General features: G+C 55.1%; 12 protein-coding genes and 1 long non-coding RNA gene across 15 annotated transcripts; 6 read left to right on the forward strand and 7 right to left on the reverse strand.

Moving 5' to 3' along the window:
- The first annotated feature begins 1,468 nt into the window (after positions 1–1,468).
- On the forward strand, positions 1,469–16,944 carry Ctdspl (CTD small phosphatase like). Its single transcript, XM_042667315.1, has 9 exons — positions 1,469–1,548; positions 7,451–7,605; positions 7,948–7,980; positions 8,700–8,801; positions 9,194–9,250; positions 10,246–10,338; positions 11,779–11,964; positions 12,399–12,520; positions 16,316–16,944. The coding sequence occupies exons 1-9, from the start codon at positions 1,470–1,472 to the stop codon at positions 16,392–16,394; spliced, it is 906 nt and encodes a 301-aa protein (XP_042523249.1). The 5' UTR covers position 1,469; the 3' UTR covers positions 16,395–16,944.
- A 1,453-nt stretch (positions 16,945–18,397) lies between these two features.
- LOC122096751 lies at positions 18,398–18,833 on the reverse strand. Its single transcript, XR_006145382.1, has 2 exons — positions 18,734–18,833; positions 18,398–18,665 (listed from the first exon to the last, which is right to left on the reverse strand). It is a non-coding gene; the product is annotated as an uncharacterized LOC122096751 (long non-coding RNA).
- Positions 18,834–18,844: 11 nt separating this feature from the next.
- On the reverse strand, positions 18,845–33,638 carry Plcd1 (phospholipase C delta 1). Of its 2 annotated transcripts, none has more exons than XM_042667314.1 (15): positions 33,559–33,638; positions 28,101–28,265; positions 26,285–26,513; positions 24,454–24,583; positions 24,123–24,354; positions 23,197–23,398; positions 22,931–23,075; positions 22,631–22,780; positions 22,343–22,501; positions 21,582–21,741; positions 21,387–21,503; positions 20,090–20,268; positions 19,383–19,515; positions 19,113–19,262; positions 18,845–18,985 (listed from the first exon to the last, which is right to left on the reverse strand). In XM_042667314.1, exons 1-15 carry the CDS (start codon positions 33,590–33,592, stop codon positions 18,900–18,902), a joined length of 2,271 nt encoding a protein of 756 aa, XP_042523248.1. In that variant the 5' UTR covers positions 33,593–33,638; the 3' UTR covers positions 18,845–18,899. The 2 variants fall into 2 exon arrangements, with proteins under 2 accessions (XP_042523248.1, XP_042523247.1); XM_042667313.1 differs by lacking the exon at positions 33,559–33,638 and adding an exon at positions 30,292–30,400.
- Positions 33,639–35,937: 2,299 nt separating this feature from the next.
- Dlec1 (DLEC1 cilia and flagella associated protein) lies at positions 35,938–61,361 on the forward strand. The gene is made up of 37 exons (XM_042667323.1): positions 35,938–36,385; positions 37,059–37,209; positions 39,113–39,387; positions 39,673–39,906; positions 40,178–40,398; positions 41,267–41,345; positions 42,298–42,385; positions 42,839–43,012; positions 43,725–43,861; positions 44,239–44,331; positions 44,816–44,906; positions 45,996–46,158; positions 46,514–46,706; positions 47,480–47,538; positions 48,028–48,199; positions 48,347–48,440; positions 48,991–49,121; positions 49,209–49,367; positions 49,688–49,827; positions 50,705–50,858; positions 51,584–51,694; positions 51,827–51,957; positions 52,512–52,694; positions 52,971–53,041; positions 53,603–53,754; positions 54,613–54,731; positions 55,575–55,645; positions 56,030–56,235; positions 56,316–56,432; positions 56,511–56,636; positions 57,923–58,017; positions 58,126–58,210; positions 58,349–58,534; positions 59,651–59,812; positions 60,152–60,305; positions 60,715–60,838; positions 60,931–61,361. The coding sequence occupies exons 1-37, from the start codon at positions 35,990–35,992 to the stop codon at positions 61,052–61,054; spliced, it is 5,421 nt and encodes a 1,806-aa protein (XP_042523257.1). The 5' UTR covers positions 35,938–35,989; the 3' UTR covers positions 61,055–61,361.
- Positions 61,362–61,457: 96 nt separating this feature from the next.
- LOC122096765 (3-ketoacyl-CoA thiolase A, peroxisomal-like) lies at positions 61,458–65,718 on the reverse strand. Its single transcript, XM_042667324.1, has 7 exons — positions 65,608–65,718; positions 64,375–64,546; positions 63,128–63,185; positions 62,484–62,517; positions 62,067–62,225; positions 61,817–61,962; positions 61,458–61,593 (listed from the first exon to the last, which is right to left on the reverse strand). The coding sequence occupies exons 1-7, from the start codon at positions 65,716–65,718 to the stop codon at positions 61,518–61,520; spliced, it is 756 nt and encodes a 251-aa protein (XP_042523258.1). The 3' UTR covers positions 61,458–61,517.
- Positions 65,719–67,999: 2,281 nt separating this feature from the next.
- On the reverse strand, positions 68,000–75,505 carry Slc22a14 (solute carrier family 22 member 14). Its single transcript, XM_042667325.1, has 10 exons — positions 74,900–75,505; positions 74,498–74,601; positions 74,181–74,335; positions 73,078–73,246; positions 72,415–72,535; positions 71,976–72,073; positions 70,912–71,129; positions 69,659–69,767; positions 68,992–69,192; positions 68,000–68,427 (listed from the first exon to the last, which is right to left on the reverse strand). The coding sequence occupies exons 1-10, from the start codon at positions 75,503–75,505 to the stop codon at positions 68,175–68,177; spliced, it is 2,034 nt and encodes a 677-aa protein (XP_042523259.1). The 3' UTR covers positions 68,000–68,174.
- An 8,392-nt stretch (positions 75,506–83,897) lies between these two features.
- Oxsr1 (oxidative stress responsive kinase 1) lies at positions 83,898–116,378 on the reverse strand. Its single transcript, XM_042667310.1, has 18 exons — positions 116,241–116,378; positions 108,659–108,771; positions 106,996–107,104; positions 104,310–104,451; positions 102,231–102,286; positions 100,933–101,042; positions 99,981–100,082; positions 97,686–97,819; positions 94,893–94,941; positions 93,630–93,695; positions 93,384–93,506; positions 92,238–92,273; positions 90,206–90,355; positions 88,727–88,791; positions 88,201–88,253; positions 87,558–87,626; positions 85,792–85,856; positions 83,898–85,044 (listed from the first exon to the last, which is right to left on the reverse strand). The coding sequence occupies exons 1-18, from the start codon at positions 116,308–116,310 to the stop codon at positions 84,970–84,972; spliced, it is 1,587 nt and encodes a 528-aa protein (XP_042523244.1). The 5' UTR covers positions 116,311–116,378; the 3' UTR covers positions 83,898–84,969.
- A 4,043-nt stretch (positions 116,379–120,421) lies between these two features.
- On the reverse strand, positions 120,422–124,623 carry Myd88 (MYD88 innate immune signal transduction adaptor). Its single transcript, XM_042667329.1, has 5 exons — positions 124,185–124,623; positions 123,002–123,136; positions 122,054–122,234; positions 121,853–121,944; positions 120,422–121,360 (listed from the first exon to the last, which is right to left on the reverse strand). Exons 1-5 carry the CDS (start codon positions 124,579–124,581, stop codon positions 121,206–121,208), a joined length of 960 nt encoding a protein of 319 aa, XP_042523263.1. The 5' UTR covers positions 124,582–124,623; the 3' UTR covers positions 120,422–121,205.
- Positions 124,624–126,807: 2,184 nt separating this feature from the next.
- On the forward strand, positions 126,808–136,164 carry Acaa1 (acetyl-CoA acyltransferase 1). The gene is made up of 12 exons (XM_042667312.1): positions 126,808–127,101; positions 127,822–127,915; positions 129,110–129,167; positions 130,520–130,599; positions 131,319–131,361; positions 133,346–133,444; positions 133,739–133,819; positions 134,336–134,526; positions 134,608–134,787; positions 135,261–135,316; positions 135,421–135,566; positions 135,790–136,164. The coding sequence occupies exons 1-12, from the start codon at positions 126,913–126,915 to the stop codon at positions 135,863–135,865; spliced, it is 1,293 nt and encodes a 430-aa protein (XP_042523246.1). The 5' UTR covers positions 126,808–126,912; the 3' UTR covers positions 135,866–136,164.
- A 3,232-nt stretch (positions 136,165–139,396) lies between these two features.
- Xylb (xylulokinase) lies at positions 139,397–158,330 on the forward strand. Of its 2 annotated transcripts, XM_042667327.1 has the most exons (19): positions 139,397–139,500; positions 140,799–140,881; positions 142,717–142,786; positions 143,135–143,215; positions 145,196–145,282; positions 145,729–145,857; positions 146,278–146,343; positions 148,268–148,340; positions 149,914–150,032; positions 151,129–151,210; positions 152,073–152,113; positions 152,541–152,656; positions 153,184–153,299; positions 153,623–153,696; positions 155,289–155,385; positions 155,782–155,840; positions 156,495–156,582; positions 157,297–157,391; positions 157,726–158,330. In XM_042667327.1, the coding sequence occupies exons 1-19, from the start codon at positions 139,441–139,443 to the stop codon at positions 157,795–157,797; spliced, it is 1,608 nt and encodes a 535-aa protein (XP_042523261.1). In that variant the 5' UTR covers positions 139,397–139,440; the 3' UTR covers positions 157,798–158,330. The 2 variants fall into 2 exon arrangements, with proteins under 2 accessions (XP_042523261.1, XP_042523262.1); XM_042667328.1 differs by lacking the exon at positions 146,278–146,343.
- Positions 158,331–159,898: 1,568 nt separating this feature from the next.
- Positions 159,899–170,317, forward strand: Acvr2b (activin A receptor type 2B). The gene is made up of 11 exons (XM_042667311.1): positions 159,899–159,950; positions 163,779–163,986; positions 164,456–164,565; positions 165,381–165,532; positions 165,736–165,879; positions 166,332–166,475; positions 166,903–167,051; positions 167,986–168,100; positions 168,621–168,759; positions 168,844–168,974; positions 169,860–170,317. Exons 1-11 carry the CDS (start codon positions 159,899–159,901, stop codon positions 170,052–170,054), a joined length of 1,539 nt encoding a protein of 512 aa, XP_042523245.1. The 3' UTR covers positions 170,055–170,317.
- An 11,462-nt stretch (positions 170,318–181,779) lies between these two features.
- On the forward strand, positions 181,780–189,086 carry Exog (exo/endonuclease G). Its single transcript, XM_042667309.1, has 6 exons — positions 181,780–181,945; positions 183,194–183,343; positions 184,835–184,974; positions 185,219–185,295; positions 186,727–186,841; positions 188,521–189,086. The coding sequence occupies exons 1-6, from the start codon at positions 181,780–181,782 to the stop codon at positions 188,980–188,982; spliced, it is 1,110 nt and encodes a 369-aa protein (XP_042523243.1). The 3' UTR covers positions 188,983–189,086.
- An 8,268-nt stretch (positions 189,087–197,354) lies between these two features.
- Scn5a (sodium voltage-gated channel alpha subunit 5) lies at positions 197,355–255,618 on the reverse strand (the record flags this gene model as incomplete). The annotated part of the gene is given in 25 exon segments (XM_042667326.1): positions 197,355–198,616; positions 199,615–199,885; positions 201,764–201,864; positions 202,758–202,899; positions 203,464–203,517; positions 204,275–204,556; positions 207,191–207,313; positions 209,034–209,207; positions 216,243–216,397; positions 216,946–217,066; positions 218,818–218,991; positions 220,665–220,865; positions 220,867–221,133; positions 224,662–225,018; positions 226,252–226,425; positions 229,034–229,272; positions 230,410–230,542; positions 237,018–237,315; positions 239,733–239,833; positions 239,835–239,927; positions 253,869–254,066; positions 254,312–254,453; positions 254,942–255,005; positions 255,387–255,480; positions 255,482–255,618. Coding segments are annotated over 25 exon segments (5,357 nt in total), but the record flags the coding sequence as incomplete, so codon positions are not given.
- Positions 255,619–256,719: the final 1,101 nt, after the last annotated feature.

A 256,719-nucleotide genomic window follows, 5' to 3' on the forward strand; every position in this document is an offset into this window, starting at 1 on the left:
GCGCAGTTCCCCATGCCGGGGTGAGTGTGCGCAGTTCCCCGTGCTGGGGTGAGTGTGCGCGGTACACGGCGCCGGGGTGAGTGTGCGCAGTTCCCCGTGCTGGGGTGAGTGTGCGCGGTACACGGCGCCGGGGTGAGTGTGCGCGGTACACCGTGCTGGGGTGAGTGTGCGCGGTACACGGCGCCGGGGTGAGTGTGCGCGGTACACCGTGCTGGGGTGAGTGTGCGCGGTACACGGCGCCGGGGTGAGTGTGCGCGGTACACCGTGCTGGGGTGAGTGTGCGCGGTACACGGCGCCGGGGTGAGTGTGCGCGGTACACCGTGCTGGGGTGAGTGTGCGCGGTACACGGCGCCGGGGTGAGTGCACACCGGTAAGCGTACACTTACGAGGGAACCAGGGTGAGTGTGCACACGAGGACTCCGGAGTGCGGTGCAGCAGGACGCCGGCTAAGTGTACGTAGTGCACGAGGACGCTGGGACGCGCGTGCAGTGGCACGGGGGCGCGGGGGCGCGGAGCGGGATCCGGGGAAGCGGGGAGCAGCCGGAGAAGCACTGGGCCAGGCCCCGCCAGGTCCGCCCGCCGCCGAGGGACTCAGCGCTCACGGGCGAGCGCGCCAGGCCCCGGTGCGCACGCAGCCAGTGAGCGGAGCCAGACGCCCGCTGAAACCCGCCCCACAGCCAATCCCCCGCAGCTCGTGGGCCCGCCCGAGATCCCTGATTGGCCGAAAGTCCAGGGCTCCGCTTCCGCGCACCGTCGTACTGCCCCGCCCACTGCGCAGGCTAGCCCGTGAGCTAGAGGACTGCCCCAGGGGGACCGGGCTAGCTTGCCTCTTAACCCCGCCCCAAAACGTCACGTTCATAGACCCTCCCCCAGGGGGCGGAGTCAGTCTCGCAGCCGTCCCCCGAGTTCGCTGATTGGCAGACGAAGCCGCGCCACGCCCGCCGCTCGGCACGCCCCCTGAGCGGTGACGCAAGCCGTGCGAAGGAGGCGCTTGGCCCCGCGCGCCCGGGGCTGCGGGCCCGGGCCCGCGCGGGCTTCTCCGCCATGGCGCCGCGGGCCGTCAGCCCGAAGTCCGGTGCGTGCTCCGCGGCGCCCCGCCGGCCCGACCCATCCCTGCGGCGGGGTCCCCGCTGCTGTCCGCGCTCCCCGCGGCCCCCCTGAGACCTCCGGCCCCCCAGAACCCCGGTCCGCCCGCCCCTCAGGCCCCCGGTCCTCCCCGCGGCCCTCCCGCCCCGCTCAGACCTGCGGTCCTCCCCGCGGCCCCCCTCAGGCCCCCGGCCCCATCCGAGCGCCCCGCTGCCCCCCACCCGGGACCCCTCCCCACAGCCCGCACCCCCAACCTCCGCGCCCCGCCCCTCCGCCCCTCCCCCGCGGCTCCGCCCCTCCCCGCGCCCGGCGGCCGCTCCTCTCCGGCCTCGCTGCTCGGGCGGCGGAGGCCCCGCGGTTCCGGGCGCAGCGGTGGGGCGCCCATGGCGGGGCGGGCGGTGATCGCGCAGGTGACGGGACCCGGGGAGGACGAGGCCCGCGCGCCCTGCGCCGCCGCCAAGGGTGAGTGCGGGGGGGGGGGGGGCCCGGGGGGAGGGGAGGTTGTGCCCGGGCGCAATGGTGCAAGTGGAGCCTAGGGCGTGTGCACGCTGGCAGAGAAGAAGTGTGTGCGTGTGCAAGTGGAGCCGGGGCAGGCGTGTGTGCATGTGCTTGCAGGAAAGTTGTAAGTGTGCGAGTGCAGCCCCGGCAGGTGTGCGAGTTGCAAGTGGAGCCTCAGTGGTTGTGCACACACTGGCAGAGGTGTGTGCGTGCAGGTGTGCAAGTGGAGCCCCAGCAGGTGTGCACGCACTGGCAGAGGTTGTGTGTGTGTGTGCATGCCTGTTCCTAATAGCGGTCTGAAAGTGTGAGTGTGTGTAGTAGATAATGCATGTGCAGCATATCCAACAGGTCATGAGTGTGCACACGCACCACGGAGCGGGACAGACGCGTGCACACCTGACAGCGGCTGTCAGGCTGCGTGTGGAGGCTCACAGAGGCTGTGTCTTCCCACACCACAGGGGGAGATGGGAGCCGGAGCTGTGAGGGGGGCTCTTGTCTTCATTGCTGACAGTTTGAGTGTGTGGTGGTGAGTCCGTCTCACACTGCGGACCTCCCCTATGGGTGTGCACACACACCCACACACGGGAAGCAGCGTGGTGGCTTCTGACCGCATCCAGATGTGCATATCAGATGTGTGTATATTCAGATGTACAGGCCATGGTGGTTTAAGTTGGACAATGGGTGGCAGGCTGGGTAGGACTCTGTGTGTGTGTGTGTGTGTGTGTGTGTGTGTGTGTGCACGTGTGTGTTGTACCCATACCCAGGCTTGAACTCAGGGCCTAGATATTGCCCCTTAGCTTTTCCCACTCCAGGTACATTCTATCGCTTGAGCCACAACTCCACCTGTGGTGGTTTTAGTTGTTAATAGGAGAGGAGCACCTCACTGATTTTCCTGCTTGGGTTGGCCTTAAACCGGGATCCTCAGTTTTCATGGTAGTCATGAGTCACTAGCATGTCCTGGCTGTTTTGGGGGGTGGTGGTTTAGGGGGGTTGGTCATGGGGCTTGAACTCTGTGCCTGGATGCTGTTTCCAAGCTTTTAAGCAAAAGACTCAATCTGTGAAAAAATCTAGACTGGGTAGACAAACTTAAAGAGCACACCTGATCTGTTTGGCTTGTTGACAGTAGCTTTTATTAGCAACCTTTTATCATCTCCTGGCTACCTGTTCTGTTTGTTTTTTTCTGTGTCAGATTGGCTTATGGGTCCAATCTGCCGTCCTGGGGGGGCGGGGGGGCGGTGTTCATTAGTAGAGACCCTTTCTTGCTGTAAAACCCTAATTCACTTGAGTTTCTTATTTTGTTTTGTCTTTTGTTGTTTAACTCTGGGCCTGAGCACTGTCCCCTGAGTTCTTCAGCTCAAGGCGGCCACTCTACCACTTGAGCCACAGAGCCACTTCTGTTTTTCTGGTGGTTTACTGGAGATCACAGTCTCATGGGTTTTTCTGACCAGGCTGGTCCCAGTGCTGGGACCAAAAAAAAAAAAAAAAGAGTTGAAATAGAATAGACTCTGGAGCAGTAGTTATATCTGAAAACAGATCAGATATGAAGAGGTTTGATTTAATTAACTTTTTTAAATTAAAGTTTCCATTTAGAGGTGATAAAAGTTCGCCTCGTGCCTCTGGCTCCCAGCCACTCAGGAGGCTGAGATCTGAGGATCTTGGTTCAAAGCCAGCCTGAGCAGGAAAGTCCGTGACACTCTGATCTCCAATAAACCAGAAAAAGCTGGAAGTGGAGAAGTAGACCAAGAGGTTCTTTTTTTTTTTTCCTTTGGTCCATCATGGGGCCTGAACTCTGGACCTGGGCGCTGTCCCTCAGCTCTTCAGCTCAAGGCTAGCACTTTACCACTTGATCCACAGTGCCACTTCTGGCTTTTTCTGCTTATGTAGTGCTGAGGAATCGAACCCAGGGCCTCATGCATACAAGGCATGTACTCTACTACTAAGCCACCTTCCCAGCCCCCCAAGAGGTTCTTTTTTTCCCCCTTCAGTTTCCTGGAAGAAATTGTGTAGAAATTGGTGTCCCATCCCCCCAGTGAAATCTGAGCCTGGAATTTTCTTTTGTTTTTTTTTCTTTTGTTTTTTGCCAGTCCTGGGGCTTGAACTCGGGGCCCCAGGTGCCATCCCTGAGTTGCTTTGGCTCAAGGCTAGTGCTCTACCACTTTTTCTGTGTATGTGGTACTAAGGAATCAAACCCAGGGCTTCCTGTAATGCTAGGCCATCACTCTACCACTGAGCCACATTCCCAGCCCATGGTGGAGGAATTTTAAGTGTGCAAAATTCAGTTTTCTTATTTCATAGTGATTCAAGCTATATCTTTGATGTTGGGTGAATTGTTGGGAAATGTTGTTTTATTTTGTGCGTATATTGGGCCTTGAAGCTCAGGACCTAGCACTCCTGTTGGCTTTTTCTCTCAAGGCTGGTACTCTACCACTTGAGCCACATCTCCATGAGCCACCAACGCCAGTCAAAAAGTTGTCATCGTTAAATGTTTGCTTCAGGTTGAGCTGAGGGCTGTAGACAAAGTCAAATTTGGTTGCTTTGAAAACTTTGGTTGCCCTTAAAAAGAAATGGTAATGAATTCAGTGTGAACTCGAGTCTGAAAGTTTAAGCAACAAACTGCTGTTGAACCAACCCTCAGAAGATGGATTCAAACTGGGTGCCAGTGGCTCACGCCTGTCATCCCAGCTACTCAGGAGGCTGAGAGCTGAGGATTGCGGTTCAAAGCCAGCTCGGTTCAAAGCCAGCTCGGGCAAGAAAGTCCGTAAGACTCTTATCTCCAATGAACCACCTGAAAACCGGAAGTGGAGCTAATGCTCAAAAAGGGTGGAGCCACTAACCTTGTGTAAAAGAGCCCCAGGACAGTGCTCAGGCCCTGAGTTCAAGCCCCACAACCCACAAAAAGATTAAGTAATCCAGGGTTGGAGGCCCGGCTCAGGTCAGAAAACCAACGAATGAGTGAAAGCAAGCATCTGGAGTCAAAAAAATAAGTAAGAATTATGTAATCTGATAAATAACAGCCTCTGTTAGCTCTGAGTAACTGCTTCAAGTGAAAAACTGGAGCGATTTCTTTCAGCTAATCATGATTTGTGTGCAGACTTCACCAAAATGTTCCCGAGTCTTTATACCTCAAGCACGTTCCGTGCTGGAGAGAAGCCATTTAACAGTTGATCACGAATGCCATCCCTACTTTTCAAAATGAGTGTAGAAGCTAAAGCTTGCAATGTGTTCAAGCGTCTTGGGGGAAAAAACAAAACCTGTACCAGCTTGTCAACAAGGCTGGAAGAAATTTAACACTCTTACAGCCAACAGGGTGCCAGTGGCTCACGCCTGTCATCCCAGCTACCAAGGAAACTGAGGTCTGAGGATCACGGTTCAAAGCCAGCCCCAGCCAGGAAAGTTCTCGAGACTCTGATCTCCAATGAACCACCAGAAACCAGAAGTGGCGCTGTGGCTAAGTGGTAGAGCACCAGCGTTGAGCTGAGGAGCTCAAGTTGATCCACAAAAGAGCCAGAAGTGGGTGCTGGGGAGGTGGCTCAGTGGTAGAGTGCTTGCCTTGCATGTATGAGGCCCTGGGTTCGATTCCTCAGCACCACATAAGCAAAAAAGAAAAAAGCTGGAAGTGGCGCTGTGGCTCAAGTGGTACAGCGCTAGCCTTGAGCTGAAAGGCTGAGGGACAGCACCCAGGCCCAGAGTTCAGGCCCCACGACCGGACCCAAAAAAAAGCCAGAAATGGAGGTGTGGTTCATGTGGTAGAGCACCCGGCCTCAAGTGAAAAAAAAAACCAATGTACAAGGGTGCCCTGAGTTCAAGTCTCAGTACCAGCATGAGAAGAAGGGAGGGGGAGGGAAAGAGGGAGGAAGAAATGTAGAGAGAAAGGGAGGGAAGGAAGGACAGTTTGTCTCCATTGCTTGTTATTTAGAATTTTATTTTATTTGCCGGTCCTGGGGCTTGAACTCAGGGCCTGGGCACTGTCCCCGAATATCTTTTGCTGAAAGCTGGCGCTCTACCACTTGAGCCACAATGCCATTTCCAGTTTTCTGGTGATTCATTGAAGATAAGAGTCTCAGAGCCTTTCCTGCTCAGTCTGGCCTTGAACCACAATCCTCAGATCTCAGCCTCCGAAGTAGCTAGGGTGACAGGTGTGAGCCACGGGCGCCCAGCTGATGAGCTGTAATTCTAACCTGCATCTTTAGTGGATTCTCTCCTCCCCCGCCCCCCCCCCCCTTCTGCGAAGATCATTCTGGAAGAATGAGGGAGGGAGACATTTGTCAGAGATGATGACTGCCAGTTGAAGTCGACCAGAAAGAGCAGGATGGCCAGTGGCTGCTGTGGGGTTCAGGTCACAGGGCTAGTGCAGCCCTGAGCACTTCCTCGTGGGTGGGGGAGGCTGAGAACGCTGTGAATGCAGCCCAGCCCCGACTGAGCTGAGCTGGGGTGTGTGCTTAAAATATCCAACTCCCCGGCAGGCAGAGCTGCTGTGCGCGGGAAGGGATGCGTGGGCCTCTGGGTGCTCAGGCCTGGCGTGTGCAATCTATTTTGAAATCTGTGGTTTTTATCCAGAAAGGTTTCTTGGGGTCTGTGTTTATTTGGTCAGTTGTGGGGCTTGAACTCAGGACCTGGGTGCTGTCCCTGAGCTCTTTGTGTTCAAGGCTGGTGCTCTACCACTTGAGCCACCGCACCACTTCCAGCTTTCTGGTGGTTCGTTGGAGATGAGAGTCTCAATAGGTTTGGAGGTTTCGTTTTGTTTTGTCTCTGCCCAGGCTGGTCTCGAACTGGGATCCTCAGGTCTCCATTTCTGACTTTTGTTGGTTTGGTTTTGGTGAAAAGTCTCCAATTTGTCTGCCCAGCCCAGCCCGCCTTTGAGCCCTGATTGCCCTGTCTCAGCCTCCTGCCTGGCTGGGATTACAGGTGTGAGCCACCAGTGTCCGGCTCAAGAGGTAATTCAGGAACCAAGTCTTCTTGCCTCCCCTTTGGGGCGAGAGAATCTGGGTGTTCTGTAGCTGTTATACTCCATGTGCTGGGTACCCCGCCTTTCACCTCCCTCCAACACTTCCCTCTCTCTAACCGCTGGCCAGAGGTGGGAGCGCAATCCTAGAAGGAAAAATAAAATCGGAGTATTTCTTTAAGCATGGACCGCTGGAAACAACTTCTTGCCCTCTTTTCCCTCTTAAAAAAAAATGAGTTTAGGGGCTGGGACGGTGGCTCAGTGGTAGAGTGCCTGCCTAGCATAAATGAAGCCCTGGGTTCAATTCCCCAGTACCACTTACACAGAAAAGACCAGACGTGGCGCCTTGGCTCAAGTGGTAGAGCACCAGCCTTGAGCAAAAGAAGCTCAAGGACAGCTCCCAAGTCCCAAGTTCAAGCTCCAGGACTGGCAAAACAAAACAAAAACAAACACTGGTTTCAAAGTAATTCTTTCTGGTTACTTGTCAAGGAGACATTCTTCCCCAGAGACTGTTTTTCTTTTAGGGGTTGAGGGATGGGAGGCAGTAGGGGTGGCCAGGCCTTGTGTTTAGACTCAGGCTATAGATCTGGCTCTGTTGTTGTTGTTTTCTCCTCAGTGTTGGCACTCTACCACTCGAGCCACACCTCCCATGCAGCCTTTTTGCTTTGTCACTGGAAATAAAATAGAGTCCCTCAGATGTTTTTCCCCAGGCCAGCCTTGAACCGCGATCCTCTAGATCTTGGCCTCCTGAGTGGCAGGGATGACAGGCCTGATCCATTCCCCACACCCCCAAAAGGATTTTGTCCAGCAGACAACCCAATTCTAGAACCCCCTGGAGTGCTCTGGGGTGGGGCAGGGAGGCCAAGTGGTCAGGGGTTCCAGAACACTCCATGTTGATGAGTTTCTCTGTGCCTCTTTTCCCAGCCGCGCAGTGCAACCTCAACGTGAAGCAGAGAAACCAAAGCGTGCTCAGCTCCTTCTTCTGCTGCTTCCGGGCCTACGACGCAGAGACCCCGTTATCCAGCACTCCCCCCGATGTGCTTCCGGCATCTACAGGAGAAAATGGGGCCCTGCACAAGGTCGTCAGGGCTGGCGGAGTAGTATACACCTGGTTTAAAAAAACAGCCGGGCACTGGTGGCTCATGTCTGTCATCCCAGCTGCTCAGGAGGCTGAGATCTGAGGATCATGGTTCAAAGCCAGCCCGGGGCAGGAAAGTCCGTGAGACTCTTGATTGCCAATAAACCACCAGAAAACTGGAAATGATGCCGTGACTCAAGTGGTAGAGCACCAGCCTTGAGTGAAAGAGCTAAGGGACAGCGCCCAAGTCCCAGGACTGACACACACACACACACACACAAAAGAATATGATCTTTGTCTCTTGGAATCTGACAGTGGTTTTCTTCTTTTCCTTTCTCCTTAGGGTGACCAGCGGCCTGTCACTCCCACCCCAAGTGTAAGTTTACTTTTCTGATCTTATTGAAATTTGCATAGAATTTTATGAGTTGGGCCTCTTGAAAACCAGGATTGTTTCGGTTGTGCATGTGTGTGTGCGTGTATGCGTGTGTGCACATACTGGTCCTGGGGCTTGCACTCAGCCTGGGCGCTGTCCCTGAACTTCTTTCGCTCAAGGCTTGGCACTCTACCACTTTGAGCCATGTATATGGCGCCACTTTGGTTTTCTGGTGGTCTATTGGAGATCAGAGTCTCCCGGTCTTTGCTGCCCCCCCAGGCTGACTTTGAACAACCATCCTCCAGATCTCAGCCTCCGGAGTAGCTAAGAACTATAGGTGTGAGCTGCTGGTATCGATTTAAAAAAAAAAGGAAAGCGAGAAAGAAAGGAAAATTCTACAGGTTTGACACAGCGCAGAAGTGTAGCCACATGCCATAGTAAATGTTAAATAAAACATGGCCCCGGGAAATGGGCCAGCAAAGTCAGAGTTGCTGTTATAATTAAACTTTCACACCAGGCGCCAGTGGCTCACGCCTGTCATCCTAGCTACTCAGGGACAGCGCTCAGGCCCCAAGTTCAAGCCCCAGGACGGACAAAAAGTCACCATCCTCATAGCTGTGGTCACGTTTGCTTTCACGTATGCCATCACTAACATAATGGAGTAGCCAATCAGGATGTTGTCTCTTCCATAAAGGAGATAATACTACGGATTTGTTGTTTAGCCACCAGCTGAATACCTTCTTCCAGAGGTGACAGTGGCGGACTACGGGAAGAAGTGTATTGTTATCGACTTAGATGAGACGCTGGTGCACAGTTCATTTAAGGTAAATACACATTTTAAAAAAAACACAGTGGTGAACCAGGTGCCTGTTAGCTACTCAGGAGGCTGAGATCTGAGGATAGCAGTTCCAAGCCAGCCCGGGCAGGAAAGTCTATGAGACGCTGATCTCCAATGATCCACCAGAAAACTGGAAGTGGCGCCATATATATATGGCTCTAAGTGGTAGAGCGCCAGCCTTGAGCACAAAGAAGCTCAGGGACAGCACCCCAGGCCCTGGGTTTAAGCCCCAGAATTGACATTAAAAAAAAAAAAAGTTGGTCCATGACAGCTTTCTCCATGCCAAAAAAAAAAAAAAAAATTCCCAATTTTAACTTGCTTTTGTTTTATCAGACCTATTAATACATAGTTTGGGTTTGTCTGTTTCCCCCTCTCTAGCCTATTAGTAATGCTGATTTTATTGTTCCTGTTGAAATTGACGGAAGCATACATCAGGTAAGAAGTCAGAGAGAAGTCTGAGGTCCATTGAGTGATTTCCGAGTTTCTATAAACTGTACTTCTACATTCTCACATCCGTGACAACGTTATTCGGTCTGTCAAAGGCAGACTTTAAAGTGAAGTGTGGGGCCCGGCACTGGTGGCTCACGCCTGTAATCCTAGCTACTCAGGAGGCTGAGAACTGAGGATCACAGTTCAAAGCCAGCTCTGGCAGGAAATGAGACTCTTATCTTCAATGAACCACCAGAAAACTGCAAGTGGTGCTATGGCTAATGAAGTAGAGCGCTCGCCTTGAGCTGAAGAGCTGAGGGACAGCGCCCAGGCCCAGAGTTCAAGCCCCACGACCCCTCTCCCCCCCCTGCAAAAAAAGTCCAGGACAGGGGCTCATCCCTATAAAGTTCTGAATTGTAAGACAGAAAGAGAGACTAAGGCCCTGGAGCTCAGTAGCCCCTTCATAGGGCTGTGGGAATCCCCCCTACGCTCCTTTTTTTATTTTTTTTCTGCCTGTCCTGGGGCTTGAACTCGGGTCTGGGCACTATCCCTGAGCCTCTCTGTTCAAGGCTGGCGCTCTACCACTTGAGCCACAGTGCCACTTCTGGCTTTTTCTGAATAGTTTACTGGAGACAGGAGTCACAGACCTTCCTGCCTGGGCTGTCTTTGAACCGAGATCCTCAGATCTGAGCAGCTGGGATGACAGGCGTGAGCCTCTGCGCCAAGCGACTTTGCCTTTTACAAGACTCATTACCCTGGTTCTGCAGCCTCTTCCTGAACTGTGGGCCATCTCCACCTTCCGGGGTCCCCTAGGACAGGAAGGGGTATCACCGCGCCAGGTCCCTGTCTCCCCCACCCACCCCATCTCTTCCCTTCATGCCTGTCCCTCAGCTCCCTCCTGTAGTCCCAGCCCCCATACACCGCTACAGGGGCCTACGGAGCAGGGGACACAGGCCTGGCCACCCGGGCCATCTGGCTGACTGTCCACTCTGCTCCCACAGGTGTACGTGCTGAAGCGGCCGCACGTGGACGAATTCCTGCAGCGCATGGGGCAGCTTTTCGAGTGCGTGCTCTTCACTGCCAGCCTGGCCAAGGTGCGGGGAGTAGGGGGGGAGGCAGAAGAGGGGTGGTGCACCCAAGGTCACCCCTGCATCCCACCCCACACCTCATTTTATTCTGCACCTCACCCTATACCCCACCCCATGCCCCATGAGAGCTTGATGGATGGATTTGTTTATTTATTTTTATTTTTTGTCAGTCATGGGGCCTGAACTCTGGGCCTGGGCGCTGTCCCTCAGCTCTTCAGCTCAAGGCTAGTGCTCTCCCACTTGAGCCACAGCGCCACTTCCGGCTTTTTCTGCTTATGTGGTGCTGAGGAATCGAACACAGGGCCTCATGCATGCAAGGCAAGCACTCTACCACTGAGCCACCTTCCCAGCCCCTGGGAGTGATTCTTATTTGTATTTATTTCTCATTTATTTTTATTTGTCATTCTATCTTTATTATCTTTATTTTTAATTTATATTTTTTCTTTTCATTTATTTTTTGTTTTTGTTTTTTGTTTTGGGTCCGGTCGTGGGGCCTGAACTCTGGGCCTGGGCGCTGTCCCTCAGCTCTTCAGCTCAAGGCTAGTGCTTTACCACTTGAGCCACAGCGCCACTTCCGGCTTTTTTCTTTTTGCTTATGTGGTGCTGAGGAATCGAACCCAGGGCCTCAGGCATGCAAGACAAGTGCTCTACCACTGAGCCACCTTCCCAGCCCTCATTTACGTTATTTTTTTTTATCATTTTATATTTTTGTTCCTACTTTAAATTTTATTTCCTTGTTTTTATTGTACTTATTTTTTATTATTTATAGCATTTTTATTTTTATAACATTCTTATTGTATTATTGTTTGTTTTATTTACATTTTTATTCACTATGTTATTTATTAGTGGAAGGCTTGAGCCCCCTACTAGAATAAGCCCCAGGCCTTATTCCTGCATACAAAAATGAGTGCAGCCAGGCACCGGTGGCTCACGCCTGTCATCCTAGCTACTCAGGAGGCTGAGATCTAGAGGATCATGGTTCAAAGCCAGCCCAGGCAGGAAAGTCCGTGAGACTCTTATCTCCAATAAACCACTAGAAAATCAGAAGTGGCGCTGTGGCTCAAGCGGTAGAGTGCTCGCCTTGAGCTGAAGAGCGCAGGGACAGCGCCCAAGCCCAGAGTTCAAGCCCCATGATTGACAAAAAAAAAAAAAAAGAATGAGTACAAAGCCTTAGGGACAATGTAGCCCTAACCCAGGTACCAGTGGCTCACATCTGTCACCCTAGCTACTCAAGAGGCTGAGATCTGAGGATCATGGTTCAAAGCCAGCCTGGGCAGGAAAGCCCATGAGACTCTGATCTCCAATAAACCTCCAGAAAACCAGGAGTGGCGCTGTGGCTCAAGTGGTAGAGCGCTTGCCTTGAGCTGAAGAGCTGAGGGACAGCTCCCAGGCCCAGAGTTCAAGCCCCACAACTGACAAAAATAAATAAAGAATTCTCCGGTCCAGTATGCAGACCCGGTGGCCGACCTGTTGGATCGCTGGGGTGTGTTCCGGGCCCGGCTCTTCAGGGAGTCCTGTGTCTTCCACCGTGGGAACTACGTGAAGGACCTGAGCCGCCTGGGGCGGGAACTGAGCAGAGTGGTCATCGTGGACAACTCTCCCGCCTCCTACACCTTCCACCCTGAGAACGCCGTGAGTGCCCCGCCCCACGGGGGCACTGGCTGGCCAGAGATGGCACTGTGCACGCGTGCATGCGTGTGTGCGTGCGTGCATGTGAGTATGTGTGTGTGTGTGTCCTAAGACTTGAACTCTGGACCTGGACGCTGTCCCTCAGCTCTTCAGCTCAAGGTTAGCGCTCTACCACTTGAGCCACAGCGCCACTTCTGGTTTTCTGGTGATTCATTGGAGATAAGAGTCTCACCAACTTTCCTGCCCAGGCTGGCTTTGAACTGCGATCCTCAGCTCTCAGCCTTCTGAGTAGCTAGGATGATAGGTGGGAGCTACCACTCCCAAGGTATACCAGTTGTCCTCACTGAGAGCCTTGCTCTAAATGAGGAGGGTCTGAGGGTGACTAGGCCCCCCCACCCCGGAGCCATTCTACCCCCCAGTCATGTGCTGTCTTCCAGGTGCCCGTCCAGTCCTGGTTTGATGACATGACCGACACGGAGCTGCTGGACCTCATCCCCTTCTTGGAGGGGCTCAGCCAGGAGGAGAACGTGTACCGTGTGCTCCACAAACTCTGCGACAGGTAGCCCCGGGCCTGGCCTGTCTCCCGCCGACTGTGCCACTCCAGAACATTCCGCTCAGGGGACCAGCCTCAGCCTCTGCCCCTCCACATGGAAAGAGAAGGGAGTGCCCCCTCTCCCACGCTTGAGGCCATCCGAGAAATGTGGCCTTTAAAAAACAAAATCGCTGGTGGCTCACACCTGTCATCCCAGCCACTCAGGGGGCTGCGCTCGGGGATCGAGGTTCAAGGCCAACCCAGGGGGAGAAGAAAGTCCTGGGCATTCTTCTTTCTCGTGAATGTACCAAAAAAAAAAGCCGGAAGGTGGATCAAGTGGTGGAGCACCACGCCTTGAGTAAGAAGAGCACAGGGATGATGCCCAGGACCCTGAGTTCAATCCCCAGGACTGGCAACAACAACAAAAAAGTCAGAAGTAACTATTTTTTAGGAAAAAAAAAAAAAAAACTCTTTTTTCATAGATTTCACAAAGGAACATGCATTTTACCGGATTTGCTTTTCTTAAGACATACCAAAAAGAAAAAAAGAAAAAAAAAAAAACAGAAAACCAGGACAACCTTTCTGTCTACGTAGACTCCCCCCGACCTGGCCCGCCCCAATTCCTATGCCCACAGCCACCCAGATCCTCCTTCCCGACCTCACACCCCGTCCCCAGAACAAAGTGCCTCGTCGAATGTTAACAGTCTCAAGCGGAGAGCTCACTTTTCTATACAACGTATTTCCAGACATCTTCTGGGCTTTTCTTTTTCTTAGATGCTCACGAAGATGAAGGTGACAGTTTTCTAGAACCTGGTGGCGCACGCATGCACGTGCATGCGTGTGTGTGTGTGTGTGTGTGTGTGTGTGTGTGTGTGTGTGTGTGTGTGTGGTCAGAGAGGGGAATTCTGTCTAGCCAGGTGCCTGATCAGCTCACACCTGATCAGCCCAGCTATTTAGCAGGCTGAGATTTGAGGATCACGGTTCAAAGCCATCTTGTGGCATGAACATCCGTGAGACCTTCATCTCCAGTGAACGGCCAAAAAAATGCCAGAAGTGGAGCTGTGGCAACCAGCCTTTGAGTAGAGAAAGCTCAGGGACAGCGCCCAGGCAGGCCCTGAGTTCAAAACCAGCCCAGGCAGGGGAAAAAGTCCGTGTGACTCTTAGCTGCAAAAAAGCCAGATGTGGTGGTGTGGCCCAAAGAGTAGAGCACCAGCCTTGAGCCAAAAAAAAAGCCAAGTTAAAGCTTAAAGGCCACGAGTTCAAGCCCCAGCACTGACACAACGCCACCAAACCACAAAAACCGCTTTGGTATAGAGTCAACCAAACCATGCCTGTTTCTTGTTGGTTTTTTAACTCTTTCCAAAAGCTAGACGGGCATGAAGGTTTATCATTATTATCATGATTATCATTTGGTTTTCTGTGCTGCTGAGCACTGGCCAACCTCGCCCAGGGTGGCCTGCGGCTCTCTGACTGTTGTCTGCCGATGTGCCTACGGGCTTCCACACCTGCTCACACTCGCTCGTGTGTGCATGCTCCGATGGGGGTCTGTCACCTTGCAGCCAGCCTACCTTGTCTCCTTCATCCAGGTCCCCAGCCCCTGAGAGAGGCCAAAAGAGTAAAATGATGAGAGAGCCGGGCACCCCGGCCCCCTCTGGCCCTCTTCCCCCTTCTAGAAGCTCAGCTTGCCTACCAGCTGTGGAAGTCTTGTTGCTTCCCACAAGAGGAAGCTTCCACAGCCTCAGTTTCCCCTTCCCTCTGCCGGACCCCTTTTCAATTCTTTTTCCCAATTGGGGATTTTTTTTTTTAAGTGGTCTATGTCTTCCTTGACAGCTGGAGTCTTAGAGCTCCATAGCCTTAGCCTTTGGTGCGTTGGGCCTTGGCCAGACTCCTTAGTGGAAGCCACTAGGTCTTTGTGATAAGCCTTGAAATTCAGGGTGGGGTGAGGTGGTGGAGTCCACGTTGGGGTGCTAGTAACTCACCCTGCCCGTCATCCTAGCGACCCGTGGAGGCCCAGGTGGAGGCTCATGGCCCGAGGCCAGCTTGGGCGAGATAAATCCATGAGACTCATCTCCAATGAGCCAGCCAATTTTCTTTTCTTTTTTTTTTTTTTGTTGGTCATGGGGCTTGAACTCTGGGCCTGGGCACTGTTCCTCAGCTCTTCAGTTCAAGGCGAGTGCTCTACCTCTTGAGCCACAGCGCCACTTCCAGTTTTCTGGTGGTTAGTTGGAGATAAGAGTCTCATGGCCTTTCCTGCCCAGACTGACTTTGAACTGCGATGCTCAGATCTCAGCCTCCTGAGTAGCTAGGATGACAAGCCTGAGCCACCAGTGCCAGGCTTCAATTATCTTTTTAATAAAATTAAATTTTTAAAAAGGTGAAAACAGAAACAGATCTAGAGCAGGAAAACCATGCAGGCCCTGAGTTTACATCTCAGTACTGGCCCCCAAATAATAACACTAATGTTAATATGGCTCAAAAGTAAAATTTCGGTGTTTTTTTTTTTTTTTTTTTTGGGGGGTCCGGTCATGGGGCCTGAACTCTGGGCCTGGGAGCTGTCCCTCAGCTCTTCAGCTCAAGGCAAGCGCTCTACCACTTGAGCCACAGCGCCACTTCTGGCTTTTTTCTTTTTGCTTATGTGGTGCTAAGGAATCGAACCCAGGGCCTCTGGCATGCAAGGCATGCGCTCCACCACTGAGCCACCTTCCCAGCCCCAAATTTCTTGTTTTGTTTTCACTTGTGGACCATTGACCCCACTGCCAGCCACCATCGTCCTCTGGTCCTTAGTCTGAGGACTGAAGAGTAGTATTCAGGGTTCCAAACTCAGTTACCCAGTGCCGGTGGAGCTAGGGACACCTCGCTATGCAGAGCCATGGGCAGTGGGCTGCACACACTGTAAGTTTTGTTGAAAATCCGTTATTTAACATCACCCTGCTCCTGCACCTCCTTAAGTGTCTTGAGTGTTGGAGTCAAATACTGATACCTGGCCGGGTACCGGTGGTTCACGCCCATCATCCCAACGAACTCAGGAGGCTGAGATCTGGAGGATGGCTGTTCAAAGCCAGCCCGGGCAGCAAAGTCCATAAGACTGATCTCCAATGGACCACCAGAAAACCAGAAGTGGTGCAAAGTGGCAGAGCACCAGCCTTGAGCAAAGTGCTCTGGGACAGCACCCAGGCCCCGAGTTCATGTCTCACAACCTGCAGCCCCCCCCAAAAATACTGATATCTACAGAGCAGAGCCACATGGAGCGCTTCAGGATTTTCACCCACGCCCTTCCTGCCCTCGGTGGTGGCATTGTGGGGCTTTTTGTGGAAGTGGGAGCATGCAGAGAGGATTAAAATGCTAGAATATTCCAGGAGGGAGTAGCCCAGGAATCGTTCGTTTTTTTAGACAGGTCGGAGCCAGAGCCTAAATGCCATGAAGTGTAGAATTGGGTGTGAGTTGTTCCAACCCAGTTTACAGCTATAGGGCGGGGCGGGGGGGCGTTGGCTCCTGTGGCCCACAGACATGGCACATGGGGCTGAAGTGGGGGCACTAGCCCCCACATATAAAACACATATATAATCTATATCTAAAACACACATATATAATATATATATTATATATCTAGGGTTTTTTTTTTAACTCATCTATCTGTAAAAAGCCATAGGATCCTGACATGCAGCGAGGAAAGTGTGGGGTTTATTTTTTGAGGTAACTACGGGTATTGCTTCCTAATACCAACCTTTTATGATAGTGGCTCCTTTGAGGCGTTATCTTCCCAACATTTACCAAAACACTTTTTTTTAAAAAAAAATTTTTGTCTGACTTGAATTTGCACAGGCCTCAAGTACGAGGTGCCAACTTCAAAGTCTCCCAGCCCTGGCGTGACGCCTGTCATCCCCGCTACTCAGGAGGCTGAGATCCGGAGGATCGTAGTTCAAAGCCAGCCCCAGGTAGGAACGTCCGTGAGACTCTGATCTCCAGTGAACTACAAATTAAAGCCAGATGCAGCGCTAGGGCTCAGAGGGGTGGAGCACTAAGCTTTGAGCCAGAAGCTCAAGGACAGCGCCCCAGATCCTGAGTCCAAGCCCCAGGAATGGCACAAAATAAAAAAGATCTGTAAACCTGTAACCTGGCCACACTTTACAGCTTTGGGTTTTACAGGTGGCTTTCTAATGAGAAGTAAGATCAACTCCCCACATAGCGCATGTCCTGGCCAGCCAGTGCTGGCCCTGCCACTGACTGCCAAGCCTGGGTCCCCATGGTTTTCCGCTGGACATCTCAATGTGATTGCAAAAATAGGTAAAATTTACAAGAAAGCCAGCGTGCCGCACGGTGTGGGGACCACACCCAGCACCCCGTGTCCACAGGGACAGCCCTCCCCATGAAGAAGTTGGCCGTGATGGTTTTTTTTTTTTCTTTTTCTCATTTTCCCTGCCAAAATAACAATAAATCCAGCCTGGACCTGCGCTCTCTGGTGGTCAGCCTGCGTCACTGCACAGCGCCCTGCAGGGACAGCCTGTCTTTGGTCAACCCCCTGTCCTCAGTCCCCCCCCACCTCCCCGGGGCCGGGTTTTCTGGTGGTTTATTGGAGATAGTCTCACTGTCGTTCCTGCCCAGGCTAGCTTTGAACCACAATCCTCCAGATCTCAGCCTCCTGAGTAGCTGAGATGCCAGGTGTGAGCCACCAGCACCCAGAAGAACCAGTCCTATGAGGAGATGGCGCAAAGCATCCTGGGAACTGAGCCCCTCATCACTGAGGTCACGGAGTGAGGGAAGCACTCTCTAGGGATAGATAGGCCTTGGAGATGAGGGGGACAGAGGTCCAGCAGACGTAGGGGCCGGTCCTCTGGTGGGGCTCCTATTCTCCAGCCTGAGATCTGGAGGATCAGGATTCAAAGCCAGCCTGGGGCAGGAAAAGTCTGTGAGACTCTTGTCTCCAGTGAACCACCAGAAAACCACCAGTGTACCAGCCTCGAGTGAAAACAAGCTCGGGGACAGCGCCCAGGCCCTGAGTTCAAGTCTCAGGACTGACACAAAGAAAAAAGACCCAGGACAGCTCAGATGACAAGCTGGCCAGCCAAGGGCGATGGCAAGAGTGCTAGCACCCACCACTCAGCAGCCACCGGCAGCCTATCCCTGAAGGACCGATGCCCCAGCCCGGAGGACACAGTGTGGTCCCCGCCCACACAGAGGTGAGCACAGGCCCTTGACTCATGGCCCCATTGGTGATCTAAACTGAGCCAGGACTCAGGCGTCATGAACCCCCAGTCCTACCCCCTCTTACGTGTGCACCCCCAGTTCTACCTCTCAGACTCTGATTTCTGAGCCATTTTGGGGAGTTGTAAGGAGGAATTCCACGGCGTGGCTGGATACGGCAGAAAGGGGCAAAGGAAGCTGGGAGACAGACACACCCCAACCTCCCGGCAGGGGGGCAGGGAGTCCTTCCCTCTTACCAACGGAAGGGGGTGAACCCCTCCACAGAACACTGAGTGGGGTGTGCAGGCCTTCGAGCCCCGATCTGAACAAGACAGGTTTTCTGTGGTGACCCAAGCTTTTTTGGAAGAGGCCCACGTGGTATGTCAGCCACACCCGCAATGTTTGGGTAAAGGGACCATAGGACAGAGTCTCACTTTGGCAATGATGACAATTTTTTTAAATGCTGGTATAGGGGGCCTCTCCCTCTCCTAGAGCTTTGTTTTTCACTCAAGGCTGGAGGGCACACTACCACTTTAGCCACACCACCACTCCTAGCTCTTTTTTTTTTTTTGCCAGTTAACTGGAGATGAGCCTCTGAAGTACATCTAGCTTTGATGTTCTGCTTCGATGATCCTCACATCTCAGCCTCCTGGCAAGTGGGGATGACAGGTGTGAGCCACCGGCATCCAGTCCACTATTGTTTTTTTTTATTTTTTTTACTTTTTAAATCAAAACCCTCAACCTTACAAGCCGGCAGAGGATGGAGAGGATTGCAGTGTTGTTCCTAACGGAATGGATGACAGCTCCAGGGATCGGACCAGCTCTGGGACACCCCTGAGAGGCAACTAACAGTCCAGCGCTGGAGAGCTGAAGGCAGTTCAGGGAAGGCCTTGGAAGTACACCAGAGGCAGCTGCGGTGGCACCATCCTTGGCCTGGATGTGGATCTGGGATCACACCATCCTTGGCCTCGGTGTGGATCTGGGATCATACCTTCCTTGTCCCAGGTGAGAATCTGTGGTCACACCATCCTTGCCCTGGGCGTGGATCCAGGATCACACCATCCTTGTCCCAGATGTGAATCTGTGGTCATAACATCCTTGTCCCGGATGTGAATCTGCAGTCACAGTGTCCTTGCCCTAACTGTGGATCCAAGGTCACACTGGCCTTGCCCTAACTACAGATACAAGGCCTGGTCCAATCAGGGCAAACCCCAAGTCCCCAACTCTAGTCCTGGATGCAGATCTTCACAAAGAGCGTGGCTGATGGATACTGATCCCCATTTTTAGACAAGAGATGGACATGACGGTAGCCTGGCAGAAAGAACCAAAAAAAAAAAAAGCAGTCTGGTCACTCCGAGCAACTCCAATAGAGGCCCCGCCCTTCCTCTCTCCCTCCTCCCCCTGCTCCTCCTCTTCCTGTCTCTGGGCAGATGCTCACCCTGCTTGAGGCTGCCCCAGGGGATGGTGCTCTGGCCAATGAAGTCGTTCTTCGAGGAGGCATCGTAATCCTCAACAACAAACCGCACCAGGGCGAGCTCTGGCACTGCCACTTCAAACTCGAACTCCGTGTCCCACCAGGGGTTGAAGCCTGGGAATAGGCCTCGTCATAGTCAGGGCACGGACAGACAGCGGCTCCGGGAGCCAGGCCCGCCCACTCGCCCACCTGCCCACTGGCCAGCTGGCCCACCCACCGGCTGGCCCCATTTACCATTGTTGGTGACCACAGCCGTGTGGCGACTGCTCATGTCCCGGCCCACGCCGTGTATCTCCACCGTCACCTTGGGGTCCACGATGGAATTCTTGTTCTTATTGACTTTTGGTAGCTGTTGTCCAGAAATAACCTAAGGTAGGAGAAATGGGAGATAACAAAAAGCGTTGACAAAAAATAGTAATAATAGGCCAAGTGCCATCAGCTCATGACTGTCATCCCAGCTCCTCAGGGAGGTTGAGATCTGGAGGATCTCAGTTCAAAGCCAGCCTGGGTGGGAAAATCCATGAGACTTTTTTTGGGGGGGGCTCTGGTCGTGGGGCCTGAACTCTGGGCTTGGGCGCTGTCCCTCAGCTCTTCAGCTCAAGGCTAGCGCTCTACCACTTGAGCCATAGCGCCGCTTCCAGCTTTTTTCTTTTTGCTTATGTGGTGCTGAGGAGTTGAACCCAGGGCCTCAGGCATGCAAGGCAAGCGCTCTACCACTGAGCCACCTTCCCAGCCCATCCATGAGACTCTTATGTCCAATAAACTACTAGAAAACCAGAGGTGGTGCTGTGGCTCAAGTGGTAGAGCGCTCGTCTTGAGCTGAAGAGCTGAGGGACAGCACCCAGGCCCTGAGTTCAAGTCCCATGACCAACAGAAAATAATAATAATAAAGTAGGAAGGAAAGATCCAGGGGGTGCCTGTCTCTCGGAATCTAGCCATACCCTGATGTTCAGCCGCTTCGGGGCCCACCAAGGCCCCTGAGTCAGGGCGCGGGAGTTGAAGGTGGTGCTGGGGTCCCGCAGGAAAGCAGGCTTCAGCACATACCCGCAGGCCCCGTTGTCCTGGAAACGGCCCTGGTAGACATCCATCTCTGGCCCAGGCGTCTGGAAGTTCAGGGCCACTGGAAGCAAGACAGGAGAGTCACAGGCTGAGGGTGGGCTGGGCTGGGCCTCTGGGCCCTGGGTCTCAGGGTATACTGAGGCAGGATTCTGTGTGATTGCATCTGCCACCCTCCCGACCCACCACGCTAACCATGCACTCCATTTCTTTCTGCTGATAACCTAGGGCTTCAGACTCAGGGCCTGGGTGCTATCCTGGAATTTGTTTCATTTTGCTTCATTTTACTCGAGGCTGGCCCTCAACTATTTGAGCCACACCTCCACTTCCAGCTTTTGGCTGGTTTGCCGGAGATAAGAAATGTCACAGAAGCCGGGTGCCAGTGGTGGCTCACGCCTGTCATCCCAGCTCCTCAGGAGGCTGAGAGCTGAGGATCGCCGTTTGAAGCCAGCCCCAGGCAGGAACGTCCGTGAGACTCTCCTCTCCAATGAACCACTCAGAAAAAAGCCAGAAGTGGCACTGTGGCTCAAATGGTAGAGCACCAGCCTTGAGTTTGCAAAATAATAATAGGGCTGGGAAGGTGGCTCAGTGGTAGAGCGCTTGCCTTGCATGCTCAAGGCCCTGGGTTCGATTCCTCAGCACCACATAAGCAAAAAGAAAAAAGCCGGAAGTGGCGCTGTGGCTCAAGTAGTAGAGCACTAGCCTTGAGCTGAAGAGCTGAGGGACAGCGCCCAAGCCTGGAGTTCAGGCCCCACGACCGGACCCCAAAAAATAATAATAATAATAAAGCTCAGGAACAGTGTCCAGGCCCTAAGTCCAACCCCCAGTGTCCAGGCCCTAAGTCCAACCCCCAGGACCAGCAAAGAAAAAAAAAAACACAAAACATGGATTCGTCTGCCTGGGCTGGCTTCGAACCACCAACTCCTCCTGAGCAGCTGAGACGATGGGTATTTGCTACAGCACCTGACCTACCCCTGAACTACATACTCCATCTCCAAGACCAGGCGGGTCGGGAAATAAAAATTCTGTAGCTCAAGGCAGCCCCCCACTGCCCTTCCAGACCCCTTGCCCTCCCCCCCACCCCTGGGCCCCACCCCACCCACACACCCCTCCTCCCCTCCCCCCATCCACACCCCACATCTATCCAGCACCCCCCTCCTCCCCTCCACCCACACTCCATACCTATCTGGCACCCCCCGTTCCACATCTCCACCGGGCTGTAGTTGGAGGAATCCGTCCTCCAGCCGGCAGGGTAGATTCTGCTCAGGTGGTCCACATTGTGGCGGACGAAGCCATTGCCTAGAGAGAGGGGGTGAGGGCAGGATCAGCACGCAGGCCCAGATGGACGGACAGACAGCAGATGGAGAGGAGACTCACCCGACTCCTGGAGCAAGCGCAGGGCGCGGTTCTCCGAGAATGAGGCCATCTCATAAAACGCCTGCCCATTGGTCCCGGGGTTGGCAAAGCCCGAAAAATGGACACTCTTGCAGTAGATGACCATGTCAGAAAGTTCTGGAGCCAGCCTGACCTTATCTTCCTGGAGACCATGGGGAAGCCAGGTGAGAGCGAGCAGGGGAGGGTATGGTGGGCAGAGGGGTGGGGGGAGGGAGGGGAAATGTAGACACCAAGGAGACGAGGGCTGGGCGTGTGGCTCCAGCCTGCCTACCCGGAGGCTGAGGTGTGGAGGATCACTGTTCAAAGCCAGCCCCCAAGGAAAGAAAGTGTGAGTCTTATCTCCAACAAACCAGCAGAAAGCTGGTGGTGAGGGGTGGCTCATTGGCAGAACGCCAACCTTAAGCCAAAGAGCTTTTAAGGAGAGTACAGCTGGACGTGGGTAGCTTGCCTGCCATCCCAGCCCTTTGGGAGGCTGAGGCCTAGAGGACTGTGGTTTGAGGCCAGCCCAGGCAGGAAAGTGAGACTCTCATCTCCAAGGAACCACCAGAAAGCCAGAAGTGGTGCTGTGGCTCAAGTGGCAGAGCACCAGCTTTAAGCTGATGAAGAGGCTCAGGGACAGCGCACAGGCCCTGAGTTCGAGCCCCAGTATTCACACATGCACACGCACACACAGAGTCACAGAAATCTGAGGAGAGCTCAGGGCCGTCAGAGCAAGGGGTGACCGCCCTTGCTTGCCCTCACACCTTGGGCTTACGTTGTACGCGGCTCCTCACGGCCTCGTCGTCCATCTCCGCGGCCTCATCTTCGTCCGATACATCTGCCACCTCCGAGCCACTCGTCCCTCCTGGGGCCAGCAGCCCCCCGACCTTCTTCCCCTTCAGCAGGATCTTCCCCTTCAATTGCTGGGGGGGGGGGCAGGGGTCAGAGGGCAGCGGGTCACCATCCTCCATCTGGCCTCGCCCTGAGCCAGGCCCAGTACACCCCCACCTTGGGATGCACCCTGACCGGTGCCCCACACCCCGCATCCGCACCTCGGGCGAGGGCAGGCTGGTGGTCACCCCATCCAGTGGCTTGTCCAGCAGCATGGGCCCCAGGATGGCCCGCAGGTGCCGGGCCATCACACGCTGCTGCTCCAGGCTGCAGTGGTTCTCCAGGGACAGGATGACGGGGTACGGGGACACCTGGTACCCCAAGACACGCGGGAGTGGGAGGAGTCAGCATACCGCACGCCACCCCTCCTGGCCAGCTCCCTCTCAGCCTCTGCCCCTCCCCCACCCAGCCAGCCCTCCCCAGTCCCTCCCCCTCCCCTTCCCCCTGCCACCAGCCCCCACCTTGAAGGCGTAGTCCCGGATGGCCCGCAGCGCATCGCTCAGGAGGATCTTGGAGGTGAAGGTGTAGCCATGGTAGATGACCGGCTCCTGGCCTGGCCCATCCCAACAATCCAGCTCCAGACACCGGCAGCCCTTGCACAGAGCCCTGGGGCACAGACGGGTCGGTCCTGCCCATCCTGCTCCCACGCAGCCCCCCGGGCCCCCCAGGACCACCCCACAGCCCCCCAGGATCCCCCGCAGCCGCCAGGACCACCCCCAGCCCGCACCGGATGTAGGCCTCGGTGCTGCTGGGCCCAGTCAGCTGGTCCTCCAGCAGGTAGGTGTTGTGCGAGGATGACACGAGGTAGTGGCTGAGTGGCTGCCCCATGTCCTGGTAGACGCGCCGGTGTGCCAGGCTGAAGGCGCTGCCATCCGCAGACAGCAGGTACATGAGGAAGCCGTCCTTGGTCATCTGCCGGCGGGCTTTGGCTGGGGAGGGAGGAGGGAATGCCCCACAGGGGCTCTCAGAGCCAGGCGTGATGTCCCACCACCCCGTGAGGGGCCCCCAGAGCCGGGTGCAATGCCCCACCACCCCGCAGGAGCCCCCAAAGAAAACCAGAAGTGGCCCTATGGCTCAAGTGGTAGAGACCTTGCCTTGAACAAAAAGCAGCTCAGGGACAGCACCCAGTCCCTGAGATTAAGCTTCATTATCAGTGCACACACGCGCACACACACATACACACACACACACAAAAGTATTGAAGAGATGAAAAGGAAACTGAGGCCCAGAGAAAGGACAGTATGCTAGAGTCCTGAATTTTTTTTTTCTTTTTTCAATCATGGGGGCTTGAACTCTAGGCCTGGGCACTGTGCCTCAGCTCTTCAGCTCAAAGCAAGTGCTCTACCACTTTGCACCACTTCCGGTGTTCTGGTGGTTTATTGGAGATCAGAGTCTCACAGACTTTCCTGCCCTGACTGGCTTTGAACTGCGCGATCTTCAGATCTCAGCCTCCTGAGTAGCTAGGATTATAGGCATGAGCCACCCGCACCCAGTGAGTCCTGACCGCCTGTCCCCTTCATGTGACAAGCGTGCATTTCACTCCAGGGACTCTGACCTGCCTCCCTCCAGCCTCTCTCTCTCTTTCTCTCTCACCCTTCCCTTTTTGGGGGGAGTTGGGGAGATCCTTCAATTTCCATAGCCCCGAGACCTTACCTGTCTCACTGGGCTCGTAACGCTCGATGAGAGACAGAGCCAGTGCTGGGCCCGCTGCCTCTTCCCGCTGCTGGTGTCTTAGGAAGGCCACCAGCTGGTCCACAGACAGCGTGTCTCCGGACCCGGCAGCCAGGGCAAAGGTGCAGTCGATCTCCTCCCTCTGGGTGAGCATCCTGTAGAAGGCCTCGATCTCCTCATCCTCCAGGGAGTCGGTCTGAGAGTGGTCACATTCCTGCCAAATCAAGAAGCAAGCAGCAGGCGGCTGGAGTTGGGACTTCCCCACATCCTCCCCCACCACGCCCTGGCCCCAGCAAGCCGTGACTCGGTTTACCCTGAAGATTTTGCGGGCGTAGTTGTCGTCCACTTGAATGTTCAGTTCCTTCAGAAAGTTCTGCAGCTCCTTGAAGCTCATCTTGTTGTCCTTGTTCTTGTCCGCTTTCCGCAAGCAGGAATGGATCCAGCTGGGCCAGGGTGAAGGAAAGAACTAGAAAATTCCTGTCCTTTGCCCCCAAGAACCCAGTCACAGGTGGCTGTGACACTGCCTCCTGCTGGCCTGGCATGGTAATGCACCTGCAATGACCAAAAAACCTCCCACTCAGCCAGGACCTTCGAGGGTTTTCCCCATTTGCCGGTTTTCAAAATCCTTTTCCTTTCTTTCTCTTTTCTCTTCTTTTCTGTTTCTGGTGCTGGTGTGGAGCTTAAAGTCAAGATTCTGGGTGCTGACCTTGAGCTTCTTTTTTGTGTGCTCAAGGCTGGTGCTCTACCACTTGAGCCACACCTCCATGTCTGTTTTGTTTTGGCAGTTCACTGGAATTACAAGTCTCATGGATTTTCCTCCCCTGGGCTGGCTTCAAACTGGAATCCTCAGATCCCAAGGAGCTGGGATGACAGGTATGAGCCACCAGTGCACGGCTGGGAAATAGTATTTCTTACTGTGAGAGTGTGGTTCATAGGTACAGGTACAGAAGCTACCTGGAAGGCTGAGATTCAGACGATCGTGTTTTGAAGAGGACATCTCTAACTAAATAGAAAAAAATAGCTGGAGGTGGAACTGTGACTCAAGTGGTAAGAGTAGCAGCCTTGAGCAAATATGCTACGGGACAGTACCCAGGCCCTGAGTTCAAACCCTGGTACTGGCAAAGAAGGAAAAGGAGGAAGGAAGGAAGGAGGGAAGGAAGGCAGGCAGGCAGAAGAAAATGAAAAGGAAAGGAAAGATCCTGGCAAGTGCAGAACAGGCAGGGGTAGAAACACAGGCAGTGGATGTATGTGCACAGGTGCAGGGCAGGTGCAGGTGCAGGTGCAGGGCAGGTGCAGGTGCAGGTGCAGGGCTGTCGGGAACGCAGGCCAGGCTGCTGCAGGGCAGGGAGCTCAAGTGGATGACATGGTCTGATGTGGATTGTGCGGATGGTTGTGCAACTCTGAATGTGGATTTAAAAAAAATCCTTGGATCAGATCCCAGGCTTGAGTTGGTTTTATGGTTGTGTGAATTACAGGTCCATAAACTAGTCACTAAAGAAAGGGACTCCTGGGTGTGGAGCACACACCTGCAATTCCATCTTTTAAGAGACTGAGGCTGAAGGACTGGACGGTTGAGGCCAGCCTGGGTTCCCAGTGTGGAGGGTGGGGGTGGGGGGGAGGGCAAGGCAGGGGAGGGGAGCGTAGGGTAACGGAGGGGACAAAGCTGGGAGCTGGTGGTTCACACCCGTCATCTCAGGAGGCTGAGATCTGAGATCTGAGGATCGTGGTTCAAAGCCAGCCCGGGCAGGAACATCCAGAAATCTTGAAATGCAGCTGGGACTCAAGGAGTGGAGCTCCATCCTTGAGCAGAAGCAGCGCCCAGGCCCTGAGTTCAAATCTCATGACTGGCACACACACATACAAAGCCAGAAGCAGAACTGTGGCTCAAATGGTAGAGCACCAGCCTTGAGTTACTGAGCTAAGGGACAGCATCCAGGCCCTGAGTTCAAGCCCCATGCCAGACTTCCCCCAAAATATGTGTCCAACTGTCATTGCAGACATCTGGGGTGCACTGCTTGTAGTCTATCTACCCCCCCCACGCTGAGCTTCTTCTCCTCCGGCTCACATCCCCTCTCTCATCCACCAACCCCCACCCTGGGGAGAGCCCAGCTCCCCCGTGGGTCAAGCCAGTGCTTCCAGGATACTGCTGTAGCTTCTGCCTCTGGTCCATGGCGCCCGAGTGGTGAATGACCTTCCGTAACCCCTGTACCCAGTGCTGGGCATCGGCCGGGGAGGGGGCGATGAGGTCCAGCGTGCTGCGCTGGTCCTTGAAGACGATGGAGAAGCAGCGATCATCTGGGATGTCGCGGGCGAACTTCTCCAGGCCCTCGGTGCGGTGTCCCATGCGCACCTCCTGGATGTCCTCAATGGAGACTGCGCAGAAGGGAGGTGGTCACGCCTAGGACCCAGCTGGCCCCTCAGGAGGCTGAGATCTGGGGGACCGCAATGCGAGGCAGCCCGGGCAGGAAGGTGTGTGGGACTCCTGTCCCCAGTGAACCACCAGCAAACTGGAAGTGGCGCTGTGGCTCAAGCAGTAGAGCGCCTGCCTGGAGCTTAGGAGCTGAGGGACAGTGCTCAGGCCCTGAGTTCAAGCCCCCGGGACACACTAAATACATAAACAAAACTAAAATGTAAAAGTAAGTGCCCTGGTCCTGCGTCTAACCCATCCCGATGGCCGGGACGGGCTGGGGGTGCAGGGGTCCCAGCCACCTTCAAGCCCGTGTGCGTGGTGTGTGCCCCTGCGCTGCAGACTCTGATGGCTGGCAGGGTGCAGGCCCCCCCACACACACACCATCTGGGGTCCGGTGCAAATCTCCCCTAATCTCTCCTGCGTCCCGCAGGGCTTTTAACCCCGTGCAGCTAAAGCTGTCCTAAAAAAATTAATCAGACAATAAATAAATACAGCAGGAAGTCAGGGCCCTGGAGCCCCCTCCCCTACCTCCCAAAGGCCCCCCAAAAACCTGCAGCCCTGATTCACCCCAGAGAGAAAACAGCAGACACCTGGGCAGCGGCTTGACAGGTGGCTGGGCAGAGGCCTGTGTTCGAGCCCCAGCACCGACACAAAAGAGAAAAAAGATACACATCAGCCTTGCTTTCTCTAGATTTCACTCTCCATATGCTCACCTAGCCTTGGGTTCTTGGATCTTCTGGAAGCTTCCAGAAACTTCCAGAAGGCCCTCAGACCCACATCCCCAAGCAAGCAAATCCCCCCCACACCCCAGCAGTGGCGTGTGTGTGTGTGTGTGTGTGTGTGTGTGTGTGTGTGTGTGTCCCAGCCCTGCTCTACCCGATGTCCTGAGCTTGAAGCCCAGACAGCTCTGCCCATGGGGAGACACCCCACAACCCTGCCCCGGGACACCCCGGAAGTGCCCTCTCTGTCCCCGGACTTTGGGCCCGGCTGTCCGCCCAGACCACACCCAGACACCCGGACACATGGGGAGCTGGTCCAGCCATGCACCTCCCCAACACACCCGGACCTGAGCAACCAACTCCGCCCAGTGCTGTCTCCCTCCATCTCTTCTCTCTCGCTCTATCTCCTCTCTTTCTCTCTCCTCTATCTCATATCTTTCTCCTCTATCCCCCCTTCTCTCCTCCTCCTCCTCTGTCATTTTGGCACCAACACTAGAACTTGAACTCTGGGCCTGGGTACTATCCCTCAGCTCTTCAGCTCAAGGCTGGCGCTCTACCACTTGAGCCACAGCTCCATGTCCGGTTTTCTGGTGGTTCATTGGAGATCAGTCTCATGGCCTTTCCTGCCCGAGACTGGCCTCGAAGCGTGATCCTCAGATCTCAGCCTCCTGAGGAGTTGGGGTGACGGGCATGAGCCAGCTCCTCATTTCTCGAGCATGGCGGGGAAGATCCCACCAGTCTGGGCCTCAGTTTCCCCATCTGTAGTCACAGCCCATGGATAGCTTCCACCCCAGCGACCCGGCGTGCCCCAACCCCAGGCCAGCCACTCACAGAGCTGGGACTCAGGCGTCCGCATGACCTTCCTCGACTCCTGCCAGATGGTCTTGCAGTCCTCTTGCAGCTTGTAGAAGCGCTCTCGCCGCCAGGAGCCCGATTTGACCTTCAGCAGCTGCCCACCCTTGAGCAGCGCCTGTAGGTCACGGTCATCCTGCAGGCCTGGGGAGGGGAAGGCATGATCAGAAGTCATGGTGACAAGAGAAGAAGAGAGGAAAAAATGGAGGACGGTGCCTGGCAGAGATCGGACATGTGTGTGTGTGTGTGTGCGCACACATATGCAGTGAGGATTGAACCTACAGCCTTGTGTACGCTAGGCAAACACTCCTCCAGTGAGCTGAGACCTTCTCATTCCACCCAGGAGCTGACTAGGCGGCTGGCAGGAGGCTAATTCAAGAAGATCCCCTGTCCAGAGGAGCGGAGTCTCAAGTAATGGCTCAGGCCTAAGCACCGGTGGTTCATGCCTGTCAGCCCAGATACTCCAGGGGCTGAGATCTGAGGATTGTGGTTCAAAGCCAGCCCAGGCAGGAAAGTCTGTGAGACTCTGATCTCCAAGGAACCACCAGGAAACCGGAAGTGGAGCTGTGGCTCAAGTGGTAGAGCACCAACCTTGAGCTGAAGAGCTGAGGGACAGCGTCCAGGCCCAGAGTTCAAGTCCCATGATCAGCAAAACAAAATGGTACCAGGGGAGAGCTAAGACACCAGGATCCCGCTCGTGTCCTTAAATAGCAAATGCACAACGGACCCAAGGAAGAGGTGCAAAGACACCAGGCCTCTGAGCCTCTGATCTTACACCTATCTATGCACATGAACTCCAGGACCTGGAAGCAAGAGGTTGTCTCCTTCGTGGCTGTTTTTTCTTTTCCTTTCTTTTTGTCCTGTTTAATCTCTTTTGTGGGGGCACAGAAATTTGGGGGATGGAGGGTGAACCGTGGTCCTCACTGGACGTGATGTGGAGAATGATCTCTACACTTTGTGGGTGGGGACGGGAGGGAAAAAATAAGAGCTACTGAGGGAAGAGGGACATGGTCCAAAAGGAAATGTGCTCGTGACCTGACTTACAGAACTGCCACACACACACACACACCCCATCATCTCTATAGTAATAAAACATTAAATACAATGAATGAACACCATCACCCCAAATACAACCACACAGCTCCAGGGACAACCTGGGAGCCATAGACAGACTATTCCTCCCCCCCCCAAGCTACCCACAGTCACCCCAAGTTTGCACAATGTCACCTACAGACACACAGACATGCACGCGTGTGCACACAGCCACACAGCATTTACAGTGCTTGAACACTGTGATCAAGCTGGTAACAACAGCCTCCATTATAATAACTACTATTCGAGAATCAGATACCATCCCCTCTAGCACCAGGGCTTAATTCCTCCCCTCCCTTTCCCAGCCAGCCCAGGTCAATTCCCAGTTTACAGATAAGGAAACTGAGGCGGAAGGAGGTCGTTGGCCAGACGGAGTGGGGACGCAGAAGCAGGCAGCCCGCATTCACCAGGGCCGAGGGGGCAGCAGAACAAATACTGATTTGTGCCCAGTGGCCGGTGGCTCCGCTTACCCTGTGGGCTGCAGATCTGAGGATGGGCGGAGGTTCAAAGCCAGCCAGGGGAAGGAAAGTCTCCAAGAATCTTATCTCTAAGTAAGCAGCAAAAAGCCTCCTCTCGAGGTGTGGTTCAAGAGATAAAGTGCCAGCCCGGAGCAAAAGCTGAAGCCAAGAGAGAGATCCCGGGGCCCTGATTTCCAGCCTCACTACTGCCCCAAAACAAGACCAAACACAGAAACTTCCAGCACCGGGAGTTCCCGCCTGGCCTCCCAGCTACTCAGGAGATCTGAGGACCACGGTTCAAAGCCAGCCCAGGCAGGAAAGTCCCTGAGACTCTCATCTCCAGTGAGCCAGGATGTGCAAAACTGGATGTGGAGCTGTGGCTCAAGTCGCAGGGAGGACTGGCATACATGCACACAGACAGACACGTGTACACACACGCACACACACTCACCTTCAGAGCACTGGGCCGCACACGAGTGTAGCCAGCGGCAACGCGGCGGCCCCCCCCCCCCCCCGTGAGTGACAAAGCCACGGTCACCGCGGGGCTGCCCCATCCCCTCCCCCCCGCCCTCCCCCTGCCCTTCCCTTCCTCCCCCCCTCCCCCGCCCCGCGCCCCTTACCCAGCCTCTGCCCGTTCAGCGCCGCCACCCGGCGGCTCTGCTCCTGCAGGAAGAGCTCCCGGGAGCGGCTGCGGCTGCGGCGCCGGCCCTGGAGCCCCAGGCACTGCATGGCGAGCGCGCCCGTCCGGTCCCGTCCCGTCCCCCTCCTGTCCCTGTCTCAGCCGAGCCCGCAATCCCGGGCAGCGGGGGCGGGGCCGGGGGCGGGGCCGGGCCCGGAGAGACAGCACTGCGGCCCTGTGGGCGGGGCGCGGGAAGAAATCTGAGCCGAGGGGGCGGGGCCCGGCCTAGAAGGCGGGGCCACACCGAGGAGGCGGGGCCAGACTGAGGACGTGGAGTGATCTCGGGAAGGGCGGGGCCAGCTGGGGAGTGACGGCCATTGGGGAGGGGCGGAACCCGTTTTCCCCAGGGGGCCGGAGCCAGTCAGTCATCCGGGAGGAGCGGAGTCAGACAGGGAGGGGGGAACCAGGCCGGAGACAGAGCCAGCCCGAGGAGGCGGAGTCATCTGGGGAGAGGCGGAGCCAACTCTGGAGGGGGCGGAACGCAGGAGATGCGGAGCCAGTTCAGGGGGAAACTGCCCAGTTCGGGGAGGGCGGCGCCAAGTATGGATGGGCGGGGGACTGTTCTGGGGAGCAGCCAATCACGGAGGACGGGGGGGGGGGGCCCGATCGCGGTGGGCGGGGCCTGTTGAGGGGCGGGGCCTGTTGAGGGGCGGGGCGGGCACAGAGCGGCTCTCCACAAGCCCAGCCGTGTTTGCAGGGGGAGGAGGAGAAGGAAGGAGAGCCTGGGACCCCCGAGGCATTGCGGGGACCGACCGCCCTCCCCACCGCACTGGAAAGGGGTGCAGACGGGCGGGGTGCAGGCAGGGACGGGTGCAGGCAGGAGCCGGATGCAGGCAGGAGAGGGGTGCAGGCCGGATGGGGGTGCAGGCTTGGGAGGGGTGCAGGCAGGATGGGGGTGCAGACGGAGGGGGTGCAGGCAGGGGAGGGGTGCAGGCAGGATGGGGGTGCAGGCTTGGGAGGGGTGCAGGCAGGATGGGGGTGCAGACGGGGGGGGTGCAGGCAGGGGAGAGGTGCAGGCCGGATGGGGGTGCAGACGGAGGGGGTGCAGGCAAGGGAGGGGTGCAGGCCGGATGGGGGTGCAGACGGAGGGGGTGCAGGCAGGGGAGGGGTGCAGGCAGGATGGGGGTGCAGGCAAGGGAGAGTTGCAGGCAGGGCCGGGGCTGGAGTGGCGTCACCCCGGGATCCGGGCCAGGCTGCAAAACTTGGGGAAACTTCAGTAAGGTCCGGGCACTGAGGCCCCCCCAAATCCCCGAATTATTCCACTAAATAAACGAACCCGGGAGATGTGTCTTTCCCTCAGTTTCCCCACCGGAGCAGGGTAATAATGCCCAGGTAAGCAAAGCCAAGGAAAGTCTTACAATAATAACACTATCATAATAATAACAACAGGCAGGCCCTGTGGCTCATGCCTGTCACCCTAACCACAGGAGACTGAGAGGATCGTGGTTCGAAGCCATCAGAGGACACAGATCCCAGCCCAAAAGCCCAGAGGTTGGATGCGTCACTGCTCAAGTGGTAGAGCACCAGCTGGACAAGGACCCATTGAGCGCCATGAATTAAAAACTAATACTGTAAATGAAGTTCAAATGAAGCGTTTGAAAGGCAAAGGCTGATCTTCAAAAGGAGCTGCTGCATTCAGGGCGGCCGAGGGCCTGGGCTGGACACAGCCAGGCCTTTCATGCAGGCTGGCCCTCGTGAGTCAGAGTCCCGGGGCTCACCCAGCCAGGACGCCACCCAGGAGGCCTGACCCATGCCCCCAAAAGAAAAAACAACAAAATAAAAATTCCCTGTGTGCCGTGGCTGTGAGTCACCTGCAGAGCTAGTTTTCCATGCAGACCAGCACAGCAGGAATAACCAAACTACAGCGCTCTGGCCCCAAGCCCCAAGAGCTCCCAAAGCAGGCAAAGAGCAAGCAAGCGCCTGGAAGAGATGAAACAGAGACTGCACACAAAAGCTCTTCCCAGCCCAGCCTTCAGTGGCTCAGCGCTGCCATCCTGGCTAGTCAGGAGTCTGAGATCTGGAGGATCGTGGTTCAAAGCCAACCCCCAGCAGGAAAAAGTTCTGGGAGATTATCTCCAAGGAACCAGCAAAGAGCCTGAAAGGGACACTGTGGCTCAAGTGGTAGCGCACCAGCCTTGAGTGGAAAAAGATCAGAGACAGTGCCCAGGCCTGAGTTCAAGCCCCATGACTGACCGACAGTCAGACAGACAAACAGACACACACACACACACACACACACACACATCACACAGATCACACACATCACAAACGGCATTCTGAGCATCTCCCAGATTTGTTTGCCCAAGCTGATTGCAAATCTGGACCTCAGGGAACCGCTGGGATTACAGGCGTGAGCTACCCAACACGCCTGGCTGGAGGAGGAGAGCGTGCTACATGGGTGGACAATTGATCACAAGAAAGAGCCTTAACAATAACCCCCCAGACTTGAGTGTGCCAGGGTAAAGATGCCAACCTGCGCCAGCTGGAGTCATTTTTTCCACTGCTCAGATGGGGAGACGCGAAGCTAGGGGCTGGGACACAAGACAGAGATACAAGATGCACGGGGAACCTCAACTCTGTCCCAGCCTGAGTGTCCCCAAAGTGCAGAGAGGCTACTCTTACTTTTGTTTTGTCTTGTAACTCTTCCAGCCCTGCTTCGTGGTGTGTGTGTGTGGGGGGGGGGGGGTAATAAGCCCAGAGACAAACTCAGGCCGGATTTCCCCCCCTCCATAGCCCTGCCAGTGACCCCAGCCACACCCCAGCGTCCTGACACCCCCCTGCCCCCTGCCCGTGTCTTCATAAAACCACTCCGGGTCCATCAGGCCAAACCTGGACCCTGATTAGGGGGAGCCCACCAGAAGAAAGACACAAAGAAAGAAAAGAACCCTTCAGATCCGCAGCACCCGCTCACCTAGCTGCCTCTTTTTGCCCAGGCTAGATCTTAGGGATACAGAGCCTAGAAAAAGAACCCCCCTCCTCCACACACACACACACACACACACACACACACACACACACACACACACACACACACACACACGCATGCATGCACGCATGCAGGCACCACGATTTTTCAACTAGAAAGTCCCACCACCAGAGTGGCGAGCTGAGATTTCTTCTTCTTTCTTCCTCCCAACCAGGCAACAGAAAAGGGAAGGAATCAATGCTGCCTGGGAGTCGGTGGCTGGCTGCAGGGGCAGACACTCACCGTGCAGGGTCAGGAAGTCCCGGCCAGCGTCCATACCGAGGGGGGAGACGTGGCTGCAGGAGGGCGCGACCGGACAGGCCCGAGTGAAGGGGGGGGGGCGCTCCGAGCTCGGAGGAGGCCCGGAGCTCTGGGAATGGGCCGTGCGGGGGGGAAAGGGGAAGGAGGTGGGAGGAGGCCGGAGGTGGGCTGAGACGCTGCCCCGCCCTGCCGGCCCTGGGGCCTCTCCCCTCCCACTGCTGGTGGTTGTGGCTTGAAAAAAATCTGGAAGATTTGCCAACTTTGGGGCCTGGGCCACACCCACTCCAACCAGAAATAACCTCGGAGGCTTGTTGGCCATCCACTGGCCCTGTCATTACCGCAGCCTGCCTTCACCCCACCCTGAGCACCGCACCCTGGAGCAGCTAAGGCTGGGGCTGGCGCTGGAGGGGGCAGCAGCAAGGATGCCGGCTTCATTGCTGGAGAAGGGGAGTGGGAGAGGGGTGGTGTCAAGTCTGATGTCCAGCTAGGTTGCGGCATCCTGTAGTCCCGGCTTCCCCATGCCTAGAGCTAACTGGAGGCCTGGGGGTGGGGAAGGAGGGAGATATAGAGGAGCTGGCAGACCTTTTTCTTTCTGTTAAAAAAAAAGGGGGGGGGGTGGACTGGGAAGATAGCTTAGTGGTGGAATGCTTACCTAGCATGCATCAACTAGGTTCAGTTCCTCAGTACCACATACACAGAAAAAGCCAGAAGTGATAGCCTTGAACAAAAGATGCTTAGGGACAGTATCCAGGCCCTAAGTTCAAGCCCAGGACTGACAAAGAAATGGGGGTAGCACAGGCCACAAGGAGAGGGGAGAGGGGTGTGCTGGGGTCCTAGGCATTTGAACTCAGGTCTGGGGTGCTCTCCTTTATTTCCACTCCTGACTTTTTGCTGGTTCATTGGAGGTAAGAGCCTCACGGGCTTTCCTGGCCAGGCTGGCTTTGAACCGGGGTCCTCAGATCTCGCATCTAGGATGACAGGCGTGAGCCCGGCTGAAGCAGCTTCCCAACTCTTCTCTGGCTCCCCCCCCCCTTCCCCCCACCCAGAGGTGCCAAGGCCAGCTCCTCCCTTAGGCTGGAGGTTGTGGAAGGACAGATTGACAGACAACTCTGAGTCAGAGCCTAGCCAGAGCCAACAGGTTCAGCCGGGAATGGGAGCTGACGGCCTCGCCCTGCTCGGAGTGCTGACCTGCAGCCATTCCGGACCTGTTGCTGGCTGGCACACGCGCATGCCTGTGCATGTGTGCATGTATGTGTTAGTTGTTAGTCAGATGGAGGAGGCCTGGAGAGAGGCCATGTCCCAACAAGGTCACTAGGCCGTGGCTCCTGTCCTTCCCCTCCTGCTGCCCTCTGTGCTCTGGCCGGATGCCCGTGACCCCCCCTCTGTTCCAGCCCCCCAGGAGATGCCAGGTCCCTGGTGAGGGGGGGGAGGGAAGGAGGGGTGCAGCAAGAGAAACAAAGGGAAGATAACCAGTGGGACAGGGCAGCAGAGCAGAGCCGGGTGAGATAAGGCCTCCCTTTCCTTTTCCTGGACACCCTGGGAAAACCCAGATAAATGCACATGGAATGGGACGCCTCCCCTGCCAGGTGGGAGGACAGACCCACAGGGGACAGACAGACAGACAGACGGACGGGCAGGGTGAGGGGCAGGACAGAGATGCCCCAGCAGCAGAGCTGCTCAGAGGGAGCCGGATGGCGGCTGTCCAGCCAGGCTGGGCTGGGAGGACCACCGAGGCGGGAGGCCCGGGAAGGGAGGGCTGGCGTGGGACTCTGGTCTCCCGTGCCATGCCAAAAGGCCGGAAGTGGAGCTGCGGCCCAAGGGGCAGAGCGCCAGCCCTGGGTGGAAAGCTGCTCAAGAACAGCGCCCGGGCCCTGAGCTCAAGTCCCATGATGGACAAAAGGGAAAAAGGAAGAAAAAGAGGAAAGGAAAGGAAAGACAGCCCATGGGCAGCTTTTATTTTCTTCCATGATCGGGAATGACCTGCTACTCCACTGACAGACTGACAGTCCGTTAGAGTCAGGGTTCACACCGGGCTCCCGCGACAAAGATGAGAACTACATCAAGGCAAAATGAGGGCATCGAGAAAGTCCAGGACAAGAGTCGATTGTGAGGATGGCGGCCCTGCCCGGAGGGGCGGGGCCAGGAGGGGCGGGGCCAGGAGGGGCGGGGCCCAGGACGGGCCCGGAGAAGGCTGGACGGAGAGGAGGCGGGGCCAAGCCCGGGAGGAGGCGGGGCCAGCTCGGGGGGGGGGGGGGGGGCCTGGAGGAGGCAGGCCCTGGCCCAGGGAGAGGCGGGGCCAGGGCAGGGGAGGTGCCGGAAACGGGGCGTGGCCGTGACCGGCGGCGGCGGCGGGGCGGGGGCGTGGCCGGAAGCAGCCCGCCCCGCTGCAGGCGTTGAGCGTCTTTCCGTTGCCATGGAGTCCGCGGAGCCCGCCAGTCCCCCGGACCGGAGGTCCCAGTGGTCCCAGGGTTATGACTATGGAGACACGACGTGGGGGCCGACCAGCCTCAGCCAGTTCACCAGGAAGTCCTCCCTGCAGTCCTCCTCGTACTCGGAAGCGTACCAGCATGGCCTGTCGTTGCGGCCCCGCCGCCTGGGGCAGCTTTCGCTGGCGCTGGCCCCGGAGCCACAGATGCTGCGGCTGCGCCCGACCTCGCGGCGCAGCCAGGACGTGTCGCACCTGCTCACCTGCGTCTTCCGCAACCAGTACTCGGTGCCCGTGATTGGGGAGGACCTGGGCACCAGCTTGGTCCGAGCGCGCGGCAGCACCGACTCCCGCCACCTGCAGTTTGTGGAGCAACTGCGGCAGGTGAGGCGCAGGGGCGGGGCCCGGCGGGAGGGGTGGGTCCGCGTGGGGGCATGGCCTGGGGCGCGGCCTGGGGCGTGGGGCGTGGCCTGGCACGTGGAGGCGTGGCCCGTGGTGGTGCGCTGGGGGAACGGGCGTGGCCTGGGACGATGGGATGGGGGGGTGGGCGGGGCCTGGGGCCTGGGGCGGAGGGATGGGCGGGGGCTGAGGAGATGGGCCGGGTGGGCGGGGCCTGTGCTGGCGGGCTGAGGGATGGGCAAGGCCCGGGTGGTGGGGCGTGGCCTGGGATGGCGTGACAGGGAGGGTGGGCGGGGCCTCAGGCGATGGGGCCGAGGGCTGGGCTGGGACTGAGATGGTGGGTGGGCGGGGCCTGTGTTGGCGGGCTGAGGGGTGGGTGGGGCCTGGGGCGGTGGGGTTGCAGGCCGCAGGGGCGGAGCCCGGAGCCCGACCTGCCTCAGTGCACTGGCCTGGCCCCCCCCGCTGGTGCTCGCGTGGGTCATCCCAGCTACTCAGGAGGCCGAGACCTGAGGCCAGCCTGGACCGGAAAGTCCACGAGACTCTCCTCTCTAAAGCCAGAAGTGGAGCTGTGGTTCAGGCGGCAGAGCACCAACCTTGGGCAAAATCAGCTCAGGCCTCGAGTTCAAGGCTCAGGTGAAGCGTTTGTCACCGGCCGCAGGTGCAGGAGCTCTACCGGCAGCGGCTGCGCGAGGTGGAGGTGGTGGAGCAGCACATCACCGAGGCTCGGGCCCGGGCCCTGGCCGAGACGGAGCGGGCCACCCACTACGCCCGAATGCACTACGTGGAGCCCCCGGACAAGCTGCCCCCAGGTAAGTGAAAGGGGGAGGCCACTGCAGCCTCCCTCCCGAGATTCACACTGCCCGGACTCACCCCTTCATTGCCCTGGGTTTGTTTTTTTCTTTTCTTTTGCTGGTCAGTCCTGGGGCTTGAACTCAGAGGCTGGGCGCAGTCCCTGAGCTTTTTCAGGTGCTCCACCACTTGATCAGCAGCTCCACCTCCTTGGTGCTTAATTGGAAACAAAAAGCCTCATGGACTTTCCTGCCCAGGCTGGCTTTGAACCGCGATCCTCAGACCTCAGCCTCCTGAGTAGCTGGGATGACAGGCGTGAGCCACCGGCGCGCGGCTTCCCACTCTTTTATTTTTTACTGGTTTAGATTTTTTGCTGAAAATTGGGAAAGCCATTTGCATTTACATGAACAATCTCCATAAACCCAGGACCTGCCTGCAGCCGCCAGCTCCCAAAGTGTGTCATTGTCACCCACTCAGGAGGCTGAGCTCTGAGGACCGCGGTTCAAAGCCAGCCCGGGGCCGGATACTCCAGCAGACTCTTAATGTCTCCAGTGAACCAGCAAAAAGCCAGGGTGGAGGTGTGATTCACACGGTAGAGCACCTGCTACGAGCAGAAAAGGCGAAGCGAGAGCTTGAGACCCTGAGTTCAAACTCTAGTGCTGTGCATACTCCTCTAGGAAAAGATCCTGTGAGTGCCTTACTGTGAAAAACTCACACAGCACTGCGCATGCTCCTTACACACACACACACACACACACACACACACACACACCACACACACACACACACACACACACCCTCTGTGCATGCGCCTTTTAAAAACCACACCTCACCTTGCACTCTAAAAACCTCACACCTCCCTGCGCATGCGCCTTTTGAGACACCACCTCACTGCGCATGCTCCTTTTGAGGCACCACCTCCCTGCGCATGCGCCTTTTGAGGCGCCACCTCACTGCGCATGCTCCTTTTGAGGCACCACCTCCCTGCGCATGCGCCTTTTGAGGCGCCACCTCACTGCGCATGCTCCTTTTGACACCTGGGCGGAGCGCTGCAGCCAGCCCCCGGTGGCAAGGGCTGCGTCCACCTCACAGCAGCCAGGATGGATGAGAGGCCCAGTGCAGGCACAGGCGAGAGGAGGAGCCTACTCTCCAGTGTCCAGTGAGACCGTGGCCATACACAGCCAAACACCGCCATGGTGGCGTGGCCGGCCTGGGACGCTGGATCCCTCCTCCCTCCCTTCCCCTCCGCCTTCCTCTTCCCCTCTCCCTCCTCCTCCCCTCCCTACATCTTCTCCCTCTCCTTCCTCCCCTCCCTTCCCCTTGTCTCCTTCCTCCTCCCTCCCTCCCTCCGTTTTTGTTTTTTGGTCGGTCGTGGGCCTTGAACTCTGGGCCTGGGCGCTGTCCCTCAGCTCTTCAGCTCAAGGCGAGCGCTCTACCACTTGAGCCACAGCGCCACCTGCAGGTTTTCTGGTGGTTTATTGGAGATCAGAGTCTCATGGACTTTCCTGCCCGGGCTGGCTTTGAACCATGATCCTCAGATCGCAGCCTCCCGAGTAGCTAGGATGACAGGCGTGAGCCACCGGCGCCTGGTTCCCCCACCACACTCCTCTTTCTTGTGCCAGCCAATAGTAGTAGCTGGGCTTTTAGAATCCAGTGCTTTGAGGTCCCTCTCGGCGTTTTCTGCTCATGGCTGACGCTCTACCACTTGAACCACGCCTTCACGTCCAGTTTTTTTGCCCTGTTTTATTTTACTGCTAATTTGTTCAGGGTCCGTTGGAGATAAGGATCTCTAGCATTTGTCTGCCCGGGCTGGCTTTGAACCTCGATCCTCCAGCTCTCAGCCTCCTGAGTAGCTGGGATGACAGGTATAAGCTGGGGGGGGACCCTGCCTGACACCCCTCCCTTTCGTTTGTTTGCATGCAGTGAAGACTGTCTTCCGGTGGTGTGTAGACAGCAACCTGCTGAGGAAACACAATCTGATCTGCCCCGAGGATTACTACAATGACCCCCTGCCGTTTTATTCAGCCCCCAAAGGTACTGCCCCGGCCTGGCCACGCTGGCGCCCTGGGCTGCCATTCCTTTGCTTGGAGATCTTTTTTCCTAATGACGTGGCAGTACTGGGATTTGAACTCAGGGCCTTGTGCCCTCATACCTGGCTCTTTCCCTCAGCCACACCTCCACTTCCAGGCTTCTGGCTAGTCCATGGGAAATAAAGAGCCTCATGGACACTTCCTGCCCCGGCCTGGCTTTGAACCGGGATCCTCGGCTCTCCCTGTTAACTCCATGGATCAGCAAAAAAGCAGCCAGAAGTGGAGCTGTGTCTCAAACAGTAGAGCACCAGCCTTGAGGGAAAAAGTTAAGGGAGAAAGGAGTGAGCTCCCTGAGTTCAAGACCTAGTAGTGGCACACACACACACGCACACACACGCACACACGCACACACACACACACACACACACTCGGCTTCTCATGGTCCAGTAACTAACTCCCCTCTCCCCTCTTGATGCTGTAGGCAATTTTTCCCCTTTGTGTTCACACGTGAAATTCAGCTGCCAGAGGCTTGCTAGGCCAAAGGGAAAACCAGAGAAGGAGCCCGAAGGAAGTCTGGGCAGAGAAAAGGTTCCTGCGTCTGAAGTGGAGTCTGACTACACCATGGAGAGTTCTGTGCGGGCCTCCACCCTGAAGGCCAAACAAAGGGAGAACAGAGACTATGCCAGGGTTCGTTTGTGAATGTGTGTGTGTGTTTAAATTGTCCCAGTCTCAGGGCTTGAACTCGGGACCTGCGCACTGTCCTTAAGCATTGTCTCAAGGCTGGCGCTCTACCACTTGAACCCACACAGCTCCAGCTCCACTTGTAGCTCTTTGCCGGCCTCCACCCCCGATCCTCCACTCTCGGCCTCTCGAGTAGCGAGGATGACAGGCTTGGTGTGAGGCCCCAGCGCTCACCCGGGTCTCGACTGGATTTTTCTTTTTCTTGGGCATTTTAAAGAAAACAGGCCCACCCAAGAATAAGAGCTGGATGGACCACTTAAGCGTGACGCAGAGGCTGCTGGAGCGGCGCTTGCTGGCCCAGGTGGAGACCCGGAACCACTTCCTCAGGAACCCCAGGTTCTATCCTCCTGACACCCCTCGGGGAGGCAGATCTCTCATCTTCCCCCCAAAGATGCCAGGACTGACCGGAGGCTCCCTAAGATGGGGCCCAGGACACAGGTACACGTTCCCCTAACTTCCCAGGAAGTCCCACCCCTCAGAGGGAAAGCCCCACAGCTGGCTTAGACTTGGCAATGAGCGAGCAGAACACAGCAGCTGGCAGAGCCCTGCGGCTCCCGCCTGTCATCCCAGCTGCTCAGGAGGCTGAGATCGGAGGATCGAGGTTCAAAGCCAGCCCGGCAGGAAAGTCTGTGAGACTCGTATCTTCAATGAACCACCAGGAAACTGGAAGCAGTGCCATATAAGGCATAAATGGTTTGAGCGCCAGCCTTGAGCAAAAGAGCTCAGAGACAGCACCCAGGCCCTGAGTTCAAGTCTGACAACTGACCCAAAAGAAATACATATATTTTTTTCCATTTCTCATTTTTCCATTATTTGTGTCTTTCCGTTAGTAAGTCACTGTGTAATATTTTTCTTATAATTGACTTTCCTTTTGTTCATAACTAATATTTCTCTTTTTTAATTTTTTTACACTGTGGAGTATTCCTTTGTCCTTCCTTCTTTCTTTCTTTTTTGCTTTGTACTTATCCTGAGGCTTGAACTCAGGGCCTGGGCGCTGTCCCTCAGCTCTTTTGCTCAAGCCCAGTGCTCTACCATCTTGAGCCACAGCGCCACTTCTAGCTTTTTGGTGGTTCATTGGCGATAAGAGTCTTACGGACTTTTCTGCCCGGGCTGGCTTTGAACCATGATCCTCAGATCTCAGCCTCCCGAGTAGCCAGGATGGCAGGTGAGAGTCACCAACGCCAGCTTTTCTTTTGGTTTATAACTGTGTAATATTCCTTTCCTTCTTTGTTATAGCCATGCAATGTTCTTTTTGCTTTGACTGTGTAATATTTCTCACACCTCCTGCCTCTGTTTCCCCCTACAGCTCTGCAGACACACCAGTGTTTCTAGCCAAACCCTCGGTCGTGTTTTTCACAGACTATGAAATTGGACCGGTTTATGAGGTAGAAAAAAATTTTGGGGGGGGGGCGGGGGGGATCCGGTCGTAGGGCTTGAACTCTGGGCCTGGGCGCTGTCCCTCAGCTCTTCAGCTCAAGGCTAGCGCTCTACCACTTGAGCCACAGCGCCACTTCCGGCTTTTTGCTTTTTGCTTATGTGGTGCTGAGGAATCGAACCCAGGGCCTCATGCATGCAAGGCAAGTGCTCTACCACTGAGCCACCTTCCCAGCCCCAGAAAAAAAATTTTGTTTGCCAATCTGGGGACTTGAACTAGGGGTCTGGGTGCTGTCCCTGAGCTGCTTTTGCTCAAGGCTAACACTCTACCACTTGAGCCATGGCTCTCTATTCCTGGCTTTTTGGGGGGTGATTAATTAGAATTGAGTCTTGCAGACTTTTCTGCCTGGGCTGGCTTTGAACCGCAATTCTCCAGATCTCAGCCTCCTGAGTACCTGGGATTCCAGGCCTGAGCCCCCAGCGCCCCGCTGTGTAGATGGTTTGGTATTTTTTGTTGTGGTTTGGCTCTTCAGCCTACCCGTCCTCCATTGTCACTCTAAGCTTTTATTTTGGACTGTGGAATCTTGCCAAAGCCAGTGGACACTGGCCATGACTCTCCACACACCTTTCTCCCAGTTCAAAAACAACCAATGTGAGTGGGTGCCGGTGGCTCGCGATCTGGAGGGTCACAGTTCAAAGCCAGCCCTAGGAAGGAAAGTCTGTGAGATTCTGATCTCCAGTGAACCACCAGAAAACCGGCAGTGGTGTCATATATAGCTCCAAATGGTAGAGCTCCAGCCTTGAGCACAGACGCTCAGGGACAGGCCCAGGTCCCGAGTTCAAACCCCACGGCCAACCAAAAATTTAAAAAAAAAATTCAAAATGCAAGAGATAAAGTTAGGGTGCTAAATGAGCAAACGGAAGCCCACGTGTTCCTGCCTGCAAGAGCCTCTCTTCCCACAGATGCCCATCGCCCTACAGAATACCACCGCCACCAGCCGCCACCTGCGCGTGCTCCCGCCCTGTACGCCCTACTTTGCCCTGGGGCTGGGTGAGTTCACCCCCACTTACCCCTGCCCCTGCCCCTGCCCAAGGGCCTGGTCTGGCCTGGCCAGCTCTGCCCCTGTGGAGGAAGCCCAGGAGGCCCTGCAGCTCCCTGGCCCTGAGTGGACAGGAGGGGACGCTGACACACAGCCTCCGCCCAGCCTGCCCTCCTCCCTTGAGGGTACCAAATGCCTTGTTGTCACTCGTGGGCCTTGAATTCAGGACCTGGGCGCTGTCTCTGAGCTCCACCACTTTGAGCTACAGATGGCACCACCTATGGTTTCCTGGTGGCTCCATTGGAGATAAGAGTCTCTTTGGCTTTCCTGTCCTGTCCTGGCCTCAAACCTCGATCCTCCGGATCTCAGCCTCCCAAGGAGTTGGGATGACAATGTCACCCGGCGCCCAGCTCACGCCTCAATTTTTCTTCATTGCTTTTTTTTTTTTTTTTTGTCTCCCTCAGGGATGTTCCCCGGGAAAGGAGGCATGGTGGCCCCCGGGATGACCTGCCAGTACGTGGTTCAGTTCATCCCAGACTGCCTGGGTGACTTCGACGACTTCATCTTGGTGGAGACGCAGTCAGCACACACCCTGGTGATTCCTCTCCAGGCCCGGAGACCACCCCCAGTGCTGACCCGTGAGTGCCCCCCCCGAGGCTCCCTGAGTCTCCCTATGGAGCTGGGTTCCAGGCAGAGCCACTGGCTCCTGAGGAGGAAAGTGAGCAGCCTCTCTGCAAATACACAGTGTCAGTCTCTGAGTTCTGGGTTTTGGATGCTTCTGTGCTGATCCCGGGGCTTGAACTCAGGGCCTGGGTGCTGTCTCTGAGCTTCTGGCTTTTTTTAAAAAAAATTTTTGGTGGATGATTGGAGATCAAGAGTCTCACTGTGTTTCCCAGGCTGGCTTTGGACTGCAGTCCTCCAGATCTCAGCCTCCTCTGTAGCTAGAATGACAGGCGTGAGCCACCAGTGCCATGTGATCTGCTGGGCTCATGCCTGTCATCCCAGCTACTCAGGAGGCTGAGATCTGAGGATCACGGTTCAAAGCCAGCCTTGGGCAGGAAAGACCATGAGACTTGGATCTCCAGTGACCACCAGGAAACTAGAAATGGCGCTGTGGCTCAAGTGGTAGAGCACCAGCCTTGAGCTGAAGAGCTGAGGGACAGCGCCCAGGCCCAGGACTGACCCCAAAACCCCAAAAGATCGTGGAGCTATGTGGTACAGCACCCGTCTTGAGCAGAAGAGGCAGATGAGGTCTCTAGGCCCCACATTTAGACCCCCCCACCCACCCCTCCCACAGCACGTTCCAGGGTGACCAGCCGCCCTCTGACCCTCTCCCCCATCTGGCCGCAGTGTCCCCAGTGCTGGACTGCGGCTACTGCCTCATCGGGGGCATCAAGGTGACCCGGTTTGTCTGCAAGAACGTGGGCTTCAGCCTGGGCAAGTTCTGCATCATGCCCAAGAGGAGCTGGCCACCGCCCTGCTTCCGGGTGAGTGGGGAAAAACAGAGGGAGAGCTGGCCCGTGCAGCAGAGACAGCGGGCTGCAGCTCCCTTCCCAACCTGCATGTCCAGAGTGGGTATGCAGTGGAAACATATGTTGCCCCGAACAAGGTGTCACTCACCGTTCCTGGGTGCTGTGTCTGTCCATCCATCCATCCATCCTTTCTTCCTTCTTCCTTTCTTCCCTTTTGCACAAGCCCAGTGCTCTACCGCTCTGAGCTGGTTCATTGGACATCAAGAGTCTGGGGGACTTTCCTGCCCGGGCTTGTCTTGGAACCACAATCCTCCGGATCTCGGCCTCCCCCTGAGTAGCTGGGATGGCAGGCGTGTGTGGGCCACCGCGCAGGTTTCTTCTGTGTCTCGCAGGCTGTTGCGGTCAGCGGCTTCGTGGAGCAGCCCCCCTTCGGGGTCACGCCGTCTGTGTTTGAGTTGGCGCCAGGCTTCGCCATCTTACTGGAGGTGAGCGGTGGGTGCCCGCACGCACACGCACATGAGCGCTGTCCTGCCCTCCTGACTGCCCTCGGCAGCTGTGGCTTCCTCCGTGTCCCTCCCTCCCTCCCTCCTTCCTTCCTTCCCTCCCTCCTTCCTTCCATGCCAATCGTGGGACTTGAACTCAGGCCCTGAGCTCTTTTGCTCAAGGTTGGCACTCAACCACTTTGAGCCATGTACGGCACCACTTCCAGTTTTCCGATGGTTCATGGGAGACGAGAGTCTCAGGGACTTTCCTGCCCGGGCTGGCCTCGAACCACCATCCTCCAGCTCTCAGCCTCCTCCTGAGGAGCTGGGGGGACGGGCGTGAGCGCTGATGCCCGGCTCCTCTCTCATCAGACGATGATGCCTCTGGTTTCATGGGGTCGGGGGGAGGGGGCAGGGCTGCTGGTCGTGGGGGGCGGGGTGGGGGGGACTGTGGGCCATGGTGGGGTCACCATCCTGGTCTCCACAGGTCCTGTTCCTCCCGACGACCCTGGGGAAGGTGGAGCGAAGCTACCTGGTGGTTTGTGACAACTGCCAGCTGAAGGAGCTGGTGCTCACAGGTGCCCCGCCCCGGGCCCCGCCCCTTCCCCAGACCCCGCCCCAGTCCCGCCCCTTCCCAGGCCCAGGCCCCGCCCCTTCCCCCCGCCCCACACACACATCACGCCCCTGCCAGGCCCAGTGGGCAGGGGGCCTGGGGCCCGGGTGGGGTGCTGGGTGGGAAGTGGACCACGCCTCCCCCGTGTCCCTCCAAGCTGTGAGCCCCTAGGGCTGAGGCAGCACCCCAGATTTGCCCTGGCCTGTAAGGCTAGGGGAGCCTCGGCTGCATGGCCTCAAGATGGCCACTGGCCTCCCAGCCCTCCCTTCTCGCTCCCTCCCTCCTTTCTTCCGCCCTTTTTTCTTCCCTCCTTTCCCTTTCCTTCTCTCTCTCTCTCTCTCTCCCTCTCTCCCTCCTCCTCTCTCTTCCTTTTCTCCTTTCTTTCCTTCCTTTTTTCCTCTCTCTCTTTTTTCTTCTTCCTACTTTCCTTCCTTCCTTCCTTCCTTTTTCTTTTCTTTTTGTTGGTCAGGAGTCTTGAACTCGGGGCCTGGGCTCTGTCCCTCAGCTCTTCAGCTCAAGACAGCACTCTACCGCTTGAGCCACAGCGCCACTTCCAGTTTGCTGAGTGGTTTATTGGAAATAAGAATCTCACGGCCTTTCCTGCTCTGGCTGGCTTTGAACCGTGATCCTCAGATCTCAGCCTTCTGAGTGGCTAGGATGGCAGGCGTGAGCCACTGGCGCCCTACTCATCACTTGGACTTTGTGGAGGATGTGGGCTCCGTCTCCATTTCTAAAAGTCCTGGCAGAGGCCGACTGTAGTGGACAGGGCCACGGAGCCCCTGGCCACGGAATCCTGATGTCAGCCTAGGGACACATCACCATTCTAGCCAGGCACCAGAAGTCACACCTGCCATCCTGAGGATCGTAGTTCAAAGCCAGCCCAGGCAGGAAAGTCTGTGAGACTTTTATCTTCAGTGAACTATACCCAAATCGCTGGAAGTGGCGTTGGGGCTCAAGTGGTAGACCGCCAGCCTGGAGCACAGAGGCAGCACCCAGGCCCCAAGTTCGAGTCCTGAGACAGTGCACCTTCATCTTTGTCCCCCTGTCTGGTTAGGAACCGGCCAGCTGGTCGCTCTGGACCTCATCTACGTCTCTGGCGAGCGAAGCGAACCTGAGCCCGGGGAGCTCACAGACTTGACCGCCCAGCACTTCATCCGGTTTGAGCCCGAAAACCCCCAGACCACCGCCAAGAAACTCCTGATCATCAGGAATGCCACGTGAGTCTCACAGACTCCCCACTGACCTCCGGGCTGGCCCTGCACTGCCATCCTCACAGCTCAGCCACCCTGAGTTGCCAGGACCACAGGCTTGAGCCTCCGGCTGCCCAGCTCTTCCCAGTGAAACTGAAATGGTAGCAGCAGCATCTCCTGAGCTGATCACTGCCCAACCCTCCTGCCCTGGGGGTGAAAAGAGGGGTCTCTTAACATGGTCACTAGAACTGGCCAAGCACAGAGTAGGAAAGAACTTTCTAGAAGCTTCCAGAACCTTCCAGAATCATCTAGAACCTTCCAGATCCTACCACGATTTGGCCACTAAGCAAACAGCCTCTTACAGCCACGGTCACTTCTGTAGGCACGTGGAGCTGGCCTTCCACTGGCAGATCATGAAACCCAACCTGAAGCCTCTCATGCCTGGAGAAACCTACAGCATGGAAAACATCAAGTGCCACCCGGACCTAGATACAGCCTTTGCCATCGTGCCGGAGAAGGGGACCCTCAGCCCCCACACTGACCACGAGTTCATCCTCAGCTTCTCTCCCTACGAGGTTTGGTGGCTGCTGGTGTTCTTTTGGGTGCTGGTCCTGGGCTTGAACTCGGGCCTGGGCACAGTCCCTGAGCGTCTTTTCACACAAAGCTCTGCCATTTGAGCCCTAACACCACTTCCGGCTTTTTCTTTGTACGTGGTCCTGAGGAATCAAACCCAGGGCTTCACACCTGCTAGGTGAGCATCCTTCCTCCTTTCCTCCCTTTTTCCCCTTCGCCGGTCCCAGAGCTTGAACTCTGAACTCCGGGCCTGTCCTGAGCTTCTTTTTGCTCAAGGCTGACGCTCTACCACTTGAGCCACAGCGCCACTTCTGGCTTTTTGGAGATGAGTCTCCTAGAAGCCAGGCGCTGGTGGTTCACGCCTGTAATCCTAGCTACTCTGGAGGCTGAGACCTGAGGATCACGGTTCAAAGCCAGCCCGGGCAGGAAAGTCAGTGAGACTCTTATCTCCAGTAAACCACTAGAAAACCAGAAGTGGCGCTGTGGCTCAAGTGGTAGAGCGCTCACCTTGAGCTGAAGAGCGCAAGGACAGCGCCCAGGTCCAGAGTTCAAGCCCCACTACCGACCAAAAAAAGTCTCCTAGATATTTTTGTGGGGCTGGCTTTTTCAAAGCAGGATCCTCCAGATCTCAGCCTCCTGGGTGGCCAGTCTTTGAGAGCCTCCCTGGTAGCCAGGTGGAGATGAAGAATCCCCACCCTGGCGTCCAGCCTTTTCCTTTTCCAGGCAGCGCAGCCTGGCTCCGATTTTTAAAATTTTTATTCTTTTTGTCTTGCAGCTGAGATTGTTCCACAGCGTTCTACAGATGGTTCTAGAAGACATCCCGGAGCTGTTGAGGTGAGATGGGGCCTCCTCTGCTTGGGGTGGGTCCCATCAAAGATTTTCAGGCAGGAGGATCAGATGCGACCCTTGATCGGCACAGTTTGGGTGCTAAGAACATGGTTGTGCCGGTCCCGGGACTCGAACTCACAGTCTAGGTGCTATCCCTGAGCTCTTTTTGCTCAAGGCTCCAGCACTTTGAGCCTCAGCACCAAGTCTGGTGCTCTAATTAACCAGGTGGTTAGAGATGAGAGTCTCACCGACTTTCCTGACTGGGCTGGCTTTGAACTGCGATCCTCAGATCTCAGCCTCCTGAGTAGCCGGGATTACAGGTGTGAGCCACCAGCCACCTCCCCGGCTCATGCTTGCTTTTCTGGAGGGCCAAAGATCAGGGAGTGGAGGTTGGGGTGGGGGAAAGAGCACTACAGGGGTTCACTTCTCACTGTGTGGAGCACTGTGGGGGTTCACAAGCACTACAGGGGTTCACCCCCACTGTGTGGCCCCCAGCCCCGAGGCCGAGGAGAGCATGGAGGACCGGCCGCACCGCATGGACAGCGTGATCGTGCTGGAGATGGAGGTGAAGGGTCCTGCGGAGCCGTTCCAAGTGCTGCTGGACCCCTATGCCCTCATCCTGCCCGGCGAGAGCTACATCGGCATGAGCCTGAAGAAAGGCTTCAAGGTAGAGGCGCGGGCGCCGTGGCCCAGACGGCAGAGCACCAGCCCTGACCGAAACCAAAATGGCCAAGGGAGAGCACCCAGGCCCAGGATGGCAGAGTCCCCACCACTAAAACACGGCGGCCGGGGGCGGGGGGGGGTCTCCTTCCAGATGTGGAATAACAGCAAGTCTCGCATCCGGTACCTGTGGGGGCGGCTTAGCCACTGCCACATCGTGGAGGTCGAGCCCTGCTCAGGGACCATCGGTGCGTCCCGCCCCGCGCTACAGGAGGCCCCCGATGGGTCCTGGCTGTTACCCTCCAGCCCAGGCCTTGGGGGGAGAGGGGAAGGCCACAGAGAGGAGGAAGGCCGGAACCCCAGCCTCCTTTTCCTCCTCCTCCTCTCCTCTTTCTCTTTTCCCTCTTATTCCTCCTCCTCTTTCTCCTCTTTCTCTGTTCTCTTTTCTCCTCCTCCTCCTCTTCCTTCTCTTCTTCCTCCTCCCCCTGCTCTTCTTCCTCTTCCTCCTCTCCTTCTATCTTTCTGGGCCTTGAACTCACGGCCTTGTGCTCTCTCATGGCTTTTCCTGTTCTTGCTCAAGACCCACACTCGCCCGCATGAGCCACGCTCCCACATCTGGTTTTTGGTTTTTCCTTCTGGCCAGCGGGCAATGGCTCAGAGTAATGCCAACCTGTCTGCCCTCGCCAGCTTCAAAGCTCGATCCTCCCCTCTCCCAGCCTCCCTCCCACATGGCCTGCACAGCCCTGCCCCCTCCCCCCCTCCCCGTCCCCCCCCTCACCTGCCCCCTCTCCACCCCAGAGCCCAACGAGGTGGGTGAGTTCGAGCTGAATCTTACTGGCAGCGTCCCAGGCCCGGTCAGCATGGACCTGCCATGCGAGATCCGAGACTCACCCACACCCGTGGTGCTGCGCATCGAGGCCACCTTCAAAGTATGGGGGGGGTGGGGAGGGTCAGTGGGCTGGGCCTCGGGCCTGTCCACAGGCCGGCGTGGTCACCAGCCGCCTTGGGCTCCCCAGGGGCCCTCTCTGGTCATCAACGTCTCCGCTGTCCAGTTTGGCCTCCTCCGCCTGGGGCAGAAGGTCGCCACCACGGTGCAGATTCAAAACGTCAGCCAGCTGCCTGCTGCCTGGCGCCTCCACGAGAGCCGGGTCTGCCTGCAGGAGAGGCTGGAGGAGGTAAGTGGCCGGCCTGCTGGGCCTCGGATGACGGTGGGGCGGCCCTTGCTCCAGCCATCGAACACACGCATGCACGTGCGTGCGCGCATGCGCACTCCCCAACTCCCATCTGCACTGGGATGCTTTGGTGGCGCGATCCACTCACAGGGCTGAGGCGAGAGGGAGGGAAAAGCCACTTGGGGGGAGTGGGGGTGTGACTCAGGTGGTAGAGTGCCCCAGGGTTCAGCGGACAAGCTAAAGGATCAGCGGCCCAGGCCCCGAGTTCAAGCCTGGCCTGCCCCCCTCACCGCTGTCTCCCTTCGGATCTCCCATGCCGCCAGGTGTCCCCCTTTGCCATCGAGCCATCCAGCGGCCAGCTCACCCCACTGGGCGAGTGCAGTGTGACCATCAGCCTGGACACCTCGCACTGCCAGCGTCTGCAGACTGTGCTGGAGCTGGAGGTGGAGAACGGAGCCTGCAGGTATCGGGGTGCAGATGGCGTGGGGAGACAAGCCCCCGAGCCCACCATCGGGTGCTGGTCTCCAGGCATTTCTCGATGCAGAACTAGGCATGGAACCGGGTATGGTCGTGCATGCCTGTAATCTGGGCTACTCAGGCATCAGTCGGCCTGGTGCAAGTGGCTCACACTCATCATCCTGGCTACTCAGGAGGCTGAGATCTAGAGGATTGCAGTTTGAAGCCAGCCTGGGCTTCAAGTCTGAGACTCTAAATCTCCAAGGAACCACCAAAAAGTCAGGATGGAGGTGTGGCTTATGTGGTAGAGCGCCAGCCATGAGTTAAAAAGCCAGGGGAGGGCGCCCAGGACCTGAGCGGTCCCACAGAGTTAAAGAACACGGTGGACACTCTGCAGAATGCCACTCCCTCCCGGAGCTCCATTTGGTTTTCACGTGGATGCTTCAGAATTTTTCTACACAGGCGGCATGCAAACCGGAAGTTTTATTTCTACTGATGAGTCCCATGGACTCTCCTGCCTGGGCTGGCTTTGAACCGTGATCCTCAGATCTCACCGAGTAGCTGGGATGACAGGCGGGAGCCACTAGCGCCCGGCAACTTTTTTTTTTTTTTTTTTTAATAGTTTTTGTGTGTGTGCCACTCCTGTGGTTTGAACTCAGAGCCTGGGGGCCATCCCTGAGCTGCTTCTGCTCAAAGCTAGCGCTCTACCACTTGAGCCATACATGGCGCCACTTCTGGTTTTCTGGGGGTTCATTGGAGATGAGTCTCATGGACATTCCTGCCCGGGACTGGCCTTGAACCACGGTCCTCCGGATCTCGGCCTCCTGAGTGGTTGGGATAACGATCCCCCCTTTCTCTGTTTTTAATTGGACCTTGTATTCCAGCTTCCTCCCTGTGTACGCCGAGGTCCAGGCGCCTCACGTGTACCTGCAGACCAGCCACCTGGAGATGGACTGCCTGTACTTGGGCGTGCCCACAAAGACCACCATCCTGCTCATCAACGGCACCCAGCTGCCCACCCGCTTCCACTGGGGCAAGGTGAGTGAAGCGGGCTGGGAGGCATGGCTCAGGCAGGAGAACGCCAGCCCATATTCAGGACTGGAACCCTGAGACCAGGTAAACTACCCCCCACCCCATGGCTGGTCCCTCCCTCCCTCCCTCAGTGATCCCTCCTAAAAAGCTTGGCGCATGCCTGGTACTGGCGGCTCACACCCATCATCCCAGCCACTCGGGAAGCTGAGATCTGAGGGTCACGGTTCAAAGCCAGCCTGGGCAGGAAAGTCCATGAGATTCTGATCTCCAATAAACCACCAGAAAACCGGAAGTGGTGCCAGGCGTGGTTCAAGTGGTACAGCGCTCACCTTGAGCGGCTAAAGCTCAGGGACAGTGCCCAGGCCCTGAGTTCAAGCCCCAGGACAGACAGAAGGAAAAATTAAGCTTGGCTTTTCCAAGGAACAAAGTGTCTAGACTGGTTTTGCATGGCCTCGCCACCCTGGGGCCTGGGCGCTGCACCTGAGCTGCTTTTTTGCTCAAGGTGAGCTCTCTACCACTTTGAGCCACAGCTCCACTTCTGGTTTTCTGGTGGTTCATTGGAGATGAGAGTCTCATGGACTTTACCGCCCAGGCTGGCTTTGAACCGTGATCCTCAGGTCCCAGCCTCCCGAGTAGCCAGCATGATGGGCATGAACCACTGGTGCCTGGCCAGTCCTGCTTGGGAGGGAAGGCCCTGAGACATCGCTGAGCCATTGTCTTTCTACCCCTAGCTCCTGGGGACCCAGGCCGCCCTGTGCTCAGCATCGGTCATCCCTAGATGCGGCGTACTAGGCCCCGGCGAAGAGCGCCAGCTCCACTTCGAGTTCACCGCCTACACCCAAGTGAGTAGGAGTCTCACAGACATTCCTGCCTGGGGCTGGCCTCGAACCGCAATCCTCCAGATCTTCAGCCTCCTGAGACGCCGGGTGCCAGGTGTGAGCCACCGAGCCCGGTGTGGTTTTGATTTCTTTCAGGAAGAGCTGATGGACCTGGCCCTTCCTTGTCGTGTGTCTGGCATGAAGAAGCCCCTGGTTCTGGGCATTTCCGGAAAGGCTCAGGGACTGGAGGTGACCATCGCCGTGTCCGTGGATGGCTCAGAGAACAGGTCAGCCGGGCCAGAATGGGAGCGATGACAGAAAGGACTAACACCAAGCTATAGTACCAGTCCCCTCCCGGTGGATTCCTCTTTTTCCTTTGCTTTTTGCCAGTTTTGGGGCTCGAACCCAGGGCCTGGGCGCTGGCCCTGAGCTGCTTTTGCTCAAGGCTAGTGCTCTACCACTTGAACCACAGCGCCACTTCCGGCTCTTTTTTTTCTGCTTGGTGGTTAATGGGAGCTAAGAGTCTCATACACTTTTCTGTTGCAGCTGGCCTTGAACTCCAATCCTCACTTCTCAGCCTCCGGAGTAACAAGGATCTCCGGCATCCGCTGTCTGCTTCCAGCTGTCCCTGAGCTCTTTTTTGCTTAGGGCTGTTGCTCTCCCAGTTGAACCACAACTCTATTTCTGGCTTTTTGCTGGTTCATTGGAGATCAGAGTCTCCTGGGCTTTCCTTTCCCTATCCTCACACCCCGGCCTCCTGAGTGGCCGCAGGGACCGGGCGGGCTGGGTGTTTGGTAGCAGGCGACATGGGATCCAGACGACGTGAAGTTTGTCTTTTTAGCACCAAGTTGTGCCTGCCCCTCCCCGAGGAGCTGCAACTGGACTTCGGCTGTGGCGTGCCACTAAGGACGCATGTCCACGGCCACCTGATCCTCACCAACCACTCCCCGATCCGCACCCCGTTCATCCTCAACTTCCAGAGCTTCGGGAGCCCCGAAGACAGCCTCAGCAGGAAAGCCGCCCCGTGAGTCGGAGCGACTTCTTTGGGTGTATTTTATTTCCCCGGTCCCTGGGGCTTGAACTCAGGGCCTGGGCGCTGTCCCTGAGCTCTACCCCCTTTTAGCCAGACATGGCGCCACTTCTGGTTTTCTGGTAAGTTCATTAGAGAACAGCCCGGTGTGGCTTTGAACCATGATCTTCCAGATGTCGGCTTCCCGAGTAGCTGGGATGGCAGGCGTGCCCTACCAACCCGACTGGTGCTTTTTTTCTTCTTCTTTCTTTCTGTCTCCTTTTTGTGAAGCCCCGATGTATCCCTTGCCCTGCTAAAGACTTCCCGGGTCCAAGAGCAGTTGGCGAAACGCGAGATGCTGGGTGAGACCCCTTCAGAGGGCGGTGACTGGGGTCTAGTAGTTGCCAGGGGAGACGGGGGGGCCTGGATCCCCAAGATTCCCTCTTAAGTGTCTTTCCCAAAAAGGTCCTCAAAATGCCCGTCTACTTCACAGTTTCCCAGAGTTTTTTCTTTTTGTCGGTGGTGGGGCTTGAACTCGGGGCCTGGGCGCTGTCCCTGAGCTTCTGTTGCTCAAGGCTGGGCGCTCTACCACTTGAGCCATGGCACCTCCAGCTTTTTTTTGGGGGGGGGGTCCAGTCGTGGGCCTGAACTCTGGGCCTGGGCGCTGTCCCTCAGCCCTTCAGCTCAAGGCTAGCGCTCTACCACTTGAGCCACAGCGCCACTTCTGGCTTTTTCTTTTTCTGCTTATGTGGTGCTGAGGAATCGAACCCAGGGCCTCAGGCATGCAAGGCAAGCGCTCTACCACTGAGCCACCTTCCCAGCCCCGCCTCCAGCTTTTTCTGTGTATGTGGTACTGAGCAATCAAGCCCGGGGCTTCATGCGTGCTAGGCGAGCACTCGCCCACTGAGCCGCGTCCCGCCCAGGTTTCATGGAGAACATGCTGTCTCATGGGAAGGGTGCAGCCTTCTTCCCGCACATGTCCCAGGGCATGCTGGGAGCCCACCAGCAGCTGCGGATCAAGATCACCGCCTGTGCCAACATGTGGGGTGAATACTGGGACAAGCTCACCTGCATGGTGAGCCCGCGCCCGGGCCTGCTCCCTTCTGGCGTCTTGTCAGTCCTGGGGCTTGAACTCAGGGCCTGAGCGCTGTCCCTGAGCTCTTTTGTACTCAAAGTTGATGCTCTCCCCATTGAGACACATATGGCGCCACTTCCGGTTTTCTGGTGCTTCCGTGGAGACGGAAGTCTCATGGACTTTTCTGCCCAGGCTGGCTTTGAACTGTGATCCTCAGCTCTCCACCCCCTGAGTAGCTGGGATGACCGGCGTGAGCAGGGATGCCCGGGTTGGCCTATACCTGGTGGCTTCCTGCCAATGCCTGGCCTCAAGCCCTTTTGAGCCCCCATCCCCTAGCCCCCCCCCCAAATCTAAAGTGTAAGGGCCCCATGGTCTGGAGACAGGAAGCCGTGTCAGCTGCAACCCCTGAGCTTGAGGTCTAGGTGGCTGCGGCGGGATGGGGCCCCGCGCCCGGTGGAGACAGAGATCTGAGGATCACAGTTCAAAGCCAGCCCCGGGCAGGAAAGTCCATTGGACTCTTACCTCTAGTAAAGCAGGAAAAAAGCTAGAAGTGGAGATGTGGTAGAATGCCAGCCTTTTAGCCACATTTAGAGTGTGTGTGCGCACACTCACACACACACACACACACACACACACACACACACACAGATCAGAGACATCAGGACAGGAGATCAGCACAGGTAGGGAAGGAGGACAGAGACACGGGAAGGGGAGATGGAGGAAGAGGAAGGAAAAGGGAGGGCCAAGGCAGGCAGAGCTCTGTAGGACGGGGAAGGAGGTGGTGCAGGGTGGTGTGGGGGGGTTTGGTCAGGCCAGGGGGGCTGGGCTGGGGGGGGTGACGAGATCATGTGCTTGCAGGTGGGAGACCTGCCCCCCACCGTCATCCCAGTGCACATGGTGGTGGTGGGCTGCCCCATCAGCACCACGAGGACCTCCTACTACACTCTGGGACACTTCCAGAAGGAGCCCATCATCAGGTACCTCCCCCCCCCCTCCCCGAGAGGCCCAGTGCCACCCACAGGAAGGCCCCAGGGCCAGGGGCTTATGGTCCACACCCCGTCATCCCAGCTATCCAGGAGTCTGAGCCCTGGAGGATGGTGGTTGGAGGCAGCCCAGGGCAGGAACATCCATGAGACTCTGATCGCCGGTGAATGAAGGGGCGCTGTGGCTCAAGTGGTAGAGTGCTCGCTAGCCTTGAGTCGAAGAAACTCGGGGACAGCGCCCAAGCCCTGAGTTCAAACCCCAGGCCCGGCACACACAGAAAACCCATGACAGACCGTCAGGCCCTGCAAGGACAGGCCTCCAATCCGGAGTCTCCATGTCACCAGGACCAGGAGAGAGACTATAAATGCCTCCTGGCCCCAGCCTCCACCCTAGGGCCCTCCCTGGTGGGCACCTAACCCTGGGGACAGAGCGCAGGAGATTTGACAGGAGTGGGGATTTTGTCTTTCGTCGGTCCTGGGGCTTGAACTCGAGGCCTGGGTGCTCTCCCTTGAGCTCTTGTGTTCAAGGCGAGCGCTCTACCACTTGGCACCACAGCTCCAATTCCGGTTCCCTGGTGGCTCATTGGCAATAAGAGTCTTAGAGCCTTTCCTGCCCGGGGCTGGCTTTGAACCGCCATCCTCAGATCTCCGCCTTCTGAGCTAGCCAGGATGACAGGCGGGAGCCACGGGCGCCTGGCTTGGAATATGAATGATCATTTAATAAGCTATATATATTCTGGGCGATCAGTCTCTGGGAATGTCTTCCTCCCTCAACTGGAGCCTGTACCTCGTAGAGACACAGGCCGAGGCCCAGCAGAGCCCACTGTCCTTGCGCAGGTTTGGAACCCAGGTCTCCGGAGGCAGGCCAGTCACCAGGATTGTCCACCTGATTAACTCCAGCCCCTGCGGTGAGCCCTGGGACTGGGAGCCCCCAAAGCCGGTCAGGGGAGGCGAGGCCACGCCTATCAGCCCAGCTTCTCAGGAGGCTGAGGTCTGAGGATCACGGTTCAAAGCCAGCCCCAGACAGGAACATCCGTGAGACTCTCCCATGAAGGCACCAGAAAACTCAAAGTAGCGCCATAGATGATGGCTCCTAGTGGGAGAGCGCTGGGCTTGAGCACAGAGCGCAGGGACGGCACCCAGGTCCTGAGTTCAAGTCCTACCACTGATGGGGGGGGAAAAAACCACCATCCTGAGAATCTTTCAGCAGGGAAGGCTCCAGAACCCTGAAGTCGGGGGAGGGAGGGCACGGAGGACTCAAGGGAGACCCCCTACCTCATCTCTGCCCCCAGACATCCGCCTGGACTGGGAGACCTTCCTCCCGGAGCACAGGAAGGACCACCTGCTCGAGCTGCTGGTGTTCTACGGGCCTCGGTTTCCCCTCCTTGACGCAGCAGGGAACGAGCTGGTGTGCTCCGAGAGCTCGGAGACCAGCGGCGCCTGGCCCCCCAGCAGCCCCTCCAACCTGTCCGAGTCCAGCCACGCGGCCTCCCTGTCGGTCAGCCCCGGGGCCAGGGGCTGGGGGCTGGGGGCCGCAGGCGGCCATGGAGCCCTGGCAAGGCCCCTCTCCCATGGCAGGTGGAAGGCAGCTCGTTCGCTCCGGCCAAAGCCACGGAGCAGATCATCTCCGTCATCCTGAAGGGCTACGAGGGCGTGCCCACCGACCAGGAGTTCTCCGTGCAGCCTCGGCAGGTGGTGAGCCGCAGGGCGGGGGCGGGGGGGGGGGGGAAGCACCAGGGCCTGGCAAGCACCCAGCCGTCCCTGCCTGGCCAGGTGGTCCCTGCCAGGGGCAAGAGCGCCGTCCACGTCTCCTTCACCCCCGCGACGCTGGACTCCGGTGAGCTGTACAAGGTGGAGTGCAGCAGCTATGCCCTGGGCTTCATGAGCCTGGACAACGAGGTGAGCGCCCTCCCCAGACGGGGACCCCCCACCCCGTCTCCACTGGAGGACGCCACTGCCCACGCATGACCCGTGACCCCCGACCCCCATCTCCACTGGGACACCACTGCCCACGAGTGACCCAGGACCCCTGACCTCTGTCTCCACTGGGACACCACTGCCCATGCATGACCCGTGACCCCTGACCCCCGTCTCCACTGGGACACCACTACCCACGCATGACCCCCGACCCCCGTCTCTACTGGGACACCACTGCCCACGCATGACCTGTGACCCCTGACCCCCATCTCCACTTGGGACACCACTACCCACGTGTGACCCATGACCCCTGACCCCTGTCTCCACTGGAATACCACTGCCCACGCATGACCTGTGACCCCTGACCCCCATCTCCACTGGGACACCACTGCCCACGTGTGAACCATGACCCCCGACCCCTGTCTCTACTGGGACACCACTACCCACACATGACCCATGACCCCCGACCCCCGTCTCCACCGGGGGACACCACTACCCACGCATAACCCGTGACCCCCGACTCCTGTCTCCACCGAGGGCACAACTACCCACGTGTGACCCATGACCCCTGACCCCTGTCTCCACTGGGACACCACTGCCCACGCATGACCTGTGACCCCTGACCCCCATCTCCACCAGGGAACACCACTGCCCATGCATGACCTGTGACCCCCGACCCCTGTGTCCACTTGGGACACCACTACCCACGCATGACCCCTGACCCCCGTCTCCACTGGGACACCACTGCCCACGTGTGACCCATGACCCCCGACCCCTGTCTCTACTGGGACACCACTACCCACACATGACCCATGACCCCCGACCCCCCGTCTCCACCGGGGGACACCACTACCCACGCGTGACCCATAACCCCTGACCCCCATCTCCTCTGAGACACCACTACCCACGCATGACCTGTGACCTCCAACCCCTGTCTACACCAAGAGACACCACTACCCACGCATAACCCGTGACCCCCGACTCCTGTCTCCACTGAGGGCACAACTACCCACGTGTGACCCATGACCCCTGACCCCCATCTCCACTGGGACACCACTACCCACGCATGACCTGACCCATCTCCACCGAGGGACACCACTACCCATGCATGACCCATGATCCCTGACCCCCGTTCTCCAGCGAGGGACATCACAACCCTACGCATGGCCCGTGACCCCTGACCCCTGTGTCTGGGAGCCGCCCTGCCCGCTCAGTGCAGGGATCACGGGGCATGCGCGGGGCGGCGGGTGAGTGCGTGCTGGTTGCAGGCAGACAGGGAGCTCCCGGGCTGCGTGCGTCGCCTGCAGGACTTTGACGTGGACCCTCTGCGGCTGGAGCTGCACGGCTACGTGCAGCGCGCACAGTGAGTTGAGGGGCTCGCCTCCCGCCTCTGCCCTGCTCCCCACAGCCAGGCCCCCCGGGGAGGGCTGCCCAGCGGGGGGCAGTGAGGCCCCGCCCTTCTCCCCCGCAGGCTGAGCATGGAACTCGACTCCGCCGGCCACTTGGGGTTCCAGTGCCGGGCCAGCGATCTCATCCCCAAGGACGCCTGCGCAGGGGTGAGCACCCCAGCCTGGCCCGGCCCAGGGGCGCCTCGGGCCTTCTGGGGGGCAGGGGAGGGCTGACACACACACAGAGTCCCCAGAACCCCCAAAAGAGAAGGCAGTGACGTGTCGCCCCTCCTTCCCCCCTTCCAGGTGCTGAGCGAGCTGCTGATCTCTCGCTCCCTGAGGCTGATCAACACCACGGAAATCCCACACCACTTCCGCATCCTGGTCTCCAGCCCTTTCTCCGTCTCTCGAGACAAGGCCAGGGGCAGCGGCCCGAAGCAGAGGGCGCTGGAGGGGAGGATGCTGACACTGCCCGCCCAGAACAACCTGCAGGTGAGCCGGGAGCCCAGCGCCGCAGTGCAGACCGCACCCTGTGATTTGCAGTAGCGATGGCCAGAGCTGCAGGAGTGCGCCACACAGCGCATCTGAGCACGCCACACAGCGCGGGCTCAGGAGGTTTCTAGAAATGGCAGCTACCTAGTGTCTTTTTGAGTTTTTCTGTCTCTTCTTCCATCTCTCCTCTCTCCCCCTTCCTATCCGTTGCTATTTCTGTGACTTTCTCTCTTTTCCATTCTCTCCTCCTCAGTTTCCCTCTTCCTCCTCTTGGTTGCTGTTTCTGTATCTCTTTGTCTGACTCTCTCTCTCTCTCTCTCTCTCTGTGTCCTTGTCCTCATCTCTGTCTTCCTTGGTCCCTCTGACATGCTCTCCTGGTTTTTTCCCTTCCTTTATCTTTTTCTTCCTCCCTCTGTCTATTCTGCTCTGTTCTTCTGTCTCTGTCTCTCATGCCTTGTCTCTCTGACTTATTTGCCTCTCCTTCTGTCTGTCCTGTCTTTATCCATCTGTCTCTCTTTTTTCTCTAGACATCTAGCTTCCTCGCAGGGTTGTGATTATGTTTGGTTGTCCATGGGAGTGTCACAAACCATGCTCAAGGCTAACACCCAGGCCTTGAGTTCAAGTCCCACAACCAACCAAAAGAAAAATAGGAATTAAAAAAATGAAGCAACTATCCAGCAGCGTTTGTGGAACAAATGCTTCAGAAGGGGGAGCTGCTGGACTAGGGGTTTTTAGATTCCCCCCCTCCCCCCCCATCCCTTTGTTGCTGGTCTTGAACTGAGGGCCTGGGCGCTGTCCCTGAGCCCTTGTTGCTCAAGGCTGGTGCTCTACCACTTGAACCACAGCGCCATCTCCTGTTTTCTAGTGGTTCATGGGAGGTAAGAGTCTCCTGGACTTTCCTTGCCCAGGCTGGCTTTGAACCTCGAGCCTCCGGATGTCAGCCTCCTGAGTAGCTGGGATGACAGGCATAAGCCACCGGCGCCCGGCTGGTTTGGGATATTTTTGCCCAGTCTGGGCTGACTGGGATCAGAGGCTGCTGGTTGTGGTCAGGACTACAGGAAGGCATGCCGAGCGCGGCCGACTTTGCCCTCACACCCGTGTCCACCTCTGGCTCAGGTGAATGTGTCCTTCCGACTCTCCTTGGAGCTGCTGTCCTACCAGAGGCTCGCAGCCGACCAGATGCTGCCGGGTGTGGACATTACACAGAGGCCAAGCGGGGAGAAGGAGATGGTGTTCACCCAGGACCTGTACCTGGAGTTCACCAACCAGACCACACAGGCCAGCCCCAGGCTCCCCAACTGCCCAACGGGAGGGTGGCATCCACTGGAGGGAAAAAAGGAAAGACAGCCAGACACTGGTGGCTCACACCTGTCATCTCAAGATACTAGGGGGCTGAGATCTGGAGGATTGCAGTTCGAGGCCAGCCCAGGCAGGGAAGTCTGTGAGACTCTGATGTCCAGTGAGCCACCAGAAAGCCAGAAGTGGCACCAGACATGGCTCCAAGTGGTAGAGCGCCAGCCTTGAGCACAAAAGCTCAGGGACAGCCACCCAGGCCCTGAGTTCAAGTCCCACAACCAACATCACAAATAAGAAATCAGCGAGGTCATGTCCCTGCAGGTGGTGCCCCTGCGGGCCGTGGTGGCCGTGCCCGAGCTGCAGCTGTCCACCAGCTGGGTGGACTTTGGGACTTGCTTCATGAACCAGCAACTGAAGCGCGAGGTCTACCTGATGAACCTGAGCGGCTGCCACAGCTACTGGGCAGTGATGATGGGTGCGTGTGGCTCTCGCCGCCCTCCACACCCTGGGGGGGCCCTGGATGCTGACCACCTTAGAACTGGCTGGCCCCGATAAAGACCTGACGTCTTTTTGTGCCAGGCACTAGTGGCTCCCGCCTGTCACCCCAGCTACTCAGGAGGCTGAGATCTGAGGATCGAGGTTCCAAACCAGCCCAGGGCAGGAAAATCTGTGAGACTCTGATCTCCAATGAACCACCAGAAAACCAGAAGTGGCGCCATAGACGGCTCCAAGTAGTAGAGCGCCAGCCTTGAGCCACAAGCACTCAGGGACAGCGCCCAGGCCCTGAGTTCAAGTCCTACAACTGGGAAAGAAAACCAAAGTGTCTTGTGGGACACAACCTGGAGCCGCCAACCCACGGCTGTCCTCCTGTCCCCTGGTTGCAGGGCCAAAGGAACCGCGGAAAGAGGGCGAGGTGTTCCAGGTCATCCCTAGCAGCGGGCTGCTGGAGGCCAGGCTCACCAACGCACCCCCAACGTCCGTCACCCTGCAGGTGTTTTTCACCGCCAGGTAACGGCCAGTGGTGGCCTTTCTGGGCGCTTCCGGGGAGGGGGGCCCTAGGCTCGCCTCCTGTGACACCCCGCGCCCCCCCCCACCACCAGGGGCAGCAAGCTGTTCGAGTCCACCCTCGTGGTGGATGGCCTGCTGGGGGAGAAGGCCTGCACCCTGAGGCTCCGGGGCCAAGGATCCTACGACGAGAGATACATGACCCCGCAGCCCTTCTGACCCGCCCTGCCCGGCCCGCACCCCGGAAATGGGGATGGATTTGTCAAAGACAAGGGATCCAGCCCGGGCCTTGCGTCCTCTCAAAACAAGAAATAAAGCACAGCTGTGGAAGTGACATAGCACAGCCGTAGGAGTGACGTAGCACAGCCGTAGGAGTGACGTAGCACAGCCGTAGGAGGGACGTAGCACAGCTTTTCCACCCACCAAGGCCGCATCCAGAGCTCCCCCAACCCAGCCCAGGCACAAGCCCACACCAACTTGCGCTCACTGAGGTGGCCTGGTGGGGACCCCCGCTCCATGCGCACCCTGAGGGCCATGCGAGCTGACTTCAGCTTTTCCAAACTAGATAAGGTACCTCGATGTCCCCACACCCCGCCTGGCGAGGCAGGGCTCGGGCTCGGGGATCATGGCTGCAGTCCCGTACTCCACGGAGGACAGGGAGTTCAGGAACACCAGCAGGGCCTCAGTTTCCAGGGTGTTCGAAGACAGCAGCGGCCCCCATGCCGGTGCCAATGCACATGGACACCACGCCGTAGGCCCTGGGGAGGCCTGGGCATCAGCCGGCCGGACTTTCCCACCATCCACCACCCACCACCCCACCAACAGGCTGCAGAATCAGACCCCCTGTGCAGGGCACAGACAAGGCAACCATCCCTGCAGGCCAGGGCCGGCTGCGAGGCTAGGGCCTCCCCCTCCCTAGTTCAGAGAACCGCAGGCCTCGGCCCTTGAGACTCCACTTCCGGGCCTCCTCCCCGCCCTCACCTCTTTCCACGGCGCTTCAGCTCATTCAGCAGCGTGACCACCTGGCGCGTACCAGTGCAGCCCAGCGGGTGGCCCAGGGCCACGGCGCCCCCCAAGGGGTTCACCTTCTCAGGGGGGATGCCCAGCTTCTCCACGCAGTACAGGGCCTGCAAGCAAACACAGCAGATGGAGCCTCCAACGTGCCAGCCGCCCCCACCCCTCCTCCGGGGCCGCCAGCGCCCAGGGCCACACACAAGGGACACAGGCTCACCTGGCTGGCAAAGGCCTCGTTGATCTCAAAGATGTCCACGTCATTCACCGTCAGCCCTACGCACAAGGGAGAGACCCCAAGAGCAAAGTGAAGCATGAGCTGGCACCGTGGCTCACGCCTGTAATCCCAGCTACTTAGGAGGCTAAGAGCTGAGGATCGCCATTCAAGACCCATCAGGGCAGGAAAGTCTCATATGAGACTCTCTTAACTCCACCAGAAAACTGCAAGTGGTGCTGTGGCTCAAAGTGGTAGAGCGCTAGCCTTGAGCAAAAGAAGTTCAGGGTCAGCGCCCAGGCCCTGAGTTCAGAGTTCAGCAAAAGGAAGAGAAGGAGGGAGGAATATTCCAATCCCTCATTCCCCGTCTTGGCGAAGCAAGCACCGAAAGCCAAGGTTTCTAGGGCTGTTCCGGTCCCCCACCTCCACCCCCTTGCCCCGGGTTCTGCCTAAATTTCTGTTGAGGGCAGAGGTGCCCGCCAGCGAAGCCAGCCCAGTGATCAGCATGTTTTTCGGTTATTTACCTGACATGGGAGGACAGAGGCCACTCAGGCCCAATGTAAACAGCCATGCTCACGTTGTGTACAATCACATGACTGCCGACCTTTCCCCCAGTCTCCCGGCCCTGTGGGCCTTGGCTCAGGACCTGGTCACTCCCCTGCTCCTCCTTGTAGGGGAAAGGTTGGGTCCACAGAACACCATCCCAGGGATTTTTGGATTGCTTTGATATGATCCTTCCATGATCCCATTCTGATTTTTTTATTGGCCAATCATGGGGCTTGAATTCTGGACCTGGGCCCTGTCCCTGAGCTCCTTTTTGTGAGCATTCTACGGACTTGAGCCACAGCGCCACTTCCTGTTTTCTGGAGGTGCATTGGAGATGACGCTCTCCCGGACTTTCCTGACCCGCCTATGAAAACTGCAATCCTCTAGATCCTGGCCTCCTGAGTAGCTAGGATGGCAGGCGTGATGCCACCAGCACCTGGCTGGCTCATTGAGTTTTGGGGGGCTGGAATCCACTCAAAAACCTCAGTGGCCAATTCAGAGGTAAAAGCAGGCAAGATCACCTCAGAAACTGCGCAATCCTGGCCATCACTGCCTCGGCTCCAGGCTGAAGCACGTTGCCTGTGAACAAGGAAAGCCTTCTTCAGTGCTAAGGAAGCGCTCTGAGCACTGAAGGTACAGCTGTGAGCAGCAGACAGGTATTCCAGATCATTCTCCAACAGCCTGTCTGGGTCTCACACACAAGCTCCTGGAGTCAGGAGAGTTTCAGTCAGATACCTCTGCACCATGCTGTCCCCCAAAACTGCACGGATGGGGCAGGAGGCCTGTCCTTCAGATAACCTGAGAACCCAACACAGAACGTGACAGCCAACAGACCTGAGCCCAGGGTGAGGGGAATGAGGTTGGTGTGTGCACACGCACATGAGTGCCGATCCTGGGGCTTGAACTCAGGGCCTAAGCGCTGCCCCTGAGCTTTGTGCTCAAGGCTGGTGCTCTGTCACTTGGAGCCATATCTGGTGCCACTTCTGGCATTCTGATGGCTCCACTTCCAGCGTTTTGGAGTTCAATGAGAGATAGGAGTCTCATGGACTTTCTTCCTGTCCAGGCTGGCTTGGAACTGGGGTCCTCAGGTCTCAGCCTCCTGAGTCACGAGGCTGGCAGGCAGGAGCCACCCGCGACCGGCTCATTATATGTCAAGGGAAGTGGCGCAGGATGGGACCCGGCCGTAGACTGAAGGTAAAGGCTGAGGTCAAGTCCCAGCTGTGGGGCAAATTCTCTGGGCCTCAGTTTCTCCCCGTGTCAGCGAGAAGGCTGGAGTAGACAGACTTTTGTCTTGTCTGCCTTGCATCCTGGTCTAGACAGGGTGTTCCTGTGAGCAAGCCTGTCATCCCAGTGCTCGGGAGGCTGAGATCTGAGGACGGAGGCCCCCAGCCGGCCCGGGGGAGGAAAAGTCCTCAAGAACACTTACCCCATCATCGGCAAAAGACCAGGACGTGGAGCTGTGGCTCAGGGGGTAAAGCACCACGGGCCTTGGACGATGATAAAGCTGGGACAGGAGCCGGGGCCGAGTCCAAGCCCCAGTACCAGCGCATGCGCGTGCACACACACGCACACACACACACACACATGCACACACGTTGCACGCGCTCCCACCCCCGTGCACGCACAGCCCTCCTCCTCCGGCCCTTGGACTCGGCCTGTCACGGCCAGGCGGCCCTGCTGCCCCGGGAGGAGGGCCAGGGTGGGGTCATCGGCCGCCCTTCCCCTGGGCAGATCTCGGGGTTCGGGGTGTCGGGACCCGGGGCCTCACCCACGGAGATGTCCCCCAGCTGCTCCGGCCTCAGGTTCACGTCCTGCAGCACGGCGGTCATCACGGCCGACAGGAGCTCGTCGGGGGTGGTGTCCTGCCGGGAGGGGCCCAGGACGCCCTGGCCTGGGGTCCCCCCCTCCGCCCCCCTCCACCCGGCCCCGCCCAGCGCGGCCTGGGAAGCCGCGGAGACCGAGGGTCTGCGCCCATGACAGCCGGGAAGGCACCACCCATCCCAGTCCCGCCCTCCTGCCTGCGACAACCAACCAGAAAGAGAAGCCGCCTGACTGACAGGGCCGCGCACAAGCAGCGCCTTGCAAGCCCCGCCCCCGGCACGCCCACTCACGCCCCCCCCCCCCCCCCCCCGCGCCGTGGACGGAAGCACAATCCCCACTAGGTTCCGCCCTCCTGCCCCAGCAACGAATGAAAACGGAGAGGGCCTGACTGACACGTTTACCTCCGCCCCTGACCACGCCTCTTCTTAACCCCGCCCCAAAATGCATATCGCCCCGACCACCAGCCGGAAGGACAATTCCTGCCGCCTCCCCGTGACAACCAACCAGGCGGAGAACACATCTGACTGACAGGTCACACTGCGGGCTTGGTGTCTCAAGGCCCCGCCCACCACCCCAAGCTCCGCCCACCAATAGTCATCGCAGCCAATGAGATTTCTGGTCTCTCCGGAGCCCAGGCCTATAGGCCTAGAAAGCAAACGTGGCCTCCCCAACTTGTACAACAGGGAAACTGCCGGGAAATCAAGCGCATTGAGGGTCTCCGGAAAGCAGCACCAGGAGGACTTTGCTGTTTTTGACCAGTCCTGGGGCTCGAACTCAGGACCTGGGCGCTGTCCCCAGGTTTTTCCCACGCAAGACTAGCAAATCCACCACCTGAGCCCCAGAGGCAGTTTCTGGCCATTTTTTGGCGGTTCATTGGGAGATAAGAGTCTCACCACCTTGCACGATCCGCTGGGGCGTTTAAGGATGAGACCCTGTGAGCCGCCGCCTGCTCCCTTGGCAAACCTATCATGACCTCCAGTCCTGGGACAGATGCTCCGTGGATTTTCTCCAACATGGGAGCAGAATTGGACGTGGAGGTCTCAAAAGCCACGTGGTGCCTTTAATCCAGATCAGTGGCTATGGCTGGAAAGGGGCCATGGGGCCCTGTCCAGTCCCCGAAGCTCCGGCAGGCCATTCCCCACCTCCACCACGGGAGGGCGCGCAAGGCACAGTCACTCACGGAGTCCTGGGCCTGGGGCGCCCTCCCGTGGAGGAGGTGGGGAATGATCGTCACTGTCACAGGGTCCTGGGCCTGGGGCGCCCTCCCGTGGAGGAGGTGGGGAATGACCATCACTGTCACGGAGTCCTGGGCCTGGGGCGCCCTCCCGTGGAGGAGGTGGGGAATGATCGTCACTGTCACAGGGTCCTGGGCCTGGGGCGCCCTCCCGTGGAGGAGGTGGGGAATGATCGTCACTGTCACAGGGTCCTGGGCCTGGGGCGCCCTCCCGTGGAGGAGGTGGGGAATGATCGTCCCTGTCACAGGGTCCTGGGCCTGGGGCGCCCTCCCGTGGTGGAAGTGGGGAATGACCGTGACTCTCACAGAGTCCTGGGTGGGAATGATGGTCCTTCCTTGGGCCTGAGGGAGAGCGGCCGGGGATGGGGGAGGGAGCTGGTAGGGGGGAGGGGCCGCCAGAGGGCGCTGGGGCTTTGGTATGTCCTTTTTATTTTATTCCTAATTACTATTTATTTTATTTATCATGTCTGTGCATATATCTCTTACTCATTTCCTCTTTTTTAATTACTTATTTTACTCGTTTATTTTTGTTTTGTGTGTGTGTTGGCCAGTCCTGGGCTTGAACTCAGGGCCTGGGCGCTGTCCCTGAGCTGCTTTTGCACAGAGCTAGCGCTTGCACTTGAGCCACAGCGCCCCTTCTGTCTTTGTTTTTTAATGTGGTGCTGAGGGAATTGAACCCAGGGCTTCGTGCATGTCAGGCAAGCGCTCTACCACTGAGCCACCTCCCCAGCCCCTCATATTAACATTACACCCCTTTAGAATGGCCTAATTATTTGCTCCTTCCTTTCACATGTCCTAAAATGTGTTTTTCTGCAGTGATCAGTAAACACCGAATGGATGAATGGAATTCAGAGGCCAGACTGTGTCCCCAACCCTCCATGATAAAGCCAGGTGTCAGACAGGAGTGTGGCTTAGTGGTAGAGTGCTGGCCTGGCATGCAGGAAGCCCCGGGTTCGATTCCTCAGCCCCACATTCACAGAAAAAGCCAGCAGTGGTGCTGTGTGGCTCAAGTGGTAGAGCGCCAGCCTTGAGCAAAAGCAGCTCAGGGACAGCACCCAGGCCCTGAGTTCAAGCCCCAGGTGTGGCAAAAACAAAACACACATCAAGCTAGAGGATCAGATCGGACCTCATGGGCAGGGTTGGGGACACCCCAAAGCCAGCCTGGTCCTGGGGGAATCTACTTCCTTTCTGGTGACAAACTTTGCCCTCGTTTGACAGGGATTGTGGAATCTTGTTTTTCATTTCTGCCCAGGAGCCAAGACCAGAAAGGAGTCTAGAAGTGGAATGACGGTTATGTAATGGCCCGATTCGTTTATTTTTTCTTTAACTGAGGCTGACCTGTTTGCTCTCACATGACAAGTGTGAACTCTGTCCCCATATCATTAGGCAAACTGCAACACAAGCAAGATGGCCCCGTGACTTGGCTTCTGCATCCGGTTGTGCCAACTCCACCCCCAGGCCCTTTGGCAAAGGATTTGGGCCTGGGGAGACCCAGGAGCACCTTGAAAAATCAAACCCTTCACTCTGCTCTGCCTGGGGATTTGAACTCAGGTCCTGGGCATTGTCTCTGAGCTCTTCAGCTCAAGGCTGGTGCTCTACCACGTGAGCCACAACACCACTTCCGGCTTTTTCTGTGTGAGTGGTGCTGAGGAATCGAACACAGGGCCTCATGCACGCTAGGCGAGCACTCTACCACTGGGTCACTTTCCCAGCAACTTTACATTTTGGCATTGGATGGGTTGCCCGGGCTCACCCTTGGACCCTGGACCTCTTATCTATATGTCCTATTTGGCTGGCATTATAGGCATGCTTATGGTTCTACTTATTTACTTACCTTTGGTGCTACTGGAGTTTGACCTCAGGGCCTGTTCATGATTTACCCACAGGCATTCGGTCACCTGAGCCCTCTACCTAAACTCATCCAGATGTTGCTATTGGATGATACTATTATTATTACTAATGTTGTTGTTGTTTTGTGTGCCAGTCCCAGGGCTCGAACTCAGGACCTGTGCACTGTCCCCAGGTTTTTCCCACTCAAGACAAGCAAATCCTCCACTTGAACCCCAGAGGCATTTCTGGCCATTTTCTGGTGGTTCACTGGCCACCCGTCCCGGCTGGCCTCACAGCACGATCCTCCCGCCTTGGCCTCTGGGGTCTCTAAGGATGACACCGCCTGTTCCCTTGGCAAACCTCCAGTCCTGGGACAGAGCCTCTGTGGCTTTTCTCCGACATTAGAGCCAAATTGGACACGGAGGTCTCAAAACCAACGTGGTGCCTTTAATCCAGATTAGTGGCGATAGCTGGAAGGGGCCTGTCCATTCCCAGAAGCACCCGCGGGGGCCATTCTGGATTGAGAGAGCCAAGCCTCCAAACTCAAGTCTCCCTCCCCACCTCTGCCCAGTGAGGAGGTTCCAAAATGAGAAATGATGGCCTGGCATCCCGTCAGTCCTGGTACAACGGGCCCAAGGTCAAGTCCAGCCTGAGGTCATGGGGGAGGGAGGGGGCACTGGTGCTCAGGGAGCACTACTTCCTGACTCTTGGCTGTGTCTGGGTTGGCTCAGTGCTTCAAAGGTCCCCAGGGTGGCATCGGAGGGGATAGAGACCAGGGAGCTCATCTTGAGGTTCTGCACGTTGAGGATGGTGTTTTTGGCCGCCTCCTCCGACAGGTAATCTGAGCCTGAGTCCTTGGGCGGCACCAGGACCGAGTCCTCCCTGCTCCTCCAGAAGCTGGAGTCGCTGGTGGACTGGGGCGTCTCCTTCTGGAAACTGAGGAAACACGGGCCACCCTGAGACCCCTTGAGCTGGGCGGCCGTGCGCCCACAGGTCTCCCCCACTGGCCCCAAGTCAGTGTGGGGACTCAAACTCAGAGCCCCGTGTTCGCTGCCCAGGCTCCTTCCTCCTCAAGGCCGGCGCTCTACCATGTAAGCCAGCCACACCTCCACCTGTAGCTTTTTTTTAAAAAAAGTCTGGTTCATTGGAGATGAGACTCTCATGGACTTTCCTGCCTGGGCTGGCTTTGAACTGCCATCCTCCAGATCTCAGCCTCCTGAGTGGCTGGGATGCCAGGCGGGAGCCCCGGCACCCAGCTGACGATGTAGTAGTTTACGAGGACAATTAGTTTGGAGGTCAATTCCATTCCAAGCGAGTCCCACCTGTGCCCTGAGGGGTAGAGAAGCTTCCAGAGGAAACCCCCAAATTCACACAGACAGAAGGAGTCGGGAAGAGCCAGGCAGACAGCTAGAACTGAGGCCTCGCAGCACCCGGGCAGGAGACCCCACACCATCGAAGGGAAACAGAGACACGAGACGGGCGGCTTGCACGCACACTCACCCCGACTTGGTGAAGTGCTCCAGCGTGTCCCACAGGGGCTGGTCCTGCGTCTCAGGCAGGACGGCGGAGAAGCACAGGGCCATGGAGGAGAAGACGCAGCAGAGAAACAGAGGCAGGAGGGATTTGACGTTGCTGGTTATGATCAAAGAGGTAATGGCTCCTGCGGCCCAGGAGGCGAACATGAGTCCCAGGCCCGTGGCCCTGCAAGACGACAGGACGCTCAATTGGTGGCTTGCACCTGTCATCCCAGCCACTCAGGAGGCTGAGATCTAGAGGTTTGTGGTTCAAAGCCAGCCCCGGGCAGAAATGTCCGCAGGATTCTTATCTCCAGTGAATCTCAGAGAAAGGCAGGAAGTCGTGCTGTGGCTCAAGTGGTAGAGCGCCAGCCAGCCAGCCTTGAGCTCAGGGCCAGCGCCCAGGCCCAGAGTTTGAGCCCCAGGCCCAGCAACAAAATAAGATAAAGCAATCATCTCAAGGATGCTGGTGGTTTACTGGAGATGACAGTCTCACGGCCTTTCCTGCCCCAGCTGGCTTCCAACCACGATCCTCAGATCTCAGCCTCCAGGGTAGCCAGGATGACAAGCGTGAGCCACCGGCATCAGGCTTCTGCTAGTGGCCAGGTGAGTCCTAGCCTGGCATTTACTTTGTCCCCTGCCAGCCCCCTTACCTGAGGACAGTGGGGAGTAGTTCAGCCGTGTAGATGAAGAACACGGAGATAGCAGTCCCCAGACTGAAATGCCCAAATACTACCACCAAGATAATCACGGACGTCATCTCTACATGGGTGAGGAGAAACAGCGCCTGATGAGTCCAGGTCCACCCTTCCCCTTGATTCCCCCCCACACCCACTCAGAAAAGCGCCTGAGCAGCTGAATCAACCAACACCCCATCCATCCCTGGCCCAGCACTCTGGGCCCTGAAGGAGCCCGAGGGGGGGAGGCGGGGCGGGGGTGGGGGGGGGCAGGGGAGGGTTTGTTGAGGCAGGAAGTTAGCACAATGCCAGAAGAGACCCAAGACTGACAAAAAAAGAAAACGAAGAGTCTGGCAGACTTTACTTGGGGGGGTGGAGGGGGTGTCCCTAAGCTCTTTCATTCCAGGCTGGCGCTCTACCACTTGAGCTACAGCGCCACGTCTGGTTTTCTGGTGGTTCATTGGAGATTAGAGTCCTGTGGACTTTCCTGCCCAGGCTGGCTTCGAACTGCGATCCTCCGGATCTCAGCCTCCTGAGCGGCGGGGATGGCAGGCGTGTGCTCATCACACCCCAATTCCCAGTGAGCCAGATTATCCCCGACCTTCTCCGAGAGTGACCAGGCGCAGGCGGCCGCACAAGAGGAGCTGGTGGACCGGAGGCCAGGGCATGCCCGGAGCGGGTGGGGAGCTGGGGGGGGGGGGGGTCTCCTTTTCTGGGCTGTATAGTCTTCCCATCTGACCGTTAGCCCCGCATTTGGGTGTGGAGACATGGTGGGACGGGGTCCGCAAACAAGGATGGCGGCTCTGGACAAACGCCATCCCTGCCCCAGGCACCTCATGGTGCGTGTGCACGCGTGTACGCACATGCCTGAGCATGCACGTGTGTGCACACCTGTGTGCCTGGGCACGCGTGCCTTGTGTGATGCGTGTGTCCGTCTGTGTGTTTGCACACGTGTGCATTGTGTGTGTGCACACCTGTGTGCCTGGGCACGCGTGCCTTGTGTGATGCGAGTGTCCGTCTGGGTGTGTGCACACGTGTGCATTGTGTGTGCACGCCTGCGTACGTCATGTGTGCGTGTGTGCATGAGTGGACTGCGTGCACGTCATGTGTGCGTGTGTGCGCGTGTGCAGGCAGGGAAGCACTGCGCGCCTGTGCGCCTGCGCGCCTGCGCCCGGGTGCGCACGCGCGTGCGTGCCCGGGTGCGCGTGCGCATGCGCGCGCCCGCTCACCTGGCGGCAGGAAGAGCAGCAGCAGGTAGAGCGCCGTGGCCTGCACGAAGGTGACCGCCAGCGTCCACTTGCGGCCGAACTGCTCGAGGAGGAAGAGGCCGCAGAGCCGCGCGGGCACGCCCAGGAGGCTGGGCGCTATCTTGCCGAAGAGCGCCATCATGCCGCCCAGCTCCAGCAGCCGCAGGGCCAGCGTGTACAGGCTGTAGCTCACCGTGAACCTGCGGCGGCGGCGGCGGGCGCGGTGTGCGCGTGCGCGAACGGGCACGCATGCGCCCCCCGCGCGCCCGGGCCGGCACCCCGGAGGGCACGCATGCGCACAGGCAGCACACACGCGCGCCTGCTCACAGACGCATGCGCAGGGATAGGTGCGCCCACGTGTGCGGCAGGCAGCCCCCGCGCATGCGCAGACAGGCCACCCTCAGGGGAGGTTGTGGTGGGGAGGACGGCTGGATCCGGCCCAGGCCTCCCTCCTCCTGCCCTCCCGCCTCCCCCTCTCTCCCCTCTTCTCTTTCCCTCCTTCCCCTCCCCCTCTCTCCCCCCTCTCTCCCCCTCCTCTCTCTCCCCCCTCTCTCCCCCTCCTCTCTCTCCCCCTCCTCTCTCTCCCCCTCTCTCCCCCCTCCCCCCCTCCTCTCTCACTCTCCCCCTCCTCTCTCTCTCCCCCTCTCTCCCCCTCTCTCCCCCCTCCCCCCCTCCTCTCTCTCTCTCCCCCTCCTCTCTCTCTCCCCCCTCTCCCCCTCCCCTCTCTCTCCCCCTCTCTCTCCCCCCTTTCTCCCCCTCCTCTCTCTCTCCCCCTCTCTCCCCCCTTCTCTCTCTCTCTTTCCCCCTCCTCTCTCTCTCCCCCCTCTCTCTCTACCACCTCAGCCACAGCGCCACTTCTGGCCCCGAACCACGATCCTCCAGATCTCAGCCTCCTCCTGAGTGGCTGGGAGGCCAGGTGGGAGCGGCCGGCTTTGGCCTTGGTTTCTCTCCTGCACCAACCTGCCCCCCACCCCGTGGCCCCCGACTTCGTGGTGTGCCTGGCCACCTCCCCCTGCCCCATGGCCCCAGCCAGCCGGGACACTCACCACACGCAGCCCATCACCAGGGTCACCTTGTACAGGTGCCGGTTGGTGTAGAAGTCCAACACCGAGGCCTTCGGCACCTTCTTCACAGACAGCTGCAGCTAGACAACAAGAAGGACCAGCCGGGGGCAAGGCCGAGACCTTGTCATCTTTGGATCAGTCGTGGGTCTTGAACTCAGGCCCTGGGCACCATCCCTGAGCAATTTGTGCTCAAGGCTGGTGCTCTACCACTTGAGCCACTGCACCACTCCCGGTTTTCTGGTGGTTCATTGGAGATGGACTTTCCTAACCCCGGGCTGGCCTCAAACCAAGATCCTCCAGATCTCAGCCTCCTGAGTCGCCGAGATGCCAGGCGTGAGCCACAGCGCCCGGCCAAGAAACGGGGGGGGGGTGTCTCTGCTTGGCCATTCTTCCCCCCCTCGCTCCCCCCCCACAGTCTTACCTCGTTGAGCAGTCCTGGAGGAATGGTTCTCTTATTCACTCTGGCAGCATAGCACAGCACTTGTTTGGCCTCTTCTATCCTCCCCCTGGTCATCAGCCAGCGAGGGGATTCTGGGAGGACCCTGTGCGGGGTGGTCCACCCCTCTCTTCGCATTTCAGGGTGTCCTCCCCATGCCCCACGCCTATCCCAGATCCAAATGAGCCCGGCCTGGATCTCAGCGATGGGTTATTTGCCTTGTGGCATGAGCCACCTGAGAGGCCCCTAGGGCGGTCACCATGATCTTTTCTTCCTCCTTCCTTCACTTTGCCTAATTTTCCCAGTCCCGGGGCTTGAACTCAGGGCCTGGGCGCCGTCCCTGAGCTCTTTTTTGCTCAAGGCTGGCGCTCTACCGCTTGAGTCACAGCACCACTTCCAGTTTTGCTGGTGGCTCCTTGGAGATCAGAGTCTCACGGACTTTCCTAACCCAGGGCTGGCTTTGAACCGCGATCCTCCGGATCTCAGCCTCCAGAGTTAGCTGGGAGGGCTGGCGTGAGCCACAGAGCGCTTGGAACTCCCTCTTCTCATCTCCCTTCCATGCACCTTCTCCCAAGGAGAGCCCTCCCACCGCCACACCCCGCTCCTGACACCCCCCCCCACCGGCCCCAGGCCATTGGCTTCACTCACCAGACGCAGCAGATGAGAGGGAAGATGGGCACGCCGCCCACCAAGAACAGCAGCCGCCAGTGGGGGATGGTGTAGGCCAGCCCCACCAGGAACACGATACCAATGGTGATGAGACAGTGGGCCAGGACAATGGCGTGGGTCCGATGCTCCCCCACCAGCCACTCCGTGGCTGTGTGGAACGAGAGAAACCAAGAGTCCTCATCCATGGCAGCCTTCTGGCTCACCCTGTTGATTTGTGTCTGTTTGTTGCCAGTCCCGGGATTTGAACTCAGGGCCTGGGCACCGTCCCCGAGCCTCTTTGGGCTCAAGGCTGGCGCTCGACCCCCGGGTGGGCTGGGAACCGCGATCCTCCAGATCTCAGCCTCTTGAGTAGGCTGGGAGGACAGGTGTGAGCCATGGGTGCCCTTCTGAGTTCCAGGGGAGGTCCCTCAGCCTAAGGCTACCTTCTGACTGTCTATGCCCCTGAAGGGAGACCCTGTGAGAATCTGGAAATGGGGCCCTCCCAGGTGCGTGTGTGGCTGCATGGTACACGGAATCGGGGCCTGAGCTGGGATGAGCTTCTGGCTCCTTCCTGCTGTGTGGCTCTGAGCCAAGGGCTTAACTCCTCTGAGCTGTAGCTCTGCTCCTCTGCTCCAGGAAAGACAGATGCATGTCTCTGCTCGGGCAGAAACAATCCAAACGATACAGGGTCTAAGTACCGCCCTGGGCCGGGCAGAGCTCTTCCAGGGGTGCTCAGGGAGGCTGTGGGGGTTACAGGATGCTAACATGGGGGGCCAGGAGAGGGTAGAATTGATTCTGTAACACCACCGAGTCGCCAGGAGTGGGCCGGGCCCAACAGCACACGCCTGCCATCCTGGATCCTCAGGGAGGCCGAGATCCGGAGGATCGTGCTTCTAGGTCAGCCCAGAGAAGGAACATCAAAGGAGGCTCTTTATGTCCAACAAACAAGCCAAAACCAGATGTAGAGGTGCGGCCCAAGCGGTACAGCACCGGCAGCCTTGAGCACAGACAGTCCCCAGGGTCAGATTCCCCCTCCTCACCCCTGCTCCCTGCCAGACATCAGTGGTGCCCACGCCGCTCCGCCCAGAGAGACCCCATCTCACCCAAAGACAGGCTGCCGATGGTGTAGCCCACCACGGCCTGGGAGACGGCGAAGCGAAAGAACAGGTACTGGTGGAAGCTGCTCACGAAGGCCGTCCCGAAGCCGAAGATGGCCAGGCCCAGCAGGGACAGCAAGATGGTCAGGTAGCGGCCCATTCTGCAGGCATCCGCATGAGGCTCAGCCACGCAGTGGACGTGAGGTGGCCGGCCACGCAGCCCCTAGGGGCCTGGAATGCTCTTCCCTTCCCAGAGCTGGGCAGCTTTCAGTGGGGGTGCCCTGGGAGTGGGGGAAGCCAGAGACCAAACCCGGGGCCCTTACTTGTCACAGATGAACCCGAAAATGAAAGACCCCGTCAGGATGCCTGCCATGAATATGGCCTGTAACAGTGCTTTGTCTGGTTGCTGGTCACACACGAGGTCGAACTGGGAGGGGGGGGGGGAAATCAAGACAATAACAAGCCAGTGGCTCACGCCTGGCATCCCAGCTACTCGGGAGGCTGAGATGTGGAGGATCGCAGTTGGAGGCCCGGTCCCGGGAAAGTCCGAGAGATTCTGCTCTCCAATGAAACCACCAGAGAACCAGAATCGCGCCATCTCTGTGGCTCAAAGTGGTAGAGCACTCGCCTTCAATGAAAGAGCTCAGGGCCAGTGCCCAAGGCCCCCCGCCCCCCAAGTTCAAACCCCAGGACTTGGCTTTTAAAACACAGCCAGACAGACACACCTCATTGACGAGCGATCTTATCTTGGAGTCGGGGTAAATCCAGCCATCCTGGCATATGTCGGTGTGGTTGAGGCCGAAGCGGATGATGGTGTCCAGGTCCAAGGGCACTGGCACGTACATAAGGCAGCGCTGGAAGCTGCCATTGGGTGCCCGGGGCAGGGTGAGGTTGAGCTGCTGGGCGACAGTCAGATGAGGCCCAACAGCCAGAATCCAGCTGGTGTTGCAGTAGGGCAGCTGGTCCACCAGCGAGAAGCGGTCGATGAACATGAAGAAGGCGGTAAGCATGCTGGGGAGGAAGGTGAAGGCCGTCAGCCTCCGCTGGAAGCGGCCGAACTCTCCAACAGCGTCCAGCACCCTGGTGAAGTTGTCCTCCTGCTTCTCCTCAATGGAGCGCAGCCGGCGTAGCAGCATCTCCAGTGACCAGGACGGCGAGGACGGGGAGCTCACCGATGACGAGGGCTTCTTGAGGAACGGAGACTGCAGGCTCAGCTTCATAGTCCTCTCCCCGTCCATCTGTGCCCACAAACGGCGCCAGCTCCTGATGTCCGCCTGGGGCTGGAGGGGAGACTCAAAGATGCCCTGTAGCCAGCAGCTCCCGCCCGGCATCCCAGGTACTCAGGAGGCTGAGATCTGGAGGATTGAGGTTTGAGGCCCAGCCCTGGGGCAGGAAAGTCCGTGAGACTCTGATCTCCAATGAACCACCAGAAAACCAGCACAGTGGGCTCCCTAGACAGCTCAAGTGGTAGAGCACCAATCTTGAGTAAAAAAAAAGCTCAGGGACAGCGCTCAGACCCCGAGTTCAAGCCCCAGGACCAGCGCACACATACACACCATAGGGTCTCCAGTGAAATAAATAGACTTAAAGATCAAACAACAGAGCTTCAGGTGAGATCTGAGGGTCCTGGTTCAAAGCCAGCCTCAACAGAGAAATCTAAGCCTCTTGTCTCCAATTAACTAGCAAAAAGCTGGTAGTGGAGGCATGGCTCAGGTGGTAGAGCACCAGCCTTGAGCAAAGATGTTGGGTTCAAGCCCCAGTACCTACACTCACCTAGACACAAAATAAAGGAGGAATCACCAGCATAGGAAAGGTGTTAAGAGTAGGACCAATGGAACAAGTGGGTTTGTGGGTACAAGAACTTTCCTGCCCCAGGATGGGCCTCAAACCACAATCCTTCAGATCTCAGCCTCCTGAGTAGCTGGGATGACAGGTGTGAGCCACTGGTTCCCTGCTGAGACTTTTGGTCTTATTTTCTGTTAGCCAACAAGAGTTGAGAGGCAGAGATTTGGCTGAAGTGGTTGGAGTATCAGCCTTGAGTGCAGAAAGCAAGTAAGGATGTCAAGTCCTGAGTTCAATTCCCAGTACTAGCACAAATAAATATGTATTGTGCATTCTAATTTATGTAATAATATACATTTATATATTTAAGTAAATATGTATACACAGGAAAAATAAGAAGGTTAAATAAACACATCCAAGGGCTGGGAAGGTGGCTCAGTGGTAGAGTGCTTGCCTTGCATGCCTGAGGCCCTGGGTTCGATTCCTCAGCACCACATAAGCAAAAAGGAAAAAGCTGGAAGTGGCGCTGTGGCTCAAGTGGTAGAGCGCTAGCCTTGAGCTGAAGAGCTGAGGGACAGTGCCCAGGCCCAGAGTTCAGGCCCCATGACCGGACCCAAAATAAAATAAAATAAAATAAACACGTCCAAAAAAATAACAAATCTGATTAGTTTGTAAATGGCTGGAGAGCATTTCTCAGTTTGCTCACAACCTACCCTTTCCATGTCTTCTGGGCTTGTCCAGAGATTCACTTCTGTCTCAAAATCGTCAGAACCCGGATGACAAGTTGGTCACCCTGCAAGAAGTTAAAACACAAGAGCAAAAACTGGCAGAGGTCAAAAGCATGAATAGTTATTATAGGTAAATATTAATCAAGAGACATCTGCCCCAGAGCTGGTAGTTCACGCCTTTCAACCTAGCTACTCAGGAGGCTGAGATCTGAGAATTGCAGTTCACAGCCAGCCCATCCAAGAGACACTTACTCCAGTGAACCAGCAAAAAAAGAAAAAAAAACACAAGCAAATGGCACTGTGGATCAAGTGGTAGAGGACCAGCCTTGAGAGGAAAAGCTAATGGACAATGCCCAGGCTCTGAGTTCAAGTCCCAGTATGGCACAAAAAAATTATATATATATATGTTCACTTCATGCTATCAAATGCTATAGATTTTGACAAACAGAGGGTAACACACACACACACACACACACACACACACACACACACACACACACACACACACACATGATAAGAATATCATGGCCCAAAAGAATCGTGAGAAAACCCATCTTTTCTACCAAAGTAAATTTGCTTCCGTTCTGTGAGTCTCCAGAGACTTGCTTCTCTAAATGGCTCCTGCCTGGGCCGGTGGCTTGGCCCCTGTGAATTACTTTAGTGACATCCATCCTTTTCCTGAGCACTTGAATGAAGATGTCCAGAGGGGAGCTCCTGGAATAGGCTTACATCCTGTTGATTTCAGCCACCTGAGCTCAGTCAATGGGAGCAGAAGGACCTGAGTTTGGCCAATAGGAGCAGAGGAGTCTTGAGCTCAGCTAATGGGAGCCAGAGGGACCTGAGTTCAACCAATGGAGGAGGAGGGGCCTGAGCTCAGCCAATGGGAGCAGAGGGGTGGTGCCTGCTGGTTTAGGTATAAATAAGGGAGCGGCCTTCCTGCTCTGTTGCTTGCTTGTGGGATTCTTGGCTGATGGCAGCTGCAGAAGTAAATTTTGCCTTGCCAAGTTCCTTTCAAGTGGGTGGCCCTGTTCTTATGCAAAACCCAACATCCCGAGCCATCATATATTCAACCTCCCTACCTCTGCACAAACTCTTGGCTACTTTTCTCGTTGGTTTATTTTACTATACACTGGGGTTTTTCCATAATGTTAATACAGCTACTTTAGTTTTTGTTTAAATTTTTTTTTGTTAGTTGTGGGACTTGAACTCAGGGCCCAGCTAGCACTCTTTTTTGTATTGTTTTTTTGTCTGAAACTGTTACTCAAACAGTACTCTTAAAAAAAAAAAAAAAGGGGGCCAGGAATGTGGCTTAGTGCTACCACTTGCCTACCATGCATGAAGCTCTGGGTTCAATTGCTCAGTACCATATAAACAATAAAAAAAAAGCCAGAAGTACTAGTGCTGTGGCTCAAATGGTAGAGCGCTTGCCTTGAGCACAGAGAGGCCCAAGGACAGTGCCCAGGCCCTGAGTTCAAGCCCCAGGACCAGCCAAAAAAAAAAAAGGAAAAAGAAAAAAAGCTGGGCACTGGTGGCTCACGCCTGTAATCCTAACTATACAGGAGACTCAGATCTGGAAGATCGTGGTTCAAAGCCAGGCTGGCAGGAAAGTCCGTGAGACTCTTATCTCCAATAAACCACCAGAAAATCAAATGGAAGAGCTCCAGCCTTGAGCATAGAAGCCAAGAGACAACAATGTGTCTTCCTTTTTGTTTTTTTAAAGGTTGATTTCAAATAACAGGGTTTAAAAAAATATTTATTTTGTCAGTCCTGGGACTTGAACTCAGGGCCTGGGCTCTGTCCCTGAGTTCCTTTGGCTCAAGGCTAACACTCTAACATTTGCGCCACAGTGCCACTTCGGGCTTTTTCTGGGTATGTGGTACTGAGGAATCAAACCCTGGGCTTCATGCATGCTAGGCGAGCGCTCTAACCACTAGGCCACCTTCCCAGCCCCAAGAGTGCATTTTCTTAAGCTAGTAAGTATATCAATCTGGGCAGAACAAGGCAATGTGCTCATTTCTAGATGGAACAGGCTTCTGTGATCTTCTGAGGTGTGTCTTGTAGGCTGGAGCCAGCTGTATCTGAGTCCCTCCTCAGGTTGCTACCTCCCCACCTCAGTGTCGCCCCAAGACTCCCCCAGTACACTTTAGCCTCTGTGGATCCCCCAAGTCCCTGTGCTTTGTGACTAGGTCCCAGGCCTCAACCCCCCACACCAGGCAGGTGCACCTGGGGATAGATTTTACCATGTGAAGTTTCACCCACAGGCAGAAATCACCCCATTTGAAAACTCACGTGCTCCTGACGGCCAGTGAGCTCTGGTTCCCAGGGGCTCTTGGGGACAGAAGTTCTGGAAGCAGAATTTCTCAGGAGTTCTATTCTGTGGTTCTGTTGGTAGCCGAGGCCCAGGCAAGCAGTGTAAGGAAAACCCTGTGCCTTTGTTACCATGGCACGCCGGGAGCCATGTCCCGCCCTCTGCAGGATGTCCCGCCCCCCTCTGAGGAAAGTTCTGCCATTCTTCCAGCTATGTCCATGACTCACAGCAGGATCCCCCAGTTCATGATCCCACCTCACCACCCCTCCTCCCCCGGGCATGGCTGGCCATTGGCCACATACACCTGCAATTGTGTCTTGGGGACTCTCTCAGCCAGAGGTGCAGCCAGCTGTGGGGGCCGGGTGCTAGCAGCCCAGCCTGAGCAGGTGAGCAGGCAGAACCTGGAGGAAATAGGGGAGTCCTGGGATGGAGAGAGGAAGGGGGGGGGGGAGAGAGAGAGACAGGGACAGTGCTGTTCTGTCCAGCAGATACCCGGATGGTAAATGAAGGATTACCCCTGCAATATTATCCATCCATCAATTCACCCATCCATCAACCCACCCATCCATCCATCCATTCACCCATCCATCCATCCACCGACCCATACAGCCACCCCCCATCCATCCATCCACCCACCCATCCATCCACCCACCTATCATCCATCCACCCACCTATCATCCATCCATCCTTCCACCACCACTCATCCACCCATCAATCCATCCACCCATCCATCCATCCACCCATCCATCCACCCATCCATCTATCCATCCATCCATCCACCCATCCATCCATCCACCCACCCATCCATCCATTCATGCATTCATCCATCCATCCATCCATTCATGCATGCATCCATCCATCCATCCACCCCCCTATCCACCCATCCATCTCTAGATCTATGTATTCACCCATCTACCTGCCTATCAGTCCATCTATCCATCCATGTATCTATCCACCTATCCAATCTTTTTCCTTTTTGCCATAGCGGGGCTTGCACTTAGGGCCTGGGCGTTATTCCTGAGCTTCTTTTGCTCAAGACTAGGGCTGCACCGCTAGAGCCACAGCTCAATTTCCAGCTTGTTTTGGTGGTTATTGGAGATCTCTCTCACAGACTTTTACTGTCCCCACTGGCTTTGAACTGAGATCCTCAGATTCTCAACCTTCTGAGTAGCTAGGATGATGGTAGGCATGAGCCCATGGTGCCTGGACTCCTATCAATATTTCAATAAATCATCATGTAAAAGGTGATGAATGAGTTGCTGACAGGTATGATCAAACTACTCTCTGCTTTTTAATTTTTTAGTGTCAGTCCCAGGGCTTGAACTCAGGGCCTGGGCACTGTCCCTGAGCTTTTTCACTCAAGGGTAGGTAGGGTTCTACCACTTGAGCCACACAGCACCACTTCTGGCTTTGTGTGTGTGTCTGTAACTGGAGATGTGTCTCAGTGGCTCTCCTGCTGGGACTGGCTCTGAACTATGATCCTCAGATCCTAGCCTCCAGATTAGCTGGGATTACAGGTGCGAGCTACTGGTGCCTGGCTTGCTTCTTGACTGTTACCCGTCAGGTGAGTTTTGTGACCAGCAGGCAGGCCATAACTTTTGTCCCCAGTTAACGAATAGACTCCCCATCTTGAGTGGGAATTTCTCCCAGCTGTACGCACCAGCCAACCCTATTTCCAGCCAGCCAGGATGAACCTGAGCCCTCTGATTAAGAACTGATGGGTGGAATGCCGACTTCCTTGGTAATCAATTGTAAATGATAATATAATAATAATGTGAGCCTATTTTTAGCAATAAGGAAACACCACCACTTGGGTTGGGATTAAAAAAAAAAAACAAGCCGGGCGCTGGTAGCTCAGGCCTGTAATCCTAGCTACTCAGGAGGCTGAGATCTGAGGATCGCAGTTCAAAGCCAGCCCAGGCAGGAGACTCCTATCTCCAATAAACCACTAGAAAACCGGAAGTGGCGCTGTAGCTCAAGTGACAGAGTGCTCGCCTTGAGCTGAAGAGTGCAGGGACAGCACCCAGGCCCAGAGTTCAAGCCCCACGACCGACAACAAACAAGCAAACCAAGTTGGCCGCTGGTCCCCCACACCTGTTATCCTACTTACTCAGGAGGCTGAGATCTAGAGGATCCCCATTCAAAGGCCAGCTCAGGCAGGAAAAAGCCAATGAGCCACCAAAAAGCAGGAAGTGGTACTGTGGATTACACAGTAGAGCACCAGCCTGAGTGAAAAAGCTGGATGAGAATCTGAGATCCTGGGAAATTAGAAGACTCTGCCCAGTAGCTGCTTTTCCGATCTCAGTTGATTTTCGCTCCAGGCTGGTGCTCTACCTACCACTTGAGCCACGCCTCCACTTTTTTTGCTTGTTCCTTGGAGCTAGGAGTGTGGATTTTTTCCAAAGCCTGTGCTGTAGTCCCTAGGATTACAGGCGGGAGCTAGTGGCACTCGGCTTATGTGACTTCAGAGGGTCTAGGCAAGTTAAGACATGCAGTCCCACTGTTCATGCCCAAGGCTCCTGAAACCCCAGCACATATCCACCACCAAAGACAATTTACTCTTTATTGATTAAAAATGAGGAAAACATGCAGTAAAATACAATGTCCAAAAAACAAAACAAGAGAGTAGGGGGTGGGGAAGTGGAGTATTTTACATCTCTGGTCATCTCGTGGTCACCTGGAGGACTCTGCTTGCATGGCTGCGTCATCATTCCAGCCTCCAGACGCGCCAACGCGACCAGCTGGCTCTAGAGCTTGATTCCGAACAGAAGTGAAAAGAACAAAACTAAAAATCCACTCGTCAGGAGGAAAAGAGCGAATGATTCACAAGCGGTATTGGCACATTTCCCCCTTGTCCTTCCTCTGGCCACTGGGAGAGGGGAGTGGGGTTCACCGAGGGCCACCCCCACCAGCCTCAGATGCCTCTCCCCCATACATAAGGGGGGGGAGTAACAAAAAACACTGTGTGGGGCTCGGCGGCTCACGCCTGTAATCCCAGCCACGCAGGGAGGCTGAGGCCTGTGAATGGCAGTTCGAAGCCAAGCCTGGTTAAGAAAAAAAAAATAAAAATCTGAGACTCTCATCTCTAAAAGGATCACTGGAAAAAGCCAGGAGTGGGGCTGTGGCTCAAGTGGTAAAGCACCAACCTTGAGCAAAGCAAAACAAAAAAACACCTGAGGATAGCGCCTAGACCCCAAGTTCAAGCCCCAGGACCAGCACCCCAACAAAGACAGCAAATCAACCATATTCTCTACACAATAAGCCACAAGGCTTGTACTAGAGAGGGCACAACGCCCCCCGTCTCTACCTCCTCTCCACCCTCACCAAGAAAAGGAAAATACAAGTTCTCTCCTTTACTTTGCTCCTTCCTGGCTCTACCAACTTCCCTTCTTTTACTGGTTCTGCTGGGATCTGGGGGCCCGTGGGGAGCCCCACCTGGCTCCCCCGTCTACCTTCTCCATCCTAAATCCACCCCCAATTCCTCAGACACCTCATCCTTCCCCCAACATGCTTCTACGCCCAGAACAAGCATCCAAAATCCATAACTAAATTACAGATTCAGAAGGAATGGCACAAAAAGGTAAGTTGAGTCAGTTATGAGAAAAGCTTTTAGCTTGTTTTTTTTTCAATTACCAATCCTGGAGCCTGAACTCAGGGCCTGGTGTTATCCTTTAGTGGGTTTTTTTTTGGGGGGGGGCTCAAGATTGGTGCTCAGCCCTTTGGGCCCCAGCTCCCACTTCTGGCTTTTGGGGAACGTTTCGCTGGAGATGAAGGAGTCTTATAGACTTTGAACCACAGCCTTCAGATCTCAGCTTCCTGAGTAGCAAGAATTACAGGTGTGAACGACCAGCGGTCTCCCGCTCCAGGTGTTTCAAGAGGAAGTTAGGGTGGATGGCTGGCACAAAAACCATATTAGAAAACAAAACAACAAAAAATCACCCCCAAAACAATCTTGTTTGTTAGATCAACACAGTAAAGGGCTCGAGATTCTGCTGAAGGCAGCTCTCCCCTTTGTGTGGGCTGGCGAGCCCATTTTTAAGGCCAGATAGAGTACCTCATTCATCTATAAAACGAGTAAAATACGGTACGGTTATTAGCAGACTATGAAATCGGGGGGGGGGGGGGGGGGGGACAAAAATCAACCTCGCAAGAATTATTCACGTATTGCATGACGAGTGCTCTTTAAAAACAAAACCACCTAAAGAATAAGTTATATTATTTCTGTAGAAAAAAAAAAAAAATCAAACACTATCTATTCAGGAAACCTAAATGTCAGGGCACATGTGGTTTATTATTATTATTTTTTTCTCTGTCCATCTGGAGTCAGGTTGAGTGAGCTGAGACCCCCCCCCCCACCACCAGAGTCAGTGCGGGAGAGGGTTGATGGCAGGCCTGTAGTCTTGGCCCAATGCGAGTCTCCTTTATTGCTGTAGATAACTCTCAGCCTACACACACACCACTGCCCTGGGGACCGGACGCCGAGCAGATCCATTTCACAGGGTGGCTTTTCTTCATTTTTTTCCCCTTTTGGTGCCCATCCTGGTGGGGAGAGGGGTGGGCTTGAACTCACAGCCCTGAGCGCCGTTCCTTAGCTTTTTTTCCCTCCAAGGCCAAGTCAGTGCTCTACCACTTGAGTCACACCTCTGTTTTTGGCTTTTCGGCAGTCTGCTGGGAGGGTCTCTTGGATTTGTCTGTCTGAGCTGGTTTGGAATTGCCATCCTCCTGTCTCAGCCTCCCCGAAGTAGCTAGGACTACAGGCAGGAGCTACCCGATGGGCCCAACTACATTTTTTTTTAAACCCCTTAAAATTTGAAAAATATTTCCCCAATGATATTATCTTAGGGAGTTTTTGTTTCCTAGTTCAGGAACATTCCCTCTGCGCCATTTACTTTTTTGTTGTTGTTGTTTTTAAGGAGCCATTACTTGATGTTTTGGGCAAGGAAAGAAAAAAAAAACAAACACACAACCAAAAAACCCAACGATGATGATGACGATGAACAAAAACCTGTCCAAGGTTCTACCATGAAGGGTCTAACGGTGGTGAAAGTGTGGGTTCTTGGTGGGAGGTTTTGCGGGAGCTGAAGTTAAGGCCTGGCAGTGCCCCCTTTCCCAGAGGACAGTAGAGGGGGTGCCCGAGAAAACAGCTCCGGCAAAGATGCTGAGAACGACAAGACAGGAGCCATCATAACAACAACAGCCCTCCCCAAACAACCACAACCACCACCACCCTCCCCAAACAACAACGCAAGTTTTTAGGCTGTCTCCAGACAAGAGGTTGTGTTTTTTTATCCCTCCCCCCACCCCCGCCTAAAACAAAGACTGCTAGAATTCACATTAGGTACAAAGCAACAATAATAAAATAAAAATTCAGACACATACACACACACACACACACACACACACACACACACACAACCAAAAGAAAAACCACCACAGATCGAATTCTCTAGGCTCCAGCCAAACAATCAACTTTGCATGGCCACTTCAGTGGGTGAGATCTATTCCCATGGAACCCCTAACATGCCCCCCCCAAATATCCTGGTGAGTGGGGGGGGATTTGGGGCTGGTGGGGACAATCCCACAGGGCTGCCACTGTCTTATACGGGGGGGCCTAGGCTGGAGTAAGGCAAGGATGACTGGAGAGACACCCCTGGCTGGGCCTGGAGACACATGGGGATCAGGGGGTGAGGGTGGGGAGGTGGGAGGAGGGGTGAAGGGAAGGTTTAGTAACAAGAGCCTTTGAGAGGGGAATGCTGGCCACGGGTGGTCTGGCTGTGGTTTTTTTCTTTCTCGGTAGGGCACAAGGGGGGGAAATGTTGGCAGGACTGACAGAAAGATGAGCAACTTGAAAGGTCTCAGCCAGGAGGCTGGTGGCTGGATTCTTTGGCAGTAGTGGATTGAGGCCAAGAGAAGCAAAGACGAGAGATCCCGGCAGGTGGGAATTCAAGGCCGCCTCCGTGCACGGGGGTGCTGGGCTTTAGCTGATGCTGAGCTGGGCGAATCCTATTAGTTTACTATCATCCGGGATGTCTGAGCCTTCCACGCCGGACGCCTGGAGAACCAAACAAAATCACAGGTGAGGATGAATGACGGATGCAGATGACAGGCAAGGTGGCACACTCCCGTCATCCCGGCTGCTCGGGAGGCTGACATCCTGAGGACTGTGGTTCAAATCCAGCCTGGGCAGGAGAGTCCGTGAGACGCTCTATCCAATGAACCACCAGAAAGCCAGAAGCGGGGCTGTGGTTCAAGTAGTGGTAGAACACTAGCCCTGAACATGAAAGCTAAGGGAAAGTATCCAGGTCTTGAGTTCAAGTCCCAAGACTGCTACCAAAACAAACAAACAAAAAAATGGATCAGAGGATTCTAGAAAGAAAGGCAGTGGGCAAAAAGGGCCCTAGGATACAAACAGGAAGCTCATGGCACTCTCCAGAGAAGACAACTGCTGGGTCATACTGCCTCTTGATTTGTGCGTATGTGCACCAGTCCCAAGATTTGAACTCAGGGCCTGAGTGCTATCCTTGAGCTTTTTTGCTCAAGGTCAGTGCTCTACCACTTGAGCCACAGTACCACTAACGGTTTTCTGGTGGTTTACTGGAGATAAGAGTCTCACGGACTTTCTTGCCTGGGCTGACTTCGAACTGTGATCATCAGACCTCAGCCTCCTGAGTAGCTAGGATGACAGGCATAAGGCGCTGGTACCACCGCATTTTGTCTCCTGGAAACACGAAGGCTGATGTGTGGAGTGTGCTCGAGTGTGAAAGGGTAAGATGGCTGAATGGGGGGAGAGGAGGAATACCAGTTTGAAAGTGACAGATCGATTTGATTGAGGTTCTTCGACAATTTTCTGCAAATTAGCTGCCACTGTAATCATACAAACAAAGAAAGCAATGAATGAGAAGCTAAGTAAATTCACTTGCAACATATTTAAAAGCTGAAATGGTGGTGATGAACTGTCTAGAAAGAATCAAAAATGGACACAGACAAGACCCAACCATTGGTTCCCAAATCCAAGAACCACCTAAGTTCATTTACTAGATGTATAATTAAATCCCCCCTTTTTTCCCTTCCTTCCTTCCTTCCTTCCTGTCTACCTACCTTCTTTTCCCTCCCTCCCTCCCAATGTAAGACAGCAACTGCTTTCCCTCACTGGCTCACACGCTTACCAGCTGAGCCACACCTCCACATCTGTGTAAGTAAACCCTAACTCACTGCTTTATCTAGCTAAGTTTGGACAGTGGCTGAGGGAGACACGGTTTGTCTGTGAACGGACCACATGGCCCCAGACTGGGAGCCAAATATGATCTGTGGCCTGCTTTACAATCTCAGGAAAATGACTTAAGATAGTTTTAACTTATTAAAAATAGTTTAATCCAGCTGACTGCGGGTGGCTCGCGCCTGTCATCCCAGCTCCTCAGGTGGCTGAGATCTGGAGGATCGTGGTTGAAAGCTGGCCTGGGAAAGTCCATGAGACTCTTCTCTCCAAAAACCACCAGAAAATCAGAAGTGGCACTGTGGCTCAAGTGGTAGAGTACCAGCCTTGAGCAAAAGAAGCTCAGGGACAGTGCCCAGGCCCTGAGTTCAAGCTCAGGGACCACACCCCCCCCCCCAAAAAAAAAAAATTCAATCTTTACTCCTCTGTATATCACCTATATAGTAACAATAAAAAAAAAGGGAAAAAAATAAGTTTAAAAATGTCATTGGCTACAAAGCCAAATGAGCATGCCCCTAATGCCAGCACTCAGGAGGTGGAGGCGGGACCATGAGCTGGAGGCCCACGAGGGGTATGCAGAGACCTGTCTACCATTTGTCTGTCACAATATTAGGTTGACCTGTGGGAACTCCTGATTTGTCCATCAGTAATACATACTTGTGGCTGCCTGAGCCGTTTCTTTTCCATTGTGCTTTTTAGGGAATGAATCTCTCATGTCTGCTCAGTTCTATGCTCCACTGGACAGGCCAAAATAGACCAGAGGGCCACACTGCTATTGTTTTGTGTCGGTCCTGGCTAGCGCTCTACTACTTGAGCCACAGCTCCAGATTTTTCTTTTTTTGGTGGTTCATTGAAGACAAGAGTCTCACAGTCTTCACTGCCTGGGCTGGCTTTGAATGGTCATCCTCTAGATCTTAGCCTCCTGAGGAGCTGGGATGACAGGCGCGAGCCACTGGCCCTGGTTGCTTATGCTTTATTTCGTTTTTTTTGTTGTTGTTGTTGTTCTGGTCGTGGGGCCTGAACTCTGGGCCTGGGCGCTGTCCCTCAGCTCTTCAGCTCAAGGCTAGGCTCTATCACTTGAGCCACAGTGCCACTTCCGGCTTTTTTCTTTTTGCTTATGTGGTGCTGAGGAATCGAACCGAGAGCCTCAGGCATGCAAAGCAAGCGCTCTACCACTGAGCCACCTTCCCAGCCCTATTTTGTTTTTTTTTTTTTTTTGAAATGAAGAACTATCCTCAGTATCTTTCATCTCGATCAGGCCAAGAACCATTTCAAGACCCATCCCATCTACTCAGTGGAATAAACCTGACTTTCTGGAAAATAAATGCCCGGACAGTGAGGCAGGTAGTTACCAATGACTAGATCCCGTCCGTCCACCAGGCCGGCGGAGATGAGCTCCTGAGAGACACCCTCGGCCGTATCTGCAGGGACAAAGACAGAAGGCCTTCTGTGTCTTGAGTGCACACATCACTGGGACCTCAGAGCCAAGATGGCTTCCATTCACAGAACCAAAGGAGCAGCCAGGGCCACCTTCCTTGAGTGGGAAGTTTCTCGATTAAGGAATCTCACAGGTCTGGCAAGAGGGGCAGAACTGGAATGAACGAGATGGCAAATATCAGCTCAAGGTGGAGATGATCTTTTTTTTGCCATTCCTGGGGTTTGAACTCAAGGCCTGGGTGCTGTCCCAGGGCTCCTTTTTGCTCAAGGCTAGCACTGTACTAACTTAAGCCACAGTGTCACTTCCAGTCTTCTGGTGGTTGATTGGAAATAAGAGTCTCGGGAACTTTCCTACCCAGGTTGGCTTTGAACTTCAATCCTCAGATCTCAGCCTCCTGAGTAGCTGGGATTACAGATGTAAGCCACTGGTACCTGGCTTCAATGTTTGTTTTTTTGAATCATCCTTTAAAAACGAAACATAGCTAAGGACTAAAACTTCAACCTTAAGAAGCAAACTAAAAGGTAGTTTTGTGGTCCAGTCTTTTTTTGACGCCTTACCTCTCCCAGGAGTAAATTCAAATCGAATATCGTTTAGTTCTTTCTTAGAATTCCTGCAAAGGAGAACAAAGCAAACAAAGTGAGAATTTCTGCATGGCCCATCTTCCCTTTTCCACGCCCACTGGAACCCTGTGCCTAGAAAGCTCTCATGGCGCAATAGATGATGACATTTGGCCCAACGCTGTCTCTACAGGATGACGACTCCAGACTCCAGGATTTCCATCCAATTGTACTAAAAGCCTGGGAACTCCGGACCTCCACTGATAACAGAAAAGTCTCATGCGCCGGTGGCTCACACCTGTCATACTGGCTACTCAGGAGGCTGAGATCTGAGGATTGTGGTTTGAAGCCAGCCTGGGCAGGAGAGTCCCTGTGAGATTCTCATCTCCAATGAACCACTCAAAAGCCGGAAGTGGTGCTGTGGTTCAAAGTGGTAGAGCACTAGCCTTAAGCAGAAGAGCCCAGGGTCGGTGCCCAGGCCACCAAGTCCTCAGGAGTCCTGGGAAAGCAGAGAATGGCTACTTACCTTAATCTTAGTACCAGACTAATGGGGATCTTGGTTTCCTGAGGACCCACTCCTGGAGACAGAGCCTACAATGCAAAGTCCACAGTCAGTTCCTGGAAGGCTGAGTATGAAGGAAATTGAGGGCATCTGTCTACCAGCAAATCAACCATGTGCTAGGCATGGTGGCTCATGCCTGTCATCCCAGCTACTGGGAGGCTGAGATCTGAGGATTATGGTTCGACAGTCCGGGCGAGGAAGTCCATGAGACTCTGATCTCCAGTGAACCAGCAAAAAGCCAGACATGGAGCTGTGGCTCAGGTGGCATGTGCTAGCCTTGAGCACAAAAGCTTAAGAGACAGATCCCAGGCCCTGAGTTCCTAGTACCAGCAACAACAACAACAAGAATCAATCACTCGATAACCATTTCTGTCCCTCTGTAGCTCAGTCATTCTGCCACCCAAGACATTGCCTGCTAAGAGGACAGGAGCAGGAATGAAGCCACAAAGCAGCAAAAACTGCTGGGAACTGGAGGTGTGGCTCAGATGGTAGGGCACCTGCCAATGAGCACAAAGGATCAGACCAAAAGCTCCAGTCTGGGTCTCAGATGGGGGGAGCAGGGAGGAATCTGTCAGCCTATGTCAAATGGAGTTAGTATACTAATTCTAACAGCTAAGTGAAATAAACAACCATATTGAGGTTTCCTTCTTTTGAGGCCCTGGTCCCTCTTATTAAGGGTGAAAACCCAAAGCTATATTTCTCACTTTAAAAAAATCAGCCCAAGCTAGACACCAGTGGACCACATCTGTCATCCCAGCTACTCGGGAGACTGAAATCTGAAGACTGTGGTTTGGAGCCAACCTGGACATGAGGTCCAAGAGACTCTTATCTCCAAATGAGAAAAGCCAGAAGTGGATCTGTGGCTCTACATACCAGCCTTGAGTGAAAAAAAACTAAGGAACAGCACAGGCCCTGAATTCAAGCCCAAGAGCGACCAACCTCCACCCAAAAGGAAGTACTAAGAGGGAGTAAATATGATCAACATATCCCTGTATGAAAGGTGCTCATGAAACCTTTTATTATGCACAAGTTAATATATACCTCCACCCTGAAATCTGGCACTGTAGCACAGGGCAATAAACTGGGTAGGATCTATACCAGCTCTCCCCCCCAAAAAATTCTACTCAACTGAAGGTTCCAGGTCTTCTTTATTTTGTGATGGCCCCAGGGCTTGCACTGAGGGGTTGGCTGCTATCCCGTAGCTATTTTGTTTAAGCCTAGTCCTCTACTCTTTGAGCCATATCTCTGCTTCTGGCTTTTTGGTGGTTCATGGGAGAGAAAAATTCTCATGGACTTCCTGGCCTGGGCTGGCTTTGAACTTTGGTCCTCAGCTCTCCACCTCCTGAGTGGCTAGGATGACAGGCGTGAGCCACAGGCACCCAGCTGAAGATGGAATTTCTAACTTGTTTCAGGGACGTGGCGATGATGGCACATGCACCGTACCTGGGCCGGCCGGGCTGGCTCTGCGGGGGGAGGGATGGAGACATGGGGCGGCGGCGGTGGAGGCATCTGTCCAGCTGGCTGAGGTAGATGAACAGAGATCTGTTCAGGAACTTGGAGCAGAGTACCCATGGCATCGGCTGACGGGAAGAGCTGCAAGAAAGCCACACAGGAACAACCTTGCCTGAGGGGAAAAGGGAGACAGCAACTGGCAGCCTCCTGGGGGACATTTGCTCCATGATCCTGGTTCTGGGGGACTTGAACTCAGGACCAGGGGAGGAAGCGGGGAGAAGGCAGAATGGCAGTCATCATGTTCAGTGTAGATGCTATTAAATTAGGAAAACCCAGAGGATGGGTGGGGTTGGGATGCAAGGGGGTGGGGGGAAGGAGGGTGATCAAAGGGGTGACATTGTTCAAGCTGCATTGGTCTCATAAACTGACATGCTCAAGATAAGGTACATGTTTTAAAATGGCAACAAACTAGCTGTCAGTGGCTCACACCTATCATCCTAGCAACTTGAGGCTGGGATCTGAACATGGGGATTCGAGGCAGCTAGAACAGAGTAAGTCCCTGAAAGACTCTTATCTCCAATGAATCACTCAAAATCCACAAGTGGTGCTGTGTCTCAAGTGGGAGAGCGGTGTAGCTTGAGCACAAAGAGGATCAGGGACAATGCCTAGGCCCTGGGTTCAAGCCCCACAACCAGCAAAATAAACATTTAAAAAAAATAAAAGGTGGGCTGGGAAGATGGCTCAGTGGTTGATTGCTTGCCTTGCACCACATACACAGGAAAAGCCAGAAGTGGCGCTGTGGCTCAAGTGATAGAGCACCAGCACCAGCCTGGAGCTGAAGAGCTGAGGGACAGCACCCAGGCCCAGAGTTCAAGCCTCACGACTGACCGAAAAGAGAGAAAAAGAGGGTGGGGGGAGGGAAAGGTGTCAGTGAATAGGGACAAATTCCTGGCAAGAATGATGAAAACTGACTACTTCCTCACACTAAGCAGCCCAACTGAAGAAAGTAAATCATAGAACTAGAGGTGTGGCTCAGGTGGTAGTGTGCCAGCCAACCAGCCCCAGTGCCAGATAGGGAGTTTTGAGTACCGGTCTTGGACAAGAAAACAAACACAAAACAAAAGATCCAAAAAAAGCAAGTCATAAACTCAAGCAAGCAAGGAGAGGCCTTCTGAGCCTTTAGCCCAATTTAAAAATCAGTTGTACAAAGTCTCAGTCTTATTCAGACACATACAGAGAAAAGTATATTAACTCCTCATCCCCAACCTTTTGTTTTGTCTGTCGTGGGGCTTGAACTCTGGGCTTGGGCACTGTCCCAGAGCTCTTCAGCTCAAGACGAGCACTCTACCTTTTCAGCCACAGCACCACTCACTACCTGTTTTCTGTGGTTTTTTGGAGATAAAAGTCTCATAGACTTTCCTGCCCAGGTTGGCTTTGAACCCCAATCCTCAGATCTCAGCCTCCTGAGTAGTCAGGATTACAGGCGTGAGCCACCAGTGCCAGGCACATACATATACTTTTATATTTCATTCATTTGTATTTTGATATAAGATGTGTTTATTATATTGTATGTAACTACATATTATGTAATACACATATACATTTTAAACGTGTAAAACATTATATGCATAAAGTACATATTATATACTATATATATATTTATATATGTTAAGTATATGTAAAAAAAACATACACATACATATATACAGATATATGTGTATACATATATTTTTTGTCAGTCATGGGGCTTGAACTCTGGGCCTGGGCACTGTCCCTCAGCTCTTCAGTTCAAGGCCAGCACTCTACCACTTGAGCTACAGTACCACTTCCGGTTTTCTGGTGGTTTATTGGAGACAAGAGTTTCATGGTCTTTCCTGCCCTGGCTCGCTTTGAACCATTATTCTCAGATCTCAGCCTCCTGAGTAGGTAGGATTATAGGCGTGAGCCACCGGCACCTAGCTGTAAAAAATATTTTTTAAAGCATGTATGTTTTAACCAGTATCCAACAACCGCAATCACTTACCTCAGAATTGGACAATGATTCTTTCACTCGAGGAGACTAGAAGAAAACAAATAGAAAAGGATATGTGTTCATAACTGGGAACTTGGGCCACTGAGGACCAGCTTGGAGGAATGGCAGGTGATAGTAATTTAGATCTACTTCAATCTCATGCATAAAGTAACTCCGACATGACTCTGGGGAAAAGTTTTCTGCACAGTAAAACTGAGATCCCCGTGGTGGTTTATACCACCAATAGTTTTCTTTGAGAGTGATGAGAAAGCCCTGGATAGAAAGGGAGGGGAACTCTCTATGGGTGGGGACCAGGCGCCAAGGAGGAGCGTTGAGGCATGCTCCTGCATTCCCTCCCTGGGCCCGTGCTGACGGGCGGAGAGCCCGAGCATGCACAATCCCAGCTCTGCTCACTAGGTGAGACATCCCCGAGATGTTCTGAGTGGGAGCTACTGCCGATCCTCTGACAGTGTTTGTCCATGGAGCCTGTGATGAGCACATCCATGGACTTGTCAGAGTTAAATGTCAGTTGAAAAAAAAAAGGCCAATCACCCAGCACATCCTCAAAGCACAGTCCTTCTGAGGATGGACTTTAATGGAGAAAAGTCCTGAGACAATAATTGAAGAACAAGCCGGGCACTGGTGCCTCACGCCTATCATCCCAGCTACCCAGACAGCTGAGGATCACAGTTCAAAGCCAGCCCAGGCAGCAAAGTCCATGAGACTCTGATCTGCAATGAACTTCCAGAAAACCAGCAGTGGAGCTGGGGCTTGAACTCAGTGCCTGGGCAATGTCCTGAGCTCTTCTGCTCAAGGCTGGTACTCTACCACTTTAAGCCACAGCGCCACTTCTGGTTTTCTGGTGGCTCATCATTGGAGATAAGAGTCTCATGGACTTTCCTGCCTGGGCTGGCCATGACCCTCGACCCTTGAATTTCAGCTTCCTGAGTAGCTGGGATGATAGGTGTGAGCCACCGGTGCCTAGTTTTGTATACACTAAACAGCACTACATTTAAAAAGAGGTCCCAGTCTTGTCTGGCATGCAAAGGAAACTGAGGTTCTGCCATGTACACCCTGGTTTTCTTCATGCTGGAGGAGGGTCAGCTGTGAAGAGGCATAGGAAGTTCCAGCCAGAGCCACCAAGTGAACACAACTTACCCTGAGTTGTGAGATGGCCGCCTTCCCCTCCTCGCTTTCTTCGTCAAACTCATCATCACTCCATTCCCAGCCCCCATCCTCTGTCTTATGGAGGCGGCCGCTGGAGCCTGGCACCCGACGAACCTGCCCAGCACAGAGAAAATGCCAAGAGAGCTCAGACACAGCGCCCAGGCCCTGAGTTCAAGCCCCACCACCACAAAACAAAAATAGAAAACTGAGTTAACCCTAGCCACCCTCTCCCATTACCTTTTTAGATCTTTCAGAAATGGTAGGTGCTCTCTGAAGTATTTTTTCTTGAAGAAATTCTTTGTTCTGGAGGGGGGGAAAAATCAGTATTTTATTCACATAAGACATTTGTACTGAACCAAACTAAAAATCCCCATAGAATATTCCTGACAAGTGTTTATGAAGAGAACAGGGAAAAATTCCATTCTATTACCCAGAGCCCTTTTGTACATTACTGCCAAGATTTGGGGTTTTTTTTGTTGGCCATGGGACTTGAACTTAGGGCCTAGGTGTACTCCCTGAAGGTTTTTTTTTTTTGGTGGGGGGGAGGGGTAGGTCCAGTCGTGGGGCCTGAACTCTGGGCCTGGGCGCTGTCCCTCAGCTCTTCAGCTCAAGGCTAGCACACTACCACTTGAGCCATAGCACCACTTCCGGCTTTTTTTCTTTTTGCTTATGTGGTGCTGAGGAATCATACCCAGGGCCTCATGCATGCAAAGCAAGTGCTCTACCACTAAGCCACCTTCCCAGCCCCCTCCCTGAAGGTTTTTGCTCAAAGCTACCACTTTGAGCCAAAGCACCACTTCTGGTTTTCTGGTGGTTCATTGGAGATAATAGTCTCATGGGTCTTTGCTGCCTGGCTAGTTTTGAACTGTGAATCTTAGATCTCAGTCTCTGATTAGCTTGGATTACAAGTGTGAGCCACTAGTTCCTGGCTGATCATTCTCATAATGGCAAAAATAATCATTATTCCTGAGATATATTTAACTTTAATGAACTTACACAAAACAAAGCTACTAAATTCCAAAGCAACTATATTAATTGCCAAAGATGATATACATAATGCCCTCAGCCATTATTTTATCTCCCATCACTCTTCCAAACATAATTATCTTAAGAAAGGCAACACATTGGGTGTAGGTAGGTGGTGACTCACGCCTATAATACTAGCTACTCAGGAGGCCGAGATCTGATGATTCAAGTTCAAATCCAGCTCGGGCAGTTAAATCTAGAAGACTCTTAACCAGCAAAAGGCTGGAAATGAAGCTGTCACTCATGTGGTAGAGTGTTACCCTTGAGTAACAGATACTCAGAGACAGTGCCAAGACTCTGAGTTTAAGTCCCAATACAGGCACGCATGTATGTGCACGCACGTGCGCGCACGCACACACACACACACACACACACACAACCCAAACAAGAAAATGGTCAATCATGAGCAGTGGACATACATGAATGCTTAAAAAACATCCTAAAACAAGTATAATCGAAGCTAAAATGTCTTACCTTGGCTTTCTGGAAAAATTTGTGCCTTAACAGTTCTGCTGCTGTGGGTCTAAAAATCAGAAAAGAAAGTTTGTACAGTTAATTCAAGCATCACGTGAGCTTCCGTCTTCACAGAAAGGGAAGATGATATCTGGAGCGGCAAAATAAATATACGCCACTTTCTTTCACCTGTTGAAATACAGAAGATAAGGTCATCTTCGTGCAGGACAGTAAATAGAATAAGAAACCCAAATGGGTATGTTCAAATAATTATAGATGCCTTGAAAAAAGAATGAGTCAAATGATGACTCAGAAAGAGTGATTTCTTAAGGGCTTACAGAGTACGTGCTACTTATTATTATTTACAAGAGGTTAGAGAGTCCAGCCCCAGTCGCTCACGCCTGGAATCCTAGCTACTCAAGAGGATGAGATCTGAGGATCTCAGTTCAAAGCCAGCCCAGGAAGGGAAGTCCGTGAGACTCTTATCTCCAATAAACCACTAGCAAACCCGAAGTGGCACTGTGGCTTAAGTGGCAGAATGCTAGCCTTGAGCTGAAGAGCTGAGGGACAGCACCCAGGCCCAGAGTTCAAGCCTCAGGACCAACAAAAAAAGAAAAAAAAAAATTAAATATAGTAAGTACATATTGTACTATATTAGTATTGACAGATAATACTAGTATTAATATATTAGCATTAATGTATTTGTGTCGATTATATAATGTAAATATTTATATAACAAATTTACATGACTATATATAATTTACATATATTTATGTACGCTTATATAGAAATCATGTTAACGTTTCATATGTAATTTAGTTAATTTGTGAATGTATATAGTCTTATACACTATATGTAATTTATACTTATGAAATTCCATCTAGTAAGTTATTGGGATAAAGGTTGTCCCCGAGCCCAGTAGTTCCTGGACTGGTTTGTGCTTTTGTTTTTTCTGCTCTGGTTTATGGCTTCCTCCTATTTGTGGTATGCAAGGATCTTTAAAACTGGGTTATTTTTGTTTTTGTTCCTGACAATTTTTAGGTTATTTCCAGCTAGAGGATGTGTTCTTTTTCCTGAGTTAAACTAGAAGCACAAGTGTTCCCTAGCTTTTTTTTTTTCCTTTGTTATTTACTCAGAAAAAACTTTTTTTTTTTTTTTGGTCAGTAATGGGGCTTGAACTCTGGGCCTGGGGTGCTGTCCAGCTCAAGGCAAGCGCTCTACCATTTCAGCCACAGCACCACTTCCAGTTTTCTAGTGGTTCATTGTAGATAAGAGTCTCATGGGGACTTTTCTGCCTGGGCTGGCTTTGAACCTCAATCCTCAGATCTCAGCCTCCTGAGTGGCTAGGACTAGAGATGTGAGCCACCAGCACCCAGCAAAAATGTTTCTTTCTAAACACATACATAGAAACTTTGCTGCCTGAGTCTCTTACCCTTTCCAATATTCCTAACAGTAAATTCTGAAGCCCCATTACATATACCAGAAACATGATCAAAGTTGTCAAAGGCTTTGACTTTTTTTTTTAAGAGAAAACAGAATTAAATCATTTTTAGTGCTAAAAAACTTGTGGGGTGCTGGTGGCTCACACTTGTAATCCTAGCTACTCAGAAGGATGAGATATGGAGGATTGCATTCAAAACCAGCCTGGGCAGGAAAAGTCTTGTGAGACTCTTCAATGAACCACCAAAAAACCAGAAGTAGAGCTGTGGCTCAAGTGGTAGAGAGCCAGCCTTGAGTGAAAAAGCTCTGGGACAGCACCATGCCTAACAAAAAAGAAAAGAAAAACTTGGTAGATTATATGGCTGTCCCTGAAGAACGGGTTCCAGGGCCCCTGTCAATACCAAAACCTGCAGATGTTGCCTAGTCTCTTAAAGGAAACAGTTCCGTGGGCATCTCACACAACCTCCAGAGGCTTGAGATGACCTGAACATCATCATGCATTTGTCATGAGCTTTGCTATACTGGAAGCTCTACATAAATAGCTGTTGCACTGCATTATTCAGGGAATAGTAACAGGAATAAAAACAAGTCAATGCCTAAAGCTGGGAGCTGGAGGCTCAAGCCTCTCATCCTAGCTACTCAGGAGGCGGAGATAGGAGGATGGTGGCTTGAAGCTTGCCCAGGCAGAAAAGTACATGGGACTCTTTATTTTCAATAAACTGCAAAAAAAAAAAAAAAAAGAGCCAAAAGTAGAGCTGTGGTTCAAGTGGTAGAGTGCTAGCCTTGAGCAAAAGCAGTTCAGAGACAGTACCCAGGCCCTGAGTTCAAGCCCCAGGACTGGCACAAAAATCAAACAAATAGCATCTACTCATAACTCAAAGATGAAACACCCCAAACAGTCTACAATGATGCATAATACAGACATAATGGCATAATACAGACATACACATTTACTTTTATTATTTGTGCTGGTGCTGGGGGTTTGAACTCAAGGCTTGGGCACTGTCCCTTAGCTTTTTTGCTCAAGGCTGTTGCTCTCCCATTTGAGCCACAGCTATAGCTCTGGCTTTTAATTTGGTGGTTAATTAGAGATTAAAACAACAAAAACCTCATGAACTTTTCTGCCTAGGCCAGCTTCAAATTGCGATCGATTCTCAGATCGCAGCCTGAGTAGCTAGGATGACAGCAGCACCCAGTTTTGTTTATGTATCTCCTTCAATGAATATCTTATTTTTTATCTTTCTTGAAGTTTACAAGTCAATACTTGTGAAAGTGTACAAATAATTCTCTGTTTATATATGTATGATCTTAGACATCCCATATTCATTTCCATACTTGTTGGAGAGAAAAGTCAAATACTTCTTAAGAGTTTACCTTTTCTCTGGATCCTTTTGAAGGCACAAGGAAATCATTTTCCTAAATGATTTGCCATATTTTTTCAACATTTCTTTATCTTGAACACCAGTCTCCAAAGAAGGAGGGTCGTTCTGTAGTGTCAGCATTAAGACCTGTAAAGATTTTCAAGAAAGATAAGGACACAAGGTTTTGCTAACTGCTGTGGTTCAAGATTTTCATCAGGAACTAGGACTATGGCCTAGTGGTAGAGGGTTTGCCTAGCATGCATGAAGCCCTGGGTTCCATTCCTCAGTACCACATACACAGAAAAAGCTGGAAGTAGCACTATGGCTCAAGTGGTAGAGTACTAGCCTTGCGTGAAAAAAAATGAAGGGACAGAGCCCAGGCCCTGAGTTCACACCCTGGCAATGGCATTTTAAAAACACGAAAATAGCCGAGCACCGATGGCTCATGTCTGTCATCCTAGCTACTCAGGAGGCTGACATCTGAGGATCGCAGTTCAAAACCAACCCTGAGAGAAAAGGCTATGAGACTCTTATCTCCAATAAACCATTCAGAAAATAGGAAGTGGCGCTGTGGCTCAAGTTGTAAAGCACCAGCCTTGAGCTGAAGAGCTGAGGGAAAGTGCTCAGGCCCAGAGTTCAAGTCCCATGACCAACAACAACAAAAAAAATAAAACCCCAAAATAGTAAGTTCACATCTAGACTCATTGTTTTGAACCTAAGTTCTTCGGATGAGTTGCATGTTAGTGGAAGAGCTAAAGATGGTTGGCCCTCCAGGGGTCTCAGCCATAGGGATTCCTGTTTTAATATTACAAAATCCTTTAGTTCAAATCTGAACTTCTTCATGTATATTAGTCTACTGTCAAACTATCCTCAAATCCATAAAGAAGCCAGTGGCTGGTGGCTCATGCTGTCACCCTAGAACTCAGAAGGCTGAGATTGGAGAATCCCAGTTTGAAACCAGCCCAGACAGGAAAGTCCATGAGACTCTTATCTCCAAACAACCACCAGAAAACCGGAAGTGGTGCTGTGGCTCAAGTGGTATGAGCAAAAGAGCTTAGGTACAGTGCCCAGGCCTTGAACATAAGCCCCATGATCAAGAACAACAAAACAAAACATGAATATAACAGCAAAGTAAGTTGGTAGCCTTGCTACCTTTACCTATTTCACCCTGTTTTTCCTTCACTTCCTTTTTTTTTTTTTTTGGGTCCGGTCGTGGGGCCTGAACTCTGGGCCTGGGCGCTGTCCCTCAGCTCTTCAGCTCAAGGCTAGCACTCTACCACTTGAGCCACAGCACCACTTCCGGCTTTTTTCTTTTTGCTTATGTGGTGCTGAGGAATCGAACCCAGGGCCTCATGCATGCAAGGCAAGCGCTCTACCTCTGAGCCACCTTCCCAGCCCCTTTCCTTCACTTCTTGTAATGTGGCTTGTTCGTTGTTTGATGCTGGTATTGGGACTTGAACTTACAGCTACCTGCTTTCTCTTGGCTTTCTTTCACTTTTGGGTTTTTGTGTGTTTTTTTTTTTTTGGCCAGTCCTGGGGCTTGAATTCAGGGCCTGGGTGCTGTCCCTGAGCTTCTTTTCCTCAAGGCTAGCACTCTTACCACTTGAGACATAGCACCACTTCCAGTCTTTTCTATGTATGTGGAATCGAACCCAGGACTTCATGCATGCTAGGCACTTTACCACTAAGCCACAATCCCAGGCCCCTGCCTCCCTGGCCCCCCTCCCACCCTTTTTTGCTGATACTGGGGAATAACTTTTTTTTCTAGTTAACTAGAGATCAGCATCTCATGGAAGTTACTGCCTGGCCTGGCATCAATCTGTGATCCTCAGATCTCAGCCTCCTGAATATCTAGGATGAAAGGCATAAGCTACCAGCACCCAGCCTAAGTTTGTTTTTTAAATATACAGTGAGAGGGTTCTTTTCTTCTTCTTCTTGTGCCAGTCCTAGGCCTTAAACTTAGGGCATGGATGCTGTCCCTGAACTTTTTTTTTTTTGAACAAGGCTAGTACTCTCTGAACCACAGTTCTACTTCTAGCTGTTTGGACAGTTAATTGGAGGTAAGAGTCTCATGGACTTTCTTGCCTAACCTGGCTTCGAACTGTTGTCAGATCTCAGCCTCCTGAGTAGCTAGGATGACAGGCATGAGCCACCAGAGCCTAGCTCATAAATAGGTATTAATGTTTGAAATTACGTTTATAAATTTACACACACACAGATAAAATGGGGTAAAGAGAGGATACTATGGGTAAGATAAGACAAATGAAAACAGCCTGAGCTCAGGCCGAAGCTTGAAGGCAGGCCTTACCTTCATTGGTGGGTATTTATGGTACGGAGCTGCTCCCGTGGCTAGTTCAATGGCCGTGATTCCAAAACTCCATATATCAGCTTTGAAATCATAACCTCGAACCTGCAAAGAACCCAGACATGCGCATGATTCCTTTAACAAGGCTAAAGGCACTTTTAAAAGGCAGTGTTAAGGGTTGAGACGGTAAGCCAGCCCAGGCAGGAAAGTCTGTAAGACGCTTATGTCTAATGAACCACTAAAAAGCTGGTGGTGGATCTGTGGCACTAGTTTTGAGCGCTAGTTTTGAGCAGAAGAGGTCAGGGACAGCACCCAGGCCCCCAAATTAACACCCCAGGACTGGCAAAAACAAAACAAAACAAAAAAAGAGTAACTAAAGGTTCAACCAAGGGACAGATAAATACATACAGCAAATGCGACTAAAGAGTTTTCAGGTTCACAACAAAAAAGAACTTCAACAGTTTAAAAAAATACAAAAACGGGGGTGGGGGGGGGGAGGGGGGGGCTAGGAAGGTGGCTCAGTGGTAGAGCGCTTGCCTTGCATGCCTGAGGCCCTGGGTTCGATTCCTCAGCACCACATAAGCAAAAAGAAAAAAGCCGGAAGTGGTGCTGTGGCTCAAGTGGTAGAGTGCTAGCCTTGAGCTGAAGAGCTGAGGGACAGCGCCCAGGCCCAGAGTTCAGGCCCCACGACCGGACCCAAAAAAAAAACAAAAAAACAAAAAATACAAAAACGGGGCTGGGAAGGTGGCTCAGTGGTAGAGCGCTTGCCTTGCATGCACGAGACCCTGGGTTTGATTTCTCAGCACCATATAAGCAGAGAAAAGCCGGAAGAGGCGCTGTGGCTTAAGTGGTAGAGCTAATCTTGAGCAGAAGATCTGAGGAACAGCGCCCAGGCCCAGAGTTCAGGCCCCATGACCCACAAAAAATCAAAACACTTTTTTTTAGATCACAGTACCTGCTCCATCACTTCCGGAGCCATCCAGCAGGGCGTGCCGACAAAGGTCTTTCTAACTTTATTCCGCGTAATATCACCTCCAGTGGCTAAGAAAGCACTAACCCCAAAGTCTAGAATCGAATACAACAGCATGCTATTTATTATAGGTTTTTAAAATTGTTACTATAAAGGTGATGAATTTGATGGCGAGTGGGCAGGGCTCCTGTACTGGGGAGCCTGGCTGTCAGATACAGGTCTTTTGGGAAGTGACTGGCACTGATTTAATCCATGCATTCGTCTCGTGATGGATTTATCCACCATACCATGAAAGCCTGTCCTTGCCACTATAATGTTCTACCCTAATTCAGGCCCAAAGCAAATGGTCCAGCCACTGTGGGCCGGGCGGGTCGGGGTGAAAGAGAAGACCTCTGAAAGTAGGAGTCCAAATAATTTTTCCTCAGGTATGTTATCATAGTCAAGGAGCATTAGGCTGAGACAATATGAAAATGACAGTATTGAAACAGACAAGGTGCTAATAAATAAGGTAAGCATCTGGGTGCTGGTGGCTCATGCCTGTCATGCTATTGAAAAGACTGAGATCTGAGAATCACAGCAGCAACCAGTGCCTGTCTTTTTTTTTTTTTTTTTTTGTCAGACGTGGGGCTTAAACTCTGGGCCTGGGCACTGTCCCTACACTCTTCAGCTCAAGGCGAGTGCTCTACCGCTTGAGCCATAGCGCCATTTCCGGTTTTCTAGTGGTTTATTGGAGATATGAGTCTCATGGATGTTCCTGCCCGGGATGGCTTTGAACTGTGATCCTCAGATCTCAGCCTCCTGAGTAGCTAGGATTACAGGCGTGAACCACTGGCGCCCGGCTTCAGTGCCTGTCTTGAGTTTATTTATCCTGAAGGAAATACTTCCTTGTTACTACTATGTAAAACAAGTCTGTAGAAGACAAATCGAAACAAGAAAAAAAAAAAACTAAGGTTAGGCAACCAGTGGCTCACACCTGTAATCTTAGCTACTCAAGAGGCTGAGATCTGAGGACTGCAGTTCAAAGCCAGCCTGGGCAGGAAAAGTCCATGAAAGTCTTATCTCCTGTGAACCAAGCACAAAGCAGGAAGTAGTGCTGTGGCAAGTGATAGAGCACCAGCCTTGCATGAAAAAGCTGAGGGACTGTGCTCAGGCCCTGAGTTCAAGCCAAGGAACAGGAACCAAAAAGAAGCCCACATCTTCCTGGTTCTGGACGGTCCTAAATTGGTACCCCACTGGGGAAGTAGTACTGCTTATTGAACCAGAATAAAAAGAAATAGTATTACCTGCGATCTGTACTGAGCCATCTTCTCCCAGAAGAATATTCCCAGCCTTCACATCTCTTTAAGTCACACACACACAAACACACACAAAAAAGAAACAAAACAGTTACATATCAAAAAGCATCTACTCTTTAGTGTAACATACTTTACACACTGGTTAATTATTTATTATTGGTTGTGGGGTTTGAACTCAAGGTCTGGGTGCTGTCCCTGAGCCCTTTGCTCAAAGAAGGAGACCTCTCAGGAGGCTGAAATCTAAGGATCATGGTTCAAAACCAGCCTGGATAGGAAAGTCCTCAGGCTGCACAGGAAAGTCCATGAGATTTCAGGGTTGTTTTTTTTTGTCAGTCATGGGGCCTGAACTCTTGAGTCTGGATGCTATCCCTCAGCTCCAGCTCAAGGTTAATGCTCTACCACTTGAGTCACAGCATCATTTCCGGAATTTCTGTTTATGTGGTGCTGAGGAATCGAACTCAGAGCCTCATGCATACAAGGCAAGCACTCTACCACTGAGCCACCTTCCCAGACCCCTCCATCAGAGTCTTGTCTCCAACAAACCAACAGAAAACCTGAGGTGCCCTATGGCTCAAAGTGGTAGAGTGGGGCTGGGAAGTTGGCTCAGTGGTAGAGCGCTTGCCTTGCATGCCTGAGGCCCTGAGTTCGATTCCTCAGCACCACATAAGCAAAGAGCAAAAAAAGCTGGAAGTGGCGCTGTGGCTCAAGTGGTAGAGCGCTAGCCTTGAGCTGAAGAGCTGAGGGACAGCACTCAGACCCAGAGTTCAGGCCCCACGACCAGACCCAAAAACAAAGTGGTAGAGTGCTAGTCTCGAACACAAGAGCTCAGGGACAGGGCCCTGAGTTCAAGTCCCACCATCGATCAAAAGAAATGTGTATCTCTGTGTCACACAGAAGACCAAGACACTCAGCACCCTAGCAGTTAAATTCTCCATCTTTCTTACATGGTCACACAATGATTATCACTGCTTAGTGTTGTTTTCACATATTAATGTCAGCCCAAAGTGTCACATTTCTCCTAAAATGAAAAAGCATAAACACACTTGGCTTTCTCAAAAATATACAACAGACGTTTCTACCTCGTGGGCTGGGATTGTGGCTTAGTGGCAGAGTGCTTGCCTGGCATGGCGGCCCTGGGTTCAACTCCTTGGTACCACAGATACCAAAAAAAAAAAAAATCCTTAATTTTTTTTTTTTTTTGGGGGTGGGGGGTGGAGGATCAGTGGTGGGACTTGAACTCTGGGCCTGGGCCCTGTCCCTCAGCTCTTCAGCTCAAGGGTAACATTCTACCATTTGAGCCACAGCGCCACTTCTGATTTTCTGGTGGTTTATTGGAGATAAGAGTCTCACAGACTTGGGGGCTGGGAAGGTGGCTCAGTGGTAGAGCGCTTGCCTTGCATGCATGAGGCCCTGGGTTTGATTCCTCAGCACCACATAAGAAAAAAGCTGGAAGTGGCGCTGTGGCTCAAGTGGTAGAGTGCTAGCCTTGAGCTGAAGAGCTTTGGGACAGTGCCCAGGCCCAGAGTTGAGGCCCTACGACCAGACCCCTCCCCCCCCCCCCAAAAAAAAAGTCTCGCAGACTTTCCTGCCCAGGCCTCCTGAGTAGCTAGGATTACAGATGTGAGCCACTGGTGCCCAGTTTAAAAATTTTTTTAAAATTAATTTGTTCTTAGGGCATCCTAAACTATGCCTCGGCAATAGGCAGTTTACACAAAAAATATAGTAAGGATCAAGAAAAGGAATGAGCTGGGTAGTGAAGCTCACACCTGTCATCCTAGCTCAAGCTCATCATGCTAGCTACTCAGGAGGCTGAGATCTGAGGATCTCAGTTCAAAACCAGACCAGGCAGGAAAGTCTGTGAGGTTCTTATCTCCAATTAACCACCAGAAAACCAGAAATGGAGCTGTGGCTCAAAGTGGTAGAGCGCCAGCCTTCAGCACAAGCAGCTCAGGGACAGCTCCAAGGCCCTGAGTTCAAGCTCTAGGACAGACAGACAGACAGACAGACAGACTGACACACACAATGTCAAAACTCAGAGGAGTGTGGATGGTGTCACGGCTTCCATACCTGTGAATCTGCCCATTTTTATGCAGATATTCTAGCCCTTCTAAGACTTCCCGAAGTATCGTAGCGATGGTAGGCTCATCTAGGACTCCACTTTTGTGTTCCCCCTTGGCCACAATGTGCTTAATAATATCTAGAACTGATCCTGAAACACACAACAGAATTCATTGTAAGAAACGAACCCACTCAGAGATCATTTAGAGCCATTTTGGACTCAACACATCAGTGCTCTGCTGCAACAGATTAAGGGAAAACCCAACTTTTCATTCTCAAAATAACTGTTAAGAAAACAATTATGGTTCTCCTGAAAAGGAGATTCATTCCCGAGGAGATGGCACGTTGTTTGGTGGACTGAGTAGAGAAGATCTACCCACAACAGGGGTGGGCACCAGACAGCCGCAGCCCAGAGAGAACAAAAAGGTGAAGGGAGGACAAGTACAGAACCAGGTCGCCCTTCTTCTCTGTCCTTGGATGTCACAACTCCAGTTTTTCTCGTCCTGGAGCTCTCGGATTCACGAAGCTGGGTGGTGGAGGATCCTGGGTTTTCTGCTCAGACAGAATGACACCATTCGCCTCTCCCTGGTTCTCAGACTCCTGGACCAGGACTGAGACACACTGCCGTCTGCTGTCTTGCGGATGGCTTGCTGGGTTCTGTTATTGTTGATGATGTTTGTTGTTGTTGTTTTGCCGTTGTTGTGCCAGTCCTAAGGCTTGAAGTCAGGGCCCGGGCACTGTCTCTGAGCTTTTGTTGCTCAAGGTTAGTGCTCTACCCCTTGAGCCACAGCTCCATTTCCAGCTTTGCTGATAATTAATTGGAGGTCAGAGTCTCATGGACTTTCCTGCCCCGGTTTGGCTTTGAACAGCCATCCTCAGATCTCAGCCTCCTGAGTAGCTAGGATTTCAGGCGTGAGCCACCAGTGCCCAGCTTTGCAGATGATGATCTATTATGGGATCTCGTCTTTCCTAATTGAACCAGATAGTTCTCTGAGTAAGCCCCTTCTTATAGTCACAGCATGTTCTCCCTCCCCCCTCCCTCCTTCTCTACAGATAGATGACAGATTGATCTGATATGATAGATACATGCATGCATGTGCACGCATATATACATACACGCATGCAGAAAAGAGGAGCAAAGTGAGAGAGAGAGGGCAGGAGACAGCTACATCTCCTGCAGATACCTGGTGAAAAAAACCCTCAGCGAGAGTGATGAACAGCACTGGGAGGAGGTGCAGGCCTTGTCTGCAAACAGATCTTAGCAATGAGCAGGAGAAGAAAGAAATGACGGCTGGGCTGCTGAGAAAGAGCTCATCTTTCACAGTGAAATGGTTGAAAGAAGCTGCTAGAAATCAAGCTACTCCCATCTCAGATCTGTGGTCAGTTCCATGGAGTGGGGTAGGGTTCCTGCTACAAATGGAGTAGGTCTCACCCCCCTCTCTGGGAAATTTCTAGCTTTGTGATCCCAGGCAGGAGAAAGCCGAGTCTGGAGGGATTGTCTGCAGACCTTTCTCTGGAGCATCAGAGGCGAATCAGCCATCGCCAGCCAGCCCACATTCCAAACACACACCCAGTTAATAAAAACCACACACAGGGGAACGGGAGATGCGTTCTACCTGCCCGCGACAATGTGCTGTGGAAAGGCAGACGGAAAATGGCCTTGGGGACTTTATTCTGAATTTGCGACATTGAAAAGGGGGAATTGGGTTTCTAGAAAAAATAAAGCCTTTCTGTTTACAAAAAAAAAAAAAAAAAAAAAAAAAAAAAAGAAAACAATTATGGCTGGGTGCTAGTGGCTCATGCCTGTCATCCCAGTTACTCAGGAGGCTGAGACCTGAGGATCATGGTTCAAAGCCAGCCCAGATAGGAAAGTCTGTGTGACTCACTGCCAATGAACCAACAAAAAGCTGGAAGTGGAGCTATGGCTCAAGAAGCAGAGTGCCAGCCTTCAGTGCGTCTGGGCCCTGAGTTCAAGCCCTAATACCAGCAAACACACACACACATACACACACCAGCAAATATTTCTTTTTTTCTGGGAGGGTGGGGAGAGAGGGCAGTCCTGGGGCTTGAACTCAGGGCCTGGGCACTGTCCCTGAGCTTCTTTTGCTCAAGGCTAGTACTCTACCACTTGAAGTCCAGTGCCACTTCTTGCTTTTTCTGTGTGTGTGTGGAACTGAGGAATAGATCCCAGGACTTCATGCATGCTAGGTAAGTACTTTACCACTAAGCCACCTTCCCAGCCCCCAGCAAATGTTTCTTGATGTGACCCAACACTGATAGCCCAGGCTTGCATATGCGCGTGCGCACACATACATGCACACACACACACACACACACACACACACACACACACGCACGCACGCACACACACACACCATTCTGCCCCCAAACCAGTTTAACTTGAATGTAAACAAGCCTTTTCATCTCATGTGCAGCATGCAAGAAATAGAGGAGAATAGGTCAGACTTAACATCACACCAAGAAGTAACAAAGTAAGACAGTACATGAAGTTCCTATCTTGGGAGGGGAAGAGAGAAATGGAGGGAGGGAGATGCCATCCTTAATAAAGAAGTTTAAGAGGCTTAAGACGCACAGAGTGAGCTCTGTCTGGGCTCAGCTGCAGCACTGGAACTGAGAAGAGTCTTCCTATCTTCTCCAAGTCCCTTGTGGACGCTCCAAGCCAGGCCATACTCACCTCCGCTGAGCAGCTTCATGACAAGCCACAGCTCATCTTTGACCACAAAGGATGTGTAGTAAGACACAATATTAGGATGGTGACATTGGCTCATGGCTTGAATTTCTTTCTGCAAAGAAAAAACACACACACACATACACACAAACATGGTGAGCTGGGTGCTGGTGGCTCACGCCTGTCATCCTAGCTACTGAGGAGGCTGAGATCTGAGGATCACCTTCTTGAAGCCAGCTCGGGCAGGAAAGTCCGTGAGACTCTTTATCTCCAATAAACTACCCAGAAAAAGTGGGAAATGGTTCTGTGGCTGAAGTGGCAGAGCGCTAGCCTTTAGCACAGAAAAGTAAGAGTCCAGGCCATGAGTTCAAGCTCTAGGACCAGGCCACTCCCCCCACCCCACCCCCACCCCCGCCGCCAATCCTCCAGTAGTACTTTATATAGCTTTTCATTTATTCAAGTCCTTGCTCTTCCTTTCTACCCTGTTCCACTCCATACTGTGATAGTTGCTCCATAGGCCCAAGTATGGGAAGGCTACCATAATACAAAATGCTTAATAAATGCTGTTTCTCCTTTCTCATCTTCTCTACTGGAAAACAAATTTCCTTCACCGCTAAAATCTCATTGAATACATTTTATACCTTCCAAAGTCACCAGCAGACTTCGGCACTAAAAGCTGAATAAACACCAAAGAAAAGGAAGGAGGAACTTAAACAAGTATTTGCCTTCTGACATAGTCAAAGGGGATTTCAAGAGATAAGCTGTGTACATATAATAAAGAACGTATATTAAATGTAAGACTCTAGCCTGGCGCCAGTGGCTTAAGCCTGTTACCCTAGGTACTTAGGAAGCTGAGATCTGAAGATTGTGGTTCAAAAGCCACCCATGCAGGAAAGTCCATGAGACTCTTATCTCCAATGAACCACCAGAAAACTGGAAATTGAGCTATGGCTCAAGTGGTAGAGTGCTTGCTTTGAGCAAAAAGCAGCTCATGGACAGGGCCTCGGCCCTGAGTTCAAGCCCCAGGACTGGTCCAAAAAAAAAAAAAAAAAAAAAGATGGTATTACCACATAAATAAATATATACGCACATACTTAAAAGACTTTAGTCTGAAAGGTTATACAGCAAATGTTCATCACAGAGTAAGAGAATTACGACTCATTGTTCTACTTAGCTTGACTTTATGAATGTTACAATCTTTAAACATTTTCTGTGCGTTTGGCACTAGCATGAAAATCAGTGTCTCATACTTGTTAGGCAAATCTTCTATCACTTGAGCCATGCCCCAAACCTCCTAAGCCTTTATTTATTTTTTTTAAAAAAAAAAAGGGGGGGGGGGGGGAAATTCAGGTTGTTTCAAATGCCAACGTCAATATATAGCAGTATATCTCTCCATTTAAGACAGATGAGCAGGCACCAGTGGCTCACACCTATCATACTTAGCTACCCAGGAGCTGAGATCTGAGGATCAAGACCACACAGGGCAGGAAAAGTCCCTGAGACTCTTATCTCCAATGAACCATCAAAAAGCCAGAAGTGGAGCTGTGGCTCAAGTGGTAGAGCACCAGCCTTGAGCAAAACAGCCAAGGGAGAGCAAGGAGCACTAAGTTCCAGCCTCAGCACCCTCTCCCTACAAACAGACACAGAAAGCAGTGTGAGCCGAGTGTACCAGGAGTTCGTCCATGCTGGTCTGACATTTTTCAAGGTTTATCCTCTTGATGGCCACTTTCTCCTTTTTAGGCGTGCAGTAAGCTGCTTGCACCACAGCAGTTGCTCCACTCCCTGAGGATAAACACAGCTCAATGAGTAAATGTTAAAAAGATCATTAAAAGAAAATTTAGTCACTGGGCACTGGTGGCTCACACCTGTCATCCCAGCTGCTCAGGAGGCTGAGATCTGAGGATCGTGGTTCAAAGCCAACCTGGGCAGGAAAGCCTATGAGACTCTTATCTCTGGTGAACCACCAGAAAACTGAAGTGGCACTGTAGCTCAAGTGGTAGAGCGCTCACCTTGAGCTAAAGATCTGAGGGACAGCACCCAAGCCCAGAGTTCAAGACCCACAACGAGCCCCTCCTCCCCCCCCCAAAAAAAAAAAACTTGTTTGAAATGTGACAATTTTTCTTTTTGGTCGGTCATGGGGCTTTAACTCTGGGCCTGAGCACTGTCCCTCAGTCTTCAGCTCAAGACGAGCACTTTACCACTTGAGCCACAGCACCACTTCCAGTTTTCTGGTGGTTCACTGGAGATGAGTCTCACAGGCTTTTCCTCCTGGGCTGGCTTTGAACCGTGATCCTCAGATCTCAGGCTCCTGAGTAGCTGGGATGACAGGTGTGAGCCACCAGCAACCAGCACTAGAAATAATTTCACACACATTATGAAATGGCTCTGGGAAGATGGGTGCTGTAATGGGTGGAAGCCATTAGACAAATCTGAGAAACTCTCAATCTCCTATTAACCAGTAAAAAGCTAGAAATAGAGGTGTGGCTCAAGTTGAAGAACAGTAGCCTTGAGCACCAAAAAAAAAAAAAGCAAGCTGGGCGCCAGTGGCTCATGCCTGTAATCCTAGCTATTCAGGAGGCAGAGATCTAAGGATCATGGTTCAAAGCCAGGCCAGGCAGGAAAGTCTGTGATGCTCTTATCTCCAATAAACCACCAGAAAACTGGAAATGGCGCTATGGCTCAAGTGGCAGAGCACCCGCCTTGAGCTGAAGAGCACAGGGACAGCGCCCAGGCCCAGAGTTCAGACCCCATGACCGACAAAAAAGAAAGAAAAAGAAGAGGGAATGGGAAGAGAAACAGGGAAACGTACTAGTCATTAAAAAATTACCATGACAATTAAAAGCATACAAAAGTAGGACAAGCGATAAATATTAGGTCTAAATAGGGTAACTACCTGCTAAAAAAGAAAACTTAAATAGGATAAAGTGTTTCAGGAAGTGGTGTTGTGGCTCAAAGTGGTAGAGTGTGCTAGCCTTGAGTGAAGAGCTCAGGGACAAGCGCCCAGGCCCTGAGTTCAAGTTTTTAAATTTTGACAAACAAAATTAAAAAAAAAATGCTTTCAACATAATAACCAAAATATCCAAGGCAAAACACACACACACACACACAAAACCATGGCTACCAACAACCAGAAAACACACACACACACACACACACAGAGCCCGGTGCCAGTAGATCACATCTATAACTAGCTCTTTAGGAGGCTAAGATCTAAGGATCAAAGTTTGAAGCCAACCCCAGCAGGGAAAATCCATGAGACTGATCTCCAATAAACTATCTCCTCTCCAAAAAAAACACAAAAAAAGCTGGGAGTATCTCAAGTGGGCTAGCCTGGAGCCCATGCCTTTAATTCTAGCTCCAGGATCAACACAAACACTCTAGCATGCATACACATGCACACACAAGATATTCAACATCATTGGCCTATTAGAGAAATTAAAATTATAATGAGTCACCACAACACAATATCGACAAGACGTCATCTAGAGGATCACCATTCAAAGCCAGCCCAGGCAGGAAAAGTTTGTGGGACTCTTATCTCCAATGAACCACCAGAAAACCAGAAGTGGTGCTGTGGCTCAAGTGTTAGAGAGCTAGTCTTGAGCGAGCTCAGGGACAGAGTCCAGGCCCTGAGTTCAAGTCCCAGGACCAACAATGAATAAATAAGAAAGCAATGATATAATAACTTGAATGAATGTCATAACTGATTGTTACATAGTTCACAACTCCTCTTATTTGACTTATCAAATACAAGCTCCTAGAGACTGAGAACAGCCAGAGGCAGCAAGGGGTGTGGGGAGAGGGTGAGGGTATGGACACAAAGACACTACTGTAGCCTAATAGTCCAATTCTGTTTTGTGTGGTTTAGCAATAGTTACATGAAGCCACACATGTCATAAAAGTGATAAAAAAAAAAAAAAAACCAGAGCTGACCGGGCACTGTCATCCTAGCTATTAAGGAAGGAACAAAGGGAGGGAGGGAGGGAGGGAGAGAGAGAGAGAGAAAGAAAGAAAGAAAGAAAGAAAGAAAGAAAGAAAGAAAGAAAGAAAGAAAGAAAGAAAGAAAGAAAGAAAGAAAGAAAGGAAGAAAAAGAAAGAAAGAAAGAGAAGAAAGAAAGAAAAGAAGGGAGGGAGGGGGAGAGAAAGGAAGGGAAGGAAGTAAAGGGAGGGAGGGCTGGGAATGTGGCTCAGTGGTAGAGTGCTTGCCTAGCATGCAGTTTGATTCCTTAGTACCACATACACAGAAAAGGCTGGAAGTGGCACTGTGGCTCAAATGGTAGAGCTGTGGCTCAAGTGGTAGAGCACTAGCCTTGAGCAAAAGCAGCTCGGGGACAGCGCCCAGGCCCTGAGTTCAAGCCCCAGGACTCTCAACTTAGAATCAATTTAGACCTCCCTGCCTCCTCCCTGCTCCTCGTGTCAGCTGTTGGGCTCTAGGTCACAGCCCTGGCCTTTCTCCCCTGACCTGGAACAACTTCCAGCAGTTAACTGTGGAAATCACTTCTTCAGGTTCTCACTCAAATGTCACCTTCCAGCTGAGGCTTTCCATGACTTACTGTAGGTATGGGGCTTGAACTCAGGGCCTGGGCGCTGTCCCTGAGCTCTTTTGTGTTTTGCTCAAAGCTAGTGCTCTAGCATTTCCAGTTTGGGGCTACTTCCAGTTTTCTGGTGGTTCAATGGAGATTAGAGTCTTACCAGGTCTTTCCTGCCTGGGCTGGCTTTGAACCACTATCCTCCAGATCTCGCCTCCTGAGTAGCTGGAGTGACAGGTGAGAGGCACCAGTGCCCAGCCTCCAAGACCTATTGTAAAACTACAACCACCTCCAGCCTTAGCAGCCTCTTAACTCTGTTACTACCTGCTTTCATCTCAGCAGCAAACATGGTAGGAGTTCAATGAATACTTGTTGATTAATCAAATGCTGGGGTAGTTTCCAAGGAAAGAACTTTACTGGAGACAAAGCAAAGAAAACGTGTGTGTGTTGGGGGGGGGGGGGGATTGTAGTTGTAGAGGTGGGAGGGAAGGAATGGTAGGGGGAAAACAAAGGAGGAGACAACAATGCTCAATAGGATATGTACTCATTACCTTGCTCATGTAACTGTAACTCCTCTGTACAGCATTTTTACAATAAAAAACATACAAAAAAAAAAAGGAAAAGAAAACATATCCAATCTTTTTTAATTTTACCGTGTACTAGTTAGGCAAGGGCATTTCATCGCGATAATCCTATGCATAGACAGGGTATATATTGATTAAAACCACCTTGTCTAGACCGGGGACCAGTGCCTGAAATCCTGGTGACTCAAGAGAGTATGCGAGATTTGAAAATCTGTGGTTCGAAGCCAACCTGAGCGGAAAACTTCATGAGACTCTTATGTCCAATTCACCAGCAAAAAAAAGCTGAAAGTGGAGGTGTGGCTCAAGTGGCAGAGTGCTTATGTTGAGCAAGAAGCAACATGCCAGGCTCTGTGATCAAGTCCCAGTAGTGGTACAAAAAAAAATTAAAAATGAAAAAGTAAATATAGCCAGGTGCTGGTGGCTCACACCTGTAATCCTAGCTACTCAGGAGGCTGAGATCTGAGGATCGCGGTTCAAAGCCAGCCCGGGCAAGAGAGACCGTGAGACTCCTATCTCCAATAAACCACCAGAAAACCAGAAGTGGCGCTGTAGCTCAAGTGGTAGAGCGCTCACCTTGAGCTGAAGAGCTGAGGGACAGCGCCCAAGCCCAGAGTTCAAGCCCCACTACCGACCAAAAAAAAAAAAAAAAAAAGAAAGAAAAAGTAAATATAGCTCAATCTTGACACACTACGTAATTATTCTCATCATTAATAGCAACATTCACAAAGCAATGTATATCAAACAAGGTAACAAATAAAACAATGTTTCAAGGCTACACTGTTGGCCACAATGTTCCAATACCAGGCTCTTCCCTGCCAGGCAGTGTAACTGACTAGCGGGGCAAATTAAATGATTTACTTTCAGTATCATATTTAAATTCTAATTTAAAAGCAAACACAGGATCAATATTTTTAGCTGCTTCTCCAGGAATACATTTTCTCCTCCAAAGTGACATCTGAGAGGTAGCAGGATGCTTCCTCGCCCCCCTGTGGCCTAGATTTGTCATCCTAGCTACTTAGGAGGTTGAGATCTGAGGATCATGGTTGGAAGCTAGCCCAGGCAGATAAAGCACCTGAGACTTTTATCTCCAATTAACCAGCAAAAAAGCTGAAGTGGAGCTGTAGCTCAAAGTGGTAGAGGCCCTGAGTTCAAGCCCCAGGACCCACAAAAATAAATAAGGGAAAAGTATTTTCTTAGATTATTGTGTTTGTTTTCAAATGATCTTTCCTAGCCAGAACCCTGCGAGAGACTATTGGTTTAATTAGTCTGCCTCGATGACAATGTTACCTGAGTCTTCTAATCAGAGGAAAAACTGTTGGTCATCATTCTATTAATAGAGCGTGAAGCGCTTCACATTTATGTTGGGGCTAGAAGTGAGCTTCTAGTTGAGGCTGGAGGAGGCTTCATTCACAGATCAGTACTTTAAACATCAAAAGGTATAGCTAGCTGGCTTCTTTGTCTCATGACACCTAGCTATCGGGAGGCTGAGATCTAGAGGATCACTGTTTGATGCCAGCCTAGGCAGAAAAGGCTGACTCTTGTCTCCAATAAACTACTCAGAAAAAGCCAGAAATGGTGCTGTGGCTCAAGCGGTAGAGCACCAGTCTTGAGCCCAGACCCTCAAGCCCTATAACTGACACCCCCACCCAAAAAAAACCCAACACATATGCAGTCAAAGAAAACCATCCCAAATAACTACAGGTTCTATGACTCCAACTTAAGATGACTGTCCACAAAGATCTATAGAGACAGAAAGCAGATTTTTTTCGGGGGGAGGGGGTGAAATTGCCTCCAGCAAGGGGTGAGAACAGGGAGTTGCTGCAAACCAGTGTGAGACATCCTTCTGGAATGATGGAAATGTTCTAAAACTGGCCTGTAGTGACAACCGAAAGCCTTGTACATTTACTAAACAACAATAATCGTTGAGGGTGGGAAGGTGTCTCAGTGGTAGAGAGCTTGCCTAGCATGCATAAGTCCCTGGGTTCACTTCCTTGGTACCATATACACAAAAATTAAAATTAACTTTGAAGAAAAAAAGTCACTGAATTTTACATAGTAGTCAGGTAAGACTTATGGGATGGAAATTATACCGCAATAAAATTGTACTGGAAAAAAAATGTAAAAAGACTATGAGAAGTGAAGGAAAGAGAAACATGAAAGGCCACATGTTATACAATCCTAGTTATGTGTAATGTCTAGAATAAAGATGAATTTCTAGAAACAAAAATTAGATCTACGGCTGGGAAGGTGGCTCAGTGGTAGAGTGCTTGACTTGGATGCATGAGGCCCTGGGTTCGATTCCTCAGCACCACATAAGCAGAAAAAGCCGGAAGTGGCGCTGTGGCTCAAGTGGTAGAGCGCCAGCCTTGAGCTGAAGAGCTGAGGGACAGCCCAGGCCCAGGGTTCAGGCCCCACGACCAGAAAAAAAAAAAAAAAAAAAAAACCTCTAGGCAAGATGCTGGTTAAAGTAGACAATTCTTTTCTTCTAACACATGAGGGTCTAAGCCTATGCCTATGTTTACCTAATCTTTTTTTTTAATGTCTGGGCAGCCAATACACCCCTCATTCCCCACCCTCAGGCTCCCCTCAATCACTGCACTTTGGAATCCCAGCCCTGTTTGTACAAGTTTTGCTTTCTGCGGATTGGTATTCCTGGACCCCCTTCAAATCCAGCGCATAGTGGCCACACCTATTAGATCATGTCACATCCCTGGCCCGCACCCTCTGATGACACACTTGACAAGAAATTCCAAGCTCTTTAGCAAGGCTGAGAAGGGCCTGGCGGCCTGAGATCCAGCCCTGCCACAGGAGGCAGCACACATGGAGCCCTTTGCCTCCCAGGGGTTTTTGCCTTCCCTTATCCCTCAAGGGGAGGGAGGGATGAGGGGGGGATCTTTTCTCTGGTGGCTCACGCCAACTACTCAGGAGGCTAAGATCTGAGGAGCACAGTTCAAAGGCCAGTCTAGGTGAAAAGGCTGTAAAACTCCTATCTCCAAGGAACCTGCCAAAAGTAAAAATTAAAAAAAAACAAAAAAAAAGCTGGAGGTGGCAGAGGGGCAGCCTTCCCTCAGTTCAAGCCCCAGAATCAGCACAAAAACAAAAACAAAGTGGGAGGGTGGGGGGGAGATAAAAAACAAAACTTGGGGCTGGGAAGGAGGCTCAGTGGTAGAGCGCTTGCCTTGCATGCATGAGGCCCTGGGTTCGATTCCTCAGCACCACATAAGCAAAAAGAAAAAAGCCGGAAGTGGTGCTGTGGCTCAAGTGGTAGAGTGCTAGCCTTGAGCTGAAGAGCTGAGGGACAGCGCCCAGGCCCAGAGCTCAGGCCCCATGACCGGACCCCCAAAAAAAAAAAAAAAAAAAAAAAAAATTTGCCCAGGCTCTGAAGTAAAAAGCATTTCTCAATCTTTCAGTGCTCAACTTAGCATCATTAAGACCATTTTGTCCCTGAATTCACACCACTGTCTCCAGGGTCTGCCCTACTTTAGTTTCTTCCTACCACCAGCCCCAACTACATCTTTTTATTATTAAGTTCTTGACTTCATTTTGTGGCAGAACTGAGGCTTGAACATCAGAAGGCCGCCAGTGCTGTCCCGCTCAAGGTGGGTGCGCTCCTTGTGGGTAAATTCATTAGGGGAGAGAGAGATCAGGGGCCACGATCCTTCCAGCTCTGCCCGATCTGCGCCCCTTTTCTGGGTGTGTGTGTGGGGGGGGGAGGGGATCACTCTTCAGGGGTCAACCTGCCCCCCCCCACGATCCCAGACTCCCCCCCCCCCCGACCCCCCGACGTCGTTCATCAGCCCGTTTGGCTCACCACCCCTGCCAAAAGCATCGCCCTGCATCCACCTCTACAACAGGCCACCGTCCCCTCCCGACCACGGATCCGCTCCACCCTCTCGCTCCATCATCAGCCCCGGGGATCTCGGGGCCCCGGCCCCACGCGCGTCCCCGCAGGCCCCGTCCCCCTGTCATGCATAGCCCAGGCCTTGCGACGCTTCCCCCCGCCCCAGGATCACAGCATCCCACCCCCAAAAAGCACACCCGCCGCAGACGCATTCACCCCCGGCCCGGCCGCTCCCGTTCCACACCGTGGGGGGGGGGGGGGGTCAGGGCCGGCCCCTTCTCCCCGCCCTCGGCTCACCGATCACCTCCTGCAGCTCGTAGTCGTCCCGGTTGATGGACCAGGGCAGGGCGGCCGCGTCCTCGCTCATGACGGCGGCGGCCGCCGCTCGGGGTTCGCCTCCTCAGGCCGCGCGTCGCTCCCCGGCGCCAACCGCCTGGGGCCTGGGGCCGCGCCCGGGGAGGGGAGGCGCGGGGGCCCGGCCGCGCAGCCCGCCAGGCCTCGGCGCCCCGGGGGCCTCCGCCGCCGCCGCCGCCGCCGCCCCGGGGGCCTCCGCCGCCGCCGCCGCCCCGGGGGCCTCCGCCGCCGCCGCGCACTCCCCTCCCGCCCGGCCCCTCGGCCGCCGTCCCGCCCTCTCCGCCCCGAGCCCTCAGCGCGCAGCGCACGGCGCCCAACTTTCCCCCCCCACCCCACGGCGGCTCGGCCTCCACCTGCCGGCCGCACGCACGCACGCAGCGCGCCGACGTCACCGCGCCGCCGGAAGGACGGATACGCCCGGCCCTCCTCCTCCTCCTCCTCCTCCTCCTCCTCGGGAGCGGCATGTCCGGGCCGCCATCTTAGGTGTGGCGGGATGCAGAGCCGGCGTGGAGGCCGTGTCCGCGCGGGGAGGAGGGAAGGGAACATGGGCGACGGCGGAGAAGCCAAGCCTCGGAAGGGGTTCGGCTCTGGGTGGGGGCGGAGGGGGGGGGCGCAACACAAAGCCGATAGTCTCTGCACGGAGGGACTTCCGCCACACCCAACATGGCGGCGCGGCCGTAACCGGACGTGTGGGGGGCGGGACGGCTCTCTAACCGCTGGGGCTCCGTCACCCCCCATTGGTCAGGCTTACGGAGGGCCGTGACGGCTCATAGGCAGGCGTGGACGTCAATCACGACTTACTCCCGCCTCCCGGATCGTGGGCTCTGCGGTGACGTCACCCCGCGGAGCGTCACGCTCGGGAGACGTGCGGACCCGCGCCGAGGGGGGGGTGGAGGAGCCTGCGGAGGGGGCGGGCCGCCGCCCACCGGGGTGAAAGGTCAGACGGGGGGGGAGGAGGAGAGAGGGGCGGGAGGGAAAACACCGGGGAGCACCGGAAGTCGCATCCGTGACGTCATCGGCGCCGAGGCGGAAGTGCCCGGCCGCACCATCCCCCAGTACTGGGGTGTGTTTCGGATTTTTTAATATATATATTTTTATTTTATATATGATTATACATATGACATGTAATAATAAATAACAAGCCCGGTGCCCAGTGGCTCACGCCTGTCATCCTAGCGCTCAAAGGGATCGCGGTTCAAAGCCAGCCTGGGCCAGGAAAGGCCGGGGACTCTGGGATCTCCAATGAACCACCAGAAAACCAGACGTGGCGCTGTGGCTCAAGTGGTAGCGCGCTCGCCTTGAGCTCAGGGACAGCGCCCAGGCCCAGAGTTCAAGCCCCACGACCAGCAAAATAAGTGGATGCATTGTATGTGACATATAATTGTGTATATATTCCCACAGGAGACTGGGGATATACGGTATGTGGACTGGAAATGTATATTAATCATAAGCAACAACATTGCATATGTAATTATATATAACATACATGTATATCTAAATCCCCACAGAGAAGATTGGGAAATAAATAGAATTATATACAGGCTGCAAAAATATATAATACTATTTAGGGCCTGGGAAGGTGGCTAGAAGTCGTAGAGTAGGAGGCGGTAGAGTGCTTGCCTAGCGTGCATGAAACCCTGAGTTTGATTCCTCAGCACCACATAAACAGAAAAATCCAGAAATGGTGCTGTGGCTTAAGAGGTAGAGTGCCAGCCTTGAGCAAAAAGTAGCTCAGGGACAGAGCCCAGGGCCTGAGTTCAAGCCCCAGGACTGGTTTTATAAAAAAAGAAAAAAAAAAGCCACGTGCTGGTGGCTTAGACCTGTAACCCTAGCTACTCAGGAGGCTGAGATCTGAGGTTCAAAGCCAGCCCAGGCAGGAAAGTCCATGAGACTCTTATCTCCAATAAACCACAAGAAAACAGAAGGGATAGAGCAGCTCTCCTTGAGCTGAAAAGCACAAGGACAGGCACCCAAGCCCAGAGTGCTCAAGCCCCACAACCGACAAAAAGCAAAAGCCAGAAGTGGTACTTGGCTCAAGTGGTAGAGCGCCAGCGATAAGGTCCGCTCCTGGATGGTGAGAAGACTCCATCCTCCTTGCAGCGAAGTCTCCACCCAGTACCTGCAACTGGCACACCTGGAAGAGGTCACATCTGCATCCTCTGAGGTCACATCTGAATTCGATGTGGCCAAACCTTTCTCCGCCCATACCCTAAATAAGGCCTACCCCAGGCCCAGACACCCTTTTCTAGCCCTCTTCTCTTTCCCAGTTCTCTTTCCCAGGCCTTTCCCAGCTGCATGGAGGACCAACATGGCCTGGTGCCAGCCAGTACGATGAATAAACCTACCCCTTACCTGAATACCACGTGCATGGTGCTGTTCTTACTCGGCTACCTCTTTTTAAAAACCTAACACCAGCCTTGAGTGAAGTTAAGGGACATTTGTCAGGCCTTGAGTTCAAGACCAGTACTGGCACACACACACACACACACACACACACACACACACACACACACGCACTTACAATACAGGGAATGTTCCATTTCTTAAGCTGGTTGATAGGCGGACAAATGCTCAACGATTAACGCACAGGTTTCTGTGCTCTTTTGAAGTAGATGGCATAATTTATAACGTCTGGTTTTTCACATTTCAGGTCATAGTAATTTTGTGGTACACACTTGGTCCAAGCTTTTCCTTTCAGTCTGACAGGCCTTCCAACCTCCAGCCAGTTTTCGTGGGCCTGCCTTAGCCCATATGTAACCCTGTGACACTTCCCTCCCTCCTTCCAGGAATGGCAATTCTGCCTCCCCTGTCCAGGTCTTACCCCTGCCCAAATTAATGCTGTGTGTGTGTGTGCATGCACACGTGCCATCCTGGCGCAAACTCAGGGCCTGGGCGCTGTCCCTGAGCCTCTTTGTGCTCAAGGCTATCTTGAGCCACAGTGCCAATTCCAGCCTTTTCTGATTAGTTTATTGGAGATAAGAGTCTTACAACTTTTCAGCCCAGGCTGGTTTTGAACACAATCCTCCAGATCTCAGCCTCAGAGTAGCTGGGCTACTCTGGTGTGAGCCACTGGCAGGCCCAGTTTGAGACCACACTTTCATGAATGGCAAATCCCATTTGCCATTCATGTGTGGCTTAAGTGGTAGAACACCAGCCTTAAGTAAAAAAACCTAAGGGAGGACACCCAGGCCTTGAGTTCAAGCCACAGGGTAAAAAAAAAAAAATCTTTTTTTTCCAGGGCTGAAGACCAGGGCCTTGCCCGTGCCAGGTGGGCGCCCTTCCGCTGGGGTAAACCCCTAGCCCCTAATTTTTTTTTTTAAAGCAGAATTCACATAGAAAGATGATGACACTTTGGTGGGGCAGATAAAACCCTCAGGGCTCTGCAGCAACCACAGAGGCCTTTTGTACTTCTATTGCTACCCAGTTGTCTGGGAAGAAGGAAGGAAGTATTAGATCCGTGTGTAGAGAGAGGGCTGGGTTAAATTCCTGCACAAGTGCAGATTAGGGAAGTGGAGAAGCAGGCCTGATATTTCATCTTCAGGAAACCAAAACAAGAAGGGAAATGACAGGAAGTGTGTCTTTGGTCTTCTCTCAGATCAAACCCCTTCTTGGCTTATTCTACTTCAATTTTTTTTTTTGGGGGGGGGTGGTGGTGGTGCCGGTCATGGGACTTGAACTCAGGGTCCAGGCACTTGGCCCTGAGCTTTTGTGGCCAAGGCTAGTGCTCTATCACTTCTTAGAGCCACAGTGCCACTTCCAGCTTCTTGGTAGTTGATTGGAGATAAGTCTCACGGACTTTCTGGTCCAGGCTGGCCTTGAACTGTGATCCTCTGATCCCACCCTTCTGGGATAACAGGCTTGAGTGGCCGGTGCCTGGCTGGCACATCTGCATTTGAAGTAGTCACAATGCAAGTGCCCAGTTGCTACATGTGGCCAGTGGCTAATTCTGCTGGGTAAAGTCACAATGGTGGAGTCGCCTGGTTATCTGGAAATTTCTCCCAGTCCCATACCAACCCATCCACGGATGCCAGCCTCTCCCCCTCCCTGCAAAGGCTGCACCCCAGCTTACCGTTCCCAGATTCCTTAGGCTGGCACACACACGTACATGCGTGCGCACACACTCATACACAAAATAGAACAGTCTTTATTTTAAATCTAGGCTTTAGAAAATGGGTATGCAGTTGTCAGATCTCACAGAAGTTTTCAGGAAGCATATAAAAACTTGTAGAAAGGCGATTTCAAATTGCTTTAAAAGGCACAGTATCCAGGAGGAAGTGGGAGGGAGGAAAGAGAAGAAGGGTAAGGAAAGGGAGGAGGAAAGGAGGAAGGAGGGAGAGAAGGGGGGGAAGAAAGAGGAAGAGAAGGAATAAGGAAGTGAGGAAGGAGGGAGGGGCAGGAAGCTGTCAGAGACTACTTCTGGGTGGCACAGGGAAACAGTTTCCCTGCCTGTGGTCACTGGGACAGATGGCCCCACCAGGGACCCGGACCCCTGCCCAACCCACCAGCCACTAGACAGTGGAGGTGAACACCTGCCCCTACTGCCCACATCCATCCATTGATCAAGGGGTGTGGAGGTTCAGGGGTCAGGGAGGGAATCCTCCCTGAGTCCACCCTGAGTAGGAGAAAGGGGACCTAGGTCCCCCCTCTGCCCCCTGACCCCCCTAAACGATCTCTCTGGGACAGCCGGGATGCCCTGGGACATCTCCTGCTGTGATCTGCACAGAGCTCTGGTCTGATTTTCACTCCCTGCTCCTCGGGTGCTGGGAGGCGGCCCAGGCAGTCATCTGAGGAGGGCTGTCCAGAAATAAGAGGTGCAGGTTTCCACCCCCACCCCCACCCCGAGGAGGAGGGAGGAAGGGGGGGGTGAGGCACATCCATGTCCCCCCCACTGTGGCCCAGAGCTGTGCATCAAGGCAAGGACAAGGCCTTGGCCAGGCGGGTCCAGAACCAGGACTTGGTGCACGGGTTGGTGTAGTCACAGACTGTGATGAACCGGAGGATGCTGGGAAATTCCTTCTTCATGGCCTTGTACCTGATGGGAATCAGGCGCTTCTGATGGGCACCTGCCGGCCGGGCATGGGACATAGCCGTTAGCTACCCACCCTGACACAGACAGGCCCAGACCCCAACGGAGGGGACAGCAGCCCGCGCAGCACACGCTTGCGCGGAGACACACGTGTGTTGACAGAGAGAGGCGCAAATGCATTATCTCCACGGCCAAAGACCTCCAAAACATCCTCACTGGGTGCCAGTGGTGGCTCACGCCTGTCATCCCAGCTACTCACTGGGATCTGGAGAACTGGGGCTCAAAGTTAGCCCCAGGACAGGGAGTCCATGAGACTCTTACACCTCCAATGAACCACCAAAATACCAGAAGTGGTGCTGTGGCTCAAGGGGTAGAGCACCAACCTTGCGCACAGAGAGGCTCAGGGACAGCCCCTAGGCCCTGAGTTCAAGCCCCAAGACAGGCACAAAACTAAAGGTGTCTTGGGGCAGAGGTAAGGGAGGCATTCCTGGATCTACAGTTCTCTAGCCGGGGGCAGGACTCAGTTTACCTGGAGAGAGGCTGAGCGCGAATTTGGTCTGGAAGTCACACTCTTTGCTCTGCAGGTAATCATCGGAGACCACCACCACCATCCGGCGGCATCTGGGAGAGAATGGGCATTGCGGTGACTTCGTTTAGTGTAGGCACAGACTCCATCAGGGGCCCAACACCGGGGAGCTTTGTGCCCCCGTCCCAGGCTCCCCTAGGTAACCTCTTCTCGATGAGCTCGCTGGCAATGGACCAGACACAGGTACCAGGGAGGACATCGCGGTCGGACACGCACAGCTTCAGCCGGTGCTCCGTCTGCTCCAGCTGCCGGATCATCTCCTGCACAAACTGCAGGTCGCTGGGGCAGTAGCAGATGAAGGCATCGAAGAGCTCCGGTGCTTGTCCTGGGGGGGGGAGGGGGGACGAACAGCATCGGGGGAACGGTCAGAGGGCCAGGCACCCACGGCTTGAGCCAGTCATCCTGGCTACGACTCAGGAGGCTGAGATCTGAGAATTGTGGTTCAAAAGCCAGGAAAGTCCATGAGACCAGAAAACAAAGTGGCTCAAGTAGTAGAGTGCCAGCCCTGATCACAAGGAGTTCACAGAGACAGGGCCCCAAGCCATGAGTTCAAGCCCCGGGACTAATGGGGATGGGGGGAGGAAAGAGACTCCATGGTGATATTTGCTAGAAATTTCCTGGTGTTCATCCCAATGTGCTCCAGGTGGGTAGAAGTCCTGGGTTAATCGTGACACAGACCATGCCTTGAAAGTCACAAGGCAAATCAGAGATGGAACTATTTTCACTGCCTTTCCATTCCCTCCCTCACTTCCTTTCAATGCCAGTCCTGGGCTTGAACTCAAGGCTAGCACTCTACAGCACTTCAGCCACGGCATCACTTCTGGCTTTTCCTGTGTATGTGGTGCTGAGGAATTGAACCCAGGGCTTTGTGTGTGTGCGTGCTGAGTCAGCACTCTACCCCACTGAGCCACCTTTCCAGCCAGCTTATTTTTTGTCAAGGTAGGCGCTCTACCGTTTGAACCACACTTCTACCCACTGATCACTGGCTTCACCACCATCTGTTAGGTCGGGGAAACTGAGGCTCCAAATGACAAAGTTGGCCCGCCCACCTTCTTCCTCAGAGCCCCCACGAGGAAAGCACCGAGCGCCTACCCAGCGGGTCATCCAGTGTGGTGATGCCGGTCAGCTCCTCGGTCCTGGGGACGCTGCTGTCCACTCGGGCCACCTGCAAGGGTTTCTCGGCCTCCAGCTCCTGCTGCTTCCGAATGTACTTCAGGCAGTTCTCCTCTGCGGGAGACGGGCATGGCTGGGGGGCAGGACCATCGCTCCTTCTCCACAGGCCACCCCCTTACTCTGTGTGTGTGTGTGTTAGGGGGGATGAGTGCGTGTGCCAGGCCTGGGACTCGAACTCGGGACCTGGGCGCTGTCCCTGAGCTCTTCCACTCAAGGCTGGCGAGCGCTCTACCACTGGAGCCACAGCACCACTTCTGGCTTTTGGTCTTTCCCTGAACTTCGTGGACTTGGCTGTCTGGGCTTGGCCTCAAACCAGGGTGGGAAAGGCGTGAGACTTTCCGCTCCAGCGAACCACAGAGAACCAGAAGTGACACTGTGGCTCCAGTGGCAGAGCACCAACCTTGGGTGAAAGAGCCCACCAACAGCGTCCAGGCCAAGACCCACAACAAACCAAGTTAGAACCTTTCAAGGCACCTGAGGTTTGGGGTATGGTCTGCTCCCCATTTCCCCCCCTTAGTCCCTCCCCTCTGAGGCTTGGGGTTCCTCTGCTCCCCAAGTCGCGCCCCATCCCCTCTGTGCTTTTTCAAGGTCTCTTCTTTCAGACCCTTTCTTCTTTCCCTTGGCCTGGACAGGAAAACCCGACCCTCTACTAGCTCCAATCGGGGCCTTTTCCAGCTTTGGTACCCCCTTTACAGGAAAAAATGGGGGGCATCTCTGATATCCTCCCCACCCCTTTCCCCTCCCCTTTCCCCTCCCCTTTCCCCTCCCCTTTCCCCTCCCCTTTCCCCTCCCCACTCCTCCCCTTCCATGAGCATCTCGGGGCACCTCTGAACTCCCTTCCCCTTCCATCCCCACCCTAGACCCCTTAAATGAGAAACAAGAGAGGCATGGGGCATATGTGCCCCATCCCACCCTCGCCATGCCCCCCTGTGCCCGAACCCAGCACCCCTCACATTCTCCGTCCCTGAGCTCCCATCTCCTCCCCAGCACCCCCCCCATGCCGCCCCCCCATGCCGCCCCCCCCATGCCGCCCCCCCCATGCCGCCCCCCCCATGCCGCCCCCCCATGCCGCCCCCCCCCCGGGTTATCCCCCTGTTCTCACCGATGTCCGCGCGCAGCTCCTGCAGCACGTCCTTGCGGCCCAGCTGCTCCAGCAGCCACAGCAGGCGGCCCACCGAGGCTCCCGGCCGGGCCTGCCAGGCGTCCAGCAGCGCGGCAGTGGGGTCAGGCCGGGCCTCCAGCTGCCGGATCTCCAGGTACTCGAAGCCCATCTCCTCGGCCAGCACCGTCCAGTCGGCGGCCACGGCCGTGCGCGGGTTCAGGTGCAGCGCCAGGCGGCGGCGCACGCGCACGTTCAGGGCGGCCAGGGGCAGCGCGGCAGCGGCGGGGGACAGCGCGGAGGCCGGGGTCGAGGACGGGGCCGGGCCGGGGGACGGTGCCGGCGCCGAACCCGACAGACCCCGAGATGCAAACTCCGCGCCCGGGCCTCCCGCGGCCATGGCGCCTCGCCGCGGAGCCGGCTGCGCGTCTCCGCGGACTTCCTGCTTCCTCGCCGGGAGCTCACCGCCGGCCACGCCCGCTTTCGGTTTCCGCGGGAGGGGAAGGAGGAGGCGCCGCCCCTGCGGCCCGGCCCGGCGGGCCTCGCCCTGAGCTGGGGGGGGTGGGTGGGGGGGCGGTGTGCAAACACGGGAAAGCCTTTCGATGCCTTCAAAAAGAGAGCCCAGTGCTGGCGCTGCGGCTCCCGCCTGAGGCTGAGATCCGGAGGATCGAAAGCAGCCCGGGCAGGAAAGACGGTGAGACCACCGGAAAACTGCAAGTGGAGATGTGGCTCAAGTGGTCGAGCGCCAGCCTCGAGCAAAAGAGCTCAGAGACAGCGCCGACGACAGCCCCATGATTGACCCCCCCCAAAAAAAGGAAACGGAGAAAGGGGCTTACAGCAACCAGCCTGAGCTTTTAGGAGTTAATGGGGTTGAAGGTGTGTGTGTGTGTGTGTGTGTGTGTGTGTGTGTGTGTGTTGGTCCTGGGGCTTGAACTTGGGACCTGGACTTTGTCCTTTAGCGTGTGTGTGTGTGTCTGTGTGTTGGTGTTGATTCTGGAGCTTGAACTTGGGGCCTGGACTCTCCTTTAGCGTGTGTGTGTGTGTGTGTGTATGTGTGAGTGTGTGTTGGTCCTGGGGCTTGAACTTGAGGCCTGGACTCTGTCCTTTAGTGTGTGTGTGTGTATGTCTGTGTGTGTCTGTGTGTCTGTGTGTTGGTGTTGGTTCTGGAGCTTGAACTTGGGGCCTGGACTCTCCTTTAGTGTGTGTGTGTGTGTGTGTGTGTGTGTGTGTGTGTGTGTGTGAGTGTGTGTTGGTCCTGGGGCTTGAACTTGAGGCCTGGACTCTGTCCTTTAGTGTGTGTGTGTGTGTATGTCTGTGTGTGTCTGTGTGTCTGTGTGTTGGTGTTGGTTCTGGAGCTTGAACTTGGGGCCTGGACTCTCCTTTAGCTTGTGTGTGTGTGTTGGTCCTGGGGCTTGAACTTGGGGCCTGGACTCTGTCCTTTAGTGTGTCTATGTGTCTGTGTGTCTGTGTGTTGGTGTTGGTTCTGGAGCTTGAACTTGGGGCCTGGACTCTCCTTTAGTGTGTGTGTGTGTGTGTGTGTGTGTGTGTGTGTGTGTGTGTGTGTTGGTCCTGGGGCTTGAACTTGGGACCTGGACTTTGTCCTTTAGCATGTATGTGTGTGTGTCTGTGTGTCTGTGTGTTGGTGTTGGTTCTGGAGCTTGAACTTGGGGCCTGGACTCTCCTTGTGTGTGTGTGTGTGTGTGTGTGTGCGCTTGTGCCTGTGTGTGTTGGTCCTGGAGCTTGAACTCAGGACTGGGGCTCTGTCCCTGAGCCTCTCTGTGCTTAAGGCTGGCGCTCTACCCCTTGAGCCACAGCCCGACGTCAGCTTTTGCTGAGTCATGCATTGGAGATCAGAGTCTCACAGCCTTTCCTGCCCAGGGCTGGCTTCGAACCGCGATCCTCAGCCCTCAGCCTCCTGAGCAGCTGGGCTGACAGGCCTGAGCCACCGACATGTTTGTGACGATCCACTGTCCGTGCTGCCGCCGGGGAATCGCATATGGCTTTGCCCTGGACAGACTGACCCTGTCCACAGACTGAGGTCCAGGGGTTTGAGAGCCCGAGGCTGGGGCCAGAGCAGAGGGAACTAAGTGTGTATGTGGGGAGGGAGGGGGTCCGCTTGTCAGAGCAGTCGTGGACGCGACGCTGAGGCTGCGCCCTTGTGGAGGGCGACACATTGCGAAAGTCGGGTGTCCAGTGGGCAGCCCTGGCGGGGATCCGGCGACCTCCACCCTTCCATCAGCCCCCAGGAGGCCAGGCGGGCCGTCCAGCCGGACTTTGGAGCCTCAGACGGGCGACCGAGAGGCGTGGCCTCAGGCAGATCCTCCTCCTGATTGGCTGGCTGCGATGAGCGGGGCGTGGTCTCAGGCAGCCAGTACCCACTTCCGAGTCAATGAACGGGAGGGCGTGGTGTCAGCAGCTAGCGGCTCCTTCTGATTGGCTGGCTTCGATGAGCGGGGCGTGGCTTCAGGCAGCCTCTCCCCGCCAACTTCTGATAGGCTGAAGCGGGAGAGCGGGCGTGGTCTAAGGCAGCCAGTGTCTCTTTCTGATTGGCGAGAGTCGAGGGGTGGGTGGGCACCTTCGGGACGCTTTCGCAAACTCCGGTTTGGCTGGCACACCTCGAGCGGGGGGAAGCGGGGTAACCGGACGGCGGTTGTGCGCAGGCGCGGGCGAAGGTTTTTTTTTATTCCCGATCGCAAGAATCGGGGCGCAGGAGAAGCCGGGGGCGTTGTCCATGGAGTCCAAGGCTGCCGTTTGGAGGCTCCAGGTGCTGCTGGGACATCTGTCCCGCCGGCCCGACTCGGACCCCGGGCCGAGGGCCGCGCCGTGCCGCGGGGCCTCCGCTCAGGCCGCGGCCGGCGACGTGGTGGTGGTGCACGGCCGGCGCACGGCCATCGGCAAGGCGGGCCGCGGGGGCTTCAAGGTGCGGGGACCCCGGGCCGTGCGGAGAGGGGGGACCGCGGGGCAGGGCCGGGCAGGGGGGGACCCCGGGATCGGGCGGAGGGGGGACCCCGGGACCGGGCGGAGAGGGGGGGACCGCGGGGCAGGGCCGGGCGGAGGGGGGACCCCGGGACCGGGCGGAGAGGGGGGACCGCGGGGCAGGGCCGGGCGGAGGGGGGACCCCGGGACCGGGCGGAGAGGGGGGACCGCGGGGCAGGGCCGGGCGGAGGGGGGACCCAGGGACCGGGCGGAGGGGGGGAACCCCGGGACCGGGCGGAGGGGGGACCCCGGATCGGGTGGAGGGGGGACCCCGGGATCGGGCGGAGGGGGGGGCCCCGGGACCGGGCGGAGGGGGGACCCCGGGCCGAGCTGGGCGGAGGGGGGGACCCCGGGCCTGGCGGAGATGGGGGACCGCGGGGCAGGACCGGGCAGAGGGGGGACCCCGGGATCAGGCGGAGGGGGGACCCCGGGACCGGGCGGAGGGGGGACCCCGGGATCGGGCGGAGGGGGGACCCCGGGATCGGGCGGAGGGGGGACCCCGGGATCGGGCGGAGGGAGGGGACCCCGGGCAGACGGAGTCCCCGAACCCTTCCCCAAGGAGGGCCGAGGCAGATGGGTCCCCGGGACGGGCTTGGGGAGTTTTCTTAACTTGGGGGTGCGGATGAGAAGGTGGGGTTCACCCGTCCTGGGCCCCTCCCGGCAGGACACCACCCCCGACGAGCTCCTGTCGGCCGTGATGACCGCCGTGCTGCAGGACGTGAACCTGAGGCCGGAGCAGCTGGGGGACATCTCCGTGGGTGAGGCCCCGGGTCCCCGACACCCCGAACCCCGAGATCTGCCCAGGGGAAAGGCGGCCGATGACCCCACCCTGACCCTCCTCCCGGGGCAGCAGGGCCGCCTGGCCGTGACAGGCCGAGTCCAAGGGCCGGAGGAGGAGGGCTGTGCGTGCACGGGGGTGGGAGCGCGTGCAACGTGTGTGCATGTGTGTGTGTGTGTGTGTGCGTGTGTGTGCACACGCGCATGCGCTGGTACTGGGGCTTGGACTCGGCCCCGGCTCCTGTCCCAGCTTTATCATCGTCCAAGGCCCGTGGTGCTTTACCCCCTGAGCCACAGCTCCACGTCCTGGTCTTTTGCCGATGATGGGGTAAGTGTTCTTGAGGACTTTTCCTCCCCCGGGACGGCTGGGGGCCTCCGTCCTCAGATCTCAGCCTCCCGAGCACTGGGATGACAGGCTTGCTCACAGGAACACCCTGTCTAGACCAGGATGCAAGGCAGACAAGACAAAAGTCTGTCTACTCCAGCCTTCTCGCTGACATGGGGAGAAACTGAGGCCCAGAGAATTTGCCCCACAGCTGGGACTTGACCTCAGCCTTTACCTTCAGTCTACGGCCGGGTCCCATCCTGCGCCACTTCCCTTGACATATAATGAGCCGGTCATGGGTGGCTCCTGCCTGCCAGCCTCGTGATTCAGGAGGCTGAGACCTGAGGACCCCAGTTCCAAGCCAGCCTGGACAGGAAGAAAGTCCATGAGACTCCTATCTCTCATTGAACTCCAAAACGCTGGGAGTGGAGCCATCAGAATGCCAGAAGTGGCACCAGACATGGCTCCAAGTGACAGAGCACCAGCCTTGAGCACAAAGCTCAGGGGCAGCGCTTAGGCCCTGAGTTCAAGCCCCAGGATCGGCACTCATGTGCGTGTGCACACACCAACCTCATTCCCCTCACCCTGGGCTCAGGTCTGTTGGCTGTCACGTTCTGTGTTGGGTTCTCAGGTTATCTGAAGGACAGGCCTCCTGCCCCATCCGTGCAGTTTTGGGGGACAGCATGGTGCAGAGGTATCTGACTGAAACTCTCCTGACTCCAGGAGCTTGTGTGTGAGACCCAGACAGGCTGTTGGAGAATGATCTGGAATACCTGTCTGCTGCTCACAGCTGTACCTTCAGTGCTCAGAGCGCTTCCTTAGCACTGAAGAAGGCTTTCCTTGTTCACAGGCAACGTGCTTCAGCCTGGAGCCGGGGCAGTGATGGCCAGGATTGCACAGTTTCTGAGGTGATCTTGCCTGCTTTTACCTCTGAATTGGCCACTGTGGTTTTTGAGTGGATTCCAGCCCTCCACAACTCAATAGGCCAGCCAGGTGCTGGTGGCATCACGCCTGCCATCCTAGCTACTCAGGAGGCTGGGATCTAGAGGATCGCAGTTCATAGGCGGGTCAGGAAAGTCCGTGAGAGCGTCATCTCCAATGCACCTCCAGAAATCAAGAAGAGGCGCTGTGGCTCAAGTCTGTAGAATGCTCGCAAAAAGGAGCTCAGGGACAGGGCCCAGGTCCAGAATTCAAGCCCCATGATTGGCCAATAAAAAAAATCAGAATGGGATCATGGAAGGATCATATCAATGCAATCCAAAAATCCCTGGGATGGTGTTCTGTGGACCCAACCTTTCCCCTACAAGGAGGAGCAGGGGAGTGACCAGGTCCTGAGCCAAGGTACACAGGGCTGAGAGACTGGGGGAAAGGTCGGCAGTCACGTGATTGTACACAACTCGATTGTGGCTGTTTACACTAGGCCTGAGTGGCCTCTGTCCTCCCATGTCAGATAAATAACCAGAAAACATGCTGATCACTCGGCTGACTTTGCTGGCAGGCTGACCAAGCTGCTAAGCCAATACCTGCACCATCAGCAGAAGTTTGGGGTTGGGCCAGAGCCCAGGGCAAAGGGGTGGGGGTGGGGGGAATGGGAGTCCGCTACTGCTCCGGAAACCTTGGCTTTCAGTGCTTGCTGAGCCAAGATGGGAATGAATGATTGGAATATTCTTTCCTCCCTTTTTTTCTTTTTCTTTTTTGCTGATTCCAGAGCTTAAACTCTGAATCTCCCGGACTGAGAATCTCAAGGACATTCGGACACTGGTGGCTCAGGCCTGAAATCCCAGCTTCCCTGGAGGCTGAGATCTGAGGATCACAGTTAAAAGCCAGCCCGGGGCAGGAATGGCACTTAGACTCTTAACCTCCAGTAAACTACCAGAAAACCAGAAGTGGTTTTGAGGCTCAAGTGGTAGAGCACTCACCTTGAGCAGAAGAGCTGAGGGACAGCGCCCAGGCCCAGAGTTTAAGCCCCATGACCACCACCAACAACAATAAAGAATTTCACAGATGTTTCTGCCAGGGCTGGCTTTGAACCTCCATCATCCAGATCTCTGCCTCCTGGGTAGCAAGGGTGACAGGCATGAGCTTCCAACTCTGGGACTGTTGTATTGTGTTGGGATGGCACCATGCAATGCCCCTTCTTTGGGAGCCCCCGACCCCAGAGGGTCTAAGGAGAAAAGGCTTAGCACAGCTCTTTGTCCAGATGGGGACTGGGAGGAAAGGAAGGGCAGAGAATGACAGGGCCATCTCTCCTCTGTCTCAGCGGCATCCCGGAGACCGTACCTCTGTCCACCGTCAACCGACAGTGCTCTTCCGGCCTGCAGGCGCTGGCTAACATTGCAGGTAAGGGGGTAAGGGCACTGCCCAAGACCCGGACTGGGCATGGTCCTGACACCGCATGGCTGCAGCAGCACCTGGCTGTCTGCTGGGACAGCAGGAAGCAGTTTTGTTTTTTTTTCTTTTTTGCCAGTCCTGGGGCTTGAACTCAGGGCCTGGGCGCTATCCCTGAGCTTCTCTTGTTCAAGTCTAGCACTCTACCCCTTGAGCCACAGCACCACTTCCGGCTTTTTCTGTGTATGTGGCACTGGGGAATCGAACCCAGGGCTTCATGCATACTAGGCAAGCACTCTACTACTGAGCCACCTTCCCATCCCCAAGGAAGCATTTTTTATTCCATTTATTTATTTATTTTGTGTCAGTTGTGGGGCTTGAACTCAGGGCCCGGGCGCTGACCCTGAGCTCTTTTACTCAATCGTATGCTCTACCATGTGAGCCACAGCGCCATTTCCAGCTTTTTGGTGTTTCATTAGACATAAGAGTTGCACAGACTTTCCTGCCCCGGCTGGCTTTGAACCCTGATCCTCTAGATCTCAGCCTCCTGAGCAGCTAGGACAGGTGTGAGCCAGCGGCGCCCCGCAGGAGGCGGGTCTTTGTGAAGACCTCCCGGGCAGTTCCTGGGTCTGGCTTCGCTGGGTCCCACCTGGAGGACAGGTGGGGTGGGGCCCCGCAGCTTGCACACAGCTCCACCGCAGCCCCCTGGTCACGGAACACTTTTGTTGCAGGTGGCATCAGAAATGGGTCTTATGACATTGGCATGGCCTGTGGGTAAGAATTCCTTCCAGTCGGGGAGCTGATAACTGCTGCGATCGTCCAACTAATTTTCCTCTTCCTTGATTCTAAATGATGGTGATTTGGGGGTGCCACCAGCCTTCCCTCTGGCAATGCTGGGAGCAGGTTCCCCACAAATCCAATCTGCTCTGGTGGCCTCGAAGCTTTCATTTCCTGGAGATGTCGGCAATTTTTTGTTTTCAGTGATTTTTATTTTATTTCATTTCTTTGGGTTGTGGGGCTTGAACTCGGGGTCTGGGCACTGTCCCTGAATTCTTTTGCTCAAGGCTAGTGCTCTACCACTTGGAACCATGGCTCCACTTGTGGTTTTTCTGGTGGTTCACTGGATATCAGAGTCTCGGACGTTCCTTCCCGGGTTGGTGTGGAACTGTGATCCTCCAGATCTTGGCCTCCTGAGTAGCTGGACTGACGGGCGTGAGCCACCAGTGGGTGATGGCCAGTGGAGTTTTTCTCAGGAAGCATCTCTGGCCTCTGGCCGACCTTGGCTGACTAGAACTGGGCTCTGCTAACCCATGTTTCAGTAGGGAGACAGCCAAAGTTCACAAACTGGGATCTGGTTGTCTGAGCCTTGTCCCTTGGGTTCCCTTCTTCCCAGGGAAAGCATTGTAGGTGCTCTGAGAAGAGCTAGAACCTTCTGTGAGTTCTCCAGGGCTTTGACTTCGAAGCATGGCACTAAGATTACACGGTTACAAAGCTGTCTGTGTGCTGATGGCTCACATCGTCTTCATAGATAGTCAGAGGCTGAGATCTGAGGATCATGGTTTGAAGCTAGCACAGGTAGGAATGTCTGGGAGACCGATCTCCAATGAATTACCCCATAAATGGAGCTGTGGCACAAGTGGTTTGAGCCCCTGCCTTACAAGAAAGCAAAGAGACAGATTCCAGGCCCTGAGCTTAAGCCTACATTTAAGAAAAAGAAATAAGAATAAAATATCCCTGGGCCTAAGTAATACTGAAATCCCCGCTGGCTGGCGCCTAAGACTTTGACATGTCTGTTTGCCCAGAGCGTCTATTTGGAAATGAGTCCTGAGGCCAGAGTCCCTCAGTGGGGTTCGGGCTGGGTGACAGTCAGAACCCTGACACCCCTCCGTCCCTCAGGACCCGCATTTGTGCTAAGGATTCCTGCTGGGGATGGGTTTCATGGGTGACTGCCAGAGCTTACCCTTGGGGCCTGGTTTTGGTGACACAGTTCCACCCAGTGCTGGGGCATCAACCCATTCAGCTACGCTTGTGTGTGAGGTCATTCTTGCCCATCCTGGGGCTGGACCACAGAGCCTGGGTGCCGCTTTTTCACTCCAGGCTAGTAATGCTCTACCACCTGAGCCATGCTGCTGATTCTGGCTTTTTGCTGCTTCCTTGGAAATCAGAGTCTCATAGACTTTCCCGCCTGGGTGGGCCTTGAACCGCAGGCCTCAGCCACCATGACCCCAATACTCAGTGATGTGCTTGAGGCCTGGGGCTCCGCCCCTGTGCACTGGCCACCGCCACTTCCGGTCAGCCAGTCCACCTCCTCATCCCTGTCTGAGATCCGGGCTTACTGCCTCCACACAGATGATCTGTCTCTTCTCCCTCTGATTGGGCGTCCTAGAGCAGGGCCTACCAGGGCTTCCTCGGAAGCTGCCGATTGGCTGTTCAGCAGTTCACACAGTGTTCTGATTGGTCATGGATGCAGGAGAGGCGTGTGTCCTGATTGCTTATGGATGCAGGGAGAGATCTGTGTCCTGATTGGTCCTGGACTCAGGAAGAGGCGTGGTTCTGATTAGACCTGGGTGCGGGGAGAGGCGGGGTTTGGGCAGAGCTGTCCCCCAGGCCTGCCATGCTGGCCTTGGGCCCGGCCTGCCTTGCAGCCCTTCCCACCCTTCATCCTGGGGGCTCCCTGGCCGTTGGCCACCCCTGATCCAGCGGTGCCTGGTGTGCGGGAGGACCCTGGGGGACTCAGTTTCTCCCTTTGGCTTCTCAGGGTGGAGTCCATGTCCATGGCCGAGAGAGGGAATCCTGGCAACATCAGTTCCCGCCTGGTGGACAATAAGAAGGCCAGAGACTGCCTGATCCCCATGGGGTGAGTGCCAGGCGGGCCTTCCTTTAGAAGCTTCCAGAATCCCTTATCCATAGGGGACCTGGGCGCGCCTGGCACTTAGTGACCACACCCAGCCTCCTACCCCGGCCTATGTGTCCCCTTCCCGGGCCGACCACTCCTGTAGGTGGTCTTCTGCGGGGATCGCAGCCTCCTGGCCAGAGTGTTAGCCTGGGGCCCGAGTCCTCATGCAGTCCCCCATGGCTCAGATCAGGCTTGGGTCCTGGGAGGTCCAGGCCCAGCCCCAACCGCCCGTCGGGTTTGCTGCTTTGCTTCTAGAATCACTTCGGAGAACGTGGCTGAGCGGTTTGGCATCTCCAGGGAGCGGCAGGACGCCTTCGCACTGGCCTCCCAGCAGAAGTGAGGGCTGGGGTCGGGACGGGGATAGAACCCCGTGTGCCCTGAGTCATGTTCCATCAGTACTGGGATTTGAACTCAGTGCCTTTGCCCATGTTTGGTTTTTTCCATTCCAAGCCTGGTGCTTTACGACTGGAGACATACTTCCACTTCAGCTTTTGGCTAGTTCACTGGAGAGGAAGACTCTCCCAGATTTTCGTGCCCAGGGTTGGCTTGGAACTGTGATCTTCAGATCTCAGCCTCCTGAGTGGCTGGGATGACAGGCGGGAGCCACCAGTCCTGATCCTCCTCTCCTTTGAGGTTCAGATGAGGACCTCTAGGGCTCAGGCAGGCCTGGGGTGTGCCCCCCAGGTCACAGGGCCTATGGGATCCTTGGTCCCCGCCCAGAACTGGGCTCCTGCATTTATTTGGAAGGCGTTGTGTGCGGGTGGCCCTGTACCAGGGAAGTTTGGCGGGGCGGGGCAGGGGGGAGGCTGGGAGGCCTGACCCTGTCTGTCTGTCTGTCCATGCTGCTGAAAGGGCAGCCAGAGCTCAGAGCCAGGGCTGCTTCCGTGCCGAGATCGTGCCCGTGACCACCACCGTCCTGGATGCCAAAGGCAACCCCCAAGCCCTCACCGTGTCTCAGGACGAGGGCATCCGTCCCAGTACCACACTGGAGGGTCTGGCCAAGCTGAAGCCTGCCTTCAAAGATGGTGGCTCCACCACGGCTGGTGAGTGGGGCAGGCCCCTTCCCATCCCCACCCCCACCCCCTGCCTCCTCACCTCCTCACCCCACCCCTGCCCCCCCCCAGGAAACTCAAGCCAGGTGAGCGACGGGGCGGCGGCCGTGCTGATGGCGCGGAGGTCCACAGCAGAGGAGCTGGGCCTCCCCATCCTCGGCGTGCTGAGATCATTCGCGGTAGTCGGGGTCCCCCCTGACATCATGGGCGTGGGGCCCGCCTACGCCATCCCTGTGGCTCTGCAGAAGGCAGGTGAGACCGCTGCACCCCTTCCTGGCCCCGATCCCCTCCCCTTTTCCTGTGTGCCATTCCTGGGGCTTGAACTCAGGACCTGAGGCTGGTCCCTGAGCTTTTTTGTTGTTGTTGTTGTTGTTGTTCAAGGCTGGTGCTCTACCATCCTGAGCTAGGGCTTCACTTTTGTTTGTTGCCATTTCTTTTGGAGACCAGAATCTCACAGATTTTCCTGCCCTCGCAGGCACTAAACCATAAACCTCAGCTGATCTCTGCCTCCTGGGTAGCTGGGATGACAGATGTGAGCCACTGTGGCCGCCACTTCTTGCTTTTTGTGCTTAATTGGAGATAACGGTCTCACAGAGGTTCCTGTCCTGGTGGGTCTTGAACTGCGATCCTCAGATCTCAGCCTCCTAAGTAGCTGGGATTACAGGCGTGAGCCACGGTGCCAGCTCATGCTTCACTTTGTCTTGGGGTCTCTCCCTTGTGCGTAGGGCTGACGGTGAATGACGTGGACATCTTTGAGATCAACGAGGCCTTTGCCAGCCAGGTGAGCCTGTGTCCCTTGTGTGTGGCCCTGGGCGCTGGCGGCCCCGGAGGAGGGGTGGGGGTGGCTGGCTCGTTGGAGGCTCCATCTGCTGTGTTTGCTTGCAGGCCCTGTACTGCGTGGAGAAGCTGGGCATCCCCCCTGAGAAGGTGAACCCCTTGGGGGGCGCTGTGGCCCTGGGCCACCCGCTGGGCTGCACTGGTACGCGCCAGGTGGTCACGCTGCTGAATGAGCTGAAGCGCCGTGGAAAGAGGTGAGGGCGGGGAGGAGGCCCGGAAGTGGAGTCTCAAGGGCCGAGGCCTGCGGTTCTCTGAACTAGGGAGGGGGAGGCCCTAGCCTCGCAGCCGGCCCTGGCCTGCAGGGATGGTTGCCTTGTCTGTGCCCTGCACAGGGGGTCTGATTCTGCAGCCTGTTGGTGGGGTGGTGGGTGGTGGATGGTGGGAAAGTCCGGCCGGCTGATGCCCAGGCCTCCCCAGGGCCTACGGCGTGGTGTCCATGTGCATTGGCACCGGCATGGGAGCCGCTGCTGTCTTTGAATACCCTGGAAACTGAGGCCCTGCTGGTGTTCCTGAACTCCCTGTCCTCCGTGGAGTACGGGACTGCAGCCATGATCCACGAGCCCGAGCCCTGCCTCGCCAGATGGGGTGTGGGGACATCGAAGCACTTTATCTAGTTTGGAAAATGTGAAGGCAGATGGCGCAGTCCATGAGGGGTCACGCATGGAGTGGTCCCCACCAGCCCTCTGTCTATCTGGGCACAAGTCGGTGTGGGGCCCCTGTGCCTGGGTCTGGTGTGTAATTGGGGGGACAGCAGGCTGCCATAGGTGGAATAAACGTGCTATATCATCTTGACAGCTGTGTTTTTGTTTTGCTTCACGAAGGCCAGGTTTTGTCCTGCGCTCCTCTCTCTTCAATTTGAACAATTATTCTTCCATCTGTGTCCCTCTTTCTACAGCGGTGTGGCTTGTCTTTTTCCTTTTGCTCTTACCAGGGCTTGAACTCAGGGCCTGGGTCCCGACCCTGAACTCTTTGGCTCAAGGCTAGCACTCTATCACTTCTGGCTTTCTCAGTGTTTAATTTGTCCTACGCCAGCTGGCTTCCAACCTCAATCCTCAGATCTCAGCCTCCTGGGTAGCTTGGATGAGGGGCATGAGCCACGGATGCCCACCTGGCCTGTTTTTTGTTCCACCTTGGGCACATCAGATTCAAGGCCTGGGCTGGATCTCTGTCCTGATGGGCTGTTATGAATACCTCTCAGAACCATTGGAGTCCCAACACAAAAAAGAATCCTTTCAGCAAGACAAAATGTACTTCTACATGAAGATGACAGAGCTGCTCCCCTATTTATACCTAACCCAGCAGGCCCCACCCCTCTGCTCCAATTGGTTGAGCTCAGGTTCACAGTCTGCTTGCCATTGGCTGGTTTGAGCAGGGTGAAAAATATTTACATAGGATATTCCAACCACAGCAGGCCCCACGCCTCTGCTCTGATTGGCTGAGGTCAGGTTCAGTCTCTGCTTGTGATTGGCTGGTGTGAATAGGGCAAACTTATTTGCATCGGTTGCTCCTCCTGCAGCAGGCCCCGCCCCTCTGCTCGGCTTGGCTCAGGTTCCCACTGCACCGGTAGTGTTGGCTGGTCTGGAGAGAGTCAGATAGAGTCGCATAAAATGACTTTGAAAGAAGATTAACAGAGCACAAGTAATCTTAAGATACACTGCCCTCTCAGTTATTTCTGAAACAACCCTTCTTGAAATCTACAGAAAACAAAAACCATGTATTTTAGCAATCTTTTCTTAGCCACAAACAGTTCCTCTTTTCCTTACCAAGAGCCTAGCCAGCAGGCCAAAGTGGGAACTTCTAAGCCTTAGGCCTGAACAGAAGAGACCGTTTTTGTCTCCTGGCTTAACCAGCAGACCGGTTCCCCAGCCCTGGGGCCATGTTTCTTCCCTTAGCCACTGGGCAGGGCCAGGTCAGAATTACTGTCTGGCCCTGAATCTCTCAGACCCTTGCTTTCAGAGCCTCGGGGTGTGGGCTTTCTCTCCCAGCAGGCTGTCCACTCAACACGGACTCCTACAGCTCACTGTCCCTAGTGAGGGTCAGGTGGGGTCACAGAAGCACCCCAAAAGGCCACGGTTAGCCCTTACCTCCCGGTGAAGGCTCCCTACAGAGATCAGCCACACAAGGGACCACCCACCCCCACACCTGAAATGACTTCGTGACCTGGGCTGTCCTGTGTTAGAAGCCGGGCTTGGTGGCTCAGGCCTGTAATCCCAGTTACTCAGGAGGAAGCTGAGATCTGAGGATTGGGGTTCAAATTTAACCTGAGTAGGAAAAGTCCATGAGACTCCCCTCCAATTTACCAGCAAAAAGCTAGGATGGCTGGGTGCCGGTGGCGCATGCCTATCACCCTAGCTACTCAGGAGACTGAGACATAGAGGATCGCTGGTTCAAAGCCAGCCCAGGCAGGAAAAGTTCTTGAGACTCTTTTCTCCTATGAATCACGAGAAAACTGGAAGTGGAGCTATGGCTCATAGTGGTAGAACACCAGCCTTGAAAAAAATAAAGCTCAAAGACATCACCCAGCCCCTGAGTTTGAGCCTCATCACACACACACACACACACACACACACACACACACACACATACACACACACACACACACCCCTTAACCTCTGCCAAGTACTGGTGGTGGCATGTAGCTATAATCCTAGCTATTCAGGAGACTGAGATCTGGGGATTGAGGTTCAAAGCCAGCCTACACTGGGAAAAATCTGTGAGACTTTTACTGTCACTAAAGTACCAAAAGAACCAGAGCTGGAAATGTGGCTCAGTGATAGAGTGCTTGCCTAGCATGCATGAAGCCCTGGGTTCCATTCCTCAGTACCAAATATACGGAGAAAGCTAGAAGTGGTGTTGTGGCTCAAGTGGTAGAGCACCAGCTTTGAGCATAAGAAGTTCAGGGACAGTGCCCAGGCCCTGAGTACAAGCCCCAGGACTACCAACCTCCCCCCCCCCCAAAGAAAAAGGTACCAAAAGAAAAAAAGCCAGAAGTGGAGCTGTGGCTCAAATGGCCAGCACCCCCAGTCTCTCCCCCCCCCCCAAAAAAAAAACCCATCAGAGCCTTGGATTTTTCTGTGGGCTTCAATCTGTGATCCTCAGATCTCAGTCTCCTGACCAGCTAGGATGACAGGCGTGAGCCACCAGCGCCTGCTTACTCTCTCATTCTTGTAGTTACAATTTAATAGGGGTCTGGAGATTTGCCACGTGTGGTTTGCTCCTTAACTTTGAGTCGTGGTGGCGTGGAAATTTCTCTCGCCCTCTCTGTCTATCTCTCTTGCTGTCTGTCTGTGCCTCTCTCTCGTGCCTGCACTGGGACTTGAACCCTTGGGCGTCTCTCTCCTCCCTTGGCTTTCGCACTCAAGGCTGGTGCTCTACCACTTCAACCACACCTTTACTCCCAGCTCTCTGGCTGGGTGACAGGAGAGAACGATCTCTGGCAGCTTTCCTTCCCGGGCTGGCTTTGAACCCTGATGGATCCGCAGACCGCAGCCTCCTGAGTGGCTGGGCACAAGCAGAGCATCACACTGGCTAGATCTGGACCAGAGCCCAGCACCCCTAAACCCCAGGACACCCAAGAACGACCCCAGAGGTTTTCCCAGGACGAGGGCCACTGGAGAGGGAGGGAGGACCAGGCGAGGACAAGTTGGATTAAACCTGAAACGTGTGACGATCCAGGACCTGGATGTCCCGAGAGCTCAGAGCAAGCAGCAGAAAGAGGGGTGCATGCAGGAGTTAGGCGCCATCCCGGGCCCGGGCGCCGTCCTCCCTCGCCGAGCCCCTAGGTGGCGCCAGAGCTCCGGCCGGCCCGGGTCTTAGTCTGGCTGGGCGTGGCTAAGAGGCGTGGCCAAAAGCCACAGAATGGAAGGGGGCGTGGTCGACCCGCGGCGGACTCGGGCTGATTGGGCGTGGCGGTGAGGTGGGCCGGGCCAGTCCGTGGTGGACTCCGGCTGATTGGGCGTGACTGCGCGATGGGCGTGGCCAGGGGCGTGGCCCCGCTTCTCGCTAGGTGTCAGAGCGCGGCGACACTCCCGGACGGTCGGACCCGGGTGCGGGCGTTTCTCCCGGACGATGGCCGAGCACCCCGATCGCCGCCACTGCTGCCTGGGCTGGGACTTCAGCACACAGCAGGTAGGATGGGGTGGGGGATCGTGAGGGGAACCGGAGGGGGGTTGGCGGGGGACCCTGGCCACCTCCTCCGGGACGCCCGGCTGGCTGCACCGCGCCCGGGGCCGTGCAGTGCGCATGCGCCGACCTCCTGGAGAGAGGGGGGGCCCCCCTCTTCCTGGGGAGGCTGTCGCGGGGTGCCTGGCCTGGCGATGACCTGGGACTGCCCGGCCCTGGGGCCTAGCTCGACCCCACCCCACCCATGGACTTTTCCAGAAACTTCCCCTCCTCTCATGCCCCCTCCCCCCCCCATCCTGGGGACGGGGAAGGGTTCAAAAGTTGGGGGGAGCAGAGGAGGCCCTAGCCTGGGATCTCGGCATTGCTGGAAACTCTATTTTCCTTTCGTGGTGCCAGGCCTGGGGCTTGAACTCAGGGCCTGGGCTCCTGTCCCTGAATTGGTCTTTTATGTTATGTTATTTTTGTCATGCAAGCCCGGTGCTCCACCGCTTGAACCACAGCTCCAACTTCCCAGCTTTTATTTTATGGTATTTCGGGTGGTTCATTGGAGAGAAGCGTGCCAGTAGACTTTTCCTGCCTGGGCTGGGCTGGCTTGGCACCAGGATCCTGGCATCTCTCAGCCTCTCAAGTGGGGCTAGGAGGGTGGCTGGAGCCACCAGTGAGGCTGGGAATTATTATCCTTTTTCTTTCTTTTCATGTTTAGGTAAGTGGAATTGAAATGGACACAGTTGTGTGAATGGACTTTGCCTTTTCTGGTGACTGAGTTGGTTGGCATGGATTCTGGTTGGCACTGGAGCTGAGGTGAGGCTCAGTCTGGGCTGATTCCAGCTTCCATGGAGCAGGATGGGCTGATTCCAGCTTCCATGGAGCAGGATGGAAATTTACCTTCGAAAGCAACAGTTGTTCTTCTACTGGGCTCTTTGTGTGGTGTGTGTGTGTGTGTGTGTGTGTGTGTGTGTGTGCCAGTCCTGGGGCTTGAACTCAGGGCCTGGGTGCTGTCCCAGAGCTTCTTCTGCTCAAGGCTGATACTGTACCACTTTGAGCCATGTATGGCACCACTTCCAGTTTTCTGATGGTTCATGGGAGATCAGAGTCTCCTGGACTTTCTTGCCCCAGGGCTGGCTTTGATCCTGGATCCTCTAGATCTCAATCTCCTGAGTAGCTGGGATGACAGGTGTGGGCCACCGGTGCCCACTTAGCTTCAGCATCTTGAGATGAGATCTCTGTTACCATGGTAACAAAGATGCCCCGTAGATTTGAAGGGGAGCTATGGGCTGAACCCCATTTTGAAAAACATCTTCCAGGTGAAGGTTGTTGCGGTTGATACGAAGCTGGACATCATCTATGAAGACAGCGTGCATTTTGACAGAGACCTTCCAGAATTCGGGTATTTTTGTGTCTGGTGTCCTTGAAAACTTATTTGTGTGTATGGCTATGTCTGTGCTGGGGCTTGAACTCAGAGTCTTCAAACTCTCAATTTGTTTGTGCCCATGGCTTGCACTCTACCGCCTTAGCCACACCTCCAGTCCAACATTTTGCTAGTTAACTGGAGATAGAGACTTTTCTAGGAAGGTGGGCTTTGGACCACCATGCTCCTGATATTGTGTCCTGCCCCCCTTGCCCCCCCTTTCCCAGTCATAGGGCTTGAACTCAGAGCCTGGGCACTGTCCCTGAGCTCTTTCACTCAAGGCTGGCGCTCTACCACTTTGAGCCACAAACACCACGTCCGGCTTTCTGGTGGTTCATTGGAGATATGAGTCTCATGGGCTTTCCTGCCTGGGCTGGCTTTGAACTATGGTCCTCAGATCTCAGCCTCTTGAGTAGCTGGGATGACAGGCGTGAGCCACCGGCTCAGTGCCACAAACCTAGTTAGTTATAAAGGAAAACAGTTTGTCTTAGCCCACAGTTCTGGGCGAAGGTCAAAGATTGGCATCTGCTGTCAGCGTTCTTGCTTTGAGTCCTGAGCATTACGAAACACGAGGCAGTGATGTAGATCGCTTGCTTTCTTGCTTGCTTTCTTTTTTTTTTTTTTTTTTGTCAGTCATGGGGCTTGAACTCAGGGCCTGGGCTCTGTCCCTCAGCTCTTCTGCTCAAGGCAAGCGCTCTACCACTTGAGCCAAATCGCCACTTCCAGTTTTTTGATGGTTTATTGGAGATAAAAGTCTCACAGACTTTCCTGTCCTGGGCTGGCTTTGAACCTCAAACCTCTAGACCTCAGCCTCCTGAGTAGCTGGGGTGCTAGGCATGAGCCACCAGAGCCCAGCATTCTGATCATTTTTAGATAGGGCCTGGCTTTTGGGCTAGTTCAGCTTAGACTGAGATTGCCATATTTATGCTTCCCTCCAGAGATGAGTTTATAGGCATCTGCAGCCACAGCCAGCTTTTTCTGTTTGGTTGTTGTTTCCCACACTTTTTCCCTGGTCTATCCTAGAAGCCGCTGAGTCTCAGTCTCGCGCTTTTGAGTAGTTAGGATTAACACGCCTAACTAAGCCTCTGACACCCAGCACCTCATTTAATCTTAACCACTTCCTGTAGACCTCACTCAGATAGCTAAGATTTAAGTTTCTCCCCTTTTATGACCTCGGAACAGGGATGAAATTTGAGAATGAGTTCTTTTATTTTATTGTAAGGGTTATATATAGAGGCGTTACCGTTGCATAAGTAAAATAATGAGTACATTTCTCATCCAGTTCTTAACCTAGAAAGTCTGGATTTTTTTTCCTGGCTTTTCAGTGGGTGGGGAGAGGAGAAATACTTCCTCTTTTGTTTTTGTGCTGATATTGAGGATTTAACTCAGGGCCTGCGTGCTGTTCCTGAGCCTCTTTGTGCTCAAGGCGAGTGCTCGACTTGAGCCACAGCTCTACTTCTGGTTTTCCGGTGGTTCATTGGAGATTCGAGTCTCATGGCCTTTGAACCCTGATCCTCAGATCTCAGCCTCCTGCTTCACTGGGATGACAGGTGTGAGGCCCCCCACTGCTGCTTCCAAATCCGAAAGACTCTTCTCTCCAATGAAGAAAGCCAGAAGTGGAGGGAGGTGTGGCTCAAGTGGTAGAGTGCCAGCCTTGAATGAAGAAGCTGTGCGATTTTTTTTTCATGCCTTTCCTCTCTGTTCAGTCTCATCCATTACCTCACCTCAGGCCTAGAGGAAGGAGGCTGCGTGTGGGGGGATTTTCCAAGCCCAACCTGCCCTGGGCCTGCAGCCCATACTTGCTCTTCTTGCAGGACTCAAGGTGGTGTGCATCTGCACAAAGACAGGCTGACTGTCACCTCTCCTGTGCTGATGTGGGTAAAGGTACGCATGGTGATCTTCCTCCCCTCCCTCTCTCTCGGAGCAAGTCATGGGGCTTGAACTCAGGGCCTGGGCGCTGTCTCTGAGCTTCTTTTGCTCAAGGCTAGCGCTCTACCACTTGAGCCACAGCGCCACCACTTCTGGCTTGTTCTGTGTATGTGGTACTGAGACATCAAACCCAGGGCTTCATGCGTGCAAGGTGAGCACTTACCACTGAGCCACCTTCCCAGCCCACACCCAGAATCCTTTACGGCATGGTGGCCCCCAGCCTCCAAGTGGAGGCTAGCAGCTCTGTGGGGGGGGGGGGGGTTGGCTCAGCTCAGTCATGGCGGACTCTGTGTATCTCCCCAGGCGCTGGACATGGTCTTGGAGAAGATGAAGGCCTCGGGGTTTGACTTCTCTCAAGTTCTCGCTTTGTCTGGAGCTGGGCAGGTGTGTTAGCCCTTGCTCTCCCTGATTTGCGCTTAGGGATCGGCTGTCTGGGTGCAGTGTCTCTGCTGTCTCTCCCCTTAGCCCCACTGAGTTTGATTGGTCTCCACCTACAGATCCTCTAATGTGCAGGACAGGAGGGTCCGTCATTCCCTGGCCGTCAGTCCTGTGCTGGTCCAGCCCTTACTATGTGTCCTTTGAGTGAATGAATGAGTGAATGAATGGGGTGAGATTTAGCATATTTTCTTTGAGTGAATGAAGGAGAGTTTCAGTACGTGTCCTTTGAATGAATGAATGAGATGAAAGTTTCAGCACATGGTCTTTGGATGAATGGGATGAATGTAGGCACCTGTTCTTGGAGTGACTTGTGTGAGTCTTAGTATGTGGTCAATGAATGGGTGAGTGAGTTTCAGTACACATGAGTGAGTGTTTCAGTTCTTTAAATGAATAGATGAATGGGGGGGAATGCATTTAAATAAGATGAATGGATGGATGGATGGGTGGATGAAAGGGTGAATGGATGGGTGGGTGGGTGGATAGATGGGTGGGATGAATGGATGGATGGGTGGATGGATGGATGGATGGGGTAGATGGATGGATGGGTCGATGGATGGATGAATGGGTAGATGGATGGATGGGTGGAGGGATGGATGGATGGGGTAGATGGATGGATGGGTGGAGGGATGGATGGATGGGGTAGATGGGTGCATGGGTGGATGGATGGATGGAAGGGGTAGATGGATGGATGGGTGGATGTATGGATGGATGGATGGGTAGATGGATGGATGGGTGGATGGATGGATGGATGGGGTAGATGGGTGCATGGGTGGATGGATGGATGGATGGGGTAGATGGGTGCATGGGTGGATGGATGGATGGAAGGGGTAGATGGATGGATGGGTGAATGTATGGATGGATGGATGGGTAGATGGATGGATGGGTGGAGGGATGGATGGATGGGGTAGATGGGTGCATGGGTGGATGGATGGATGGAAGGGGTAGATGGATGGATGGGTGGATGTATGGATGGATGGATGGGTAGAGGCCTGGCTCTGTCTCCAACAGCAACATGGCAGGGTGGGTGGGTGGATAGATGGGTGGGATGAATGGATGGATGGGTGGATGGATGGATGGATGGGGTAGATGGATGGATGGGTCGATGGATGGATGGATGGGTAGATGGATGGATGGGTGGAGGGATGGATGGATGGGGTAGATGGGTGCATGGGTGGATGGATGGATGGAAGGGGTAGATGGATGGATGGGTGGATGTATGGATGGATGGATGGGTAGATGGATGGATGGGTGGATGGATGGATGGATGGGGTAGATGGGTGCATGGGTGGATGGGTGGATGGATAGGTGGGTGGGTAGATAGATGGAGGGGTGGGTAGGTAGATGGAGGGGTGGATGGAGGGATGAGTGAATTAAGAGGATGGATGCATTTCACAAGCAATTTGTTTAAATACAGCTTTACAAAAGGCACCAAGAAACAGACCAGTGATTTTCTCTTGGAATCGTATTACAAGTTTTTGGGGTGACAGGGTAGAGCCCTTCCCCATTTGATAGAAATAAGCATGGAAGCCAAACACTGGTGGCTCACGCCTGTCATACCAGCTACTTGGGAGATGAGATCTGGAGGATCTCAGTTCCAAGCTAACCTGGGGCAGGAAAGCCCGGAAGACTCTGATCTCCAAGGGACCACCAGAAAACTGGAAGTGGCGCCATATATATGACTCAAAGTGGTACAGCACTAGCCTTGAGTGAAAGAGCTCAGGGTCAGTGCCCAGGCCCTCAGTTCAAGCCCCAGGACTGGCACCAAAAAAGAAAGGAACACTGAGTTTCATAAAGCTGACAATTGCAGAGGCCTAAGAGAGGTAGTGGAGGTGGAGCCCAGGTGTTCAGTGTGTGGTCTGGGGGTCCTGAGGGTCTTTCTGTGTCCCGAGGGACCGCACACCACAGGCCTGGCTCTGTCTCCAACAGCAACATGGCAGCGTGTACTGGAAGGCGGGGGCCAGCCTGGCACTGAGGGATTTGTCACCAGACCGTTCCTTATACCAACAGCTACAGGTGACTTCGGTTTTTGTTTTTCTGTTCCTTCCGTTTCCTGGAGTTCATTTTGATCAACATTATTTTCTATGATCAGGGCAGGTGACTAGTATTGGCGAGTCTGAGGATCTTGGACAGAAAGAACAGAAGGGGAGGAGGCTGGGCGCTGGTGGCTCACATCTGTCATCCTAGCTACTCAGGAGGCTGAGAGCTGAGGATCCGGGTTTGAGGCCAGCCTTGGGACCAAGGTCCAGGAGACTCTTTATCTCCAGTGAATCCCCAGAAAAGCCCCAAGTGGAGCTGTGGCTCAAGTGGAAGAGCACCACACACACACACACACACACACACACACACACACACACAAACACACACACACAATAGAAGGTGGTAGGAAGAGACACCTCATGCTCTCAGGGCCAGTGGCGTGGCCCAGTATCTGACACTGTGCTACTGTCCCTTCCTGGCAGATCTGTTTCTCCATCCCTGACTGCCCGGTATGGATGGACTCCAGCAGCACTGCCCAATGCCACCAACTGGAGGCTGCTGTGGGAGGGGCCCAGGTGCTCAGCCAACTCACCGGCTCCCGGGCCTATGAGGTAACAGGGCCGACCCATCCCTTATCCCCTAAGTGTCTTCTTTAGTTGTCTGTTTCTTTTGTGCCAGGCCTGGGGCTTGAACTCCGGGCCCTGGGTGCTGTCCCTGAGCTGCTTCTGCTCCAGGCTGGCACTCCACCGCTTTGAGCCACACATCTATGGCGCCACTTCCGGTTTTCTGGTGGTTCATTGGAGAGAAGAGTCTCATGGACTTTCCTACCCGGGGCTGGCCTCGAACCGCGATCCTCCAGAGCTCAGCCTCCTCTTGAGTAGCTAGGGTGACAGGCATGATATTAACTAATGGCTGTGGATATCTAGATCTAGATCTAGATCTAGATATCATTAAACTCTTCACTGTGTGGATCTCACAGTTCGTTCTGAATCTGGGTCCCCCTCCCTGAGAATGCACGCTCTCTCTCCCAGCGTTTTACAGGGAACCAAATTGCGAAGGTTTACCAGGAAAACCCTGAGGCCTACTCCCAAACAGAGGTGGGTGCACTCTTCCCATTGCTTAGAATACTCCCAGCGTGAGCACGTCATGAAGACATCACGGGATACCGGGGGTTCATGCCTTCAATGAATGAATATTAAACATGGGGCTGGGAAGGTGGCTCAGTGGTCGAGTGCTCGCCTAGCGTGCATGATGCCCTGGGTTCCATTCCTCAGTCCCACATACACAGAAAAAAACAGAAGTGGCACTGTGGCTCAAGTGGTAGAGCGCCAGCCTTGAGCAAAAGAAGCTCAGGGATAGCGCCCAGGCCCTGAGTTCAAGCCCCACCTCTGGCATACACACACAAAACTGATATATACAGGCGTGGTGAGTTTGCCCGGGTTCCATCCGTAGGGAAAGAAGGGAGGGAGGGAGGGAGGGAGGGAAGAAAGAAGGGAGGGAAAGAGATAAATATTTGGTGTATAATGATGTTTCCATTAATGATGGTGGGTCCATAGTTGGTTATTTTGGTTTTTTGTTTTTGGTGCCAGTACTGGGGCTTGAACTCAGGACCTGGACGCTGTCCTTTAGCTTTTTCCCTCAAAGCTGGAATGCTTGAACCACAGCTGCCTGCACCTCTGGCTCTTGGAGATGAGTCTCAGCTCCCTCCTCCCCCAGGCTGGCTTCAAACTCTAATCCTCCAGATCTCGGCCTCCTGAGTAGCCAGGATAATGGACATGAGCCACTGGCGCTCCTACTAGTCCCATAGAAAGATAGTAGAATCACACTCACCCAGAGTCCTTGTGAGAGTTCTCACGGCACAGGCAACTACTCATTATATTCAGCAGGAGCTGCTGTGCCTGGACACCTGTCCTCCTAGCGACTCAGGAGGCTGAGATCTTGAGGATCGAGGTTCAAGGCCAGCCTGGGCATGGAAAAAAAAATTTCCATGAGCCTCTTTATCTCCAATGAGCTACCAAAAAAGCCAGATATAGAGGTGTGGTTCAAGTGGTAGAGTTGCCAACCTAGAGCCAAAAAAAAAAAAAAAAAAAAAGCCAAGGACGGGCTGGAGGCCATGAGTTCAAGTCTTGGTGCCAGCATGATTCGTGACGTGTGTGTGTGTGTGTGTGTGTGTGTGTGTGTGTGCTTGGTTATGCTGGGGGGATGGATGGACGGACAGATGGATGGATGGGTGGGTGGATGAGTGTGTGTGTGTGTGTGTGTGTGTGTGTGTGCATGGTTATGCTGGATGGATGGATGGGTGGGTGGATGAGTGTGTGTGTGTGTGTGTGTGTGTGCATGGTTATGCTGGATGGATGGATGGGTGGGTGGATGAGTGTGTGTGTGTGTGTGTGTGCATGGTTATGCTGGGGGGATGGATGGATGGACGGACAGATGGATGGATGGGTGGGTGGATGAGTGGATAGATGGATGGATGGGTGGATAGATAGATGGGTGGATAGATAGATGGGTGGATGGATGGATGGGTGGGTGGATGGAAGGCTGGCTGGCTGGATGGGTGGATGATGGATGGGTGGATGGATAGATAGATGAGTGGATGGATGGGTGGGTGGATGGATGGATAGATGGGTGGATGGATGGATGGATGGATGGGTGGATGGATGGGTGGGTGGGTGGATGGATGGATGGATGGATGGATGGGTGGGTAGGTGGATGGATGGATGGATGGATGGATGGGTGGGTGGGTGGATGGATAGATGGGTGGATGGATGGATGGATGGATGGATGGATGGGTGGATGGATAGATAGATGAGTGGATGGATGGGTGGGTGGATGGAAGGGTGGATGGATGGATAGATGGGTGGATGATGGATGGATGGATGGGTGGGTAGATGGATAGATGGGTGGATGGATGGATGGATGGATGGATAGATGAGTGGATGGGTGGATGGATGGATGGATGGGTGGATGGATGGACCGATGAAGAGTGTCACGGCCTCTCTCCTTGTGGCTTTTCCATAGAGGATTTCTCTGGTCAGCAGCTTTGCTGCTTCCCTGTTCCTGGGCTCCTACTCCCCCATTGACTACAGTGATGGTGAGCCTTCCGGAGCGGGGCTTGGGATGAGCTGAGCTGAGTGGGGCGGGGCTTGGGGAATAGGCTGGGTGGGAGGGAGCTGAGGGGCTGAGCGGGGATTGGGCTGGATGGAACAGAGGGGTGGGGCTTGGGAACGGGTGGAACTCGGGATGGGTGGAGCTGGTGGGGACGGGGCTTGGTGGGGTTGGGCGGGGCTTGGTAGGGGCGGAGCTGGGAGAGGTTTGGTAGGGGCAGACTTCATTGCGACTGGGCGGGGCTTGGCAGAGGCGGGGCTGAGTGGGACTGGGCGGGGCTTGGCAGGGGCGGAGCTGAGTGGGACTGGGCGGGGCTTGGCAGAGGCAGAGCTGAGTGGGACTGGGCGGGGCTTGGCAGGGGCGGGGCTGAGTGGGGCTGGGCTTGGTAGGGGCGGGGCTGAGTGGGACTGGGTGGGGCTTTGGAAGGGGCGGGGCTGAGTGGAACTGGGCGGGGCTTGGAAGGGGCGGGGCTGAGTGGGACTGGGTGGGGCTTGGGAGGGGCGGGGCTGAGTGGGACTGGGTGGTGCTTTGGAAGGGGTGGGACTGGGTGGGGCTTGGGACAGGTGGAGCTGAGTGGGACTGGGCGGGGCTTGGAAGGGGCGGGGCTGAGTGGGGCTGGGCGGGGCTTGGGCTGCAGGCAGGTTGTCAGGCTGGCCACGTGGCCACCCAGTGTGCCTCAACTGGACTCTGGTTTCCAGCCAGTCTTGAGGATTTCAGTCTTTGTTGGAAAGAGATGATACTGAGCCCGCCGTGGCGGGTCACGCCTGTCACCTCAGTTACTCAGGAGGCTGAGATCGGAGGATCGCAGTTCAAAGCCAGCCTGGGCAGGAGAGACCGTGAGACTCCTATCTCCAATGAACCACCAGAAAACCTGAAGTGGCGCTGTGGCTCAAGTGGTAGAGCACTAGCCTGGAGCTGAGGAGCTGAGGGACAGCGCCCAGGCCCTGAGTTCAAGCCCCACAGCTGATACTAATTACCTTCCTCGCGGTAGGGGTGCTGGGACTGGGGCTTCACATGGCTCCTGCGCTCCCTTTCCTGCTCAGGACGGATGCTGTGCCGCTTCCCGGGCTTTTTGTGGGTTCACTGGCGAGAAGGGTCTCCCCTGCTCTCCTGCCCCGGTAGGGCTTTGAACCGCCATCCTCCGGATCCCAGCCTCCTGGGTAGCTAAGTGTAGGATGGTGAGCCACCAGTGTCTGATTTCTATTTTTGCCATTTACTTTTGTTGCTGTTGTTTGTCTGGCGTTACTGGGGCTTGAACCTGGGGTCTTGCGCTTGCTCGGTCAGGTGTCACTCCAGGAAAATCCTCCTCCTGTTACCTACACCCTGGATGTCAGCCCTCCTGTCCTCAGGCTTCCGGAAGTCTGGGGTGACCGGCGGGACCCACTACACTCTTGTTCATTAAGATAGGGTCTCACTCACTTTTCTTTTTTTTTTAAAATCCATGTTGGGCCTAAAACTAGGATCCTCCTGTCTCTCCCTCCCGGACGGCTACAGTGGATGACAGGCTGAGCTACCCTACCCAGCCTGGTTTTCATTTTCCATTTCTTTTCCTTCCTCAGGTTCTGGAATGAATTTGTTGCAGATCCAGGACAAAGTCTGGTCCCAGGCCTGCCTTCTCGCCTGCGCCCCAAATTTAGAGGAAAAGCTGGGTCCACCTGCCCTGCCCTGCTCAGTCCTGGTAGGATCCCTCCCTCCCTCTGTCTCCTTCCTTCCCTCCCTTCCTTCCTTCCTTCCTTCCTTCCTTCCTTCCTTCCTTCCTTCCTTCCTTCCTTCCTTCCTTCCTTCCTTCCTTCCCTCCTTCCCTTTCTTCCCTCCCTCCCTTTCTTCCCTCCCTCCCTCTCCTCCCTTCCTATCTTCCTTCCTTCCTTCCTTCCTTCCCTCCCTCCCTCCCTTCCTTTCCTCTTTTCCTTTTCTTTGCCTATACTAGGGTTTCAAATCAGTGCCTCATACCTTTTTGTTTTTGTTGGTCATGGGGCTTGAACTCTGGGCCTGGGCACTGTCCCTCAGCTCTTCAGCTCAAGGTAAGCACTCTATCACTTGAGCTCACAGCTCCACTTCCAGTTTTTGTTGGTTAATTGGAAAGATTAGAGTTTCCTGGACTTTCCTGTCAGGGCTGGCTTTGAACTGCAATCCTCAGATCTCAGCCTCCTGAGTAGCGGGGATGACAGGTATGAGATACCGGCGTCTGATGTTGCTAAATTCCCTTCAGTGCCGTATCCAGAATTTCAAGCTCTCCTAGGTTGGTTCAAGTTGGAGCCTGTTTCATTCTAGGTGTTCTGCATCTCAAAGTCAAATGGATTTCAAGATGATATCCTGGAGCCGGGCGCCTGGCATCCCAGCTCCTCAGGAGGCTCAGATCTGGAGGATCACAGTTCAAAGCCAGCCCGGACAGTAAAGTCCATGAGACTCTTCTCTCCAATGAACCACAAGAAAACGGGAAGTGGCGTCATGTATGGCTCAAAAGTGGTAGAGCACCAGCCTTGAGCAAAAGAAGCTCAGGGATAGAGCCCAGGCTCTGAGTTCAAATCCCAGTACCGGTGCAAAAAATGAGATGAAATAATAAGATTAAAAAGATCAAGCCAAGGTGACTTCATGCTTATGGTTGTGTAGAGCTCTTCTGGAATGGCAGAGGGGAGGGAACCCCCAAGTCTGGCTTGCAAGGGACAGGTGCGCCGAAATCCTTAGTTTCAGTCTTCTGAAATATTCCAGTAGCTTGAGGTTATGTGTGCGTGTAGCAGGCTAGAGTTACCCACGCAATTGCTCTCCACCTGCAGGGAAACATTTCTTCCTACTATGTCCAACGCTATGGATTTTCCCCGGAATGCCCAGTGGTGGCCTTCACTGGGGACAACCCCGGTGAGTATGGGCAGGAAAAGGGGGGGGGAATAGGGGAAGGGGGGCGCACCAGGGTGAGCACCAGAGTCGGTGGGAGGGGCTTCAGCCCCTCCCAATGAGGCCAGTCCAGCATCTTGCATTGTTTCTTTTACTTGCTCTCTCTCTCTCTCTCTCTCTCTCTCTCTCTCTTTCTGTCTCTTTGTCTCTCTGTCTCTCTCTGTTTTTCTTTTGCCAATCTCCTGGGGCTTCACCTCAGGGCCTGGGCGCTGTCCCTGGGTTTCTAAGGCTGGCACTCTGCCACTTTGGGTCATCTATGGTGCCCCTTCCGTTTTTGAGTGGTTTATTGGAGACAAGAGTGTCACGGACTTTCCTGCCCGGGCTGGCTTTGAACCACGATCCTCAGATCTCAGCCTCCTGAGTCACTGGGATGATGATCGGCCTGAGCCACCGGCGCCCAGGTGCCATGAGCACTCTTGTTTTTGTCTTCTTGATTCTCTGGACTTGCTGAACAGTGAGTCCACGGGGCTCACGTCTGTCAGCCTAGTGACTCAGGAGGCTGAGATCTGGAGGATCGCTACTCCAAGCCAGCCTGGGCAGGAAAGTCCGTGAGATTCTCACTTGAGCCACCAGAAAACTGGAAGTGGCGCCATATAAATGGCTCAAAGGGACAGTGCCCAGGCCCCGAGTTCAAGCTCCAGGACTGGCACCAAAGTTAAGTCAACAGACAAATATACATAACCCCCAGGCTGTACTTGGATTTGTGTAAATTCTCTTAGATCACCTGAACCCATGCTGGCCCTTCTCCCTGAGGGGTGGATGGGAGGGGGGGGGACACACTGGTTCCCAAGGCTTCAGGTAACCAAAGACTCCCAACTTTTCTCAGCTTCACTGGCGGGCATGAGGCTGGAGGAAGGCGACATCGCGGTAAGCTGACTTCTCCATCTCCATGCTTGCTTTTTTAAAAATCTGTTGTAGGGCTTGAACTCAGGGCCTGGGCGCTGTCCCTGAACATTTGTGCTCAAGGCCGGCGCTCTACCACGTTGAGCCATATACATGGCACCACTTCCGGTTTTCTGGTGGTTCATGGGAGGTCAGAGTCTCACAGACTTTCCTGTCTTGGGTTCGAATTGTGATCCTCCAGATTTCAGCCTCCTGAGTAGCTGGGATGATAGGTGGGAGCCTCCTGCGCCTGGTGGGTGTGGTTCTTTCTAGCGGGGAGTTGATTCCTGGATCCTCTCGTGGGGAAATGGTCCCCAGAACGTGGACAGATGGAGCAGGCGTGGTGGGTCAAGACCCACGGTGTGTGTTCAGCCAGCCCCTGGTCCCTCACCCCACCCCGCCTTCTCTGTAGGTCAGCCTGGGGACCAGCGACACACTCTTCCTGTGGCTCCAGGAACCCACACCTGCCCTGGAAGGCCACATTTTCTGTAATCCAGTTGACCCTCGGCATTACATGGCGCTTTTGTGGTAAGCTGGGGTGTGGGGTCCCGTTGATTTCCCTGCCTGAGTGTGGGATGCAGGTGCAGGCTGCTCTGGGACCATTTTTGTTTGTATTTTTATTTTTGTCAGTCCTGGGGGCTTGAACTCAGGGCCTGGGCGCAGTCCCTGAGCTGCTTTTTGTGCAAGGTTAACAACCACTTGGAGCCATATATATATGGCGCCACTTCCGGTTTTCTGGTGGTTCGTCTGTGAGAGTCTCACAGATTTACCTGCCTGGGCCTGGCCTCAAACTGTGATCCTCCAGATCTCAGCCTCCCGAGTAGCTGGGATGACAGGCTTGAGCCATTGATGCCCGGCTGATTACTGCATTTTAGGCTGGACCTGAGAAAGACTTGTTGTACCCACAACCTGGGGACCTGGGTAACCCACGGATCCAGGCTGGGGTTGTAGCTCAGTGGCAGAGCACTTGGCTAGCCTACATGTGGTCATAGGTTCAATCCTCAGCGCCGCTGTCGCCGTACCTCTGGTCTTCAGCATTCGCTTCCCTTTTACAGTTTTAAAAATGGCTCCCTGATGAGAGAGAAAATTCGAGATGAGTCAGCTTCCGGCTCCTGGAGTGAGTTCTCCAAGGCCCTGCAGTCCACAGAGATGGGAAATGGAGGAAACCTGGGTAGGGGCTTTACTTCTTTATTTGGTTATTAAGTGTGTGTGTGTGTGTGTGTGTGTGTGTCCTGGGATTGAACACAGGGCCTGGGCGCTGTCCCTGAGCTCTTTTGCTCAAGGCTAGCACTCTACCACTTTAAGCCATATATGGCACCACTTCCGGTTTTCTGGTGGTTCATGGGAGATGAGAGTCTCACATACTTTCCTGCCAGGGGCTGGCTTTAAACCGGGATCCTCCGGATCTCCACCTCCTGAGTCACTGGATGACAAACGTGAGCCATTGGTGCGCCCGGCTCCTGACAGCCAATCTCTTTTTGATTTTTGTTTCAGGTTTTTATTTTGACGTAATGGAAATCACCCCTGAAATGTCTGGGCGTCACAGATTTAATGCAGAAAACCAAGAGGTAGGAACTGTCTTGATATGGAGCTATATTAATCATGCGCTGAGCATTGATCTTAGCAGTCGTGAAACCAAATCAATCACCTTTGTTGTTGTTATTGTTGTCATGGTATTGGGGCCTATATGTTCATTTAGGGTTTGTTTGCTCAAGGCTGGTGCTCCACTACTTGAGCCACAGCTCCAACTTCTAGGTTTTTTTTGGCAGTTCATTGGAGTCTCATGGAGTTTCCTGCCTGGGCTGGCTTTGAACACTCTATCCTCTAGATCTCAGCCTCCTGAATAGCTAGGATGACAGGTGTGAGCCACTAGAGCTGGACTTGAGGCTCAAATTGTGTTCTCCTTTCTTCCTTCCTTCCTTCCTTCCCTCCTTCCTTCCTTCTTTCTTTTTTGCTAGTTGTGGGACTTGAACTCAGGGTCTGGGCATTGCCCCTGAGCTTGTTTGTGCTAAAGGCTGGCGCTCTACCCCTTTGAGCCGTATATATGGTGCCACTTCCGGTTGTCTAGTGGTTCATCGGACAGAAGAGTCTCACAGACTTTCGCTGCCTGGGCTGGCCTCGAACCATGATCCTCAGATCTCAGTCTCCCGAGTAGCTGGGATGACAGGTGTGAGCCATTGATGCCTGGCTGGGTCGTGTTTGAGGGGAGCAGGTACAGCTCTACTGTGTTTGCACACACCAACCCTCGGGCTGTCAGGAAAGATGTATTCTCCAGTGGGTCATTCGTTCATCCGTTCCCTCATTCATTCATTCATTCTTCAATGCACATTTGTTCACTCTCTGACCCATCCACTACCCCATCGTTTGCTCCTTCATGCACATTCATTCACTGCTTGTGTATGGGTCACTGGTGCCAGGTCCTAGCAGATCCAAGGAGAGTGGGTTCTTTTGGGGGGTCTGTGGAGCCCCGATCTGGAAGATGGACGGAAATCCGGCTGAGTGGGCACACACAGGACACACGCACCGTGTGGGGTGGGAGGGAAGGGTGGGTGAGTCTGGGGCTGGACTGGGCAGCGTGATTTCTGTGAGGAGCGTTCGGTTGATGTCTGCAAGATGCCCGGCTTATCTAGAAGATGGACACAGCGTGGAGACCAGCAGTGAATGAAACTTGGAGCACAGGGCAGAGGAGAGAGGAGCCAGTGCAGTCCTTGGTCTGGGGTGCTGGGGGTGTCGGCCCAACCTGGGGATAGCATATTAGCATGGGCATGCAAGCAGTGTGGATTCCTGGAACAAACACGTGGCTCTTATTTACCTAGTAAAAAGAATAAGGAGCCAGGCACCAGTAGCTCACACACCTGACCTCATCCCAGCTACTCAGGAGGCTGAGATCCAGAGGATCATGATTTGAAACCAGCCCAGGACAGGAAAGGTCATGAGACTCTCATCTCCAATAAACCACCAGAAAACCGGAAGTGGCGCCATAGACGGCTCAAGTGGTAGAGCACCAGCCTTGAGCCAAAGAAGCTCAGGGACAGCGCCCAGGTCCTGAGTTCAAGCCCCAGTACTAGCGCACGCTTGCGCACACGTGCACGCACACACACACATATCACAGGAATACACACTCAGATGCCCCTCACGGACCCCCGTGTCTGGGCACTAGGTGGCAGCGTTCCCTGGGGATGTGGAAATCCGGGCCCTCATCGAAGGACAGTTCATGGCCAAGCGGATTCATGCGGAGAGTCTGGGCTACCGAGTCAGTGAGTGTACTGGATGTGTTTTGGGGTGCGGGGAGTCCTGGGGCTGAGATTGTGACTGGAGGGAGACGGAGCCCTGGCCCAGGGCAGGGGAGGGGTGTGAAACTGAGTTGCACAGGGGACTTGAACTCGGGGCCTGGGCGCTGTCTCTGAACTCCTTTTTGCTCAAGGCTGGTGTTCTACCACTTGGAGCCGTCTATGGCGCCACTTCTGGTTTTCTGGTGGTTCCTTGGAGATCAGAGTCTCACGGACTTTCCTGCCCCGGGCTGGCTTTGAACTATGATCCTCCAGATCTCAGCCTCCTGAGTGGCTGGGATGAGAGGCTTAGCCACCGGTGCCCAGTTTCATTTGTTTTTGTTCTGTGTATTTTTCTTCTTTGCTTGTCTGTTTTTCTCGTAGTGCCTAAGACAAAGATTTTGGCCACAGGAGGGGCATCGCACAACACAGACATTTTACAGGTAGGAACTGGAAGTTGCCTCACAACGAGACAGTATGTGAATCTGTTAAGTCTAAGAATCAGAAACTTTTTTCTTTTTTGTCAGTTGTGGGACTTGAACTCAGGGCCTGGGCGCTGTCCCTGGGCTCTTTGGCTCAAGGATGGCGCTCTACCACTTTGAGCCATATATAGGTTGCCACTTCTGGTTTTCTGGTGGTTCATTGGAGATCAGAGTCTCATGGACTTCCCTGCCCTGGGCTGGCCTCGAACTGTGATCCTCCAGATCTCAGCCTCCTGAGCAGCTGGGATGACAGGCAAGGGTCCCTGGTGCCCGGCTGCCCACTCTGTTTTCTTCTGGCTCCCACTGAAAAGAGTCTGTCTCACATCCAGGTGATTTCTGAGTTCTGGTGTGGGTATGCAAAGTAACCCGGTGGCTCACGCCTGTCATCCCATCTACTCAGGAGGCTGAGATCTAGAGGATCACGGTTCAAAGCCAGCCCGGCAGGAAAATCCTAGAGACTGTCCTTTCCAATGAACCACCAGAAAACCGGAAGTGGCACCGTGGCTCAAGTGGTAGAGTGCCAGCCTTGAGCAAAAGCAGCTCAGGGACAGCACCCAGGCCCTGAGTTCAAGTCCCGGCCCTGGCATTAAAGAAAAACCCCTGTGTCCTTCCCAGGTGCTGGCCGATGTGTTTGGTGCCTCAGTTTACATCACAGACACTGCCAACTCGGCCTGCGTGGGCTCGGCCTACCGGGCTTTTCACGGTAAGTCCACAGTGGGGGCTTGGTGCTTTCTCCCAGATCCTCTGAGCTCAGCCTCCTGAGCAGCGACCGGGACTACAGATGTGAGCCACAGCACTGGCACACAGCCAGAGGCTATGCTGTTATTTCCAGCAAGGAGAGACAAAAGGAAGTGGGGTTAGCTAGCCAGGACCCGGGACAGCTCCCTCCTCTGAGCGGCGGCAGACAGAGCCCCAGAATTGATGCAGGGGAGCCCCATCAAGGCATGCTCCCCAGAAAGAAACACAGGCCCCTCAAGGGTGTCCTCACTTTGCTTGGACTACTTTGCCAGGCCACCTGCCTGCCAGGGAGCCCCTAATTGGCAGTCTGTCTCAAAGTGCTTTCTCACAGCTCCATAATGATTCTATTCTTTGCTTGTCTCCCCTTAACTACTATTTAAATTTAATTTCTTCTTTCAATACATTAAAAAAAAAAAATCGTCATAGCCAGCCACCTAGCTTTTCGGGAGGCTGAGATCTGAGGATCGTGGTTCGAGGCCACCTTGGGGCAGGAAAAGTCTGTGAGACTCTGATCTCCAAGAAACCACCAGAAAACAGGAGAAGTGGCACCATACATATAGCTCCAAGTGGTGGAGAGCCAGCCTTGAGCAAAAAAAGAGCCCAGGGACAGCACCCAGGCCCTGGGTTCAAGCCCCACGTCCTGTACACACACAGACACAAAATGTCCTTTCTCTCCTAGGCCTTGCAGGTGGTGTACACATGCCTTTTTCAGAAGTTGTGAAGTCAGCTCCAAAGGCCAGGCTGGCTGCCACCCCAGACCCAGGAGCCGCACAGGTGGGAAAGCTGTAGGTTTTGTTCTAGCATTCAGATTATGAATGCCAGCCAGTCTTTTCACCCACGAAACATCGGTTTTCTTCCTTTGCCTCCACTCTTGTACTCCAATGAACCACCAGAAAACCAGAACTGGTGTCATGGCTCAAGTGGTAGAGCACCAGCCTTAAGCACCAAAGCCCAGGGACGGTGCCCAGGCCCTGAGTTCAAGCCCCAGGCCTGGCAGTTAAAAACAAAACACCAATAGCAACCACACATTTCAAGAGGTCGCCAGAAATTCTTACGAATTTCCCCTCACCTCTTCCCACCTCTAAATGAGTGCTTTCTGTCTCTCCAGGTATATCAGGCCCTCCTTCCTCGGTATGCCAAACTTGAACAGAGAATCTTGACCCAGAAGCAGAGTCTCTGAGATAAATTCTGCAGGGTCCAGCCACCTCACCCTCCCATCCAATTGTCCTGAGCCCGTTGCTACGTGGACTCAGTCTCGGGAGGAATCCTTTCCTTTGCTGTGTTTTCCCTGCCATGCAAGGTTAACCAGACAAAGGTCTGGGTCTTGATCAAGATTGGGACTTTGCCCCGGTGGCTCACGCCTGTCAGCAAATCAGGAGGTTGAGATCTGGAGGAGCACAGTTCTAAGCCAATCAGGACAGGAACGGCTGCAAAGAACTCTTTTTCTCTCTGCAATGGACCACCAAAGAGCTGAAAGTGGGGGTTGTGGTTCAAGTAGCAGGGCGCCACTCTTGCCGGAGAGGAAGACAGCCTGAACGGGTTCTTGGAAGCTTGGTGGGGGAAAGGGGAAAGGAAAAGCAAGGAGTAAATGACATTAATAATCAGAATGCAACAGCTAAATCCAGGAGTCAGGAGAAAGTTGGGCACCAGTGGCTCATACCTGGCATCCTAGCTACTCAGGAGGCTGAGATCTGAGGATCATGGTTCAAAACCAGCCTGGGCAGGAAAGTCTGTGATACTCTTATCTCCAATGAACCACCAAAAACACCAGAAGTGGTGCTGTGGCTCAAGTGGTAGAGAGCTCACCTTGAGCAGAAAAGCTCATGGTCAGCGTCTTGGCCCTGAGTTCAAGCCCCATGATGGACCAAAAAATAAAAGGACTCAAATTTCTGAACAGCCAGACGTTGTTGGCTCACACCTATAATCCTAGGTAACCAGGAGGCTGAGATCTGAACACCCACAGGTCACAGCAGAAAAATGTCTGTGAGACTCTTACCTCCAATGAACCAAAAGCCACATAGAGCCGTGTCTCAAGTAGTAGAGCACCAGCTTTGAGGCTCAAAGCTAAGTGACAGTGCCCAGGCTGTGGGTTCAAGCCCCAGCACTAACACACACACACACACACACACACACACACACACACAATAGAGTTGAGCCATAGTGGCTCACACCAGTACACATAGCTACTCAGGAGGCTGAAGTCTGAGGATCGAAGCCTGATGCCGGCTCATGTAGGAAAGCCCTTGGAGACTCTATCTCCGGCCAATCATGAAAGCCAGAAGTGCAGTTGTGGCTCAAGTGGTAGAGCACCAGGCTTGAGCAAAAACAAAACGCAAGGACAGGGCCCAGGGCCTGAGTTCAAGCCCCAGGACTGGCACACACACAGTGGAGAGGGGAGTTTCCAGTTCCCCCCTCCCACTTCCCACCTGCAGATGCTCTGTGGGGTGGGATTTGTCCCCCCTCTCTCACCCCAAGGGCACTTTGTCCTGACATGGGTATGTGTGTGTGAATGCACCACTCAAAGCAGCTTGATCTGAAGACCTTACAGCAGGCAATCTCAGATGCTCTGATCCCAGAGGTGCAGGGGTTCGAGACTCCCCCCAGAGCCCAAGTGGCTCAACTGATCCCATTTCATCCATCACCCTCTCTGCCGCCTCCACCCCTTCCTCGCCGGCTCTCCAAGTTGGCCTCCGCGCATGCGCGCCCTGGCAGGCTGGGGCCGGAGGGCGTGGCCAGCGCGGAGGGGGGCGTGCCCGGCCCCGTGAGGGGGCGTGGCGGACGTGTTGTTGTTTCTCGGAGGCCCCGCCCCGAACGGGGGCGTGAACCACGCGGCCGCAAGCCCCGCCCCCGCGCCCCCGTCCTCCCGCCCCATTCGCCCGCCTCTTTGTATCCAACATCCGGGTTTCCCCGCCGGCGAACGGGGGCCCGGCGGTCGCCGCCGCGGAGCCATTTTGGACCCGGCCTCCGCCGTCCTCCCCCCGCCGTCCCCCCCCCTCCCGTTCATGGCCGCCCCGGACTCCACGGCCCCGCGGCCCGGGGTGCGGGCCCCGCCCGGCGCCCCGATGTCCGGCCCCCGCGCGCCCCGGCCCGCGCCCCGCCGCCGCCCCCCGGCCCCCGCCTCGCGCCCCGCGCCGGGCCGCCGGCCACGCCGCGCGCTGCGGCCTTGAGCCCCCCGAGCCTCGCGATCGCCCCGGGGCCCCCGGTGCGGAGCAGCCGCGCGGTGAGCGGCGGGGCGCCCGCCCGGCCGGCGGCGCCGGGACCCGGGGGCGGCGCGGCGGAACATGACGGCGGCCTGGGCGGCGCTGCTGCTCGTCTGGGGGTCGCTGTGCGCGGGTAAGCGCGGGCCGGGGGGCGCGGGGCCCCGGGGGGCGCGGGCCGGGGCCGGGATGGCGACGTGCGGGCGCGCGGGGCCGGGCCTCGGGGTGGGGGCCGGGCCGTCGGGGGCGCGGGGCGCGCGGGGCCGGGCCTCGGGGTGGGGGCCGGGCCGTCGGGGGCGCGGGGCGCGCGGGGCCGGGCCGTCGGGGGCGCGGGGCCGGGGCGCGCGGGGCGGGGCGGCGCGCTGTAGATCAACAAAGGGCGGACCCTGCGCCCCGCGCTGCGCCCGTGCTGGGGACCCCCCTCCGCGAGCCGGCGACACCCCGCGCCGTGACCCCTCCCCCGCGCCGTGACCCCCCCCTCCCTCCCCCGCGCCGTGACCCCCTCCCCCGCGCCCTGACCCCCTCCCCCGCGCCGTGACCCCCTCCCCCGCGCCCTGACCCCCTCCCCCGCGCCCTGACCCCCTCCCCCGCGCCCTGACCCCCCTGCCCCCCGCGCCCTGACCCCCTCCCCCGCGCCGTGACCCCCTCCCCCGCGCCCTGACCCCCTCCCCAATTTGCCACAGTCCCTACGCGAGCGCAAAACCCTCAACTCCCCGCCCGCGGCCCCCTAACCTTGCTGTCTCTCCGCCAAGCTTTCAGTTCCCCACAAACTTGCCATCCTCCCGGCTCCCCAGCGTCTCCCCCGTCGTCCCTCTCCCGGCTGGCCGCCCCCCCTCCCGCCCCCCCCCACCTCGCGCCCTTCCGGAGTCCTGCGAGCCGGTCGGTCCGGGTTGTGTTTCAAGGCAGGCCGGGGAGGAAGCGCTGGCTTGGGGTCCCCCGGGCCCCCTCCTCCCCCCCCCCCCCCGCCCCCAGCCCTGCACCCCAGCCCACCGCCCCGGTCGGGGTGCGCGTGTACATGCGGGTGTTTGGGCGCGGGTTCTGCAGAGAACATACGAGGAAGCATTCCCACTCCCCACGCCCCCCCCCCCCAGCCCCTGGACTTGTCCCCCCCCAGGCCCCGTCCCCCTAGGCCGTGTCTCCCCCAGGCCCCACCCCCCTAGGCCGGGTCTCCCCCACCCCCAGGCCTCGTCCCCTCCCCACTCACAGGCCACTCCCCCTCACCAGGCCATGTCCCTCACCCCAGGCCGCATCCCCCCACCAGGTGTCCCTTACCCCAGGCCGCATCTCCCCCAATCTGCATCCCATCCACTAGACCGTGTCCCCTCCATCCCAGGCCGCGTCCCCTCCTCCCCAGGCCGCGCCCCCCCAGGCCGCATGGGCGTCCAGTGGGCTGAGGGGTCCGGCGAGGCGCGGGGAGGGGTCTGTGCCCGGCCGCTGGTTTGAGGCGTCCTTGCCCCCTCTTACACACAGCACCCCAGGAGGTGGTGGCAGCCGTGGGGAGGGGAGGGGAAACCCCCCGCTGAGGTGACCCCCCCTCCCAGCACCCCCCTTCCCACCACCTCCCTTTCTCCCAGCCCCGCCTCCTGGGCACCCCCTTCCCAGCACCGTCCCCTGGCTTTCTGCTGCCCAAGGCGGGGCGCTCTGCCCCCGGGCCACACCCCCCTCCAGGCCTGACTTCTTGGCAGTTTCTGGGAGCCTAGGGTCTCTGGTGGGCCAAGGCTGGCCCCTGGGCCTTTTGCTTGTTGGTTGGTTTGGAGGTTTCTGGGGTTGGAGACCGGGGTGTCCTCTGGGGCTTCCATGTGCTGTGGGCTGTTAGCTCTGGAGAAGATAAAGGAAAGGACTGGAAAGGCCTGGAAATGCCAGCCGGGCCCCTTTCCTACAAGAGCCCCAGACTTTAATTCGATTTTTAACATTTCCCTCTGGCGTTATGTATGCATAAGCCTTAAAAGTTTAATTTTATTCCTTTAGATCGTCAGCTATTAACATCTGTAGCCTGTTGCTTTCCTTCAGGGACTGATTGCTGAAAGAAAAAACACAGAACGCTGGGGCTGGCAGGGTGGCTCAGTGGTAGAGCGCTCGCCTCGCATGCATGAGGCCCTGGGTTCGATTCCTCAGCACCACATAAGCAGAAAAACCCTGAAGTGGCGCTGTGGCTCAAGTGGTAGAGCTCAGGGACAGAGATCAGGCCTACAACCGAGCTCCCCCCAAAAAAACCAGGAAGCCGTTTTGAAAGGGAAGCAGTACCCCAACTGGACAGATTTGAGGTTCCCCCCCCCCCCACGACCTTGCCTTGTCTTTCCTAGCCAGTGATCTGGGCTGGAGGGAGGGATGTTAGGGGGGAATGTCACTTGCAAAAGGTGATCTTCTTCACCCCAGGTTCCCATTTGCCTGTGAACCCCCAAGGAGGCTAAAATTAGTTGTGGGGGGGGAAGGAAGAGAAAGGCCGGATGGTAAACTGAAGCTGACTTGGCCGGAGGAGAAAGCAGGCTGCTTTTCTGGAGGGCCCAGCTGTTGGCTGTCTATCTGGAGAGACAGGGCGGTCCCCCACTGGGCTCCCCAGGGCCCCACCAATGAGAGTGCCAGGCTGGGTGTGGGAGCGTGGCCCGAGCGGGCAAGGCCCAGCCTTGTACCGAAAAAAGGAAAGCTAAGGGGACTGGGAAGGTGGCTCAGTGGTCGAGTGCTGGCCTGGCATGCAGGAAGCCCTGGGTTCGAGTCCTCAGCCCCACGTGCACAGAAAAAGCCAGAAGTGGTGCTGTGTGGCTCAAGTGGTAGAGCGCTAGCCTTGAGCAAAAGAAGCTCAGGGACAGCACCCAGGCCCTGAGTTCAAGCCCCAGGACTGGCAACAAAAGAAAAATAAAGATTTGTCTGCCCAGCCTGGCTTCAAACCACCAGCCTAAGATCCAAAGCCACCCGAGTAGCTAGGATCGACAGTTGTGAGCCACCGCTGCCCAGCTGTTTTTCTTTTCTGACCAGACTGGGACTAATGCTTAGTACCTGATGCATTCTGCTCATCGGCTGGTGCTCTACCACTTGAGCCATGCCGCCAACCCCTCAGCTTTTTTGGAACTATTTGGGCTTCTGAATGTGGCCGCACAATTCCGTTTCTGCCATTGTGTATTCAAACACTCTGACGTACATGCATATCAATGCATGTGTATGCACCATACTAGTTACCACACATGCATACTTGTCCTGTATACGAACACATGCGTGTATACACACACACACACACACACACACACACACGTTCCTCAGACTTTCCTGGCAGGGTGTTCTACCACTTGAACTCTTATCTCGTTCCCATTTACTTTTCACGTTAAAGCCCTTGCATTTTTGCTTGGGGCTGGCCTTGGACAGCGATCCTCCTTACTTCTGCCTCTTGGGTAGCTGGGATGACCATACCCTCATTGCTTTGCTTGACATGGGGTCACCTTGGCTTCCACTGTAACTAGGATTCAAGGTTCTTTTTTGTTTGTTTTTTCCTCCGCTGTTCACATTTAATCCAATGACCAATTGGCCTTTGGACGTGTGTGTATGTGTGTGCGTGCGTGCGTGCGCATGCGGGCATGTGTGTAGTATACATGTGCATACGCTGATACTGGGGCTTGAACTCAGGGCCTGGGCGCTGTCCCTTAGATTTATTATTATTTTTTTGCTCAAAACCAGCACTCCACCACTGGAGGCACGCCTCCACTTCCAACTTTCAGGGGGTCCGTCGGACGATCCCAGATTTGTCTGCCTGGGCTGGCCTTGAACCGCCATCCTCCAGCTCTCAGCCTCCCGAGTAGCTGGTATGCCAGGCGTGAGCCACAGTGCCCGGCTTCCAGCTGCTTCTTGGGGGAAATGAGCTTTGGGCGGGGGGAAGGGATGGGGGTCCCGCTCAGGCTGGCACAGGCAGGCTTTGTGGATCTCCTTAGACTGCCATGCTCATGGTCTTGTCTTTTTTGGGGGGGGGTTCCCTCAGGCTCTGGGCGCGGGGAGGCCGGGACTCGTGAGTGCGTCTACTACAACGCCAACTGGGAACTGGAGCGCACGAACCAGAGCGGCCGTGAGCGCTGTGAGGGCGAGCAGGACAAGAGGCTGCACTGCTACGCCTCCTGGCGCAACAGCTCGGGCACCATCGAGCTGGTGAAGAAGGGCTGCTGGCTGGATGACTTCAACTGCTATGACAGGTACCTTCCCCCCTCCTCCCCTCTCCACCCCCAGCCCGCCCCTGGGGTGCTGGCAGTGCCCCCTCTTCTCCAGCTAAAGTGTTCTCCAGCTGTGCCTGTCCCCGGGGGCCTTGACTTCAGGGCCTGGGCGCTGCCCCTGAGCTGCTTTTGCACAAGGCTGGTGCTCTACCACCTGAGCCACAGCGCCACTTTTGGGGTGTCTGGTGGTTCATTGGAGATCGGAGTCCACAGACTTACCTGCCCGGGCTGGCTTCGAACCTCCGTCCTCACATCTCAGCCCCCTGAGTAGCTGGGATGACGGGAGTGCGCTGCCCGTCCCGGCCCCTCCCCGCCGAGTCCTCGCCGAGTCCCCACTTTCTCTGGGGATGTAGGGGGGCGGGTTCCTCAGGAAGCCGCGGCGTGTGTGTGTGGGAGCCGCAGGCCTGACCGGGGCTCAACCCCTTCCTCCCCCCCACTCGGGCTCCCCCAGGCAGGAGTGCGTGGCCACCGAGGAGAACCCGCAAGTCTACTTCTGCTGCTGCGAGGGCAACTTCTGCAACGAGCGCTTCACCCACCTGCCCGAGCCCGGCGGCCCCGAAGGTGAGGGGCGGGGCTGCCCGGCGGGCGGGCGGGGCCCGCTGCCGCAGGCCAATGGCTGCATTGAGTCCAGGTGGGCGGGGCCCGTTCCCACAGGCCAGTGGCTGCATTGAGTCCAGGTGGGCGGGGCCCGCTCCCTCAGGCCAATGGCTGCATTGAGTCCAGGTGGGCGGGGCCCGCTCCCTCAGGCCAATGGCTGCATTGAGTCCAGGTGGGCGGGGCCCGCTCCCGCAGGCCAATGGCTGCATTGAGTCCAGGTGGGCGGGGCCCGCTCCCACAGGCCAATGGCTGCATTGAGTCCCGGTGGGCGGGGCCCGCTCCCGCAGGCCAATGGCTGCATTGAGTCCAGGTGGGCGGGGCCCGCTCCCGCAGGCCAATGGCTGCATTGATTCCAGGTGGGCGGGGCCCGCTCCCGCAGGCCAATGGCTGCATTGAGTCCAGGTGGGCGGGGCCCGCTCCCGCAGGCCAGTGGCTGCATTGAGTCCAGGTGGGCGGGGCCCGTTCCCACAGGCCAGTGGCTGCATTGAGTCCAGGTGGGCGGGGCCCGCTCCCACAGGCCAGTGGCTGCATTGAGTCCAGGTGGGCGGGGCCCGCTCCTGCAGGCCAATGGCTGCATTGAGTCCAGGTGGGCGGGGCCCGCTCCCACAGGCCAATGGCTGCATTGAATCCAGGTGGGCGGGGCCCCTTCCTGCAGGCCAATGGCTGCATTGAGTCCCGGTGGGCGGGGCCCGCTCCCGCAGGCCAATTGCTGCATTGAGTCCCCGTGGGGCGGGGAGGGTGGGTCTGTGTGACCCAGGGCTCCGCGGTGTGTCTCTCAGTCACCTACGAGCCACCCCCGACAGCCCCGGCCCTGCTGACCGTGCTGGCCTACTCGCTGCTGCCCGTCGGGGGCCTCGCCCTGCTCCTCGCGCTGGCCTTCTGGATGTACCGCCAGCGCAAGCCCCCCTACGGCCACGTGGACGTGCACGAGGTGAGGGCGCCCGCCCGCGGAGGGGCGGGGAGGGGGCCTGGGAGCGGGCAAGTCCAGACACTCCATGAAACCAAGCGCAGGCCGGCTGCGGTGGTACGGTTCAGGCGGTCGTGGGGAGGAAAAGCTCAGGGAAGGCGCCGGGCCGAGGTCAGGCCCCAGACCGACAAGAAGACATGAAAGATCCCGCCCCCACACCCCCCCAGGACTCGGCACCCCCGCCCCCGTCCCCTCTGGTGGGCCTGAAGCCACTGCAGCTGCTGGAGGTCAGAGCCCGGGGCCGCTTCGGCTGCGTGTGGAAGGCCCAGCTCATGAACGACTTCGTCGCCGTGAAGATCTTCCCTCTCCAGGTGAGCGAGGGAGGCGCCGCGGGGCGCAGCAGGCCCTTGGGGGGGGAGTGGAGGGGGGGAAAAGGCCTCTTCTGCACCGAGCACGTGTTGCAGGCAGCAAGCCAGGTACCAGTAGCTTGCCATCCTAGCTACTCAGGAGGCTAAGATCTAGAGGGTCGGGGTTCAAAGCCAGCCCTGGGCTAGGAAAGTCTGAGACACTATTCTTATGTCCAATTAAGCACCCCAAAGAAGCTCAAGGATGACACTCAGGCCCTGAGTTCAAACCTCAGGAGTGGCATGTGCGCGCATGCGTACGTGTGCGTGCATGCTTGCACACACACACAATCGCCTCTCAGAAATCATAAGGAAGTACAAAATGGGGCAGTGGCCCCCCTACATTAGGGCCTTGTACTGTCAGCTGGGCCACGCCCCGTCCATTGCTCATCCCCTTCCACACCTTTACACACACGCAGGACAAGCAGTCGTGGCAGAGCGAGCGTGAGATCTTCAGCACACCTGGCATGAAACACGAGAACCTGCTGCAGTTCATCGCTGCCGAGAAGCGAGGCTCCAACCTGGAGGTGGAACTGTGGCTCATCACCGCCTTCCATGACAAGGTAAGTCAGCTAGGTCCGGACTTAACTGTTCCTCAGGGCCTGGGGTACCTTTGTGTGGGACTTGAACTTGGGGCTTGGGCCTGTCCCTGAGCTCTTTTGCTCAAGGCTGGTGCTCTACCACTTGAACCACAGCACCACTACTGATTTCCTGGTGGTTCATTGGAGATCAGAGTCCCTTGGCCTTTCCTTCCCTGGTTGGGCTTTGAACTGCGAATCTCTAGATCGCAGTCTCCTGAGCAGTTGGGATGGCAGACGTGCAACTGGCTTCTGGACTAACTTGTGAATGCTTGGAGTAGTGATGTCCTGTTTGCCATTCCGACTCTCTCTGGGGACATTCTCCCCTCCCCACCCTCCATGGGGCCGAGCTGAGTTTTGCACCCAGAACTGGTGCCCAAGTTCTATGCTACATGTGCCTGTTCTTTCTTAGGGTTCGCTCACCGATTACCTGAAAGGAAATATCATCAGCTGGAACGAGCTGTGTCACGTGGCGGAGACGATGTCACGTGGCCTCTCGTACCTGCACGAGGACGTGCCCTGGTGTCGTGGTGAGGGCTACAAGCCCTCCATCGCCCACAGGTACTGGGGTGGCTGGGCACTGGCTGGGAGGGCTGGTGGCACCCCCCCAGCTTGGGAATGGCATGGGCTGGCTGTGTGCTGCCCTCTGCTGGCCACTCAGGGAAGTGCCAGCTCCATTCTCACCTTGAGCACCTGCTGGTGGCTTCCTGAGAAAGAAAATGAGGGCTGATCAGAAAAATCTGAGCCCGGCCTGGTGGTGCAGGACTGTAACCTCAGCCATAGAAGTGGCAAGTTCTGGTGTGTGCTACACAGTGAGACCTTGTTTAAAAACATGAATAAAGCTGGGTGCCGGTGGCTCACACCTGTCATCCTAGCTACTCGCCCAGGAGGCTGTGATCTGAGGATTGCAGTTCATAGCCAGCCTTGGCAGGAAAGTCTGTGACTCTGATCTCCAATGAACCACCAGAAAACCAGAAGTGGCGCTGTGGCTCAAGTGGTAGAGCGCTCGAGCGCCTTGAGCTGAAGAGCTGAGGGACAGTGCCCAGGCTCAGAGTTCAAGCTCCACAACCAACAAAAAATTAATACAGGTGCCAGTGACTCACACACCTGTGATCCTAGCTACTCAGGAGGCTGAGATTGTGGTTCAAAGCCAGCTCGGGCAGGAAAGTCCCTGAGACAGAAGTGGTAGAGTGGGAGGCTCAAGTGGTCGAGTGCCAGCCTTGAATGAAATAGCTAAGTGAAAGCCTAAGGTCCTGAGTTCAAGTCCCGTGCCTGACACATGTGTGCACACACACGCTAAAAGGGTCCAAGAAGACACTTTTTCACCGTGGCACATGCCTTGGTCCCCCGTACAGTGGGTGCTTTGCTCAGGGGGCCGTGGGCCCCCCAGATTCTAGGATCTCCAAGGCCCAGGCAGGTATGGGTGCATGGCGGATGAGGTTGCTGTGGGCTACATCCTGAGCGCACATCACCGATGGCCTGGATTTCTCCACAGGGACTTCAAGAGCAAGAATGTGCTGCTAAAGAACGACCTGACTGCGGTGCTGGCCGACTTTGGCCTGGCCGTCCGCTTTGAGCCCGGCAAGCCTCCAGGGGACACTCATGGGCAGGTAAGAGGTCTGTGTGAGGCGGAGCCCTGCCTGGGAGCTGGGGACTGTGGAGGTCCGTGGTTTCCCCGTGGATCGCTGTGGCTCCCTCAGGCCAGGCGGCTTAGAAATCCAGAGGTGTGCAGTCACGGGGAGCTGGCCCAGTTTATCTCCCTCAATTCTAGTAACTGAACCAGACAAAATGGAAATGTGTTAAAAATGGAGCCCAAGAAAGCAGGGCAATTAAGAGAGAATTAAGCTTTATAAATCATAGAGTCATAAAATGATCATTTTGAATTTATTTATTTTTTTAATTTGGGTGTTGGTCCTGGGAGTTGAACTCAGGGCCTGAGCACTGTCCCTCAGCTTTTGCTCAAGGCCGGGGCTCTACCACTTGAGCCACAGCGCCACTGCTGGCTTTTTCTGTGGAAGTGGTAATGAGGAATGGAACCTAGGGCTTCATGCATGCTAGGGGAGCACCCACCACTGAGCCACCTTCCCAGCCCTACCCTCATCTCCCCCCCCGCCCCCCCTCGCCCCATAGGTGGGCACCAGGCGGTACCTGGCTCCTGAGGTGCTGGAAGGCGCCATCAACTTCCAGAGAGATGCATTCCTGCGCATCGACATGTACGCCATGGGCCTGGTGCTGTGGGAGCTGGTGTCACGGTGCACAGCGGCTGACGGTGAGTGGCAGCCCCATTCTAGAAGGTTCTAGAGGGATCTTTGGGGGGGAGTGATGCCACCAGGCTCTCTCCCACCCCCCCCAGGACCTGTGGATGAATACATGCTGCCCTTCGAGGAGGAGATTGGCCAGCACCCTTCACTGGAAGAACTGCAGGACGTGGTCGTCCATAAGAAGATGAGGCCTGCCATTAAGGAGCATTGGCTGAAGCATCCGGTGAGGAGGAGGGGCGTGTTCAGGATTCTGGGGACCCGGCTCCCCCCACTTGTATATACATGGGAGGAACCTCGGATAAAGGGGGTGAGGGCTGCCCTCTCTGGGGTTCGAGGGTGGTAAGGGCCAGGACTAGGAGGAGGTAAGGTGGGCAATGCCCTCCCCCTGGTCCCAAGCACCCCCAGTGTTATCCCCCTAAAGCCGGCAACAGCAAGGGCCTGTGCGTGTTGGAGTCAGCAGAACGTCCACAGAAAAAGCCCAAAGTGATGCTATGGCTCAAGTGGTAGAGCGCTTGCCCTGAGCAAAAGCAGCTCAGGAACAGTGCCCAGGCCTGGAGTTCAAGCTCCAGGACTGGCAAAAAAAAGAAAAGAAAAGAAAAAGATTGAATTGGAGCAAGGTGCCAATGGCTCATACCTGTCCATTCTAGCTCCTTGGAGGCCGGGATCTAGAGGATCACCATTTGAAGCCAGACTTCCCCCCACTAAAAAAAAAAAAAAAAAGTTGAATTTAAGTATCATGGCAGCCACACCTGGATTAGAGATCAGAATCTCATGGACTTTCCTGCCCAGGCTGGTTTTGAACTGCAATCCTCCAGATCTCAGCCTCCTGAGTAGCTGGGGTGACAAGTGTGAGCCACCAATGCCTGGCTTGTCCCTGAGCTTTTTCACTCAAGGTTGGTGCTCTACCACTTGAGCCATAGCTCCACATCTGGTTTTCTGGTGGTTCATTGGAGATTAGGGTCTCAAGGACTTTCCGGACAGGGCTGGCCTCGAACCGTGATCCTCAGATCCCAGCCTCCTGAGTCGCTGGGATAACAAGGCATGAGCCATAATGCCTGGCTGTGGTCACCAACGGTTCCTTCCCCCCCTGTCTCTGGCTGGCACTCAGGGCCTGGCCCAGCTCTGCGTGACGATCGAGGAATGCTGGGATCACGACTCGGAGGCGCGCCTGTCGGCGGGCTGTGTGGAAGAACGGGTAAACTTGATCCGAAGATCCGTCAATGCCTCTCCCTCAGACTGCCTCGTCTCCCTGGTGACCTCCCTCACCAATGTGGACCTGCTCCCTAAAGAGCCTAGCATCTGAGACCCCCGGGGTGGTGAAGAAGCTCCCTGCCAGCCCACCCACCTGCCCACCTGCCACTGACACTCAGCGTGGGACCTGAGGAAACCAGGGGAAACACAGAAACAAGCCAACACCGAGTGGATGTTTTGTGTTTCTTTGGAGGGGGAGAAAAAAAAAAGCCCCTAAAACCAAGAAACCCATACAAATGCAGCTGCTATTTTACTAGACTTTTTTTTTAATTATTATTATTATAATTATTCTTAAGGTGATGATGATGGTGATTTTTTTTTTTTTTTTTTTTTTTTTGGGAGAATTGGGTCCGTTTTTGTGTTTTTGAACCCAGCATTTTTTTTAATTTGGATTTGGATTTTTCGCTGTGTGGTCTGGCACAACGCCAGCACCCAGTCGCACGGGCCGGACGCTGGGTTGCTCCTCCGTGACTGGCCTCCACCTCTCACCTCCTGTCCTGGGGGGCGTGGGGGAGGCCTCTGTCCTGTTTTGTCATCTCCCCGGATTGGGTGACACCCCAGGACTTCCCCTCTGGCCTCCCCCCTCCCCCCCATCTCCTGTCTTAGCCACCTTGATGCTGCAGATCCTCCTACCCGGGGCCATCGAAGACTGTTAGCCTCGGCCCGGGCTGCGTGCTCGTCCCCAGCGCCAGCTCTGGGCTGGCCTGTCTGCCCGCCCCCCTTTTTGATGTTGAATTTTTATGTTGTTATTTGTTAAGGCCGTTAAGCTTGAACACAGCCACAGAGGTGTGGCCCGCTCGCGGACCCCGCAGGGCCCCGCTCCCCACGGACGGACGGACCGCAGGAGGAGCCCGTCCCGGGCCGGGTCTGGATCCGCGCTCCTCCGGACTCCGGGCGCGGCCTCTGCTACTTCTCAGGTACCCCGGGCCGGGCCGGGCCGGGCCTCGGATCCTCGCCAGTTCCTATCTCCAGGGAAGACGACAGAATCAGAGGTGGAGCAGACGCGCGCGGACGCACGCAGGCCCGGGTTCGAGTCCCAGCGTCGTCACTGAATAGATAAGAGCGGGGCTTCCGCCTGGAGCGCGCCCGCCGGGGCTGCCCGGCGTCCGGGGTCTGGGGTCCCGGGGTCCTGGGGTCCGGGGCTGCCCGGCGTCCGGGGTCTGGGGTCCCGGGGTCCTGGGGTCCGGGGCTGCCCGGCGTCCGGGGTCTGGGGTCCCGGGGTCCGGGGTCCGGGGCTGCCCGGGGTCCGGGGGTCCCGGGGTCCGGGGCTGCCCGGGGTCCGGGGGTCCGGGGCTGCCGGGGGTCCGGGGTCCGGGGGTCCGGGGCTGCCCGGGGTCCGGGGGTCCGGGGTCCGGGGCTGCCTGGGGTCCGGGGGTCCGGGGTCCGGGGCCGGTTTTCCGTCGGCCGTCCCCGTCACCCGCTCCAGTCACTGAATGTCTTGAATGCTGCTGTTTGGACATCGGGATTTCTCCTGTTAATTTATAGACGCTGCTCCCGTGGCGGTGATGATGATGATGATGATGGGGATGATGATGATGATGATGGGGATGATGATGATGATGATGATGATGATGGGGATGATGGCGGGGATGGCGGGGGTGATGGGGATGGCGGGGATGGCGTCGCCGCCCGCGCCCGCGCTTTCCCGCGAGGTGGCTTCCGAGGGTTTGCTTTGTTTTGTTTTAATATTTTTTTTAAAGGTTTAAAAACAAAAATGAATAACACCCGTGACGACAGAGAGCACCTCAAACCAGAAATACCTCAGCCTCCCCGCCGCGCCGCGGGGGCCGGGGGCCCGGGGAGCCCCCCCAGGCCCAGGCCCAGGCCCCGCCCTCGCCGCCCTGCCCTGCCCTGCCCTGCCGCTCCTCCTGACCCGAGGAGCAGCGGCTCCCCGGCCCCCGGGGCGGGCAGGCTCGGGGTGGAGAGCGGGGAGGGCCTGGCCGCAGGCCGGTGGGCGTGGCGCAGTGGCGCATGCCCAGTGTGCTGCCCCGCAGGGACGTGCGCATGCTCCGCATGCTCCGCGTGCCGCCGTCATTGCCCGCGCGTGCGCAGCTTGCCACCCGCGGGGACTTGGGGGCGTGCTCCAGAGACTTGTGCGTGCGTAGTGTGCCAGCACTGATAGTTGCGCTTGCGCGGTGCGCTGCCCTCGTCGCCGGCGCATGCGCTCTATGGCCAATGCGCAAGCGCAGTGCGTCGCCATTGACCTGTGCTCGGGCTATTCACCCGGCATGCGTCGCGGCGGGAGGCCACTCTTGCTTTCCTTTCTGAGCTCAGATCCTGCGGTGTCTGATAGGTGTCCCCATGTCCTCCCCCGGCCCCCGCCGCGTCCCCCTCCCGGAGCTCTTGGTTAGTGCAGAAGCCAGCCGTACAGCAGTTGCTTTCCCTCCCCCCTCCTCCTCCCCCTCCTCCTCCTCCCTCCCCCTCCCTCCTCCCTCCTCCCCCTCCCTCCTCCTCCCTCCCCCTCCTCCTCCCTCCTCCTCCCCCCTCCTCCTCCTCCCCCTCCTCCTCCCCCTCCCTCCTCCCCCCTCCTCCCCCCTCCTCCCCCTCCCTCCTCCCCCCTCCTCCTCCTCCCCCTCCCTCCTCCTCCCCTCCTCCCTCCTCCTCCCCTCCTCCCTCCTCCTCCCCTCCTCCCTCCTCCTCCCCTCTTCCCTCCTCCTCCCTCCCCCTCCTCCTCCCTCCTCCTCCCCCCTCCTCCTCCCCCTCCTCCTCCCCCTCCCTCCTCCCCCCTCCTCCCCCTCCCTCCTCCCCCCTCCTCCTCCTCCCCCTCCCTCCTCCTCCCTCCTCCTCCTCCCTCCTCCCCCTCCTTCCTCCCCCTCCTCCTCCTCCCCCCTCCTCCTCCCCCCTCCTCCCCCTCCTTCCTCCCCCTCCCTCGCCCTCCCCCTCCTTCCTCCCCCTCCCTCCCCCTTCCCCTCCTCCTTCCTCCCCCCTCCCTCCTCCCCCCTCCTCCTCCCTCCTCCTCCCTCCTCCTCCCTCCTCCTCCCTCCTCCCTTCTCCTCCTCCTTCCTCCCCCTCCCTCGCCCTCCCCCTCCTTCCTCCCCCTCCCCCTCCTCCTTCCTCCCCCCTCCTCCCTCCTCCTCCTCCCTCCTCCTCCCTCCTCCCCCCTCCTCCTCCCCCCCCACCCCCCCTACGGATTTCCTTCAGAAGCTTTAAAGTATCTCCGTGACCAAGTGCCGTGGCTCCTCTCCAGCTGCCCCCCCCCCGGAGGCCGGGGTCCGGGCCTCCCCAGGTCAGGAAAGCCCGTGAGACCCTCACCCCTAGTGAGCCAGCACCGCAGAGGTGGGGCCGCAGCCCAAGCGCCGGAGCACCAGCGCAGGGCCGGTGCCCAGGCCCTGGCTTCACGTCCCAGGACTTGCAGAAAACCCCCAAACCGACCAAATCCACCCACTGACAAATGCTATCGGAAGCACTGCAGTGCTAGACCCTGATCAGGCCTTCCCCTGGGCCTTTCCATGTCCTCTGCCCCCCCTTCCCCTGGGCCTTTCCATGTCCTCTACCCCCCCTTCCCCTGGACTTTCCATGTCCTCTGCCCCCCCTTCCCCTGGGCCTTTCCATGTCCTCTGCCCCCCTCCTTCCCCTGGGCCTTTCCATGTCCTCTGCCCCCCCCTTCCCCTGGACCTTTCCATGTCCTCTGCCCCCCCCTTCCCCTGGGTCTTTCCATGTCCTCTGCCCCCCCCCCTTTGGTCCTCCCCCTGCCTGGACTTCCCGTGGGAAGCAGGACTGGGCCAGCCACACAGAACTCCAGCGCGGAGACCAGCAGATGAGACACATGCAGGCAAGGCAGGCTTGATCTCCTCCCCAGGGTCTCCTTCGCTGGGGCTGGGGGCAGGGTGCATTTGTAATTGTGTAGTATAGGAGGATAGAATTATCTAGAGCCTGGTTTGAATTGATGACAGCGATTGGGTCACCGCGCCCTCCTCCTGTGACCTTCTGAGTCCACACTTCGGGAGAGCCCAGAGATCTGATGCCCCACCCTACCCCCAACCTAGTCCTGGGTGTTAAACTTAGGCTCTGTCCCTGAGCTGCTTTTTACTGAAGGCTATAGCGCTCTACCACTTGAGCCACAGCGCCACTCCCAGCCTTTTCTGTGTGTGTGGTACTGAGGAATTGAACCCAGGGCTTCCTGCATGCTTGGCAAGCACTCCACCACTAAGCCACCTTCCCAGCCTCAGAACTAATGCTTTTTTTCTTTTTTGGCCTGTCCTGGGGCTTGAACTCAAGACCTGGGTGCTGTCTCTCTGAGCTTTTGCAGCTCAAGGGCTGGCACTTTTACCACTTGAGCCACAGCTCCACTTCCAGGGTTTTTGGATTGTTTGTTTTTGGTGCCTAATTGGAGATAAAAGTCTCATAGACTTTTCATTCCTAGTGAGAGAAATCCGGGAGTGAGCCAGAAAAGGAGAAAACAAGTGGAGACCAGGGAACCACTTTTGATCATCAGAGCACTGTGAGCCGAGCATGAGCTGCGTTTGCTGCTGTCACCTTTGGTGCTTAGCAGAAGGCTTGTTTGCAGGGAGAGAGCGCTAGGGAAAGGGTTGGTAAACTCAAGTCTCCTCTGTCATCCAGTGTGACTTTCCTATTTGCTAAGCCCTGAGTGCCAGAGTCTTCCTCTGTCAAGCTGGGCCATGTTCTTATTTCCTACCAGTTGTTCTGTTTGGTTGCTTTTTTGTTGCTGGTCCTAGGGCTTGAACTTGGAGCGTGGGCACTGTCCCTGAGTTTTTGTTGCTTAAGGCTAGTGCTCTACCACTTGAGCTACAGCTCCACTTCTGGCTTTTTTTGGTGGTTCATTGGAGATCAGACTTTCCTGGACTTTCCTGCCTGGGCTGGCTTTGAACCACAATCCTCCATATGTCAACCTCCTGAGTAGCTGGGATGATAGGCGTTGAGCCCCCGGTACCTGGCAATAGTGACTTAGTTTTACTGGGAAAAGAAATTTGGAGTTGAAAAGCCTGACTTGGAAATTAATTTAGTTGAGACAGCCACTTTGGTTAAAATAATTGGCCAGTTCAAAAGGACCCATAAACTACCCACCAATATCCAAGTACTATTATTAGTATATATCATTATTATTAGGTAGTTGTATACAGGGGCTACAGTTCCATAGATCAGGGTGTGAGCACAATGCCTGTTGACAATGTCACCCCTTTGTCGCTCTCCCCCATTCTCCTCCTCCTGTAAAAGTCTATACATTAGTTAGTGGGTTATTTCAAACGTTTGCTGTGCATCCATGCAGCACTTACTATAAACTGGTTTGGATGACAGATCTGAATTTAAAGTATTTACTACAAGTCAGGGTCTGGTGGCTCACACCTGTCATCCTAGCTTTTCGGGAGGTGGTTCAAAGCCAGCCCAGGCCGGGAAATCCATGCGACTTTCACTTTTTTGAGCTGTGGCCCAAACTGGTAGATCGCCCTAGCCTTGAGCAAAAGAGCACAGGAATGGTGCCCAGGCCCTGAGTTCAAGCCCCAAGACTGATGCCAACAACTAAAAATAAAATATCAGCAATCATATTCTGTAGATGGCTGGGTGTGGTGATGGGTTTTACTCTGATTGGATTTGATTTTTTTCCTCAGGGCAGTGGATGGCTTGTGGAAGGGCACTGATATGCCGGAAGAGTGTGTGTGTGGTGGTTTTTTTTTATTCTGAACACTTGCAGGAAAGTATTCCCTTTCTATTCTTGACTCACAGTTACTAGAACTGTGATCCATCTGTTGTGTTTCAGGTTGAGGTGAGGCTGGGTTTTTGTCAATGAATGAGGGAATGAATGAGTTGCCTGTTGAGGGCTGAGAATTTCTGCTGTTGGTCCGGTTACTCTGTCCTGAGATACGTTGGCATCCATATTGTTTGACAGTATTGTAAAAAAGAGTAGGTTATATAGGTTTAGCTATATAATAGAGACCCACACCCCCCACACTTGAGGTTTTACTTTCAAAAGAAAAGCCCCTCTAGCTCTTACCGCTATGTTTTGTTACCTCACCCCACAGATTTTTGTCCTACACAGTGTGAAGAGGCTTTATAATGCCACAGATGATTGTTTTTCTAAGTCGAATGAGTTTGGGATGAGAATGCTGTTTTGAAGATGTTTTAGTTGAGGCTGCTGAGTCTTTCTTTTCAGGTATGGTACACTGGGGCAGGGACTGCATGGATTCGGTGGCTTTCTGTGCTCGCTGGCAGCCTGCAATCAGATCAGGTCAGGTGTGGAGGGTTCCCGTCGCTCGGAGTGTCTGCTGTGGCGTGGCTCAGCTTCTGGGCTGTGGCTGCCCATCTCACGTTTGTGTTGTTTCTTGAGATGATTTTTTTTTTCTTTTAATGTGTGTATGTGCCAGTCCTGGGGTTTGAACTTAGGACCCTGGGCTCTGTCCCTGAGCTTTTTGTGCTCCAGGCTAGCACTCTACCACGGCTCCACTTCTGGCTTATTATTATTTATTCATTGGAGATAAAGGTTCTCATGAGCTGTTCCTGCCCAGGACTGGCTTTGAACCCTGATCCTCAGATCTCAGCCTCCTGAGTACTTAGGGTGAACAGCTAGCGCCCAGCTTTTTCTTGAGATTTCTGTTGAACCAAGCATTTTTGAGGTTAAGATTTTGCTCATCAGCTATGAGCACAGAAGGGGTTTGGGAGGTACAGAAATAAGGGCTACTCGTGGGGGCTGGGCTGAGAATAAGATGCAGGTTGCAGATCTGATGGAAGGGAGGGGTTGGGTGTCAGTAAAACAGATCAGCAAATGACCAAACTATCCAATTGTCATTGTTTTCAGACCCCTGGGGGGGGGGGAGCAGGATGCCTGGACAAAGGGACGAGATTACCTGAGCAGCCATGATGCTGTCTGTGGTCAGGGCCTTGTTGGAGATAGCTCATTGCCAGACATCTGAGTCAGCCCACAATGAACCCAGCCTGGTGTCTTTTCAGGTGTCCCCAAGGATTTCTGGGTTGCCTACCAAGTCAGGATCCTGGCCATGGAGTGAAAGACACTGTGCATCGTAGCCGTGCAGCTCTTGAGTAGAGAGGGGATGGATATCTGGATGGGATTTTTGGCGAGGACAGAGAAACAGTGAATAAGCTAAATTCTGGTATCTATAGTGGCTAGCCCTGAGGCCCTGAAAGCACTGAAAGCTATGGGTTCTCGATGGATGGATGGATGGATGGATGGATGGATGGATGGATGGATGGATGGATGGATAGATGGATGGATGGGTGGATGGATAGATGGTGGATGGATGGATAGATGGATGGATGGGTGGATGGACTCATGGATGGATGGATGGATGGATGGATGATGGGTAGATGGACTCATGGATGGATGAATGATGGGCGGATGGACTCATGGATGGATGGGTGGGTGGGTGGATGGATGGAAAGATAGACAGGGCCATCTAAGAGATCTAGTTGGCAGTGCCTCACGCCTATAATCCTAGCACTCACGAGGCTGAGAGCTAAGGATTGTAGTTTTCAAAGCCAGCCTGGGCAGACAAATCTGTGAGACTCTCATCTCCACTTTAACCACCAAAAAGAAAAGCTGGAGGTGTGTGGGTTAAGGGGTTCAGTTCTAACCTTGAGTGAAAAATGATAATAATCACCCCTGGCCCTGAGTTCAAGCCCCCAGTACCAGCACTAAACAAAACAACTACAAAAAATAATAGTAAGGTCCTCAGGTGTCATTTCAAACCAGTTTTCATGTGTATTGTGGTTACTGTACAGTTTTTACGCCTGCTTTTTTCATGCTTGGGATAAGTGTAGTTTCTGCAGGTCTGGGAGCAGGTTGGTGGGCTAGCGGGGGCATTCCTGTGTACCCCAGCACAGGAAAAGAACAAAAAAGAACTTCTTCATCTTAGAATGTAATTCTGTTGTGCCTTTATTTTGTGTCAAAAGCAACTGCTGTAAGCTTCTTTTTCTCTCTCGCTTTCTTTCTGCCTTTCTAGCCCGATTTCCTGGCCTTTTTTCCTCCTCCTTCTTCCTAGTTCTTAATTTCTGGATACACTCTTGTAATCCAGAATTTTTTTTTTTTTTTTTTTTTTTTAAAGAACCACTTATACCTCAGACATCACTTGGGTCCTGGCGATCAGGCAAAAGCTCTTTCAAGGGTTGATACCCAGGGGCCTTGTCCCACAGCTGGCCCTGGCGCTGTGGTGCGATTGGTGTGACATGCGATCTTGATTGGTGCTTCCTGTAGCTGCTCTGTGTGGCCACTGCAGCATCCAGTATTCCAAACACACACACACACACACACACACACACACACACAAATAGGCCGTAGCAGCCAAACTGGGCGGTCTTCTATCCAAGTTCGTTGGAAGCTCAGATGCAGAACATTCCTCTTTTAAGAAAAAAAAAAAAAAAGGCAGGATTAAAAAACCTCAACCATCCACCTCGGTGCATTGTGGGAAGATGTAGCGCTAGCATCTGTCGCTAGGAGACCAGGCCTTTGGAGAGTATGGCTATTTGTCATTTTTTTTTTTAATGTATCTTAAAGAAATAAATATGTATATATTTTTTAAAGAGCCTTTTTTTAGAAAAAAGAAAAAAGAAAAAAAGAGAATGAAAACCCAGTTCAAAGAAAGCTTAATTAAGCCAGCAGAATTCACCACAAATACAATTTTGTAAATTTATGTTTTCTTTCGGTCTTGGGGCATGGATGGCAGGGGAAGACCAGGGTGTGATGTGGCCATTGAGCTGCGTGTGCACACGCCACGTGCCCGGCCATCCTCGTGTGCTGTCCTCCAGGTGTGCTGGGGTGTTTGGTTTCTGGGGTATTTGGTTCCAGTGGCTTAACGCCCGTCATCCCAGCTACTCAGGAGGCTGAGGTCTGGAGGATCGCAGTTGAAGGCCAGTCCCGGGCAGGAGAAATCCATGAGAATCTCATGTCCAGTGAGCCACCAGAAAACTGGAAGTGGTACCATAGATGGCTCCAAGTGGTCAAATGCCAGCCTGGAGTGAAAAGAGTTCAAGGACAGCACCCAGGCCCCGAGTTCAAGCCCCGGGACCAGCACTAAAAATAAAACCAATCCGAGAGTAAAAGGACACAAGTATATTCATCCCAAACACTGCCACTAGTTTAATGTGGAGCCAAATAATTTCCCCCTAAGGGGGGAAACTCCCCACAATCCTCCCTATGGTACCAACCATGACTGAAACAAAAATCTGAACAAGTGTTCAAGTCATGGATGTCAAAACTGTCTGCTCCAACCACCAAGGAAGGAACCACGGGACAAACACCCAATGACTTGCTTTGCCTCTTTTTTTTTTTTTTTAATTTTAGTTTTCTAGAATTCTGTAAAAAAAAAAAAATTCCCCCCAAACACAAAAAAGAACCCAAGAAGATAATCGTACGGTACTTGAGAAACAACCCCAGGTTAGAACCATTTCCAGATTTCAGTTCCACATGACAAAAATGATTAAAAAGCTCCCAGAATGCTATTTTGGTTTACAACTCCCCAAGAGCGATCTGCTGAGCAAATCAGACTTGATCTGGGAACGTATGGCCCGGGTTTTTGTTTCTCACCTGTGAATCTTTTCGCACGTTTACCCTTGAGCTGGAGTTGGAGTTCCTATACAACATTGTCCATCGGACTTAAGACCCTGTGGGACCTGAGGGCAGTTCTAATGGAAAGAGCGTTCTGGATCAAATAAAGAGGCATACAGGGAGGGGAAAAAGCACACAGCATGGCCTACAAATGGGCAGGAGCCACCGGTGCCAGTGTATGGCTCATACCCTAGCTGCTCAGTAGGCTTCAGAGCTGAGGACTGAGGTTGGAAGTCAGTCTGGGAAAGGTATATTCTGAGAGACTCTGATCTCCAATGAACCAGCAGAAAACAAACAACAATAATCATTTTAAAAAAATAGCTAGAAATTGGAGGTGCGGATCTAGTGGTAAGAGCGCCAGCCTTGAGCCGAAAAATAAAGTGTTAACTTTTGATTTACCATCTTAGATACTCAGTTTCTAACCAGCTCCTTCTACCTTTGTATATTGATTTGTAATGAGAAGGAAAACCTCCAAGGCGTGTCTTGGTCTCGTGGGGAGAATGCATATGCTTGGGCCCAACAGCGGCCAATGGAGTCCTGTTCTGCTGTTGTTTTTTTTTCCTAACTTGTGTAGATGAATCCTCATTCAGAGTTTGGGATGTATCTCCATTCCTCGGTTGGAAAGGATGAGTCACAGCAAATTCTGGGAAGGTGAATGGTATATGATGGAAGATTCTAGAAATAGGGAAGGTCTTCCAGGTCTTCCGTTTTACTAAAGACTTCTAATATATATATATATAATATATATAGCATATATTATATATATGTTTTTTTTAATTTGGCTCAAATTTGTGAAGTCCTGTTTTTGTATACCAGGACATGTGATGTGTAAATGTGACCCATCCCTTTTTTCAACCCCTGTAGCTATAAAATAAAAAGATTTTGTAGAAGCAGACGATAGCGTGTACTACTGAATTAACAAAAGTTGTACTGAAGTTATCTCTTTTTTTTTTTCCTTTTAAAGAAAATATCCATACAAAGAATTAAGCCTGTTGTGAACCCTGTCTGGATTTGAGAAGTGTGCATACACTCAGACACACACACAGTCTAAAAATAGCCCAAAGTAGACATTTGGGGACAAAAAAAGAAAGAAGCTTTGTATCATAGATCATTAATTTGCAGTGAATCTTTGCTCCTTTTTTGTTATTGTTTTGTTTTTCTGTTTTTTCCTGTGGTAATCTTAGAACGAGTGTCGGTTTGAAATGTAGATGTGCTCAGTTGGGGTGTCGCTGCTTGAACTCTGTATGGGGGGGCTCCTCAAATAAACCCATGTGAATGTAGTCCCCCCCCCAGGATGCTGCCACACCCCCAACAGAATAGAAGGAGAAGTCTAGTACTATTTCAAGTTTTATCTTTTTGTATATGAAAATAAAACGATAATAAAAGAACTTTGTTGTCCTGGTCTCATGGATGTGGGTGGACTTCCCTCCTTCCTTCCTTCCCCTTCTCCCTCCCTCTACCCTTCCCCCCCATGGCCCTTTCTCTTCTCCCTCTACCCTCTTCTTCTCCCTTCCCTCCCTCTGTCCCTCATACCCTTCTTTCCTTCCTTCTTGCGTGTGTGTGTGTACTGGGGCTTGGACTCAGGATCTGGACACTCGTCCTTACCTTCTTGGTCACTCATGCCTGGTGCTCTACCCCTTGAGGCACAGCTCCACTTCTGGTTTTTCTTTGCTGGTTCATTGGAACTCAAGAGACTCGGACTGTCCTGCCCAGGGCTGGCTTCCAACCCCGGTACTCAGATTCAAACCTGCTCCAGATGCGGGGCTGCTGGAGACTGGGGGCGAGGAGATGGCAGGCTGGGAGCGCCAGGCGCAGGCCCGCGCGCAGGCCCCAGGGGGAGGGCTCGCTTGGCATACGGGAGGCCCCGGGTTCGAGTCTGCTCCACAGACACAGGAAAAGCGGGAAGTGGCGCCTTGGCTCCAGTGGTGGAGCGCCAACCTTGAGCCAAAGTGCGCAAGTTCAAGCCCTAGGACTGGCAAGAATAAAGGAGTCCCGAACTCCCCAAGACGCCCCTGCTCCCCACCGGGGCAGAGCCTGGCCCTGCCTGGGGGCCCCCTGCATCCTGCGCACAGCATCCTCCGCCTCCTGCATCCTCCCATCCGACCGCGCATGCGCGTCCCACGCCGGCTGGGTACCAGGGGAAGCGACGACGCACGCGCGTCCCAGGCCGGCTACGACGGCGCATGCGCGCCCCAGTCCCCGAAGTTGGCTCGCCAGCTTCAGGTCCGCCGTGCGCATGCGCGGCCGTTAAAGTCCCAGCAAAATGGCCGCCAAGAGCTTCGCTTCCCGCCTCCGAGGCTCCCGGCGATTCCTGCGCGGCTTCGTGGTCGGGGCTGCCGTGGGCGCCGCCGCGGGAGCGGGGCTGACGGCCTGGCACCTCTCCCGGCGTCCGGGGGCCCCGGCAGCGGCGGCAGCGGGGGAGCCGAGCGGTAAGTCTTGGCGGGAAGCGTCGGTTCCTCCCCCGGACCGGAAGTGGCCGGGCTCCGGGGCGGGTTCGGAACCTTGACGGCGACACACAACTTCCGCCAGGCGCGCTCCTCCAGCCCGGGCCGGGCCGCGCCGGGCCTCAGTGGGGAGGCGGAGGCAGGCGTAGGCGCATGCGCTGTGTGTGAGTGTGTGCGCCTGTGTCAGGGCGTGTCAGTCGTGAGGCCCCGATTCAGGGCCGGGGCCTCTAGCGCTTTCCGCTCGAGCCTGGCGCTCTGCCCCTTCAGCCACAGCCACACTTCCCGCTTCTTGCTGGTTCACTGAGGATGAAGAGAGTCTCGTGGACTTCCCTGCCCGGGCTGGCTTTGAACTGCGATCCTCAGATCTCAGCCTCCTGAGGAGCTGGGATGACAGGCGTGAGCCACCGGCCCGCGCCTAGACCACCACCACCACCACCACCACCACCACCACCACCACCACCACCATCATCATCATCATCATCATCATTGTTATTGGCTGTCGTGGGGCCTGAACTCTGGGCCTGAGCGCTGTCCCTCAGCTCTTCAGTTCAAGGCTAGCGCTCTACCACTTGAGCCACAGCGCCACTTCCGGCTTTTTGCTTATGTGGTGCTCAGGAATCGAACCCAGGGCCTCAGGCATGCAAGGCAAGCGCTCTACCACTGAGCCACTTTCCCAGCCCTATTATTATTATATTATTATCCCCTTAGTATCAGTTCCAGGACTTGAACTCAGGGCCTGGGCACCGTCCCTGAGCTTCTTTGGCTCAAGGCTAGCTCTCTACCACTTGAGCCACAGCGCCCTGTTCTGGCATTTTCTGTTGTCTGTGGTGCTGAGGAATCGAACCCAGGGCTTCATGCATGCTAGCCAAGCGCTCTACCACTAAACCACATCCCCAGCCCTGGTTATACTTTTGAGCCAATTCTTTGCCATCCTGCTCTTAAAAGTTTTGATTTTAGTGGGCTGGGAAGGTGGCTCAGTGGTAGAGCGCTTGCCTTGCATGCTCGAGGCCCTGGGTTCGATTCCTCAGCACCACATAAGCAAAAAGAAAAAAAGCCTGAAGTGGCGCTGTGGCTCAAGTGGTAGAGCGTTAGCCTTGAGCTGAAGAGCTGAGGGACAGTGCCCAGGCCCAGAGTTCAGGCCCCACAACCGGGCCCAAAAAAAAAAAAAGTTTTGATTTTAGTAGGGCTCACTAATTATTTGTTATCTTCTTTTTTTTTCCATTTCCTTTTTAGGATCTACAGAAACAGCTGTGTTAGAACAATTTGGATTCCCGTTAGCTGGAACAGAGACCAGATGTTACACAAATCACGCCCTGTCCTATGACCAGACAAAACGAGTCCCTCGATGGGTCCTTGAACACATTTCCAAAAACAAGATTACAGGTACCTTAGTACCCAAGTGCCAGCAGCTCACACCTGTCATCCTACCTTGGGAGGCTGAGATCTGAGGATCACAGGTTCAAAGAATGTTCTAGAGCCAGGCACTGGTAGCTCACACCTGTCATCCTAACTACTCAGTGGGATTGGGAGCAAGCCTGGCCAGGAAGTCCATGAAACTCTTTATTTCTAATTAACCAACAAAAAGCCGGAAGTGGAGCTCTGGCTCAAGTGGTCCTGAATGAAAAAGCCAAAGAGAAAGTTTAAGGCCCCAAGTTTAAGCTTTAGTACCAGCACCCCCCTCCCCCAAAGAAAAAAAATAATAAAAAAGATAACAAAGATACTTTCCCTTATTCAGCCCCTGCCTGTCCAGGATAACTTATTTTATGTCTATAAATACCTATCATTTCAGTACATATATGCTTGTTTAAATATAATTGTGAAAAACAACACATAAAGGCTTAAAATAAAAATATGAGGTTAAGCTGGTCGCCAGTGGCTCACGCCTGTCATCCTAGCTACTCAGGAGGCTGAGATGTGAGGATTATGGTTCAAAGCCAGCCAGAGGGCAGACATCTTGAGATTCTTATTCCAGTTACCAGCAAGAAATCAGAAGTGGAGCTGTGGGACTGAGTATGTGGCTCAGTGGTAAGAGTGCTTGCCTAGCATGCACGAAGTACCTGGTTTGATTCCTCAGTACCACAGACACAGAAAAAGCCAGAAGTGAGTCTGGGAAGGTGGTTCAGTGGTAGAGCGCTTGCCTTGCATGCTTGAGGCCCTGGGTTGGATTCCTCAGCACCACATAAGCAAAAAGAAAAAAGCCGGAAGTGGCGCTGTGGCTCAAGTGGTAGAGCACTAGCCTTGAGCTAAAGAGCTGAGGGACAGCACCCAGGCCCAGAGTTCAGGCCCCACAACCGGACCCCCCAAAAAAAGCCAGAACTGGTGTGTGGCTCAAGTGGTAGAGCGCCAGCCTTGAGCATAAAAGCTTGGGGACAGCACCCAGGCCTTGAGTTTAAGCTTCAGAATTGGGGGGGGAGGGCGGGGAGGGGAGAAAAGGGAGCTTATTGTGTAAAATAAAAGCAACATCTTAGCTATTGTATTGTTATTACTTTTACTTAAAACCTACCTTTTGTGTGCTAATACTGGTGCTTGAACTCAGGGCCTGAGTGTTGTCCCTCAGCTCTTCAGCTCAAGACAAGCGCTCTACCACTTGAGCCACAGTACCACTTCCAGCTTCATGGTGGTTCATTGGAGATAAGAGTCTCACAGACTTTCCTGCCCAGGCTGGCTTTGAACCGTGGTCCTCCAGATCTCAGCCTCCTCTAAGTAGCTGGGATGACAGGTGTAAACCATTGGCACCTGACTACGTCTGAACTATTCTAGGAACTTGAGACATAAGTCTTCCCCAAAGTAATCTTCGCCTACACCGGCTTACCCGGCTTGGAGATCCCACAAGCCATTTGTCCATTGGTGATCCTTGGGTGTGTTTCTCTTTAGGGGATGCAGACAGAAAGCATTGCAAATTCCAGCCGGATCCCAGGATTCCTCCGGCCTTTAGCGCCCACAATGAAGACTATCTTGGAAGTGGCTGGTCTAGAGGCCATATGGCTCCAGCTGGAAATAACAAATTTTCAAGTGTAAGCACATTTTTAAAACATTTTAATTTATTATGATCATTATCATTATTATTATTTCATTTACTTATTTGTTGCCAGTTCCGGGGCCTGGATGCTGCCCCAGTTTCTTTTGTTCAAGACTGGCACTCTACCACTTGAGCCAAACTTCCTCTTTTGAGAGCTGGTTTTCTGTGTCTGTTTTGTGAAATATCTTGAAGAGAAAGGTGTTTCAGTGTAAGTGATTATCTTTTATTTCTTTTCACAGAAAGCCATGGCTGAAACCTTTTACCTTTCTAATATTGTGCCTCAGAATTATGAAAATAATTCTGGGTATTGGAATAGGTAAGTCTGGGAGTTTATAAAGTACATTCTTTAGCTGAGTGCCGGGGGCTTATTCCTGTCACCCAAGCTACTCAGGAGGCTGAGATCTAGAGGATCGTGGTTTGAAGCCAGCCCAGAGCAGGAAAGAATGTGAGAATCTTAGCTCCAATTAACCACAAAAAAAACGTAAGTAGCGCTGTGGCTCAAAGAGGTAGAATGTTAGCCTTGAGTGAAAAACTCAGGGATAGCACCCAGGCCCTGAGTTCAAGCATAGGATGGGCACCAAAAATAAATAAATATGCAAAGTGAGCCAGGCGCTGGTGGCTCACACCTGTAATCCTAGCTACTCAGGAGGCTGAGATCTGAGGATCGTGGTTCAAAGCCAGCCCAGGCAGGAAAGTCCACGAGACTCATATCTCTAGTAAATCACCAGAAAACCAGAAGTGGCGCTGTGGCTCAAGTGGTAGAGCGCTCTCCTTGAGCTGAAGAGCTGAGGGACAGCGCCCAGGCCCAGAGTTCAAGCCCCACAACTGCCAAAAAAAGAAAAAAAAAAGCAAATTGCATTCCATCTAAAAACGTTAGCGTAACTCCTGTGTACATCAGCTGGTTGGATAACATGTAATTCTTGAAAATGCTTTGAAACAAGTCTAGGTGGTGCATTACTGCATTTCTCTCTCCCCCCGCCCCCCCTTTTCTTTTGTGGCACTGGGGATTGAATCCAGGCATAGACAAATGTCTGCCAACCACTGGATTACAGCCCCCAGCCTTGACTGTTTTGTGTGTGTGTGTGTGTGTGTGTGTGTGTGCCTGTCCTGGGGCTTGAACTCAGGGCCTTGGCGCTGTTCCTCAGCTCTTCAGCTCAAGGCTGGCACTGTACCACTTTGAACCATGGCACTACTTCTGGTTTTCTAGTGGTTCATTGGAGATAAGAGTCTCATGGCCTTTCCTGCCCAGGCTGGCTTTGAACTGCCATCCTCAGATCTCAGCCCCCTGAGAAGCTGGGATGACAGGCATGAGCCACCAGCACCTGGCTTAAACGTAAGTTGTTGAAATCTGTCTGTCTGTCTGCCTGTCTATCTACCTACCTATCTATCTATCTTTCTATCTATCTATCTATCTATCTATCTATCTATCTATCTATCTATCTATCTATCTATCTATCTATCTATTTATCTATCTGTGAAAGTAATGCTTCTTATTTATCGATTCCTTTGGTGGTTATTATTATTGTTTTTGGGGTCCGGTCCTGGGGCCTGAACTCTGGGCCTGGGCTCTGTCCCTCAGCTCTTCAGCTCAAGGCTAGCTCTCTACCACTTGAGCCACAGCGCCTCTTCCGGCTTTTTTCTTGTTGCTTATGTGGTGCTGAGGAATCGAACCCAGGGCTTCATGCATGCAAGGCAAGCGCTCTACCCCTGAGCCACCTTCCCAGCCCCGATTCCTTTGGTTTTTCAGAATAGAAATGTATTGCCGGGAACTGACAGAGCGCTTCGAGGATGTGTGGGTAGTGTCTGGACCTCTGACCTTACCTGAGACTAGAAATGATGGCAAGAAGACTGTGAGTTACCAGGTAGGGCCTTGAAACATTCAGGGCTTTGTTACTTGCATGAACTTTGTTTCATCCTGGGTTCAGTTTTTGCATATGCGCACGCGCGTGTTTATGTGCATGCGTGCATGCGCATACACTGGTACTGGGGCTTGAACTCTGGGCTTAGGGGCTGAGCTTTTTTTTTTTCCTTAAGGCTGGCACTACCACTTGAGCCACAGCGCCACTTCTGGCTTTTTAGCGGTCCATTGGAGATCAGAGTCTCACAGACTTTCCTGCTTTCCTGCTTTGAACCGCCATCCTCCAGATCTCAGCCTCCTGAGTAGCTGGAATGATGCACGTGAGTTGTGCTTTTCCTTATTCAGAAGCTTAAGGATAACAGGTAAATGAAAAAAAAAAAAAAATGACGTGGAGCCAGATGCCGGTGGCTCACACCTGTCATCCTAGCTTGCTCAGGAGGCTGAGATCGAGTGGACCCTGGTTCAAAGCCAGCCAGGGCAGATAATCTGCGAGACCTAGCCAAAAACTGGAAAGTAGAGGTGTGGCTGAAGTGGTAGAGCACCAGCCTGGAGCAAAAATAGCCAAGGAAGAAGCATGAGGCCCTGAGTTTAATCCTCCAGCACCAAACAGACAGACAGACAAACAGACATGGTACAGGGAGGGGAGAGCCCCAAAATAAACCACAGAAAATGGGCCAAGAGTGATTTTCTTATAGTCAGGCACAAATGTCGGTTAGAATATTTGGGAGAGCATGATCCAGTCCTAGAACTCCGGCGACCCGGCCGCCCGCGGGCAGATAAGTAGCAGTGATTTTGATCGGAAGTGAGTCACCTGACAGCTCTTATCAGACTCACCCCTTTTTCTCAGAGCTGCTTCTCCATTGGAAACCGGCCTTCAGCTGCCAGAGATGACCACACAAGAAAGCAGGCCAGCTGCCATGGCTCACGTCTGGCATCCGAGCACTCAGGAGGCTGAGAGCTAGAGGATCATGGTTCAAAGCCAGCCTCTGGCAGTAAAATCAAGTCTGTGAGACTCTTTCTCTCTGGTGAGCCAGCAAAAAGCCAAAAGTGGTTAAAGTGGTAGAGTAGATGTAGGAGCTTGTAGTCTTGAGCAAAAAAAAGGCTCAGGGAATATTATGATTTTTTTTTTCTTCTTGCTGGTACTGGAGCTTGAACTCAGGGCCTGGGCTTTATCCCTGAGCCTCTCTGTGCTCAAGGTGAGCATGCTACCACTTGAGCCACAGCACCACTTCTGGCTTCTTCTTGTGTGTGGTACTAAGGAATCAAATCCAGGGCTTTGTGCATGCTAGGCAAGCGCGCTACCACTGAGCCACCTTCCCAGCCCCTGTTACTGTAATATACGTGTTTAAAACACCTTGTAGAAATGTTATTTCTTTACCTTTGGCTGGAATTAGCCTATTGATGGAGGGATGGATTCTTTTTATCAGTCATGGGACTTGAACTCAGGGCCTGAGCACTGTCCTGAACTCTTTTGCTCAAGGTTGGCGCTCTACCACTCTGAGCCAACTATGGCGCCACTTCTGGTTTCCTGGTGGTTAATGGAGATCAAGAGGCTCACGGACTTTTCCTGCTCAGGCTGGCTTCGAACCACGATCCTCCGGATCTCAGCCTTCTGAGTAGCTGGGGTGACATGTGTGAGCCGCCAGTGAAATCTGTGGTTCACCTGTGCTGCTTGTGTTGTAGGTGATAGGCTCAGACAATGTGGCCGTGCCCTCGCATCTTTACAAAGTGATCCTGGCCCGCAGGAGCCCCGGGTCCCCCGAGCCCTTGGCCCTGGGGGCTTTTGTGGTGCCCAACGAAGCCATCGGCTTCCAGCCCCCATTGGCGGACTTCCAGGTGAGCCTGCGGGATCTGGAGGCGCTGTCGGGCCTGGTGTTCTTCCCCCGTGTGGACCGGACACGGGAGATCCAGGACCTCTGCTCCGTGGACAGCTGCAAACTCATGGACTTCCAGGACTTCACGCTGTACCTGAGCACCCGGAAGGTGGACAGCGCCCGCTCACTGCCCCGGCTGGAGAAGATTCTGGAAAACCTGAAGGATGCGGGCATCGAACCCGATGCCTATTTTATGAGTCACTACATGAAAAAGCTTAAAGAACTGATGGCTAAGGAGCAGCCAGGCACCCGGGTGGGGAAATCCTCCTAGATGAGTTGCTTTTGTAAGTTTTGGATGTGTGTGCCCAGTACCAGAACTTGAACTCAGGGTCTGGCCACTCTCCCTTAGCTATTTTCTTTTCTCTTTTTCTTTTGGTCAGTCACGGGGCTTGAACTCTGGGCCTGGGCGCTGTCCCTCAGCTCTTCAGCTCAAGGCAAGTGCTCTACCACTTGAGCCACAGTGCCCCTTCTGGTTTTCTGGTGGTTTATTGGAGATAAGAGTCTCATGGACTTTCCTGCCCGGGCTGGCTTTGAACCACAATCCTCAGATCTCAGCCTCCCGAGTAGCTGGGATTGACAGGCACAAGCCATGGTGCCCGCCGCTTGAAGGAAGAGGAAGGGAAGGATGCAGCGGGTGGGCAGGGGTGTGGTGGGGAGGACGGGGGGGGGGGGAGGGGGCGGTGAAGGATGGATGGGGGGAAGGGGGCGGTGAAGGATGGATGGGAGGAGATTCAAAACGGTCCATACGTCTGGACACATTCCCTTTGTGTACTATTATTTAAATACTAACAATTTACCAAAACACAAAAAACAAAGCAAGCTTGAGTCTCTGCCTTCTGACCCACGCTCCTGCGCATCTCTGAGTCCTGGAGAGGAGAATGCCCTGTGGGGTGCTAGGCCAGGCCTTCCAACCCTCCTCCTCCTCCTCCTCCTCCTCCTCCTCCTCCTCCTCCTCCATCGGACTTGAACTCAGGGCCTGGGCACTGTCCCTGAGCTTCATTTACTCAAGGCTGGAGCTCTGCCACTTTGAGCCGTATATATGGCACCACTTCTGGTTTTCTGGTGGTTGATTGTAGATCAGAGTCTCACAGACTTTTCTGCCTATGGCTGAGTTTGAACTGAGATCCTCCTGAGTCACTGGGATGACAGCCATGAGCCACCAGTGCCGGGCTAGTATTCCTTTTCCCTTGTCTCGAACCAACCCTCCGATGGTCAGATGGGGGTCAGGAGGGAGATGAACTGCATGTTGAAATGGGGGTCCCCAGGACTGGCTTTGAGATTCTTTTTTTTTTGCCAGTCCTGAGACTTGAACTTGGGGCCTGGGTGCTGTCCCTCAGCTCTTCAGCTCAAGGCGAGCGCTCTACCACTTGAGCTACAGCACTACTTCTGGCCTTTTCTGTGTCTGTGGTACTGAGGAATCGAACTCGGGGCTTCATGCATGCGAAGCAAGCACTTTACCACTGAGCCACCTTCCCAGCCCTGTGAAACTCTGTATTTGCCTTTGTCGCCCGGGAGCTGTTCAGCCCCGAGCGGCCACTGGGGGGCGCTGTGAACTATCTAATCACAGGCATCAGGGGTGACTTAGTTTTTCTTTAATAAGAATGTGGTGATCCTCAGACCCTCACAGCTTGTAGCTGCAATTCCCCCAGGTTTTTCTTTCGTTGTGGGGAGAGGGGTCTGGTGAGACTTGAACTCAGGGCCTGGGTGCTTTTGCTCAAGGCTAGCTCTATCACTGGAGCCATAGCACCACTTCCAGGTTTCTGGTGGTTCCTTGGAAATAAGAGTCTCACAGACTTTCCTGCCCTGGGCTGGCTTTGATCGGCCATCCTTAGATCTCGGGATGACAGGCAAGAGCCACCAGCACCCAACCCTCCAATTTTTATTTTGAGATTTGAACCCTACAGCACAGTTGAAAGAAGAACAAAGTGATCGCCATTTAGCCTCGTGCTTTCGCTCACTTGCTTTATTTTTGTCTTTGAATCCTTCAGAGGTAGTTCATTGCTAACTGCCATGGCTCCTGACTACTTGGGTGGCTGAGATCTGAGGATCCCGGTTCCAAGCCAGGCCAGGGAGAGAAATCCAAGAGATTGTCTGTCTCCAACGAAGCTGGAAATGGAGCTATGGCTCAACTGGTAGAGCTCCAGTCTGAATGAAAAAGCTTCAAAGGATTCCTAGCGACTCAGGAGGAGGCTGAGATCTAGAGGATGGCAGTTTGAGGCCAGCCCCGGGCAGCAAGAAAGTCCGTGAGATTCTGATCTCCAATGAACCACAGAAAACCAGAAGTGGCGCTCTGGCTCAAGTGGTAGAGCGCCAGCCTTGAGCAAAAGAGCTCAGGGACAGTGCCCAGGCCTTGTGTTTAAGCCTCAGTACTGACCCATACACACACACACACACACACTACACACCACAGACACACACGCACACAAGTAATTTGCTTGAAAGCAGTGACGAAGGACTTGAAACTTCACTTTCCTGTGTGTGCTGGTACTGGTGCGTTCTTGAACTCGGGGCCTTGTGATCTTACTTGGCTTTTCCACTCAAGCCTCTGAGGAAGGGGGAGGGAGGAGAGAGGGGGGAGGGGGGCTGTGGACAGCCGTGTCCCGGCCCTATCTCTCGTCCAAGACACCCTCTCCACACCCGGCACTGATAAGCGGGTGTGAGCCACGGCCACCTCTGACAGGCTCTTTGGCGAGGATCCAGCCGTGGTGAGCACCCACTTAAGTCCTGAGTTCAGATGTCAGCTTCTCTTCCCCCGCACCCCATCTTCCTGCCAGACCCGAGCCAGCGGGTGGATGACACCTCCCCCCACCCCCCCTCGTCCCCAAACACAGGCCTGTATCTGAAGCTGGCGGCTGTGCACGCTCTGTACATCCAGGTCTTCTTGTTTTTTATTTTGCTGCTCCTGGGGCTTGAACCCAGGGCCTAGGCGCTGTCCCTGAGCTCTTGATGCTCAAGGCTGGCACTCTACCACTTTGAGCCCTATAGATGGCGGCACTTCTGGTTTTCTGGTGGTTCATAGGAGATGAGAGTGTCATGGACTTTAGAACCACGATCCTCCAGATCTCAGCCTCCTGAGTAGCTGGGATGACAGGCGTGAGCCACCCGTGCCTGTCTGCTTCTAGTTCTTATTATCTTGTTCCCTTGGGTGTGATGGAGTGGACAGTTAGTATAGTGTAGGAGCTGGGCCCAGTGGCTCAATCCTGTCATCCCACCTTCTCAGGAGGCTGAGATCCGGAGGATCGCAGTTCTAATCCAGCCCAGAGCAGGAAAATCGGGGAGACTCTCACTTCCAATGAACCATCAGAAAACCACAAGTGGTTCCATCCATATGGCTCAAAGTGGTAGAAGCGCCAGCCTTGAGCACAAAGTGCTCAGGGACAGGGCCCAGGCCCTGAGTTCAAATCCCAATACTGGCACAAAAATAAAGCTTAGGCTACTAAGGCAAAAGAGACATGCCACCTCAGCCCTCCACTGGCTTTTCCTGCCTTCTCTTTGTTCCTTTATCTCTTGGTCCTGACCTCATCTCCCCTTTCGGGCTTGGCATTCTTTGGGACATTCCAGCTGTGGGAACCTGGTCTCTTGGTCTCTCTGGTCTCTGTGCGTGCTTGCCACCGCAGACAGTTCCCTGACCCCTGAGTGTGAACACCTGAAGACAAAGATAATTAACCAGAACGTCTTTCTTTTTTAAACATAGCACTGTTTAAGAACATGGAGACTGAGGCCATTTCTACCTGGAAAAAGCACTTCAGATGATGATGATGATGATGATGATGATGATGATGATGATGATGATGGTGTGTGTGTGTGTGCAAATATGGCCTACCAGCACCCGCAGCTCACGCCTATCATCCCAGCCACTTGGGAGGCTGAGATCTGGAGGATTGCGGTTCAAAGCCAGCCCGGGAAAGAAAGTCTGTGAGATTCTGATCTCCAACAAACCATCCAAAATCCAGATGGGGAGCCGTGGCCCAAGTGGTAGAGCACCAATCTCGAGTGGAAAAGCTAAGGGAGAAGGCTCAAGGCTCTGAGTTCAAGTCACACACACACACAGAGCAGCGGGTGGGACTTGGGATAGAGGGAAAGCGAGAGACAAACTCAATGTCACGTTTATTATTATTATTATTATGTGGCCCAAGAAGCTTCTGATGCCACTGTGCCCCCCCCAGCCCCCCAACCTCCCCCGCCCGTGGGCCATGCGGGTGGCTTTTCCTCATCTTCCAGGACCTGTAATCCAGATGGCGGGGGAGGGGGATGGGGGGGGGAGGGAGAGCATGCATGCGCAGCTGGGCCTGGGAGAATCAGTGTGCATAATTATTCCTTCCACTCTCCCCGGTTTACTGGCTTTCCTCACTGCCTCCTGTCTGGCATGGGAGGCTGAGGAGTGTGAACGGTCGGGACACAATACCAGAGACCCCATGCACGCCTTCCAGGGCTGCATGACCCTGAGTGTGGTTGGTTCTTCTGTCCTGGAGCTCCTCAGACGGCTGGGTGTAGTCGCAGACGCCTGTAATCCCAGCGACCCGAGCCGCTGGTCTCTCCACACACACTAGGATGGAGGCTCCTCTAACCCCAGGCAGGGGCCTGGCCCAGCAGAATAATGAAGAGACTTTTCTCACACAGACACTGCTGGCGGCTGCCACGCCTTTGCCTGTTCACGGGTGCACACACGTGTATGTTTAAACACACGTCTCCACATCCAGGCTGTCTCTCTCCAGGCTGGCTGGTGCTCAGCAGCTTGAGCCCCAGTTCTACCTCTTGGCTCTTTTTTTCGGGTGGCTCATTGGAAGCAGGAGAGAGTCTCACAGATTTCCCTTCCTGGGTCGGCTTCGAACCGCGATCCTCCTATTTCAGCCTCCAGGAGTAGCGAGGAAATGCGTTTGTCTTTCGGGGGAGGGGGCATGGCTGACTTTGTTGAGGGGCCCCTGGGTTAAAGTTGCCTTTTAAGGCCTCTGTGGGTCCCCCCTCCCCTGCCTCGTCCCCTCCAGCCTCCGGGGCACCGAGTCCCGTGGCTGGCAGAGCTGACGCTGGAGAAGCTGCTGTCACGCGCATGCGGGGCGCGGAGGGCATGCCAAGGCTGCAGGCTCAGGGCGAGACCTGACGTCTGTCCTGAGCCCGCTCCCTCTCTCTCTTTCACTGTGCCAAGGCCTCGGATCCTGGCCTGCATGCCTTATCTGTAACCCAAGAGCCCACATCCGTCACTCACAGTCACCCGCCTGGCAGGGGACAGCTGTAGTATTACAGCAGGGCAGGCGTCTGCTCGATCACTTGCTCGCTCAGAGCCTCCTCCTGGGCCTCATCTCACACCGCCTGCCCGCCTGAGACAGGGCCGGTCCAAAGCCCTGGGAAGGCCCCCTCACCCCCAGCCCTGGCTTCAAGACCAGTAGAGAAGCCAGGGCACTGGTGGCTCATGCCTGTCACCACAGCCACTCAGGAGGAAGAGATCTGAGGCTTGCAGTTCAAAGCCAGCCCTGGGCAGGAAAGTCTGGGAGACTCTTATTTCCAAGGAATCACCCAGAAAACCAGAAGTGGTGCTGTGGCTCAAGTGGTGGAGCGCTGGCTTTGAGCAAAAAGCAGCTCAGGGACGGTGCCTAGGCCTTGAGTTCAAGCCCCAGGACTGGCACAAAACCAAAACACGGGGCTGGAGGCATGGCTCAGGTGGTAACATGCCAGCCAGCCAACAAAAGCATCAGATACCAAGTTTTGAGTCCCAGTCTCAAGGCAAACACACACACACACAGACAGATAGACAGACAGACAGACAGACAGACACACACACACAAACTCACCAAAAAACAACAAAAAAACACAACCCACATCATGGAAGCCATTTATTGGTTTGTTTTAAAAATATGTATTTTTATTCCATACACACGCTTGCTGGGAAGTGTTCACACATAGCTCAGGCAATGCCTGGCACCGGGGTGCTCCGTCCCCTACTGCTCCCCTTCCCCCCCCCCCCCCCCCGCTCTGTTTTCTTCTCCCCTTCTGTGGATCCTGGTGAAGTTCTAGAAAAATAAATCAAAAGTCACACGGGGCGAAGGAGCCGGGCCTGGCACAGGTCCCCGCTCTCGGCCATTCATCTACAGCCAGCCAGGGACAGCTGCGTGCCCTGGCCCCCGGCCTGTCCACACATTCATTGCTGTGTCCCTTCCAGTGGCCTGACCTGCCACAGCACCCCCCCCCCCTACATGGGGGAAGGGCCCAGAAGATGCCAGGGACCCAGGATCCACCTTCTCCAAGCCTTGGAGGGTGGGGAATCAAAGCACAGATCTACAAAAATAAGATTTCCACTTGGAGAGAATGTCACACTGGACGGTTGGGAACAAATAAAAGGAAGGAAGGAAAGGCAGGGGGGTGGGGTGGAATGGAGGGTGGGAACGTTGGGGCCTCCCCAGAAGAGGATCGGGGTTGACAAGAGACATTAATACTTGACTTGCCAGCCGCATGCCCCTCCTCGGCCCTGCCCCGGGCCTCACGTCAAACGTGCCCTTGTCCAGCCCCTTGGACAGCGGGGCGAGGTAGGTTAGGGGCAGCCGAGGCCTGGCGTGGGTAGGGGAGGGACTGAGGTGCTTGGGGGGGGGGTGAGGTGATGCAGGGTGGGGGTGTGGAGAGTCTCTGAGCTCCCGCCTGCTCAGGCTCAGCCCCGTCCGTCCATCCATCGCTCCAGTGTTTGCATATGTGAACCAAGATTGTCAGCAGTCGAAAGTGATGGCGGGGAGGAGAGTCGGACTCAGTCGAAAGGGATGGTGGGAAGGAAGATCAGAATAGTGAAAGGGTGTTTTTTTTTTCCCTGAAAAAAAAAAAAAAAAAGGAAAAGCACAACTCCACGGGGACAGCCCTGGATTCCACCCTCCCCGGGGGAAAGTCTGCCACCAGCCCCACGCTGTCCATCACTTGCAGTATATTGTCCTCTTCAGTGCGGAGAAAACAAGTAAGCAGCCATTGCCAGGGTTAGTGGCGAGCTACCTGCTGTCTTCCTCCCTGCCATGTTCTGCAGGAAACACCCAGTGGAGAGCCATGGCATGTGCGATCGCAGCTGGGCCGAGTTCAAGGTGAGCCCCTCACTCCTACAGTGTGGAAAAGCTACTCTTCTCTTCTGTCGGTCTTGGGACTTGAACTCAGGGCCTGGGCATGGCCCCTGAGCTCTTCTGCTCAAGGCTGGCGCTCTACCACTTTGAGCTGTATATATGGCGCCACTTCCGGTCTCCTGGTGGTTCATTGGAGATGAAAGTCTCACGGACTTTCCTGCCCAGGCTGGCTTCGAACTGCGATCCTCAGATCTCAGCCTCCTGAGTAGCTAGGGTGACAGGCATGAATCTGTCCACTCTCCAGCTGCAAAATCGAGTCTTCCCTTGGCCCCATGGGCGAGGCCTGTGAGGTCCTGGAAGCCGAAGAGAAGCTGTCTGCAGCCAGGGAGTAGATCAGAGTCTTGCAGCCTTGGCATGGCAGGCTAATACTCGAGCCAGGGAAGTTCAGGCCATGCCTCTGCTTTGACACCAGCCATGGGGCCCCGGGGCTGTTTACCCTGGAAGCCTTTCCTGTGTGTAGGGCTGACCCCAGGGAAGTCCATAGATGGCTACAGGTAAGTCCTGCTGAGATTCTGCCCTTGGAAGCTAATGAGGAAAGCCTGTCTCCCTTTGAGGAGGGTTGCTAACATAGGCCTGAGGGGAGCCTGTGTCTGGCCTTGGTGTGTTCAGTGTGTGTGCACACGCGTGTGTGTGTGCACGTGTGAGCAAGAGGCTTTGCTCCCTCCCACCCTCACCTCAGCTCCTGCCGCCTGGGAGCCCCGTCCCTCCATGAAAGGCTTCAGGAGCCCCACTGGACCCCCACACTGTCTTCATTGGGTGCCAGTGACTGGGGCTTGAGCTCTGGGGAGGGGGGGCTTGTGTTTGCTTGTCATTCAAAGCTGGGTGTTTGACCCCTTAAGCCACCTGCTTCCCTGTCTGGTCCCCCCCCCCCCACTCCGCCACCCACTGGACAGAGTCTCACAGACATGTTCCTACCCAGGGCTGGCTTTGAACCAGGATCCTCAGGTCTTACTCTCTTTGAGTAGCTAGGATGACAGGCGTGAGCCACCAGCGCCTGGCCCCGCTGTGCTTTGAGTTCCAGAAGTTTGGGGTTGAGAACAGCGTGAATCGCTGGGACTGGGGGGCGGGGGTCGGGGGGAGAAGGAGAAAAAGTTTGTTTTCTCTGCTCCAGTAAAAAAATATCAAATATAATATGAAAGCCCAGTCACACGGACAAAGTCTCTGTTTTAGGGTTCAATGGGGCGGTGGCACCTGGGATGGAGTTTCCTGCTTTAGATCGCCTCCCCCCACCTTCCGAATCCCGTGCACCCCAGGAAGTTACCGGACGACGAGACCAGGCCCTAGGATGTGTGGGGTGCCCCTCCCCCTCTCCAGAGAGAGGCCCCCCCCCTGTGAATTCTGGGGGTGAGGAGTGGGGGGCGGGGAGCAGGACACCAGTTTCAGCTCCATCTGTGCCTGGTGGATTTTGGGGGGGAGGGCGCTGGGGACTCAGCTCTCACTCCTCCCTCCCCCCTGAACCCCAGCTAGCTCCCCCTTCCCCGAAGCCAGGAAGGCCCAGCACGTGAGGCTGGTTTTGACCTCATTCCCGTTTTTCACCATTATGCCAAGGCCCGGGTCACACGATAGATTCGCGGTCCCTGTCTGGGGACGGGGGGAAATCTGCCAGGTCTTCGCTCCGACTGTAGTCGGACACCCTGGCTTGGAGGTTGTCGCTGGTGGCCCGGGTGACACTGTCGTAGGATGGCGGGAAGGAGGTGGAGGAGATGGAGGAGCTGGAGGGAGGGCCCCCACCACCACCACTGGGCCGGGAGTTCTGATTCATCATGTAGGCGATGAGGCCTTCTCTTTCTGGGGCGTCCTCTTGGGAGAGCCCCCCGTCGCTGCCGCTGCTGCAGGTCTGCCGTCGGAAGAGGAAGGAGGCGTGCTTCACGGAGCGCTGGAGCAGGTGTCTCCGGAAGGCGCGCTGGATGACCATGGCCGACACCTCCTCGTGCTTGCGCCGCAGCGTGGTGGTGATGGGCTCGTAGGAGATCTTGGATGGGTTGGCCGCCATGAACTTCTCCTCCATCTGGATCTTCAGGGCGTCCATTTCCCCGGATTCGCCCAGCACCCTTTTGGTGAAGGCGAAGAGGATATCCATGCAGTGGATGCGGTCTCCGCTCACCATGGGCAGGTCCATGTGGATGAGGCTGATCTGGTTGGGTTTGGGGAGGCGCAGGGGTTCGGACAGGGCATCGGCGAAGTCGGACAGGGCGGCGTACTCGATGAACTGCGTGGCCTCGGGATCGAACTTCTCCCAGATCTCGTAGAACATGTCGAAGTCGTCTTCGCTGAGGGGCTCGGTGCTCTCCTCCGTGGCCACGCTGAAGTTCTCCAGGATGATGGCGATGTACATGTTGACCACGATGAGGAAGGAGATGATGATGTAGGTGGTGAAGAACAGGATGCCCACGGCCGGGCTCCCACAGTTCCCCCGGGAGCCGTTGCCACTGGGCAGATCGGGGTCGCAGTAGGGAGGCCCGGTGTTGAGGATGGGACTGAGGAGGCCGTCCCAACCGGCCGAGGTGGTGATCTGGAAGAGGCACAGCATGCTGTTGGCGAACGTCTGGAAGTTAAACATGTCGTCGATGCCCGCCTCCCACTTGACGTAAGCGAAGTTGGCCATGCCAAAGATGGAGTAGATGAACATGACCAGGAAGAGCAGCAGGCCGATGTTGAAGAGGGCCGGGAGGGACATCATGAGGGCGAAGAGCAGGGTGCGGATGCCCTTGGCACCCCGGATGAGCCGGAGGATGCGGCCGATGCGGGCCAGGCGGATGACACGGAAGAGCGTGGGGGAGAAGAAATACTTCTGGATGATGTCGGACAGCACGGTGCCTATGGGAATGGTAGAGAGCATGGCGGACAGTAAGAATATCGCTACGCTTCCCAGGCCAGCACTGGCCTCCTCCACCCAGAGAGGATCCAGGGAGATGAAGCACCTCTGGGAGGGACGGGTGTGCTAGCACTACCTCTCAACACCTTTCTTTTTTATTGGTTGTGGGACTCGAACTCAGGGCCTGGGCGCTGTCCCTCAGCTCTTCAGCTCAAGGCTGGTGCTCTACCACTTGAGCCACAGCGCCACTTTGGGTTTTCATGGTGGTTCATGGGAGGTGAGAGTCTCACAGCCTTTCCTGCCCCGGGCTGGCTTTGAACCATGATCCTCAGATCCTCAGCCTCCTGCGTAGCTAGGATGACGGGCATTCCTAACACAGCTGGTATGGCTGGGTGGTGTCTGAGACCAAAGGTAGTTGGTTAGCAGCGCATCAGCCTTGCTCAAGGCTTTCTAGTTCCTCGTTATTCTAAGTCGTGGATTCGGGAGTTTGTGGAAATGTTAAAACAACAACAACAAAAAAATCTAGAAGATACCTCAGTCACGTCTCCCTCTTTCAAAAAGAGGAAGGATCATGGGGCTGGGAAGGTGGCTCAGTGGTAGAGCGCTTGCCTTGCATGCCTGAGGCCCTGGGTTCGATTCCTCAGCACCACATAAGCAGAAAGGAAAAAAGCCAGAAGTGGCGCTGTGGCTCAAGTGGTAGAGCGCTAGCCTTGAGCTGAAGAGCTGAGGGACAGCACCCAGGCCCAGAGTTCAGGCCCTAAATCCATCTCCAAAATAACCAGCAAAAAGCTCAGCTGGGAGCGTGGTTGAGTGGTAGGGCAACCAGGGAGCTGTGTTTAAACCCCAGTAAAGAGAGAGAGAGAGGGAGGGGAAGGGAGGGCGGGAGAGGGAGGGGCGTGCTGGAGGGAGGGAGAGGGGGCATTCCAGGGCCTCCCCATAGACCCGAGGGTGGGAAGAAGGCCCGGCCCGGTGGTCGGCCTCTCTGCCCACACCCGCTCACCCACGATGGAGAGGATGACCACCACGAAGTCAAAGATGTTCCAACTGTTGGTGAAGTAGTAGTGTCTCAGGGCGGCCATCTTGACAAAGCACTCGCCCGTGAAGATGGCCACGAAGAGCAGGTTGATCTTGGCGAGGATGCTGACCTTCTCGGGGCTCTGGTCGTCCGTCTCCACCATCATGGTCACCATGTTGAGGCAGATGAGGAACATGATGGTGACATCGAAGGCCTGCTTGGTCACGATGTCGAAGAGGAAGCCCTGGTACTTGTTCTGCCAGGAGGAAGGAGGATGTGGGGCTTGGCCTGGGGCCTGGGCTGGGCAGGCAAGGGACCCTCTCCTGGGGTGGCCATCGCCCCTCGGCCTTCCCTGGGCCACCAGGCCAGCACCCAAGTGACTCACGTTCACTGAAGAGGTCCTCCTCCCTTAGTGTTCCCCCCAGGTTCACACCTGGTCCTCCGGCCTCAGCGTTCCCCCTAGATTCACATCTGTTTTTTTCCTGTCCTAAACGTTCCCCTGGATTTTGAGATCCAGCTCCGAGGTTCCTATCCTTTTCATGGCTCTCCCTGAATTCTGAAGATTTTTCTCTCTCTCTCTTCTTTCCCTAGATATGGATGGGACGATGCCCTTCATACTCTCTCGTGGATGGATTATCCAGCCATTTCCTGGATGACCTTGAAGGCTCAAGGTCAATGTTAAACGTCAATTCTAGCAATGGTATCAGTCCCTTGGATTGGTATGTTTTCTCCATTCTTATTTATTTTTGCCAGTCCTGGGGCTTGAACTCAGGGCCTGGGCGCTGTCCCTGAGCTGCTTTTTGCTCAAGGCTAGCACTCTACCACTTTAGCCATAGCGCCACTTCCAGCTTTTTCTGTGTCTGCGGTACTAAGGAATCGAACCCAGGGCTTCATGCATGCGAGGCAAGCGCTCTACCACTAAGCCACCTTCCCAGCCGCTCCATTATTCTTTTGATGGAATTGTTTTTAATTTATTCTGCTCAGTGGAATTGGTGTATGTGTGTGTGTGGGGGGGTGTTGGTTTGGGGCCTTGAACTCATGGCCTGGGAGCTCTTAAGGATGCTTAAGGATGGAGCTCTACTACTTGGGCCACATCTCATTTCTGGCTTTTTGGTGGCTCTTTGGAGATCAGAGTCTCGCAGACCCTGTGGCCCAGGCTGGTTTCAAACTTCGATCCTTCGATCTCAGCCACCTGTGTCACTACAAGTATAGGAGTGAGTTACCAGCACTCAAACAGTATTGATATGTCATTCACGGTAAATGCAGCTGCCGGTGGCTCAGGCCTGTCACCCTAGGGACTCGGGAGGCTGAGATCTGAGTGAGATCTGAGGATCAAGGTTCCAAGCCAGCCCAGGCAGGAAAGTCTGTGAGACTCATATCCATGCAATTGGCTATAAAAAAGCCAAGGCGGAGCTATGGCTCAAGTAGTTGAGTGCTGGCTTTGAGCACAAAATCCCAGGGGCAGCACCCAGGCCCTGAGTTCAAGCCCCAGACACACACACACTCTCTCTCTGTGTCTGTCTGTCTCTCTCTGTCTCTGACTCTGTCTCACACACACCCACCAGGTCTGATCCAGGTAGTGGGTCATGCCTGTCATCCTAGCTACTCAGAAGGCAAATCTGAGGACTGCACTTCAAAGCCAGCTCAGACTGACAAACCAGAGAGGGAGAGAGAGAGAGAGAGAGACTCTTATCTTCAACGAACCAGCAAAAAGCCAGAAGTGGAGGTGTGACTCAAGTGGTAGAGCGCCAGCATTGACTTAGGAAAAACAACCAACCACAAGTGAAGGGCTAGCATGGTAGGCCTTGAGTTCAAGCCCCAGTACTAGCAAGAAACAAGCAAAGAAACAAGCATGGGTGTGGGGCTGGGTAAAATCTGCACCCCAAGGGACCAGGTGTGTCTTGTGGCTATACATCTTCTGTGGATCTGCACCTTCTTCCCCCCTCCCCCCCATCATCAGGATGAAGCCTGGTGTGAAGCCCAGACACCAGAGAACCTCTCACTGAAGCTGAAGGATCATGAGGCGGCCCTGATGGCTGCCTATGTGGCTAGGGAGGAGGGAGAAATCTTAAGGTTCCAACTCCCCCACCCCAAAAGAACAGCCCTCTCGATTCTTCCAGGGAGCCCGGCTCACCAGAGGCCGAGGAATGGGCTTTTGGGGTTTCTTGGAGCCCAGCTTTTTCATGGCATTGTAATATTTCTTCTGTTCTTCTGTCATGAAGATGTCTTGGCCTCCTAAGTGCAGAGAGACAACACTGATATCATTTTGAGGGTTCTCACTGACCTCTGGGATAGTGGGGGTCAGGGCAGACTCTGTATTAAGATGGGCTTTGTCTCGCTTTATACTGCATCAAACATTCTCAGCGAAACCTGCCTTTCCAAAAATCCCTGGAGATCTAGCTGGCTTCAGGGTTTCCACTCACCCTTCCCCTTTGTCTACCCAGCTGGGCCGGGCCCGGTGGCTCTTTCTGCCCTGTTGGTTTGCGTTCAATATAACATGGCCTATGCCAGAGGCTGCCTGCCATCCCAGCCGAACTCAGGAGGCTGAGATCTGAGGATCATGGTTCAAAGCCAGCCTGGGCAGGAAAGGCCATGAGCCTGGAGCCAGAATGGCTACTACTTCTCGCCCCACCCACCCAACCCAACCCAGGTAGAGCTGGTGTTCTGTGCATTCTATGTGCTGTTGTACATATTCTGCGTACTGAGTGTATTATGCTATGTATTCTATGTATCGTATGCATTGTATGTATTCTACATACTGAATGCATTCTGTATATTGTATGTATTATACATATTGTACGTATTCTATTATATATTCTATGCATTGTGCATATTCTACTTATTAAATGTATTTTACATATTGTATATGGTCTATATATTGTACATAGTCTATGTATTGAATATATTCTCTGTATTGTAAGTATTCTGTGTATTGTACATGTTGTATGCATTCTATGTATTGTACATGTTCTACATACTGTATGCATTCATACTGTATGTATTCATACTGCATGTCTTCTATGTCTTGAACATATTCTGTGAACTCCATGCATCGTACATAATCTACATAGTGGATGTCTTTTGCGTATTCTGCGTATGTAGAATATATGTATGTATACGTAGTCTACGTATCTTTTTCTTCTGCTGGTTGAAGTTGTCGATGATGACACCAATGAAGAGGTTCAGGGTGAAGAAAGAGCCGAAGATGATGAAGACCACGAAGTAGATGTACATGTACAGGTTGTATTCCCACTGCGGCTGCTCTTCGTACTAAGGGACGGAAGCCAAGAGAGACGGTCAGCCAGCCGGGGGCACTGTGTGAGAGGTGGACAGGTCAAGGGGACTGGGGGTGGGGGACAGGACGGAGGTGGGCGGGGGGGGAGAGGACAGAGGGAAGGGAGGGCAGAAGGCCTGCTGGATTTAGCATGGGATTCAGGATTCAGGCCTGGGAGCCTGGGTCTTGGCATCATGGGGTTGGTCAAATGGAGGGGGGAAGTCAATTTGCATCTCTCTTGCTTTCACCCCATTTCTCCTGGAGTGAATTCAGTGAAGAAATAGAAGACCCCTGTGTCTCACGCCTGTCATCCTAGCGACTCAGGAGGCTGAGATCTGGAGGATTGTGGTTCAAAGCCAGCCCGGGGCAGGAAAGTCTGTGAGACTTTGAAATCTCTAATGAACCAGTAAAAAGTCAGAAGCAGAGCAGGTGGCTCAAGTGGTAGAGCACCAGCCTTGAGCAAGATATGAAAAAAAAAAATACTCAGGGAACAAAGCCCAGTCCTGAGTTCAAGTCTTCGGTGCTGGCATGAACAAGAAGAAACAGGAATGGTCTCCTACCCCTCGGGAGTCCACCGCTGCGTACATGATGTCCATCCAGCCTTTAAAAGTTGCCTGGAAGGGAAAGAAGATACAAGAGAAATGATTAAACCAACTGTCTCACTAGAGCTACACGAAGCCCCTGTCTAACTGGGCAAATCTGGGGTTAGGAATGAGGGAAGGGGAGGGAGCAACTGAGCTAAAGACCCTTCTAGAAAACCCTGTAGTGAGTGAGTAGCAAGCTTTTATTTACTTATTTATTTTTGTACCAGTACTGGGGCTTGAACTCATTTCCAGGGGTGCTGTCTCTAAGCTTTTGTGTTCCCAAGGAGGTCCTCTACCATCTGAGCCACGTCTTCACTGCCAGCTTTTTGCTAGTTCGTAGAAGGGAAGAATCTCATGCACTTTCCTGGCAGAGTTGGCTTCAAACTGTGATCCTCAGATCTCAGCCTCCTCAGGAGCTAGGATGACACGGGCAGGAGACACCGCACCCAGCTTGGCTTGGCATTTCAATTTTGTTTTTGTTTTTGTTGGTCATGGGGCTTGAACTCAGAGCTTGGGCGCTGTTCCTGAGCTGCTTTTGCTCGAGGCAAGCACTCTACCACTTGAACCACAGCGCCACTTCCAGTTTTCTGGTGGTTCATTGGAGATAAGAGTCTCACGGACTTTCCTGCCCTGGGCTGGCTTTGAACTGTGATCCTGCAGATCTCAGCCTCTTGAGTAGCTGGGATGACAGGCGTGAGCCACCGGCGCCGGCCTGTTCCTCCATTCCTGTGTGGGGTTTGAGATGGCCCCGTTGGTCCCCCTTCTTGTCCCCCTTTCTGGAACTTACCACTTGTAGCAGGGCCAGGTAGCCGGCGCCCACATTGTCGAAGTTGACCTTGACCTTGGTCCAGTACAGCTCGCCGGTGACATTGAAGGCCTCGCAGTCGCTCTTGTTGTTCACGATCGTGTGGTTGAGTGGCAGGTCGCCCTCCGTCTGGTTGATGCAGCGCCCGAACTTGCCCGCAAACAGGTTCACGCCCATGATGCTGAAGATGAGCCAGAAGATGAGGCAGACGAGCAGGACGTTCATGATGGAGGGGATGGCGCCCACCAGCGCGTTGACCACCACCTACGGGGGGACATGGGGTACCTCTGTGTGTGCGGCCAGAATTGCCTGCCTGCCACTCCATCTATCTATCTATCTATCTATCCATCCATCAAGCTATCTATCTATCTGCCAACCATCCATCAAGCTATCTATCATCATCTATATATTCTATGTATAACATCTATCTATCTGTCTATCTATCTGTCTATCTATCCGTCTATCCGTCCGTCTATCCGTCCGTCTATCCGTCCGTCTATCCGTCCATCTATCTATCTATCTATCTATCTATCTATCTATCTATCTATCTATCTATCTATCTATCTATCTATCTATCTATCTATCTATCTATCTATCTATCTATCTATCTGTCTCTCTCTCCAGCTATGCAGCTATCTGTCTGTCTGTCTATCTATCTGTCTGTCTGTCTATCTATCTACCTACCTACCTATCTACCTATCTGTCTGTCTGTCCCTCTGTCTATCTATCTACCTACCTATTTACCCATCCATCTATCTATCTATCTGTCTGTCTATCTATCTATCTATCCATCAAGCTATCTATCTATCTGCCAACCATCCATCAAGCTATCTATCTGTCATCATCATCTATATATTCTATGTATAACATCTATCTGTCTATCTATCTGTCTATCTATCTACCTATCTACCTTCCTAGCTATCGTCATCATAATCTATACGTAACATCAATCTATCTACCTACCTACTCCCTATCTATCTATCTATCTACCTTCCTATCTATCATCATCATCTATATGTGACATCTATCTTTATCATCACCATCATCTATCAATTAGCTATGCATCCATTTATCCATCTATCTTTATCTATCATCTATCTCTGTCTATATCTATCTGGCTGACTATATCTATTATCATCTATCTATATTATCTAACATTTATCTATTTATCTTCTATCTCTATCATCTATCTATCCTTATCTACCTATCACTTATCTCTGTCAACCTGTTGGCCTATATCTATCTATCTATCTACCTACCTATCTATCATCATCATCATCATCATCAACCTATATCATCTATATGTAACATCTATCTATCCATCTATCTTTATCTACCTATCATCTGTCTATATCTATTTATATATTATCATCTATTTGTAACATTTATCTATTATCTACCTCTATAATCTATCTATCCTTATCTACCTTAATCTATCTGTCTGTCTATATCTGTCAATCACCATTATTTATCTCTCACATCTATCTAATCGATCTTCATCTAACCTCTCATCTCTATCAGTCTATATCATCTATCACGAATCAGCTATTTACATCATCTCTCTCTAACATGTATCTATGCTGTCTATATATCATCTGCCTGTCTACATCATCTTCCTCTCTTTCTCTCTATCATCTATATAAACTCTACCATCTCTGTCTGTCTGATCTCTCAGTCTTCCCTCCCTCCCTCCTTCCCTCCCTTACGTCTGAGCAGGCTGGGCACCCAGCTCTCCAGGCCCCCCCTCCCTGCCCCGGGCTGCCTGGCAGGGGGTGGTGGAGAGAAACCCTAGGCGCTTGCCCTTGGCTGCTCCGCGGCCTGGCTACATCAGAGGCATTCTTGGCATCTAGCATGTCCGCGTGTTCCACTGCAATCAAATGTCCTGGCCCTCACAGAGACATTAACTCAGGCCCATTAGTCACTTGTGGGTGGGCTTTCTGCCAAGAACTTGGGGTGCAGGGTTGCGGGGGGGAATGGATAAAGGCAAGATCCAAGCCATCAGACAAACAGTGAGCCTTCTGGTGTCAGATGAGCAATGGAATAGCATGTGTTGTCTGGTTGCAAGAAACTGGGATTCCTTCCCTTCCTTCCTGTGTCAGTCCTGGGGCTTGAACTCAGGGCCTGGGTGCTGTCCCTGAGCTTCTTTTGCACAAGGCTGGCGCTCTACCACTTGAGCCACAGCACCACACCAGTTTTTTTTTTCTGGTAGTTTAGGGAAGATACACAGTCCCATGGTGACCCCTCTGTACATCACCTTAAGAAAAACAAGTTAAAAAATATTTTTTTAAAAAGTCCCACAGACTTTCCTGCCCAGGCTGGCTTTGAATCGTGATCCTCAGATCTCAGCCTCCTGAGTAGCTAGGATGGCAGGTGGGAGCCACTGGCACCTGACTTAAAAAAAAAAAATTAAACGCCCACATAAACACATACTTTTGTTTCCTTTTTTCTTGTATTTTTGCTGGAGTTTTGAGGGTTTTTGTTTTTTTTTTTTTTGTCATCTGCTAAAGTGGGCATTGCTCAGATCTCTGCCCCCTGGGCCTCTAGAATTATTACAGGCCGTGGCGAGGCCACGGTGCTGTTTATTTATTGAGATAAAGTGTATCACGTCTTGCTCAGGCATGAGTCTGAATCCCGATCCTTTATTTTAGGCTTTTGCTTGTGGCTGGGATGGAAGGCGTTCCCTACCGCTCCCAGCTTCTTCGTTGGAGATGGGAGTCTCACAGATTTCTCTACCCAGGCCGGCTTGGCAATTCCGCTCCCCCAATCTCCTCTTCCCTTGTAGCTGGGGTAACAGGAGCTCAGCCACTTCCCATACTCCCCGGCCACGCTCGCTCCTGTCTCGGCCCCCCCCCCCCGAGTGAACCTGGGTGGGAGGCAGCGGTGGCTCCCCCCACTTACCCTCATCCCCTCAAACCGTGACAAGGCCCTGAGGGGTCGCAGCGCACGCAGCGTCCTCAGCGACTTGATGGGGCCCATCTCGGCAAAGCCCAGCGTGTTGGCCACCAGGCTGACCAGGGACACCTGGGGAGGAAAGGAAAGGGGGCGGGGAAGAGGTGTGGAGAGGGACGGCAGGGTTCCCGACCCACACTGAGACAGGAGACCATAAAGACGTCTACACAACCATGTTCATTGCTGCGCTTCACCATAGCCAGATTATGGAAGCAGCCCAGATGGCCCCCCAATCGGTGAGTGGCACCTCTACACAGTGGAATATTACACAGCCATCAGAAGGAATATAATAATGCCATTTTCAGGGAAATGGACAGACCCAGAACAAATCACGTGAAGTGAGGTCAGGAAAGCTCAGAGACAAATGCCATGTTTTCTCTCATGTGAGGAAGCTAGAGGTAAACTACATGGGGAGAGGATAAATTATCCAAGACTCGAGGCATTCACACCCAGTGAGCCCAAAGGAGACTTTTAGGGTAGGAACACAAAGATGCCATGTTCTCCGCTTGCTTTTTCTTCCTCCCTCCCTCCCTCCTTTTTTTTCTTTTCTTTCTTTCCCTCTTTTTTTATTTGGCTAGTCCTAGGGCTTGAACTCAGAGCCTGGACGCTGTCCCCGAGCTGTTTTGTTCAAGGCTAGTACTCTACCATTTGAACCACAGCTCCATTTCTGGTTTTCTGGTGACTGACTACAGATCAGAGTCTCATGGACTTTCCTGCCCAGGCTGGCTTCGAACCCCGATTCTCCGATCTCAGCCTCCTGAGCAGCTAGGAGGACAGGCCTGTGGCACCCAATGCCCTGTCACCAACCAACCACCTTTTAATCTCTGTTCCTGGCAAAGGCTCACACCACCCGATCCACCCTGGCCTTTCCACAGCAGTGGGATCCCAATCTCGCAGCTGTCCCGGGCTAAAGACTGGACATCGTCTCTCATTTTCTGTCTCTGATATGCTGTGTCTAATGCGCGAGAATTTCCTGTTGGCCCTGCCTTTAGAATCCCTCAGCTATCTAAACATTTCTCACGCGGTCTGCTGCCGGCCACGCTCCTGACCGGCTACGTCATCATCTCGCCCTGGCTCCCTGCCAGAGCCCTTCTCCCCTGCCCAGAGGACCGTGTCGTCCAAAGCAAAAGCCCTCCACACCTCTACTACACTCTTAAGAAAAGCCTCCCCTCCCTCCCTCCCTCTCTCCCTCCCTTCCTTCCTTTCTTCCTTCCTTCTTTCCCTCCTTCCCTTCTTTCCCTCCTTCCCTTCTTTCCTTCCTTCTTTCTTTCCTTCCTTCCTTCCTCCCTCCCTTCCTTCTTTCCTTCCTTCCTTCCTTCCTTCCTTCCTTCCTTCCTTCCTTCCTTCCTTCCTCTTCCTCCCTTTCTCCCCTCCTCCTCCTTCCCCTCCCTCCCTTCCTTCCTTCTCTCTCCCTTCCTTCCTTCTTTTCTCTCTTTCCTGTTGGTCCTGAGACTTAAACTCAGGGCCTGGGTGCTGTCCCTTCGCTTTTTGGCTCAAGGCTGGTTGGTGCTCTACCACTTGAGCCACAGCGCCACTTCTGGCAGTGTTTTGGCTGGTTCATTGGAGATCAGAGTCCGACAGGCTTTCCTGTCTGGGCTGGTTTCAAGCCACGATCCTCAGATCTCAGCCTCCTGAGTGGCTGGGATGACAGGCGTGAGCCCCTGGCACCCTGACACGGGGGGGAGGGGGTGGGGGGGGAGCTCTTTCTCTCTGACCAGGCCCCTGTCGCGGGATCGTGCGAGGCCTGCGGCTCAGCCAGGTGGCCTGTCCTTAGCCTTGCGTGCACACTTACGTCCACGATGAGGAAGTCTAGCCAGCACCAGGCGTTGGTGAAGTACTTCCTGAAGCCGTAGGCCACCCACTTGAGCAGCATCTCCAGCACAAACACGTAGGTGAACATCTTGTCGGCATACTCCAGCAGCACCTTGATCGTCTTCCGCTCCTCCAGGTAGATGTCCTCGAACGCCTGCCGGACGGACGGGGGACACTGGCCACCGGGCACCGTGGGAGCGGGGCACACAGACCCCCGTGGACAGGATGGGGTGCAGGGTGGGCATGCACGGGTAAGGGGGGGTAGCGAGCATGGAGAAGGCTCTGCCCCTCCCCCTCCCATTAAGGAGTGAAATCACTTCTAGGTGACAGTGTCATGATCATGAACCTTTGGGAACCTCCTTGCCATTTCCTATTTTCCTTCTCTATTTCTCTTTCTCTCTTTCCCTTCTTTTCTGGCTTTTTCTCTCTTTCTCTCTCTCTCCTTTTTTTCCATCTTTCTTTCATGTTGGTCCTGGGTTTTGAACTCAGGGCCTGGGCGCTGTCCCTCAGTTCTTCAGCTCAAAGCCAGCGCTCTACCACTTGAGCCACAGCGCCACTTCTGGTTTTCTGGTGGTTCATGGGAGATAAGAATCTCATGGACTCTCCTGCCCAAGCTGGCTTTGAACTGCGATCCTCAGATCTCAGCCTCCTGAGTAGCTAGGATTGCAGGCGTGAGCCACCCGCCCCTGGCTCTATTCTCCTTGGGAAACAGAGTTGGGAGCTGGTGCCTCATACCTGTTACCCTAGCTACTCAGGAGGCTGAGATCAGAGGATCAAGGTTCAAAGCCAGCCTGAACAGGAAAGTCAGTGAGACTCTTATCTCTACTTAACTACTAGAGAAGCTGGAAGTGGAGATGTGGCTCAAGTAGTAGAGCAAAGCCTTGAGCGAAAACGCTAAGCAAGAATGCAGGGCCCTGAGTTCAAGTCCTAGTATTAGCCCACACAGGTAACCAGATGAATAAATACATACATCCATACATCCATGTTTTCCTATTCAATCAACATATTTAAAGAAACACACCAAACCCCTGGGAGCTGGCTTACACCAGAGCTTTAAATGAAGGATGGTAAAATGTGGAACTTAGGAAGCTCAGAGCTGGATGAAATCAAATCTCCACGGATTCTTGGGAGTCAAAGATGGAGCTGGGCCAAGGAGATTTTGCCCCATTCCCTGGAGTCGCTGGGTCCCATCCCCAGCTCCACAGACAACAGTTTCCAAAGCACTGGATGCTGTAGGTTTCCCCCACTTCCTCCTTCCTGCCAGGCCTTCCCCCACTTCCTCCTTCCCGCCACATCTTTCCCCACTTCCTCCTGCCACACCTTCTTCTCCCTGCTTCCTGCCACAAGCATTCCTGGGCCGGCAGCGCAGCTCCCCAGGGTCTTGGCCTTCCTCTTCTTCCTCTCCTGCATCTACCTCTCCGTTCCCGGGCTCCCTGTCCAGGCAACAGAGCACGTCAGCAAGGGCTCTGGGGGCTGCTGCCAGCAGCGGGCTCTGGGGACCTGTTGGGATGCTGTGTCTGGGACCCGCAGGGCCACCGGGCCATGTGGACAACGCGCACGTTATTACTCAACTCCCCAAGGTGGCCTTGGAGCGCTGCGTGTTTCTAGAAGCCTGGTGCTGGTGAGCTGGCAGCTCACGCTGGTTTACCCTAAGCCACTCAGGAGTCTGAGATCCGGAGGATCGTGGTTCAGTCCAGGCAGACAAATCTGTGAGATGCTCATCTCCGAATGACCAGCCAAACACCAGGAGGGGTGGTGTGGCTCAAGGGATAGAGTTCAGCAAGAGCAGGAGGCCCTGAGTTCAAGCCCCAGTAAGCAGTGCACACACAGAGAACGTCAGCTGGCAAGGAAACAAGTCAACCCCAAACAGGGCTGGGGGTGTGGCTCAGCATTAACACGGCTGCTTAACAAGCATGTGACCGTGGGTCAAGCCCAGGTCTGTTTGATCATACGCTACACTGCTCTGTTGGCTTGGATGGGCTTCAGGTCTATTCGCTTGTTGTTTTGTGCCATGTTGGGAATTGAACCCAGAGCCTCCCTCTCCTCTCTGTGTGGCTCTGATACTGTTTCTGACTTAGTATCTCGTGAATTTCCCCGTGTGTGTGTGTGTGTGTGTGTGTGTGTGTGTGTGTGTGTGTGTGTGAGAGAGAGAGAGAGATTCTCAAGACACAGAGTATTTTAGTGGAGTTCACTCAAAAAAATGCCAGGTGCTAGTTGGCTCACAAGCCTTTAATCCTCTTAGCTACTCAGAAGGCTGAGATGTGAGGATCACGGTTCAAAGCCAGCCTGAACAGAACAGTGAGACTTATATCTCCAGTTAAAGAAGCAAAAACAACAACAACAAAAAAGCCAGAAGTAGAGCTGTGGCTTAAGTGGCCTGGTGTGGGTTCATATAGAATATGATCAAAGTTGGGCTGGGAAGGTGGCTCAGTGGTAGAGCGCTTGCCTTGCATGCCTGAGGCCCTGGGTTCGATTCCCCAGCACCACATAAGCAAAATAGAAAAAAGCCAGAAGTGGTGCTGTGGCTCAAGTGGTAGAGCGCTAGCCTTGAGCTGAAGAGCTGAGGGACAGTGCCCAGGTCCAGAGTTCAGGCCCCACAACCAGACCCCCCCCCCAAAAAAAAACCCCAAAAAACAAAAGAATATGATCAAAGTGTGTTCAGATTGTATTTCATCCTCAGTTACCCTAGAAACAGAACCCCTGTTGGTACATCCTCTACCTGTTTTTCTTTTGTTTGAACTCCTTAGCAAAGTTTTACTCTTCTTCTAATACGTCACATTTCTTCTTAGATCATTTATTTATTTGTGAGCAGTACCCGGCAGGCAAATCGTATTTGAGAAATGTTCCTGGTTGAACTAAAATGCTTCTGAGTGTCAGCCTAAGCCGCTGGTCTTCCTGACAGCACAGGTGAAGGCTGTAAATAGGTTTTCAAACTCAGCAGCAGCACCTGCTGGCTCCCAAGTGTAACCCTAGCGACTCAGGAGGCTGAGGGCAGGAGGACCATTTGCTGAGGCCAACCTGGGGAGAAAGTTCAGGACTTTCCATTTCAGCCAATAAAAAGCTGAATGTGATGTGAGAAGCATAAACAGGTAACCATAGTTTAGGCATCCTTCAGCAAAGAAAAGCAAGAACCTATTCAAGAAAGAACCAAAAGAGCCAGGCGCTGGTGGCTCACACCTGTCAGCCTAGCTACTCAGGAGGCTGAGATCTGAGGATCATGGTTCAAAGCCAGCAGGGCAGAAAAGTCCTCCATGAGGGCTAGGAAGGTGGCTCAGGGGTAGAGCGCTTGCCTTGCATGCATGAGACCTGGGTTTGACTCCTCAGCACACATAAGCAGAAAAAAGCCAGAAGTGGCACTGTGGCTCAAGTGGTAGAGTGCTAGCCTTGAGCTGAAGAGCTGAGGGACAGCGCCCAGGCCCAGAGTTCAGGCCCCACGACTGGCGGAAAAAAAAAGTCCCCATGAGACTCTTATCTCCAATGAACTACTCAAAAACTGGAAGTGATGCTGTGGTGCAAGTGGTAGCGCACCAGCCTTGAGCCCAGGCTTAGAGTTCAAGCCCCAGGTCTGCCAAAAAAAAAGAAAAAGAAAAAGCATTAAGGGCATGGCACAAGTGGTAGAGCATTCTTCTCTCCCTCGGTCCCTCCTTCCATTCCTTCCTTTTTTGGATTGGATGTGGTAATATTCAAACAAAACAAAGTGGTAGAGTGCCTGGCTCATAAGCCCAAAGTTCTAAGTTCAAACCCTAGTGCCACATTTATGTTCTTTTTCTTTGTCAGTCGTGGGGCTTGAACTCTGGGCCTGGGTGCTGTTCCTCAGCTCTTCAGCTCAAGGCTGGTGCTCTACCACTTGAGCCACAGCACCACTTCCGGTTTTCTAAGTGGTTTATTGGAGATCAGAGTCTCACGGCCTTTCCTGCCCGGGCTGGCTTTGAACTGCGATCCTCAGATCTCAGCCTCCAGAGTGTTAGGAAGACAGGCGTGAGCCACCGGTGCCCGACTCATTTCTATTACTTTTTGAATCCTTGCTTTTCTACTCAACCGATTGCACGGCTTTAATTCTTCCATGGGCCCATGTGTTGAATTACTGTGATTAATTGCCTTGCCCAGTACTTAGAGATTACTGCTAATGAGCAATAGCTAGTGAGTAGTTAAATGTCTGCCTGTTTCTTAGTCCTAACTGGAATGAAAATGTTTCAGGTGCTTAACTGCTAATGGATCAAAATGATACAAGTTAATTGGAGAGTTTCTCATTTAGTTTAAAAAAAAGTTGCATTTCTTTATCTATCAGAGCTTTACACAGACATTCCCAGAGTGTGTGTGTGTGTGTGTGTGTGTGTGTGTGTGTGTGTGTGTGTGTGTGTGTGTGTGTGTGTGTGTGTGTGTGTAGTGCAGGTATTGGGGCTTGAACTCGGGCCTCAAGCTCTTGCTTGGCTTTTTTTTTTTTTGTCAGTTGTGGGGCTTGAACTCGGGGCCTTAGGTGCCCTGAGCTTCTTTTGTTCAAGGCTAGCATTCGGCCACTCTGAGCCACAGCTCCATTTCAGGTATCTGAGTGGATAATTGGAGATAAGACTTTTATAAGGAATTTTTGGCCTGGGATGGCTTTGAACCACAATCCTCAGAGCTCAGCCTCCTGAATTGCTAGAATGACAGGTTTGAACTATCAGTACCTGGCTCTTCTCTATTTAAAAAATCTCTGTTTTCTTTTTTTTTTTTCCTTTCTCAGTAATTTGGAAGCAATATCATTTACTTTCTGTTCAACGAGCTTCTAACTTTAAATAACCTACTCCAACTCCTTTTTTTTTCCTCTCTTCTTTTCCCAATATATCATTGTCTTTTAACAACAGTGCTTGGCTGTCTATCTTGATTAGCTTTTACTTTGCCAAAAAAACTCCTCCTCACTTGTGGTGGAGACTGAGATTTATATTTATTTTTTTCCTCTCTTGCTCAGCTGAGATGAAATGGATCTGGCGGTTCCTGTTTGTGGCTGTTTCAAAACAAAACTTGATAACATATTGTTAAGGTCTCCCCAGATTCGAACCGACAGAGATTTGGCCCTGGCTGCCTACCAGGGAACAGCAGGCAGGCTACAAATCGTGGCTGCAGGCCCACTCAGAAACAAGAGATGGAGGCCCGGCACTAGTGGCTCATGCCCATCGGCCTGGCTACTTTAGGAGGCTGAGATGTGAGGATCACAATTTGAGGCCAGACAAGGGAAGGCCAGTCCAGTGAAGCTCTATCTCTAGTGAACCAACAAAAACACTGGAAGTCGACTGGCAGTGGCTTGGGTGGTAGAGTGCCAGCTTGGAATGGAAAAGCACAATAAATGAATAAATAAATAAACTAATACATAAGGAGACGAAAGAAAAGGAGGACCAGGCATCCGTGCCCCACCCCTGTCATCCTGGTGACTCCAGAAGCTGAGACTTGAGGATCGTGATGGAAAGCCAGTCTGGACGGAACAAATCCTCATGATGCTGATCCCCGATTAAATAGCGAAAAGCCGGAAGTGGAGCTATGATTCAAGTGGTCAAGAGCCAGCCTTTAGCAAAAAAGCCCAAGGAAGCATGATACCCTGAGTGCAAGTCCCGGCACTGACACACGAAATAAAAACAAATAAATAATGATGGGTGGATAAGTGAACGAATGAAACAGAAGGAATGGGACAGGAGACCAGATAGATAGATAGATAAAAAGATAAGTAGGTAGATAGGTAGGTAGCTAGATACATAGATAGATAGATGATAAATTGATAGGTGTGTAGATAGATAGGTAGGTAGATAGATACATAGACTGGTAGACAGACAAATAGATGATTGATAGATAGGTAGGTAGATAGATACACAGATAGTAGGTAGACAGGTAGACAGACCGACAAATCAATGATAGATAGATAGATAGATAGATAGATAGATAGATAGATAGATAAACAGGTGGATGAAACCAGGAAGGGAGAAGTGTGCAGTTGAACAGGAAACCCTATACATAGATGAATGGATGCATGCATGAATGAATGAATGAATGGAACAGGGCAGGGGAGAAGTATGGAATGGGACCAGAAGCCCCGAGATTGAGAAATGGCACTCAGAGTCTCCCCTTGGTCCTGAGGAGGAGGTGGCCCGGCTGGATGCATGGAGCTGCTTCTTCTGTGGTCTTTTGCTATTGCTCATCTTGGGGTTTAGGAGTTCTTTTTTTGGGGGGGGGGTCTGGTCGTGGGGCCTGAACTCTGGGCCTGGGCGCTGTGCCTCGGATCTTCAGCTCAAGGCTAGCGCTCTACCACTTGAGCCACAGCGCCACTTCTAGCTTTTTTCTTTTTGCTTATGTGGTGCTGAGGAATCGAACCCAGGGCCTCATGCATGCAAGGCAAGCGCTCTACCACTGAGCCACCTTCCCAGCCCCGGGGTTCAGGAGTTCTACAAGCAATATAAGTGTGCTTGCTTCCCTCAGGCCAGGAACCTTTCCACTTTATTCTGCCTTCTCTATTGCTCATCTACCTGATCCTTCTAGAATCCTCTCCAGGGAGGGTCCCTTGTTCTACTGGAGTGACTGAGAAAGCGGAGCAACTTTTTCCTTCCTTCCTTCCTTCCTTCCTTCCTTCCTCCCTCCTTCCCTCCCTCCCTCCCTTCCTCCCTCCCTTCCTTCCTCTTCCTTTCTTTGTGCCAATACTGAGCTTGAGCTCAGGGTCTGCGCGCTGTCCCTTAGCTTTTTGCTCAAGGCTAGCGTTCTACCACTTGAGCCACAGCGCCACTCCCAGCTTTTGTTGTTTTCTAGTGGTTAAGTGTAGATCGTTTCATTGGCTTTCCTGCTTGGGCTGGCTTTGAACTGTGGTTCTCCACACCTCGGCCTTCTGAATAGCGTGGATGGTGGGCGTGAGCCACTGGCACCACACGAGGGCATCTCCGGTAGGCCTCTCTGCTCCTCCTGGCCTCTACAACCCCCCTTTACCACCCAGCCCCATCTTCTTCCTCCTGCAGTGCTTCCTGATCACTCCAGTTTCACAGACTCTCCTGCCCAGGCTGGCTTCGAACCTCAGTCCTCAGATCTCAAGCCTCCCAAGTAGCTAGGGTGACAGGGGTGAGCCACCAGCACCCAGCTCAGCCCCAATTTCAGACCTGGGGACTTCCCTGCCCTGCCCTGCTCTGCTCTAGCCTTCTCCTGCCCCCAGCCCTGTGGGTAACCCCAGGAGATGTACCAGGGCTCCACTGCTGAGCAGGATCATGAAGATGATGAACGTCTCAAACCAGCTGTGCTCCACGATGCGGTAGCACGTCTTCCGAAGTCGCCACCAGACCTTCCCTGGGGACTGGGTGACGTCCACTGCGCAGCAGGGACAGCGCCGGATGCAGCCTAAGGGGGAGACAGGCGATGTTCAGTCTCAGCTCAGGGAGTGATGCGCAGAAGCTGTGCTGGTTGGAGAGAGTGGCCGTGGTGGGTGGGGCCAGTGTGTGATGGACAGGTGTGGCCACGTCCAGCAGGGACTAGATACTTGTAGTTTTTCTGTGGAGAAGCTATGCGGGGTGGGGGGGGGGCGGCAAGTCTCACAGACTTTCCCATCTGGGCTGGCTTCGAACCTTGATCCTCGGATCTCAGCCTCTGGGATGGCTAGGATGGCTGGTGTGAGCCCCCGGCGCCTGGCATCTTTGCAGTGTGTGGTATGGAGAGGGCAAAAATGGCAGATGGTCCCCAGTTGCCCCTCCCCACCCCAAACACAGCCCTAAGCCCCATCTGCCTCATGCATTTGCACAGAGGCCTAGCATGGGTGAGTCACTTAGTCCCTGCTGTCTGTGGGCAAAGCTACACCGTATGAGTATGGAGCTGCTGTCTTGAGGGGCCGTGACCCTGGTTCCAGGCAGGCGGGAGGAGCTGACCCCCTCTGGGTGGGCAGAAGGCCGTACCTTCGGTGAAACAGGCCTCCGGGTCCTTGACATCCTCGCCAAGATCGGGTATCTGCTCCAGGAGATCGGCCGTGTTGGTCATGTCTGCAGTGCTCCCTTCTGAGAAGCTGTCCTCGGGGTTCTGTGGGGAGGGGAGAGGGGGGCACAGGCTGTGGGTGGAGACCTGGCCTCCAGCCTCAACCTGGAGGCTGGAGAAGGAAGGTCAGGCCCACCCCCCACTCCACGCCCAGGGAAGGCCCCAAGGAAATAGGATGGAGTGGGTGCGGCCTGATCTACTGAGGGCCAATCAGAGCAGAGCCTAGGCTGGGGGCTGAGTTGTGAGGGCCAATCAGCGCAGAGCCTAGGCTAGGGCCTCAGACTTGTGAGGGCCATGATTCTGGGCTTTAGGAACAAGACAGGAATGGGGAGGTAGTTGGTTACAAGGACACACAGACACACAGACACACACACAGACACACAGACACACACACAGACACACACACACACACACACACACACACACCTGGGACAAAAGCACATCCGGAATGGAGCCAGACCAAGACACAGACACACACAGACACTGTCAGACACAACAAAGCCCAGCCCAGCAGGTCTTGCCCTGAACTCTTGTCCAGTTCAGACCTCGCTGGCATGCAGTGTGTAGAACCTTGGGGGAGACTGAGACAGCTCTGGAACCTTCTCTTTCTGGCCCCGAAGGGATTTGCTGCCCAGATTGACACTTTCATTAATGTATGTGTGTGTGTGTGTGTGTGCACGCACGTGTGCGCGCATGCGTGAGCATGTGTATCAGTACTAGCTTGAGCTCAGGGCCTTTCATATTGTCTCTTCATTTTTTTCTCTTCAGGGCTGGTGCTCTATCATTTGAGCCACACCCCTACTACTTCTGGCTTGGTTGTTCATTGGTGGTGAGAGTCTCACAGACTTTTCTGCCCCGGGCCGGGGGGGGGGGGGGGGGCGGGGGCTGGTTTTGAACCTTGATCCACCGGATCTCAGCCTCCTGAGTAGCCAGGATGACAGGTGTGAGCCACCAGTGCCCGGCTTGTATCTTCTGGCTTCAAGCTCTCCCCCCCCCCCCCAATCCAGAAAGAGGATCTTGGCCTATGCTTTGGGGGAATGATTTTCCTGGGCCCACATATGCTAAACTTGGCCACTATGACGAACTTCCCCGAGGGCCTGTTTCACAGTGGGAACGTCACAAGTCGGGATTGGAGGCGTGGGCAAGGTCAGGGCCCAGGACAGAGACACTGGCACCTCTCCATCCTCCTCTACGTCTCTAGGTTGGGTCTAGGTGAACCAGAGCAGTAGGCTGCCATGTTTCCAGGCTGCAAACTCCAATCCACGCTCAGGCGGACAGGATGGGGTCTCTTCCAAGTTCTCGTTGTTGAAAACTTCTGGCTTTTCTGGGGGGGGGGAGGCAGAAGGAGCAGTTTGTTATATAAAAGCTCCCAGAGTCTGAAAGGGTGGTATAGTTGACTCAAAGTAAACCACCTCTTCTTCCTCTTCCTCTTCCTTCTCTTCCTCCTTCTTATTCTTTTGTGGCCAGAACAAATTCCAATGGTAGGCTTGGTAGGCCCTCTGTTATGGCTCCAAAGGCAGGCGACCCATGTCTATCAGAGCTTGTTCTCCAATCTCCCCGGTGTTCTCGGGAGCCACAGGACTGGACGGGATGGACATTTGGCAACGGGGACAGGAACACAGACACCACAATGTGAGGGGATCTGGGGTGCTCAGGTGTTCACGCCCTTTGTGGGTGAATCTCCCATGCAGACAGTGAACGCGGGCAGGGCATGCGCAGGGAACATGGCTGGCCTGGCTTTTAGTTCAAGCACTGCGTGTGCGCTCCACGACTTCCAGGATGAGGGCAAACATTACCTCACTGGGACCCGGGACCCGGGGCTCCATGTTCCACCGCTGTTGCCAGTCTGCCTGAGGCCCATTGGTCCCCATCTCGGAGGAGGAAATGGTTTCCGACACCTGGCTGGGAGCCCTGGGCTCCACAGAGGCCTCCGGGCTGTGGGACACAGCCTGGGATTCCTGGCGAAGAGGCTAGAATTCAGCCAAAGTCTCCAGGGCCCCGGTTTGCCTCCATGTTACCACAGACTCCCCCCTTTCCCCCTTCCCTGAGGGTCTCTTGGATGGGTGACCCATAGGCTCCTGGGTAAATGCATGCAGAGGGTCCATGGGCAAATAAAGTTCTGCCACCATCTTTGTTCTTTCTCTTTGGATAGTAGTGCTGGCCCACAAGTGTCCCTAGAACAATCCACTTAGGAGAAAAAAAAAAATGAGCCAGACACCGGCAGCTCACGCCTGTCATCCCAGCTCCTCAGGAGGCTGAGATCTCAAGGATGGTTTTAGTTCCAAGCCAGCCCTGGGCAAGAAAGTCCGTGAGACTCTGATCTCCAACGAACCACCAGAAAACCAGAAGTGGTGCTGTGGCTCAAGTGGTAGAGTGCTCACCTTGAGCTGAAGAGCTGAGGGACAGCACCCAGGACCCAAGTTCAAGGCCCATGACCGACCACCACCAATAACAACAAAATGAGGGCTGGGAGGTAGCTCGGTGGCAAAGCACTTGCCTAGCAAGTGCCAGGTCCTGGGTTTGATCCCCAGTTCCAGAAAAGAAAAGACAATACATCAATAAATAAATATGCCTGGCCTGATGCGTCCCCACAGCAATCTAGTTTGTGCACAGGGCTGTGGTATGCATGCATGTGCGCTCTATCTCTCATACACACATACATGCTGGCCTCCCAAGGAACTTAGTTAAACAGACTGAAGGGAAGGCAAGGAGAAGGGAAAGGCAGAATTGCTATAATTCGACTCTGATGCTTGCTGGACATAACTAGAACATTAGAAGAGATCCACACTCCCCCCATGTCTCCTTCCCCCGGGCTCCATAGCCAGCACCCCCATAATTGTCCTAAAGAGGACAATTTGTCCAAAAGCTGGCAGAGAAGGCAGGAGGAGGTGGCGTCTGAGTTTGGGGGGGTCTCAGAATAAGTTCTCCCACGAAGCGTGCTGTTCTCCCTGGCAGGGCTTGCCCAGGGCTGACCTCCGACAGAAACAACTACAGAAGGCCCCCTAGAACCTGGTGGATCTAAAGATGGAAGAAGACCCCACTGGGGCCTGGCTCTGGTCGAGGAAAAGCAGGGCAGGGAGGGGACGGAGCGGATAGTCCCCGCCAGCTTTGGCCAGACTTCCGGCTCAAGTGTTAAATATAACAGGTTAAGTGATAAGATTAGCGTCGCCCCCAACACCTCTGGCTTATTTTTAAATCTCAGCCGGTGGCAGGAAAGGCCAGGAAGGTATGGCCAAGGGGTCACACGCCACTGTCTCCCTGGCTCAGCCATGCCACCTTGCTGGTCTGAGCAGATGGACAGTGGTCACAGTGCAGGCCAGAGGGTGAAGGAGGAGGGTGGGCTTTATCCTAACACCCATGAAGGAACTCCTAGCAAGTCTTTCTTTGGCTGAGACTCAGTTTCCCTCTCAGTCCCATTCCCTGTCCATAACTGGGCAGGCCAGGGGATCGATGGACCACAGCGGGACTCAGATTCATTTTTTATGGGGAGGAGGTTTGCTATATTTTACTTACCCCCCCCCCCACTCATCCTGAGGCAGTGTGGGGGACCCCTCCCCCTTCCCCCCTCCAATGAGGCTGGAATCTTCTGGATACCAGAGCCGTAGACTCTGTCCAAGCAGAGCTGTGAGGCAGAGGCTCTCACCTGTTTGCTGGATTCGTCCTCAGTACCCCGACTGTCTTCCTCCTCCTCCTCCTCCTCTTCCTCCTCCTCTTCCTCTTCCTGATCATCGGTGTCCGACTCGGCCACGGCGATGGGCACGCACACGGGCCCTGAGTCCCCAGGGGTGCCGCCCTGGCCTGGCCGTGCAGCTTCTTCAAACCGGGTTTCCTTGCGGGCGGGGGGGCGGCTTCTCAGTCTCGGAGGGCGCCGGCGGGCTGGGGCTGGCCAAGCAGCTGGCCAGCTGGCTGCGGGGGGCGAGGATCACCGGCTTCTTGGGTCTCCGCAGGAGCCCGCAGCAGAAGTCCCAGGTGGTCCTCTTGACGAAGCGCAGGCCCCGCTGGATGCGGGCCAGGGCCAGCTGCAGGTTGTTCATCTCCCCGTCTTCATCTGGGGCCGTGAGGTTGTCTGCGCTGAAGGAGCTGAGCAGCAAGGCCAGGAAGAGATTCAGCACCTGGGGGGGACGAGGCAACGGTGTCTGGCTCATGGAGGTGCTGCGGGAAGGGCTGGGAAGGTGGCTCAGTGGTAGAGTGCTTGCCTAGCATGCATGAAGTCCCCGGGTTCGATTCCTCAGTACCACATACACAGAAAAAAGGCAGAAGTGGCGCTGTGGCTCAAGTGGTAGAGTGCGAGCCTTGAGCAAAAAGCAGCTCAGGGACAGCACCCAGGCCCTGAGTTCAAGGCTCATGACTGTCAAAAAGAAATAAATGAGCCAGGTTTTACTGGGGCTTGATCTCAGCGTCTCTTACTCTCCCTTGGCTTTATTGCTCAAAGCTGGTGCTCAACCATTTGAGCCATGCCTCTACTTCTAGCTTTTTGCTGGTTAACTGGAGTTAAGAGCCTCAGGAACATTTCTGTCTAAGCTGGCTTCAAACTTCGATCCTTACATCTCAGCCTCCTGACTAGCTAGTTTATAGGCGTGAGAGTCATCAATGCCGGGCAGTGTGTGTGTGTGCGTGAGTGCGTGCACACGTGCTTGTACTGGAGCTTGAATTAAAGGTCTTTCATCCTTGCTTGTTTTTTTTTTTTCCACTCAAGACTGGTGCTCTACCACTTGAGCTATACCTCCCTTTCTTTTTGCTGATTCGCTGGAGATGAGCCTCATGGACTTTTCTGCCTAGGCTGGCTTGGAACCTCGATTCTTACATCTCAGCCTAGTTTATAGGTGTGAGCCACTAGACTCCTGGCTTCTCTTGCTTGGCTTTTTTGCTTCAGACCTGACACTCTACCATTTGAGCCACACCTCCACTTCCGGCTTTATTTTTTGCTGGTTCATTGGAGATAAGAGTCTCGCAGACTTTCCTGCCTGGGTTGGCTTAGAACTGTTGGCGTCAGATCTCAGCTTCTTCCTGAGGAGCTAGGGTGTCAGGTGAGGCATCGCAGCCTGACTCCTCTGTCTCCTCTTGAATCTAGTGTTTGTGTATAAAAGAGAAGGAGAAGGAGGAGAAGAAGAAAGACAGATTGAATCCCTTTTCCCAAGGGCTCAGACAGTCCAAAATTGGGACCTTCAGACACGGGTGCTAAAGTTCAGTGGGAGAGTCGTGATGTACCTAATGCCCAGAAATAAACAGATGAGGATAAGGTGCCACCAAGGTCACATCCAAGGTCACACAGGGAGGCTGGGCAGAATCCTATCCTAGAACCAGTGGCCTCTCCCTTCGGGCTGCCTTGGGAAGAATGGAGCAAAGGGGTGGAGTGAGCACAAAGTTCATCTGTTTTTGCTTTTTGGTCAGTCCTGGGGCTTGAACTCTGGGAGCTGGGCGCTGTCCCCTGAGCTGCTTTTTTGCTCATGGCTGGTGCTCTACCACTTTGAGCCATATATATATGGCGCCACTTCCGGTTTGCTGGTGGTTCCCTGCAGATCAGAGTCTCTTGGATTTTCCTTGCCCTGGGGCTTGGCTTTCCTCTGGACCTCAGCCTCTTCCTGAGTAGCTGGGATGACAGGCAGTTCCTGGGACTTCAGACCCCCCCTCCCACCCTCCCCAATGGTTTATCCTGTGGTCAGTGGATGTCATTGGATGATGAATCAGAACTGACCCCTGCCTGCCCTGGCCCCTGGCCTCCATGCATGGATCTCCCTCCCGGGCAGCTTCTACTGCCTAACAGTGATCCTTCTCCTACATTGGGGGGGGGGGGGCGGTCAACCCACGCCCACCTCTGTGTGTGTGCTTGGAGATCCGGACAAGGGTAGAGTAGTCCCCGGGAGAGTTTGTCCACCCACACAGGACCCCCACGGGTCCTCTGTGTCAGCTGCCTTCTGAATTCAACAGCTTCCAGCATTTTTTCTCCCCCCCCCCCCCTCTTCTTCTTTTGTGTATTTAATTTCTTTTCCCCTTTCAATCACATCGGGTTCCCTGCCTGCCTGAATCTCTCTTCCCCGATCCAGTGCCTGCCGCCCACGCCGCCGGCCTGCCCAGCCGCAGCAGCAGGGCCCAGTTCCTATGGCAGCTTGGGAGGGAGGGGCTGTGTGTGGGCTGGCATTAGTTTCCTCTCTTCCTTCCTTGCCTCTAATCATCTCTACTTCCAGGCGGATTCCAGGCTCTTGTGGGAAATGGAAAAGCCAGGGCTGGGGGAAGGTCGGGAGGGGGGGGAGGCTGGGAGGCCAGGGGGGCTTGAGGGGAGGTGGGGGGGCTTTGCTGAGCCTGGGTTCTGGGGCTGAGGGGTAGGCCCAATTTTCTTCTTACAGCTAGACAAGGAGGCGGGGGTGCTGGGCCAGGAGCTTGAAGAGTGCAGGAGTTGAGGGGCCAAAGAAATGGGGCCACTGGTATTATGCATAACTATTATTATTAGTAGTAGTAGTAGTAGTAATATTGCCAGTCCTGGGTTCAAACTCAGGGCCTGGGTGCTGTCCCTGAGCTCTTCTACCATTTGAGCCACAGAGCCACTTCTGGCTTTTTCTATGTATGAGATGCAAGGGCTTTGTGTGTGCTAGGTGAGCACTCTACCACTGAGCCATCTTTCCAGCTCTGTATCCTGTTTTTGTTTTTACTATGGGCTCTGGGTTGGGAATTGGGTGAGCGAGGGAGATTGTTTCCCCACTTCTCCCTAATCCCCACTTCAGTGTGGCTGGCCTAGCCTTGTGAGGGAATGAGACAGATGGGAAGAGAATGTTCTGGAATCTTATCATCCACAGCTGGAAGAGTGGATCTGAAAACTATGTGGCTGATAGGACCCTCGTGTTCTGCTTCACAACCCCCAAGACCATGACAACGGCCCAGCGCTGGTGGCTGGCACCTGTCACCCAGCTACTCAAGAGGCTGAGCTCTAGGGGATCGAGGTTCAAAGTCAGTCTGGAGTAGGAGTTTACAAGACTCTCAACTCCAATGAACCAGCAAAAAGAGCCAGATGTGTAGCTGTGGTTCAAGTGGTAGAGCACCAGCCTTGAGCAAAAAATTAAAAGCTCAGGGACAGATCCCCAGGCCCTGAGTTCAAGCCCCAGTACCAGCACCACATGCACAGTAAATGAATGTATGTATGTATGGGTGGATGTATGTATGTATATATGGGTGGATGAATGGATGGGTAGATAGATGGATGGATGGATGGGTAGGTGGGTGGGTGGTTGGATGGATGGGTGGATAGATGGATGATGGATGGGTAGGTGGGTGGGTGGTTGGATGGATGGGTGGATAGATGGATGGATGGGTGGATAGATGGGTGGGTGGATGGGTGGATGGATTATTGGGTGGATAGATGGGTGGGTGGATGGGTAGATGGATGGGTGGGTGAGTGGGTGGTTGGATTGTTGGGTGGATAGAAGGGTGGGTGGATGGGTGGATGGATGGATGGGTGGACAGATGGGTAGGTGGATGGGTGGATGGATTGTTGGGTGGATAGATGGGTGGGTGGATGGGTGGGTGGATAGAAGGGTGGATGGGTGGGTGGGTGGGTGGGTGGATAGAAGGGTGGATGGATGGGTGGGTGGGTGGGTGGATAGAAGGGTGGGTGGATGGGTGGATGGATGGACAAACTGGTGACTTACCACAAGATTTCCGATCACCATCACGAGCAAGAAGACCAGCAGACACAGCGACTGGCCTGAGACTTCCATGCAGTCCCACATGGTCTCGATCCACTCTCCACACAGGATGCGGAAGATGATGAGGAAGGCATGGAAGAAATCCATCATGTGCCAGCGGGGCAGGAAGCCTGGGTCACTGATGCGGTGGCTGAGCTCTGAGTAGTTCTTGCCGAAGAGCTGCATGCCCACCACGGCGAAGATGAACACGATGATGGCCAGCACCAGAGTCAGGTTGCCCAGCGCACCCACCGAGTTCCCGATGATCTTGATGAGTGTGTTCAGGGTGGGCCAGGACTTGGCCAGCTTGAAGACCCGCAGCTGGAGGGGGGAAAGGTGGGGGGCTGGTTCCACCGGGGGACGCACGAGGGCCCTTATTGGATGCATTTACACAGGGACTCACGTGTGTTGCATGCGTGCATTTATTTTATTTATACACATCTGTGCATTTATGTGTGTATTTATGTATTTACATGTGCACGAATGTATGTATGCATGTTGTGGTATGTATTTATGTGTATTGTACATATTTATGTATTTATGTATATATCTGCATTTATGTGTATGTAAGCATTTATTTTATGTATTTATGTGTATTGCATGGGCGTATTTGTTTTATGTATTCATGTGTTTATACATGTATTTATGCATGTTGGGGTATGTGTGCTGCATGCATTTATGCGTTTCATTACATATTTTATATTTATGTATGCTGCACGTTTTATGTACTTACGCATGCATATATTTATATACATTGCATGCATTTTACACATTTCTGTTACATTTCATGTATTTAAGTGCATTTATGTATGCATGCATGTATTTATGTATGCATGCATGCATGCATGTATTTATGTACATTGCATGCATGTATTTTATGCATTTCTGTTACACTTCATGTATGTACTTAAGTGTGCATTTATGTGTGCATGCATGTATTTATGTATGCATGCATGTATTTATGTATACATGCTTATAAATATATGCATATGTGTGCATTTTATGTATTCGTGTATGTTTCATGTCTGTGCATTTAGTTATGTATGTATGTATGCATGCATTTATTTTATGTATTTATGCTGCATGCATTAATGTATTCAATTATATATTTATCTTATATATGCATACATGCATTAATTTTATGTATTTATCTTTGCAATGCATGCATGCGATTATGTATGCAGTTATGCATTTATCTATTTATTTACATGCCAGTCCAAGAGATGGAATTCAAAGCCTAGGCATTGTTCTTTAGTGGTAGAGTATTAGCGGTAGGGTGTTAGCGGTAGCATGTTAGCGATAAGGTGTCCTGGTACAGTATTAGCAGTAGAGTATTAGCCTTGAGCAAAAAATAAATAACTAAAAAAAAAGTAGCTCAGGGGATAGTGGCCCAGGCCCTGAGTTCAAGTCCCAGAACTGGAATTTTTAAAAAGTGGCTTTTGGGTGAAGGCACAAGCGATCAAAGCAGCGGAGGTGACCTTGGAGGGGGTGTTGCCCAGCCCACACCCCTCCTCGTTCCCCTCCCTGCCCCACAGCCTCGGGGCGGGCAGGTACCAGGCGGAAGGAACGCAGCACAGATAGGTTGCCCATCCTGGAGAGGCCCAGCTCCATGAGGCTGAGGGTGACGATGATGCTGTCGAAGATGTTCCAGCCCTGCTGAAAGTAATAGTAGGGGTCAAGGGCGATGATCTTGAAGGTCATCTCTGCTGTGAAGATCCCAGTGAAGACCTGAAAGAGGAGTAATCGGTCAATCACCCAATCCATCGATCGTCAGGTACCAGAAGTGGAGGCTGTAAAAGACTGGTCAAGCAAGGACATCCTGTTCACCAATTCTTTGCCCTAGCAGAGTGTGATGGGACCCATGGAGGCTCTAGATAGAGACCCCACCTCAGGGAGACCCTCGTGAGCCCAGAAGTGTGAAGGGCCACACCTGCAAAAAGCCAAGCATCTCCACCCACAAAACACTTCCTAGTGTTTGACCCTGTGGCCTTTGACCTTTGACCCTGCAGTTCCTATTGGCCCGAATGCCCTCTCTCTTGCCCACAGCTCAACTTTCTCCACAGAATTAACAACCAGCCACCATTTCTCCCAGGTTGATAATGTGTTAAGTGCCGGGCTAAAGTGCTTCTCATGTATTCTTGTTTTCTTTTTTTCTTTTGGTTCCAGTACTTGGGCTTGAACTCAGGGCCTGGTTCTCTTGCTCGGCATTTTCAATCGAGGCTGGCACTCTATGGTTTTGAGTGTTGCCTCCAGTTCTGGTGGTTCGTTAGAGAGAAGAGTCTCATGGACTTTCCTGCCCAGGCTGATTTTCAACCGTGATTCTCAGATCTCAGCCTCCTCCCTGGAGTAGTTAGGATTATGGGGTGCATTACCAACATCTGGCAAAGTCAGAATTTTTTTGGGGGGGTCTGGTCATGGGGCCTGAACTCTGGGCCTGGGCGCTGTCCCTCAGCTCTTCAGCTCAAGGCGAGCGCTCTACCACTTGAGCCACAGCACCACTTCTGGCTTTTTTTTTTCTGCTTATGTGGTGCTGAGGAATCGAACCCAGGGCCTCATGCATGCAAGGCAAGCACTCTACCACTGAGCCACCTTCCCAGCCCAATTTTTAATGCAGACATTGTGACTTCTAGGGTCAGTCTCTTTAATAACAATTAAAACCACAGCTATCATTCGTTTGGAGTGAAGATTGTTTATCTGAGCCAAATGCATGACACACATTATCTTGTTCAGTCCTAATTAGCTTCCTATGAGGTTGATATGGTCACACTAATTTTACACTTATTAGATTCAACAAATATTTACTGTGCCAATTACCAATGCTCAGCAATTCGTTTGAGATCTCAGGTTAGTAACAGCGGACTCAATATGAGTATGATTTATTCACTCTCCATCCATTCGTCCATCCATCCATTCATCCAACCATCTACCCATCTCTCATCCTTTCCCTCCTCCCTTCTTCCTTCTAAATATTCCATCCAACAATCTAGTCTTTCCTTCCTCCATTTAATTGTTCATCCAGACATCGTTCTTTCTACTCATACATCAATTTCTCCATCCATCCATCCATCACTCCATCCATCCATCCATCCATTCATTTATCCATCCTCAAATCTATCACATCTTTTCTTCCATCCCTTATTCTCTCTATTCAAGTAGACATCCAACTATCTAGCTTTCTTCCCTCCATTTAATCATCCATCCATCCATCCACCCATCCATCCACCCATTTCTCTATCCATCCACTCCTCATATTTTCCATCATTACTTCTTTTCAAGTATCCATCCCAACAGTCTAATCTTTCCTCCCTCCATTTAATCATCCATCCATCCATTAATCTCTCCATCAATTTCTCCATCTATCCATCCATCATCCATCCATCCCAACAACCAACCCATCTTTCGTCTTTTCTTCCATCCCTTCTCTGAATTATCCATCCAGCAATATAGCATCTCTTCCTTCCATTTAACTATTCATATCTCCATTCATCTATCTATCTTCCACCCACCCCTCTCTCATTTTTTCTTCCATCCCTTCTTTCTATTCAATTATCCATCCAGTGATCTAACATTTCCTCCCTCCATTTATCCATCCATCCATCCATCCATTATTCTCCATCTATCCATCTATTCATTTCTCCATCAACCTGTTAATTACTCCCCATCCATCCATCCATCCATCCATCCATCCATCCATCCATCCATCTGCCCATCCCCCTTCTCTCATCTTTTCTTCCATCCCTTCTATTCACTTATCGATCCAGCAATCTGACTTTTCCTCCTTGAATTTATTCATCCACTCATCCATCTCTTCATCTCTTCACCTGTCCATTTCTCCATCCATCCATCTACCCATCCCTCATCTTTTCTTCCATCCTTTCCTCTCAATTCAGTTATCCATCCAACAATCTAACCTTTCCTGCCTCCATTTAATCATCCATTCATCCATCCAACCATCCATCCATCCTTTCTTCTTCCAACAATACACCCATTGGTGGTCATACACAACTCTGGCCATACAAACACAGTTCCTTTCTTCATTCACTTATTTCTCCATCTACTCTTGGCAAGATCTTCCCTCTCCATACATTCAGGCTTACCCTCAACTCACGTCTTTTTTTTTTTTTTTTTCTGGTTCTGGGTTTTGAATCTAGGGCCAGGGCACTGTCCCTGAACTTTTCCACTCAAGGCTGGTGCTTGACCACTTGAGCCGCAGCTCTCCATCTGACTTCCTGATGGTTCACTGAAGATAAGAGTTCTCACGGACTCTCAGTCTCCTGAGTCGCTAGGATGACAGGTGTGAGCCACCAGTGCCCAGCTTCAAACCATGATTTCTTACCAGATTTCCAACCTGCAGCATCTCCTCAAATTCAGTGGTCATGTTGTAGTGCTCCAGCGCCATGAACAATGTGTTGAGCACGATGCACATGGTGATGGTGAGGTCGGCAAAGGGGTCCATGACCACGAACTTCACCTTGTCCTTGATGGGCAGCCACAGCGGGCAGCACTCCCAGATCAGGTAGCGCTCAGCGAAGCGGTTCCAACATGGTGGACACTTGCGGTGGGATTCTTCCAACTCTGGGGACAGCCGGGGGGGGGGGGAGTTAGTTGGGTTTGTGGACAGGGTCATGTAAGTCTAGGGGTATTCTAGAAAGAACTTAGGGCTTGCATGGGGAGCTACATGACAGAGACATGGTGAAGGAAGGCTAAAGGAATGAGTGGCACTCTCCCAACTCCGTGTGTGTGTGTGTGTGTGTGTGTGTGTGTGTGTGTGTGTGTCTGTGTGTGGTGTGTGTACTGGGGCTTGAACTCAGGGCCTGGGTGCTGTCCCTGAACTCTTTTGCTCAAGGCTGGTGCTCTACCGCTTGAGCCACAGCGCCACTTTGGTTTTTTGGTGGTTCACTGGAGATGAGAGTCCCATGGACTTTCCTGCCCAGGCTGGCTTTGAACCACGATCCTCAGATCTCAGCTTCCTGAGAGGCTAGGATGACGGGCGAGAGCCACCAGCGCCTGACTATGTCTCAATCCTTTTTACTGTGGAACTATGGGAGAAGGGAGATCAAGATGGAGGTGGAGGAAACTGACCATATGGAATCTCATTGGAAATAGTCCCATCTAGGACCTTCAGGCAAGGAAGATGGTAAGTGGACAGGAAAGTTTTTAAAGAGAAGACACCCAAGGCAGGCATGGGTATGTTTGGGAGAAGAGGGAAGTACAGCTCAGAGCCCTGAGGCAGGACAGGGCATTGGAAGTGTTTGAGAGAAACACCTGTCATCCTAGCTTACTCAGGAGGCTGAGATCAGGAGGATCACAGTTCCAAGCCAACCGGGGCCAAGGAAAGTCAGTGAGCCTCTTAGCTCCAAGGAACCACCAGAAAACCAGAAGTGGGACTGTGGTTCCAAGTAGTAGTGTGCCAGCCTCGAGCAGTAAATCTTGAGGACAACTCCCAGGCCCCGAGTTCAAGTCCCAGGACCAACAGCAGCAGTAATAGCAACAACAACAAAAGAGCCAGTTGAGCCAGAAGAAATGATCCCTTACAGACAGGCAAGAATATTCATTAGGATGACATCGAGAAGGCAGAGGAAACTGGGATGGTTGGGAGGTTCAAGGAAGCTGAGAGAGATTGGGGGTGGGGGGGGGGTCCCTGAGTGGGCTGGGCTGGAGGTGAGGATGGCCAGAGGGAGGTTGGTGGGGAGGGGCAGGGAGGGTACTGACCTTCCAGAGCGCTGGTGAGGACACTGACTGTACTGAGGGCTCGCTGTCTCGCTCCTGGCGGCTCAAATCCATCTACACATGGAGTTTGGGGTGTCAGCATCTGGGCTCCACCTGGATCTTCTGATGGTGTGGTCTTGAGGGGGATAATCAGGACATACATGTGAGCCCAAGGAGGTGGCCTCGCCCGCAGTGTGTGTGTGTGTGTGTGTGTGTGTGTGTGTGTGTGTGTGTGCTGGTTCTGGGACTTGAACTCAGAGCCTGGGCGCTGTCCATTCATTGTTTTCCCCATCCCACTGCAGGATCGTGCTCCCCACTTGTGGCTCTTTGGGGGCTCGTTGGAGATACAACTCTCAGACTTTTTTGTTTCTGGTCGGTCATGGGGCTTGAACTCTGGGCCTGGGCGCTATCCCTGAGCTCTTCAGCTCAAGGCGAGCACTCTAACACTTGAGCCACAGCGCCACTTCCGGTTTTCTGGTGGTTCTTTGGAGGTAAGAATCTCATGGGCTTTCCTGCCTGGGCTGGCTTTGAACCGTGATCCTCAGATCTCAGCCTCTAGGATGACAGGCGTGAGCCATCGGCGCCTGGCTCAACCAGACTTTTTTCCTGTCCAGGCTGGGTTTTGAACCATGATCCTCAGATGTCAGCTTCCTGAGTAGCTGGGAAGACCAGAGTGAGCTACGATGCCCGGCTGATTGTCCTTGTAGGAACACCGCATTCTCTTTGTCCTGTCTTGTAGCCATTCGGATTGGCATGGTGATTGTAATTAATGTGAATATCCTTACAGATCAGATGCCTTGTTTTACGGCGTGAAATCATTGGCAGTATGTTTCGATGCACGTGTGTAATGATTTTAGGAAGTTCGATGCGTAGACAGAGAATGGTGGAACTCATTTTAAATTCTCCTGGTGTGCTTTCACACCTGTCATCCTAGCTACCAAGGAGGCTACGATCTGAGCATCTCCGGTCCAAGTAGACACAGCCAATAAACCAGCAAAAAGCCAGAAATGGAGGTGGGACTCGAATGGAAGAGTGTCTTCCTTAAGCTGAGAAAGGGAAGTGGGAATTCGAGGTCCTGAGTTCAAGCACTAGTATTGACACACATTCACTAAAATGGCAGGGCCAGGGAAGACACCGGAGGGGACTGAGGGAGAGAGCTGGCAGGGTTGCTTAGGGGCCCCCAGAACCAAGGACGCCCTCCCCCCGACAAGAGGGCCTGTCCGGCCAGCACCTGGGCAGGGGCTGCGGGAGTCACTCAGCTGCCCAGCGTGTGGCAGGACAGCTCTGCAGCTTTTGCAAGGTGGAGGGAAGGGAAAGAGGCGAAGCCGAGAGCGGCAGCATCTGAAACCCATCCACCATCCATCTGTCGTCTCTTCTACCAGCTCTCTACCTGCCCACTGACCTTCCTTAGCTTCGTATCTATCTGTCTGTCTGTCTGATCTATCATCTGCCTACCTACCCTCTATCTATCTGTCTGTCCGTCTGTCTTCCCTGTCACCTATCACCTGGGAGCTCTCCTTCTTCATCCACTCCGCCCACGCGCCCACCCAACAGACTCCCCTCAGTCTGGTCCTTGCCAGCTGATTGGACAAGCAGTCATCCGTCAGGTGAGTGGATTGGCTAACTGAATTGAGGCTCTGATTGGCCTCTATGATCTGGACAGTCCCTCCGTCCATCACCTTTCTGGGAAGAACTCCAATTCTACTCCTCCTCTACCTACCATCCATTTACTCAATCATCCATCTTATCTATCATCTATCTACCTACTTATCTACCTTTGACTATCTGTCTTATCCGTTATCTGTCATATTGTTAATCTGTACGTCTGCCTATCTCATTCATCATCTACCTACCTACCACGGACCCGTGTCTAGCTTACCTATCATCTGTCTAACTTACCTATTATCTATCTATCTATCTATCTATCTATCTATCTATCTATCTATCTATCTATCCATCCATCTATCTATCAAACCTGTCAAGTATCTATCTACCCACCTTATCTACGTAGTCTCATCTACCTACGTACCCTATTTATCCCCCCTTTCTCTTTCTTTCTCTCTTCCCTCTTCCTGGCTGCCATAAAACAAGCTACTCCATCTCCCTCTGCAGATGACTGTCTCAGAAGCCATCAGGGAAATAAAGGTTTCTTCTTCTAAGGGACCTCACTCGGGTACATGGTCCCAGTCACGCATGTGGGATCCACACAAGACATCAAACATATTCATCCGCCTTAGCATCATGGTCCCAACCACCACACTGCCATACATAGCAGCAGGACGGAGGGCGGATCTCACTTCTGCTCACGGGGCAGTGGCTGCTGCAGGCGGGAGGCTCTGGTTAGACGCTTGGCCATGTCCTGCTCTTGCTAGGTTGACAAGGGAGAATCAAAGACCTGGGGGTGAGCCTTTGTAGATCAGAGCCTCACACTGCAGTGTTTCCACATGGGAGCTGTGACTTCACCCGTGTTGCCATCTTGGTTTGCTAATTGCTTTAACTTTGCAAATGAGCCCGCCAGGGCCTTGCTAATCTTTCTAAGGTTATCCATGGGGCTCTATGGAGGCGAGAAAGGGTTAACTAAGTCAGGGCACCCCCTTTTCCCTCATAATGAAGTGTTTGAACTTGGATTCCTCCTGACATGAATAACACAATGCGATGATGTCTCTTATGAGATTAGGAAATTCGATTAGCTCCTTCTGGGTGCTGATCTGCTTCTCCCTGAGACAAAGACTCCACTGATAAACTTTCCTGGGGGGTAAGGGGTTGTTGGTGTCCCTGGTAGCCAGACACTCCACCCAGTTGGCCCTACCTGCCTGTGGGCATCTCCCATTCACGCTCTTTTCCAGAGAAGGGAAGGGGAGCCCCTCAGGCACCCCAGAGCACACAGGAGGCTTTATGCAATCACACTAGCCACAGACAATGAGAATGACAGAGGCCTAAGTCTCACGATGACCTGCTGATGTATTAGTATTAATGGTAGTTATGTGCCGTGTGTGTGTGTGTGTGTGTGTGTGTGTGTGTGTGTGCGCACGCATGCGCGCGCGCTGGCACTAGGGCTGGAACTCTGGGCTTCCTTGCTCATGTGTAGCTTTTCTGTTCAAGGCTGGTAGTCTACCACTTGGGCCACACACCTCTACTTCCTTTTTTTTCTGGTTAACTGGAGGTAAGAGTTGGGTGAACTCTCTGGCTTGGGCTGGCTTTGAACTGCAAATCTGTGATCAGCACTGGGGCTTAAACTCAGGGCCTTGGCCCTCATTTGGCTCTTCTGCTTCACGCTGGGCTCTGCGGCTCTGTTAACTTCACCCCACTGCTCCACTTCTGGCTTTTTTTGTTTTGTTTTGTCAGTTGTGGGTCTTGAACTTTGGGCCTGGGCGTTGTCCCTGAGCTTTCTCCGCTCAAGGTGAGCACACTACCGCTTGAGCCTCAGCGCCACTTCCAGTTTCCTGGTGGTTGATTGGAGATCAGAGTCTCATGGACTTTCCTGCCCGGGCTGGCTTTGAAGCACGATCCTCAGATCTCAGCCTCCTGAGCAGCTAGGATTACAGATGTGAGCCACCCGCCCCTGGCTTGCTTCTGGTTTTTGTGTTTTGTTTTTGCTGGCTAATTGCAGATAAGAGTCTCAGATGTGTCTGCCCAAGCTGGCTTCAGGCTGAGCTCCTCGGAGCTTGGCCACTGGGTGAGTATTAAATTTTGCTTAATTTCCCGCTTGACACCTGAGGGAATCGAGACACAGAAATGGGCCTGCACAGAGTCTGCACAGCTGCAGCGAGTCTGAGAGGAACACAGGAACCTGGGAGCTCTCCTTCTTCATCCACTCCTCCCACGCACCCACCCAACAGACTCCCCTCAGTCTGGTCTTTGACAGCTGATTGGACAACCAGTCATCCGTCAGGTGAGTGGATTGGCTAACTGAATTGAGGCTCTGATTGGCCTCTATGATCTGGACAGTCCCTCTGTCCATCACCTTTCTGAGAAGAGCTCCAATTCTACTCCTCCTCCTCTGCTTTCTCTCCCTCAGCCATCCTGGCCTCATGGTAATGGACTCTAGGCATTGTTTATGCCCCAGGGCCTTTGCACTTGCCATCCTGTTACGGCCTTCATCAGAAAAATGGGACTGGCAGGGCAGTAACTACACAGTTCTAAGAACATCAATGTAGTCAGTCTTCAGTGCTTTTTTTTCCCCGCAGCCTTGTAACAATCCTGAGATGGATGGATATTCTTATCTTTTCTCAGATGAGAGACCCAAGGTACAGAGAATTAAAGTAACTTGCCCATAGCCATCCAGCTAGTAAAATGATGAGCTTTGGGTGCTGAGTAAGATCGCCTCCATTATTGTCCCATTTCTCCCAGTTTCAGAAAGAGGCTTTGAGCAGGTGCCTAGTGGGTTCGTGGCAGTCACCCTAGTGACTCAGGAGGCTGGGATCCAAGGATCTGGGTTTGAAACCAGCCTGGGCAGTAAAGTCTGTGAGACTCCAAAAACCCAGTCAATTTTTTTTTCTTAAAAGTGGTAAAGTGCTAACCTTCAGGAAAAAAAAAAAGATCAGGGACAGTGCCCAGGCTCTGAGTTCAAGGCCCAGGATTGGCACAAAACCAAAACCAAACCAAACCACCACGACTACCAACAAGAACAGAAAGAGACTTTGTCTAAGTATGACCTAGTCAGTGGTTGGAAGGAAGGCAAGGGAGGAACTCAGGTATGGTTGGAGGTGAGGACCAAAGGTGGGCATAATGCTAACAGTGGTCTCCTCTTCTTCCCTCAGCCCTTTCCCTGGGGTACTTAATACTGGGTTGTTCTCTGGTTACCAGTCATCAAACCCGATGACTAACAGAGGCCCAGGCCATGGGGTGCGGACCTCCAGCCCTTCTTGCTCCCGGCCTGGCAATCTAGGTGGCTTCTGCCGGGCCCCAGAGGGTAGGCCTTGGGTACTGGTTTTGTCCTATTGATATGGTGGAGGATGTAAAGATGGAAAATGATATTTGATGGGATTGTGTAAGACGGATAATGATTTTAAGATATAAATGTAAGTGTGCTGCGGATAAGACTTCCCTGGTAACTAGCTATTTTAGCTAGTAACTGTCATTGGAACTCTGTAACCCTGCAACTCTAGCTCTGCTTCTGCTGTTTTCTGAGCAATGCTAGCCCTAACCCAGATGAGCCATCACCACCACCCTTTATTCCATTCCCCTGCCTCCTGCCAGCAAAACCTCCGCGGGAAATTTAAACTTAAGGTGCGCATTTCTTGTAACAATCATTGGCTAAAACCAACACCCGGGCGCCCCCTTTCCCGGCCATGGCCCCAAGTGCTTACAAGCCGCCGTGGGCCGGCCCTCGCCGCTTCCTGGGACCCCAACGCCAGGTGCGGTCCTGGTGCATCAGCACTGTTCACTCAATGAAGTCCTTTACATCTTCACTGGGTGGTCTCACTGCCCCGGCCCACTCCGCTACCATGCTGCCATCATGGCGCATTTGCTTGAGCCACTGTAACCACCACCACCACCACCCATTATCCAGGCCCCAGCGGCCCAGGAGGCTGCCATCTGAGGCCTGTGCTTCCAAGCCAGCCCCTGCCGGAGCAGGAAAGTCCACAGGCTGCTATTTCCAATAAACTAACAACGACAGAGAAAAAAAAAACAGAGGCTGGAGGGGAAGCTGTGGTTGGAGTGGTCATGGAGTCCGGCCATCGGCTCTGCCCGGCGCCATCTTGGTCACCTGATGGCTGGGTCTGGCATCTTGTCTTCAGGGTAGGGGATGGGCAAGTCCCACCCCCAGGTGATGGGCGTGGCTGAGTCCCTGGAGGAGGGGAAGTCCCACCCCCAGGTGATGGGCGTGGCTGAATCCCTGGAGGAAGGGAAGTCCCGCCCCCAGGTGATGGGTGTGCCTGAGTTCCTAGAGGAAGGGAAGCCCCGCCCCCAGGTGATGGGCGTGGCTGAATCCCTGGAGGAAGGGAAGTCCCACCCCCAGGTGATGGGCGTGGCTGAGTCCCGGGAGGAGGGGAAGTCCCACCCCCAGGTGATGGGCGTGGCTGAATCCCTGGAGGAAGGGAAGTCCCGCCCCCAGGTGATGGGCGTGCCTGAGTTCCTAGAGGAAGGGAAGTCCCACCCCCAGGTGATGGGCGTGGCTGAATCCTTAGAGGCAGAGGTGTCCCACCCCCCAGGGATGGACATGCCTAAATTCCCAGAAGAAGGGAAGTCCCACCCCCAGGTGATGGGCGTGGCTGAATCGGAAGTCCCGCCCCCAGGTGATGGGCGTGGCTGAATCCCTGGAGGAGGGGAAGTCCCGCCTCCAGCTGTTGGGCGTGCCTGAGTTCCTAGAGGCAGGGAAGTCCCACCCCCCTCTCCCCCCCCCCCGCGATGGGCGTGGCTGAGTTCCTAGAGGAAGGGGAAGGGACTTGGCTGATAGGTTAGCAAACCTGCCAGTCAGTGTCTGGGTCCGGAAGTCCCCTGTGGCCCCGCCCCTGCCCTGCCCCTATATAGGCCCCGGCCGGCCCCGGCCCGCGCCCGGCCGCCGGGCCGCCGTGTGCGCCGGTCCTGCGTCTCCCTCGCCCTCGCCCGGCCTGGTGGCTCAGTTTCCCCCGGTGTGGAGGCGGGCGGGCGGGGCGGGCCGGGCTTACCGTGTCCGGGGGCCGCGGGAGGAGGGGGCCGCCGGCGGGCGCGGCCTCGCCGGGCCCCAGCAGGGACACCACGCCGTTGCAGTCCACCGCGCTGAGGCGCTTGGCGCCGGGCGGCCGGCGCGGGGCCCCGGGCGGCGGCGGCGGCGGCCAGGCGCGGTGGCTGTCGCTGTCCCCGGCCGTGCTGTGCTCGTCGTCCGCGAAGTCCGTCTCGGAGCCCGGCTCCCGCCGCCGGAAGGTGAAGATGCTGCCCCGGCTGGAGCGGGGCCGGGCGGGGGCCGCGGCCGGGACCCGGGGGGAGCTGCGGGCACGGCGGGGGCGCGGCGGTGAGGCCGGGCGGGGAGGACGAGGACGGGCCCGCCGCCCGCGGGCCTCCCCGCCTCCCCCGGCCGCGCCTCCCCCGGCCTCCCCGCCTCCCCCGGCCTCGCCTCCCCCGGCCTCCCCTGGCCTCCCCGCCTCCCCCGGCCTCCCCGCCGCCCGAGGGCCTCCCCGCCTCCCCCGGCCTCCCCGCCTCCCCCGGCCTCCCCCGGCCTCCCCGCCTCCCCCGGCCTCGCCTCCCCCGGCCTCCCCCGGCCTCCCCGCCTCCCCCGGCCTCCCCGCCTCCCCCGGCCTCGCCTCCCCCGGCCTCCCCGCCTCCCCCGGCCTCGCCTCCCCCGGCCTCCCCGCCTCCCCCGGCCTCCCCCGGCCTCCCCGCCTCCCCCGGCCTCCCCCGGCCTCCCCGCCTCCCCCGGCCTCGCCTCCCCCGGCCTCCCCGCCTCCCCCGGCCTCCCCCGGCCTCCCCGCCTCCCCCGGCCTCGCCTCCCCCGGCCTCCCCGCCTCCTGCAGGCCTCCCCGCCTCCCCCGCCTCCTGCAGGCCTCCCCCGGCCTGGCCTCCCCCGGCCTCCCCCGGCCTCCCCGCCTCCTGCAGGCCTCCCCCGGCCTCGCCTCCCCCGGCCTCCCCGCCTCCTGCAGGCCTCCCCCGGCCTCCCCGCCTCCCCCGGCCTCGCCTCCCCCGGCCTCCCCGCCTCCTGCAGGCCTCCCCGCCTCCCCCGGCCTCCCCCGGCCTCCCCGCCTCCTGCAGGCCTCCCCGCCTCCCCCGGCCTCCCCCGGCCTCCCCGCCTCCTGCAGGCCTCCCCGCCTCCCCCGGCCTCCCCCGGCCTCCCCGCCTCCTGCAGGCCTCCCCCGGCCTGGCCTCCCCCGGCCTCCCGGCCTCCCCTGGCCTCCCCGCCTCCCGCAGGCCTCCCCCGGCCTCCCCGACACCCCCGGCCTCCCCGCCTCCCCCGGCCTCCCCGCCACCCCCGGCCTCCCCGCCACCCCCGGCCTACCCGCCACCCCCCGGCCTCCCCGCCTCCCCCGGCCTCCCCGCCTCCCCGCCACCCCCGGCCTCCCCACCTCCCCGCCACCCCCGGCCTCCCCGCCTCCCCCGGCCTCCCCGCCTCCCCCGGCCTCCCCGCCTCCCCGCCACCCCCGGCCTCCCCACCTCCCCGCCACCCCCCGGCCTCCCCGCCACCCCCCGGCCTCCCCACCTCCCCGCCACCCCCGGCCTCCCCACCTCCCCGCCACCCCCGGCCTCCCCGCCTCCCCCGGCCTCCCCGCCTCCCCCGGCCTCCCCGCCTCCCCGCCACCCCCGGCCTCCCCACCTCCCCGCCACCCCCGGCCTCCCCGCCACCCCCGGCCTCCCCACCACCCCCGGCCTCCCCGCCACCCCCCGGCCTCCCCGCCTCCCCGCCACCCCCGGCCTCCCCACCTCCCCGCCACCCCCGGCCTCCCCGCCACCCCCGGCCTCCCCACCTCCCCGCCACCCCCGGCCTCCCCACCACCCCCGGCCTCCCCGCCACCCCCGGCCTCCCCACCTCCCCGCCACCCCCGGCCTCCCCGCCTCCCCCGGCCTCCCCGCCTCCCCCGGCCTCCCCGCCTCCCCGCCACCCCCGGCCTCCCCGCCACCCCCGGCCTCCCCACCTCCCCGCCACCCCCGGCCTCCCCACCACCCCCGGCCTCCCCGCCACCCCCGGCCTCCCCACCTCCCCGCCACCCCCGGCCTCCCCGCCTCCCCCGGCCTCCCCGCCTCCCCGCCACCCCCGGCCTCCCCACCTCCCCGCCACCCCCGGCCTCCCCGCCACCCCCGGCCTCCCCACCTCCCCGCCACCCCCGGCCTCCCCACCACCCCCGGCCTCCCCGCCACCCCCGGCCTCCCCGCCTCCCCGCCACCCCCGGCCTCCCCACCTCCCCGCCACCCCCGGCCTCCCCGCCACCCCCGGCCTCCCCACCTCCCCGCCACCCCCCGGCCTCCCCACCACCCCCGGCCTCCCCGCCACCCCCGGCCTCCCCACCTCCCCGCCACCCCCGGCCTCCCCGCCTCCCCCGGCCTCCCCGCCTCCCCCGGCCTCCCCGCCTCCCCGCCACCCCCGGCCTCCCCGCCACCCCCGGCCTCCCCACCTCCCCGCCACCCCCGGCCTCCCCACCTCCCCGCCACCCCCGGCCTCCCCACCACCCCCGGCCTCCCCGCCACCCCCCGGCCTCCCCACCTCCCCGCCACCCCCGGCCTCCCCGCCTCCCCCGGCCTCCCCGCCTCCCCGCCACCCCCGGCCTCCCCACCTCCCCGCCACCCCCGGCCTCCCCGCCACCCCCGGCCTCCCCACCTCCCCGCCACCCCCGGCCTCCCCACCACCCCCGGCCTCCCCCGGCCTCCCCCGGCCTCCCCGCCTCCCCCGGCCTCCCCGCCTCCCCTGGCCTCCCCGCCTCACCGCCGCCCGCGGGCCTCCGCCGTCCTCCGACTCCGATCGGGGCAGCCGGCCGCCGTCCTCCTCCGTCCCCGATGACAGCCGCGCCCGCCGCCGGCCCCCGCCGCTCGCGCTGGGCCCCGGCCGCCGCCGCCGAGCCCGACGCGTCCACCGAGCTGCGGGACGCAGAGTCCGCGCCCCGCGCCGTGAGCGCCTGCGGACAAGAGGCCGGCGAGCGTGGGCCCGGTGTCCACCGCACGCCTCCCCTCCATCCACCGCACACACTGTCCCCTCCATCCACCACACACCTCCCCTCCATCCACCACACACCTCCCCTCCATCCACCACACACCTCCCCTCCATCCACCACACACCTCCCCTCCACCCACCACACACACCTCCCCTACGCCCACCACACACCTCCCCTCCATCCACCACACACCTCCCCTCCATCCACCGCACACCTCCCCTCCATCCACCACACACCTCCCCTCCATCCACCACACACCTCCCCTCCATCCACCACACACCTCCCCTCCATCCACCACACACCTCCCCTCCATCCACCACACACCTCCCCTCCATCCACCACACACCTCCCCTCCACCCACCACACACCTCCCCTCCACCCACCACACACACCTCCATCCACCACACACCTCCCCTCCACCCACCACACACCTCCCCTCCGTCCACCACACACCTCCCCTCCATCCACCACACACCTCCCCTCCATCCACCACACACACCTCCCCTCCATCCACCACACACCTCCCCTCCACCCACCACACACCTCCCCTCCACCCACCACACACCTCCCCTCCACCCACCACACACACCTCCATCCACCACACACCTCCCCTCCACCCACCACACACCTCCCCTCCGTCCACCACACACCTCCCCTCCATCCACCACACACCTCCCCTCCATCCACCACACACACCTCCCCTCCATCCACCACACACCTCCCCTCCACCCACCACACACCTCCCCTCCACCCACCACACACCTCCCCTCCACCCACCACACACACCTCCATCCACCACACACCTCCCCTCCACCCACCACACACCTCCCCTCCGTCCACCACACACCTCCCCTACGCCCACCACACACCTCCCCTCCATCCACCACACACACCTCCCCTCCATCCACCACACACCTCCCCTCCATCCACCACACACACCTCCCCTCCATCCACCACACACCTCCCCTCCATCCACCACACACACCTCCCCTCCATCCACCACACACACCTCCCCTCCGTCCACCACACACCTCCCCTCCATCCACACCTCCCCTCCATCCACCACACACCTCCCCTCCATCCACCACACACACCTCCCCTACGCCCACCACACACCTCCCCTCCATCCACACCTCCCCTCCGTCCACCACACACCTCCCCTCCATCCACCACACACCTCCCCTCCATCCACCACACACCTCCCCTCCATCCACACCTCCCCTCCGTCCACCACACACCTCCCCTCCACCCACCACACACCTCCCCTCCGTCCACACCTCCCCTCCATCCACCACACACACCTCCATCCACCACACACACCTCCCCTCCGTCCACCACACACCTCCCCTCCATCCACCACACACACCTCCCCTCCATCCACCACACACCTCCCCTCCATCCACCACACACCTCCCCTCCATCCACCACACACACCTCCATCCACCACACACACCTCCCCTCCATCCACACCTCCCCTCCGTCCACCACACACCTCCCCTCCATCCACCACACACCTCCCCTCCATCCACCACACACACTGTCCCCTCCATCCACCACACACCTCCCCTCCATCCACCACACACACCTCCCCTACGCCCACCACACACCTCCCCTCCATCCACCACACACCTCCCCTCCATCCACACCTCCCCTCCATCCACCGCACACCTCCCCTCCATCCACCACACACACCTCCCCTCCATCCACCACACACCTCCCCTCCATCCACCACACACCTCCCCTCCACCCACCACACACCTCCCCTCCGTCCACCACACACCTCCCCTACGCCCACCACACACCTCCCCTCCATCCACCACACACACCTCCCCTCCATCCACCACACACCTCCCCTCCGTCCACCACACACCTCCCCTCCATCCACCACACACACCTCCCCTACGCCCACCACACACCTCCCCTCCATCCACACCTCCCCTCCGTCCACCACACACCTCCCCTCCATCCACCACACACACCTCCCCTCCATCCACCACACACCTCCCCTCCATCCACCACACACCTCCCCTCCATCCACCACACACACCTCCCCTCCATCCACCACACACCTCCCCTCCGTCCACACCTCCCCTCCATCCACCACACACACCTCCATCCACCACACACACCTCCCCTCCGTCCACCACACACCTCCCCTCCATCCACCACACACACCTCCCCTCCATCCACCACACACCTCCCCTCCATCCACCACACACCTCCCCTCCATCCACCACACACACCTCCATCCACCACACACACCTCCCCTCCATCCACACCTCCCCTCCGTCCACCACACACCTCCCCTCCATCCACCACACACCTCCCCTCCATCCACCACACACACTGTCCCCTCCATCCACCACACACCTCCCCTCCACCCACCACACACACCTCCCCTACGCCCACCACACACCTCCCCTCCATCCACCACACACCTCCCCTCCATCCACACCTCCCCTCCATCCACCGCACACCTCCCCTCCATCCACCACACACACCTCCCCTCCATCCACCACACACCTCCCCTCCATCCACCACACACCTCCCCTCCACCCACCACACACCTCCCCTCCGTCCACCACACACCTCCCCTACGCCCACCACACACCTCCCCTCCACCCACCACACACCTCCCCTCCATCCACCACACACACCTCCCCTCCATCCACCACACACCTCCCCTCCGTCCACCACACACCTCCCCTCCATCCACCACACACACCTCCCCTACGCCCACCACACACCTCCCCTCCATCCACACCTCCCCTCCGTCCACCACACACCTCCCCTCCATCCACCACACACACCTCCCCTCCATCCACCACACACCTCCCCTCCATCCACCACACACACCTCCATCCACCACACACACCTCCCCTCCATCCACACCTCCCCTCCGTCCACCACACACCTCCCCTCCATCCACCACACACCTCCCCTCCGTCCACCACACACCTCCCCTCCATCCACCACACACCTCCCCTCCGTCCACCACACACCTCCCCTCCATCCACCACACACCTCCCCTCCATCCACCACACACCTCCCCTCCATCCACACCTCCCCTCCATCCACCACACACCTCCCCTCCATCCACCACACACCTCCCCTCCGTCCACCACACACCTCCCCTCCATCCACCACACACACCTCCCCTAAGCCCACCACACACCTCCCCTCCATCCACCACACACACCTCCCCTCCATCCACCACACACCTCCCCTCCATCCACCACACACACCTCCCCTCCATCCACCACACACCTCCCCTCCACCCACCACACACCTCCCCTCCACCCACCACACACCTCCCCTCCACCCACCGCACACCTCCCCTCCACCCACCGCACACCTCCCCTCCATCCACCACACACCTCCCCTCCATCCACCGCACACCTCCCCTCCACCCACCACACACCTCCCCTCCACCCACCACACACCTCCCCTCCATCCACCACACACACCTCCCCTCCATCCACCACACACCTCCCCTCCACCCACCACACACCTCCCCTCCATCCACACCTCCCCTCCATCCACCACACACCTCCCCTCCATCCACCACACACCTCCCCTCCATCCACCACACACCTCCCCTCCACCCACCACACACCTCCCCTCCATCCACACCTCCCCTCCATCCACCACACACCTCCCCTCCATCCACCACACACACCTCCCCTCCATCCACCACACACCTCCCCTCCATCCACCACACACCTCCCCTCCATCCACCACACACCTCCCCTCCATCCACCACACACCTCCCCTCCACCCACCACACACACTGTCCCCTCCATCCACCACACACCTCCCCTCCATCCACCACACACACTGTCCCCTCCATCCACCACACACCTCCCCTCCATCCACCACACACCTCCCCTCCGTCCACACCTCCCCTCCATCCACCACACACCTCCCCTCCATCCACACCTCCCCTCCATCCACCACACACCTCCCCTCCATCCACCACACACCTCCCCTCCACCCACCACACACCTCCCCTCCATCCACACCTCCCCTCCATCCACCACACACCTCCCCTCCATCCACCACACACCTCCCCTCCATCCACCGCACACCTCCCCTCCATCCACCGCACACCTCCCCTCCATCCACCACACACCTCCCCTCCATCCACCACACACCTCCCCTCCATCCACCACACACCTCCCCTCCATCCACCACACACCTCCCCTCCACCCACCACACACCTCCCCTCCATCCACACCTCCCCTCCATCCACCACACACCTCCCCTCCATCCACCACACACCTCCCCTCCATCCACCACACACCTCCCCTCCATCCACCACACACACTGTCCCCTCCATCCACCGCACACCTCCCCTCCATCCACCACACACACTGTCCCCTCCATCCACACCTCCCCTCCACCCACCACACACCTCCCCTCCATCCACACCTCCCCTCCATCCACCACACACCTCCCCTCCATCCACCACACACCTCCCCTCCACCCACCACACACCTCCCCTCCATCCACACCTCCCCTCCATCCACCACACACCTCCCCTCCATCCACACCTCCCCTCCATCCACCACACACCTCCCCTCCATCCACCACACACCTCCCCTCCACCCACCACACACCTCCCCTCCATCCACACCTCCCCTCCATCCACCACACACCTCCCCTCCATCCACCACACACCTCCCCTCCATCCACCGCACACCTCCCCTCCATCCACCGCACACCTCCCCTCCATCCACCACACACCTCCCCTCCATCCACCACACACCTCCCCTCCATCCACCACACACCTCCCCTCCATCCACCACACACCTCCCCTCCACCCACCACACACCTCCCCTCCATCCACACCTCCCCTCCATCCACCACACACCTCCCCTCCATCCACCACACACCTCCCCTCCATCCACCACACACCTCCCCTCCATCCACCACACACACTGTCCCCTCCATCCACCGCACACCTCCCCTCCATCCACCACACACACTGTCCCCTCCATCCACACCTCCCCTCCACCCACCACACACCTCCCCTCCATCCACACCTCCCCTCCATCCACCACACACCTCCCCTCCATCCACCACACACCTCCCCTCCGCCCACCACACACCTCCCCTCCATCCACACCTCCCCTCCATCCACCACACACCTCCCCTCCATCCACCACACACCTCCCCTCCATCCACCACACACCTCCCCTCCATCCACCACACACACCTCCATCCACCACACACCTCCCCTCCATCCACCACACACACCTCCCCTCCATCCACACCTCCCCTCCATCCACCACACACCTCCCCTCCGTCCACCACACACCTCCCCTCCATCCACCACACACCTCCCCTCCATCCACCACACACCTCCCCTCCACCCACCACACACCTCCCCTCCACCCACCACACACCTCCCCTCCATCCACCACACACCTCCCCTCCATCCACCACACACCTCCCCCCTCCATCCACCACACACCTCCCCTCCATCCACCACACACACCTCCCCTCCATCCACCACACACCTCCCCTCCACCCACCACACACCTCCCCTCCATCCACCACACACACTGTCCCCTCCATCCACCACACACACCTCCATCCACCACACACCTCCCCTCCATCCACCACACACACCTCCCCTCCATCCACCACACACCTCCCCTCCGTCCACCACACACCTCCCCTCCGTCCACCACACACCTCCCCTCCGTCCACCACACACCTCCCCTCCATCCACCGCACACCTCCCCTCCATCCACCACACACACTGTCCCCTCCATCCACCACACACCTCCCCTCCATCCACCACACACCTCCCCTCCATCCACCACACACCTCCCCTCCATCCACCACACACCTCCCCTCCATCCACCACACACCTCCCCTCCATCCACCACACACACTGTCCCCTCCATCCACCACACCTCCCCTCCATCCACCACACACCTCCCCTCCGTCCACCACACACCTCCCCTCCATCCACCACACACCTCCCCTCCATCCACCACACACCTCCCCTCCATCCACCACACACACCTCCTCTCCATCCACCACACACCTCCCCTCCATCCACCACACACCTCCCCTCCATCCACCACACACCTCCCCTCCATCCACCACACCTCCCCTCCACCCACCACACACCTCCCCTCCATCCACCACACACCTCCCCTCCATCCACACCTCCCCTCCATCCACCACACACCTCCCCTCCATCCACCACACACCTCCCCTCCATCCACCGCACACCTCCCCTCCATCCACACCTCCCCTCCATCCACCACACACCTCCCCTCCATCCACCACACACCCCTCCATCCACCGCACACCTCCCCTCCATCCACCACACACACTGTCCCCTCCATCCACCGCACACCTCCCCTCCGTCCACCACACACCTCCCCTCCATCCACCACACACACCTCCCCGCCATCCACCACACACCTCCCCTCCATCCACCACACACACCTCCCCTCCATCCACCACACACCTCCCCTCCATCCACCACACACCTCCCCTCCATCCACCACACACCTCCCCTCCATCCACACCTCCCCTCCATCCACCACACACCTCCCCTCCATCCACCACACACCCCTCCATCCACCACACACCTCCCCTCCATCCACCACACACCTCCCCTCCATCCACCGCACACCTCCCCTCCATCCACCACACACACTGTCCCCTCCATCCACCGCACACCTCCCCTCCATCCACCACACACACTGTCCCCTCCATCCACCACACACCTCCCCTCCGTCCACCACACACCTCCCCTCCATCCACCACACACCTCCCCTCCGTCCACCACACACCTCCCCTCCATCCACCACACACCTCCCCTCCATCCACACCTCCCCTCCATCCACCACACACCTCCCCTCCATCCACCACACACCTCCCCTCCATCCACCGCACACCTCCCCTCCATCCACACCTCCCCTCCATCCACCACACACCCCTCCATCCACCGCACACCTCCCCTCCATCCACCACACACCCCTCCATCCACCGCACACCTCCCCTCCATCCACCACACACACTGTCCCCTCCATCCACCGCACACCTCCCCTCCGTCCACCACACACCTCCCCTCCATCCACCACACACACCTCCCCTCCATCCACCACACACCTCCCCTCCATCCACCACACACCTCCCCTCCATCCACCACACACACCTCCCCTCCATCCACCACACACCTCCCCTCCATCCACCACACACCTCCCCTCCATCCACCACACACCTCCCCTCCATCCACACCTCCCCTCCATCCACCACACACCTCCCCTCCATCCACCACACACCCCTCCATCCACCACACACCTCCCCTCCATCCACCACACACCTCCCCTCCATCCACCGCACACCTCCCCTCCACCCACCACACACCTCCCCTCCACCCACCACACACCTCCCCTCCGTCCACCACACACCTCCCCTCCATCCACCACACACCTCCCCTCCGTCCACCACACACCTCCCCTCCGTCCACCACACACCTCCCCTCCATCCACACCTCCCCTCCGTCCACCACACACCTCCCCTCCGTCCACCACACACCTCCCCTCCGTCCACCACACACCTCCCCTCCACCCACCACACACCTCCCCTTCGTCCACCACACACACCTCCCCTCCATCCACACCTCCCCTCCGTCCACCACACACCTCCCCTCCGTCCACCACACACCTCCCCTCCACCCACCACACACCTCCCCTCCGTCCACCACACACCTCCCCTCCACCCACCACACACCTCCCCTCCGTCCACCACACACCTCCCCTCCATCCACACCTCCCCTCCATCCACCACACACCTCCCCTCCGTCCACCACACACCTCCCCTCCATCCACACCTCCCCTCCATCCACCACACACCTCCCCTCCATCCACCACACACCTCCCCTCCATCCACCACACACCTCCCCTCCACCCACCACACACCTCCCCTCCATCCACCACACACCTCCCCTCCATCCACCACACACCTCCCCTCCACCCACCACACACCTCCCCTCCACCCACCACACACCTCCCCTCCACCCACCACACACCTCCCCTCCGTCCACCACACACCTCCCCTCCATCCACCACACACCTCCCCTCCGTCCACCACACACCTCCCCTCCGTCCACCACACACCTCCCCTCCATCCACACCTCCCCTCCGTCCACCACACACCTCCCCTCCGTCCACCACACACCTCCCCTCCATCCACCACACACACCTCCATCCACCACACACCTCCCCTCCATCCACCACACACACCTCCCCTCCATCCACACCTCCCCTCCATCCACCACACACCTCCCCTCCGTCCACCACACACCTCCCCTCCATCCACACCTCCCCTCCATCCACCACACACCTCCCCTCCATCCACCACACACCTCCCCTCCATCCACCACACACCTCCCCTCCACCCACCACACACCTCCCCTCCATCCACCACACACCTCCCCTCCATCCACCACACACCTCCCCTCCACCCACCACACACCTCCCCTCCACCCACCACACACCTCCCCTCCACCCACCACACACCTCCCCTCCGTCCACCACACACCTCCCCTCCATCCACCACACACCTCCCCTCCGTCCACCACACATCTCCCCTCCGTCCACCACACACCTCCCCTCCGTCCACCACACACCTCCCCTCCGTCCACCACACACCTCCCCTCCATCCACCGCACACCTCCCCTCCATCCACCACACACACTGTCCCCTCCATCCACCACACACCTCCCCTCCATCCACCACACACCTCCCCTCCATCCACCACACACCTCCCCTCCATCCACCACACACCTCCCCTCCATCCACCACACACCTCCCCTCCATCCACCACACACACTGTCCCCTCCATCCACCACACCTCCCCTCCATCCACCACACACCTCCCCTCCGTCCACCACACACCTCCCCTCCATCCACCACACACCTCCCCTCCATCCACCACACACCTCCCCTCCATCCACCACACACACCTCCTCTCCATCCACCACACACCTCCCCTCCATCCACCACACACCTCCCCTCCATCCACCACACACCTCCCCTCCATCCACCACACCTCCCCTCCACCCACCACACACCTCCCCTCCATCCACCACACACCTCCCCTCCATCCACCCCTCCCCTCCATCCACCACACACCTCCCCTCCATCCACCACACACCTCCCCTCCATCCACCGCACACCTCCCCTCCATCCACACCTCCCCTCCATCCACCACACACCTCCCCTCCATCCACCACACACCCCTCCATCCACCGCACACCTCCCCTCCATCCACCACACACACTGTCCCCTCCATCCACCGCACACCTCCCCTCCGTCCACCACACACCTCCCCTCCATCCACCACACACACCTCCCCGCCATCCACCACACACCTCCCCTCCATCCACCACACACACCTCCCCTCCATCCACCACACACCTCCCCTCCATCCACCACACACCTCCCCTCCATCCACCACACACCTCCCCTCCATCCACACCTCCCCTCCATCCACCACACACCTCCCCTCCATCCACCACACACCCCTCCATCCACCACACACCTCCCCTCCATCCACCACACACCTCCCCTCCATCCACCGCACACCTCCCCTCCATCCACCACACACACTGTCCCCTCCATCCACCGCACACCTCCCCTCCATCCACCACACACACTGTCCCCTCCATCCACCACACACCTCCCCTCCGTCCACCACACACCTCCCCTCCATCCACCACACACCTCCCCTCCGTCCACCACACACCTCCCCTCCATCCACCACACACCTCCCCTCCATCCACACCTCCCCTCCATCCACCACACACCTCCCCTCCATCCACCACACACCTCCCCTCCATCCACCGCACACCTCCCCTCCATCCACACCTCCCCTCCATCCACCACACACCCCTCCATCCACCGCACACCTCCCCTCCATCCACCACACACCCCTCCATCCACCGCACACCTCCCCTCCATCCACCACACACACTGTCCCCTCCATCCACCGCACACCTCCCCTCCGTCCACCACACACCTCCCCTCCATCCACCACACACACCTCCCCTCCATCCACCACACACCTCCCCTCCATCCACCACACACCTCCCCTCCATCCACCACACACACCTCCCCTCCATCCACCACACACCTCCCCTCCATCCACCACACACCTCCCCTCCATCCACCCACACACCTCCCCTCCATCCACACCTCCCCTCCATCCACCACACACCTCCCCTCCATCCACCACACACCCCTCCATCCACCACACACCTCCCCTCCATCCACCACACACCTCCCCTCCATCCACCGCACACCTCCCCTCCATCCACCACACACACTGTCCCCTCCATCCACCGCACACCTCCCCTCCATCCACCACACACACTGTCCCCTCCATCCACCACACACCTCCCCTCCATCCACCACACACACCTCCCCTCCACCCACCACACACCTCCCCTCCATCCACCACACACACCTCCCCTCCATCCACCACACACCTCCCCTCCATCCACACCTCCCCTCCATCCACCACACACCTCCCCTCCATCCACCACACACCTCCCCTCCATCCACCACACACCTCCCCTCCATCCACACCTCCCCTCCATCCACCACACACCTCCCCTCCATCCACCACACACCTCCCCTCCGTCCACCACACACCTCCCCTCCATCCACCACACACCTCCCCTCCGTCCACCACACACCTCCCCTCCGTCCACCACACACCTCCCCTCCACCCACCACACACCTCCCCTCCGTCCACCACACACACCTCCCCTCCATCCACACCTCCCCTCCGTCCACCACACACCTCCCCTCCGTCCACCACACACCTCCCCTCCACCCACCACACACCTCCCCTCCGTCCACCACACACCTCCCCTCCACCCACCACACACCTCCCCTCCGTCCACCACACACCTCCCCTCCATCCACACCTCCCCTCCATCCACCACACACCTCCCCTCCGTCCACCACACACCTCCCCTCCATCCACACCTCCCCTCCATCCACCACACACCTCCCCTCCATCCACCACACACCTCCCCTCCATCCACCACACACCTCCCCTCCACCCACCACACACCTCCCCTCCATCCACCACACACCTCCCCTCCATCCACCACACACCTCCCCTCCACCCACCACACACCTCCCCTCCACCCACCACACACCTCCCCTCCACCCACCACACACCTCCCCTCCGTCCACCACACACCTCCCCTCCATCCACCACACACCTCCCCTCCGTCCACCACACACCTCCCCTCCGTCCACCACACACCTCCCCTCCATCCACACCTCCCCTCCGTCCACCACACACCTCCCCTCCGTCCACCACACACCTCCCCTCCGTCCACCACACACCTCCCCTCCACCCACCACACACCTCCCCTTCGTCCACCACACACACCTCCCCTCCATCCACACCTCCCCTCCGTCCACCACACACCTCCCCTCCGTCCACCACACACCTCCCCTCCACCCACCACACACCTCCCCTCCGTCCACCACACACCTCCCCTCCACCCACCACACACCTCCCCTCCGTCCACCACACACCTCCCCTCCATCCACACCTCCCCTCCATCCACCACACACCTCCCCTCCGTCCACCACACACCTCCCCTCCATCCACACCTCCCCTCCATCCACCACACACCTCCCCTCCATCCACCACACACCTCCCCTCCATCCACCACACACCTCCCCTCCACCCACCACACACCTCCCCTCCATCCACCACACACCTCCCCTCCATCCACCACACACCTCCCCTCCACCCACCACACACCTCCCCTCCACCCACCACACACCTCCCCTCCACCCACCACACACCTCCCCTCCGTCCACCACACACCTCCCCTCCGTCCACCACACACCTCCCCTCTGTCCACCACACACCTCCCCTCCGTCCACCACACACCTCCCCTCCATCCACACCTCCCCTCCGTCCACCACACACCTCCCCTCCGTCCACCACACACCTCCCCTCCATCCACCACACACACCTCCATCCACCACACACCTCCCCTCCATCCACCACACACACCTCCCCTCCATCCACACCTCCCCTCCATCCACACCTCCCCTCCATCCACCACACACCTCCCCTCCGTCCACCACACACCTCCCCTCCATCCACACCTCCCCTCCATCCACCACACACCTCCCCTCCATCCACCACACACCTCCCCTCCATCCACCACACCACCTCCCCTCCACCCACCACACACCTCCCCTCCATCCACCACACACCTCCCCTCCATCCACCACACACCTCCCCTCCACCCACCACACACCTCCCCTCCACCCACCACACACCTCCCCTCCACCCACCACACACCTCCCCTCCGTCCACCACACACCTCCCCTCCATCCACCACACACCTCCCCTCCGTCCACCACACATCTCCCCTCCGTCCACCACACACCTCCCCTCCATCCACACCTCCCCTCCGTCCACCACACACCTCCCCTCCGTCCACCACACACCTCCCCTCCATCCACCACACACACCTCCATCCACCACACACCTCCCCTCCGTCCACCACACACCTCCCCTCCGTCCACCACACACCTCCCCTCCATCCACCACACACACCTCCCCTCCATCCACCACACACCTCCCCTCCATCCACCACACACCTCCCCTCCGTCCACCACACACCTCCCCTCCGTCCACCACACACCTCCCCTCCACCCACCACACACCTCCCCTCCGTCCACCACACACACCTCCCCTCCATCCACACCTCCCCTCCGTCCACCACACACCTCCCCTCCGTCCACCACACACCTCCCCTCCATCCACCACACACACCTCCATCCACCACACACCTCCCCTCCGTCCACCACACACCTCCCCTCCGTCCACCACACACCTCCCCTCCATCCACACCTCCCCTCCGTCCACCACACACCTCCCCTCCGTCCACCACACACCTCCCCTCCATCCACCACACACACCTCCATCCACCACACACCTCCCCTCCATCCACCACACACACCTCCCCTCCATCCACACCTCCCCTCCATCCACCACACACCTCCCCTCCGTCCACCACACACCTCCCCTCCATCCACCACACACCTCCCCTCCATCCACCACACACCTCCCCTCCACCCACCACACACCTCCCCTCCACCCACCACACACCTCCCCTCCATCCACCACACACCTCCCCTCCATCCACCACACACCTCCCCTCCATCCACCACACACCTCCCCTCCATCCACCACACACCTCCCCTCCATCCACCACACACCTCCCCTCTGTCCACCACACACCGTGCCTCTGTCCACCACACACCGTGCCTCTGTCCACGGCACACCTCCCCTCCGCCCACCGCACACCTCCCCTCCGTCCACCGCACACCTCCCCTCCATCCACCACACACCTCCCCTCCATCCACCACACACACCTCCCCTCCATCCACCGCACACCTCCCCTCTGCCCACCGCACACTGTGCCTCTGTCCACCGCACACCTCCCCTCTGTCCACCACACACACTGTCCCCTCTGTCCACCGCACACTGTGCCTCTGTCCACCGCACACCGTGCCTCTGTCCGCTGCATGCACGTCCTTTGTCCACTACACCATCTCCTCTGTCCACCGCATGCCATCACCTGACCACCACACACACTGTCCCCTCTGTCCACTGCACGCTGTGCATCTGTCCACCGCGCCCTGTCCCCTCTGTCCACCGCACACACCATCCCCTCTGTCCACCACACGCCATGCCTTCCACTGCATACACATCCCTTGTCCACTGCACCCGTCCCCTGTCCACCACATGCCGTCCCCTGTCCACTGCACACACTGTCCCTCTATCCACCTCACCCCGTCCCCTCTGCCCACCGCCCGCCTGCCCCACCTCCTGCTCCTTGCGCAGCAGCTCCATGGCCTCCTGGAAGCGCTTCTCCTTCTCCTCCGTCTCGGCAATGGTGGCCTGGTTCTGCTCTTCGTAGGCCATGGCGACCACGGCCAGGATGAGGTTGACCAGGTAGAAGGAGCCCAGGAAGATGACCAGCATGAAGAAGATCATGTAGATCTTGCCGGCCGACCGCAGCGTCTGCAGGGGAGGCGGGGGTCAGGGCGGGCCGCACTCACTGCCTGAGCACTAGCGTGGACTTGAGGTTATTGTTCTGTCTGTCCCGGGGCTTGAACTCGGGGGCCTGGGCGCTGTCCCTGAGCTTCCTTGTGCCCAAGGCTGGTGCAGTGGTGGGCACCTGTTACGGCCACTGGTGTCGGGGCCCTGCGTGGGTCCCGCCCCCCCCTCCCATCCCACCTGCCCCTCTCCCCACCCCTCCCCTGCACCTGCTGGTAGAGACGCTCCCAGCAGTCCTGCGTCATGAGGCGGAATAGGGCCAGGAAGGCCCAGGCGAAAGAGTCGAAGCTGGTGTAGCCGTGATCGGGGTTCTGGCCCGCCTTCAGGCACCGGTAGCCCTCGGGACATGTCCTGTGGACAGACAGACAGATGGACACCCTGTTGATACATTTCGTAAGGGGTCCTCTGGGTGTGTCTGTGTGTGTGTGTGTGGGCATGCCAGTTGTGGGTCTTGAACTCTAGGCCTGGGCTCTGTCCCTGAGCTCTTCAGCTCAAGGCGGGCAACTCTACCACTTGAACCACAGTGCCACTTCCGGTTTTCTGGTGGTTCATTGGAGATTGGAGTCTCACAGTTTCCTGCCCTGGGCTGTCCTCGAATTACGATCCTCAGACCTCAGCCTCCGCAGTAGCAAGGTTGGGGGTATGGGGGTAGTGGGGCCCTCCAAAGCATTCTAGGTAAAGAGCTCAACCATCTTCAGGGCTGTATAGGTTTCCCCTGAAGATCTCTCTTCCTCTCTCCCCCCCCACCCCATGTTTCTTTACTCATTGTCTTGTAAGGTTGGGGATGTAAGTAAACAAAAGGCTGGAGGGGTGCAGCTGAGGGGCTTCGCCTGCGTTACCCAGCATCGGAGCTGTTCCCACACAACAAGACATCAGAGGTGCCATTCTTGAGCAGGTAGTTGTCTGCAAAAGAAACAGGATGGTGAGGGACCTGTGCGGCCCAGCTTCTTTGGAGGTTCACTACTTTTATTGGGGGGGGTGGGTTCTGGTGGTTCATTGGAGAGAAGAATCTCATGGACTTTTCTGCCTGGGGCTGGCCTCCAACTTCGATCCTCTAGATCTCAGCCTCCGGAGTAGCTGGGATGACAGGCCTGAGCTGAGGGCAGCCAGCTTGCCTCTGCACGTCTGTGGCTAGAGATATAGAGGGCTGGAGGCTCCCTGGGGAGGCCTGGAGAGGTGAGGCCCAGGCCTTGATGGAGTCCTGGCACTCTCCCCCCCCTTGGTTGGAAAGCCCGTGCGCGCACGCGCGCGCACACACACACACACACACACACACACACACACCTGGGTCGTTGAGGTAGAGGTCCAGCGACTCCCACACCAGGCCCTGGGCCTCCACAGAGCCGTTGGTGTCGCTGAGCAGCGTGAAGTTGCGCACCACACTTGTGCCTCAGGTTCCCCATGAAGAGCTGCAGGCCGATGAGCGCGAACACGCTCAGGCAGAACACCGTGAGCACCATCACGTCCGCTAGCTTCTTCACCGACTGGATCAGCGCCCCCACGATGGTCTTCAGGCCTGTGCGGGGCGGGGCCGGGCCCGGGGTCACCCCCAAATCTGGGCTCGCCCCAAACCCCACCTGCCCCCATGCCCTCCTCCTTCCTTCCTCCCTCCCTCCCTCCATGCTTGTTTTGTCTGTCTGTCTGTCTGTCTTTGCCTGGCTCTATTTCTTAGCTTTTTCTTCTTCTTTTGGATTTGCTCAAGGCTGGCCCTCTCCCACGTGAGCCACGCTTCCCTTCCTCCTGGCTTGTTGCTGGCTCCTTGGAGATGAGCGTCTCGTGGATTTTTTTCCCCCACTTCCTGAGCTGACTTTGAACCGTGATCCTCGGGCCACAGCCTCCTCCCAAGGGCTGAGGAGGCGGGCATGAGCCGGCACCAGGGGGCTGGGGGACTCCTAGCTATGACAGGGAGATGAAGAGGGACACAGCCGTTTCTGCTCATAGCTGTGTGTGTGTGTGTGTGTGTGTGTGTGTGTGTGTGTGTGTGTGTGTGTGCGTGTGTGCCAGGCTTGGGGGCTGATGGATGTTCTAAGGATCTGCTTTGGCTCAAGCCCCTTAGAAGAGAGGTTCAGAGTCAGGGAAAGAGTTGACATTGATTTTCCTTTTTTCTCCCCTTTCCCTCTTGGCCCGAGACTGGGGACTTGAACTCGGTACCCGATGCCTTTGCTCAACAACTAACCACTGGGTACCCACGGAGCCCCGCCCCATCCCACCAGGCCCCGCCCTGTCCCGCCCTCTCACCCAAAGCGGAGGCTGTGATTGGTTAGTGGCAACCACGCCCCCTCACACACACAGAGCCCACCCTCAGCTCCCTGCAGGAAGCCAGCAGCAGCAGACAGGTGAGTGACAGACAGTAAGTGTGCGCGGGGTCTCCAGAGCCCACACCCAAGGCCGGGGAGGAGGAGGGGGGCAGAGGTGGGGGCAGGCGTGAGGGACACCTCAAAGCTGGGTCTCGCAACACATTGCCACCACCGCCATGTCTGCCAGGGGGAGTTGGGGGGGGGGGGGATGTGCAGGTGCTAGGCTCTCTGTAGGCAAATCTTCCTGACAGATGTTGGCAGCTGCCTGGGCGGTGTGTGTGTGCATGTGTGTGTGTGTGTGTACGCATGCGTGTGTGGTT

This window comes from Dipodomys spectabilis, unplaced genomic scaffold, assembly GCF_019054845.1.
Source record: "Dipodomys spectabilis isolate Male_0828 unplaced genomic scaffold, ASM1905484v1 ptg000388l, whole genome shotgun sequence".
Lineage (NCBI taxonomy): Eukaryota > Metazoa > Chordata > Mammalia > Rodentia > Heteromyidae > Dipodomys > Dipodomys spectabilis.

Bases quoted from the DNA above. Each gene is read 5' to 3' on its own strand.
- Ctdspl (XM_042667315.1), top strand. From the start codon at position 1,470: ATGGCGGGGCGGGCGGTGATCGCGCAGGTGACGGGACCCGGGGAGGAC. The intron at 1,549-7,450 runs GTGAGTGCGGGG...CTCTTTTCCCAG, and splicing joins GCCCTGCGCCGCCGCCAAGG to CCGCGCAGTGCAACCTCAAC. The intron at 9,251-10,245 runs GTAAGAAGTCAG...CTGCTCCCACAG, and splicing joins TTGACGGAAGCATACATCAG to GTGTACGTGCTGAAGCGGCC.
- Plcd1 (XM_042667313.1), bottom strand. From the start codon at position 30,400: ATGCAGTGCCTGGGGCTCCAGGGCCGGCGCCGCAGCCGCAGCCGCTCC. The intron at 21,742-22,342 runs GTGTGAGGGCAA...CATGGTCTCCAG, and splicing joins GCGTACAACGTAAGCCCAAG to GAAGATAAGGTCAGGCTGGC. The intron at 21,504-21,581 runs GTGAGTCTCCTC...CCCTCTCTCTAG, and splicing joins GCGCTTGCTCCAGGAGTCGG to GCAATGGCTTCGTCCGCCAC.
- Dlec1 (XM_042667323.1), top strand. From the start codon at position 35,990: ATGGAGTCCGCGGAGCCCGCCAGTCCCCCGGACCGGAGGTCCCAGTGG. The intron at 46,159-46,513 runs GTGAGTCTCACA...TCACTTCTGTAG, and splicing joins CTGATCATCAGGAATGCCAC to GCACGTGGAGCTGGCCTTCC. The intron at 58,018-58,125 runs GTGAGTTGAGGG...TCTCCCCCGCAG, and splicing joins GGCTACGTGCAGCGCGCACA to GCTGAGCATGGAACTCGACT.
- LOC122096765 (XM_042667324.1), bottom strand. From the start codon at position 65,718: ATGGTCATTCCCCACCTCCTCCACGGGAGGGCGCCCCAGGCCCAGGAC. The intron at 64,547-65,607 runs GTGAGTGACTGT...GCGGCTTCCCAG, and splicing joins CGCCCCAGGCCCAGGACTCC to GCCGCGCTGGGCGGGGCCGG. The intron at 63,186-64,374 runs GTGAGGCCCCGG...CCTTGTTCACAG, and splicing joins GCTGGGGGACATCTCCGTGG to GCAACGTGCTTCAGCCTGGA.
- Slc22a14 (XM_042667325.1), bottom strand. From the start codon at position 75,505: ATGCCGGGCGGGAGCTGCTGGCTACAGGGCATCTTTGAGTCTCCCCTC. The intron at 69,193-69,658 runs GTAAGGGGGCTG...GTCGTCTTGCAG, and splicing joins CTACTCCCCACTGTCCTCAG to GGCCACGGGCCTGGGACTCA. The intron at 68,428-68,991 runs GTGAGTGTGCGT...GTGTTTCCTCAG, and splicing joins GAGCACTTCACCAAGTCGGG to TTTCCAGAAGGAGACGCCCC.
- Oxsr1 (XM_042667310.1), bottom strand. From the start codon at position 116,310: ATGAGCGAGGACGCGGCCGCCCTGCCCTGGTCCATCAACCGGGACGAC. The intron at 104,452-106,995 runs GTGAGTATGGCC...TGTGTGTTTCAG, and splicing joins CATGAAGCTGCTCAGCGGAG to GATCAGTTCTAGATATTATT. The intron at 101,043-102,230 runs GTAATACTATTT...ATTCGATTCTAG, and splicing joins TGGCTCAGTACAGATCGCAG to ACTTTGGGGTTAGTGCTTTC.
- Myd88 (XM_042667329.1), bottom strand. From the start codon at position 124,581: ATGGCCGCGGGAGGCCCGGGCGCGGAGTTTGCATCTCGGGGTCTGTCG. The intron at 123,137-124,184 runs GTGAGAACAGGG...CGTCTCCCGCAG, and splicing joins GGAGCTGCGCGCGGACATCG to AGGAGAACTGCCTGAAGTAC. The intron at 121,945-122,053 runs GTTACCTAGGGG...ATTCTCTCCCAG, and splicing joins AGCGAGCTCATCGAGAAGAG to ATGCCGCCGGATGGTGGTGG.
- Acaa1 (XM_042667312.1), top strand. From the start codon at position 126,913: ATGGAGTCCAAGGCTGCCGTTTGGAGGCTCCAGGTGCTGCTGGGACAT. The intron at 133,445-133,738 runs GTGAGTGCCAGG...CTTTGCTTCTAG, and splicing joins GACTGCCTGATCCCCATGGG to AATCACTTCGGAGAACGTGG. The intron at 135,317-135,420 runs GTGAGCCTGTGT...GTTTGCTTGCAG, and splicing joins ACGAGGCCTTTGCCAGCCAG to GCCCTGTACTGCGTGGAGAA.
- Xylb (XM_042667327.1), top strand. From the start codon at position 139,441: ATGGCCGAGCACCCCGATCGCCGCCACTGCTGCCTGGGCTGGGACTTC. The intron at 143,216-145,195 runs GTGTGTTAGCCC...TGTCTCCAACAG, and splicing joins CTTTGTCTGGAGCTGGGCAG to CAACATGGCAGCGTGTACTG. The intron at 153,697-155,288 runs GTAGGAACTGTC...TCTGGGCACTAG, and splicing joins TTAATGCAGAAAACCAAGAG to GTGGCAGCGTTCCCTGGGGA.
- Acvr2b (XM_042667311.1), top strand. From the start codon at position 159,899: ATGACGGCGGCCTGGGCGGCGCTGCTGCTCGTCTGGGGGTCGCTGTGC. The intron at 165,533-165,735 runs GTGAGGGCGCCC...ACACCCCCCCAG, and splicing joins GCCACGTGGACGTGCACGAG to GACTCGGCACCCCCGCCCCC. The intron at 165,880-166,331 runs GTGAGCGAGGGA...ACACACACGCAG, and splicing joins TGAAGATCTTCCCTCTCCAG to GACAAGCAGTCGTGGCAGAG.
- Exog (XM_042667309.1), top strand. From the start codon at position 181,780: ATGGCCGCCAAGAGCTTCGCTTCCCGCCTCCGAGGCTCCCGGCGATTC. The intron at 183,344-184,834 runs GTACCTTAGTAC...GTTTCTCTTTAG, and splicing joins TTCCAAAAACAAGATTACAG to GGGATGCAGACAGAAAGCAT. The intron at 186,842-188,520 runs GTAGGGCCTTGA...CTTGTGTTGTAG, and splicing joins AGAAGACTGTGAGTTACCAG to GTGATAGGCTCAGACAATGT.